This window comes from Amblyomma maculatum, chromosome 6, assembly GCF_055883805.1.
Source record: "Amblyomma maculatum isolate TAMU_Amacu chromosome 6, ASM5588380v1, whole genome shotgun sequence".
Lineage (NCBI taxonomy): Eukaryota > Metazoa > Arthropoda > Arachnida > Ixodida > Ixodidae > Amblyomma > Amblyomma maculatum.
In genome coordinates, this window is record NC_139349.1 from 32642446 (window position 1) to 32854335 (window position 211890).

The following is a 211890-nucleotide window of genomic DNA, read 5'->3' on the forward strand; positions in this document are numbered from 1 at the left end:
TATATATATATATATATATATATATATATATATATATATATATATATATATATATATAAAAGTGAAAAATTGCTTCATACTGTTTCCAAGTTTATTTGTAGTCGACGTTTCGGCAGGAGCCCTGGAGTCTTGAGAAAGGCAGGGCTCCTGCCGAAACGTCGACTACAAATAAACTTGGAAACAGTATGAAGCAATTTTTCACTTTTATGTAACCTCTAGCAACCAAGTACGTCTATTTACTTATCCTATATATATATATATATATATATATATATATATATATATATATATATATATATATATATATATATATATATATATATATATATATATTAAGGAAAGAAGCCAACAGTCGGCGAGGCCAAGGAAAGCGTTGGGGATCGTACTTTATGTCTTTTTTTATGTTTTCTTGGAATATCACAGAGATTAGTAATGTAATCTGTTTAGGGGAAAGATAATTAAACACAAAGTAGAAGAAAAAACAACGGGCCGATGGTGGGAACCAAACCCACGACCTCCGAATAACGCGTCCGGTGCTCTTCCAACTGAGCTACATCGGCCGCTGTTCCCCCTGCTACTTTCCTGGGTATTTATGTTGTCTGTATACGAACCTTGAGAGTGTTCACCAGCGCCACCCTCAGCCAAGGCGGTGGACGTGGAACGAAGAGCACCGGACGCGTTATTCGGAGGTCGTGGGTTCGGTTCCCACCATCGGCACGTTGTTTTTTCTTCTACTTTGTGTTTAATTATCTTTCCCCTAAGCAGATTACATTACTAACCTCTGTGATATTCCAAGAAAACATAAAAAAAAGACATAAAGTACGATCCCCAACGCTTTCCTTGGCCTCGCCGACTGTTGGCTTCTTTCGTTAATGTATTATAACGAGCACCCCCATTTCCCCTTAATTGATCTGCTTGTAGCTTACGGAGGTCTCGGTTCTGGCAGTCTTGAAGCCATAGGTAGTGTAAGAGGATTCTAGCACAGCTTTCGCCCTCGCTCTTGATCACGTTCTACGTGACGCTGGCGGTAACAAAGGACGTTCCACGTCCACCGCCTTGGCTGAGGGTGGCGCTGGTGAACACTCTCAAGGTTCGTATACAGACAACATAAATACCCAGGAAAGTAGCAGGGGGGACAGCGGCCGATGTAGCTCAGTTGGAAGAGCACCGGACGCGTTATTCGGAGGTCGTGGGTTCGGTTCCCACCATCGGCACGTTGTTTTTTCTTCTACTTTGTGTTTAATTATCTTTCCCCTAAACAGATTACATTACTAATCTCTGTGATATTCCAAGAAAACATAAAAAAAGACATAAAGTACGATCCCCAACGCTTTCCTTGGCCTCGCCGACTGTTGGCTCCTTTCCTTAATGTATTATAACGAGCACCCTCATTTCCCCTTAATTGATATATATATATATATATATATATATATATATATATATATATATATATATATATATATATATAGCTCAACGAGATCATAATGCAAAGTAAAGACTCTATAGGGCGCGGAAAGTAAGTTTTGTTCAACCGTACGTATAACAAAATGAGGCAGAAAGCTACTAAGCGTTTGGATAACTGACAGAATGACTTTCCCAACCTTTTATAGGAAAGGGTCGGAGTGAATGGTATTTAAGATATGGCCAAAATTTACAGGACACAGTTGCGAGAAAAAATATATATATATATTATCGCAGCATTGCCTCATTACATTTACTAATCGCAGCTGGTATTCGTTCAAACGAATAACGGATGTATATTCTCTCATGCTTCAGTCATGCTTACGGTCCCAGACTTCAGTCGTCTGGGACCGTAATCGATAAGAGTATATTCTCTCATGCTTCCGCACTTGTATATGGTGTAGGCTCGTAATCTATAAAAATCCATTGTTGTTGTTGTTGTAGTGGTTATTTATTGTATGTACAAAAGGAAAGAAAAGATGTTTGCCAGCCCCGGTATCTGCTATCTTATATCTGAAGCACCTGAACTGGGGCGGCGGAAATAAAGGGATAGCGAGGAGGAGGTAGAGGAAATCAAAGAGGTGAGTGATAGGGAGAAAGAAAAGGGTAGGTAAAAATAAAAGAAATATATACACTATGGTACAGTATACAGTAGTTTGCTTGAGGCCCACCCGCAATGTCTTAAGTCACTGAGCACTCGGCCCATCGGGCGGGCCTCCGCAATAGCTCTGCGTCCAGGCAACTGTTCACAATGCACACACTGGCCAACTGTACAAAACACTGACGGCTGTCGTGGAAGATCGGCCGTTATTGTGGGAAATAGCACATCTCACATATATTGAGTGACCTGGCAGTGGTTACAATTGCTCGGTGGCGTAGCTGCGGCTCTCAAGTGTCCGTAGAAAGCGATCGGGCGATTGGCTCATTGGCAACTAGACCTCATGATTTTCTACATACCACAGCCAATTGTTAGCAGGTGCGTACAGCGAACAGCGATGACTGTCGTCCTATGTGGCCGCTATCTCGCGATTTCTGCAACTGGCCGGTCGCTGCATTTATCTCATGCTACCTATAATATGTCGCCATACTCGCCACGCCAAATAAAATGGAAAATGGATAATGAGTCATTATCGAATACGATCGACCCTTGGGTTGCCTGACCGCGAATAAATAATTGCTTCCCAGCGATCTCGCATCACGTATGTTGTTCATGACTGCAATGCAGAAGTAACAGACGCGCATCTTGTATCTATATGGGCCAACCCTGTGTGCCAGCTTCAGTGCCCGTGCGTGTATGGCAAAATAACGGAAGTGAGAAAAGTTATGCCTATAAGCCAGCATTTCATGATCGGGCAATGGTGAAGATTGTTGTTCCATCACGCAACAGGTCTCACTTGCTTCGATCCGGACACTGTAATCTGCGTTAGGCATCCGCCGTTTTCTCGGCAAAGTGACATACAAGTTACTGTGATGCCTCGCTATTCAAAAACTGTCCTCGGCGAAATGAACTTCCGGTCGAAAAAGATTTACTGTTAAAATATGCAACTGTGACTAATGACTTGCGCGCAAGGGTAGCACAGATGAAACTTTCAAACTCCATATCAAAATGCTTGTCGTGCGCGTCGCAAGCAATGCTCTGACAACGCAACTGCAGCGAGCCTTCTTCGTAGAGGAAGCTGAACGATTATGTATCAATCACTCTTTGAGGTCAGGAAACTTATCCGGGACTGCTGGCTGCCAAATACTAACCTCGAGTTCCACATGCAGCTACGTACTCTGCACTGGGCCCGTACGTACTCCATAAGCATTCGTTTTCTATTTCATCTCACCGAACGTCAGTCAGTATGACGACATGTGTCAGTCAAAAGCAGCAAACGGCCAGTCGCAGAAATCACGAGGAAGCGGGTCCCGCCGTCGGTTATAGATATCTCCACTCGCCAAACGCACCTGCTAACCAACCACTGGCTACCCCATGTAGCCAATGCTGAGGCGCGGTTCCCAATAAGCTAATGGTTCTGCCGCTTCCCACGGACGCTTGAAAGCCGTGGCCTCGTCACACAACAGTAAAGCCAAACCAAAGGACCAAACGGGTCCAAAATATAAAAGCGAAGCTTATGGGTCACGGCCCCTGAGAAATAATTTCAGCGGAACCCCTGCCCAGCACTCCCTTCATCATCATCATCATCAGCCTGACTATACCCACTGCAGGGCGAAGGCCTCTCCCATATTTCTCCACTTAACCCGGTTCTGTGCTAGCTGCATCCACTTGACCCCTGCGAACTTCTTAATCTCATCCGCCCACCTAACTTTCTGCCGTCCCCTGCGACGCTTTCCTTCTCTTGGAATCCAGTTTGTTACCCTAAGCGACCATCGGTTATCCTCTCCTCGCACTACATGTCCTGCCCAGATAATGTCCTGCCCATGTAGGGCAGGACATTATCTAAGGCAAATTTATCGTGCAGGGCCGGCTTGGATTCGAAGCCGCAGCGAGGTAATGTCTTGTTTTTTCTTCCACACAGTTGCCATTTTCCTCACCATGAGAAAAGCAAACATATTTCACAGAATTCTGGAAATACGCCACGTCTCCTCGCAGTACAGCGACTCACCGGACTGCATGGTGAAAATCAGAAAGGAGCTGGTCAGGATCCAGACGACGTCGTTAGCATCCTCCTTATTGTCGAAGCTGGTCTCGTTCACAGCCATAGCTACGAGATGAGGCTGCTGCCAGTCGCGAGAACGGCGCTTTACCGATGTTCTCGCTGTTGTCGCACCACGGAGCCGGGCGAAGGGTCACGTGTTCTCCCAAGATTGATTTCGAATGAGCAGTATAGGAACGATCGGGGCCTCCCTCACCCCTACCACAAAGAATGTGGTCGGCACGGAGGGCGGAACCTATGCCCTGCGAAGGCGGAGAAACGTTTGAGCCATCAAGGCTCATATCGACCGACCTAATGGATCCTTTCAAGCATTTATACTTATTAATTCTGATGAAGAATAATGAAACGTGCACCGCAAATTAGATACCGGATATTCTTCGGCGAATAGTTTCGAAAATTCTTTAAAAATACCTGGTGAAGAAAAGGAAAATAATATTTGCAGAAACAACCTGTATCGGCGGTACAATCTACGGCAAAGATATTCTAATTATGCAACAAATTTAATTAGTGCTGTGAAGTTATTAGTACGATTGCGGAGTTTGAAGCCGTGGACAAGGTGCAATGTCAGTTTTTTTAAACAATAAAAAGCTAATTTTCTTACGCTCGAGCCGAAACGCATTTGACGGAACTCTGGTGTCGACACGACGTTTGCCGATTACGCGTTGCAGTGACTGCGACGACCGATTCGGACTACAAGTGGTATTGTGTCCAGGGATGTAAAATTTCCGGAAATTTTGAAGGTTGGAAAAAAGCAAGGAAAAAATGAACAGTTTTTTTTTCCTGAAATATAGGAAAATTTTGAAAAATATCAATTATTTGTATTAATCAAGAATTGTAGCTGCATTAAAACAGCAGACTTTTTTTCGAGCAGCGTGCTGCTCGAGCAAATTTCGCGCCGCTTTTAGACGGTTATAAAAAAACAAATGACACCTGTGTTGGTTCTACAATATTAAGGACATGTGTGTTGCGGCCTCCACTATTGCGTGTCAGAAGAAGTGGTGAAATTTAGTCTGTGTGCACATCTAGTGCGGGCGTAGGCCCACGGGACATAGATTACAGAAGCTGTGTTCATTCATTCATTCCGACATACAGCTTAAAATGTCTAGTTTAATGAGCGGCGCCGGAAATGAGAGGAGCAGCTATTCGTAGTAGTATACGGGTAGGCAAAGCGCCGTGTTTGTTTCCGTGCGTCCCTTTCCTTAGCACATTCTTTTCTTTTTTTCGTCTTGCGTATATTTCACTTGTGATTTGATTTTTCTGTCAAAGTCGTATGCGGAGTTCAACCTATATCTTAATTTTTCTCCGCGATCATTCATGTGGCAGTATGGTCCTGACCCCGTTTCCGTGTTTTCTCCTTCCTGGTACTAGTCTATAGTCTTTCAACATTTACCTTCGAATGTGATTTTTATATGCCTGTGAGTTATTTTGTACTGCCCGAGGTTTATCTCAGTTTTCCTTATATCAGACACGGAACAATATCTACATGCAACATTTCTGCATGTTCATCGTGTCTCTTTATATATGATTACTCTTGCTCGTGCTATTATTTTTCTCGTGCAAATGTTAACATGCAGTTCAAAGTTTGCCAAATTTATCTCCAAATAAGCCATGCGTAAATAAGCATCGGACATTTCTGCATCTTAAGTTATACTCTAGTCCTTTGTAACGAATGGGTCGGGTAGACCGATCACCGCGGTCAACCTGAAAACTAGATCTCCTGAGGCAGCTGAGGAAGGGGCTGTAGCTCTAGCCTGCACCCAGACAAAGGCGCGTTTCGTTATCTGCGACAGCAAAACTGCCATGCGAAATTACAGTCGTGGGTTGATTGCTCCCCAGGCAATTCGAATATTAAAGCAGTCACCAATCTCGCGAACTACTTATACAGCTGATTTGGACTCCAGCGCACACTGGCGTTCCCGGCAACGAATCCGCCCATGCCATGGCTCGAGGGCTCCACCACCGGGCCGGCGGCAGAGAGGGTGGGCTTGGAGCGGGGAGCATAGAGTGTGCCAAATTTTACACAGAAATTCTGCAGCATTATAGACTCAGTAGACGGGTGGCTGCTGCGCCAGCCCCTACCCTAAATTGCAAGCAGGCCGTCGCCTGGCGTCGCCTTCAGACTGGGACATTCCCACACCCGCTCCTGGTGAGCCATATGCTCACAGGAGAAAGATCTGAATTCTGTGCAAACTGTGACTCGAGAGGGACCCTCGAACACATACTGTGGGACTGCCCCTTTTCTCCCGGGAGGGGTCTAAATCTGACGCCGCAACTCTGGGAGACCATGCTGCGCTGCTCGAACCCTGGGCTCCAGCTAGCCTCCATCCAGCTGACCTGGGACGCCGCCGGCCAACAACGTCTGCCGGCCTGCGTCTGAGGCGGGGCACCCGCCATCCATCCCAAGCGACGGAGGACCGGAGCCTCTTCATCCGCTGGAATAAATAAAAAGTTCTGCTCTCTCTCTCTCTTGATATCAACGGCTCCTGGGGTGGCGCAGTGGTTACGGCGCTCGACTACTGTGCCCAAGGAAGCGGGATCGAATCCCGTATTCGACGGCTGCGTTTCGTTGGAGGCGAAACGGAGTGGCGTCCGTGTGCTGTGCGATGTCAGTGCACGTTAAAGAACCCCAGGTGGTCGAAATTTCCGGACGCCTCCACTGCGGCGTCTCTCATAGCCTGAGTCACTTTGGGACGTTAAACCCCACAAACCAACTGCAAACCAACCATCAAAGCTTGGTAATTTGACGTTTACCGCATAGCTCGTTAGTACAGTAAGCCACCTGACAAAAAAAAATGCTGTTTTGCGTGTGTTCCCAGTTTGTTCTAGTGAATACAATACACGAACGTGAATTGCCAGTTCTGTTCATTTTCTTATAATGTTTGGTAGAGAGATTAAAGTTCATCGCATTTTCAATTAGATCATTGACATACCAAGGCGCTCCAGCACTGGCGATGTTTGTGCTCACTTCATCATCATCATCAGCCTGACTATACCCACTGCAGGGCGAAGGCCTCTCCCATATTGCTGCATTTACCCCGGCCGGTACTGTGCTAGCTGCATCCACTTGACCCCTGCGAGCTTAACCTCATCCGCCCACCTAACTTTCTGCCGCCCCCTACTACGTTTTCCTTCCCTTGGAATCCAGTTTGTTACCCTAAGCGACCATCGGTTATCCTCTCTTCGCACTACATGTCCTGTCTATGCCCATTTCTTCTCCTTGATTTGAACTAGAATGCCAGTAACTTGAGTTATTTCTCTGACCCACTCTGCACGTTTCCTATCTCTTAATGTCACCTTTACCATTTTTAGTTCCATAGCCCTCTGCGTTTTCCTCAACTTAAGTAGAACCCTCTTTGTTAGCCTTCACGAGTACTATGGCGACACCCAGGGACCACTTATTGAAAAGGTGCATACATTCCTCTTGATACCGCTAAGCTGCTAGTCATAATCTGCGAGTGCTTGCCAAATGCGCTCTATCTCAATCTTAATCTTCTTGTTGTTCTTCATAGATTGTTCTAATCTATTCATGCTGAGTTTCAGACCTTCTTTATTCCAGTTCGATTTGTATGCATTCAAATTTTATCGATGTTTATAAAGAGATTGGGACACCAAGTTTCGAGGATTTATAAGCATATTATGGGTTTTCTCTTGTGGGATTCGGGCTTGCTGCGGCTGCCCTTTGCGCGGCCGCCGCCCGCTTCCCAGTTGTTCTCCTCGTTCCCTTTCTCCCGCCTGAGGCGGCGGAGAGGGGCTCGGACGACTTGTCACTGTCGTTAGGGCCACAGCTCCGCCCTGGCGTCCCAGTGGCTGTTCTCATTGGCGCCTTTTGGCGGGAACACGGCACCGCTTCGAGGGCCGCGGTCGCGCGACCCTCCGAGCGGGGCCCAGGGAGAGACCCCTCCGAGACATCGTAAGGTGCGTATGCTACTGTTCTTGTCTGCCGGCCTTTGTCCGCGCAGACCAGTGTGTACTCGAGATCGTCTGCAGCCAGCAGCTGCCAACTGGCCACCCAGAAGTCGACGAGCGGTGAGTCACCGGTTACCGCCGGCTCTCTGTGCTGCACCGACGAACTTTGTCGAACTTTGGAACTTTGCCGCTGACACTTTCGTATTTACTTCATATTCGGAACTTTACATATTATTCTTCAGGTCATCTTATCCTTTTTCTTTTTGTGTGTGTGTGTGTGCCTTGTTGGTGTTTGTCTTTCTTGAGTGTCTGTGTTTCGAGATCTTTTTGGCTGGAGCTGAAGCGTAGTTGACTTGTTGCGTGAGGGTAGCATTCTTTTCTTCATGCTGGGGACCTGCCGCTTGCTTTCGCTGATGGGTAGGAGGGCAATTAAGGAGAGGAGGATGTGGGATTCGGGCTTGCTGGGGCTGCCCTTTGCGCGGCCGCCGCCCGCTTCCCAGTTGTTCTCCCCGTTCCCTTTCTCCCGCCTGAGGCGGCGGAGAGGGGCTCGAACGACTTGTCACTGTCGTTCGGGCCACAGCTCCGCCCTGGCGTTCCAGTGGTGGTTCTCATTGGCGCCTTTTGGCGGGAACACGGCACCGCTTCGACAGCCGCGCTCGCGCTACTGTCCGAGCGGAGCTCAGAGAGAGACTCCTCCGAGACATCGCAAGGTGCGTACGCAACTGTTCTTGTCTGCCGGCCTTTGTCCGCGCAGACCAGTGTGTACTCGAGTTCGTCTGCTCCGGGTCGTACCTGAGAGCGCAACTCGAGCCTGTCGATCGTGATCCAACGATCCGAGACAGGCGTACCTTGCGGTGGTTGCCCACTCTCTCTCAAAGGAACCCTCTGGTCACTGCGAGAGAGAGAGATCACAGCACGCCCTTGCGTGCTTGCGGCGCGCACTCCGTGTCACTTGTGCGTTTTGTATATTTTGTATGTGTGTGCGTGTGTGTGTGTGCCGCTGGAGGATGGCGTTTCAATAAACGTCTCCTTCGCGAACTTGGAGGTTTGTGTCCTTGCAGCGAAGTGCTCTCCTCCCAGTGGAGGTTGAGTGCGCGCTGCGGTGTTTCAGTGTGCGCGTGGTAACGGCTGATCGGGGCTTCGGCTCGCGCGACGCTCGAACCCGCGGTGGTTGGTGGCTTATGTCCACGTAGGAAACCACACTGTGTACGTGAGGTCACCCAGAGCCAAAATCTGGACACAACAAACCTTTTACACATATCCTTATTCAGCTCCAAAAATTCGTTAAATTCTCTTTCGCCCGATCGAGACGCATCGTTAGCACCGTTTAATTTAATGACGTATAAAGCTGAAAGTGTACCAGTGAATACTAGTGACGTCACACAAAGTAATGTGATGCACTATCAACGGCGCAACGACGCGTGACAACTGCCAGCTGCTGCATTGGTGGTCGATGGGCTGATCGGCAGGCGCCTCCGCTGGTGGATCGGCATCAGCGCCCGAACGAAACCATCTTACCAATGAGACTTCAACCTGACTAGATTTTATTTGTATCTTATTGGAAATACAAATAAGCAAATCAAGCTCATTTTTAATATGCTCGCGCTACGACACTCAGTGGAAAAGGGAAAAACAAAAAATGCAGCATTTCGGGATCAGAAATTGTTTTAAGAGACTAAACATTTATCACGAACTTTCTGGAGTAAGCCCAATTTGTGGAACCATAACTAAATAACAGCGAATAAATTACATTCTTTCTGCAGCCTTTTAAGTGGTCTTGCCTACTTAGAAGCAGTCATCTATCAATTAGCCCAAAATTTCACGTTTCTTTAGGGGAATCACACTTTATGTTTTTGTTTTGTTTTTCCATGCCTCGGGAAAAGAAAAAAAAAACAATTTTTTTTTTCCGAGCCCTCTCATCTCTAATTGTGTCTCATCATGCGCAATATTACGCTTCGTAGCGTCCTGCAGCGGAGAGTACCGTCAACATCAACTGCGTGATCGTTATTTTTCAGATCGAAAGGACAAAACACAGTGCACGACACATCCGCGTACGATACGTCCAGTCAGCAGTTCGAATTAGGCGCCGTAAGCGCTACGACACGTCAGCAGCAAACTTCCTGTGCTTCCAATTGGCTGTTTCGGTTTCGTGCAGAAAACGCGCCGAGTTTCCTCGCGCTGAGGGGCTTTAGAAATTGAGTTTTTCGTAGTTTCGAAAACTGACATGACATAGTCATGTGCACTGCGTAAAACTCGATCCCCACAGAGGACTAACCGGAGTGCGTTAATTAAAATATGGTTTCAATTATTTGTACAATTAAAATGAGTCCAGAGGAAATTTTGTCCCCCTAGACTAAGAGTTTGTTCCTGAATATATATATATATATTTTTTATTTTGACGTTCTTATCGTTAGGCATTTTTGAATGTTTTTGCCTAAACACCCAGTATATGCTGGGTAGCTTGGTTCACATTATTCAATAGATTTGTTTTTCAGAGCCATGCTTCACTTAGTCTGTACTAGTTGTTCGCGCGGGCGATAGATGGGAGGGTGAGATGAGAATCAGGTTCATGTGATGTAAATCGTGTATGAGCCCTGTGTAGCATAGTACGCCAACGAGGATCCGAGGGTTTATCTGATACCGGTTTCCATTGAGCGAACAGGAGCAAGAGCAACGAGCAGCCAGAGCAGCGAGGGTTTATCTGATACCGGTTTCCATTGAGCGAACAGGAGCAAGAGCAACGAGCAGCCAGAGCAGCGCACAAGAGCACTGGGGACGCGCGTTCTCGTCTCCCCAATGGAACATTCACGCAGCGTAGCAAGGTAGAGCGCGTGACGTCAGGCATCATGTGATCAAACTTTTCCCGCCTCGCGTTCACGCTGCCCGGAGAGCAACGTAGCGAGGGTATAGTGCTCTAGAAGATTGGGCAGTGTGTCGACCGCGCCGCGAAATGCATGGGAGCGAGGGGCCGCTTTTGCGATGACGGAGGTGCCGCAGCGCAGAGGGCGCCACCAGCAACTGGTGTGTCAGCCGTCCGGGCGCCCACGTATGCGCGCTGTGCGGCGGGGCGGATACCGCGCGGACTGTACGTTCTTGTTTGCTTGTGCGTCGTCTCGAGCTGTTCGCGACAAGATTTTACTAATATGCCGGTTAACGGTGCTCAGTACTGTTAGCAATCACCTAATTTATTTTCCATTTTGGCCGTCGGCAACACCTCGGAGAAGTAACATGACAGGAGTTGGCTCCGAAGAAAACAGCTTGGAGAGGGCCGGCGTACGACTCGCACAGCGCGCTTCACTCGCCGTACAGCTTGCTTTAGCATTCCTAAAACACCTAATTCACGTCCAGAAATGTAGTCGTTTTGAAAAGAGGGCAGTGTGAAAACAGGATGTATGAAGAAGTGAAACATACAACACGTGCGTTCGAGCACTGACTAAAACTGGTCACAGTAGCCCCATTATCAAAACAGTCCAAAATGGTATATTCCGTTGTTTCCCACGCCAACTATATGCAGACTACAGTACGTCACTGAAGCCACAAGAGAAGTCGGCATTCAGTTGGAATGAATTAAATGTGGACTACCCCACATGGAGGTAGAGATGACCTAATTCTTCAAGAAAATGTTTCCATTCTAAGGTGCGCAAGCCACCGGTAATATGCAAGTCATTGCCTCCAGAAGATAGCTCTAGTCCTGTTTTATGTACATACAAAATAAAAAAAAATTAATAGCTTTGAAAAAGAAATAACGACGGAAAATAGTACGCTTATTCGCTTCCGCTAGATCATCCTTCTGCGAAAGAGAGGTTGTGAGGCCGCACGGTTTCTCACTACGAACAAAAATAGCGCTATAGGTTCGAAGCTAGGTCGCAATTTGCTCAAACATTTGGCTCGGATGCACGGTCCTTTTCGATTGCTTTGCACTTCAGATTGTGCAAACTTCCTGTAAAATGTGAAGGTTCAAAAAGTTTACCTACCTAATTGGAGCACCAAAAAAGCTCCCACTTGAAGCAATGAGATTTAATGTGTTTTTGCGGCTTCGCGCTTTGCGAAATAAGCGAATCACAACAAGAGTTCCCAAAGGGAAAATAATTAAAATCCCTTGGAAGTATTTTACGTGTAATATCAACCTTGTTAACAATTATAGTCTGGTTAGTATTGCAAAGAGCACCCGCGGCAAGTAGCCCGATTATATATAGTCCGGTAAGCAGTAGTTGCAAGTATATCCAGTCGATTACTCATATTTCATACCACACACTCAAAGAATAAACACGCATTATGTCCGCATTTGATTTCGGCATTATATTAATTGCTTGCATATTAGGTGCTCGTCATCTTTTTCGCATTTTTCCGCTTTCTCTCGGTGCGCACCAAGAACTGCATCATACCTGCCAATTCGACGTGCAATTATCAGTGCTTTTATTTTTTGTTTGTTTGCTCTTTACCATTTGATGCCAGTAAAGCGTCCGCACTCAAGTGCCCACTATGAACGTATTACGTATGTGGCAGGTTTAATTTTTCACATTTTATTTGAAGTAATGCCGTAACTGTACTTGACTATTTTTTTTTTTCGTCTAAACAGCTGGTTCACCCTTTGGTTAGCGGCACGCAAAAAAATGTCCGTGATATACGTGTATGTTAATCACGAACAAAGAATAAATGCTTGAGCCGCGTATACCTTGTTTATTTTTTTTTGCCGGTAAGTACCACAGTGCTTTAAATAGTACGGTAGTGAATAAATATGTTTTGCTCGCACACTGTATTTATAATTTATATAAGCGGTGATTAGGGCACATAAAGAACGCCGATTAAAGAGATAATTACAGATTACTGGCGATTTGAGATAAACGTTGTTATGTATTAATAAGCGCTAGCTGCAAAATGTAAGCAGGTGTTCGTAAATAAGGTTTGTAAAAAATAGGTGCTCCTAAAGAGGCCTTACGAAGCACAAGCTTTGATTCGCATATGTACACTGTTTTTCTCCGCGTGTTAATAGCGCTCCTGGGCAGTAGCCTTTATTCCCTTACAGGAAAAACGAATGCAAAACACCACGCTTCGTTGCAAACATTAAGTACAAATTCCTCATCTGGACGATTTGTAACTGTCCGCAGGAAGAAATGTTGAGAGTTTCAGATAGCGATTCAAACATCGCGCGCTGCTGCGAAGGACAACCCAAGCGTGCACGATGTCTCCAGATAGACGTAAAAGAATGGCAGGGATCAGTTTAAGCACCTGGAATAAGTCGCCTCTTTATTAATTATCACACTAATTGCGTAGCGTCTGAAAATCACTCCAAAGAGAACCGCACCCCTCCGCTATCCCGCGGCCGCTACGCGCCGAGCGGCGAACGTGGCACCCCTGTTGCACGTCGCGCCCTCTCGCGGGAGTCGGTTCTTGTCATCGCAAAAGCGGCCCGCTCTCCGGCGCCGGTCGTCACACTGCCCAATATTCTAGAGCACTATAGCGAGGGGGAGCGCATGACGTCAGGCGTCAGGTGATCAAACGTTTCCCGCGCTCACGTTGCCCGTATCCCGTCGTGACGTCAAAAAGGTCACGTGACTTCCTCCCGGTACTCCGCCGCTGGCGACGGAGCACCGAGGACTGCTCTCGGGACGCCCAAAGCGCGCCTCCTCTGCCAATAGAACACAACGCTACTGCTCCTGTTCGACCACTGGTAGGCGCCGAAACTCGCGGGAGCACTTTTAGTGCAGCTAAAAGTGCTCCTGTTCGCTCAATGGAAACTGGTATGAAATAACGGAGGCACAAATTGAGGGATAAAGTGATTAAGAGGGCAGTAAAGTGTAGCGACGCCAACGATGATTCGCAAGGGAAGCCGCAAACAGAGGCCATTAAGTCATACCCCAAAAGCAGAGCTCAACTATTCTCCAAAGCTTTTATGTAGAACATATATAAACAATTAAGTAGAAGACATCCAAGCAGCCCACCCTGCTCCGACAAACGGCAGCTTTTTGCTAGTGTGAAATAAAGCATCACGCTCCAGTTTACACACTGTTACAGTGTTTATTCGCAGCCAGCGTACATCTAGAGAAAACAACCCATGACGGCCACTTGCGACGGCAAAGGCAACAGAAAGCCGAGACGTATACACAGACAGAAACAAATTGACGCCTGAACTGGGCAAAATTCTGCCAAGTAAGAAAAACGGTGCATTTAAACACGCCCGATGGGTACAAGCTAAAAGAAGGCACTTAATCTGCGACCTGAGCTTCACGGGAAACTTTCAATAAAAATTATCACAAAACTTTTATTTTCAACATTTAATCTTTTTTTGTCGCATGAAAAGAAAGTGACACACAAAGTTTCGATATATGTTTCTGCTATTCATGCTCAATAGTAAACAATTAGAAGCTGCCGGATTCTTGTTAAAATGCGACAACTTTTATGAATGTCGCCTTTACGGGATCAAATCGGCGCTTTCGGGAGGACAAAACCAAGACGAGCAACACGGTTCGCCAACGCAGCCCGATGACCAATGACAGAATCAAAATATGACAGCCTGCTTCGTATTCAAGCAGTCCATATAACGTAGAGCGCGGGGGGTCTCAGGCAACTCTTAAATACTGGCGGGAGGTCTCAGATCCCTCGAGATCCCCCGACTTTAAGCCCTGCAAGTGACGTGACAAATAATCACATGATAAACGCAATCACCAAGCATGTGAAATAACATACATGCTCAAAAGATTAACTGGGACAATCCCGCAATTGTTGCCACGAAAAAGAACGTGTCCTCTCGGCGGTGGCTGGAATCACTGGCCATTATATCGACACCAACTGCGATGAACCGCATGCAAGGGAACCGCATGCCAGCCTTTTACGCAAGCCGTCACGTGTTGCGTATTTAAGTAGTGGCGATTTCTTGTCAAGATCAGTGCAGTGTGCAAGGAACACGTACGCGGTTCCGAAACGTCTCGAACTTTTTCAGACAATTGTCGGTGACCGTGATTCACTTCAAACAGAAGTGAGTATAACTGCGGCGTGGCGAATTTTTAACAGCACCACCGCAGTGGCTCCAGCGAAGTTCGAACCCGGCCGCGGCAGTCAAAGCTGGTTTAAGTAAAGTTGGCGGGAGTTGCACCTTGATGAAGGCGAAACGCAAGGTGCCCGGATGTCAATACACGTTAAAAAAAAAAAAAAAAAAAAAAAGAAAAACCCGGGCGGCTAAAATTTCCCGGAGCACTATAAGGCGTCCCTCGTATCCAGAGTTGTTCTGGGAAGTTAAACCCCTAAACCGACTCCTTCAGATGGCCCTGAAGTATGCGTCTCGTTGGCGAATGGTACAATATGCACAATGCACGCGCAGGTTTCGAATGCATGCATCCAACTTATCGAAGATTCTGATCAGTTCAGATAAGAAACTTGATCGAAAACTGACTGCGCTTACGCTATGACTTTTTCACGACTATTGCAACCGGCTTTTTGGATTGCTGTAAAAAAAAAGAAAGAAATCGGCAAATGGTCTTCAACCGTGTACGTGGCAGAATGCGAAATCATTACTTTTGGTGCGGCCGAGTTTAATTTATCCAAGTTCTTTCTGCGAACTTTGAACTGCCCAGGATGAGGGGAGACGTACTGGCAGATTGTCGAGCGGTAACTGCGGTAACTCTCGCCGCGGCATCTCATCCATGCAGCGCGTTGGCTTTGCGTCAGCCTTGCTCAGATTCAAGTGGATCCGTACTCCATGAAGATGGTCGGTTTCCGACAGGGCTTGTGCACGTAGGACGTGACTTTCCGCTTGCAACACATATAAATTCGAGATCTAAAGACGCGAAGGTAATCCTAAGTTTAGATCGAAAGAAAGCCTTCGGCAACGTTGAATTGTTATGCATATGGCGATTTTTGCGGGGTCTCGGGGTATAGAGGTGTCGGCGAGGACGTGTAGTTACATCAAGGGTTTCCTATCGAACAGCACGCTAAACAAAAAAAATGAGGACCTATAATTCCCATAGTCAACCTGGGAGACTCGTATCCTGTCCGCAGCCAAAATCGATCGCACGATCACTTTAATTTGGACCCCAGCACACATAACTATCTTTTTAATTTGGACCCCAGCACACATAACTATCCCCGTGGTAAAGGCAGGCCGTGGAAAGTCAGCGACACTTCCGTAAAGGGGCGGCACACGCGTTATTAGCCCGAGTTATCTCTCCTTCCAGGTAGCCGCATAGCCGCGCCCGACTTACAGTGGAAGGACGAACGTTTGCAAACATATGCGTAACTTGTGTGTGCCCCTCACCGGGACAAAACTTAAGCGATAAAGAGATCGCGATGACGACGATTACAAGCCGGAAATTTCATAATTCCCGTCTGGTTGTTTCACTCCCACCCAGATTAGACGAGGAAAGAGGATCACATAATTTTGGATTGTTTGGGATCTTCCAGAATCCCAGAGTGCTGGGAACGATATTGAAAGGAGGGAAGCGTGGAAGGCCCTAAGCGAAGCGTGGTCCCCGCCGACCATGCAGCAATGGAGCTGCCCGTCTGGCGGCTCAAGTCGTGAAGACGTATCTTCGCTAGTCTTTAGTCGCAGTGGTTCCGGTCCCTGTTCCCTATGCCTGCGTGCCAGGGGCGGGGAGAAAGGGTTCTCCTACATCGGGGGAAATAAAGCTTTAATCAATCAATTAATCCATCTATTCGCTTTTCCTCCTCACCTGCCAGCCGCCCCCAAGAGTCGGTAGTATCGCCTACGCGCCGTGTACCAACCAGCCTCCACCACGAGCCGGTGCAACCACGCGCGCTAACGAGTGCCGCTACGTCACCTACGGTGCCTCGAGTACAGTGAACTACTGTATCCTTAGGGGATCTAGGGAGGAGAGCGTGCGCATCGAGGTACCCTACTACGCGTCCCTCGACGCGGACGCCCTCTCCGGTGGAGGGGGGCGTGCGCATCGAGGCACCCATCAATCGGGAACATCGAAGCCTCAACGCCGATGGTCGCCGACAGTTTCGTCTAATGGAGTTAGCAAATATAAAATTGGAAATTTCAACTCGAATTGGACACTCTAGCCAGGCATTGCAATTAGATCAAAATGTACATTCCAATTACTTTGTTGCGTTTTAGAGCGCAGCCGCCGCCGTTGTCCCTTGTAACCAGCTCCGCAGCCAAGGCAGCGCGCGCTCCTCCCACCACCGTTCGCCGCTGCGTGAACCCTCCTCCCCCTCTCTTCCTCCGTGGCGGCGACAGCGGGTGTTCTACGATTGCTGCGCGCGCTCCTCCCGCCACTGTTCGCCCTGGAGGTGTGCACGGGCCGAAATTTTGAGCCCGAGCCTGGCCCGGGCCCGACGCTACAGACCCGAGTCCGGCCCTTCATGCTATAATTACAGTTGAAGCTAATGAAAAAGAAAAATACTAATTTCGGGATGATAAATTTTATCAAAGATCTTGGAATGTTGAGTTCTCCCGCTTGAATTGGCAAATTTGCTGAATATGCAGAGGCACAGCACGTAAGATTAACTCATTGTGCAAAAACAAGTTATGCATTGAATTGAGGCATTTGCAGCGCTCTTGGATAATAAACCCGAGGGTAGCGCTGAAGTTTCAGTGCTACAATTGTGGCTGGAATGACTAACAAAAACAGATGCTTTTAGCTGTGTCTTGCTTTAAACGAGGTCATGTCGAGGTAGAAGTGAGCCACAGAGACGTTTAATATGCGACAGCATGGCGCTAATCTTTAAACGGATACCTAAACATCAGCGCCGCGATGTTACCAAAGCGGAGATGCGAAACTCGAAACTAGGTAGCCCACAAACAGCCCCTCTGCTCGGTAACTGACAGCTACTAAATATCCGCTCACGGCGCAGATGTGGGGAGGAAATGCGGGTCGACGCCGGGAAAGAACTCTGAAGCTCTCGTGTGGGGAACACGCGGGAAAATGCAGTGCATTCTAGACGCTTATAGCACTATGCCCGTATTCGCAATTTCGCAAAACTTGCATGCGTTCATGACCGTCGTGTCTGGCTCGGCCCGGACCGCCCGAGACAAATACACCTTGCTCCGTGCCCGGCCAGATCCCGGCCGGCGGGCCGGGTACAGGCTTTTGGGCCGGCCAGAGCCCGTGCACAACTATAGTTCGCCGCTACGTGCACCCCCCCCCCCCCCCCCCCCCCTCTTCCTACATGGCGGCAACGGTTATCTCCAGTTGCCGAAGCGCCGGCGCAGCATCAGCGAATCACGGTGCGTGCGTCCCAAGCCGAAACGGAGCGACGGAGCCACGTTGACTTGGCTCGCTAGCGGTGTCAGCGGCATCAGTCAGTCGCTGCTATGTCTTCTCAACGCAACGTTCTTACGCGCCCACGCATTGCCTCCCGCGACTTCCCGATAACTTAATTGCTCTCTTCACTCCTCCTCCAATGCGACCCCTGTGCGGCGGCAATCAGAGCGCCGGATCGGGTGGCGACGGATCTCAATATGTGCACCGCCCGAGACGAAACGCATAGCCGCCACCGTTCGCCACTGCGAACCGCTTCTCTATGTCTGTAATTGTACATACATGCCTTGATTGAATTCTTTGCCTCAATCTATCGAAAAACTGACACAGCTGATGAGCTGCGCTAAAATTTCGCATTAGGAAGTAACATAATCGCCGGAATAGGACCTATTATGCCTTAAGCCGTTACGGCATCCAGCAATTTTCGGCAAAATATGTGTAACAACTAAATTGCCCAAAGTACTCTATGCAATGTTTCCTACGACCTAATATATATATATATACATTACTGATAAGCAAAAGAAAAACTGATCTGTAAGAACTGTAGGAATTAAGACATTGCCTTGTGTCAATTAACATTTTTTACATAAAAACAGAAACTATAGTAATTTAATGCTTTTATAGAAAACAAGGTTCTGCATTTTTTTTTTCAAATACACAAAATGTAACATGAATATACTGGGTGCAGTTCAGACCAATTGGATGCAGCTGGTAAGACCAATAGGGCTCACTAGTTGGCAAATTGATCGAACGGAGTGTTCAATTAGAACATGAGCTACCAACCCGGGTTACTGGTATGATTTATTACAGTCAACTTAGGCGGTCCCGGTGGAAGAAAAATTTCTAACTGAAATTCAGCTGGTTCATTCTGGGGCCTACTGGACTACCTAACTGAACTACCATTCCAATTGAAACCAAATCGGCAAACAATTAGTTCCATCAGAACTAGTAGAAAACAAAACTGATTGCAGTTCTTTTTTTGTCCAGGTGTGGGATGAGCATGAGGATGAGCATAGTCCAGTGACCAATTTGGTAGCAGCCTTTGACAAGATTATGAAAAGATGTAAAAGACAGGGAGCTCAGTGAGAGCTAGTCTTTTTTGCGTTTTTGCAACCTGTCCCTTCTTCATCCCACCCTTCATAGAACAGTCCAGAAGCCCATCCACTTCAAATATGCTACCTTTACTTGTATCTACAAGCAGCTCCTACAACAGGCAAAGACAATCCGAGAGGCACTGAAGCATCTAGAAGTATCACAAGTGGCTAATGACCTCGTATCTTCCCCCAGCCAAAACTACTTATAACCCTTACACAGACACTCCGAGACAATCCGACAGGTGTTGCAAAGCACCTGGCCAATGTCTTACAACCATGAGTTTCGCCCCAAATGCGGGCAAACTTTAGCGCAAGTTGAGGACGCTACACTTACAGCTCTTGCTTTTAAATTTCTCTGATACCCCCAACTCCTATCCCACATACATAATTTTTTAGTCCCTTGATTACCCACCTAAGAGCATCAATAACGGCAGAGCTCATTGGCATTAAACTGGGCCTTGCGCATAGCATACATGTGGCTGGGCAAAAGAAGAGAACGGTTCTCTGCACAAGACAGTTTATGCAAACTAAAAACTACCTAAAAGCATCTCTTGCTTGCCCACCGGAAAATCCTATGCAAGACACCACAAAAGCATTGCTACGACTTCCTGGCAGCACCCATGCCTTGCACCTTTCGCTGAGCAGTTGGGCATCATGCACCAAAAGCTGTAATGCATCTGAATACATGGTATCACTAGCACTCTACTGCTTTCCTCCAAGCTTCATTTCCCTAATGCCCAGGCATCAGTCTTGAGCTTGGCAGTTACGGTAAAGCCAGCTTCCAGCTTCTGCCAGTAGCTGGCAATCAACAATGCAATCTAAAGGTGTGTGCATGGGAAGTGCAGTTTGGGTTCACCTATTATTAATATAACATTTTACAAGCCTTGTAGACCTTATTTGATCATGAGAAATGTCTTGGGAGACTGTATGGCACCCTCCAGGATCTTCCCCAAATATGTCTTGGAAGGCGTAAAGCGTAGTAAAATATTTAGCTTTAGCCAATTTTCTGCAAGTTGGCAACCTGAACCTCACTCCGCTTACGAAGGCCATGGCTAGCTGCAGAACCTCACTCCTACTACAGTAGAACCCCTTTTTAGTAAAGTCACTGGGATAAGCAAAAATATTTTCTATATCAGTAGTTGGTGATGATATGGTCCTGAAAATGGTGTCTGGTAGTTAAACAGGCACTTACTGAACAAGCCTCGTTGCTTAATGAAAAAAAAAAACTAACTCTGAAATACCTTCAATTTCACTTTTAGCATCTCTTCGTGCAATTTTTTTTTATAAAAATGTTTTACATCTAGTGGAAGTGCCTCTTAAGCATGAGAACAATGTGGCTATGAATGCAACAAAGTTTGATTTCATGTGAAAACCAAAGTCTTGCATGAGCATGGTGTCACTTTTTGCTGTTTCTGTCTTTTAAAAGGCAATAAATGACAAATGCACGTGGCAGTCAAGTGCTGTAAGACTGCACTCACTCCACCTCTACTTTTTGCCTCCACTACCTTATGATTCGTGCTGCACAGTGCAGTGAATGTTAGCCCATTTCTTCCCCTTCTCTAGCTATTGCTGCACTTTTACTCTCCTTTACTTTCTCAATGAACTATGCCACCTCCTTTCCATGTTTGTAGACAGCTTTACATTTTTTCCCTATGCACAGCGTGCTTTCCCTCACGGCTCCAAGGCCTCCGTAAAGTAGGCTTCTCCTGGATGCTGCTCAGCCTAGTGGTAAAGCCACTTAAACGAACACTCAGTGTTATTCTTCCATTTTCAAAAACAAGAAATCTTTGCCTCGCAATTCTATAGGTAGTGCGCGGGCGGCGATGTCATATCGTGGAGTCGTCGCCGAGGCCAGGCGCACTTTACTATAACCGATTTTTACCAAAAACGTCTTTACTATAGAGGGGGAAAAATGTACAGTTGTCTATGTAGATGAACTGGAACTTCAGTTTCACTTTACTATATCAAAGTTTTTACAATATCTGAGTTTAATATAACGGGGTTCTACTGTATTACTTTGAGCAGCAATGAAGGTAAGAGCAAAGGTAAGGTAAGCTGCTTAACCCCCATGACATCTTAAGAGTACTTTTCATGTTACACATTACATGCCTATTTGCTGTCTCCCAGTGTTCAAAGAGTGATTTAGGGCACCTTAAAAACTGATCCAGGTTTCATAACTACATGCCCACAAGTTTAGAAACATATGACTTCTCATTGCAAAGCCATTTTTGTATGCATGTGCACAGCAAAGATCAAAGCCACATTCAAATGAAAATGACTTTCATACAACAACTGCAATGACAAACATCCCCTGCAAGCAACGAAGTAATCAAGAGAGAGATTACAATGCTTTCACAGCGTGTGTTCTAATGTAGAAGTCATGCTTATTGAAATTAGCTTCATTACTTTTATGTAAACAGCCCGTACATACACATGACATTATGAGCTGTGCTGCATGATAGAATTTTCAGCAATAAGAGGATCTAAGAAAAAATAACGTTGCCACCTCGACAAAAGCAACAATATCAAATATAACACCTCCCTCGTCCCATTCTGATTAGGCAACATAATAAAACAGGCAGAATATATATACATATATATACCTATATGCACTAGATTTCCAATGTCAGCACAGCACTCCTGCATTTGAAGAACTAGACGAAACAGCCTTTGGGAACAACAAATGCAGCGCTACCTTCTGGAAAAGGCTTAACAGAAAGAGTGCAGATCATATTTATAAGCAGAAATTTACGACACCAAGTATTACTACAACATCAAAAGAGTTTTCGGAACATTCCATACCTACTCAGCTTCCACTTTTGCTAGTTGGAAACTTGAAACAAATGATTGGAGCTTTTTTGATGAAGATGAAACGGGTTCTACAACACGAGAAATCAAGCTTCTCTACGAAAGTGTAGGGACAATCAGTGCAAAGAAATGTCATGAGCACAGTTGACCTGTGACAGATCTTGAACAGTAACAAAACGTGCTGAAAAATATGTTCTTCCCACTACTAGAAAAGCTACTGTTATGCAATGCACACAACTTTTTTGGAAACATGAAAATAGCCAGTCAGATCACCACAACTTAATGCAAGAATAATGTTAATAACAAGCGATGCAAAAAGAAAACACTAGGACTGGCTGTTTTTGTACACCACACAGCTTACAGTTCCTAGCCGAGCTCTTTCCCCCTTCTCTCATTTTACGACATTCCATAAAGTGCAGTGTGCGTTACATTTGATGTTCACACTTTTGTTTGTTTCCTTTTTATAAGATTTCACATTAAAGAGAGACAAGAATTTGCCAGTATTCAGCAGTTCATAAAACAATAAATCCTCCTTCTATTCAGCCAGTAGGTGTCTGCAAACAATGTTCAAATTTCAGGGCCCCTATGTGTTACAATAAAACTTGGCGAATACAATACAGGTGCCACAAAACTAAAATAGAGCCCACAGGCCAAATTATACAATGATAACGCTATTGTCACCTCATAAAAGCAGTCAAAAACTTTGTCAATAAGCTTCGCCCTTATTGGTCGATATATCCCCAGGTCAAAATCGATCAATAGGAGTGGGATTAACTGACCGGCTTGTGGCAAGTTCGTGATGTGATTGTTGCATTATATGGCTCTAGGTCTGCAAAAAAACTGTGCTGCGTCGTATGGGCTACTCATGAGGCGAGCACCAAAAGTGGAACTGGTCATCCAGATGTCCCACAAGCACTAAAGCTGTGTACATGTGCATCCATGGCAACGTGAGCCGTAAAAAGATGTTTAGCTATATTTTTGTGGTCCATTTTATTTTTTGGGGATAACTGTAAATAGCATTTTACAACCTAAAGTGCATGTGGAAACAACAAAACAGCACAAAAAGATGAGTAGGAACTGGTTTCTACCAGATCTCAATTCAAATTTCTATAGTCACAGGAGCCATCCCAAAACTAGAGCATAACACATATAGTAGAAAGATATAGACAAGGAATACTATGACTCCATGTATGCTCTCTCAACCGAGGTCAAACAACGTGGACGTTAAAGGTTGGCTTACCATGTGCCAACATGTGCACATCATTACGTATAATATGGCATGACATGATGACTGTTAGTCTGAGCAACTTTTTGTAGACTTCCACTCAGAATATGTTCAGTGGCAGTTTACATGCATATGTTTAATCATTCATGACCATTACTCACATCGAACTTATCATCAAAGAGCGACCGCTCATGTTATATATGAGAAAGACAGCCGTTTTTCGGTCAGAAGACAAAGATTTTATCTGATTATCTCAATGATAATAAAGCTGACGGAGAAGAGATGGTGTTTTACTGAAAGCCATGCCGTAAGCACCCGGCCTCCATCAAAAAGAGAGCTTTGACCCCTCCATAGCAGAGCGAAATTATCAATGAAGGATCAATCAATGCAGAGTCATGGCATCAATAAATGTTCCAAGAAGTGTTTGTACACACAGCTGCGGGCTTTTGTTATCTTAAACAAATAATATATTTGTTGACCACAATGGCCACAATATAGATGAAATATAATGACTGCAGAACGTTAGCTCATTGGACAAACGGACAAAGAATGCTTCCTAATCTGAACGAAAGAACTTCTAGAAAAAGTTCCATCATTTAAGGAACACAAATCTTTATAGTTGCGCCTTCTTTGGCAGGCACAACAAAACAAAAACTGATCTTATCACCAGTAATCTTGGCCTGCCGTTATCACAATAAGCTCATCAACCAGTTATATATTTTTGGTCTGAGTTGTTCCTTCAGCGTATATGCCCAAACTGTCAAAATACAACCACCATCTTATCCCAGATGAGTCACAAAACTTCCACCCCTCTCCTAAATTGTACAGAATGTGAGCTCCTGTACCTTTATGCCATCCTGTCCTTCATACTATCCTTAGTATTATGTAGTCCTGTGCTTCGTACTGTAGAACTGAAAAGTACTGGGCTCCAACTGCTGTACTATGTGTGCGACATTACTAGGCACTAATTAGTACTGCTCCCAAAATAAAATTAGAAGCGAAACCAGCCAAAGAGTGCTAACCTACATTAAAATAGCCCAGTAAACAATCTGAAGAACACAATACTGCATTTCTCCTTGCTTCCCATTCTACACTGACTGCTGCAGTACTAATGAGGATGGGAATAGTTGCTCAACCTACCTGAACTCATGGCTCACATCACTCAAAATTTATGCAGAGGGGAAGTCATATTGCAAGTTGTGCAATACCAATTTTCCCAATGATCATTGTGTGTTTTGTTTGCCATAAATACTATGAGCTGCCATCTGTTGCAGTGTCAGGCAAGAAATGCAATCTTTCCCAGCTCTTTACGAAAAGCAGTACATGATGCTATGAAAGCAACATGTCTGTCTCTGCTTTTAATTTTCTTTTTTATTTTAGCAGGCATTCTGCCCTCTTAATAACATACACTAACACAGCTCCTTTTTAAACCAAAATACACTTTTTCGTCTAGCTACTGCTTTCATTAGTGACTTCTTTTGGTTAGCGATGTCTCTCATCAGGATCCATATTGGTCAGATACCGGCAACAAACAGCATCTCAGCCAGAAATGTAAATGCGAACTGTCCAGCGTTTCTAGCATCAGAAGCATTTGCACCAGTACCTATTTGTGATGTGGCACCTGTTGCTTCAGTGCCATTAATTACAAACAGCTGTATCTGTTACAATTGGTGCGCAAGATAGCCTTAAATATACTAGTCGCCTATGTCTTTAGTGTTTCTAGGTATCCCTGAACAGCTTGCTTTGCATGGTAGATGCACTCGTTGGCCCCCGGGCCTCGATAAGACGCACCGAGAAGAGTCAGAGGCAGTTTACTGTTGGTGATAGTCTCGCACATATTCGACATGCGTTCGAGGTGGCCGACCAGGTACTGTGGGATGCATTCCTGCAGTGAAAGGGAGGATAAGAGAGCTTTCAAACACTTTTTCACTGAAAACAGCTTTGCTGCATCTAAAGAAGTGAAATGTGCATTGTACACAAGTATGTACCATGAGAGGAAAATTAGTTTGCAAACCTTAAATTAAAAGCATGACCAAAAGCAAATGTTTAAAATATTGCTAGTATGTATACTACAGTTAAACCTAATTGAGGTGTATCTCTTAGGGCCATGAAAATACTGCACTCAAAGCAGTAGTGTACCCCAACCTAGTGGTTCTCAGCCATGGATGTGTCGGGAATCCCCACTGGACCAGTGGAATTGGTTGAGGGCCTCTTGAGACTGATAGGAGAGGGTTACAAAATTCGACAATCTTGTGCTCTTGGCAACGGGTAGCACAATTGGGAATGAGTCAAGGCTAAACTAGCCTCCAAAAACACGCACTTGATAAGCCAGTGCACTACGGCCTGCAGAAGACGTGATGAAAAGGCGATGCTGCGGCGCCGGTATGCATGCCGCCAGATGGGATCCAACTCCTCCCAACACCACGCAGATTGTTAGCCAGACACCCAAGAACCTTTGCATTGCAGCTCCATCCAGCAATGCAACCAGAGCTGGAGTTTTGCCAATGCCGGCGTCAACAAAGGCCGTTGACGCTCTCTCTCTCCCTCTCTACTAACACACGCTCGCCATTTCCATGCTTCTCTCGCGCTTCTTTAGCTTTGAGAAACTAAGGTCGGCTTTAAAACATCCGTGCTTTTAAACCTGCAAAACTGTGTTAGCCAGGCAAGATATATCATGCAACCCTTTTTGTTTTCTTGTGCGTGAGGGTTTTGTGGAACTCGAAGAGCACTTCGCAGGTCTCAGGGGTCTGTGACCCCCAAATGAGAAACCTGCCCTAATTGAAAATAGCTTAATTGTAAGGTATTTCATAAAGGAAGGCATGCAAGGAAGTGTTTACTCAAAAAAGGACAACAAAAATAATTGTGTCATTTAAAAAGGACTACACAGTTTCCCAGTTGAAGTAGCTCTGTGGTCAGGGTGCTTGACTGCTGATATACTAAGGATGTGGGTTCAATTAAAGCAGCAGCAGTAGCCACTCTGCGAAGGAGCTAAAAGCAGCACTCGTGTACTCTGTGATGCCAGTATACATTAAAGAACCTGAGCAGTCGACATTTCCGGAGCCCTCCACTCCAGAAGCTACTAGTAGTGAGTGCCAAAGTCACTTAAACTATGCCCCAAATGCTCTAACAAGCCCCATGTTAGGGTTAATAAGATGAGCATGTATGTATAGCACGCATGCGGTTTCTCCAACAGTAGGGTCCACTAGGCTGTCCATGGCGGCAGTTTCCTCATCAGTATCACTTGCGCTAAATGACGTTTCAACCGTGACAGAAGCACTAGTGTCACTACCAACTATGCAGCAGAAGTCTCAACTGCACTGCCTGTCTCTAAACATGAAGGTGACAAATACGACAGGACCTTCCCATTGTAAAACTTCTGTGAGAAATCGTTGGTTGTGTCACTGGATACGGTCAACACTAAGGAGACATGCTAGAGAGCAATGCCAATTTGGGAGCAATAATTAGAGAAGCGCTCAATCCATGAAACTGCCAAAAATTCTACAAAGCAACGAGGTGGAGGCAAGTCAAGCGTGCAATGACACCAGTTGCTCAGTAAAACTCAGCAATGATGGCTAGGGCCAGCCTAAAGTGCAGAGCCAATGTGCTGTGAGAAGCCAAGCAGCACGACGATAATAAGTGATAGCTATAGCGACGGGCACATCCACAAGACTTGGACCTTGACCGTTCAGGCATGCTTTCAAACAGAGCGGTGGTAGGTCAGAAGTGGTATGCTTCTCTCCCACTGGCAAGAGCAAGTGCGCTCTCTCTTGGGGCACGCTACGTGCTGCACTACAGCATACTGACGTGTTACCGTGACCTATGCGTTGGGAGCACCGGAAAATTCTGCACCATTTTTGGTTATTTTGGTGGGCTATGATGCGGGTATGGCAAAGTGAGAACTCTCAAGCCAGACCTATCAGCACTGACAGATCGCACGCAACCTTGAGTGAAACGGCAGAGGCTAAAAAGCATCTTGACAACCACAGGCCTAATACAGTCGCAAAGTTTTACAAAACCTTAGATGGTACTGTGACGTGAATATACTCCATAGTTGAGTACAGTGGAATTTTGGCAGAGTTGGTACGGAATCATCTGGTCACCGTGCACGCGAACCGGACAAAAGACAAAATTTGCACACAAATAAACACTAACTATCAACAGAGGTTTACTGAAGAAACGAAACAAATAATATAGGTGTGGAAATTGTCAGTACATTGCCACGTGCGCTGTGACCAACAAATTGCTCTGTAGTTGTAGGGGGCACAAACATGCACGCCATATACAGTTTTGAGGTACAGCACACGGTGAATGTTGCACAGCATATGGCCACCAGTGTTCGCTTATATGCTGGTATGGTGGCACCCTTATCTTGTTTGGTCAGAGTGAATACTAGCAAGCCTGCATTTTTTTTGGAGATTTCAACTGAAAAACAGTTTCCTGAAAGTTTCACTAGCAGCTACTTCCCGTCAATGACAGGATGAAAGCAGATGGTGTGGAGCAAAAAGTGTTATAGATGCATGGGTGTTAGTTCGCAATGCAGTAAAATAATTAGACGAGTGTTCACATCTCTCATAATACATGTGTGCCCACTCACTGTGGTTTCTATGGGCACCAGTGAGCCACCCAAACAAAACAACAAGGTATGACACCAAATGTTTCCGTGTTTTCCCATTAGTCGGCAACCAATTTTTCGAACCCTTGATGGTCCGAAAGAGCATCCGGAAAACCAGGCAGCCCGAAAAAACAAATTCCCGATAAAAACATCACTTTATTTACCGAGCGGCTTAGAAAACTGGTCAATCTGTATGTGTCAATCTCCTCATTCTTACAGCTGGTCTCCTCCCCGGCGCGGCGGCTACGGTGAAAAAAACCGTACAATGGTCGAAACAGCGCAATGCTCAAACAGGAAGAGGTGTGGGACACCGACAAACCGGTTTAGGCAGAGCCTCACTGCTCTCACAAGACTTTACGTCAGCGCCTCTCTTTTTTTTCTCCAGATTGAAAACAAAATATTTATATAGTGGCGGTAGTAACTGCGTGTGTTGTTGGTAATAAAAAAAACAACACCTGACTGCATGTGTTTAGTTGGGACAACCGGTGTACTAGAAAATTAAATAAAACTAGTGTCTGTTATCAGTTGTCAGTGAGTGCTTTTAAGGGCAATAGACAGGGGCACAATCTTTTTTTCTTCCTCCGTGCTCACGCATCACTGTCTGCAAGCAAATTCGTGTCGCCGCGGCGATCCACGCCACTGCCTCTCTCGCTCGCAGCACGGCCGGACTTGAGCGGCAGCGCGTGCCGCTCAAGTTCAGCCATGCTCATGACTACACGCAAGCTGTGACGCATAGTCATGTGATAGAAACACACTCGTGCTAACTGATCCGTCCTCCATGGGGCAGAGCTCCGTCTCTGCCGCTCGACAAAACCGTGTAGCAGGAGTCCACAATGCAGGCCGCCTGACTGACTAGCCACAGTTAATAGTGCCCGCTATCGAAATATAGGGGCACGTGGGATGCATGCAATACAGGTTCAAGGTTGCATAAAAACAGAATGACAGCGATGTTCTGGCAATTTTTCGTAGCTCTTGCCCTGCGATAGAAGAGAACTCCAGAAAATGGAACGAGAAAAGTTTTAAACGTCCGAAATTCTAGTCAGTGTTATATACTGACTCAATGGAGCATATGGCGGTGTCAAGGCAGAGTCCAAATAATCAGGCGGGTCCAGAAAACCGGGTATCCGAAATATTGTTTGGTGACTGTACATGTGTACGTCATTTCCGGCACTTAATATGGTCATTCTATTTACAGTTTCAGTTGAAAAATAGCAATTTTTGTGAGCGATTACTGAGGCACTCAACCTTACTTCAAATGCCCCCTCGCATATTCAGGACTCCCTCTTGAAATAGCTAAAAGAAAGCGTTCTTTTTTTTTCTTTTTTGCTGATAATTTCAGCTGCAGTTTAGCCTATAAGCACCCTCTCAGGTATGTAAAAAAAGTAAAGCCTCAGAGCAGGTGGCCCGGCATAGTTAAGGTACATGTGCCATTTGCACAAAAGCTTAAGCATGCCCTTTTTTTTTAATGAGCTTCACACTCACTATACTGTAATCTTTTGCTATGACAGCACTCTGTTCATACCTTGAGTACATTGACATGGTGCCTGACAGGTGGTTCCTCGATCTGGAGGTACTTCCGAGCAGCCTCCTTAGCAGCTTCCAAAATGACCTCTGGATCAGCGCTATCAACCTCTCCAAAAGTTTGTTTGAACCAACGGCCTCCCATCGTGACCTGAAAGAACAAAATGCAAGCAAGTGTTGTATTCATAAACACTAGTTGCTCAAAACTCGCATTTTTTTTCTTCCTCAGTTTGCAAAACTGTCAAAACAAAACTTGGGGGAACATCAAGTGTTCAACTAAAATCAACAACTAAAATGAAAAAAAAAAAAAAAAAAAAAAACATAAGTACGCCTTGTGGAATTCTGCAAAAGAGACAGTTTTTAGACGAATTGCCACTGCACAGGTTACTGTCTTTATGCCTTCTACTCTAAAAAGTTTTCGTATAAATGCTGACTTTCCATCTGCTGGCCAAGAAGCCTATGCACAGCGTAAGAGAGCGGATGTTAGATTGTTGTTTTTGCCACTTCTAAACATCGACCATAAGGAATAGAAATGTTGATTAAGTTGCAACTGTTGTGAAGTACACATTGTCAGAAACTGAAGTGACCTACGTTGTCCCCACTATCAAACAGTATTTCTAGAGACGCTGCCACGTTTACTGGTGCAGCAGAGCCTAGTTAACAAAACCCACATTCACTTGAAAGAAAATAACAAGCTCAAGGCCGATGCCTATGCAAAATGGTATGGGATGCTTGCTGTTCAGCTTGCACTAATTATGTTGGACAATTTCCCAAAGTAGGCAGCGTTGAAGTGCAGCCTGTCAGAAGAGCAGCTGTCAAAGATAGCCTTACTCAAGCTTAAATTGCACGATTCATCGTTGCTGATGAGCCTCGGATGTGCTTGGTGTCACTAGGTGCCACTGGGTGTCATTAAATGTCACTAGGTGTCATTAGATGTCACTAGGTGTCAGCAGGCAAGAAAATAAACCAGTGGCATAGCTTCCATTCTAGAGCATAGCTGATAAGTTGACAGCAGTCATTGGCCACGGATCAGCCATCAAGTCAAGTCTTGATGTGTGTCATTTCTCTGGTATTTTCTTCAGTACATTAAGCAGTCTAACTTTCACGACTCCAGCATATACATAGTGGAATGGGCAGGGATCCTTCTTTTTTAATTCTGAGTCCCCACATGATTTATTTTGTTATGGCTCTGACAGCATGTGCTTCTCTCACTTTTGTATGTGCATGGTTCTTTCGTACCATCAGTGCCAAGAACTTCACTTTGTGGATTGTGAAGTGAAGTCCCCCTACATGTGATGAGCAGGCTTGTGAGGATGCAATGCAATGCTACCGCTTCACAGAGGAGGCCCTCATAGATTTGAAGTAACTCTGTTTCGGTATTCCCAATTGTGCGTATACAGTTAAATGATTTGACAGAGAATTGTCTTTGCCAAGCACTTTTCAAGCAAAAACCAAATAACCATCGCCCAGCTTTCCATTAAATAAATTTATGACTATGTGAATATGTTTTGACATTTTTTCTGGGACCAATTATTAATTTGATCTTTGAGTAGTTCAGTGTTTATTATTTTTTTTATTGTCCTTTGCAATCCATATTATGAGGTTTTACTGTATACTACTGAAGACGTGGAGTGTACTAGCCCACAGCAGTTCTCACGGAATTAATTGCAAGCAATGCTAAATATTCCTCCTGCCTGTTGGAAATATTATTAACCAAATGACAAAGGATTGAAGATAAATACTACAGATTATATCAAGAGAACCTTAATTCAAGTTAATTTGTTGAATAAGAAGTCATACTTTAAACTGTAATTAGCAACTATCACTGTATTCAGTAACCTGCAGTTTTTGCAAGTAGAATATGTATATCAGCACCGTGGTTGGCATTGAAGAAAAGGAAGTACAGTAATGTCACTCAGACCGGCAAAAATGTTTACTCTATGTTTACTTACCGTGATGCGCGTCTTTGTGTCGTACTGCCCATCATGTTCCGGAAAGCAGGAGGAGTCAAAGTTCACGTTCAGCAAGTGCGGCACCTCAGACGATGGCACCATGAAGCCTGACAACTGAAAGCGGAATGCGGTAATAACTTCACTGTGAGCACAGTACAACCACAACCACACCACTGCATTGTTTTATCTCCTCAGCTCCAATTCACAGCTAAACAGTGCTCCCACAACAACAGTCACAAACCACCACGTGCTTATGAGGCATACTATTGTGGGCAGCTTCCAGTGTGTTTATATTATATGTATACGCCGGATGTCCCAGCTAACTTGAACCAAGGGTTACAAAATAATATATTTGAGGTAAGTCAGTGAAACCAGTTGCATACAACTGCCAGCCTCTTTGCGCACTACAGGCCATTTTTTTTTTTTGCAATTACTTAATTGGCTAATTATGTTAATTTTTCTAATTTAATAAATATAGACTTCAGACAAAAAATATGAATGGGAAGTTGGAGAGCGCCTTCAGAAACCCCCATTCCAGTAATTGCGATAACAAAAGCATCATATATATCTTTTTTTCCGAGCTCAGAAGAAAGCCCGCGAAATACAAATAAAACCATGCTACTAGCCCATTCGCGCGCCACGATTGTGGTGCTCTCAGTCGTGGTTTGAGTGAACAAAATCAGCTGCAGCCGTCACCCGATGGTCCTGTTACAAAATATATATATATATATTTTCAGCTCATATATTTGCTTAGTATAAGTATGGAGAAAGAAATATGCACACGGCATTTCCTCGTAATGTCAGTTTGGTACCATACATTTGTACATTGTGGCACCAGCAAGCAAAGAAACAGCAACAAAACAGTAGCTGTCACCTGCAACATCTTTTCAGAGCACACAACAACCCGCCTAACTGCGGCCTACAAATGCTCCTCTTACTCGGCCTTCTTACGATGCGGGCACGAATACATAGCAATGCAAGACAACTGGACATTACAGCATGGCTAAAAACAAAAGCTTGTGATTCTGCCTTTGGCTCAGCACTGCAGTGCAGTGCATTATAAGCCACAAAACCCAACACGACGCACCAATGCAACTAGAAGAAGGCAGCAACAGAAGATGAAGTATGAAAACTACCTCCAAAGGGGCCTCTGGCTACTGCCAGTTGTTTGATATAAGACATGCTTTAATAGCATTAAATTTTAATGCAGTCCATAGTCCCTCTTAAATTTATTGTGGAATGGATATTCTTTGTATATAATTTTGGAAATAAAGATCTCTATTCGTGTTACGTTCCACCAGTGTAACGGCCCCACGGCCAACAATATTTGTAAAAAATAAATGCAAATAGCAGCAGAAAAAGGCTACATTGTGGCATACCTTACCCATAGTCACACAAAAACGAGGCAGTTGAGCTAACCTCTAAAACATTTCATTTCTTAACAGAATCTAAGCTTCTCCAATTGTTTGCTTTCCCAATAGTCTTACTCATTTAACTGTCATGAACATTAGGTTACTAAGCACACTGTAGAAAGGCTATGGGTTAATTTTGAGCAAATAGAGTTCTTTGATGACAACTAAAGTCTCAGTGTACATGGCATCTTAGCATTTCGTTCTTATATACCCATAAGCTCAGCTGCACACGAAAAGGCAAAATATATCCCAAACTGGTAACGCCAGGATATACGCAATTTAATCACCGAAAGCATTCTCACAAGATGAGTAGTGTTCACAATAACAGAGGTTCCAATATATGCAATAAAAGCCAAATAAAGGGGAAGGAGGTTCTCGGTTGCCATTTGGGGTGTAAAAATATTAAATACATAAGCTTCTCGCAATGCCTGCAGCAAGAAATGGACTTACCTTATGGGAGTGCGCCTGGCCCTTGAATTCCAGGTTGACGGTAGCCAGATGAACACAGGGTATGGAGAGTAATGACTGAGCAAGCTCTGGCCAGTCATGAATCAGCAGCTGGGACAGCTCTGCATATTAAAAACTTAGATTTATGCTCTAGCCTTGCTGTAATATAACACTAACCTTAACTGCCGTTATCAGTGACCCACAACAGCTATCACAACCTCAAGCATCAGAAGGAAGCTGAAGATGTATGTCATCCAATGTGCTTGCCTTTCCCATCAGCTTAGTTGGAAATGCACTCTACTGAAGACTCTCAATTATATGTCATATAAACCTTCGAGCAATAAACTACCTTTCGATGTAAGCCAGCTTTTCAATGTAATGTTTGCAGTACACAACAGCAAGCACTCCATAGATACAACAGGATATCAGATCTTCAAATTCTCAAATTATCCAATTATAGTAATTACAGGGAACAAATGTTGTTGTTTTTTTTTTTTTTTTCCAGTTTTTCCTGAAGATTATACAGATATACGAGGGGATGCTGAGAAGTTACTGGCTTTGCCCCTTTCCTGTCGAATTGAAAAATTAAATTGGTACCATAAAAAAGCATGATGCCTTTTTATGTAACTGTGCAACTATCAGATGTTTTTGATTTTATAGCAACTATTTTTAAGGTCAGGACAACCTGAAATGGCAGAGGCACAAGCAGATTTCCTGCCCGTGGAGTTGCAGGTCATCGTGAAGTTTTTGGTTATGCAGGAAAAGTCTGGAAAGGATATTCGCAAGGACATATCACAGACACGTGAGAGAATGCCCTTGCTACAGCACCGTCAAAACCTGGGTTGCTCGTTTCAAGGCTGGGTGTTTCACTCTTAGCAATGAGCTCCATAGTGGGCGCCCCACAACCTCAACAGACCCGGCAACAAGCGATGCTGTCCATAAGCAGTGTCTTGAGGATCAGCGAATATCAGCCATAAAGATAGCCCAGATATTGCACATCTTCTGAGAAAGTGTTAGTTTTATTATTACCAATATCACAGACATTCGCAAGCTTTCAGCGATATGGGTGCAGATATGTTTGGACAGTGGATAGAAAGAGGCACACATTGAGGCATCTAGATTTGTTTGGACTCATTTTGATGCTACATATAAGAAATTTTTTTGGACAGATTGAGGATGAAATATGGCACTCTATTTATGATCTCGAAACAAGAGAACAGTCAAAGGAATGCTGCGATAGTGAGACTCTGTGACTGAAGAAATTCCGCACACCGAAATCACCCAAAAAGTTTATGGCGTCCATTTTCTGGTACAAAGATGGTGTTTTGTTGATAGACTACCTTCCTCAAGGCTGTAATATAAGTGGAAAGTATTGCGCTGGCCTCCTCGACGAGCTGAGAAAGGCAATTAAGACAAAACTCCGCTGAAAGCTGTCCCGGCGAAGGAATCATTTGGTTGCAAGACAATGCATCTGTCCATACCGTCAAAGGCTGTGGTTATCAAATTGAAGACGCTGAGTTACCAATTGGTTGACCATCCCGACTACTCCTCTGACCTGACCCCTTCTGATTGCCATCGCTTTCCTAACTTGAAGAAACATCTCAAGTGCCATCGTTTCGACGACATTGCTGATGTCCAATATGCTTCTTATGTGATGATCTCCTTCTTTAGTGGACTAAAAAAGCTGAATGAATGGTGTAATAAGTGCATCAGTCTGAGGGGGGAATACGTTGAATGAAAATGCAGTTTCAAAACCCTGACTCTATTCTTTCTGTGCAAAGCCAGAAACTTCTCAGTACACCCTCGTATGCACCTGATGAGAACACAAACCTTGCTTTTTGCCAATCTACAAAAGCAATACTGAGGCATTTGGGCAAAGAAGGGGAAATAGGCAAATCTACAAAAGCAATACTGAGGCATTTGGGCAAATTAGGGGAAATACCTAACCCAGCCAGAAAACTGAAAAGTGGGTAGCTATGGGATCGGAGTTCCCGGGTTTGATCCCAACTGCCGCCGGCTGCGTTTCGATGCCGGCGAAACGAAGAGGTGTCCATTTGCTGTGCAATGCCAGCGCACGTTAAAGATCCCCAGGTGGCTGAAATTATTCCATAGCCCTCCACTATGGCTCCCATTTCTCTCTTTCCACTTTCACCCCCACCTTCCTCCCTTCCCTTAAAGTGTGGTTCAGGTGTCCACAGAAACAAGTGTGACAGATACTGCGCCTTTCCATTCCTGTGAACCAATTATTATTATTATTATTATTATTATTATTATTATTATTATTATTATTATTATTATTATTATTATTATTATTATTATTATTGCTTACTGCGTGCTGGAATGCAGCTGAAAATGTAGTCCACAGGCATGGCTGACTCTGCAAAGGACACCTGGACCAAAGAGAGAAAATATGCGTGCTGAGCCACATAAGGTACATGCATACATGCTGCTGACAACTGCCTTCAGCCTCTCCAAGGCAGCCAATTGGAGCTTTTGTAACACGACACTTATCACCTTTATAATCTTCACTGCAGGCATATTAATATTTAGCCTCTTTGTATATTGTAGGTATGCTTTTTATTCAAGGTGTCACATTTTTTAAACCACAAAAAAAGAGAAAACAAAGAATTCATTAAAAGTTAGTCAAGCAATGTGACTTTTAAAAACAACATGATTCTAATGTGTACAGGGAGAGACCTTTAATATTAAAACCTGATGACAGCATCCCTGCAGTTTTAGTGTACAATGCTTTCAACAACAGAGCACTGAGAAGCGCAAAAAAGGTACCCTTTTAAACAAATTTCACCGCACGTTGAAGAAGCAAATTGTTACCTTTTGCTGTGCACGCATTCTGATGAACGAGAGAATGTGCTTTATATAAAGCTCTAGCAAAACCCTTAATGGAAACTGTTACAATGCCATGAAAATGCCGGACGGTGTGAGCACAACCTTCCCTTCTCAACTCTCTGTATCAAACTCACCAAGATCCGGCCCTCTGAGCTCGGCTTCAGGGACAGATTGGCTTCGTTGACAAACACGTGGACATTTGGTGCTGCATCCAGTTTTTCTGCGAGGGTGTCGCAGAGCTGCTGTAAGCCTCTGCGCAGGCTCCACATGCTCCATTGAGTGGAGCGGGCAGGTAAACTTTCAGCTCCACCGGGCTCCGACTTGAGCACGCTGACCTCCCGCCTGGCCTTAGAGGACTGCGGGAGCAAGCGAATGTGCACTAGCTACAATTAGACAGTTAAAAAACATTAAGAATTTGGTCCGTGACTTTGACACTTGTACACTGCAGGGCTAGTTGGTTTCACGTTGTTATTTGTAATTCTTGTAGCAAGTGCAGACAAATCCTCCCCATCAGAGTGATGTGACTGGCAGAAACAACCAGGTTATGAGACAAATGATCGAAACTGCAGGCACCAGGTGAAATAGAAATGAGTGTGTGAGCACTGCATTTATTTTGCAATTTGAAAAACAATTAATTAATCCCATAGGCAGTGAAGTGATGAAGTTGTAATATGGCGTTTTGTTCGCTCGCATTTTGCCAAGATGTGAAGGTCTAAATGTTCGAGCTGCTCAAAGCAACTTCGTGGAACATAAGTGTTGTGTTCATCTGTCCACACCTTGGTTTACCAAGCCATTCAGCTCCGGTCTCACTGAGGTCACCCACTGAAACTGAGATAGCACTGTCTATAAGCGTTTCTTGTTCAAAATATATCTAGCAATTAATTTCGCTGATACCTATCTACTGCGTGCCAACAGCCAACTACTACCACTACTACTAGTACTAGCCTTACTACTTCTGCCTGGAACTACACTAATAGTATAAATACTGTGCGCTGAGCAAGGCAAATACAAAATGTGATTCTGGCTCTTACCTGCTCCATCTGGCCTTTTAGCAGTGAGCCATGGATCAGGGCTGCCTGAAATGCATTGGGCAGCAATGATCGAAAGCTGATTTCCTTGGAGCAACCCCCGCAAAGGCTGCGTGTCAATGGGTCCATGATGTAGTCGGCAACCTGTTAAAAGAAACCACGTCATGAATGCATATATGCCTGAAAAAAGAAGGAAAAAAAAAAAGAAGAAAATTATCTAGGAAGAGAAATTCAAATGAACTAAACAATGTATAAGGGGTAAATGGCAAACTGAACAACGTAAAGTATAGCTTCCTGTTTAGAAATTTCAATAAAAACAGATGGGGATCACTTGATGCAGATAATGCCATACAGAAAAAAGCTCCCATTATGAGCTTCTGGACAATACAAGAATAAACACACGTTTGCTACCGAGTTTCTCACTAAAAGGTGCATCACTATTAGGGTCACGATAATACCACTGACCACAGCAGTGATGCCATTTGTAACTAAACATATAAATAACAATCCAAAGGCGTGGGAGCTATTCATACTTCTTTGTTGAACCGCTTTCGTGTGAAGTCATGAACACTTTCATCACTGCCAATGTCAGGCCGGCCAGCCAACCACAATTCTTTGAACAATGGAAGAAGCAGGGGTGTGCGAAAGAGATGACCGGGCCAGAGCAGCTCCTTGAAAGTGCTGGGTAGTGGAATAAGACGGCCCTTGCTCAGGACCAATTGTTCCTGCCCTGCAAACATAAGAGTACACTAAAACTTGGCATTTTTAATTACTGGCTGCCAAACAACAAGGTTAGGGAGTTTTAAACTTTTAGCAACCATTAAACTTCTAAAGCTCCAACAAAGACAATTTCTTCATTAATGCACACATATGCACGCACCATGCATGCACGTGCGTTTTTTTCCTGGCTTTGTCAACACGTCTCCAGAACTAAGACTTTGAGAAGATATCCATGCTACATTTATTTTTACTAGCACTGCTAAGCACGTATAAAATAGGCAGAAGTGTAACTTCCACTGCAGGTAATGCTAAGCAAGAATGACTAACTTCATTGCGCAAACAGTGAAGCTGACTTTTGCAACAAAGAAGGAAATATACAGGATCTATCTAAAATGTATGCGGGCTTGTTAGGTTAAACATCTGCCATTTCATGCAGCGGCTCCCAGGTGGCACCACAAACCTGTGGCTTTCCGCGATCAAACATTCCACTCCACTGGAGCTGATCGCAGAGGCCCCAGTTAAATCTCCACCATTTGAGGTGGTGGCTGGCTCCCAGACAGCGCCATATGTAGAGCTGAAACTACAGGCTCCTGTGCTTTGTCATTATAATTGATTTAACAGTTAACTTAGTAGTGCAGATTGTAGGACTAGTTGGTGAATCGACATAATTAAGAAACTTTACGCAGAACAAGATGGGACACTAAGAAGGTACACGCACATACAAGTGCATCACGGATGGCCAAGAAATGTTCCTCATGCGGAACTGAATAGGTAGAACATTTCCTCAATGTCCACAGAAAACCCACAGTTGAATTTAACAGCATTCTTTCAAAGTGCTCTAACCAGGATAGCGAAGCTGTCAAGCTTGAAAGGGTCATCTACCACAAGCGTGTGTAGGTGGCCCTGAAGGAATTTGGTGACAAGTGCTGGCTGTGATTTGGTCCTAAAGCGTCTCTGCAGTTTATGCATTTTGCTAGAAAGAAACATGTTCAATTTGTCCGAGTGACATTTAATCACAGCTCCCTTAAGCTTGTCCATTTGCAGACCACACAAGAGCACCCCAGCATTGGCCTTTAACTTCTGCAGTCTCTATTTACACCTGAAGTCCTTCAGCACAGCTGACATGGCCTCTATTTACACCTGAAGTTCAGCACAGCTGATATGGCCTTTTAACCGAACATCTGGCATAGCATAATGGCGAAGCCCCCTTCTTTATCAGCTTGCCGCAGCTTAGCCAGACCCACTGAAAAACTCAGCCCGCATCAAGCAGGATAGCCCTGCCACTTTGCTTCTTGGAGTAGAGAGTCTGTGTGTTTCTTCTTAATGTCCTGTTTTGTTTTGCTCAGTTTCTTCAACAGAGTTAACACCTGTCCTTATTTTTTTTCTGAAGCCATCTCCTTCATTAGTGCCAAAGTTTTTCTAAACTGATGACTGCCAATATTGACTACTGCTTCTCCTTTACCCTCAACCTATTGAACCCCCCCACCCCCCCGCCCTTAAAAAAAAAAAAAATTTATAGACACTCTTTTAAATGTAATTCTCATGAAAACACCTGCACACTACCATGTATGAAGTATTTTAAATTTTACTTGAATATTAGAACAGTATCAGACATACTTATTTCTCAAGATAATCCACATAGCTTCGATAACAAAACTATCATGTCTTCAATATGCTGTGGAGGGTCACACTCACTTCCCCCACCAGCTCATGCAACCAGCAAACTTGCCGCTTTGTGAAAAAGTATAAAGATAGAATATAGTTGCTATATTAATAAGAATGACTCCCTGCTTTCTTCACATTATCATTCTTCCAACAGACATCACAGATTTAATTGCAAACTAGTTAGCAAAGAAGTGGAAAAGCAGCGTTTAACTATTTCATAAAACACGTTTTGGAAATGACATACCTGCACGCGATGACCTAGGAACTGGCAACACATGCTCAGACAAGCCGAGGTCCTGGACCTGCAGCAATTCAGATCACACATTGTGTCACACAATATTATTAGGGCAAATAAATTGTCTTACAAAATAATTACAAATTAATAAATTACAAATAGTTTGCAGGCAAAGAAAAGTGAGAAAAAGCATAAAATATGAGTATTCTACGAAGACTCTCTGTAATTTGAATTGAGTAAATTTTCAAGTGACAGCGCTAAGCTGTAGAATCAATATGTGAATAAAGGCTGATATTACTCACCTCTACAAACACTTAGTATAAAACAGCAACTGTAGTTCACTTGCATGATAGAAAAATAGCGCAACGGACGTGGACGGAGGTGAAGAACAGACAGGACGGGCGCTGAACTCACAACTGAAGTTTATTGAAAGAACACAGATATATAACCCAGCCAAGCAGCACCAAACCACACATTAAACAAGAAAATCATGATAACCCCTCACACACACCACATTCAAGAAACTCAACCTCATTATCTGTTAAAGCGATTGACGGTTCACTAACACATTTTGCACCCAATCGAATGATATGCCTGGCCTCAATGGTTTCCCGGTTAATCTGTGCCGGATGGGAATCCAAAATAAGAGTTCAGCGCCCGTCCTGTCTGTTCTTCACCTCCGTCCCCGTCCGTTGCACTGTTTTTCTATCATGTCACCATACCAACTCGCCCAGATGTCCCTTCTATTTCACTTGCATCTTTGATATACATGCCACAGCAAAGTGAATCAATATGAACTTAGCATAATGGTAATTTTCTAGCATTATACCCGGGTTGTTGGCAAAATATTGCTTACCACTGATCACTTCTAACCGATGATAAAACAATGCAAGGTTAATGTGCATGAAGCTGGCCCAATGTGTACCCAAAACATCATGCTAAGTTAAAATCCTATAAACCAGTCTTCTTTTTATGTAAGGGCTGAATACGAGAAGAAACAGAATATAATGAAACATATAACAGACACTCAAACTACAAATAGGAGTAAGAGCCCGCAGTCCAAACGTGGATAACTGTCAAAGCGAGCAAATGTATTTCCAATTGCAAGTAAACTAAAGTAAATAGCCTTGGTAATTCATTTCAATATATGCTCTAAATTATAATAATCTTATTACAGCTGCCAACATATAGGTCAATTAATTTATCCTATATCCATCTTTCAGCAAATAATAAGTAATCACGTTTAAAAAAATGGTGGCCAATTTCACTACCAAAAATACAAGCAAACAAATTGCTTTGAGCCATTTGGAATTCCTTGATAGGCAGCTTGACATCATGCGGCATCAACCACAAAAAAACCCAGGCATATTATATAAGATGTCATTAAAATCCTTTTAGAGAAACACTTAAACCATGCCACTCGGCGGCTTGACGATTGATGGCTCAATGATTTCTGCCAGAAATAACCCAACGAATCAGGAAGAGAAGGTACTGTGCATTGGGGGAAACTAAGAATAGTTTTACATGCTTTTGCATTCGTGACGTGCTTAAGAGTAGGTGCAAAGTGCCTTTAACATCACCTTTTCACTGCGCAAATTTGAGAAAATTTTTCGTGCTTAAATCATTTAATTTTTGAAATTACTTTTACTGCAACATCAGTACACATCCCAAACACACGTTGGTAAGTCATACGTGCTACAACGTGTTCACTAGGAGCCCTTTTAATGCACTGTGTACCAGCAATCATTGAAGACTTATGTTGCGTGCCCGTCTGGCATGCAGAGGACCTGAGTTTGAACCCGAATGGTGACAAATTTATTTAATTGAATTACTTCTAATTTCTGAAATACCTTAATTAGAGGAATAGCCCTGGCGATTTCAGCTTCATCTGGATCTTTCATCAATTCATTATACAGCTGAATGTGGAGTCTTTGGAAATCTGCACAAGGTCATGCAGTTGTGACGTCATCATCCTGATTGGTGACCCTGTTGACCAATCAGGATTTTTTCACATAAACGTTTCTGACAAGCAGCGCAGACTACTAGGCTGATAGCCCTATGACTGAATGAGCTGTATAGGCTTCGCGTAAAATATGGTATTTTCTCAGCATTATTTACGGTGACACTACCATTACCAGCGTACTCGATACTGTACAGCCAAAGTGCTGCGAGCATATTCGAAATTTTTTAAACAGTGAATTGAATAACTTTCTATTCAATATGCTCAATAAATCAAATACTCTACATATAAAGCTACCAAAAATGAACCGACTACAGTCTCAAATTATCTTTTTTTGATCGGGCAGCCAATAGCCTTATTCAATGGCTATTTAAAAAAATTTAGGGGTGATCAAATGGATCAATGCAGAGAAAACGTGATAGCAGCTTTTGTTCACTTGCTAATCTATTGCATTTACGATTGTATTTGTACTATACCATTTCTACCTGTAATCCCAATTTTTTATTCATTTTTGCAACGACATTCATAGCACAGCACCTCCCTCTCTCCCTCAATTTCTTCCCTCTCTCCATCTGCCAGTTGGCAGGTTTAGGCTTCACACAGATGCCGATGCCACCGATGACGCCACTGCCAGGTACCCTTTGCCTTCATGGCATACTACGGCATTAAAACAGGGAGCACCACAAAGCTGCACAGCATGCCGCTGCAATGCGCTTGCACATTCCGCTAATGCCGCCTAGAAGAACGGTGGCCTAAGTTCAGTGCTGTAACGTGATGCATTCGTAAGGTGGTGTTCATGATGGTCGTAAATATGGTCTCCAAGACTGGGTGATGCCGCTGGGTTCAGCCAGGCTTAGCAAACTGTGCTGTCATGCTAGTTTTGTCACCGTTGTTGTTGTCATATGGCAAAAGGAAATTTCGAGGTGCATATGACATTATGGTTATAGAGTTAATACACTGACTGTTCCGTGCCTCATGGTACTTGGTCAAAACCAGTGTTCTGTCTTCTGACAGCTACAGCTTCAAATCCACAAGATACATTGTCACACCTAGACTTTCTCTGAGCTGCATAAATATATTCAGTTTGTATGAGTAATTAGCATAAGTAATGAATAATCATATGAATGTCCAATTTGCACCTCATTTGTTTTTCTGACTATTCAATTCGGTTAATAAGTACACTAGTAGCATACAATGCACTACTGAAGCTAGACTGTTCATGTTTGATTCATTCTTGAGAAACACAATTCTACTAAAAGGATGCTATAAGGAACAAAAAAATAGCCTCCCAAGAATGCTGCTCTTAGAAGTTTAGGAATGTTCTCGTGATGAAGTGATCAAACCTGTTTCATGGCGGGACAAATTTCCGCAGGTTCCTCGGGTTACATGGCATCCCATAGTGTTTTATGTATGATTTCGTATTTTCAAACTTGCGTTTGCAACACTAGGAATGCTCGAGTGGTGATGTGATCAAAGTGTTCCCTTTCTGTGTAGTACAGTCTGCTCAAAAACAACCACCTGCACTCCTTTCCGTCCAGTGGAAATCATTCTTAGTATGACAACTTCACACCTAGGGTCAAACAGCTTTCTTGTGTCACATAGTAATTTGCTCCCATTTCTTTAAATTGCCATCTAAAAAAATGCACCCCCCCCCGTCCCCCTCCACTTACGCATTCTGCTAAGGAAAATGTGGAGTGATGGTATTTTTAATGACATGCCAGTGCACCTACCAACTGCAAGCTGTTCCGTCCTGCATCACCCCCAGCATTCAGTGAACTGGGCCCATGCTCGTAGACCGTGCCATCGGGCAACGCTGTGGATCGAATCCAACCACCAAGCCGCCCAGCCCTTTCAATGAGCAAAATCTGCAATGTATATTTTACATCAATGCACTTTACATTGTACAAGTACAAAGCAGCCTTGTCAGACCCTTGCTTCCACATTTATGTTTTTTATCACCTGTCTTATGAGTTTATGCTTAAAAAGCATGTACTCTTTTCCATTAAAAAAGGAGAAATGCAACTTTTACCGGCTTCTTTGTACAAAAGAAGAAAAACAAAATTGAGAGGACAATTAAGATCGGCGTAGTACGAAGTGACGCATTAATGGCTCCCGTTTGCCGCTCATCTTGTAGATCTTCGTTTGTGCACATCCATTTCGCTACCCGCTTAACCACTGACCCGATATTTGTGCCTTTATCATCTCACACATGCTCACTAGCATACAGTTGTACGCTACCCCATAATGTGAAAGAGCATCCAATGCAGACATAAAGCCTCACTTTGACTGTGATGTATGAAAACACCTAGAAGTTGTGTCTTACTCAGGACGCAAAGGTCCCGGTGGATTCAGCTCTCATCTCGTTCTCGCATTTCAAAGGAAAAGTATGTGTTGGCAACTCCTTCCATGTCATGTAGTGTCCCGACATAACAGAAACAGCCAACCAATTAGTGCCTGGTCCCCTGATAACTATCACTTGCCAGAGCCATGGCCGTGATTTTTTGCTCACAACGTCAACGCCCGATATTCTGCAGAATGGGGCTTTTAACGTTATCATGTTAAAATGTCTTTACAAGTGGAGATGTCAAAACGAAAAAGCACAGATATGTATTATAATCCAAGCAATGTAAATGCTGCACAGACCATCCCAAAGCTACACTGTACCAGCTCTTTAGATACCCCTCACTTGTCAACTCCTGTGCAGCGATACTGCTCAGAAGGTTCGCACCGCAGTGTTCCACCAATCAGAAGACATTGCCTGCTAACAGGGAAAAAGACTAGCTGCATTTAACACCCATATAGTCGAAATCATTTACCTATCTCTCATCCTGGAGAGGATGCACGAGAGCACAAGAAAGAACATAAGGAAGTGCACAACTTCTGCCTAAATTATGCATTACCTGTTTGAAAACTAAATGAATAAGACTGCCTAATTACCTATATCCAACTCAAGCATATGCTAAACAGCATGCAGTAAAACCCCAAAAACCAGAGAGCATAGTGGTTACAAGGACATAACAAGAACAGGAAGATACAAAAAAGGAAGGGGCTCAGTACACATTACACAAAATTGAAACAAAGGTAAAATACGTTAGGAAATCTCCAGCTACAAAATTTACCTGCTGCAATAATTTTGCCTTACCTGTTTGGGAAAATATGCTCCACTTTCATATTGTGGGCAGTGTTTCAATTATCTTTTTTTGGATGTCTCTCCTATATATGAAGAAACTACCCATTTCATAAATATGACTGCATGATAAGGGGTCTAGACTGTCTTTTTTCTTTGTCAGCACATACATCGAATGCAATATGCCCATTTCCTGAACAGAAACTAATGTCAGGAACTTCGAAGGTGGTGAACTGCCTCCATTATGTACTGTTCTTTCAATGTCTCCTTCTTCACTATTCCTTTAACAGCCAAATGTTCCGACAAAGTCTCCGATATTTTGTTAATTTCCAAATGACCCAGTCATCCTGGAATACTGCAGGAAAATAGAGGCATACGCTGAAGCATAACAACTCTGTTCACAAAATATAACTATGGACTCAAGTGAGACTATGTACTGCATTTCTTATTGCTAATCCTTGTGAGTACTTTTGTGTGGCTCAAATTGTGTAAGCTCAAGAGACTTGCAGCTAGTAGCCTCTGTGGACCAACAAAGGATAAATGATCAGTGAATTAATTAGATGCCAACCTGATGACTGCAAGACTGCAAAGATTCCGAAATAACACGAGAGTGGAAATATGAGAAATGAAAGAAACGCAGTACATGCACAATAGACGTCACGCGTCTAACGCACATTCAAAATTGGACATATACAGAATTCACACGCGGCCAACTAGCTCCGTACCGGCAGTCCAGCACATACCTTTACATGCATAGCATTTTCTGGATGAATCAGGTTAACGTATGTGAATGTGCCGGTGTATCTACATGACCTGCTAGTGTTTGCGACACCTAGTGAACTAAATCCCGCGGTGGCATTCTTATACGAGACATTTTATGTGCAAACAGCATTAAAAAAAATCTCACTTTTTTCACGGCTTCCTTTCCAAGAGTGGAAAGGTAGTATGCTGTGGCGAGGCCACTGATTCCACCACCCAGAACGACGACCGTTGCCATTTCGCGAGTTGTCCTGCAACAAATTAAACGCAAATGCGAATCGCATGTTTATTTGCAGTCTTTCGGCCTACAAGATGAAGAAATGATGAGCCGGGAAGGATGCAAACGTCTACAATTACTCTGGCCATGTAAAGGTCGCAGAACAAAACTCGTATCTTTCACAGGGAACTTCTTCAAAGGACATTTCAAAAGCTGGAGAAAAAACTGGTGTGCTCTTCGGTGCGACCGAGAAGCAGATAAATTAGAAACTAGCGCGTTGCATGAGCGCGCGCCCAATGATAAAAAAAAAACAATTAAGTGCCTTGTGACTTACGCATGGGCGACAAATACGCACGCGCTCAAAGTGCTTTCACCCTTGCTTTCGCAAACTTTCACACCCACGAAATCATGGGCACACGTGCGCCGTACGTGCGCCCATCCATGCCGCCTTACTGGTTTGTTTGTTTTTTGTTTCTAAATAAAAACTTTCATATTACAACACTATAAGAACCGAAAAAATATACACAATAATTATTATTTAGAAGTAACTATTGTAATGTCAAAGTTTAAGGTTTTAACACTTAAAAATCTAAACTGTGTGGGCGGACTTAACGCGCCGCTGCCACTGCTATTCCCATATATGGCCAAAAGCAACTCGATGAACAAGCCTACTTTGTAGCCAGACTACCGGCTTGCGCATGCGCACGCACGACCATTCTAGCGATTTCTCTCGTTTTGTTCCGGCGTGACTGTTTGACGCGCCCATCACCCGTTTCATTTTGCTCAAGGGCTCTTTGAACCCTTGCTTAAAAGCGTACCAAAATGATGCAGGCGCCGATTATTCTGCTTAAAGAAGGCACAGAAAACTCTCAAGGCAAGCCACAGGTAATAAGCAACATCAATGCTTGTCAAGCAATAGCCGACGCTGTTAGGACTACGCTTGGTCCTCGTGGAATGGACAAACTCATTGTAGATAGTTCTGGAAAAACGACTATTTCCAACGATGGGGCCACGATTATGAAGCAACTTGACATCGTTCACCCGGCCGCCAAGACCTTGACGGACATTGCCAAGTCCCAGGATGCTGAAGTGGGTGACGGTACGACGACGGTCGTGCTTCTCGCGAGTGAGTTCCTCAAGCAGTGCAAGCCCTACGTCGAAGAAGGCATTCATCCCCAGGTAATCATCCGTAGCTTGCGAAAGGCGGTAGAGCTTGTAGTAGCCAAGATTCGTGAGATCGCCGTTACCGTTCAAAAGGGCAAGGAGCAACGTGAGCTTCTCGAACGCTGCGCTATGACAACGCTGAGCTCCAAACTGATCGCCGGCCAGAAGGAGTTTTTCGCGCGTATGGTTGTGGATGCCGTGATGCAGCTGGACGAGTTGTTACCGTTGAACATGATCGGCATCAAAAAAGTGCAAGGAGGTGCTCTCGAGGAATCAATGCTGGTGTCGGGGGTCGCCTTCAAGAAGACCTTTTCTTACGCGGGTTTTGAGATGCAGCCCAAAAAGTATGAGAATCCAAAGATTGCGCTGCTCAACGTCGAGCTGGAGCTGAAGGCCGAGCGCGACAATGCCGAGGTGCGCGTGCAGAGCGTCCAGGAGTACCAGAATGTCGTAGACGCCGAGTGGGAGGTCTTGTACGAGAAGCTGCGCAAGATCCATGAGAGCGGGGCGCGGGTCGTCCTTTCCAAGCTGCCTATCGGCGACGTGGCTACGCAGTTTTTCGCCGACAGGGACATGTTCTGCGCGGGCCGGGTAGTGGACGAGGATCTGCGGCGGACGGCCAAGGCGTGTGGAGGAGCTATCCTGTCTACTGTGTTTGATCTGCAGGAGTCGAACCTGGGCAGCTGCGCGCTTTTCGAAGAGATCCAGATTGGCGGCGAACGCTACAACCTGTTCACAGGGTGCCCGCAGACGCGCACTGTCACCATCATCCTGCGCGGCGGTGCCGAGCAGTTCATTGACGAAACAGAAAGGTCGCTGCACGACGCTATCATGATCGTCCGCCGTGCGCTCAAGAACGATGCTGTCGTAGCTGGCGGCGGTGCGATCGAGATGGAGCTGTCCAAGCACTTGCGAGACTACTCGCGTTCTGTGGCCGGCAAGGAGCAACTTCTTGTCGCTGCCGTGGCCAAGGCGCTGGAGGTGATTCCTCGTCAGCTCTGCGACAATGCTGGGCTTGACGCCACTACGTTGTTGAACAAGCTGCGACAGAAACATGCTGCTGGAGAGATATGGGCAGGCGTCGACATTCTGGCGGGAGATGTCGTGGACAACCTGAAGGCTTGCGTTTGGGAGCCTGCCGTGGTCAAGGTCAACGCCTTGGTAGCAGCCACAGAAGCAGCCTGCCTTGTCCTCTCCGTGGATGAAACAATCAAAGCACCAAAGTCCGGAGGAGACGATGAAGGTCGTGGAAGGCCTTTCTGAACACGTCTTCTTTTTTGCATGCCATGTTTATCAATAAAGACATGTTAACTTAACACTCATTTGTTTTGCATCACTTTAGAGTGTTCTCATTAACCAGAAAAGGATCATGTTTGCTTGCTATTCTCTTCAGATCTTGAGAAGAGTTTTAAGAGGTTGAGCTGAAACATGTAAAACATCCTAACTTTGCTCATGGCAAACTCAATTGCATTTGGAGAAAACAGAGTGCAACAACTCAGTTTGAATGGTAAGACGCCCGACTACTGTGCCGGAGTTCCCGGGATCGAATCCCGGCCTCGGCGGCTGCGTTTCGATGGAGGCGAAACGAAGTGGCGTCCGTGTGCTGTGCGATGTCAGCGCACGTTAAAGATCCCCAGGTGGTCGAAATTACTCCGTAGCCCTCCACTACGGCTCCTCTTTCTCTCTATCCACTTTCACTCCCACCTTCATCCCTTCCCTTACGGCGCGGTTCGGGTGTCCACAGAGCAAGTGTGACAGTTACTGCGCCTTTCCCTTCCTGTGAACCATTAATGCAAAGAAGCTACTGTTGTATGACATTCAGGGCCGGATTATCGAAGTTCAAGTGAACCAGGCCGTTCATTCTCCTGTTCCTTCTGGTGGGAAAAAAATGGCGCATTTCGAGCTTTGGCCCGAAAAATGGTCAAATCATCTTCCTGATTTTTCACGATTAAAAATGGAGCTTATGTATCTAAATATCTAATGCCTCAAAAGCTGTTGTCGCATTATACGTTTAATCCCAAAGCCAGCCTCATATTAAACTGAGCAAAAATGTAACTTTGTACTCGCTTAAACAGACGAAAAAAATATCCAAATGGTTTTATGTGGTTCTAACTCGTTTCAGCTGTTCCCAGCTGGTACTCAATTAGAATTATCTGGTTCCAGATGCCTACCATTTGGAATTTTGCGAGTCCCAGTTGGCGGTCAAGCGGTAAGGGGCGGGGTTTCTAGCTGACTTTCAGTTGGAAGTCTGCTTGTAACAGCTAGTAAACTGCTATTGAGGTCATTTTTGTTTTATTAATCGAAGTGTAAGCAGCCAAAGCTGTGACATAAGCAATAAATTACTAGTTGGAGATTATGATAGCTCATAGCTGATAGCCGCTTCAGAAATTTGTCGTTGCTGAGAGTGGAGATGCAAGATTCTCAGGCGGGTCAACGTTGAAAGTCGCATCTGGAAACTCTCCCTGAAAAAGGCTCGACAACTCTTGTAGAAATGCAAATACCTTTATTCACTTGCTTAAAAGCCTAATGAAAAACGCAGGCATGTTATATGGATACATACCTCATTTAAATATTGAATACTGTGAAATATTTCAAATTCATATTTTCATTATGTAAACATTTTCTGAAAAAAAATAATAAATTGGACACTTAAGCTTAGCCTTGTAGACGCGATAGCGTGGCTTAAGTGTTCACCTCATTTTAAAAGAAAGTGCATGCACACGAAATGAGGATCTGCAAGGAGAGCCGGTAAATAGGAGCCATTAAAGGCGAGGCTTAAGTGTCCACCCAAATTTCAGCCCCCACTCTTATTTTTCCTACCGCCGTCTACAGCAGCAGCGGCTTCTCGGTGGGAAGAGCTCCATAGGCTATCTCAAAATGCATATTTATTAAAGTAAATTGAAAGCAGAAAAGGTGTGCGATAACTGCAAAACTGCATCTTTCTTTTTTAAAAGAGGCAGTGTTGTGCAAAATATTAATATACTGTCTTTGTAAATGAGGCTAACCTGTATAAATGCAAATATTTATCACCGATTATTTGAGTAATGATGTCATTTTCTACGGGTGCCGCCATGTCGAAAAGGTTTAGCTCCCAGCATTATGAAAACGTTTGGATTAAGAAATGGTATTTGCTATATTACAACATAATATCACAGTTTCTGAGGAAGCACCGACTTAGGCGAGCCTCCATTCGTTGTGCTGGGTGAATTCACAAAATTATCAGGCTATTGGTGTCATGTTTACAGTAAGAATTTGGGAAGAGCTTATGAACAAGACCCATCTCTACTTCATCTGTGCTTACACTCAGCCAATCATCATGTGCTATTGAATTACCCAAGAAAATAACGACTCGAGAAATTTATTCTTCACAAATGCACGTTATGATTTTTGAGGATGGATGTTGTGCTCCTGTCATTCCCAGGCCAGTGTGTCCCTGTGCTTTGCGGGAAAGTATATATATGCTAAGGAGATATTCATAAACAGTCTGCAGATTATTCGTGTTCTCTGTAGGAAATTCTGAAACGCGTGAAGTCTCAAACATCACAACAGGGGTGGGGTAGGCTGGTGAGGGGTTATACGAGCCCCCTCACCCAGGTTTTTTGAACCAGGCCCTCATCACTGTTAATTCGGCCCTGATGTCATTTGTTGCTTGTTGTGGGGCTGCAACTTGGAAACTTGCGCAGTTCTGCACAAAAGTGTGGGCACCACATACAGTTATTTTCGTTATGCATTAAAATTCGCACCCAACAGAATTTCTCTGTGAGCAAGCAAGCATTTTGGGGGGCACCATATGAGTATCTCCACAACAGCCGCTTCACCGTTGTATATGCTGGCATGCAGTTTTGATTTGCATGGCCTCTAAACTCTTGTGCATGTCAGTACATTTCCATGGTTGCTGCTTTCCCTTTGTCTCACCGAACCTCTTTCACATCAGTAAGCATGAGGCACTCCACATGGGTCACTTTGAACCGCAAATTCTTTGCCTTGGTTGACTAAAGAAGCTATTCTATATGTTTATTTCATAATGTTTATGCCTAGGCAACATTAGTTTTAAACACTGGTTTTGTTAGCAGTCAGATCATTGTAATTGGTCATTGCTCACACTAGTTTGTACTAGGAATAGTTGAACTTGTATGCTGCAAAACACATTTGCTTTTTCCACGTTGACCTATTTCGCAGCTCTAAATGTTGCGAAGTGTAGAAAGTAAGTAGCTGTCAAAAAGTACCTATATTGGAGGCGTATATTGACGTTGTAAAGTATGCCTGCTTTAGCGCTGCTATCATATCCAACAGCTTAAGTCAAAATCATTCTGCCAAGGCCTTGTCCCATCAAGATAGATAAGGTTACTGCGTGAAAAGGCAGATATCTGAAGTTCTTTTTCACTCATCGATTTGCACTAAGGAACACCCAAGTTAGAAGGTGGACCTCGAATGAACCCAGCGGTGGATTCTGGTTCTGACTATATGTTAGAAAACGAACTGAATGCAGTGATTCGTTTTCGTTTGTTTGGCACAGTGATATCTCGCTTGTCATTTTGGCCATCTTAACTTTTGCTGCAGACTGTTCTTTTAGGTGAACCAATATGACTACAATGAGCTTGGTAACCAACTCTGGTTCCATCAAAATGGGTGCAACCCACAACTTGTGTATTAGCATTTCTCCGCGTGGACAGTTCCACAATATAGTGCGTGGGAAGTGGCCTAGCATGTGCAATAAACAGCGAGCAAAAGGATTCTGAGCTTCCTTCATACAAACAGATGACGCATGACTATGCGTTCATCGACATTTTTTAAGGAGGAGGAGAAGGAAAGGCAGGGAGGTTAACCGGAAGAAATCAGTTTGCTACCCTGCACTGGGGGAAAGGGGTGATCAGATATAAAAGTGATGGGTAAAAGGGGGTTACAGGAATATGAAGTTAGTAAATCAGTGAAGTCAGTATATTCAGTAAATCACAGCCTATCGATCAGGCCCGTGGAGCAGTGGGAGGCCTTCATTCCCAACGATCGCAGCAGCCAGTGGTTTAGAATCTTTCTGCACTGTGTATGGGGCACTCACAAAGAATGTGGCCTATAGTCTCGTCACACCCGCAGGTTGCACATGCGGGGCTATTAACCACAGCTTTTTTAACTAATCAATGGCCTTGAAACCCAGCCAATAAGAGGTATGTTTTGAGCCATAGTGATTTAGTGCGTGCAGTGTAGCAATGAAGGTGGTATGAGAACACAACCTTATCTGACACAACTTTTTTCTTTTGACAAGCACTTTGCCCATGAAGAATTGAGCACCGGAAAGCCAGTGGTATCCAGAGGCACTGGGGATTGAACCTAGCACGTTCGGCATGCTAGACCGATCATCAGACCACAAGGCCATTGCTGAGGTTATTTTTCTTTAACAGCAACTGCTGCAGTCTAATCTCACTCTGTGATGAAAACTTCGGCAATTTTTGTTTTATTCCTGATCTTGAGTTTGAAAAGATGTGTGTATGGTATGCTGCTCTCTAAGCACAAGAATTGTTTTAACGCGAAAGCGTTATTTCGCTATGTTCACAGATTTCTGTCCGCAGACCGCATCCGCAAAGTTGTCCGCAGCAGTTGCAAGTAATTGAGAAGTGGTAGAGGTTAATGAATGGTGTCAATCGACAGAGGCTGACATAATGTTGTGTCCGAAATAATAATTAGGCCAATAACATAATTAATTAGAGGTAAAACACGCAAAATCATGTCCGCCGCAGTTGTGAGTAATTGAGAAGTTGTAGTGGTTAATGAGTGGCGTCAATTGATAGAGGGTGACAATATGTGCGAAAAAATAATGAGGCCAATAAGTTAAATTAATTAGAGGCAAAAAATGAAACAGTAGAGGCGAAACTGGTATTATTAGCGAATGACTTGGCGCCACATTTGAATGTATCAAATACTAAAATAGTTAATTAAATCAGTCAATTAGGGTGACGTCAAAGATGTGACGTCACGTAACCTGAAGTTGAGCCAAAAAAGGACATAGGAAGGGATTGGCAAGCAATTTGAAAGTACCAAAAACTAAAATGAATAAACAAGAAGTGAATTAATGTGACGTAGAGGATGTGATGTCACGCAGCCAGTAGTAGGGCCAAAAAAGGGCATAGGAAGGGACTGGTGCGCAATTCGAAAGTACCAAAGACTAAAATGGGTAAACAAGAAGTGAATTAAGCAACTAGGAGCAACCAGAAGCTACCAACAGCAGCATCCGTGCTTTCGCATTACTCCAATGCAGATTCTGCAGTGCGCTTTCATTTTCAGCTAGTCTACGTGTTCCTTTGGAGATAAGTGAGTTCTGATACAAGAGCTAGTGGAGCCATTAGCTCAAACCTCCTTTCAGTTACACCTTTGATGAAGTATGTTAATCATATCCATTTCTAGTTCACTGTAGTTGACCAAGTACCTCACAGATCCACAAAAATTTTCTCTTGGGACATTATACGTACACACAATGGACTCGGGCAAAAACAAAAAGGTAGGTTGCACAGGTCAGTTTGTAGCAGTCTGTCCTTTTGCTTCACAGTTTGATCCAGCGCAAGGTCACATAATATGCAGAATCTGTCAGCAATTGATCAAATGGTGCAGCGAATAGAATAGACAAATTCATGCTCCTCGATTTCACCAGCCCGCAATTGAATTTCGATCTGATCTACGAAACACGGAATAAAATTTGTTAAACACCAACCTGAGGAATCGCCTGAAGCATAGGCGCAGGTATTCAGAGGCGATAACTCAGTCATACATAATAACTTGAGCTGTCCTGTTGTTACTTATGAGCCGTGGATAAAGGTGAAGACATGGAAATGCAATAGCTGTTGCTAACTGCTTATGCATTTTTTCTCTGCATCATTAAAGGAAGTTAAGTAGCTCACATAGCCTTGCTGACGGAGGCGCCTCTGGTTTGATCTTAAAAGCGAGATGTTCACTTTTGGGTTATATAGCTACACTACAGCCCCATTCGCTGGTTGCCAAGTTGCAAATGAATGGCTGTGAGTCATAGGTGTTTTAAAAACTGAACACTGATTCTCTGAATGACAAGGCACACAGAACTTTGCACAAGTTGTACAGAAGAATTTCCACCACAGCCAGATATCTAAACACAAAAGCATATGGAGCTTGTATCTGAAGATGTACTTGAACAGAGTTTCATATTTGTTGTTTGACAATAGTCATGTAGCTCATGCTAAGGTGCAACACAAGTTATATCGCAATAACAAAAAATGGAAGCAGCTACCTCTGAATTTTTGCGGCTCACTTAATTACAGCAAATGGCTACATGAAGCCTGCCACTTTCTTGATCAAATGAGCTCGTGATAGATTAAGCCGACCAGCAAGGGGATTTGTTTACAAATGTCCATAACAGTGTGCCAAGGAGACAAACTTAAGACATGAGGTCACCTTAGGCTAGTGCCGATCCTGTTATGTTGTGTACAAACATGTCATTCCTGAAAAACGGTCACAGGCTGCTGAGGATACAGAGAAGCAATATTTAATTGTAACAGAGCTTGCAATAAGGCTTTCTGGATGGTGCCATATTGTTCACAGGGCTGTTGTGTCCACCTCGCGCTAACAGAGTGGAAGCAGTAGTGGAACTGGTCTCCAGTAGTTAAGAAAGGACGAAATTCAGCAACTGCATTGCCTGATGCAACAAAGTCAAAGTGAATGTTTTTTACAATATTTTTTTTTAATACAAAGCTGCTACAAATGAAGCAATGATGCCCTTTGGGATTGAGTCACCTTTGGAAAAGTATGATATAAATAAAGCAATTTGATTCTTCTGTGGACATATTAGGCTTCTATCTGTAATGCCTAGAAACAAAACCCTTTTCAATTAGTTTATTTCTAGATGTGTCATTCGTAGCTCTGGTAGCCCCAACCCTCATCAACCTAGTGAATTGTTGATAATGTAAATTGCTGATGTAATTGTTTGTTAGCCAACAAGTGGAGGCAGGACATGCAGCTTTTTTACATTACTTTGTGGGCTTTGGAAGCAGGGTTGCATCTAGAGATTGTGACAACTACTAGACACTGGAGTGGTCATCATGGCCTCTTTTACTCTGAAATGTGGTTTTCACTTTCATCTTTACTGTACGGCAAACAGTAGAACTTTAATGCTTGCTACTGACTGCAACACACAAAAAATTGCACCTTGAAAAGTTGCACTGCGGACAATATTGGCCTGCAGTCATTTGGCACTGTGCTGGAACTGAAGAATTTGAGTTGGCCATGCAGGTTATAGCAATATTAGGGAGATAGAGGTAAAGGCCCTGTTCTTTAGAAAATCTGACGTTGTCAGTATGGCGAGCGAAAAAACCGCGAGCATGCCTCTGGCAGGTGGTATTTGACAGGTGACATGGCTGCACTGATTGGCTGGCGAATTCTCTGATGTCAAGAGAACACATGACATAGTTTTGTTGGCAGTAACAGATGACTTAGGTTCCTCCTTTGAGATGGGGATCAAACCTTCAGAAAACACTTGAATTCCAAGTCAGACAGGCAATGTTTAGGTTACGCAGACACATCTGCTTTACGTCTACATTGGGTGGTGTGAGATAGTAGAAGTATGAATGAAAGGATTAGTGATTGGCCGAATACCAAAGTGTATGTGCATGAACGAAGATCAGAAAGGCAAGCCATTAATGCTGTCACATCATACCTCTAATGGTAAGTGCCTCCCTAGTTTTCGAACTATTCTATAAGCTGTTTATAGACCTCAATATGTTTCATTCTATTTCATTTCAAAAGGAGGGTGAAGATAAAATGAACACATATCTGCAATTTAAAAGGCCCATTTATTCCATCTAATAGACCACAATATTACACAGAGTAAGATGAAGCAGAAATAGGTAACATTCTCCTTACTACAAGGCTTCCTTACAAACATACTTTCTGTTAACATGCAATGCAAGTGTAACATTCAAGAAAAGCAATGTAACATCTTGCAATCACAACTGTTTTAAAGTAGCTAGGGGTTTGCAAATATTTGATAATTTCTAATGGTGAATCGAATATCCTCTTATTTGAACAAGTCAAATGGCATCTTCTGGAAATAATTTAAGCCAAATAGAACATGCTATGAACTTTTCACATTCTTTTAGAATAGCTGGCATGAGGTTTGAATATGGTCCACCATAGTATTTTTAATTTTTTTTCAATGAATGTTCGAAAAACAGAGTTCACGTTTACACTGTGCACCACACTACAGCAATTAGTATGTGTGGGATATAGGGCTCAAAGAAAGCCATGCAATCAATGTGTATGGAAGCGTTCATAACGCTTATACATGGCCTTTAAGACTGGACGACATGGCAAGACTAAGGCATGATGCTCGAATCCCGGAGGTCATGGCTCGTACGTGCTGTTGCCTGGGTTATGTACTGCGACCTGGTGCTAGTTTATTCTCTTTCATAATCAATAAGAAAATAATTTTTCTATACATATAAATTCAAACTAATAGAATTACCATACTGAAATTAGTGGAAATTGGCGTTGCATGTTTTAAGTGTTAAAGCTTTAATTCCAAAAGTTAGCACCACACCGCATGCAGACGTTGTTGGCTCAATGCTCCACGAAAGTAGCAAATATTTGTAGAAAATTTGACTGATACGAAATCGACACCATTTTTATTTGATTTGGTGGGAAGGCCAGATATTTTCTCTGATTTGGAAAAGTACAATTCGCAAGCCCCTAAACATGACTTATAAGATGCAAAAGTAGAATTGCCATAGACTGCAAATGCTCTCTGCGTAAGTGACTGCAAAATAGTGCAGTGTATTAGAGTACTAGGCACTTAAGTGGGCAGTGAACGCTGTCACTACTTTTAAGGCAGTGCTCAACACTAAAGGAGACTCACAGGTGTGACAATAAATAGCTAGTGAGGAGCAACAGGCGATAACAGCTTAACAACACCACTGATATGAATTCTGATGAGTGTCACACACATTTCCGCCATCACAGACCGGTACAGGAGGAGTGCAGCAATGCTTTACCTGTTTTACACTAGGTAAAGCTGTAATAAATAGCATGTGCAAACAAAGATACAAACACTGTAGATGTGGTATGAGACATGAAAAAGAGCTCATGAGCTTTCTAAAAATGCACATGAGGAACGTTCACGAACATGTTGTACTGCATATTTGTGAGCTGCCGTTGAGTTAAGATGCTTAAAAGTGCACAAATCAGGCGCAAAAAGCCTGCCCTTCCCCAAAAAATCTACAAGATGTAGAGCTTCCCTTTTGACAATAACATAATGGGTGCCACTGAGCACAGACATCTATTCTGAAATTGTGACCTTGTGCTGGCTGCATTTGAATGGAATGTGCATAGACGTAACACTAAAGACGTAGATAACCCACATTAATCAAGCTTGATATGCTTTCACCTTAAGGAGCCTACATAAATGACACATGAATGTATCAGAAAGCATAAGAACGCAAGCTTGATACGCTTGCACCTTAAGAGGCGTACATCACAAAGAATAAACATATAAAAAAATAGAGCAATTATTGTTTCAAGCTATCCACCCATACGCAGCATGAGTGTTACAATAACCTCTTATTTATAATAGCTGTTGTTTCAAAACTTTATCAGTTTTACAGCTATTATAGAGATTTAGCTTACCGTCTACTACTGCGCGTAGGCGAGGCGCACAAGCTGATTGGTGCCCACGCGGCAGGTCTATGTGCCGACATCCAGCATGTGGCGCCATCTTTTGTCATCAAGGGGGTCTGGGCGTGCGCAGTGGAACGCGCGGTGGCGGATCATGGCAGCGGATCACGGTAAACTAAAACTCTCTATTCTTCTACTGATGATAATCCTCGAAAGATGCAAGAACCTTTGCAGTGAGTGCCATTTGAAAGTCAGTGGAACGCCAGTGACCAAAATAAAATTGCTGTCTGTGAGGAATTGAGTAGTAAAAGTACTTCCATTGTGAGGTTTCTTTTTCACTAACACAGACACTACAATAGGTATAAACACGCTGGTGTAATGCAATTGGTAACAGTGTTGATTTGGCCAAAACAACACACGCTAGCCAAATAACAGTTCAGGGGAATTGTGCCACCAGTAACAAAGTCCCACTTCCAGTACGCTGAAGAATATGCACCAACAATTAACAGCATAGCCTCCAAAGTCTTGGGTTCTTTCCGTTATTCTTAAACACCTAGGAAAGTGATACTAAAGTAAGATGCAACAACCCTACACACCTTTTTGAACTACAATCATGTCTTTCACAAAGAAGTCTGGCACTAGACTGCAATGATACAGTTGCTAGCGTTAGAAAATGGTCACCGTTTCTATGTTAGCTTTACTGTTGCGTCAACTTTTAACGAGAAATGAATAGAGTTTGTTTCCAATCTCCAGGTTTAAGTCAAGAAAATGCCGACCGCACCTTACGTGCATTACTGTGGCAGCCTTTTAGTCGACACTACATATAACAGTGTGATTTTTCAGGTGGCACGATAATGGGAGCCAGGTCAGGCTTACTGCACTCACGTGCACCTAGATCTCTGAGCGAGCAGCCCACAACAATAAGGCATAGCAGGACAGCAACTAAAGCAACTCCAGAGACAGAGCTGTTGAATGCCAGGGCAGCACGTGCCCCTTTGTCCCCTCGTTGGGCCCACATTTGTAAGCTGCTTCCAAGGACTTCACGAGCCATTAGCAACAGCGCCAGCTGCTGCTTCACTTCTTCGAGGAACACCGGTGCAAGCTTGGCTTTCCGTGTACCGCCTGTAGCCATGTCCTCAGCTACATCGTCTAAGGCGGTGCTGGGCCTCCTTTCCTGAAGCTGTGCCCAGCGTGCACGGGCACGGGGCCCCAGGTGGAAGGCAGTTTCAAGCAATTCTTGGCTAACCGCACCTAGGCTGGCATATTCAGTCACATTGACATCCGCTGCAGAGCGGACATAAATTGTACCCAAAGCGAGCTGACCCATTCTCAAAGACATCCCACGAACAAAAAGGGCATGAGCTAGAGTGGCAGAAGGTTCATCCGGAGAGCTGGGAAACAGGTGGCGCTGTAGCAGGGAGTTACAAAGGGAGAGGTAGAAAGACGATGTGTCTAGAGGGGAGGTGTAGTTTCGCCTGACAGTCTGACGAAACACAGCCAGACGGGCTGCTGTGCCCGCATCTGGTGAAGCAGATGCAAGCACGTCATCTGTGACTCGCCAGGTCAAGGCTAGGGCCCGCTGGTCAGCACTGGACTCTCCTGGAGAACTATCGGAAAGCAGCCAGTCCACGGTCGACACTGAAGAAACAACGGTATTGAACAAAGTCCTTCAAACTGCTGGGATGAAATTTCTCAAATTTAGAGCTCCGGCAAACACCCATCGGTTTCAATTGTAGACTTCCTTACCAATGTTTTGTGTGCAATCACAGGCATGAAAACAGCACGATATTTTTTTCTATGACCCAGTAAACTTTTGCACATAATAAAGAGCTACTAGAGCAGTTTCTTACCCATTTCATGGCCCAAGGCAAAGGTAACTTTGGCAATATCCTCGTGAATTTTGAGCGCTCCAAGCGCTGCCTTCGAACATGCATCGTCCTGCACATAAATAAAAGTTAGAATTGCCACATATTAAAAGTGAACTCAACACCTCGACAATCGTAGCCTTATTGCTACAGAATTCATGATAACAAATATGTGCAAACCTTTAGCGTCTTAGATATCAGCACACCAGCCAGTACAGCTGTCCAGATGACAAGGAATCCCAAAGAAAGCGAGACGAAAGCCAAATGTCGCTGCGACTGACGGCTGAGCTCCATGGAAGTCATGGCCCTTTTTAGTCTGCAAAGCAAACGTACAGTTCTATCCGTCAGCAAATCAAGCTTGATATATCAGCCCGTCACAAGACAAATGAGAAGGAAGCAACCTGTGATCTTCGGAAAAGAGCTCACGCAAAAACAGGACGGTCGAGGACCATTTTTAGAGCGTGTTTGGTTGGGGGCTTGAATGAAAATACGGAAGCACGTACGATGGCAAAGAGTTATACAGTAGACATCAGCCCGTGACGGCGCGAAACATGTAGATCGCGAAGCATGCTCTAGTCGAGTAGTAGTAAGGGCGCTACTTATGCAGCTGCGTATCGGTTGTAGCGACTACGCTTATTAATAGTGAGGGGCCGAGGACAGCACAACAAAGCAGTACAAACAGGCGACACTTACCGTCAGGTCGCTTGGTAAAGAGGCAAAGAAACGTGAACACAAACGCCGCGCAGAAAGGACGCAAAACAGTACGCCACAACCGGATAGCACCAACAAACAAAAACAGAAACTACAGAACAGGCAGGAAGCGGTTCGCAAAGAGCGGAAATACAAGTTTTGTTGGGTTTTGTGGTTTTGGTATAGTTTTGGTTTCGCCACCTTGGTTTGTGTATGCAGCTGTCAAGGCAGCTGGCTGGACGAGTATATCCTAGCCGTTTAAATCAAACTTTGTACACATATCAGGCAAAAACAAAGTTTTTTTAGAAAATAAAGTGACTGGCAGCATATATAATCCAACGAGAAAATTTTTGTGCTGTGCCTTCACGGTCTAACCTTGGCCAGGCTAGCCAGACTGCTCGTGCTGCTGGCCACCACATTTCCCGCCTTCTCAACGCGCGGCGCATGACGGGATCCATCCGTGTTCAAGAAACATGGCGGACAAAGAAGATGAGCCGACGATCGCTCAAGACTTGGTTGTCACCAAGTATAAAATGGCTGGAGAAATGGTCAACAGTAAGTTCTGAAATTTGTGCTCTTTGCCATTCTACTCAAAGGCGCATCCAAAAGTTTGCCTGTGCGTTTGACTGTGTTTAGCAGCCTGTCGGTCCCAAGCACATGTGGAGACATGGCAACGTGTTTTGTTGCGGGGCTGTAGTCGCCCGCGCCCGTGTGGTTTTCTCACTTAGAAACGCACCTTTGCGTATATCTTAAGACCTCGTTTTTGTATTCGCGCAAGACAGTTTCGTTCCTACCAGTCTACTCGTTACCCGTTTTCAGTGGTTATTGGCCACTGGCCGGTGTGATTAGCTCCTGAAGGGAGCTGAAATTCTTTCCGTGCGTTACCGAAAATCGACCTCGGGATAGATGCGATTAAAACAGCTGAACTGTGTCGTTTCGTCAAATAAATATTTTTATTCGCCGGGTCCTTAGGCGCGTGTCATTGCCTGCATCCGTCAGAATGCGCGAAGTCGAGTTTCTGGGTCAGTAGCCGGCGTGGTCAATGCCGTATGACTATAAATGTCTCGACAGGTATCCCCAAAGCCTTATTGTAGCCCTTATGGCACCTAGATTTATGCTTTCACGTGTTAACAAAGTGACTCGTCTGTATAGTGTCCCTGTGTAAAAGTTTCTGTATGAGTGCGCTTTGGAACGCCGGCCATATGGCAGTTTTTACTTCCCGGAACCGGTATTGTTGACCAAGGTCGGCTTCGTTTTGCACGCTGATATTCGTTGCCTGCAGAACCATAATCGATTTATTTTCTTTTTCAGAAATCCTCAAGCAGCTAGTGACCATGTGTAAAGCAGGAACATCTGTACTGGCCATTTGCGAAGAGGGTGACAAGCAGCTCAATGAAGAGACTAGTAAGGTGTTCAAGAAAGAGAAAGAGCTGAAGAAAGGTAGGCCCATATCAGTCATATAAACAGCACTGATTTGTTTGATATGGCAAAGCCCTATTCAGAGTGGTAGCTTTCTAATGCCAGCTGCAAGTAGGAGCTGGAGTTCTTGGTTCATACCAAAGAAAGCTGGTAAATATGCGCCAAATTAATTTTCTGAAATCAGATATATATCTTTTAAGATGTATGTCATAGCTTGTGGCAAGTATAAGTCACAATTGTACATGAAAACTGACCAAGTGCAGAAGCCAGGAGCACAGTGAGGCTCTGGGGTTATGGGATTAGGCAGTGTAGTTGTGTTAAAGGGACAGAACACAGGAATTTAAGGCTCAATTTTTTTTCGGCGCATTGTAAAGATTGATGTCTAAAACGTTCGATTCCATAACGGTTTTGGTAGAAACGCTGTATAAAAGTTTTTTCCAGAATTTTTCTATCAGTGCATGCTCCCGTTTTTATGTATTCCGATGCTGGAAATCATGAGCAGCGGCTAGGATGACGACTAGTGGTCAACAAAAAAGACGTACCAACAACAAATATAAATTTCACTCAGCAGACAGTAATTAGACATTTTTTTTTGCATAGAGTAAAATCCCTTTCAGTTTCACACTCAATGCTGTTATGGCACAATAACGCACGCCTCGTCGACGAATGTTTTAGTGAGCACTATCATAGCTTAATTCATGGATGATGATGATGATGATTTGATGATGATTTATTGACTCTACTCTTCGTATCGGGCGGGCACCATGTTGGCGCCGCAGTCGTAAAAAAAAATTCATAAACAATACAAAGTACCGTAGACACAACACCACACTTAACTCATACACACACACACACACACAAAATTAAAAAAAGTTTAAAAATTACGGCTTGCGTATTGCTGTCCACCACTCCGTGAGTCTCCTTTTGGACGCCTGCACGGAGGGAGTTCTGTTCGCGCCACTCTCGCCACCACCCGGAGAACAGTCTGGCGGGTCAAAATCGAGCGCCTGCGCGAGTGTAGCGTCCGAACACTGGCACCATCTAGTGGCAAAACCTGAAAGCATGCCTCCCGAGGTGCGAAAGGAGGGTTAGTTATTATTTAAGGACGCACTGGAGGGGGCACAAAATATAATAAATTATGACAAGCATTCCTAGAAGAAACAAATAACAGTGCAGTTACGAAAATCAGTGATATTGTGCTTACACATACTCACGTGGGGTACTACACTGAAAGTAAAAGGGTTTGTCCGCTAGATAGCACCACAGTTGTTTTTATGCGATTTTCAATGGCAAATTAAAATTGTAAAGCCTCTTTTCTTTGATATTGTAGTGCTTAATCTGTATTGTATGAGGCAAGATCTTTTCATCTCCACCATAATCTCATGACATATTTTAGCCAGTGTTCTGTCCCTTTAAGGCTTTGCTCTGCTATTTCAGATAAACGTAGGAAGCAATCAAAGTGCTCTACCATCATCTATTAACATAGTTCATTTCTGCTCACTTTCATCACCAACATCAGGCTGAATGAGATCAGTCGAAGACTCACTACTCAATGACAGATGACTTATTGATGTCCTACGATGACCATTTTTTATTGATTTGAAAGCAACTTATAGGCAAGGAAACGGACCAACTCTTACTACATACTTCTCTCTGATTAGCTCTTATTACCATGCTAACTTGCAATTAGCACAATTGCACCAGTGCAATATGTATAGCATCACCCCCTAGATCTTTTTAGTAGAATTACAATGACACCTAACTTGTCAGTGTCACTTAATAACAACATAGAAAAAAGCCCCGTAAGGCTGACTGCAGTGCCCAAAAACACACCAAAATGAGAAAAAACGCATTTGAAGTTTCAGACAACTGTAACTTTCTCTAGAATGCAGCTACAGCAATGTGAATGGCATCAGTGTGTAGCTCTGCTCTTCAAGAGAAAGTCTATACTAAATATGTGACAGTATGATCCCCCCAAAATTGCAAAAGCTTGTCACAGAGCCATGTACTACCCCTAGAATCAGAGTGAGAAACTACATTTATCCCTTCATATGCCTGTTCCAGTGCCCTACAAGGTAAAGAAATGCTTAAAATTGTGCAATAACATGGTATCACCATATTAATAAACTTTCGCAAGGTTTAAGGCCAAAACACAGTGGCATATATTTTTCAAATTGACCTAATAAACTGGTCACTGTCCCATAGTGAAACTTTGCTGTGCAGCAGATGCAGAATAGCACGCAGAGTGCTTTGCTGGAGCAAAATCTTCTATTCGCACTCCATTGTGTACTGCGACGCAAAATTTCTTGCTGATTGAATTTAGCGTTGACATTTTTAGGACAGGTGCTTGAAGGTACAAACATTACGAAGATGCGTTTTTCTCAAAATAAATTTTTTGTCCATTTTTTATTGTTCTAAAACCCGTTCCCCCCCCCCCCTTTAAATGAAAATTGAAACTGAAACTCGCGATACGACAATCACCTTGTCAAATCACATCTGTTGACACTTTCTGTCAACAGTGTACACCCTTGTCACGGCAATCTCGATGCCCATTGAATCAGTAGCCATTGAAACTATCAAGGGCTATCCAGATGCACTGCTGCCACACGGCAAATTTTAATGCTTATTGAGTAGTGAGTGATTGATTTGACAGATGGTGTCAGGTTAACAACATTCAGTAAGAATATGAAGTGAAGCAGAATAAAATGAGGCTGATATAGGACTAAGTGCCACTCTAATTGAAAGTTTGTATTAACATAGGCAAAACGTTCAGCTACTGTATAAAAAGGCGTCAATTTGTTTATATTGTAACAGTTCCTACACTGAAGAATTACTGCAGCTGCTGAACAAGAGCACCGAGAGCTGAACCAGGGAATGAGGGCACCAGGAACGGGCCTACACTTCAATGTCCTCTACTTTCGATTATGGTCTCTCTTCTACCTCTAACACACGTGTCACTGCTTTCTCCTCTGCAGCATTATCTCGATGCGATGTTGCCATCAGTGAGAGTAACGGAGAGAAAAGGCATTCAAGAGTTACAGCACGGAATAGACTGCATGCAGCCTAAAGGTCAGCAGGGGTGTCGCTCGTAGTATTGTTTTATTCGCACCACGTGCACGTCGCTGAGCTTGCTGTTGTGCGATGAGTGAGCTGGTGAGGCAGGTTCAACTTCGTACGTTACGTCTCTGAGGTGGCAGACTACAAGGTAAGGGCTGAAGTAGCAGTGTAGTAATTTTTCCGACAGCCTGCGGCGACGAACAGGCGTCCAGACCCACACATAGTCACCTGGGTTGTAGGTAACATAATGGCGTCCAAGGTTGTAGCGGTCGGCGTCAATCTGCTGCTGATGGTGAATACATTGTCTGGCCAGCTGCCGCATTTCTTCCGCACGCTGAACATAAGTGCCGACTGCAAGTTCAGTCTCACTGTCATTGGGATCCACGAGTAGCATAGTGTCCGGGGGGTTGTAACCTGGCAACCGAAGAATGGAATAAGCCGTGTTATTTCTTGCTGCGGGGTATTATACGCGAATGTTGCGTATGGAAGAATTTGGTCCCATGTTTTTGCTCGATATCAACATACATGGAAAGCATGTCGGTCAATGTCCTTGTTGAGGCGTTCCACCAAGCCATTTGTCTGCGGATGGTAGGCCATTGTATGTCTATGGCTGGTGTGCGTGAGCTTCAGCACAGCCTGAGTGAAGTGGGCCTTAAATGCAGCTTTATGGTTGGTAAGGATGGCTACAGGAGCGCCATGACACAGGATGATGCTGTCGACAAAGAATTCGGCGGCTTCAGCCGGGGCACCACTTGCAAGTCACTTGGTCTCAGAAAACCGTGTCAAGTAATTCGTCGCAGCCACAATCCACCGTTCTCCAATAAACGACTTCGGAAAAGGGCCGAGTAGGTCTATGCCAATTTGCTGAAAAGGAGTCTTCGAGGATGCTATGGGCACCAGAAAGCCGGCTGGTTTCAGAGGAGGAGATTTGCGCTGTTAGGTTTGGGTCGCGTGCTCTAGAGTAGCGTACCGCTGCCACCAGTTATTACGTTTGTGGCTCACGTGCTCAGCCCACCGCTGACACCAGTTGTTACATGCGACGCGCGGTCCCTCGGTAGCGTTGGCCTGGCGGCTCCGTAGACGGTGGACAGCATCAACGGTCCCAGCAAAGACGAGGCATCTTCTAACGAAGCAACCTTTACTACAACATTGTGAAAGAACGGGCAGAGAAGCTGACCCGGAGAGAATACAGACACGTTCACACAGCTGGTGTCTAGCGTCGTCTCCACGGCGCTTCAAAGTAGTCTCTCCTTCAGCGGAGTCGGCCGCTGCTTTTTATAGGTTTTCCAGTTCACAGGGAGAGGGAAAACCCTCACAGGAAATGGAGAGCCCGACAAGTCTGGGCACGAAGGGATGACTCAATAGCAGGTGGTCCGACCGCATCTCCTCCACCTCCTGCAGACGGGCGAGGGCGGCGCACTCTCTCACGAGCTTTAGGCTTGGCCGGCGTTTGCACACACACACACCCACACACATTTGGTGCGTGGCAAGATCACGCCGAGACTTGCCCGCGGGAGGAAGCGTTTCGCGGCCGATGAACGGCGCCGAAATGGCCGATCCGCTCGCGGTTCTGCCTGTTGCTATGCGGTGGCCGCGTCAGCTGTCCCACTTGTCGGTGGAGAAACGTAACAGCACCATTGGCAATCGCGGCATGTTGTTGCATATTTACGCACTAATGGTAGTAAATTGGGCCAGTAATACTTCAGCCGAATCTGCCAGTATGCGACTGACCCCCAAGTGGCCGGCGGATGGCACATCATGACAAGCGCTCAAGATTTCGGATTGTAACTGGGATGGCACAACAAGCAGAAACTTCTCCTCCATTGAAGCTGTGCCATACGGGAGATGCTATTGTCGCAAAGAATAGGGCTACATCTGGCCAATCGGCCAGAAGGGTCTTTAATGCTGGCTAGCCAGCATAGCAAGTGATGATACTGCTGACAAGAAATGGTCATCCATAGATGTATGGTCGGAACTTGCTCAGAGCCCAGATGACAGCAAGACACTTTTACTGTTGTCGAATAGTTTCTTTCCGATCGAGAATGTGTGCGGCTCGCGTTGGCAATGACTCGTTCTGCACCGTCCTGCTACTGTGTAAAGATCGCTCCGAGGCCGACATTGCTGGCGTCAGTGTCGACATCAGTGTCTGCATTCTCGTCAAAATGAGCTAGTATTGGTGGACTTCGAAGGCGGCGGCGGAATTCCTTGAAAGCTTTGTCTTGGGCACTCGCCCACAAAAAGGGTGTGTCATCTCGAGTCAAGGCTGTCAATGGCTCAGTTAGACGAGAAAAACCTTGAACACAGCGGCAGTAATACGAGCAGAGGCCCAAAAAGCGTCGAAGGGCCTTCTTGTCAGTTGGGCATGGGAAACTGTAGACGGCGGAACTCTTGTCGGGGTCTGGGAGAACACCTTGTGCGCTGACAACGTGCCCTAAGAAACTGAGCTCCTCGAAGGCGAAATGACATTTTTTTGTTTTGATGGCTAGTTGCGCAGGCTGGAAAGCTTGAAGGACAATGCACAATCGCTGCAAGGTTGTTTGAAGCTAGACGAAAAAATTGCCACGTCAACCAAGTACACATTGCACGACTGCTACTTCAGACCAGGTAAAACAGTGTCCATCATGTATTGAAACGTGGCCAGAGTGGAGCAAAGCCCAAACGGGAGTACCTTAAATTCGTACAGACCGTTGAGTGTCACAAAGGCCGTTTTCTCATGGCCTTGCTCATACACCTCTATCTGCCAATATCCGCTTTTTAAATCTAAGGAAGAGAAGATCCTGGCGTCGCAGAGTTGGTCGAGTGCATTGTCGATCCTGGGGAGTGGATGTACGTCCTTTTTAGTAACACTGGTCGGTTTCCTGTAATCAGCACAGAACCGCAACATGTCTTTCTTTTTCACCAGGACCACTGGCGACACCCACGGACTTGTTGAAGGCTGTATAAGTCTGCAAGCATTTAGTCGACTTGTGTTTTAATAGCCTCCCGCTCTTTAGGCGAAACATGGTATGGATGCTGGCAAACTGGTAGTGTGGTCGAATCGATGACGATGCGATGCTTGCCTACCGGCGTACGTCCGACCTTGGAGCTCGTTGCGAAGCAATCTTTAAAATCAACTTGCAGGTATGACAGAAGGTTCCTCTGATAAGATGACAAGGTCGGATTGATTTTAACCATCTGAAAGGTGTTACGTGGTGCGGCAACGTCGGGAAGATTGATTTCTACGAGGCACAGATTCGGCAACCCATCCACATCGTGGAGGAAGGCGACAGCCGTTCCCTTGGCGAGGTGCTGAATTTCATTGGTGAAATTTGTCAGGAAAACAGTTGCACAGCTGTCATTCAGTTCGACAAGACCGCTTGCGATAGCCACTCCCTTCTCGAGCAACAGCGAAGGGTGACTGTCCGCATTATCTTCGTAGTCGTAAAATGAGTCGTTTCTTACTAACACCAGCAAACTGGACCATGGAGGCAGCATTACGTCGTCTTCGACAGTACGCAGAGCATTGACTCCTGGATCTTGTGTGTCAGTGTGCGCCACGGCTTGCTTCATCGAAAATGTGACTCGCGCCTCGTGTAGGTTGACGACAGCATCGTTTGCCTGCAGTAAATCGAGGCCAAGGATCAAATCCCTCAAACACTCGCACAAGAATTCACCGACATAGATGAAATCGCGGATACCGATTCAGGCTGTGCACCTTCCGGTCGGGCTAATGAGGTGACCCAGCCATGCAAATGCTAGGTCCCAACCACGGAGGCAAAACTTTGCTCAGGTTGCTCAGAGAAACGTTTTCCTTTCATGTGAGTGTCATGTGGAAATACATGATGTGCGGAAAGCCTGTTCACTTGGAAGGCCCGCTATTGCCAGCCTGGGATGGCAAGGTGTATCTGACGATGTTGGCTCACAAAAATGTGCTTTACATGCTAGTCCCTTCATTTATTTCCCTCTCTACTTCTTTATTCCTTCTGCGGTACAGTTTTCTTTCAAGATTATAGCATTTTGACTTGCAACATGCTTGGCACATACTTAGATGTGGGTTTTCACTTTGCAGGCATTGCCTTTCCCACGTGTGTTTCGGTAAACAACTGCATCTGCCACTACTCCCCACTCAAATCTGATGCGGAGTATATCCTGAAAGACGGGGATGTAGTCAAGCTGTGAGTACTCCTTCCTGCTGTCTTTGTAGAGCTGAATGAGCATTGCAAATTCTTTTTGGTATTGAATGGTAATGTTCAGTCTAGCCCTACCTTAGTGAGTGGACACATTTGTATGCGATCACTCTTGCTTTGTGGAAGCCTACACCAATTCATTTCTACCTTTTGATGGTTTATTTGTTAAAACTCAAGCAAAACACACACACACACACACACACACGCACACACACACATATATATATATATATATATATACACAGTTGAATCCCGCTATAACGAAATTCACGGTGCACGAAAAAAAAATTCGTTCTCGCGGAACTTCGTTATCGCAAAAATTTGACGTGAAACGCAGAAAGAATTGCCCAAGCAGCAGCAAAGGCGTTTAATGCCAAAAATCTGTAAGCTTGGTTTGCTTACGCTTCACGGCGAGCAACGCCGTCACGCGATTTTCGCACTCGGTCAGCAAACCCATTGCAACATCGTCGTCTCGGACAGCAACGAAATTCCTGATGACATCAAAAGCGTCCATCACCTGTACGGCGGTTGCCGCAGCCGGCGCTTCCTGTACGTCGTCGTCTTCTTCATCGGAAGAGTCCTTATCATTCCGGGCAGCTTTTATGATCTGCTCATCACTCACATCTTCGTGAACAACAACACAAGCGTCAGCGCCGATGTATTCGTCGAGCTCGAGATTAGGCGGCACGGTTCCTATTTCTCCCAGCGTTTTCCAGGCGGCCGCGATCCCCGGAGCCGGTGACGCCTCTTCGTCGTCGTCTGTAACGCCTGGTGTTAGGCCAGCAGAGTGTACGGGTCGACCTTCGGCAAATCCGGCGTGCCTGAAACAGTTCACAATTACTGAGCGCCCCAGTGTGCTCCAGGCAGCAGACATAATCTGCAGTGCCACGTACAAGTCCACCTTCGTGTCTCGGCCGGTTTCAGTGTTAAAAAGCAGCCGCTGAATTAACCTCCCGCGGTAAGCGCGCTTCAGGCTAAGAATCACGCCCTGATCGAGAGGCTGTAAGACAGACGTGCAATTGGGAGGGAAAAACCTCAGCTCCGTGTTAGTGAGCTTGACTTCGTCGGAGTGATGCGCTGAACAATTGTCCAAAAGCAAGCAAACTTTACGGCCCTGCCGCTTCATGTCGCGGTCGAATGCCATCATCCACTCGGTGAAAATAGCGCGGGTCATCCATGACTTGTTCGCCTTGTACTGCACAGGTAGGCTACGAGTTCCCTTAAAACAGCGCGGCTTGGCACTTTTGCCTATGACTAACGGCGGACGCTTGTCCGAGCCATCCATGTTTGTGCAAAGCAGCACTGTGATGCGTTTTTTGCTGTGTTTGCCGCCGTGACAGCGCTGCCCCTTGAAGTCGAGCGTCCTAGCCGGCAACATCTCGTAGAATAGCCCGGTCTCGTCGGCGTTGTAAATGTCTGCAGGCGCGAAGTTGCTTAAAATTCCGGCCATGTTACTCGCCTTCCAAGCAGCTGCTCCGTCCACGTCTGCTGACATTGACTCGCCGCACAACACTTTTCCAACGATGTTATGGCGGGCCTTGAAACGGTTTAGCCAGCCAATGCTGGCTTTAAAATCAATGCCAAGTAGGCATGCATAGTTCAAGGCTTTCTGCTGGACGATGCTTCCGGACAGGGGGACGTTGCTGGCTCGTGCTTCCACAAACCACGCATGCACTGCTTTGTCCAACTCTTCATGGAGGGGCCGCGTCACCTTTGTGTGCTTCGAGGATGTGCCTGAAGCAAGTGCCATTCTCACGCTGTCCTTATTGCCTAGAATCGTTGACAGCGAACTTGCAGGAATTCCGAAGTCTTCAGCAATTGCCGCTTTCTTCCTTCCGCTTTCTGCTTGGGCGATTATTTGAGCTTTTTGCTCAAGGGAAAGAGTTTTGCGTTTTTTCACTTGCGTTGCCATCGTGTCCTGCGGATGAAAACTCGTCGTTGTCGAAGAGAAAGGCAGCGAGTGAACAACGCGACCACGACACAAAGCCAAAATGGCGGAACTGCAATCACGTGATTTCATGCTTAATGTGGCTTTGGATTTGACTTGGACTTCTCGCCAATAAAACTAGTTTCGGTTTCGATTTTGAACGCGAAAATTTCGTTGAAGCGGAAACGCTCTGTAAAAATGGTTCGTTGTGCAGAGAAATTTAGGCCATTAATTCTTATAGGATACTCGCGGGGAATAAAAAATTATTTGTTGTCGCGGAAATTTCGTTGTGGCGGTATTCGTTGTGGCGGGATTCAACTGTATATATATATATATATATATATATATACTGTGGTTGTTTGAGCTCATTGCGATTATTATTTCGTATTTGAAGAAAAAGGATGAAAAATTTTTGCACGTGACCACAGTCACCTTGTGCAATTCTCATGATTTACTGTTTAGAAGGTGACTCCTTTGTAGCATAATCAGCCAACAAATACGGGGAAATTAAGGGCTTATTATTAGATGTGTGACATGTGACAAAAATGATCTTCGAAAAGTATACAGTGCTGCTCTGTGCAGTGGCGTTGCAGTTTCGTGTTTGTACTTTTTATTAGGTATGCTAGCCTGGTTGCGGTGATAAAACTGCTTGCAGAGCTACTAAAGAATTCCTGTCACGCAGGAGCAGCTTAACCTGAGGCCATAATTTGATTTACAAGTTGTATGTTGCAAGATCTGAAGTATTGCAACAAATCAAAATTTATTTTTGCTGCAAGAGGGAATTTTTCTTTCTGTATAATTTCACATTTCTGCTGCTAATTGTAATTTGTTCTGCTGCAAAAATATACAAGAAGCCTATTGTTAGCTCCAACACTATGCTTTTATACTTTTTAACTGATAGAAGAGGAAAGCATGATTGATGCCTGCAAATTGCCAAGTGTTCTTAAATTACATCAAACCGTACTGGCAGGCTAGTTGGGGAAACATCTTCGTAAGAGCAGCGCAATCACTAACACAGGGTTTCTAATTAGTGCTGTGTTTGTTACTTTTCTTGTTCAGTGTTTTTGTTGTGTTAGTGTTTGCACTTTTCTTCAGAAAATACTTAAATTATGCATTATTGTGCGGTTCTTTATAGTCCAAATTTCTTTACCACATGCAGTTTCATAATCGCTCATCGATGTGGTTTTTGCTTGAGTGTTTTTCAGTTTTTATATTGGCATGTGATTGTGCTAGGATTCAGGAGCTCAGTTTTTGTAACAGGTGCAGTTCCTAAAAGAAAAAACATTCTTTGCTGTTCTGGCTGGATGTTTTTTCAATTTCATGTTTGAAATTGATTTGCAGGGATTTAGGAGCTCACATTGATGGCTTCATTGCGGTTGTGGCACATACAGTCATCGTGGGAGCAAGCCCTGTAAGTGCGCCAAATATCCAGGGAATAGCTGTCGCCTCCCAGTAATGTTGTACAGATCCTTTGTGCTTTGCTATTCGAGTCGACAGCCTTTGCTTGTCGATTTACTTGATGTTGATCTACTTAACAGAAGGCACTTTGGAACATTCTTCTGCTAGATTTTAATACAGCGGAAGTTGATAAGTTCAGATTTCAAGTACTCGAGTTTCTGGATAATCAGAAATGCACTGCCTGGTCCGCCAAGCTCCATGCAAGCATACGTATCAAATGCCTGTTAATTCGAGTGCCATTTGGTTCTACCATTGATAATTCAAACTACACGCTACTATGCCTGATTGCCTGGTGCCTGAAGCTCGTTTGACATGCAAGCGAAAATCGTAGCGATTTCTGTGGCGGCGACACGAAAACCTGTTTTGAGTTGTCGCGACTGCTCCGTCGCGACACTATGTCGCGATTCCAACACATTAGAAATTTTTTGCTGTGTCGCTGTTGTTCAGCGCGGAATTCACTTAGTCGCTTGCATAGTGAAGCAGCCTTAAAACTTGGCTGGAGAAACACTCCAGCAATATTGTGGACTAGTCGTGAGGCTGCGTCACCTCCAAAGCAGAGAGGGAGACTTGACCCCTGCTAATTGTGTAATAGAGAGAAATCCAAGTGTAAGTGTGGTCCTTTGAAGTGTCAGTGTGGAGGCTTTGATGAAAAGGACACAGGCTGCACTCAGGTGCGACTAGCATAGTAAGCGATTGTTGGAATAGCCTGCTCAAACCTGAATTGCATGCTGCAGAGTTGACCACACACCCATGGCACATCTCTGACATGCGTACAACAGCAGACGTGACAAAAAATGAAAGATGTATTAGTTTCGGTTTTGCTCTTACAAGCCTCATGCCAGCCCGTGGCGACAATGGCTGTAAGCTGTGCATCAGCTAGAGAACTAATTTTGTCGTTTTGATAGCTCAGTGGTGGCATAGCGTTTTTCTATTTTCACCTAAAAAGCAGGCGAGCACTGCCATTGCATTTTGACAAAAATGCCTCGCGGCAAGCAGTTCTTGTCACTTTTTTCATGGCCATTCGATAATTTGAACTTTTTTTGGTCCTGTGAAGTTTGAATTCACAAGCTTTTACTGTAATGCCTGCATTCTGTGTGATTTAGTTGATAGCTTGCTCCTCTCAAATACCGTCACATGGTGTCAAAGATGCGCCATTTCTTAAGTAAATGTTTGGGTGCGAGCCCAAGGTTCCTATTTTAGTTTTCGTTTGTGCTGTGCAACATGAAACAAAAGAAAGGGTTTAACATATACTACATATTTACCAAGCTTTGACTTCACGAATTGTGTGTGCTTGCACCTTTGTGTTTTCAGTCTTTGTGTTGCCCCATTCTTGGGTCTCTTAGCAGACGTCATTGCAGGAGTCTGTCTTAATACTTTCAAGGCAAATAGCGGATATAATGAACAAATTCTTGCTCAAAATATGACCTCGTTATAACGAGTTTCAAGAGTATCTTAAGCAGCAATTTTGGAAATTGTCAGCGCTACATGTAGATCTTTCTAAATTTGTGGCTAGTACATAAAAATAATGGCAGCTCTTAACAATAATTGCTTGTTGCAGTGCAACAGCACAATGCCTCCGTGTGTATGTTACTAGGTGGGCACTTTCCAAACCGTGCACTGGTCTTGCTTCAGGCTTCATGCTATTGAAGAACTTCTCATATCTTTACTTGGACGAGTGTGACTTTCGCCGATCACATGGTGTGTGATGTCCCAACGCACACCGCATACTCAGCAACCGCAGCTCCCTTGCGCACAGCCAGCTGCATGTCCTCGCCTTGTCATGTGGGCTATGATGTCACATTGCAGTCGGGGATGTCTCCTAGGGTAGGACTGACAACACCGTGCAACAATCCCAGATGCTGCATTTCTGCTTTACTGAGGCTTCTATGCTGTCGTTTAAAAGCATTAGCCATTCGTTTGCCATAAAACGCCAACACAGTGTGTTTTTTTTGGTAACTGGATAATGTGCTTTCATTTTGGTGTGTCACTTGTGAAAGGCACGGTGTGGCCACTGTTCAAATCTTTGTTTGCTTAAGTTATACAGATGTGATGGACATTACGGAAGGTTTTTTTCGTCTGAGACTTCATGCTTATTGCAATCATGTTGCAATTTTTAAAGTGGCAATCTAATCTTAGAAATAAGAAACGCAACTTTGATCGTTGGTCATTTTATTAAAACCACACTGGTTATTTTTCCTTTATCACAGGATAACAAAGTGACTGGCAGGAAGGCTGATGTGGTCAAGGCTGCCTTCTATGCAGCCGAAGCGGCTCTGCGGCTGGTCAAGCCTGGTGGAGAGGTCAGTATCTGGATCTTTGGTGGCTTTCATTTCCTTGCGGATTGATCTTGTTTCCTTCTTCCTTTATTTATTTTTTATTATTATTATTTTTTTTTTTTTTTTTTGTCAAAAACGACTGCTTAAATTTTATGTCGTGACATTGCACTTGTGCTGTCCAGAGCATCAGCGAGGCAAACTACTTATTTTGGATCGCTGGTCACCAGTCGTGTCACCACTGCGATTGCGAAACGTTTCTACATGTTTGACTTCGAGTGATGGTGATTTACAGTGAAAATGTTCGATGTTACCTACGTTACATGCAAAACTTTCACATAACAAAGAACCGCATATTTTTTAATGTTTTATTTTAGCCAAGTTGAACTATTTGTTCAGTAGAGAGTTCTCGCTAATTGTGAGCTATATTGTGTTCATGTTGAGTGTTTGAAACACTTGTGTAATTTTTCAGGAACGGTTCAGACATATTCAAGGAATTTGGGCTTCTTTTTTACCTTGCGAGGCTTATCTGATGGGCACAAGCAAAGTTTTGTAAAAGGAAAAAAAATGCAATTTTAACATCCCAAACCTGTTTTAAAGGTTATCCTTAACTGTCTTATTGATTTAATTCATAGATTGTCTTAATTATCTATAGTTTTTCAAGCTGGGGGGGGAAGGGGGGACAACCTGTTTCTGAGTTCTCATACGATGTCATTCTCAATTTTTTTTCTCGCTCCTAGAACAATGCCGTGACGGATGTGATACAGAAAGTAGCAGAATCCTACAAATGCAAGCCTGTTGAAGGTAAGGGCCTACCAGGTTTGGCCGTCGTTGCTGCTCTAGCTCATAGAGGATTCATAAAGAGGTATTATGTTAACAAGGACCGTGCTTTGGTGCTTATATGCTCCCTCGAAAGTAGAGTCAAGCCAACATTTAACCAGCACTCGTTTAACATGAACAAAGGTGGACAGTTACAGTACACATCAGGTTATGGAATCAGATCTCGGGTAGAATTAATGTCTTTGGAGGAAATTTGGTTACGGTGAGCACAGAGGCACCAGGAACTTGCATGTTGGGGTTCACTGCACGGTCTGACCGCAGTCCTAAGTGAGCACCAGCGCTGCCTTTGCACAAAGGCCGTGAAACGGGCGTATGAGTTACGTGAAGAAAGAAAAAGATGAAAACCAGCTGCCAGTGCACAACAGTACATTGGCCTCAACATGCGGAAAAGGACCTCGCAGCAGAGGAGTGCGCACTAGTGGATTGCAAATAGTGGCTATCTTCTCCTTGAAATGAAACACCTTATTGAGTATTACAGCCAGTTAAAAGGATCTTATTGCAATAAAACTCCAAGAAGAGAAATGAGATCTTCCTGTGCAGGAGTGGCATTTCTCAGTTGCACCAGTTATATATTACTGGTGCTGCATGCACTGATCAATATTTTTTGGTACAGGCTCTGCATGGGGCTTTTATGTGCCCCATGATTAAAGACAGCCTTTCATTGCATAATATACAAGGCCTGCATGAATGATGCCAATTGCCGTGTTGTGATGGGATGTATGAAAACATGCTTACTGTATTGGCTGCTGCGGCCCCGATAAAGCATGCCAGCGCCGTTGCAGGGGAATGAACGATGCGCTTTATTGCGAGTCAGATTTATAGCCACTATCTATAGTCGAGGGCAGGGGAGTGACCTTGCCCCTCCAAGGCTGATGGAGACCTTAATGCGGTATCTGCAATACAGCTTGCAGATACTGAAGTTTACATTGCATTTTTCACCTCTTATGGTTAAATAACATGTTATGTTAAATGTCATAAGCTGTGAACAGCTCATGACATTTGGGTTCGTTGTAAGGATAACTCATCAGAGGACTCTTAGCTTTGAAGCGTGGTTCCCTCTCCGATTTTGCATGCTCATTTGTTGGGCAATCATTGAGAATGTTTGAATGGATTTAGTGACACAGAATTTCGGCTTCTAAGTTTTTCTGCAGCTAAAAATAAATTTGCATGAAAGCATTTTGTGGCCTTCAATGTATGGATTTGTTTTGTTTCGTTTTTAAAGCTAATTTTGGGTGACAGTTTACCCCTGATATATAACTTGGAAAAGGTCATAAAAACATTGTATTGAAATTAATGCATAGCCATTGTTCCTTCATCAGTGAAGTTATCTCAAAAGCCGTAACCTACCTTGCGCCAACAGTTGAGATTCGCCATGGCCAAGGGTGTAGCTTATGGGGCTTCAGCCCCCCATGAGATGTTTTTCTGATGTCATACAGCACAGACCAAAACAACCACTTGCACTGGAAATCAATCTGGAGTTTGTCTACAGTGTCTTTTGCAAGCTCAAAAAGATATTTCGCCGTGAGTGAAAGCATGAAAGGTCATTGAGGTTTCTAAAGTCGTACATCACACTATACAAACGAGGCAGACCACACTATGAGACAAGCTGACAAAGCACGCTGCGAGGTCCGATGCACGGAAGAATAAAAAAAAATAGAGGGATCATGACGTCGCATGCGCAACTTCCGTATTTCAACCTCCTCTGACGCAGCTGTCTTCTCTCTCTCGGGGCGTTTGTTCGCACTGTATCTCGATTTTTTTAGTGGCTGTGCATGCTTTGGCTGACAGCTTGTCGAAGTGGCCTGCTGATAGTCAGTGTCTGTTCGTAATACCTCAGTTACCATTTTATTTAGGGGTCCATCGGGAAGACCATGTATTCAAACTAACTTTAATTGCATGCTTAGAAAACTGACTGTGATGCATTTGCAGTTCTAAATTTGCTTAATTAAAGAAATGATTTTTGTCTGTGCAAAACACTTGAAACGGAAGCCTTGGGCTTGATTATTCTTCCGTACAGTCATTGCATCCCGGCACGCAGCATTTGTGGTGCAGTTGAGAGAAATGACAGGTCGGTGACAGGTAGCCAGCACGGAGCGCAGCTCATCAGCCCCCTCTGGAAAAAAATGTTTGGTTAAGCTACAGCCCATGGCTGACAGCAAAACCATTGCTGGCAATTGTGTGCAGGATCAAGTTTTTGCGTACGTGGCTTGCTCATTAAATTCATACCGCTAGAAGTGTCTGCTGCTGCTGCTGAGTGCTTTGACATATTTGGAAGCAAAAGGAGGGTTGGCTGCTTCGGTGAAAATTTGATCAGTGAGAGGAGTCATTGCATTGCCTTATATGGAAGTGGGCTCTTATGATCGAGGCTCATGTTAACTCTCATGTTAACTTCTTTCTTTCTTTTTTTTCTTTGCATTGCAGATTTTATTGCATTAGTTATTTGACTGAGATAAGGCTGCATTTGTAATGCTGCTGCTTGGTAATGCACAACTGCATGCAGGACTTCAACTGTGTGTGTATGTGTGTTGCAGGTATGTTGTCGCATCAGCTCAAGCAGTACAGGATAGATGGGGAGAAGTCAATCATCCAGAACCCAACTGAAGCGCAAAGGTAAAAGCACCTGCGGCTTACAGTTGTATATGTGTTGTGTCATGTATGGGCACGTGAAAACAATAGTCTTGTCTAATGACATTCAGGCGCAACCCAGTTCTGCAGTGCCTCACGGCAATTTTCAAAGGCAGCTGAAGCGTAAGGGAAGATGCTACTCAGAAAAACTTTTAAATAATTCTAGCTCCTCTTTTCATATCTGCTTTTAGATCCTTGATAGCTCATTTGGTTCATTTTTGCATACCATGCAATTGTAAAAACAATGCATGTTTGTGCACACTTGGGTGATAACAGGGAGCACAACAGAACACTAAGATATAGCTCATATTGCTGCAAATGAACATTGGAATTCAATAAAGCATAAAAATAATGTTCTGTTGTTGCTTTCGTCTAGAAAAAATTCCAATGCGAGGTTTCAGTTTTATCATTCCCAACAAAGAAACCTATCTTACTGAATATATTTGGTAAAAGCTCTGATAGTTTCTTGGAATTCAGGACATACCAAAGCATAACCATGCCAAATTTAGTTACGATTGGACTGCATAAAATGCTCAAATTTTAGTGCATGAACTACGTATGGGACAAAATGAACAGAAAAACGCATCTGAGTGTTAAAATATATGTTTACTACAATGCTAGTCAGTCAATAATAATGAAATTTGCATAGAATGCTAGCAATGGTGCCTCAAGAGAGTACACGAAGCTAGAAGGCAGCAGCCCAATACGTTGCCCCCTTGAAATCCCTGCGAGCAGACTCCGACTGTGACGTTCATCGATCCTGCCTTGCCTGCAGTCAGCTGTACGGCTTATTCAAGCTTTTCGGGCGCAGCTTCCATGGCAGCCGCATGCAATTTTTTGCTGATAGTAGCGGTAATAGCCTTGTAATGCACCGCTTGCGCAACACCCAGAATCACACAAACCCGCAAAAGCTGCTCAGTTGCTCATCACCGACTTCACGTTCATGGCTCGTGCACTACCGCAGGCGGACATCTCATCGTTGCCGTTGCGCGATCGCGATGTGCAGCTCGAAGAATACGTTGACAGAACTATGGATGTCGGACACGCATCATTTTGGCAGTATACTTCCAAAAACAGAGTCCTGTTCATTTTTTGTCCGATTCTCTGACAGAGATCGCATTGCCCGTAGGCGGGGCATGCCGCGCGGGGTCCTGCAATAGGCTGATCTCAGAGGTAACTGCTTTGGCGCTCGTCTTTGCATTTATCCTGGTCATCTAATATCTTTATCTTTCGCTCTGATGCACAAAGTTTTCTACACTCCGGATGAAGCTAGAAGGATTTAGATCAGGTGCATCGCCATTGCCGCAGTTGGGCCTAACAGCAGACAAACTTCTAGTCACCGGAGCTCTCCACTGGCAGTTGTGTCATCTTCCTTTATTCTGATGCCTGATCAGGAACTTCCTTGAACGAAAATCGAGTTTCTTGCTGACATCCATGGCAGAGAAAGGAGAATAACCCGGGCAGAAGCGTTGGTTGACGTTGCTGTGACATCAGAACGAAGAACGAGCCTCCGCATCTGTATGTGCGTTGGAATTCTTGTAGCCAGTGGCGGGGCTCCGACCTTACCACGGGATTTAAAGGGCCAGTCGCGGCACTCAGCATCAGCGGGGTACTATCTCCTTCTTTTCTTTTTGTACCTTTTTTTTTTTTTTTTTCCTCCCGAGAATGGGTCGCTGCCGATATGATTTCTGGGAGAACTGGGTTAGGCCTACTTCCCCGCAAAATTTCAAGAGCAGGCAACACCGTGCTGTGAAATGCCACGTTGCTGAAAGTCGGCCACATTCGCACTTTTGTGAGCCTTTAATTGCATTTTATACAAACTTCCCGTGCATTCTTTTTTTCTTTATATATATATATATAAAAAGAAGATGCTTGGAGGAATACAGAACGCAAGAAAATTCAAAATTGACTTGTTCGAAAAGACAATTGCGGTTCTTTTTCACCCGCATCTCCCCTGAAAGCGTGCATGATTTATATTTAGGGGTTACTGTTTCGTTGTGTGCTCATAGCTGCTCTTATGAGCCAAGTGCCTTCCCTTTGTGGTCATAATCAGTATGAACTGTGGTGAGAGCACTTCCTTTATTATTTGCGATAGTTTTGGGAGGTAAAGAATCTCCAGTAGTAAATTTTTTTTCCTGGAGTTTGCGCACATGGAGCAAAATGTTGCCAAATCCATGTTGGCTACCTACTTTATGTGCGTGTGCACGTGAATGCATAAAGGTTGGAATGGTATTTAGCCAACCCGCCACTGTCGAGGCAAAAACAAGCAGTGTGTATTGTGTTCGCAAAGCATGCACTGCCGTTCTGGCAAGTGCAAGAAACATGGCCTGTTAGGTCTGCATGGCACTTTGTCCTCTGGGTTGGCAGATTGGTTTGGAGATTTCTAGTGAAATCAAAAAGGGAGGGGGGGTCTGTTTTGCATTTTTAAGTTTTGGTGGTTTGCCGTTCACATTCTGCGCTTCTCTCTCTGCAGGAAAGAGCACGAAAAATGCGAGTTTGAGCTGCACGAGGTTTATGCCATTGACGTTCTTGTGAGCACGGGAGAAGGCAAGGTACTACAGTGCTGTCCTGCTTGGCTTGCTCGTTTCTTGTGTGGCGCCTTTTGTTGCTTGTGAGAATGAGCTTCTGCAATGGCCTTTCAGGGCCGTGAGATGGATACCCGGACAACGGTGTATAAGCGCACTGACGAGACCTACCTATTGCGAAGCAAGGCCTCTCGAGGTTGGTCTGCACCCTTCCATTCGTCCTAGGCACGTTTAGGAATGTGAACTTGCAATTTTTCTAACTTTTGAGACTGAAATTTTGTGCCATTCAGACTTTTGTTTGCTGAAAAAGAAAAAAAAAACTGCTAACCAGGAACCAGTGTAGGCTATCAAGAATGCTCGATTCTTTTCTGTGGTGGACATGCACTTTTCTTCCATTGCAAGCAGCCATATGCAGGGATTTAGCAAATAATGAGATGATGGGCAGCTTGACTTGATAATATTGGGAAAATTGCAGTGTGCACCATTTTTTATTTAATTTATTGGGCGTGTGTGAACCTTTCTGTAAACATTCTTCCACACTTTATGAGAGCGCTCTGTACAGTGATGAAATTGGTAGTCCTACCTACAAATCACAAATATAAATACAAACTTGGGATGAGAAAAGGTGTGCACAGGTGCTTCATACCTACTCCTCTTGTGTCATGGCCCTTTCCTGTGTGCTGTCCTGACATTGTCTTCCCTCCTATCTTAGCAGCTTAATGAATAATCTGTTGTCCTTTTTCTTTACAGCTTTTGTTAGCATTGTAGACAAGCAGTTCGCCTCTATGCCTTTCACGCTAAGGTGAGCACATCCTCTCGTTTCTTGACGCTTATTGTCGAAACTGCAAGATATTGAGGCCCAAAGTGGTAGAATTTTTGGTGTGTTGTACTGATTAAGATATTTCAGTGCAGTTTTGTGTCCAAGTGCAATAACAGCTTTTTGTACCAATTTGACAGTGTGCAAACCTGATTCATGATTGCTCAGAGCTGACCTCATGACGGGTAAATTTGCATAAAGCCCAGGGCTTTGTGCAAAGCATCTAACCAGAATAGTTGCACTAGTTGCCGAATGACATTATGATGCATACAGCATGATTGGAGGCATACAAAAGAATGAAGAAATACGAGCCTGCACTTCATCCTTCCATGTGCCTCTCTGATCGAACTGTATGCTTCACGATGCTTTTGCATAGTCAGCTTGTCAAAGTGTCACATCTGTGTTCATCTGCTTGCATGGAGAACTGGAATTTGCCCGGAATAGAGCCTTTTGTCAACCTTGGGTGCACGTTAATGCATGCCTGCCCTAAGAACTCTATACTGTGCAATATACTTTAGGAATGAGGACCCGAATCGGTAAAGACGTCCATTACTAAGCATTTCTTCTGCAACAGGGCGTTTGACGAGGAGGTTAAAGCAAAAATGGGAGTGCTGGAGTGTGTCAACCACAAGCTGCTTGACCCATTCCAGGTGCTGTACGAGAAAGAGGGTAAGTTAACTTTCATTATTTAACAACATGTTGGTGGTATTAAACTTAACTTCGGGCTACAGTAGATGAATGCAGTTGATTCCCGATATATCAAACAAAAGCTGATCATGAAATAAAGGGTGTTGCAGCACTTTATGGGAGCCTGCTTGTATCGAATTAACAGTTTGCTTATTCACTTTGAAATTTGACACACGGATAGCATTCAACAGTCTACCGCTTGGATGATGTACTTGCTCGATTCAATCAGAATTAAGGGGAGACGCGGGTCTTAAAACGGTCGAAAATGGTCAAAAAGTCGATTTTGGGAAAAACTCATTTTCGGAAGGTTTGTCCTTTCGAGCATCTACAGTAAAATTAATAACGCTGAATTCGGTCGGGAAATTCGATAAAATCGGCTTTCAAAACACCACGGCAGCGACGAAATGGCCCCGAAAAGAGAGACTTTGTTCGAACTTCCCGCGCGCGCCGCCGGTGTTGCAGCCGGCCGATCGCCGCCATCTTGGGCTTGTTTTGAAGCTGGTTTCTTTGTGCGCAATTTGAGCTATCTCAAAATGGCGTCGCTCAAGCCGAGCGGCGGTTCGGGCCGGTTTCCCGAAGGCCGTTTTCGGGTCGCTGATTGGCTCGCACGCGGCGCGCTTCCCGCGCGCGCCGTTCTGCGCCTCCCATTGGCTGGTGTGACCGTCTATGTCATTTTTTTTTTTCTTTCTGTTGCGTTCGCCGCTGTGGCTGTCGCTTCGTGCGCGTCTGTTTCTGCGCTCGTGTTTCTCTACACGCCGTGTTTCCGCCTTGTGCCGGGAGTTTCTCTTTGCGATCGAGATGCCGGGAGACAGTCGATTGAAACCGAGCACGCAACGAGCTTTTGGAAGCCGGAAGAAACGTCCGTGGAACAAAAAACAGCAGGCAGCGGCCACCAGTGCGTCGCCGGGGCCTGCAGTGCCGGACTCGTTGGATCCGCCGGGTACATCAAGCACGCTGCCCGATGACGACACCGCGGGACCAAGTTGCAGCACGAATCGTATCTCGGATCGTGGTACACTTCGTGTTGATGCTGTGTACTATTCGTCGACCGAGCAGGCGCAGCGTGTTGAGCGATCGGCGCAAGCAAAGTCCGTTCTGTCGGAAAAGTCTGCAAACCAGCGCAAGTTTGACCTTCTTGGCGTCAGTGCGGATTACCAGACAGCTGATGCCGGTACCCAGTTCGTGATTGTGGACTTGAAGGTTTTGAACAATTTTTTCGCGCAAGCGAAGTGCGGAACCTGCGGCGCAGGAAGTCTGCGTTTGAGCAGGGCAACAGATAAGGAGTACGGCCTTGCTGTAAAGCTTCTGCTTGTCTGCGAAAACTGCGATTTCGAACAGAAGCAGTTCTCTTCCCCAAGAATAAGCGAAGCAGTTCTCTTCCCCAACTGTTTGCCTGGTGGAGCTCTCGTCTCCTTGGCCCCGGTCCTCACTTTCACCTCAAAAAAAGTCAACCCCTAATTTCTCGAAAGTAACCTCTATAATTTCATCACACTTACACATTCGACATTTTTTTTTTAAATGTTTCCTTGGATGGAATAAGACACTTTTTGTTTTGTTTTATAGGGAAACTGATAGGGAACATCTGAGTAACATCCGTTGTCGAAGATTCTTCCCAATATTTTCTGCACTCAGTGTCAAAACTTCAAATGAGTTTTTCTCAGCTTCATGTTTTTTGGTGACATGACTAGCCTTACGGAACTTTTCATTGGGTTTTTGTGGTGCAATTTTAATAAATCTTATACCGTTGAATTCAGAAAGGTTTGAACTGTGGAGCTATGCTATTTTTATATTGCTAAGTTGAACATATCAAATTTATTGAACAATAATGTCAGCTAATTATATTTTCGAATTGTGGGGCATCTACATAATTGAATATTTTTATACTGTGATGTACATCAATGATAATATAAATAGCATAGCTCCACATGGCAGGTCTTTGGCTACAACTACATTTTAATTGGAACGAGAAATATTGAGGGAAACTGTCCTAACGACCCGTAAGAAATTACCAAATTAGGCTTTGGTTATTTCCCAATAACATTAGAACTAATTGAGATAGAGTAAAACTAATTACATTTCTGAAAACAGGAGGAAGAAATACATATACACACCCAATTTCGTTATTATATCTCTAAAAATAAAAATTTTCATTTTAAGACCAGTGTCTCCCCTTAAAAATCTGCATCAGTTGCAGCATTGCTGACCAAAAATATAGTGTTCTAGAATTGAGAAGTGGGCCGTCTTCAGCGCCCGGCAATGGGAGCAAGGTGGTCGCCGGAGCGATTAAAAGTGTAGGTGGCGCTGTCAGTCGCAGTAGCGCATCCGAAGCGTGCACGCCGCAGATGAAACGTTCGGGGCGTCTGCTTCTGCGGCTCGTGTCCTGCGTTGATTCCGTTGCATCGCGGTGCTTCTTTGTCATACTGTGATACGTTGTTGATTATTGGTCAAGCAAGAAAGTACATGTCTGCAGAGAGCGTAACCACAGTTCCAGTCTGTCTTGTTAGGCTTTCAACCCCCCCCCCCCCCCCCCCCAACTCCTTCTTCTTGAAAGCGCAGCCAGCTTTTTTTTTTTTTTCTTTTTTTTTTTTTCTTTTTGCTCATTGCGCACTTTTTCTGTTTTCTTCCCCATTTGAGTTCTTCCTTTCTCTATATACACTCTCTCGGCAAGCTGGAGGAATCGTGCTAGCCATACAAGCAAAGAACCAAGCTATCTTCTTTCAAGTCCAGTTGTGCTTGACTGCTTGGTTGATGAGGGAAGGCTCGAGGACGTCGAAGCTACTTTGAATGTTCTTCCTCCAGATGATCATGAGTATACGTCACTAGGCACAGTTCTAGCAGTCTCATAGCTTATATTGCAGTATATGTGGCTCGAAAGCTCATGCGCAAATCAAACTGCAATACTTGTTCTGTGTATCTTATTTCGAGCAAATCGTGCGTGGCACAAAAAGGAGAAAATAGATTTATCTCAAACTTCGACCACGGAGGTCTCCTTTATCCGTCTGTAGAGCTTATCTCGTAAACATGCTGAAAGGTCGAGTGTTTCATGGATTTTTTTTTTCTTTTTTTCTTCTTTTTCTTTTCAGTTCAGGGAAGATTAATGCAACTAGCAAGTGCTTGAATTTGCAATGCTTTTGCAAAGCGCAGAGGCTTCCAACCTTGGGTGTCGTGCGTGTATACTAGTGTACAGCACGCATGCTGGGCTGTACACTAGTATACAAACAACTCCTTTTCCCAAATCTGGCTTGAGTCTAGAGATGGTACTATCTGCTCTTTAGTGCCACTATAGCTTTTATGGCTCTGTGTCATGGAAAAGATAGAGAAGAAAATGGCCTCAAACTTGTTTTTTGTGACATTGCAGCGAGCATGGGTTGTGGTTACAAGATCACTGGATAAGAGTTTGTGAATTAAACTTGTGTGCAGGCGAGTTTGTGGCCCAGTTCAAGTACACAGTGCTGTTGATGCCATCCGGTTCGCACCGCATCACTGGTGGCCAGCTGGACCTTGACCTCTTTGAGTCTGAATACAAGGTGGAGGACGAGGCTCTCAGTGTAAGTGCTCTTTTTTTTTTTCTTTTTTATACCACAGTTATGCAAGCACGCTTTAAGCATTTTGAGTTATGAAACTGCTGGACTATCAACTTGGGGATTGTAATACATACACATGTTCGAACGCATGCACATTGGCCCCGCCGTGGTGGCGTAGTGGTTACGATGCCCGACTGCTGTACCGGAGTACTCGGGTTCAAACCCGCTCGCCACCGGCTGCGTTTCGATGGAGACGAAACGAAGGGACATTCGTGTGCTTAATGAAGCCCAGGTGGTCGAAATTTCCAGAATCATCCGCTACGATGTCTCTTAGTCTGAGGCACTTTGGGACGTTAAACCCTATAAACCAAATCAAGCATGTTCGTTGAGCAACCATCCTGAGTACAGCCCCTAAGTGTGTGGTGGAAAATTTTAAATCCTGTGAATTGAGAAAAAACTGCAGTATTCTGAGGAGACATCAAATCATACTTCAGAATGCATCTCACAGTAATTTGGAATCATGGTATGGATAAGTGAGTTTCCTCTATGAGCATGTAATAAAGGTGACCTTCACCATGTGGCTTGCAAGCCACCAGGAGAGAGGCCAGCTTTTCAATTTATCTTGGAACAGAGCATGCATGCACAAGTGCAGAGGAGAAGGAAACAGCACAATTTGTTGAGAGAGAGAAGGCACTGAAAGAGTTGGAGTGGTATGGAGAAAGGAATGGCCAGACCGGTGCAGGACTCAAAATGAGTGGCACAACAGGGATGGCAGCTGCTGTTGCATGCTGTGACGGGAGCTTGTTGAGTGATTGCCAAAGAACATGGCTCTCCTGTGCCAAAGCTGCTTTCTTGGGCCCTGGAAAGTTTTGTCCATGATAGTGCAGTGTGCAATCACTTTTTTAGACAGTGCGACCTGAAAAATTGTCCGATTAATTGAGCAATCACAAGCGTAAAAGAATTGCTTTTTGGTGGTCAAATTGTAGACCTCCTCAACTGCCTCTTACAAGTGGTAATATTAGATTATTCAGTTAAATTTGGATACACAGTCAAACCTCAATATAACGAACCTCGATGTAATGAAGTTTGCGATGTAACAAATTTCTTTATTTCCCAATCTCTGCCCAATTGAAAGCAGTGTATTTCTTTTCGTGATTTAACAAAGTAATTTTATGCCGCACTTTCGATATAACAAAGTCCTCGCGCATCGATGGCATGCATGTATCAGCAGCCACCTTGACAATCTGATGAGAACTAAAACTTTAGGCGAGGCATCGCATTTTGCATTTGCCCGACATCGACGTCAGTTTGAGGGGAGGGTTCAATATGCGAAGAAGTAGACTTTTTTTTTTTTTGCGGCAATTGTCCATCCTTCCACTCATCAGTCGTCAAAAAAAGCACGCGGTCAGCTGCGATCATGGGGAGGCTTTTAGCACAGTTTGCTTCAAAAGGCATTTGCTGCTACACACATTCAAATGATTGTGTAGCAGGGCACCTACCCCAATCGCTGTGTGATAAAGGGTAGGCCCTGAGCAACTGGACAGGCCCAGCTATCCATGGTCAGCACTATGCCAAGTCTTTCCACCACGAGCTAACACACAGCATGAAGTTCTTCCTGCACGGAATCTTGGCGCCCTGCCAAGAATACCCTGGATTGGCGCGCAACTGAGAGACACGCTAACGACTAGTGTTTTTTTTTTTTTTTTTTTTAATTTGTCTGCGGCAAAAGTAGGAGGCAAATTCATTACGCTTGTAAATATGGTACTGTTAATTTTAGCCGAATGTGTAATACTGATGTTCCTAGATTATAGAAGAGAAAGTAAAATACTTAGGTTATCCTTAAAGATATGATGTATTGAAATTCGTAATTTTGCAATAGTTTTACATTGAAAACATAGGAAATCTGCTGGGGATTTCTGAAAAATTCATTAATGTGGGGTTCGTAGTAACAATATTTCACTGTATTACATCTAGAATGGGACGTGGCCACAGGCTTTGCCCATATGTGCCACAGTGCATGCACTGCGCAAAGCAAGAGTATTCTGTTTTCTTGGGCAACAACAGTATTCACAGAGACTAGGTTGACGAAAGGCGCAAAAAAAAGTAGGAGCAAGCGCTTTTTCAACACTGTGCCTGGCACAGTTTCTCTGACACGGTAAATTCCAGTTGATGCTCATTTAATACAGCCACATCCAATGGAAAGGAGTAGCCAGCTTCTCTCTTTAAAGGTCAACTCCGGTGGTTTTTCCATCATTCTGTGTTTTTGGTTGAATTACATTCCTCGGCACGTCCTGACTCGAACACAGAAAACCGTTTTTCGAAATTCCAATTAGAAGTATTTTTAATAAGAAAAAACAGCAAATCGAAACCGAAACTGCTTTCACGGCCAGAAACGACGTCCCAGGTGACGAAATGGTGACGTCACACTCAGTATTAGAGAAACACTCGTACGTGCGTTGGATGGTGAAAATAAAGTATGGAAATCATGAAGCATTGCATAAAATGTCTGAGGTAGTTCAATATAAGCCTCACAATTTCATAATCATGCGGGAAGTGGACAGTAACGCCGGTATACTGTTTGTGACGTCAGAAGCTCAGTGTTGCCGGCAGAAATAGTCTCAACTTAAGCCATGAAAACAGCATATTTTAAAGTCGTGTTGCGCGCGAACGGATTATCGTACAGCGCCCAAATTTTGTAGAATGCGTCAGGACGGAGAGGAGAATCTACAGTAAAATTTTTATTAGAATATTCGAATGTCGGAAAACCCCCGGAGTTGCCCTTTAAGGGGGGACACGGGTCTTTCGGAGCAAAAAATCGCTAAAAACTCACATTTTAGAAAATGTGATTTGCAAAATCTCTTTATCTACCTATCTGCTAAGTTTTTCATCTCTAGGGTCGGTATTTTAGTCGCAATGCCAATTTATATAATCGATGTCGCCCAAATTTGGGCCGAAAACGACCCCCGAAACAACCATTTTCCACGAGGCGTAGCTCCCATTTTGTGCGCGGCACCGTAGCCATCTTTGTCTTGTCTCATTTGAAAGAGCCGCCTTTCGTCTTCAAATTGCCGCCTCTGCTGTTTACATTCGCCCATTGGTCGCATAAAAAATAGCAAAAAAGAAAACGTGGCATTTGCAATCCCATTCGCTTTCGGAGTGCACGTGACGATAAGGAATCACCGCATTAGTGGAGCTGGCTGACGGCGTCTGCTCGGTGCGCCCGAGCCGCAGGGAGACGCACCGCCGGCCGCTCTTGGTTCCGAACCGCGAGGTGCGTTCATGGCAAGAATTTGTGAAAAAAGTGAAAAAAACAGTTGAATAATCATCTCAAGTGATGCCCTGGCCCGGCTGTGCGCGCTCAGGCCGACGAAAATCGTGCGTCGAACGATCGTGTGTACGAGCCTGAAGTAGGCCTAGCGTGTTCCCCAGCATGGGGGACTGCTACTGCCAGCGGTCGCACCCGCCGCGACAGTGATAACGCAGGCCGCAGATGAGCAGAAAGATAAGCTCAAAACAGGAAAGGCTTGAACTCGCGCCAACTCCAGCAACGAAGCAGTAGACGGATTGTGTTCGTGACGAGACGGCAGCGCGGCGGACAGTTCGCTTGGTGATGTGGAGTTCACGATCGTCAGATCTAAACAGTTTGCCGAGATTGGCGAAGCGTAAAACATACGGCGGCGATATTGGCATTTAAATAGTGAACGGGGATAAGGAATCGCCGTCAAACTTATTCTCCAATGCGTAAACTGCGGGACACGTCTTGTAGAGCTCGCCGCGCGTTTGCGCCGATCGGACCTCGTTCATACTTGCTTCCAGTGCAATGCAGAGCACTGGGAAGCAGCAAACAGCTCCAAATTGCATTTCTTTTCTGCAATAAACGTTCTTCATCGCGGTCTTGATGCGAGGACGTAGCAAAACGACGTACGTTAAAAAAAAACGCTGCCTGCATATGACTCGCGCAGCCGAAAAAGTGACAACTGAATGTGCTGCAACTGCATATCAAAATGAAAGAGGTGACACTTTGACGTTGGAAAGCAAAGAGACTACATTCCTGGAGGTTTATAGCCATTTTAAATTGTAAATGTGTGCACTGCACCAGTGAATGTCTGTTAAATAATGCCCTGTTTCTTTTTTGCTCTTTTCTCAAAACATGCATTCTCGACCACTTGCAGTTTTGTGGCCTTAATATCTCGGCACCTATTGCTGATAGAGTAATAATTTCTTTTTCAGCATGAAGCCAAATATGTGGAGCACACAATGTTGCAAGTAGATTTTTTAATTTCTTGTTCAAAATTTTTAAAATGGCTTTTTTTTTTTTGTGACCTTTATATGCTATATTTTGACCTTTGAACATTGTTATGCAATAAAACAAGAAATAATAGCTTAATCAAAAAACTGCTTGCAACATTGTGTTCCTCATTCTTTCTAGTGTCCAGCAATGTGTTCACCTGAAGTTTTTCTTCAGTGATCATTTTGTAATTGTTCTTATAAGAATTAGACTAATTGGTGTAATTATCTCATGAAATAATTTGATCACAAAATAAATAATTGCAGTTTTGGAATCTGCACAAAAAACTACACAAACCCACCAAGTTGCATCAATTTTGATTGGTAAATAACGAAAATAGTTTTAAGACCAGTGTCCCCCCTTAAAGAAAAAAGAATGTCAAGAAATGTCGGAATAGTTGACCTTGATTCAGTACAGTTCAATGAAACTTCACATGTTAAAGTGAATTACACATTTTTTTTCTCTGGAAGCATAAAGAACTAAGGCATCCATTTGGCTATGCAATATGTCTTTGCAGTTCAGCATGAAGAGCGCTTATATGTGGCCTTTCAAGCTTTTGAGAATGAGTATTCTTTTCTTTAAAGCTACATGTGTTTGTTATGGGATCGTGAGCAAAGCTCAAAGGATGACTGGGGCCTATAGTGTGGAAACTCATGCAGCAAAAGGTTGCGTTTTCTGAAGGTGCATCTCTGGAAACGAAATTCTTTTCTACAAGGTGTTGCTTCCCTGTGCACCGTTAACTGTAGGCGCACTAGTTTGCTAATTGGCCCCACCATCGTGGCCCACTGATTAGAGCACTAAGCTGAGCAACCATGGCTCGAACCCAACATTTCAGTGGAGCAGAAATGCGGGGAGGCCCCCCGTACAGTGCCTTTCACTTCAGTGTCCTTCATTTGCTTTGAGACGTTCAACCTCAAGGCCAAGCTTTGCTACTGGCTTTTCTCGGCTTGTCTTGGAGGGTGGACTGGGTGTTTCAGATTGCAGAGTTTTGCGCTGCTTTTCTGCACATTTCATCTGCATGCAGCCTCCCTCATGGCTTCACTGCTTTCCTTTCCTCTCGTTACCCAGGCGCTGCTCAATCGCTCGGTGATAGCCAGGTCAGCCAAGAAAAAGAAGAAGAAAGCAGAGAAGGCACTGCTGACAGCTGGCGACGGAGCAGGCGAGGCGGACAACATTGCCGTTGCTGAGGACTAACGTAATGTGGTCTGCCCTTGGGGATACAGACACTGCTTCACTGTCATCCTGGCCCAGGTTAGTGGTGCCTGCACTTGTGGTTTTCTTTCTCCCTGTTATTATGTGTTAGCTGTTTTAAAGCATTTTTCTGTAGGAGCACACTTGTAGCGACTGAAGCAAACCTTGAAATGCAGCCCAACTTGATTTCTGTATGGTTAGTCTAGTTATAGGGCACTTTGTTCTAATGCAGGATGCTGCTTATGTACTCTATAGTGCAGTGTATAGGTAGGTTCTTTTTTTGTGTGTGTTTGTGTGTGTGGTAGTTTGGCTGGCACATTTCAGTGACTGCAGAGTACATGATTAAAAAAGCATTAGTCTTAAGGGTGAAGTGTTTTCTTCTGAAGTTTTCAACGCCTGTTATTTATTCTTTTTTTATGCTAATATTTTTTTATTCATATACCTTCAGGGCCCGAAGGCATTAAAGAGGGGAGTGGGAAAGATACATTGATACAGGGTACAGTGCAGCATAAGACAACATAGGAGAAACAATAACACGGCGAAAAGTGATCAAAACAAAACAAAAAAAAGATTGCCGCAAAAAAAAAGCGGAAAAGCAGGTGAGAAAAAAAAAATATTGGTGTGTATGTTTGGCATTCTATGTAGACTGCCATGCTTCAGTTTGCATCTGGTAGATGTATTTGTATTATTCTTTTTCTGCTACTATTGTATTCGGTGCATACGTTTGTGTATTCTGTATAACTGCCACGCTTCACTTGGCATTTGATGGCTGTATTTGCCTAAGCCTCGCTTTGGAAGCACATAGTTGTTGGCACATATATTGTTGGTTTGACTCCCCATTGCAAGCTAGCATCCAACTTTACTAGCACATGTATGCTGTATGTTATGAGAAACTGTCTGACATCACTTGGAATGCATGCGATAAACAGTTTCGTCGGAATTTTGATACGAATGTTGGGAAAACTGGTGCCACATGAAGGTTGGCCGATGCTGATTATGCATATAGTGAACAGTGTAACAAATTTTCTGAAGTGGTGGTGGCTGCCGGCCTTTGGCAAGTATGTGGTGGTACTTGAGGTAAAGTTAAAGGAAAACAAACAAATCGAGGAGTTCCATGCACAAAACAACAATGCCTGATTGTGACACTTATGACAACCTAATCTGGTCGGTGGGGCTGCTGGGGAGGGGGAGTTCCTTGGTACCGTCTTTGCCAAAAGTAACCAGACTGCAGGATCTGCTTCTTAGCCATATGGTAGCAGATTCATACCACGTCTGAAGCTGTAAATTTCTGCAGTGCACATTTGAGCACCTGTCTTCACTAGTTGGGGTAAAGTGGGAATCCTCATTGGCTTTATAATACAAGTGAGAATCAAAACACACAGCCTGGTTACTTTTGGCAAAGACGGTACATATTGATTGCTGTTCGCGTTCCTTGAATCAAGAAACGAAGCCTTGGTTTAGATCATCACCGTCTGGGCCGCCAGTCCGGCGTCATGCATGTTCTTGAGCTAGAAGGAATATAGGCTAACCTGAATCGGGTGTGAGTTTTGCTTACTTCATTGAGATGTCCAGACATAAAATTCAGAGGTTCTAATGGCCTGCTGTATTGCCGGCAGTGGAAAAGTTAGCAAACTGATTTGATAAAGTTGCAAACTATTGAATGAGAATTTGTATCCTTTTCTTTTGTGCAGGTACTAGGCAAAGTGATGGGGCATGCAGCTGGACTCTGTCATTTTCATTTTATTTTACTTATTTTCTCTCGTTTTAGCCAACAGACACGGGCTCACTAAGACCGAGCCTTTTTTGAGCATGCCAGCTAAAACATCACAACCCCATCCATGGTTCCTGGGCCCATGGTATGGCTCTGAGGTGGAATAAATGGATTTTTCAAACACTGCCCTAACCCGCGGAAGGGGTATGAAGCAGTATCTTGTTGCAATAAACTCCGGTGTAGCTGTTGCTGTGGCTGTAGAAAAATGCAAGCTCGAAAGAAGAATGCAAAAAAGGTCACACAATAGCAGAGAGAGTGTAATACAAATGTTTTAATGCCAGCTAGGGTGCCTGAGTATTGCGTTCTCTGGGTACAATGTCGCCGTGCAATGACAAGGCCTGTGTTGTGATCCGGACGGCCTCTACTCTATCAGCACTGAACCTGAGAAATGAGCTGAGGCACTGAGAAGACGTGTAGCAGTGAGCACAGCTTAGCCAGAAAGTGCTAGTGAGTGCAGACAGCTTGGGCTAAAGACTTGGCTGGCAATTGGCATTTCGCCTCCCGTATTTGCTGTTGATGGCATTAAAATCACAAAGTGATGGGAGTACGAAGAATTAGTGCATGCCAGGATTCACTAGCAGTTGTTCCAACCTGAAAGTAAGTTCATCTAATGTTCTAGGCACGTAAGCACATTGCACCTGTGAAGAAATACTGAGTGCTTCGGGAAGCGAGATTCAGTTGTGCTTTATTTTGGAGCATTCCTGAAAGCGGAATTTAACTTTAAGGCCTTGTTGACTCATGCCATGCTACTTTCCATTTGGATCAGCGATTGCTGAACCTGTAGGTGTGACCTGGTCGGCGTAGTCTTGTTGTGGGTAGAGGATTGGGACTACGGCCAGTAGAGAATGGCGGGTATGCTTATTTGGAATGGTTGGCTTGGTGTTCGCTTCATAAAAGGAAAGGGGTGAGCACTGGGCGATGCGGTAAAGTAAATGTAAAGACAGTGGCGGTGCCTTGCATGTCACTAACAGAAATGGGTGCAAATTCCACCAGCAGCGTGTAGTTGGCTTTTCTTCTTTTATAAATATGTCGAGTTATTTCACACTCTGGTCAACACCAAATCAAAATTTTAGCGTGGTTTCAATGTGACAGCTTGCTTTAATACTGTAAGGATGACAATTTAGAACCATTGTCTTCAGCGGCATTGCAATCGCTGCATGTTCTTGGCTTGGCTGCCCACAAGCTTTTTTCTCTGCTATTGCTTGGGTCATGCCTTTATAAGCCCAAATACTTTTTTTTTGCGGTCGCATGTTTCAGTGGTTGCGGTATTACAAAAAAATATATATATATAGAATTTTTGAGCTTTTGCATTAAGTTGTATTGACGGCAGTAACCTGTTTTTCTTTGACACGGCGCCTAATGACAGCAGCGCTTCGTTTGCGACATCGCTTGTCAAATAAGCCGAAGCGCCGAAGACCGCGCGACTGATGTTCTTTTCAACGTGACATAGTCAATACGGAGAAGTATTTCTTTTTAATGTAGCGTGGAGTGATAGTCTGTTAATATTTATTTTGCAAGAGGCAGATATATAAGCAAAGGTGCACAGGAACCGCGAAGTGGTACAGACAAAAAGCACTCTTGTACGCGCGCACTTAAATCACTGCGGGCTAGCACGCGACGCGAACACGCATCCGCACTGGGTAAGGTTCGCCACTATGACGCTAAGGGGTGACTGCTCGACCTCGAGGCCGATATCATTTCCTGGTTTCATCGAGACGGTGTGACTTCTCTTCCTGTCTATCGGGATGCATAGCGAGTGCCTCAGCTAAGCAAGCGCGAGCATTTATATAGACAGTTTTCGCCGCGAGGAGGAAAACAGCCTTGAAGCGGCGTGCTCGGAGCCACTCCACCTCTCCCCTTTCTCGCTGGTATGCGCGGGCGGTGTGCTCGGAACACTTTGTTGGTGGACAACGTACTCCCATGAACTCCATACCTATGCTTAAGCTGGGCTATGAACGGAAGGTTTATAACGTCACCACTTCTTGTGCAACACACCCATGCTTCGTGAAGAACTTTGACTGACTGTGAGGCCTGAACTTGGCATTTCAGCAATGTCAATAGAGGCTTTACAAAAGTTAGCGCCATCTAGTGAAAGAAACAAACTGTGCGCAGCGGCCATGTTTTGCTCAGTCCGCCCGCGCCTCCCATCGAGTACGCTGTCAACGTGCGCCTTCGTAGAACCCGTGCATGCACCGAAAAGTGCATTGGAATGCTCACAAGCGATTGTTTCATCTTTTAACATCACAGCAGTCGCTGTTAGCTCCAAGCTCTATTCGGAATCATGCCAGCATGTTGTTGCGTGCCCTTCTGCAGCCAGCGCGCGGAATCAAGGTATACGCGTATATGTGACCGTTTGTTTGCAGTCCTAATCGGGTTTACAAAGGCCACTTGCAACATGTAAAGAATTACTGCACGTCCCTCTGACTGGGAGCTAGCTCACAGAATGTGCTATCACCTAAAACAGCAAGGTTGTTTTGCGCGCTATGGAGCCTTGTGAACTTGAAGGATAAGCTTATGCTGCGATGAAGGACACGGGAGAAGAAGCAATGCATGTGTAACGAACGCTATTGTGCCAATACGTTCTTTGAAAATTTTGTACGTAAGTTGCATTTACCATTGTGTATTAGATTTAAGACACAGACATGATTACCGAAACTACTTTTCACAGTGGTACGAAATAGTAGTGCTTGGTGCAGAGAGCAATACGGTTGTCTAGTGCGCCCGAGGTGCGTGTTTCACGCTGCAAAAGCAAGCGGCTGCCAAACCCGCGTCGTCTAGAAAAGCAAGAAAAGATGACATCCCACTAGTGTGTTGTAACATGCTCACGTGCAGCCCGTGTCCAGAGCGCGCAGCTCAGGTTTTATACCTGCCAGCGCGGCCGATAAAATAACGAAGCGTGCGCTTCATTTTTGTGTTTTTTCGAGTCGCCCGATGGTTCGCTAATTCATAGCTACTTGAAATTCACTGGAATTTTTAAATATGTCAATTTCTTGTTTATTCCCTTTGTCAGAAAGTAACATTTGAAGCGTAATCTCATATGAAAGCGCTGACATTGGAAGCTTCGAGGAGCTCGGAGGAGGAGGAACTCGGCTGAAACGAAAAGAAATTTTAAAAGTCAACTCGCATCACTGCGAAGTGTTTGTGCTTTGTGCAACTGGCTGTGTTCATAAAATCAGATTTATATTATATATCGTTATAAAAAAATTAGGGGGTCACTTAAGCTCCGCCGTTAAAGGTATAACGCGATAGTGTCTCTCTCTGATACACACACGCACGATGATTACTTTCTTCACGTGTTATATTTTAGCTCTTATTTATTTTATTTAACCAATTACTGCAAGCCCTAACTGGGCCCTAGCAGGAGGGGCGAAAATAATGCAATACAGTGAAATATGAATTCATCAAAGGTAACATACTACACAAAAGTGTAGTATGTTATGTATGTTATATTTCTGTTACGTATGTTATGTTATATTTCTATCATTTCTTTATTTTTATTTTATTTCACGTTTTACATTTTTATACACCAATACGCATGCGTCAGCAACAATCGGCTTTTGAACACATTCATCAATTATTTCAATTAATAAATTACACATTCTAAATTTTGTTCCTTAGCATCACCAAGCACTGCTTTTTCATTCTGACACCTTTAAACCCTTACTTTCCAATTTTTTTCTTTTTTCGTTTCTTTATTTCATCAATTGATCAATTAATTACAAATATTTAGCTCGTCATCGCCTATCGCACACCAATCAATATTCAATCACTGGAAGCACAAATTACCATGGCACTTTTTTTTTTACGCAGCCCCCGATTATTTCCGAGACTGATGCCAACTACTGCGTCGACAGCATGGGAAGGAAAGTGCTAAGCGCCAGTCCAACTTGCGTCAAATTACGCGATCCTTTTATCATAAAATAAAATGCATCCTCGCTCATTTCACCAACCAAGTATCTTCCAGTAGGATGAACGACGGCGATTGCGCAAACCAAGCAAACAAACTCGCGATGATCTCATAGGCGTTTAAGTAAACAGCAAAGGCGCACAGACAAAAAAAAAATCCATATTACAGAACTCTGGATACTGTACCTGGATAGGAATGACGCTGCGGATTGCCGAGGGGCTCATGCACGACTCGTAGAGCAATTTGTAACTGCGCTCGGCAGCGCAGCTGGTGGACCCCGCCACGTCTCGGCTGTCAAAATACGCTTCTAGGCGTCGCTAACAGAAACCGCCAGGGACCGAAGAGAGGTCCAAGCACGGCACACTAGGTTAAACCGTGAAAAGCGCGAACAGAACGGCGAGCGTTGACGGACGGACACGAAGCGAACGGATGGAGCGAACAAAATATGGCGGCCAGCGCTGGATCAGCGTGCCGCTCACGGTTGCCAGACGTACTTTTGTAAACCCTCTATTGCTCAGCTACTGTGTGCATGAGCACCGTCCCAACCCAACCACTCTGCAAATACGAGTACGACTGCATGCTCCTGAATGATTTCACCTCCTTGATGTCACGCTTTCTTCTCAAGGAGGTAAAAAATAATGTGGCATCTGCACGCGTGGCCACTTCTCTATGTCGTCACTCCAGTCAGTGACAACAGTTGGATGGCTGTACAGCTTGTCACCTGCAGACAAATATCAAGGACACATAATCAGAAATGGAAGGAAGTAGCGAAGAGAAATAGAAAAAAACACTTCAAAATTCTCGTTGCATGCTATATCACCTAACTAGCCGAGGAAGCAATGTAACAGCAAGGTTATTACCGCAAACAATGGGTCTTGGCAAAACAAGAGTGCGCTAACTGCCCCAGTCAAGATACCAAAGCCTAGAAAACTTGTGAAAAAGCGTAACTTGGAGAGGACTGCAAGCGCTCTAAGTGCTCGCCAAAACACAATAGAAGAAAGGGAGGCGCGGCGAATTTCTACTGCCGCGTAGCTAGTAGCCGCGCAACCTGTGATCTAAGTTCACTTGTTCAGCGTGAGGTATTTACGGCCGAAACACTCCTCTTTCATCAAGTGAAAAGAGGACGCTACGTACGAGGGAAAAAAAAACGAGGCAGAGAGAACGGTCGTTGATCGCTCAGTGGCCAAATCCCCAAACTAGCGACGGTGACATACGCGACGCCAACAAGTGTAGACGTCGCTTTCGCTCGGTGACTACACGCTCTACATGATTAAATCTCGTACTGATCACTGGATCTGCTCGTTAGTGAGTATTTATCTCATCGATAACCCGCTGAAACAGAGCGCACAGAGGATCGAGCGCTTTATTTTGGCACGACACGTATCTCGCAGAGAAGTGCACTGTAGCACGTGTTCGAAATCGTGAATTGTATACCGGTCAGCTTTCCCGAAACGAGTTCAGGCGGGACTGATCAAACAATAAAAATCGCATATACACACCAAGTGTACTCAAGTAAAGAAGTCCCGCTAACATAAACATTCATGAAATAGCTGTGTTATCCTGGCTGGCAATCGTAGTCTATCGAACGCAATTAAATAGCATGAAAGAAGCTTGGCGCTGTCTGTGTCGCTTCCTCGACAGCCGTCGTAAATAGCAGTGCGACAGTTGTAGTGCATTAGTTCACAAACTCAACAAAATCCGCTTACCTATGTCAATCATCAGAACGCCGGTAAGAGTGCCACTGCCTCCGGCCCCGTCATCTGCCGAAGTTCCGGCCATCGCTCCACGAAATGGCGGCAGTACTGCTAGAAAATGCATTGCCGTAATCCAGGAGCTTTTCTAACGCAAACACACACAAAAAAATTGCGACCTCCTAAATAAAATGGTCTTGTTTTCCTCCTCTCAACTGCGAGAGAAGAGGTGACAGCAGCGCCTCTACTCGGTAGCAGCGCGGCTCCAGCTGCAGCGTGCCTACCGACCGCCGCCACCCGACGACTCGACTTGGTAGCCCATCTCTCGCAGCTGGTATGACGTTGCAGTGACGTCATTATCTCATCCACGGCGCGCGCCACGACCGCCGCCACCAGACGACTCGACTTGGTAGCCCATCTCTTGCAGCTGGTGTGTTGTCACAGCCTCTGGGGCCATTAAAGGACAAACGTGCCTACCGACCGTGGCTATGCGAAGGGCTGAAAATGGGAGTAGTATTGCTTTCGCAATAATTGCGGTTGGCAATGTTTGACCTTAGAAACATGCGTGCCTATCGACCGTGGCTGTGCGAAGGGCTGAAAATGGTAGTAGTATTGCTTTCGCAATAATTGCAATTGGCAATCAAAACTCGTTTTATTTTCCCGAAGCTGCTACAAAAGGGCATTATTGCTGCTGACCCTCAACTGCTCAAGTACTCAAGCCTGCTTCCACCACTGCCTGTGCAGCTTCCTGGCTCTTTGATCTTACTTGCTTATTAAGTTATGAAAAGCTTTGCTTCAGCTGCTGCTCCTTTCTTAACTTCTGCCCGGCTGTTCCGACGTTTTCGCTGTGGTCATCCAGATGCGACCCCTTGAATACATTGCGCCGCATGCTCACGGCACCGCCCGTCCTACGTCACTTCGACCCGACAGCTCCTACCGTAGCCCAGGAGGACGTCTGGGGTCAATTACGAAGGCGGAGTCCGATTACTCGGTTATTATGTTTGGTTATTTGGGCTCTTACCAAATTATGTCCTTACCTCTGTGGCCGCTCTTTTGAAGTTGACGGACCATCATAGTCTTTGCTGGCTTTCCCGCAAGTTGGGATCTTCGTCTACAAGCCAATGCTTGTTCCTGTAGCTACCTTCCAGCTGATGTCAGCCTTTCTGAATCTGGCATCTCCGTGAGACATAAGCGACATGACTTCAGTACACACAGCCCTACATCGCTTCTTTTGATTTTTTCTCCAACCCGACGGCGTTCCCGTCAAATGCCGGCGAATTTGGCACGCAGAAAGTAGTGGCGAGCGGTAGCGCTAAACTAAATGTATAATTTCCACGCTGACCCGCAATGCGTTCACGCGGGAGTGTTCGACACACGCCCGCGGATCCGCCTGCGTTACTACTTCAGGGCATGTACAACTTCATCCTCAAGTGTACGTGTGCTGATGCCTCGCCTGTCAGCGTCGCTAGTCACAAGTACTCTCGTTCTGCTGGAGAGTTGCAGCTGCTCCCTTTCTTACCCAACACTTCTATTTTTATAATGCTAACGGAATCACCCGCTTTGCAATGGGAGGCGCCGGTACACCTCACTTCAGTGGCAGCGATGTGATGCTACCCTTACGGTATTAAATCTTTCGTAAATTTTTATTCACGCAGGTATGAGTAAAGTGGTCTAGGTACAAGCGGCTGGTGAATACCACATTCTAGTTCACTTGAGGCTTGGGGCCGGCGCGTGGCGCTGACATCAGTGATCCCAGTCGCACTCACGCGTCTGCCAAATTACCATAGCAAGATTCTTGCTTCTTGCCCTCTAGTGTAGCTCCCGTTTCATCCGTGGCGCGGCAGAATATGCAGTGAGATATGTTACTACGAATGGCAAGTCTGGTCAATACAGCGCCAATATGTTCATTCACGTTCATCATCTATAGCTGATGCACTCCGATGCACCTCCACGCTATTGTCAGAGCACTGAGTAATACCTGGACAGACCGACAATGCTGATCGTGTGCTCAATGCTAAAGGTCACCTTCCGAGGCGGATAGGTCCGTGCAGTCATATTGCCAACGTGCAACTAAAGCGATGGTGCAGGATGAACAAACACCAGGCAACAGGATGGGTTTCGGGGATGCAAGTGACGGACTGCAATACAGCACGGAGGGTGTCCGTTTCGTAACGGAAAAGTTAAGCCCGCCCATGCAGGCTTTTTTATGCCAGCGTACTCGCCGAGAGCAGCTCAGGGGATCAAAGAGACGGCAGACGTATCAGCAGCCTTCAAATCAGTGCCAGCCGAGAAGTCAAAATCAATACAGGTATAGTCCCTAGTTCTGAACCACGCCACTGGGGCCCGTTGAGCCTGCAGGTCAGAGCAGCCGAGTAGGGTCGCATCCCAGTCCTCCCGGATTGGATTGGTGACAGGGGGATAGCTGGGATTGGAGGGGCAGGCTCGCATCGTGCTGTATAACATCTACTGGTGGGCGAGTTGGTCTGACATAACTAGTGAAACTGCGCAAGGCCAAGGGACCGACGCAGACAGCAGGGTGTCTGTCCCTTTCTTCCCTTGGCCTTGTGCTGTTGCGCTGGTTCACTAGTTAACCACACCATGCGGGTTGGTATTCGAAGACACCGCCCCACATTGCGGGCAGCTACCAGAGAATGCAGTGTCAAAATAGCTTTTTAAAGGCCTTTACATGGGCGGAGGTAAAGGCTGCAGATTTGTGGCAGTTTACGATATCTTTGAATGTATAAGCCGGATTAGGATCAGCGTTCTGGTCGGAGGAGGAGGAAACCCGGATAGAGGGCGCGCAGACGGCCGCACCAGCATCTCCGTTTCCAGCCAGCCACTGGTGAGCAGGAACCCCAATAATATATTGGTGAGCGGAGTCTGCAATGTAGGAGCTATTTTTCCGACAGGTCCCTCGCGAGTCGGAAATTATATATTTTAAGTCGTAGTGGGAAGCAGCCAATGTTATGGCGACCTCCTCCACATAGGTTATGTTGCGGGCCCTGAAGCTAAGACCAGCCGTTTACCATCCCCCACGTTGCGGCCGGAGACGTCCACATAATAAACGGCGGGTTTATGAGCCACAATAGCGTGCCAGAGCTTCCAGCCGCGCCAGGCGTTGGCCATCGTGGCCTCCGCGTGTCATTTTGGCAGGAATTGGGCGTACGCGGAGGGCGCATCTCCATGGTGTTGGAATGCTTACCCGTTTTTCCATAAGTGTGGTGTGCTGGATTTGGAGCCTGGCAAGAAGGCGGCGACCCGATTGTGTCTGCGAAAAATACATGTATGGATTTGTGAGGTGTGCCCTCAATTCCCTGAAGGTGTTCACCACTCCAGCGACATGAGGCGCTGGTTGGAGGTATTCACCGAATTATCGAGGGCTCGCCTAATGATTTTGCGGCGAATGACCTCGGGAGCATCCTCATCTTGCTTCCGTAGTGGAGGTATGGAGTCGAATAGAAGAGTCAACTGGTTAGGAAGGCGTTTGCAAGCTGCAGAGCATCCTTACTTCGTAGCCCCCGCGTTTATTGGAAATTTAGCAGACCATGCGGCTCACCTGGTCCCCCACCTTGCAATGTTTAGCCAGTGTTGTGTCTGGCTTGCGGGGCTGGTGAAGAAAAAATCCCGGCCAGTACTCGGACTTCTTGTAATTCTGGAATTGGACCTGACTGAAGGGAAAGTTGAATTTTGGTACTGCATTTAGGTGAGGGGCGGATGTGCACAAATTCAGACTTTTATGGTTAGCATTGAAAGCTGCAGCGGTGAGCATTGCGGTCCACTATAGTCGCCGCCTGCTGCAGATTGGCATCAGTGCCTCCAAGCGAGCTCTAGCTGCGTGGGCCACATGGTGATGTCGTCGGCGTACAAAGCAATGTGGACACCCGCGACAGCACCCAGCTGGGTCGGCAGGTGCATCATGGCCAAATGGAATAGGAGGGGAGAAAGCACTGTACCTTGCGGCGTTCCTTTGGTGCCTATAGGGGAAATTCAACCGTGTTTGCAATCCTTAAAGGGGATGTAAGACTGGCGATTCGTAAGGAATTTACGGATGTATTGGAAGGCACGATGGCCGCAGTGGGTTTGACTTAAATGACCGACGATCTCGCGCGTTACATTGCCGACTGCCCTTTAAGATCCAGGGCGAGTACGACCCTGTCGTTATGAGGGCACTCAAGGGGGGGAAGGGTTTCCCAGTGTAGTTGAAGCAGGACATCCTGTACGGATGTGTGGGCGAAATCCGTGTCATGTGTCCGCAGAAGACGTGTTGTGTTTCAAGGTACTCGGACAGCATATTCCGCATCATCATCTGCATACGTTTGCCGACAAAAGAGGTAAGGGAGATGGGGCGGAGGTTCGATAGCTCTGCTCGCCGTTTGCAGAGGTGGCTTCGGCGTTCGCTTATTGCTGTTCCTTCCGAGACGAATAAAGCGTTATAAGTGGTTACGTTCGTTCGTTTCATCCGCAAAATCGATTCGGTCGCGCAGTTCATTCTATGTTGTTGTTGTTGCGGTTGTGCCCTTTACAGGCTTGCTGGTTCGGCGTTTGTCTGCGTCTTTTGCATCTTCATCCGCGTCTCGCTCGCGCTGTTATTTCTTCGCATCTGTTATGAACCAACCAGCCCGACCTAACTAAAAATGAATCCTCTCAGATCCAAGGCCAGGGCCATCTTGTCATTGTGGGGAGATTAGGCAGGGTCTAAGATGCCATGGTGGAGCTGCTGAAGAATATTTCGTCAGTGTTCACGGCCGGCAGGCCTGCATCTGGCGCCGTGTAACTCCGTTAAGGCGATTTGGGTACGCAGCATAAACGTGGTCATTAGCGACTCTAAGGAATCGATACGCAATTTTAATTTAGGCAGAGTATCTCCAGCGGCAGCACGCATAACTGTCGAAAAATTTGGGAATCTAATCGTCTTGCTTTAAGGGGCGCCTGCGCATCGAACCCTTTCAAGGTATTGATGAAACTCACGAGCTCGCCCGAGCGCTGACTTTCCGACCGATCTCTCCATTCCTTCCAAGGATGGATACATTCCAGGAAACGAGCGGCTGTACTCTTTTCGCGATATCACGCAGTTCTACAGACTTAAGAGACGGAAATATCCATAACCACATAGGATGCTTAGCAAGATCGGAGGAAGCAGCGTGGAGGAAGAAGTGGGCACCTTTCCGAACTCAGCCACACTGAGTATGTTCCTGCCTGGCTTAAACGATGGCAAATGTAGGAGGGCCTGTGAAGAACAGACGAACCTAGCATAGTGTGGGCATGCGCCCGATCCTCCATTTTAGTCGACAGTAAGAGTCATTGGAGGTTCTGCTACATAGCCTGTATCTCGAATAGCAAAAAACCACTATCATGCAAGCCTTCGAAGTAGCTAGTTCCCAATGGATCTCGGCCGCCTGACAAGGACATGAGGGCAAGGCCGCCCTCCTGATAACTAATCTGATCTTAATAAAGTTTTTCTATTGCTAGGCTAACGAATTGCGTTATGCTGTAACTCTATTTTAACGCTGTAATGCCAAGGCTCCAAAGGCAGAGCTTCGTGATTTTTAATTTTACTTGATAATTTTTCTTTTGCATGATTATTAATGTCATGAATCATTGCTACCTTAGCCATATGTAGTTTTCTTCTACTACTCATCTCCTGTTACCTTTTCTATCGCCACTGTTCACTTAATACACACATACACATGCGTACTTACTGACGCTTCAGATAGACACCGACGGACAGTTCTCGCCTTACGGCCTTCCTAATCCTTTCGTATGAAAAAAAGGCGCTCAAAACGTGGGCGTTAATGCCGCAATAAGAACGCGCAGTACAAAAAAGACCTGTTAAAAAGGATGAAGATGGAGTGAGCGCATGCCCCAAGGAAAAGCAGAAGAAGACTGCTGTCCAGTTTCAACGCTTCGATCATATCTGTCTCTGAAGATTGCGACGAAACGTCTTTATGAAGCCCGCCGTTCTGTCCGATCACAGTAGGACGTCGGTAAGGGCTTAACGTGCTCATGCATGAGCAGCCAAAATGGTAGCTTTCGTAAGTAGTACGCGTAGCTCGGTGTCCAAAATCACAGTACCGGTGCCTTAACGTAAACTGCTTTATCCCTGAAAGGACTTCGCGATTTGCTCGTATTCTTACTAGGTGCTTTTCGTGGCCTTTAACGTATACTGTCACATGCTATCGTGCCATGGGTCTTCAATGTTGACACATTTAAAAGTGCGTATATTTACGACTCAAGCCAGCGTTTATGCAGTTGAAGCTAATATATGAGCTGTAATATTTTCCGTCCACACATGAAGTTCACTTCACGCTTGTGTAGACAAAAAATAAGATTTCTCCAGGCACAGACATCTGCGCTCACCTCCCTTTATGAGAATCATAAGATTGACCTAAAAAGTCCTGCACTGCCTAAACGTTGACAGCTCATTGTATTTATCTGCAACAAATTACACCGATAAGTGGTCACCGCAATTTATCTGTGGATAACAGGCACCGATTGCTGTCGAACTACATAATGTATTTTGAAATGAAAATAGAAAACTTGAGCTAATAGCATTTCTCTTCCACCATGTGTCGGCAGCAACAGAAACTTGGAGCTAGAATACGTGCACTTATCTTGACTCGTATAATACTGGGAAGGGAAAGATGTCCATTCAATGCCTAGGACTTGTGGCTAGTATCGATTTCTCTGCATTCGTGCGCAGATCGTGAACGTTTTGCTGAGTACGAGAGCCAGCTCTGGAGGCCGACAAGAACAGTTGTGCCTTTCAGCCTGTATTCTGCTGATCGCTGTAGCAGCCTTGGTGGTGCTGACAGCTTTCATAGCGTACACGACGGGAGACAGCCACGCCTATTGCACCACGCCTGGCTGCAACGATTTCGCGCACCTTCTGCGCGCCTCCATCAATGAATCTTTTTCCCCTTGCGACAACTTCGGCCACTTCGTATGCCACGGTTGGCGTAGGCGCCACCGATATTCAGTCGCCGAGGAGCACTATCGAGCTTCGCTTGCAGTCATGTCGCGGCTCATCCAGGACGTCAAGGTGCCGCCCACAGGACAGAATGCCGTGCAGCAAATGGCCGCCTTCTTTCGTAGCTGCTACGACCTGTATGCGTCTCGACGAGACGACAGAGCACTCGTGAAGGCCTGGCTCCTGGAAGCTGGCGTCGTGTGGCCCGCTCGCTCTGGCAACCCCAGCGTCATCGACACGCTCACATACCTGGCACTTAAGCTGAGCTGGCCCAGCATACTGGACATACAAGTCAGGATAGCGGGCGGGGATCGCGCCATTGTTATTTTGAATCCTGCGCTTTCCGGCAACATCATCCACACTGCAGGCCTGCCCAGACTTGAGCGCCTGGAGTACTTCTCCTTGTTGCGGAATGCCTTTGGACAACGCGATGCGGCAGCTCTCCAGGGAACCGTCACTTTCGAAGAGGTCGAGGATGTCGAAGGCGTCATGCTCGCTGACCTCGCCAAAACGATGTCCGAGAGGCAACCCGCTCGCCTCGTGGAGGCCGCCCTGTACGAAAGCCCAGAAGAGTGGAACAGGACCATATCCAAGTTCCAGAACACTGGAAGTGTGGTTACCTTTCAAACGATGCATCTGCGTTTCGTGGAGACGTTCTCTCGCCTCTGGCGGACGCATGGGGAAGAGAAGACGCATCTCTTTGTGTCTTGGTACGCTGTCCGGTATGCGGGTCACTTTGCTCACGAGAGCCTCGTAAGTCCTGAAGCAACCAAGAGAACAAGCGGGAGAGCATTCTATCATGCCATTTTCTGCTTGGTTCCACTTTATTTAGTCACGGGGGACCTGGCTTTCACTCTGTTTAGCAGGTTAGTATGGTACACCGAGGCACGTATAGACGTGAAGGCTATCTTGCTCTCGGTGCGTGAGGCTTTCACTCGCCTGCTCAGCACTAATGCGAGTTTTGCTCCAGATGTTCGGGCTCTTAATGCCTGGAGTTCATGCGGCGCTGCACTCTCCGTGCTTGACTACAGCACCGAGCTCAGCCAAGTCTCGGACGCTCCGATTCCGGGGTGGCCAAACCTCGGCGGCGTGTTCGCGCGCAACTGGGTGGCAGCGATGCGTGCATTAAAGCAGGCCGATCAGCCTCTGATGAGACGTCTCCATCCTCGCACGCTCGTGTACACGCGCCTCGCCCAAATCAGGTTCGAAGAGCGTGACTTTGTGCTAGTACCTTTTGCTCTCGCACACCCTTTGTACGACGCAGGCGCCACAGCGTCGGTGAAGTACGGCGGACTGGGAAGACACGTCGCTCTCGCTTCCTCCCGTATAGTGCTAGATCTGTACGAAGGAGACCGCGTCGAAATGAACACGACGGCCAGACTACACCTGCAGCGATTTCGTGAGTGCTTGGAGGCCGATACCTCAGCGACATTTGCTTTTTCGGACTCCAGCGTCATCGAAGAACACTTTGCGCTTCGCGCTCTTCTGGACGCTTTTCTTCACGCCGGTGAGACCGACAACCGCCGGCTTGCTGAGCTGCCCGACTTCAGTGCAACACAAATGTTCTTCATCGCCTGGTGTTTCATGCGTTGTGCGGCGCCGCCACAGTCGGCGGAAGATGAAGTGGACCCTTGCTCTCCTGCACTGAGACACACTAAGGTGTTCTCCGAAGCTTTCCGGTGCGGCGAGAACACACGCCTGAACCCTGTAACAAGGTGTCGGTTGCTGTGAACGCAGTGCTCTAGTGCGGCACTTTCATGGAGGCATGCTACACCCAACGCACGTGCCTCAGTGTTGCAACTTATTAATTATTGATGTTTGGTTGAAAACATCTTTGATAATTCCCTCATAATGTGACCATTAACCACATTTGCGATTCACCTCTTCGCCATTTCAGTTTGTGTGTTTCGAGACATTTGTGTTTCAGGAATGTGACCTGTGTTTTCTTTTCCTATCCCTATACTCTCTAATCGGTATACAGAAATTCAGTTTAAAAATTGGTTTAGTCACCGCATAAGTACATGCTTTCCGGCAATTTCAATGATTTAACCAGCCAGCATTTTCGCTGTGATAACAGGCTGTGGCTGAAGTTGTTAGTCATCCATAATAAAAACAAATTAGCAGGCAGCAGCATGCGCAAAGAATAGGCTGCCAGGATGCAAGAAAACGAACTAGGGGAAAAGCGAACACCTGATAAGGAAGAATGTAATCCAGATACTCTACTTATTTGCTGTTCTGTAGAGCAGCATGACATGTGCAATTTGGCCAAATGAAGAGAGAGTTGCCAACGTTTTCCGGCTGTCTTACTGTGCCACAGTGCTCATGTACAAGCATTAACCTACCAAGATAAGTTCGAAGGTGCACTAAAACACTTAGCAAGGCAACTTCGAAACCCCAGGCGTTGCTCGCATCTGCGTGTCAAAAGCAGAGACCGACAAATGAGGTAAGCGGAAGACAGAATAACGTAGTCTCTTGTGCTGGCTCTAGACATAGTTGAGTTCGCAGAGGTAGACGCGAGGCATGCAGATGCAGCACATAAAGAGTTCAGAGAGCGAGAATCACCGAACGTGCTGCCCAGCACTAAAAAAGAATTGACATCGTGCGGCAATAACTGACTACCCAAATGCAGCGAAGGAAACCAAGCGCTCTTGTTCGGTTTAAAAAGTGACGGCCTCCGCATTCCTAGCCATGTAACGCTTACACGCGGAAAGCAATGGCTACTATACCTCGCCGTCGCCCATGGGGATGCTAGCGGACGATCTCTAACAACTGCATCAAACTTAGCATTATCATCTCGCTGAAAGTATTTCGTCTGCGACTCCTCTCGCGGTTCCTCGTTCATGTACAGGTCGTTCCAGCTTACCAATCCCTTAATTTGTGCCTCTAATATCTCACGCAATCTTACTAACATAGTCTGAAACTAACACGTTATCCACTATACCAGTCGAAAGCGACCATAAGGCGTAGATATAAAGCCAATCCCTAGGAGCGTGCTTGGGTGGCCTAGCAAAGCCCTGGAAGATTGAATATTATCCCAACCTCGTGACTTCTAGTAAGCAACCCGAAATTGCAGCTTCTCCCAACGTCGTTCCGTCTCACAACTCAAAGGCGTATCTGCTCGCCATATCACTTATACCAGATACGTATAACATTGATGTTTGGCTGGCAACAGCGATAATGCCGGATTTTCTTCAGAACAGCTAGGGCTTTTATCGCTGTCGCGGTAATAATCCACACGAAATAATACTTAATCTAACTAACATGCCAAGTACCTGTCTAATCTGCTCATTAAAAAGCGTAGCCCTAAACGAAAAAGAATGTGGCAGGTGGCATTGACAGCGTTCACACAAAGTCCTTAGCGCTTGCTGAGTAAATACAATGCCTCCTTTATTTTGTAAAAATAAAAGAGGCACTGATAAGTAGGTTTTTAGTGAATTGAAGTGTGAAAATAATAAATCATGTTATTCTAATTGAGTCGAAAGAACAGAGACGTGACACAGAGATGCAGGCGTCTCTTCTGCAATGCGACACCACCTACATCAAAGTTTCACCTTGGTTGATAACATGTTTTCGTGTCCAAGGCAAATTATTCTGCATTTAAACACAACAGATCATACGGCTCATAGCATAGCAAAAGAAATGAAGCAGTGAACTTTACCTACCCCCGTAATAAAGCACGGCTCCAAGGGGAAGGTAGTTCATCTGCAGAGCAGCTGGAATACAAACACTGCATTTTTGATGAGCAGTTAGTAGCACCACCGAGAAACTGTTGTGCGTAAATTCATTGACTAATTTCGATATCCACTACTTTCCTAATGTTGCTATCAATTGAAACGTAACGCTTATTTTAACTTGTGCAGATTGGAAGCGTGTTCCAGACTCCATCGGCAAATGACTCCCATAGAAACAGCATACCTCTCGTTAACGGGCTCCTGGCCTCGCGAGCGTCATTCTGGCTGGCTTCGTTAGCGTCGTTCTGGGCTTGTACGAGCGCGAGGGCGGCGACAGAATAGCGGTATCCCGCCAAGCCATCATTGCCTTTCACCAGCGCTTGGAGTGTAAAATAGAGCGCGAGCATTCGCACTCCGGCCATCGTTTGGTTGATGAACGGCTGGCTCTTTTTCCCACTCAACGCCTACTCCCGGTCCGATGACAGCGTGAAGCAGAAGCTGGCGTCTTTGCCTGACTTCGCCGACGCAGTCGTTCGTCCTTACCTGGTGCTTCATGGGCTGCCTGGTGCTTTCATACGTTGTGCTGGTGGATCTAGTCGAAACATGCGGATACAGACCCGTGCTCGCCAGTGCCGCGTCACGTAAAGGCATTCTCGGAGGCACACTGAGGTCAGGCGCCTCAACCCTGCTCGCCGATAAAACCTCTTCCCAAATTTGTCCGCCGGGACAAGTTAGCGGCGTATTGAAATGTACCAAAGTTTGATGCATCCTTTCGTTTCCTTTGTTTCAATCAATTCTTAGTGATGCTTCACTTTTGGCAAACGTCTTAATTCTATGGTGTCTTTCCAGTTACCTTGTTCAGTCCTTTTGCTTTTAATCGTCACTATTTTAAGTTTTTTCGTTTCGAGGTAGAATTTTAATATTGCATTAGGTGTCATTTGCAAAAAAGAAAAAAAGAAGCGTCATATTGCGGAGAACTAGGTCTATTTATAATTTCTTTTGCAATTTGTTGTAGTGAGCAGGAAATGTTAAGACTCCGCCGTAACTCAAAACCGCTTTTTAAGTAGCACTACTTTCCAAGTTCTTCCGCTAGGAGATTAGACAAGTAAGGCTATAGCTACAAAGAACAAAATGATAAATTCGTTGCATTTGAGAGACTTAAGATACCAATATTACTACGATGGGAAGGGCGGAGGTTGTAAAAATGGTCATTTATGACGTGTATCACTCTTTTTATTTATGCTGATAAAAGTGCAGGTCGAAAGAGGAACGCAAAATCAAGAAAAACGTTAAGCGATTGAGTAGAGCGCTGCGAACGGAACTTCCCGCCAGTTTCGCTACTATAACGAATTTACTAGAAATATTCATTTGAGGAACCTTCAATTTCCGGTTCCAGATAGATGTTGTGCCCCGTTTGCGGTGTCGACACCCTAGTTTCAAGATCTGCCTTGAATTCTCCTGAGCTTTGACTGCCAGTAAAGCAGCTAGGAGTCCAGTTTAGTTCCTAAAACAGACGTTCTTTGTTGTTGCGTTTTACAAGTTTTTATGATGATCTGTTTCAGACTTGGCCGTCCAATTTTACCATTTGCTTGATCTTGGACGCAAAGTTATTTTTTAAAAGTACTAGCTAATTTTTAAACTAGTTCACAATGTTGATTTAACGGGAATATGATTACTACCCAGTAAGCTTTTCCGAAACTTTCCCATGAGATCTTTCTTTCTGGGTATGTTGGCAGAGACCGAATCTAATTAACTCCAATAAAATAACCGTCAGGTCCTGTTTTCGTATCTAAAATGCTCGCTGAAATATATGTATGCACCAGTATGAAACATAAAAGTTGTCAAAGTTCCACTGACATAGTGTCGCCACATGCGAGATGTGTCCCTTTTATAGCTCTAACAATTTAGATCACTCCCGCAGTTCATTATATCTTGCTTCTATCAAAGTATACTGTACTGTGGCCAACATTTGATAGTGTCTGCTAGTAGCCAGTAGTCGAACATCATAACTACTGGTTTACGGCAGAGAAATGAGAGATAGAAAGCTGTGATTGCTTGACGAACGTGTGAAATATTTATGCAGAGGCAAGGTAGCCCCATTCGTCGGGGCGCCGTGTACGCAGCGCCCGCATTGTTATGCGTGTCCGGTCCGGCCACCGCTGGCAGCAGCTGCTATGCTGCAGTCGCGGAAGGGGTTCGGCGACCTCAGCGGCGGAGGACACCTGAAGGCCCTGGCGAAGTCCTCATTCGCCGACGTCACTCGGTTGACCCAGCCAGCGCGGTCGGGGCGGACGCCATCGTCCCGCTGCTGTAAAATGTAAAGTCAACATAGATGCAGACGTAATGAAGGGCCCAGCCAATCAGCCGTCGATCAATTGCATCAGCTAGGGTATACCGTAAGGTACGTTCCAACGATGAAGCGTAATTTGAAAACGAAAGCAGCAGTCGGACCGGAAGCTGCTTCTCTTAGAAGGCGATGGGTTCACACACCCGCACGCGCACACATAAGCGAAGGGCACGGGAAAGCGTTTATTCACGGGGCAAACAATTTTGCATCGCGCGCACTCCTCACTGTGCCAAACCACTCCAGAATAAATTCTTGAAACTGTTCAGCGTTTTTGTTTGTGGTTCCCCCAGAGCTCTTTCTTACTGAATTATAGTTGAAATGCTTCTCGTGCTTCTAGTGGTTTACGAATTGTACGAATAAATGCGAGTAGCAATGACTAAGCTACCACAAATTACGTTAACAGGTTGAAATATTCGCGCCTCCAGTTGTTGTGCGAATAGATATAAATAGCGTGTATAAAAAGGTCCGCGAAGTGATGGAGTTTTGCCATAGCTGCAGTAGCGGTATATTAGCGAACTGCGTAAAATTTATTAATCGATAGCTTCAAAATAAGAGCAGAAACACGGACGGCACTTCTGAGAACAGTGAACAGATGGAATAGTTGGTCTTAAGGCAATCTAATTTAGTGCAATACACACACCATACAAAAGAAAGACACACGCAGGGCAGAACTTGTCTAGTATGTTTCTTTCGTCTGGTTATTGTTTTGCGCTGAATGATGTTAGTGTTAATAGGATCCACGTTCTTCGTGATAATTTTCCAAGTTTCTCTATGACACGTTTCCGCGCACACCCCAGTGAAGGAAAAAAAAAATCTCTCTTGGACCACCCGCCATACAGTGGAGCAGGTCTAAAGCGGAAGCAATGCTCCCCTTTCTCTCTTTCCACTGTCACTCCCACCTTCCTCCCTCCCCTTACGGCGCGGTTTAGGTGTCCACAGAGCAAGTGTGACAGACTCTGAACATTTCCCTTCCTATGAACCAAACAACCAAGCAATTCCCGCACGTTCGTCTCATGACCTAGCTGTAGTTGGCGTCGATGTCCCTCGTTCCTCCAGATACTTTGTTTGACCTGTGTCTTTTCCACTCCCTCTGCGTAGCAAATCGGAAAACTACATAAGCTTATCCACCACTATGCACCAGACCTTTTGCTTCAAAGCTGAGCACCTGGCCACGAGGCTTATGCTCATTAGGGAAGCGGTGGATTAGTGATATGGCCGGGCCTCCTGCTCTCTGCTAGTTGTCGTCGGCAGCCCTCATCGGCAGATGATTATAAATATCTGATACAACTTCGTGAAGTCTGTTTCGTAGAAAACTACACTAAGCTAGTAGAAGCGAGTTGCTCCGTGCCTGTCCTAGGCCACAACTGCTCATGTGCGGTAAACATGGCAACTAACTGCGCCGTTCCACAGGTGTTGCGTTGCTGCACCGCGCCAATCTCCACCGTTGCGCCAACTCATGACGTCACGCTCTTCGTTATGCAGCCTCACTGCGCATGCGCAAACCGTTCGTTGATCACCCAGCGACTCTTCAAGTACGTGCTCCTCGCAACAGAAAGGAGGGGGGTATCGGCATCCCAACATGTTGTTGTTGTGGCTGTAGAAAGAATGAAAAGAAAATGCATGGGCCTGCTACTGGCTTTGTAGCTGAGCCACCTCCGCTGCCTCGTGCGGACAGAAGAGAAAATAGAGAAGAAATAAAAAGGCGAGGAAGAGAAAGACGCGCACCGCAACAGCCGTCGTCCACCACCTTAACGGTGGCGGGTGCAATGACGGCCTACAACAGATAAAAATTCGGTGGCAGGCTTGCCCCCGCCGCAGTTGGCGGTGACCTACCTGTCCCAGCCCTGTAGGGCCAGGAACAGCCACCCTTCACCACCTACTCCCCCGCGCCCTCCCAACATGCGCACTGCCACGGAGAGCTGACCGAGTGCAACAGGAAAGCGTCTGCCGACATCGCATGCGCAAGGCATGAGAGTGGGTTCTGCATAGAAAGCCGGTGAACTTTGATGCGCTCAACGTAACGCTGGCTGTGTTCGATGCAACGCTAGGTCATCCACAGCCGAAGCTTTCGCTCCACATTCAGTTCAGCAGTTAATCCTCCTAATTTTTTTTATCATTCTCTGTCCAGCAAAAGGACGTGCCAGAGAAGCTTCTTCACTCACCCTGTGCCTCGCAGCTAGGGTCCGCTGCACGTCAGGTCCATTGGACTCGCATTGGTTGAGCACGTAGAAGATGAAGAAGAGCTGCTCGGGGTCAATGTGCTCGAGACCCGGCAGCGCCAGCTCAGGGGATCCTGGACACGAGAGGAAGGCGCGCAGTGCCAGCGACAGCGCCCGTGTCTCTAGCGCCGCGTCCAGGTGTTCAGGGGAAGCACGCCAGAAGGAGCAGCGGCTGTAGCCCGAAGGTTTCGCTGCATCGCCTTGCCACAGTTTCCGCAGTTGCCACCGGAACAGGTGGCCGAGCACGGGTTGGAATGCGCGGACGCCTGCAAGCAGGTGAGCCTTGTATTTCAAGGTGGTGCTCGATATGACCTTTGCATCGCCTTAGAGCGAACATCTCTAACACCCTATCTTTTCCGTAGTGAAGTCTGGCGAGCGTTTCACCTTGAGCCGACGGAGATTAGGCGCGACTATAGTGAATTATAATACTCATATTCTAGTTCACTATAGGCGTGACTATACCGTGACTAAATATGGAGAGGCAGAGCTGCGGACGCTCCTCCGTTGTGACGCCGCCTGACTATGAGAGGGCACTTCGCTTTCGGTGGCTCCGTCGCTGTCATACCACGTGACTAGGAGAGGGTATAACGACAGTTGCTTAGCCAGCAGTTTCTCCTCCAGTTTCGCCATGAGCGAGGCTCGCGCCTGAGAAAGGGCTTCAACTCTTTGGCGACGACATCAGGTCGCGTGCGATCATCCATCGGAGCTTCCCGTTCTTTATAACTTGGTTTAGAATAGTAAAGTGTCACCAATTTTTTTCGGTATATTCCGTACTTCAAATTAATGCCGGCCATTGCATCTGGAGCGCTCAAAGGAATGGACTACGCGCGCGGACTCAATTTCTATTAAGTTTTCGTATTGTAGTGTTCGTGAAGGCGGAAATGGCGAGCCGACAAACAAAACAGAAGCTGTCCAGGAAGGATAATAAACACGCGTACGCAATTAGTCCTCGATTCTGGCACACATTTTACTTATGAGGTAAAAAGTGGGATATTGTAAAAGACTTATACCTATATGTTAATGAAAGTGGTTTAAGCATCCGCTGCATTGTAAAAATTGATTTATAGTTCTTCCCTTGCTCGGTCGTACCGAGTAATTAGAATTGCCATAGAAAACCAGCAGGCTACATTCATGAAAATAACTTCGAGGCACCTGTGGAATATCGTAATATCCTTTTATGGACTTCATGATAGAAATGGTCTGTGCTTCCGAAGTGAGCCTAACTTTTGCTTCTGAAGTTTTCCCTGCGCTCGCTACAAGCAATTAAGACTGCCGCAGAAAACCAATTAGGCGCACATAACTTTATTAGCATATAATAGAAATGGTCTAAGATTGCGATGCGTAGCGAAATTTAGCTGCCGTAATTTTTCCCGCGCTCACAGAAAAGAAGAAAAAAGAAAAAGAAGCAGCCTGCTTGCTACTGAAAATTTATCAGTGGGGTGCATTTTTGAAAATGAAATCCATAAGCCTGTGGAGAGAAGGTTTGCGCATACGTTAGTTGTTATCGTGCAAGTAGCGCAAAAAAAAAATGCACTTCAAACTCTTTCCGAGATAATGTCTAAAATTTTGTGGGTTTGACTATAGAGGAATTCTGTGGCGCTTGCTCTGCACATGGCCCTATTCAATTTCATCATTTATTTGGCTTTTAAATGCATTTAATTTGTATCATTTCACGGTTCTTTGTCCATCCGTCCCCGGCTGTATCTCAGGTGCGAGCAGCACATGTATACGAGATATCTTCTCAGTGAAGTCAGATTTCTCGTTTCGTAGGTTCTTCCTACTCTACGACCTGCCAAGGTACCATCTGAAGCAACAGACGAGGTAACGCCTAAACATCACAATTCTCGATTACTATTTATTGTAACTGTTAGCTCCAGATATCCTCAATTTGAGCTACGCCAATTGCGGAAGCTTTTATATTATCATCCAAACGAAGTTACGAAGACCGCAAATGCATTGCTTGAGCTGCACAGTTTTGAAAAATGTGGCATGCAGAATTTGTAGTCTTTCGACCGCCTTGTCATTCAGTAAGGAAGTTTTCCCTAAGCACAATTGTAGAGGACACTTGGCGGTTCGTAGCACCTACATATCGAGGTAATTAATGTACGTGACTCGCTTACAGTTTAGGACACGCTCAGTAATGAAATGTCGCGTCTTGTCCCTTGAAGTATTCCCCCCCCCCCCCCCCCCCTCCCATAAACCTAATCCGGAGCCCGTCACTACGACTTCTCTTATCTCTCCCTGCGGCAAAGAGATTCTCTTGTGGCTCGAGCCCAGAAGCCTGTCTTACCGGTTTGCTTCAAGATGCAGCCGCCAGGACGGAACATAAAAATGCCATGTCTTTGCAACGCAACGCTTTTCGAAGATATGTATACGGCTACAGAAATCCCATCAAACTTGTACTTTCAACATTCTCGTGTAAGAAAAGAGCTGTAGGAAGAATGGTTTTCTTAGACTGGAGGAAAAGAGGTTAGAAGAGCTAAACTCACCAACACGTGCCACCTGCAGCATGGCTGTCGAGGGATTGACGCCCCAAAGTAGGTCCAAAGCCGCCGGTGGAACCTGGGCAATTCGTTACATTGAGATATGTAAGTTACGCAGCATGCATTGGGCTTGGCAGTGAACATTTGGCTCAGACGTAAAATGCTAGGAACCTGGAAGCGGTTGCGCTTCCATTACGCAAAGTACGTTTGCTGTTGGGCTAGTGAATTCGTAATAGATACCATAAAAATGCAGATATGATAGACAGGAACGACAGCAAACAGTGCTGAATAGCAATATGCTGACTAGCGACGCAATGACTAGTTGGCCTAGGTTTCTCTATACGGTCTTGCGTACGTGTGTTCAGTGCTCTGAAGCAGCAACCACATCAACACACAAAGTCTTTGTGATGTTTTCAATCTCTGAAAGCGTTGGCCATGTCAGCGCTGAACGCATTACGTGAGCTGTTGCCTAAGCCATCGTCCTCTGAAGCTGCCTGCTTTGTGAGACAACACGCTGAGGTGCGGTCCTGGCATTGAAAATGAAGACGCTTGATTTTTAATCGCATTTCTTAATTTTGTTTGCACTCTAAAGTTTCTTCCAGACGTAAATCATAACTGCGCAAGCCCTCATTACTATCCGACCATCACTGCTTCATTCACATGATTCGCTCTGTTCCTTTGTGAGCTGTCTCAGTACATGCCATCGCTTCTCAGTACAAACCTGCAGCGTGGCTTCGGGGAGCGCGTCATCATCGCCGCTGGCGGGGCCCTCTTCCTCACGCACTACGAGCCGGCAGCGTGTCGATAGCAGGCCCGGTGCCCAGCGCGTATCCACAGCACGTTCAGGCTCATTCAGGGCCAGGTGCTCGTTTACCGTCTTCTCCTGCATCCAGGGGAATACGGCGTGCGAAGTCCGCGAGGACACAGGCGCCGTGCTCCCCCTGTAGAACCTGCAGCAAGTGGTCGACGCAGCGCGCTTTCACCATTACATGGGAGCTGAAGAAAGAGAAAGCATTTTGTTCTGCGACGACGGAGATTGGCCGAAGGAATGTATCTATGGCTTTTTAGACCACAACTGCAGATCCTGATGGATATATGGATATATCCATATCCATATATCCTGATGGATATGGAGATCCTGATGGATATATGGTATCATGATGGATATATTGCCACCTGACGGTTCGAGGTAGCGCTTGAACGACAAAGAAGTTGGAGACTCTCGCGCGCTTCGGCTAGTTAACCCCTGTGGACTCTTGAGCTTGTGTCTTCGTGCTACCGTTTCTCGGGAACCTCTCTCTTGACTGTGTGTATCTGCCCCTGTTGCCGGTACCCATAAATCCCTGTCTTCGTGACAGTTTTGGTGGAGCTGCTGGGTAATTGTCCTCTCAATGTCGCACACCCCTCCGCGAACCAACGACACCGAGCTTTTGCCTGTGGACACGCCAGTTCATCGTGTCAGCCGGAGGAACCTGGGCCTTCCTCCCGAACACGGGCCGTTGGAGTCCACTTCAACAACGAGCCTCCGGCCAGCCACGCAAAGCACTACGACAGTCATGCAAGGTACTCCTGTTTACGTTCAAAACCCCCGAGTGCCGAAATCGTTCCATGGCACTGCGCATGAAGACGTTGAGGATTGGCTAACTCAGTTCGAACGAGTCGCATCCTTTAATCAGTGGGACGACAACTTAAAGCTACGGAACGCCACTTTCTGCCTGGAAGACCATGCTTTGACATGGTATGAGAACCGAGAAGGCACAATAACATCATGGCCTCAGTTCCGCCGTCTTATCGTAGAGGCGTATATCAGCCTGGATAAGCGCGAACGAGCAGAACGTGCTCTACAATCTCGAAAACAGATGCCAAACGAGTCCGTCATGATATATGTTGAGGACATGACGAAACTATTTCGACGTGCGGATCCCAACATGTCTGAAGAGAGAAAGTTGCGCCACCTCATGCATGGGGTTAAAGAACAGCTTTTTGCTGGTCTTGTACGTAGCCCACCAACTACAGTTACCTCATTTTTAACAGAGGCGGTCACCATGGAAAAGATCCTACACCAGCGCCGCTCGGCGGTCTACGACAGCCCAATCCTCGCTACGACTGCTGCCGAGCCTCTTACAGCTGCTGTAAGAAATACTGAACAGCTCCGAGATCTTATTCGTGCGATTGTACGCGAGGAACTGCAGAAGGTTTGTGGCACGTTCCAACCCAGTGGTGATTCTCTCGCACATATGATCCGCGAAGAGATTCAGCAAGTCACGCAGCCATCTCTGCATGTTGCTGAAGCTCAAAGTACCCCTGTTCCTGATTATTCTCGTCCGACTTACGCTGACATTCTCCGACGCCCAGTTCCCGTCCAAGCTCCGTTGTCTACGTTACCACCAACCCAGTGCATGCCCGTCCAGCAGCCAATGCAATACATTCCTGTACAGCAGCCTACGCGGTACGTGCGGCCACCGCGATCAAACTTTCGACGAACGGACGTCTGGCAGGCCCCTCGGAGCCGCCGCCTTTGCTACCACTGTGGGGAACCTGGTCACATTTTCCGGTGGTGCCCTTATCGGGAACTCGGACCGGAGGGTTTTTACACCAACGCACCTAGACGCACGTTCGGACAACTACCTCGTGACATTGGAGACAACCTCGCACAAGAGAGCATCCGGATGGCGCGCCGACAATCCAGGTCTCCATCCCCACGTCGGCAAACCGCTTCAACAACTGGTAACTTCCCGCGAGCACCGCCTGGTCGCTCGCCAAGCCCCCACCGGGAAAACTGAGTAGAGCGACCTCCGGGGGCGGGGCCGCTAAAGGTCAGCACAAAGAAGTCCCCCCAATGAGAACAGATATAGATTTTGGAGCAGAAACGACAGCATTTGGTTCACGAGACCGGCTATCGCTGGACATCCCTGTGTGCATCGATGGTCATAATGTCAGCGCTTTAGTGGATACCGGAGCAGACTTTTCGATTTTGAGTGGGAAACTGGCAGCGACCCTTAGGAAGGTTATGACACCATGGTGTAGCACGCAAATACGCACGGCTGGGGGGCATGTAATTACTACTATTGGACAGTGCACGGCTAGAATCCAGATTCGTACGTCAACGTTCGTTGTCAGCTGCGTCGTTCTCCGGGAATGTTCGCGTGATTTGATTCTCGGTGTGGATTTCCTGCGGGAATATGGCGCCATCATCGATCTCCGACAGCGAACGGTCTCGTTCTCAACGGAGAAAGCGGCTGCCAGCCCCACCGATGGCCAACGTACGTGCGCCCTACGGGTTTCAGCCGAGTGTGTTTCAGTGCCTCCCCGCTCCAGCGTGTTTGTGAGTGTTGTGTGCGACGGGCTTCGTGACGGGCCGATAATAGCTGAAAGCAACCGTTCTCTTTTATTTTCTCATGGCATCTGTGCAGCTCGAAGCTTAATTATTCTCAATAATGGTCACTCTGAGCTTCTCGTCACGAACTTCACGAATGAATCTCGCCACCTCTATCGCTCTACTGCCATCGCTTTCGGCGAACTGTTAAAGGAAGTTTCTGAATGTTTTGCGTTTGACGTTATTGATACTCCCAGTGTTCTAGACCGCATCGATGTTAGCAGTGACCTTTCTTTCTGTCAACAACGCGCCCTGCGTGCCTTACTGCTGGAGTACGCCCCGTGCTTTGCCTCATCATCGAAAGTCCGACAAACTTCTATCGCCAAGCATCGCATCATAACGTCTGACGATGCCCGACCTATTCGACAGCAGCCGTACCGTATTTCGGCCAAAGAACGTGAGGCAATTCGGACACAAGTCCAGGAAATGCTTAATGATGATGTTATTCAGCCGTCTAAAAGTCCGTGGTCGTCGCCCGTCGTGTTGGTTAAGAAAAAGGATGGCACGCTGCGTTTTTGCGTTGATTACAGGAAACTGAATCACATCACAAAAAAAGATGTATATCCGTTGCCCCGTATCGACGATTCACTCGATCGACTTCGCAACGCCAAGTTCTTTTCCTCCATTGATTTAAAAAGTGGTTATTGGCAGATAGAAGTGGATGAGCGCGATCGGGAAAAGACTGCCTTTGTGACACCCGATGGCTTATATGAATTTAAAGTATTGCCTTTCGGTCTGTGTTCAGCGCCAGCGACGTTCCAGAGAATGATGGACACCGTACTTGCTGGTCTTAAATGGCAAACCTGTTTGGTTTATTTGGACGACGTCATCGTGTTTTCAGAAACGTTTGACCAACATCTTAAGCGGCTGCGAACGGTATTGGACGCTCTTCGCTCGGCCAATTTGACACTCAAACCGGAAAAATGTCACTTTGGATATCAGCAGCTAAAATTTCTCGGTCATGTGGTTAGCGCGGACGGAGTCCGGCCTGACCCTGAGAAAACAGCCGCTGTAGCCAATTTTCCCATCCCTACCACGAAGAAAGCAGTCCGACGTTTCTTGGGCCTGTGCGCGTACTATCGCCGTTTCATTGCCGATTTTGCCAAGATTGCAGAACCTTTGACGCGCCTGACACGTGATGACGTCCCGTATGTCTGGTCTTCCGAGCAGCAGGAGGCATTCACCGAGCTGCGCCAACGGCTGCATAACCCTCCCGTTCTTGCACACTTCGATGAGGACGCTGCCACCGAAATTCACACCGACGCCAGCAATGTCGGTCTGGGTGCTGTTCTGGTCCAGCACCAGCAAGGCGAGGAAAAAGTGATCGCTTATGCCAGCCGCACCCTTTCTCGGGCAGAATCAAACTATTCAACTTCTGAAAAGGAGTGTCTCGCCGTCGTTTGGGCCACAATGAAATTCCGACCTTACCTCTACGGCCGTAAATTTAAAGTTGTGACAGACCATCATGCTTTGTGTTGGCTAGCTAGTCTTCGAGATCCATCAGGACGTCTTGCACGGTGGAGCCTTCGTATGCAGGAGTTTGATTACTCTATCGTTTATAAATCCGGACGCAAACATGAAGATGCTGACACGCTGTCTCGATCACCCGTGGACTTGGCCCATGACAGTACGGATGAAGACGCCAATTTTCTTGGCATTATCAGTTCCTCTGATTTAAAGGCCCGGCAACGGGCTGACCCAGACCTCAAAACTGTGATCGATCATCTGGAGGGTTTCGATTCTACAGTATCTCGACTGTTTGCTAAGAACTTGTCATCCTTCTGTACGCGCGACGGAATCCTCTACAAGAAAAGCGCCGGCAACAGTGACCGAGCCTATCTTCTAGTCATCCCTGCAGATCTCCGCGATGAAATCCTTCATGCTTGCCATAATGAACCCACCGCTGGACACTTGGGCTTTGCACGCACTCTTACGAGAGTGCGCCAGGCCTACTACTGGCCCAAACTTACCGCCACCGTTCATCGATATGTTAGAGGTTGCCGCGAGTGCCAGCGACGCAAGACACCGCCATTGAAGCCAGCGGGTTTCCTGCAGCCTATTCCCCCACCGCTAGTACCATTCGACCAAATTGGTATGGACTTTCTTGGCCCTTTTCCTCTATCGTCAGCTGGCAATAAGTGGATTATCGTGGCTACAGATTATCTGACACGATACGCGGAAACTATGGCGGTGCCACGTGCAACATCCTCCGAAGTGGCACAATTTTTCATGACGCAGATTGTCCTCCGCCATGGCGCCCCTTCATACGTCATTACTTTATCGTGGCAAGGCATTTACAGCGCGTCTTCTTGAAGAAGTTTTCCAACTAAGCCAGACACATCACCGAAAGACTACTGCTTACCATCCTCAGTCTAATGGCCTTACTGAGCGACTAAACAAAACAATAGCGGACATGCTCGCCATGTATGTCGATGTCCGGCATAAAACATGGGACGAGATATTGCCTTATGTCACATTTGCATATAACACGGCAGTCCAAGAAACAACTCGATTCACTCCGTTTCGCCTAGTATACGGACGCGATGTACAGACCATGCTCGACGCTATGCTGCCATGTGTGGCTGACGACCAGCTGCTTACCGCTGACGCAGAAGAATTCACCAACTACGCTGAGGAAGCTCGCCAACTCGCCCGTAATCACATTACAAAACAGCAAGCAACAGATGCACGCCGATATAACGACCGCCATCGCTATGTCGTGTTCCAGCCTGGTGACAAAGTCTGGGTGTGGACACCTGTCCGGCGCCCAGGCCTGTCAGAAAAACTTCTCAATCGTTACTTCGGACCCTACAGAGTGTTGCGTCGCCTCTCAGAAGTTACGTACGAGGTTATTCCAGACGGAACTGTACCGAGTTCTAGTCGTCAGTGCTCGTCTGACCTGGTGCATGTGCTTCGCATGAAGCCGTATTTTACCCGCTGAAAGTCATATTTGCCATCCGGAGCAGTTTTTTTTCTGTGAGCTTGCGGTTTTTTTTTTTTTCGAGGGGGGGGGGGGGGGGGGAATAATGCCACCTGACGGTTCGAGGTAGCGCTTGAACGACAAAGAAGTTGGAGACTCTCGCGCGCTTCGGCTATTTAACCCCCGTGGACTCTTGAGCTTGTGTCTTCGTGCTACCGTTTCTCGGGAACCTCTCTCTTGACTGTGTGTATCTGCCCCTGTTGCCGGTACCCATAAATCCCTGTCTTCGTGACAATATGATGGATATATGATGGATATATGGATGAATATATGGTAATTTGGCTAAATTATTCGAGCCCAATTGAAATAAATGTTTGTTAAGAGGATGAATTGTCGCACCTGGTGACGTAGGCCTCACGAAGCGTGGCGTTGTTCAGCCAGCGAGGCGCCGGCCCGGTCCAGGGCAGGGAGTCCACGAGCTCACCCATTAGGGCAGCGAACGAATCGTCGCTGGTGTCCAGTGCCCCACTGCGCACCTGGTTGGACAGTTGGCGCTTGAGGAAGTTCAGCAGGGCCTCGGCGTCCAGACCACTCACTAACGGAGACCTCGTTGCCAGCGCGTAGAGCGCCAATGCCGGCTCGTACTTCCCTGCGATGTGGATTTCACAGCGCCCTCTTCTTTATCAGTCTATCACATATAGACTCTTCATATAGGACCTCAGATGGGTCCACAAAAAGGTTTGTGCTAAGTATTTAGGGTTTTACTACAAGCGGAATCAATGCAAACGCTAGCATCAACAATCTGCCGCCTCGAGATTGCGCTAGAGTTGAAAAGCAAAACAGGCGGCATGAACACAGTTGCTATCGAACTGCAACTGATTCATTATCTTGCTTGACTTCTATTTTCTCATACAGCTCAATAACTGCTTCATTTTTGTATGAGGCCGCTGGGAATCAAATGGGTGTTAGCGACCTACCGAGAGCTAACCCCTGTTGCCAAATAAAATCTCTCCCGGCTAAGAGTGAGTTGAGGCACTAATTATATTGGTCTACTTCCTGCAAGTGTCCAAGCTTGTCGTTCCTAATAAATGCCATCACTGCGTATTCTTTTTTTTTTGTGCTGCCACATATTAAGGGCGAAAAGCCGGTGATACTAATAGATATGAAAACGCCTATTATCTCTCCTCAAAAAAGAAAAAAATCAACCTAGCTTATGCAACTCCAGAGATATCCGCAATATCTGCCAGGCGTGCACCCCGCCTTATTCACCACGTTCTTTGGCGAGGCAATGACAACCCCTTCGCAGCGACCTCACGCATGGCTTGCGGCGTTCGACGAAGAATTGTCGCGAATCACCAGCTCCATGGCAGCCACGAGGCGCAGGAATGGCAAAAAAAAAAAAAAATAATAATAATCGCTCGCAAATGATTGCCTCCTTTCGGAGACTTGTACGGAAAATTCACGCTCCATGGAATCTTCAAACATTTGATGGGCACAGTTTGAAACCCTTTTGTGTGCCCCTTTAACAACCGGTTTGAATAATAATGCTGTTTTCGAATTTTGCCGGCATTGAAATGAAAGCAGCAGCTAGCCGTGGCAAAGATATATACGTAAGCATCGCCACCTCGCAAAAGTGGTTCCCTAAGTTGCTCACGGTGTTGAGTTTGGCAAACGTGACAACATGGCGGCCGCCAGCAACTATCGGCAATTGGGACTGCTCAAAGCTATGTTTTGCACTTTGTCATTATCACCATCGTTCCCAATGCCTCCATTATCGGCATCGCCAACCAACAGAATCGGGTATGGTACAGTACGTGGGTTATAACAGTCCGAACCGAGTCAAGCTATGAGGGGCACCTAGTTCCATTGAACAACGAGGGCATATCTCAATGTTTCCACGCCATCTGAGGGATATCGATCGCACTTCCCTGCATGTTAGCACACTGCGAAAGTGTACAGCAGTCTGTACATGAGACTCTTCTACCCTGTTACCCTTCATTCAGTTCTCAAACAGTAGAATGCAAGAAACGGCCGACACTTATACGGTGGAGGGCACACTAGTCTAGACCCGCGCCGCGCTCACCTATCAAGCGGGTGCAGTGCTCGGCAGCGGTTATGGCAGGCGCTTCGTCGTCGACGTCCAGGAGCCGGCACAGAAGCTGCTTCTCCGGTCCAGCCGGCAGCAGCCTCGACGCCAGCAGTGCGGTGCGCAGGCCTAGGTAGTTGAACAGCTCGTGCTCCTTCACTTGCTGCACCGATCGAATGGCATTCCAGTTAAGCCCGGTATTCGCTACGCTGTGGCTTTGTTCTTGTGCGCTGCAATCTAATTTCCTTAATTGTTGGCATGTCGAGAGCGCAGTACAACACGTCGTACTTCCCTTTCTAGTGCTTGAGACCTTTTCTGGTGCTCTCGTGTTTAAGACTCCAAACTTCTCCCACCTCGTTAAAATTCAATGCTCCGATTGCTGGTTAAGACTAACTTCGAAAGCTGTAGATTAACAGGGACATCATAGTGGGCGATCCTGGATTCATTTCGACTATTTGTGTTTCCCTAACTTGCACTGACCTCGCACATCACACGAGTGTGTTTAAATTCTCCCCTGTTAAAGCTCCGTCTCTGTGGCTAAGTAAAGTTAAGTTAAATTGGTTCACAGGAAGGGAAAGGCGCATTAACTGTCACACTTGCTCTGTGGACACCCGAACCGCGCCGTAGGGGAAGGGAGGAAGGTGGGAATGAAAGTGGAAAGAGAGAAAGAGGAGCCGTAGTGGAGGGCTACGGAGTAATTTCGACCACTTGGGGATCTTTAACGTGCGCTGACATCGCACAGCACACGACGCCTCTTCGTTTCGCCTCCATCGAAACGCAGCCGCCGTGGTCGGGTTCGAACCCGGGAACTCAGGCACAGTAGTCGGGCGTCTTACCACTGCACCACCCCGGCGGGGCTCTCTGTGGCTGGAATTCCACCTTTCAACAATTGAGTCAGCGGAGTGGGCAGAAGTTAAATTCCGAAAGCTTTACTGATGATTTAAGATTATCAGTAAGGCTTTACTTAATAATTTAATTAGAAGATAATCTAAACTAAGTCGTATTACTGATAATGATATAAACCTTTTTGCATAACGATAAACTGACAATTTCTTACGAACCACCTGGCCTCAGGTGAACGTTGATGTATGTGTAGGTGGAAGAGGTTCGCAATTAAACCTCGATTAAAAGGATTAAAAGACGCATTATAATATAGAGTAACCTGCTTGCTTAGTTTGAGCTTTAAGAGATTAAGAAGAAACAGCTGCAACGAAGCTAAAACGTTTACTTGAAAGACTGGACGCTAAGGACCCAATACGATGGAGGGAAAAATACGCCTTACGCCGAGCTCGTACAGGGGACGAATGTCATCGTGCTAGTATTTTAAACCGAGACTTCCCTCTTTCGTAGCCACACCTTAAGCTTGGTGACTAAGTCGAACTCGCTTCGTAGCCTTAAGAGAATATTTGCCCTTGACTAGTGCATTTTGTATCGAGCTCTGGTTTTTATTGTAAGCCTCCTACCTTCAGCACGCCTGGCAGCGCATTGACGTAGTTGGGTGCCCGAAGCACGACCTCGTCAAGTTCTTGTCGGGATTCGAACGCTTCCTCGACAATCGTGCGAAGGTTCCAGGACATCCAAGCATTCTGTGGCGCTTCCGAGGCGTTCTGGGGCAGTGTGCCGTTGTCCGCTTCTGAAATGCGAAGGACATGAGATTTGCGGACTCGTGTGAAAAGATACGCTAGAATATCGTTTGGCTCTGTACTTCGTTGTGCACTATCGAGCACATTTTTATTTATTTAACAAATACTGCCGGTTTGTACTACAAGCCTTGGGCTGGAGTGAGTACGGACATAAAAAACAAATTGAGAAGTAAATAATACATATAGCATGACTTAAGAGAAGCGCTTAATAGTTGATAGAAGCTGCGTTAGCTTTTTCACCTTAACAATTCCAAATTAGTTCCTTATCACTGCATATGGAATTCCTAAGGTGCAAAAGTTAATGCAGCTTCTATGAAGTATTAGGCGCTTCTCTTAAAGTCGCGCTACATGTACTATGTACTTCTCAGTTTGTTTCTTTAATTATGTCCGTACCTACTCTAGCCTAATGCTTGTAGTACAAGCTGGCGGTGTTTAATTTCAAGAATGACATTAGTGTAAGAACAAAAACGGATGTTTAATCTAGTTTGCGATACCTTACTATGTGGTATAGCTGTAAATTACCTGTGCGAAACCGGCTACCACACTTGAGTTTCGATATAAATAGATAACTTATGGTCATGCAAGGCTATAGCACAAACTCCTTGGCAATCGGATACACCGAGAAGACGACATGCGGGACAGGAAGTAGTTTTTTCTTTAGAGCCAATAAAAGTGGTGCATAGAAAAAGGCGAATACAGCCCCTTTATTGTTACAGGAATGTGTTCTCGTGCACCGAGTAAATTCCCTCCATACCGAAGCAACGTAAAGGGACATTAGAAGAAATAACGCTAGCTATACTGTCTCAAGATTCCGCATTGTGTTTTGTTTTCTTTTCGAAAACAGAGCTTAATTCGTTAACTGAAAATTACGTGAAAATGAAAGAACGCGGGAAGGCTCCTCGAGAATCACTGAAATGAGCTGATGGTCACTCAATTCTTCGTCGGCCACGGTAGAGTCAACATAATCTTCTTTTAAGGCGGCCAGGAAGCAGCGGCATACATAGAAACACAGGAAGGGGGGGAATTCGCTTCTTCACACGTCATGCAGTCTTTGTGTGAAGTCGTCATGCGCAGCAACTTATGAAGCTTTAGTCAGCCGCGAAATCTCAGGGTTCTCCCGCTCCTTCCGAACAGGAAGACCAGCACTACCACGAAGTGGGGTCAACTGGTCTTCAAGTGGTCGCATCTTACCGGACAGGCGCAGCGTAGTGTTCCAAGGTGGTGGGTCGTCGCCTCTTCGCGCCTTGTCCAGAAGCCCTTCGAGCCGGTTGACATCGACGGGCGGAGGAGGTTTTCCTCCCGCCGACGCGAATACCGCAGCGGCCGCTTGCGCCACCTCGGAGGGACCGACCGTCAGCGCGTCGAGTAGAAGGCGGGGTTCGGCCAAGAATACGCGCCCGCTGGCATCTACGCCCATGCGCAAAAGTGCCGGATCGTTGGTGAAGTAGTACGCGTTGCCCAGAACCTGCGAACCATAAATCCAAACGGTGATGCCCTTTATTTAGACAGCCTGTGTTTTATTAGGTGAGGTGCCGCTCTAGTGGGTGTGAAGTAACCGGCTACTTACAAGCGTGAAGTCACAGCTAACTTCTACCTCACGTACTACCGCGCAGTCAGAGCGCCAGCCTGACAGATACTGCGCCTTTTCTTTCTTAAAAATAAATATGTAATTTACAAAAAAAAATGAAAACATGACCTTGACCTGGTTGGGGTGTAAGCATCACCATTTCATGGTGCCCACCCTTCCTTCCTTTCGCCATCCTTTCTTTCTCTCCAGAATTCAAAATTTAAGAAAAATTGTGAAAAAAAATTGTGAATTAAAAAGGCAGGGTTAAGGAAGCTATTGCTGCAACACTCACAGCTTTCGATCTATCACAAGGTTCAGGCCATGCTTTATCCACATGCATGTGTTGCTGTCAATCTTCTTGTCGCTCTCACTAGATAGCATTTCGATGCAGTTTTCCCTAGCATCGCCACCGTCTGACTGTTGTATAACAATGTTCATCACGACTGTACATCTTTAATGCGATAGCGGTAGAGTTATTAGATCAGAATCCAGCCGCCGGATGTGACGAAATTTGCGTTTTGTCGAGAAGGCCGGCCACGACGTTACAACTACATGACCTCGCCCGGGTCAGTTCAAACGCTTCTACGACGGGCACACACTAAATGGGAGATGCCGTCACTTTAACAATCCTTCCTTGCTCTTCAGGGTCGTAACGTCATATCGGCACCATTGCGAAAGAAAAACAAGTACGCTGAAAATGAACATAATCGAGCCTGGACTGGAGCTGTCGCCTCTTGGGTCGTGAGGCACTAAACCGAACGTTCGTCCAGGTCGATAGTTCAGAAGTCGTATGCGACGGCCGCCTACCAGAAAGTGGGCAATACATGACGACAACTTAGTTACCAATTACTCGCTTTCCCTAAAAAGAAATGCTGTCGCACTCTACAGACGAAGAGAAATGAAACGTTCGCTCGGCTTGCAAACTGAGGCTCCTCCTCAACCCTTGTTCAGTCTTTCTCTCGTTCTACGATCTGCTGTTAAGAGTAACCTAAACATTGTCGAAGTTCTGTATCATCGGAGCAATTTTTCAGCGATAGCGTTAAAGGTCCCGTTACCCAGAAAATCTGGTGTCAATGTTGTTACCGAAAAGGGTCCACCCGATACAAAAGGACTAGCAAACATTATTATTGCGAAAGCAATACTACGTCACGTCTAACCGCTCGTCGCTACGTGCCGTGTCGTGAAGCTACGTCGTGAAGAGGCGTAGCTACCAGAAAAAAAAAAAAAGAGGAGAAAAAGAAGAGCAAGAAGAAGAAGAAGGAGAAAAGGAAGAAGAAAAGGAAAAAGAAGAAGAAGAGAAAAGGGACTGCCCACAACTACCCAACTGATAGAAATATAGTTCATGACCTCGCGGAAACAATAAATTCACTTGGTCAAACAGACATTATATACCTTGACTTTGCGAAAGCATTTGATAAAGTTTCGCACCAAAAATCGTTATATAAGGTTAATGCGGTTTTTAAAAAAATCAAACACTCACACAATGGTTTTCCGCGTATATATCCTCTCGTGAACAGTATATGTAATTGTTAGAAGTTGTCAGTCCAGCATTCTTCCTGTTGCTTCTGGTGTGCCGCAGGTATAGCGTTTTAGGCCTACTCCTCTTTCTCATGAATGATTTTCAAAGTAGCATCGATGTTCCAGTAATGTTTTTTGCTGACGACTGCGTGATGCACAGTAGCGTAAATACGATTAATGGTCAGATTAAATTAAATTTAAACTTACAAAGAATAGTCAAAGGGTGTAAACAACTGGCAGATGGAGTTTCATGTCAGTAACCAGGAAAAAAAATGTTCTTAATTTTAATTATCAAATAAATGGTTACATGCTGGAAAGAGTTGATCAGTATAAATACCTAGGCGTATCTAAGGTGGAATACCCACATTGAAAACGCCATTTCTAAAGCTTTTAAAACACTATGGTACCTGCGAAGCACTATGCACAGTGCTACCCCGGATGTAAAGTGCCTGGCTTACAAAACCCTAGTCAGATCAGTTATCGAATATGGTAAAGTAGTATGAGCTCCTCAAGCAGTAACTAATTGTCACAAGCTAGATAAGATTCGGTCACTCGCTGCAAGGTTTATCGAAAATACATACCGCCGTAACCATTCTTCAACACACCTCTGCCAACAAGCCCAACTACCAAGGCTAGAAAGCAGAACCAGGTATGAAAGACTAAAACCTCTACCTCATTATCAATTATTATCTAAAAATAAATAGATTACTTTGAGATCAAAACTAATGAGACATCAAGGCATCGTCATAGTAAGTTGATCCCATTGCTGGCTATAAAAAATAATTGCTTCAAGTTTAGCCATTTTCCGCGAACTAAGGACTGGAACTCTCTTCCAGATTCTGCTATTCTAATCTTCATCTTTATGCGACTTTCTACGCCATTTAGAAAATTTCATCTATGGCACTAGCACAGGGTGATGAGGTCATATTGCTGTTGTGTAAGATGGCTGCTGTTCTGATGTGTGCGATGAATTTTTGTTTTGTATTTTCCACTCCTGTTACAGCCCCTTATGATGGCTGACATTATTAATAAATGAAATGAAATGAAGAAGAAGAAGGAGAAGAATTCTCGGTCACCCGCCGCTAATGCTTTCGCTCCACATTCGGTTCAGCAGCTTTGAACCCCTTCTCATTTTTATAATAATAATAATAATAATAATAATAATAATAATAATAATAATAATAATAATAATAATAATAATAATAATAATAATAATAATAATAATAATAATAATAATAATAATTAATAATAATAATAATTAATAATAATAATAATAATAATAATAATAATAATAATAATAATAATAATAATAATAATCAATCAATCAATCTTTATTTAATGTGCGCAGGAACAACCATGTGGTCTTTGTGCTGCAGCACAAATAAAAAAAAAAAGAAACAAAAATGAAAAAGCACTAACATGTTTACACACACAAAGAGAACACAAAAAAAGAAATAAATAATACATGAAATGAAACAGACGAAAAGTATCACGGAAAGTAAGCAAACAATGAGTAGCATCACTTATATACACAGTGAGAGAATTTTTTAGCACACCAGGAAATAAAGAAAAAAAAAAAAAAACGAACGGTAGATAGAAGACAAAAAAAAAACAACAACAAATAACTGACATTGATTATAGTAATATAGAAATATACATAAAATAAACAACCCTTCCAGGCGCAACAAGTGCATGGTACTTAAAACACAGGCTAGAAATACAGAATAATACAATAAAGAAGTAAAATTGAACAAGGGGCAGTAAGATTCGAATATAAAGTTTAAAGTTGAAATATAAGTAAGAAACGGATAAAAAGTAGTTCACGATACAGAGAGCATTGAACAGGAGAAAAAGCAAAAAGTGAAGTAAATACAATTTAAGGCTAGAAAGTGGGAGTTTTAAGTGATAAAGTACTATTTAGAATGCAACGCTACGAACATCCAATGTAAATGAACAGAGCGAGTTTTGGAAGATGTCAAGGTGAGGACAAAAAGAGTTAAATAACCACTGCATCCTGTCCAGAGGGGAGTGGGAATGAAGCGGAGAAACCTGAAATGGTCTGAATTCCCTCATGCTCTTTCGCGGAACGCGCAGTAGGATGTACTCTAAGAGCTGAGGGCACATAATGTGGCCATGAAGGAGTTTGTACAGAAATATGATATCAAGTCTGATGCGACGGCAGTGAAGGGTAGGAAGATTCAGTTGGGCGCTCCTGGTGGAGCGAGAGGGGGAAGTTGCGCAAGGAAAGCGATAATGAAATATCCGTAAAAATTTTTTTTGTACTCTGTCAACCTTGTCCAAGTTCGATTTGCAAGTGCCATTCCAAACAACCGACGCATACTCCAAGACCGGCAGGCATATGGACAGGTACAGTTTTAGGAACGGAAGTGGAGTATGGAACTCTCTCGAAAGTCTGCAAACGAATCCGAGTGTGCGCATAGCCCGCTGAGCAATGCGGTTAGTGTGAGAGGAGAAGCTGAGGGTGCGGTCAAAAAGTACACCAAGGTCATTAATTTCATCAACCCTATCCAACAGCACGGAATTCACAGAATAATGGTAGAGAAAGCTATGTGTTTTACGAGTAAAGGACACAACCCTAGTTTTGGAAGAATTGAGGGTAAGTCGATTCATCGCACACCAATCAGAAAAGGCAGATATGTCCGATTGCAACAACACGCAATCTTGAAAAGAATGTATTACCTTGAATATTTTTATATCATCAGCATAAAGAAGAAACGAGGAGTTCTTTATCGCCGCGGAAACATCATTAATAAAAACGGAGAAGAGAAGCGGGCCTAGTACTGAACCTTGAGGAACTCCACTCGTTGCAGGGTAAACGAAAGAAGTCTGTCCATTGACACTGACAAAGCAGAAGCGATCAAGGAGATAGTTGCGTAGGAGGGCTACGAGAGAGACTTCAACGCCAGAGAGTAGAAGTTTTTCAAGAAGTAGTGAGTGAGTAACAACGTCGAAAGCTTTGCTCATATCACAGTACACAGTGTCAACCTGACCCCTCTGAAGGACTGCTGCAGAGGCATACGTCATAAACGTGACAAGGTTGGTAGAAGTAGAGCGGCCCGACATGAAGCCACGTTGATTCGGTACTATGATATGTTTGAGATGGAAGGAAAGTACGCTGTGCAAAGCTAATTCGAACAGCTTAGAGGTTGCACATAGAAGAGAAATCGGACGATAATTGGAAACATCAGATTTGTTTCCAGACTTGAAGACAGGAAACACGCGTGCCATTTTCCACACGCGAGGAAAGGCAGCATTTTTTAAACAGTTATTAAATATGGCAGTCAGTACTGGTACGAAGATATAACTGAAGGCTTTTATTATGGCAGCTGGAATGCCATCAGGTCCAGGAGACAAAGATGGTCTCAGACGCTTAAGACTCTCAGTTATCAACTCCTCGTCAAAGAGAATGGAATTAGATAGTGCACCAGATGGGAGGCAAACGGAATCACAATGTGGATGTTTGTAAACGGAGGAAAAATGTTGTGCAAAACTGTCGGCAACATCCCGAATTTCCGAACCCTGAGAGTCAACTAAGCTGATACTTAAATCTGATTTAATGGAACGCTTGCGAACGTAACGCCAGAACTGACCAGGACGATTTGAGGCATTCCTCTCTAAAGACTCAAGATAGGAGTCGTAGTCCCGCTTGTATAAGCGTTTGCAAAGAGAACGCACACGGCGAAACTCATCTGCCCAATTGTGAAACCCAGGGCGTTTCGCTTTACGATGGGCCCGTTCCTTGAGCTTTAACGCCGTTATTAGTTCCCTTGAAAACCAGGAAGGGAACTTCCTGCGCGTAGGAGTATACAAAGGTATGTACCGACGCATACCATCAAGAACTATTTCTGTAAAGCGACTGACTTGTCTATCTGAATCATTAATGTCATTTAAAAGGGACCAGTCGACGGAAGAGAAGAAATTGAAAAGACCGACATAATCACCACGTGCATACGCGAAACGGGGCGAATTCCCCACCCGATCTGAATTAATAGAAGGTGAGGCAGAGAGAGCAGTAGTAACTAGAAGCGGAGGGTGAAATTTGTCACAGCGAGTCAGCGGTATGTCTGAACTCGAGACTCGAACACTTTCAAAATTCGATAGACAGATGTCAAGAATATTACCGCAACAGTTTGCAATGAAATTGTGTTGCTGCAAAGAGTTAAAGGCTATAAAATCAAGTAGAGCGTTACACTTACTTAATATGTAATGATTGTTGTGAGAAGAAATAAGTGAGTTCCAGTTGATACCAGGAGTATTAAAATCACCTAAAATAAGAAGTTTGTGTTTGCTATGACGGGTTATAACATGTTCGATTGAGAGCAGAACATCATCATAGGCTGAAGGAGGTAGATTTGGAGGAATGTAGAAAGCTGCAAGTAAAAGTTTTTCATGTCGATTTAAAGTGAGCTCGAGCCACACACATTCTTCAACAGTTTCCAGATCGGAACGTCGAACACACTTCACAAAACTGTCAATAGCAATGAGCACTCCACCTCCTCTTGATTTGGGACCTGTTTCAGGGCGGTCGCTACGAAAAACAGAGTAATTATTTGGAAAGAAATCATTGGAAGGAATATCACTTGACAGCCAGGTTTCGGTAACCACAACAGCGGTATAACAAGAGGACAAGACGCTAGAAAAAAATTCTGATCCCTTAGTCCGAAGACCTCGGGCGTTTTGATAATAGATATCCAAATTAGGGGCCACTGCAATTTTGCGTCAGTTCAGAGGGATGAAGCATATCGTCGTAAAGCTTCCCACGAAAGTCCTTGTATATGCAGCCCATCGGCCACATCGAAGGCTCAACAAGCTTACTGTAGGATTCTTCATCAATTTCAATATGGAAGGACGAGTAGGAGTCGTACCTTGTTTTCAGCTGCCGGCAGGAAATGGGAGTAATATTCACTGATTTTAGATGGTTGGTAAGGTCTACCGATGTAGTATCGGGACTGAGTTTAGAGACGAAAATAGTCTTCGGACGCTTCTTTTGGTAAATGGCAACGTTCAGGACAGATGAGCTGGATGCGCCAGTAATGGCTCGACTTCGGTGCTTCTTCATCGCACTGGGTAAGTCAACCGCACGGCGAGGAGCAGAGGCAGAAGATGAACAGGTAATATCTCCAGTAGTCATCCCTCGATGAAGAGCGGCGGAGTAGTCCACAGATGGCTGCTCCTCACGGGTAGGATTGCCCACGGAGACAACGAGAGGACGCTCGACGAGAGGACGCTCACACTGCGAAGCAGCGCACCGCACAAGCTCCAGGCGTAGGCCGTGAACATCGGCACGTAGAGAGGCGATAACCTCGGCTTGTTGTACGAAAGCCCGCGAGTTCTCTACACGAAGGCGCTCGTTCTCTTCCCGTAGCTGGGCAACCTCATCGCTCAGAAAAGAGATTCCCTCAAGCGCGTCGAGGAGGAGAGCCCGTAGCGAGGCAAACTCACCGCCATGTTCGCCGGTCGCGGCTGAAGGGGGAAAACCGGTCGGGTGGCTGGGCAGGAGCGGGGCACCAGGGACCCTAGCACCACCGTCGCTAAGCCTAACACCGTCAGACGACGACGACGCACACAAATTACACAAGAATGGCCGAGAGCCGGACTTCAGAAGTTGCAGCTCGTCATCCGCCCAGGTGACGCACTTCGTGTGAACACGTTTCGCATAGTCGGCACATCGTAAAAACTGCTGCTTGCCAAAAAACGGGCGGGAGCACAGCGCACATGCGTCCTTACTGGGCGCCATCTTGAAAAAAAAAAAGAAAAAAAAAAAAAATAATAATAATAATAATAATAATAATAATAATAATAATAATAATAATAATAATAATAATAATAATAATAATAATAACAATAATAATAATAATAATAATAATAATAATAATAATAATAATAATAATAATAATAATAATAATCCTGAGCACGCCTATGGCTGGTGGCATCGCCGAGCACTGATTGATCGACGGATTGTGTGACGTCAGGAAAATACACGACATGAAAGAGGTATCAGGAGCTCTAAATCTGGTAGCTCATTTGAGGTGAAAGGGTGAGAAGGGAATCTAGCCCAGGACTGTTAGATCCCGAGTCACACAGGCTGCCCGAAGGCCACACAGGCAAGTTTGCAGGGCTTGGTTAAATTGATGCTTGTTGCATGTCGCAAGGGTCTTGCTCATGACGTGCTAGCTTACGACTGAGCGATAATGGGATAACGAAAGTCGAAATTAAGGGATCAGTGATCGAGTCAAAAGGCGCTTATATACGCGAATGAGGATCCTTAAAGGAAGCTTCACGTGAAAGGCTGGAAGTCTACGAAATTTTATTTTGCCCCGCCGGGGTGGCGCATGTGGTAAGACGCCCGACCACTGTGCCGGAGTTCCCGGGTTCGAACCCGACATCGGCGGCTGCGTTTCGATGGAGGCGAAACGAAGTGGCGTCCATGTGCTGTGCGATGTCAGTGCACGTTAAAGATCCCCAGGTGGTCGAAATTACTCCGTAGCCCTTAAAATACTCAGCGGGGCAACCTCCGCCGAGGAGAAACCCAGGCATAACCTAATCTGGATCCCGAGCCACACGGGCATAGGGGGGAACGAAAGGGCAGACAGCCTAGCTCGAGGTAACGCATTCCGAGCAGGGCAGTCAAATGCTCCGGAGCTCCGCCTACAGGCTTGCGAGGGGGGATACGCAGAGATCTTACACTTGCATAGGGGAGCTAGAATTAGATATCCACCACCACACAAAGCCCTAACAAAGGAGGAAGCGACCGGCTGGCGCAGATTACAGACCAACTAATTTCCTAACCTACACATACTCAATAAAATGTTCCCGACACAATACAGAGCCACCTGCCCTTGGTGCGATGCCACACCTACACTTTATCATATCACGTGGGAATGCGAACGCAACAAAGCATTCCACCAACACGAAGACCCGAGTGCGGAGCAATGGGAGAGTCGGCTCACCAGCGGCGAGCTCGCGACCCAAAAGGGCCTTAGTGCAGCACGCAACTGATGCAGCACGACTCAGTGGAGCCTTGGGATAGGGGCCCACCCTTGCTGACGAGAAGCCTCAAGTCGCCAGCGCCAGAGAAGACGACGGACACTTCACAACCGCGAAACCCTTTAAATATCCAATAAAGTTTTCACTCACTCACTCCGTAGCCCTCCACTACGGCTCCTCTTTCTCTCTTTCCACTTTCACTCCCACCTTCCTTCCTTCCCTTACGGCGTGGTTCAGGTGTCCACAGAGCAAGTGTGACAGACTGCGCCTTTCCCTTCCTGTGAACCAACCAAAACTTGCAATCCAGGTAGTTTTAAGGCGCAATTGTGGCGGGCTGGAAACTCAATCGTGGCCACTGTTGTCACACTTGCTGGTTTACACATCAGTCATTATCGTATCCTGAGTGGGCAATAACCGGGGCATGACGGACAGGATAAGGGGTGAAATAAAAACTTCAGTGACTATCGAGTAGATTCAATCTGTTCTGCACACAGTATCATGCCCGATCAGACCTCCTGGCATCTTTCACAACTGAAGTGTACCACTATAGGTATAGAATATCGTCACAATTAAGTCCACTACTATGCGGTTAGTTTTGGCATTGTCACCATTAGAGAACACTGCATGCCCGCATGTTCTTTTTCAGGCTGGACGGTTTGGTTTCTGGTCCTGTTGCCTTCTGCCTTGTTCGTTTGTTTTCTGGAGACGTCGCTTTGCTTTTCCTAACTCTGCTCTCTTTGCTATTAAAGTTGGTTACACACGACTATTGTGCGTTAGCTAGTGACTTATTACTAGGCACTTAACACTCCGCTTCGACAGGAACGCTGCAGCTGCTTTCTGTGTCCTGACGAGGTCACCGCCGCTTGCGGCGGGGGCTAGCCTGCCACAGAATTTTTATCTGTTGTAGGCCGTCATTGCACCCGCCACCTTTTCGGTGGTGGACGACGGCCGTTGTTGCGGCGCGCGTCTTTCTCTTCCTCTTCCTCTTCTTTCTTCTCTATTTTCTCTTCTGTCTGCACGAGGCAACGGAGGTGGCTCAGCTACAGAGCCAGTAGCAGGCCCGTGCATTTTCTTTTCCTTCTTTTTACAGCCACAACAACTGTGTCCTGACCGCGCACAACGCGAAAACTGCACATGCATCTACAGGCGTGCCCCGCCGGGGTGGTGCAGTGGTGAGACGCCCGACTACTGTCCGGAGAGCCCGGGTTCGAACCCGACCTCGGTGACTGCGTTTCGACGGAGGCGAAACGAAGTGACGTCCGTGTGCTGTGCGATGTCAGCGCACGTTAAAGATCCCCAGGTGGTCGAAATTACTCCGTAGCCCTCCACTACGGCTCCTATTTCTCTCTTTCCACTTTCACTCTCACCTTCCCTTCCCCTACGGCGCGGTTCAGGTGTCCACAGGCCCCGCCGGGGTAGTGCAGTGGTAAGACGCCCGACTACTGTGCCGGAGTACCCGGGTTCGAACCCGACCTCGGCGGCTGCGTTTCGATGGAGGCGAAACGAAGAGGCGTCGCGTGCTGTGCGATGTCAGCGCACGTTAAAGATCCCCAGGTGGTCGAAATTACTCCGTAGCCCTCCACTACGGCTCCTCTTTCTCTCTTTCCACTTTCCCTCCCATCTTCCTCCCTTCCCTTACGGCGCGGTTGCGGTGTCCACGGAAAAACAAGTGAGACAGTTACCTCGCCTTTCCCTTCCTATAAATAAATCAGTTTTTTTTTTCAGGTGCCCGCAGAAACAAGTGTGACAGATACTGCGCCTTCCCTTCCTGTGCACCAACCAACATCTACAGGCGTTGTCGTTGTTGTTGTGGCTGTAGGAAGAAGGAAAAGAAAATGCACAGGCCTGCTACTGGCTCTGTAGCTGAGCCACCTCTGCTGCCTCGTGCGGACCGGAGGGAAAGTAGAGAAGAAAGAAAAATAAGAAAGAGAAAGACGCGCGCCGCAACAGCCGTCGTCCATCACCTAAGCGGTGGCGGGAGCAATGACGACCAAACATTCGGTGGCTGGCTAGCCCCCGCCAGAAGCGGCGTTGACCTACCATCCCAGCTCCGTAGGGCGAGGAACAGCCACCTTCACCACCTCCTCCCCCCCCCCCCCCCCCTCCCCCCTGCAGGCGCTGATATGTCCCTGTTCACCCCGCTTTAGGAAGTCGCCCCATATTTTCGGGTCAATACCTTTGACACGTCCGCTGCCTGAGTCGCGTTCCAAGGCTTGCGCGGCCAAGGCGAGATGCCGGCGCTGTTCAGGAGCTTAGATCGCAGCTCGGCGCCGTCGTTTGGGCCCGGCGCGAGGCATTTGCGGTAGAGGCGTCGTATCGCCGTAGGCAGCCAACGCTCGCCGGCCCGGCCTGCGAGGAGCTTGTGAAGGGCGCTAGACAACGCCGCTTGGTGCTTGTGGTCAATAGTGCGCCGGGTGCGCCGCACCTCCCAAGGTTCCATCCTGCGACAGTATGCAACAGCTTGCCAGTTGTGCAACAAATCAATTAGTGAATACGTCTAGGCTACGAGGCTTGACTTTTGTAGGCCTACGGCGGCAGTTGGAGGACACCCGACGTTATTATTCAGACCAAATTCTCAAATTCAGGTGCGTTGAGGCTTACAGAAACATTGGCCTTTCTGACAAGTTGTGAAAAACATTGAGAGTTCCTCTACGTGCTACAAGGCACAAATATACTTCCAACCTGCTGTACATCTTCAAATACGGACCTATTGAGTCTAATCGGCCTTTAAGAATGTTGTTAGTACGTTGTGGAGGGGTGCAGACAGATAATCACGATTTTCGTTGAATATTCTGGCCCTCACAAAAAGTTCGAGAATGCTCTTGTAGGGCTCAGTTGTATAGCAGCCATGTCTCATTCCATCCAAATCTTCCGGAAAAGGGAACGTTTAATGTGATTGACTGAAAAACCAGTGAGGTCATTAAAGGTTCATTAACGATAACATTCGAATTTTTAGCTGCATTCCCTGTGTGTGCTTGTTTTAGTTTCGCTGCTGCGTTAGCGAGCACATCACCCAACACCCATTTGTAGTTAATGTACCACGCCAAAATTTTCCGGAGGGCCAAGGGGACTATTAAATTTAATCCTGTGGATGTCAGCACTATGTTGTCCAATCAAAGAATTTCGTCTGTCATCCTATGTGCCAGCTTTGAATTTTACCCTGTGGATGGGGCTCTGTGGTTACTGCTTCGAGGTCAAATTACGTTTATGATAAGAGCATTGTTTTTACCAAAAGGAATTTAGTCTCTCACAGTGATGGCGTTTCGTTGTGACGATGCCTTGACTTTTATCTTAATAAACTTTATTTGGTGTTGCATGCCCATAGGATGCCGCCCTCAGTCTAGGGCATCTAGCTGCTTCCCATTGGGATGGGGAGAGGCTGGGCACCGGCAGGCTAGGTGGGGTGCTTGTCTCAAGTTTTGATTGACCTGCGAGGGATGGGCATCGCTATGGTACTGTGTAAAGAGATTGATTGATTGATTTATAGGAAAGGAAAGGCGTGGTAACTGTCTCACTTGTTTTCTGTGGACACCTCAACCGCGCCGTAAGGGAAGGGAGGAAGGTGGGAGTGAAAGTGGAAAGAGAGAAAGAGGAGTTGTAGTGGAGGGCTACGGAGTAAGTTCGATCACTTGGGGATCTTTAACGTGCGCTGACATCGCACAGCACACGGACGCCTCTTCGTTTCGCCTCCATCGAGACGCAGCCGCCGAGGTCGGGTTAATAATTGACGCTATAGCGTTAACTGAGAAAAGTGCTCGAAGGCGCAATTTAGCAAATTATCACGGTCTTGTTTCTCTAGTGGTGGAGGACATGTTCTCCGGGATAATTTAGATGTTTAATATGTCCGTTTGAGTCAAATAATCCTTCCCTCACCCTTTCTCCCCTCCCCCGGCCTGGCTCGATTGACCTTCTGCTGGCTCTAAGAAAGTCAGGCTTCAAGTTTTCTCTTGAACGCGCTCATTACGTGGGAGAGACGGAGAGACGCATGTCCAGGTACTCATCAGATTAGGCTGACTTAGGGAGAATGGCGGAACTCCCAAACTGGGGAAACAATCGTTACTTCGAACGTCTAGTAAAACTGTGCTGCAATTTCGAGAACTATCGGTAATTTCGTCATCCTGACGCGTACACCATTTGTGCAGGAACGTGCAGTGTGACCAAAACATTCTGCCCCTCAGTTAGGCCTCGCATTCGACTGACATTAACACTTTTTATTCTTAGGAGCTGTATGTACTTTCGTTACCCGATGCCGTTCGGCGTATGCTGCTACTGATAGTGGAAGCTGGCCTTAGCCCGCACGAAGGTCAACAGTGGATCGTTATAAGTCGTCTGTCTAGTGGTGGCGACCTAATGTCACGAAGGCGTGGTTACTCGTCTCGCACATTATAGCTACCTCCGATGCCATGATAAAATATGCGAAGTGGTTGACAACGTAATGACAAAACGGAGGCGTCATTGGTCGGAAGGGTGTCAGAGTGACTCCTTTGAGGGGCACTTGTCACATCGGTCTTGAGTTGTATCCGACCACAGAAGGCCATGCACGTACTTATCGATGTGATGGTCCCTGATCCAGTTGTTGCAGACATATCCGAACAGGTCGTCGCAAGGATTGACCGCTGTGTCGAGGCTGACGTTGGCGGCCGCAGCCATGCACGCCTCCGTGCGGCACGTGATGCGGCTCGCCTGACGGCGCAAGGAGGAGCCGCGCGGTGTGATCAGGCTGATGTATCTCCTAGGAGTGCCGGTCTCGTTGCGACGACCGCGCTCCCAGTCGCCTAACAGGGTGGGCAGGCACAGCGCGAACAGGGGAAGGAAGATGACGAGCATGCGGAACAGGCTGAGCCAGCTCGCGAGCCGGTCTATCTCTTCATCGTCGACGGCATCGTCCTCGGGGGCACCCTGCTGGACACCACCGCCGGCGTGGTTCCTGCCGGCGTCACGTCCGTCCTCGTCAGCTGCAGGGGCGCTGGGCTGGGATAGAAAGGTACGCGCATGAAAACGAAACCACGTGGCCCACGCTAGTCGGCATGTGCCTTCACGCCTTCACTTGGGTAATTGTCCCAACACAGCGAACGAGGACTCAACTCTCCCATTGTGCTGTTCATCTTCATTGCGCCTGGCCAATCTTGAGGGACAACGCAGTGGAGGGCTCTGGAATAACATCGACCATCTAGAGCGCTCTTTCACATGCACTCATGTTGTGCAGAACATGCGCATTGAATGCATTTCGCCTGCATATAAATACGGCCGCCGCTGCCGGGTTTCGGTCTCATGACATTGGGTTCAGTAAACGACCGCTAGTCATCGACTGAAAGCGTGCATGGTTTTAGTTTGTGCGTGTGTGTACGCGAAAAAAATATAGGCGTATGCAGTTACGACTGCTTACCTGCGAGAGTGCTAAAGTATTGCGAGACTTTACATTACCTGACTTCGTAAAGTGCTGAGTCATGCTACATTCCATAGTGACTAAGTGTTAGCCGACTATAATTGTGAGTTATGCCTATGTGTAATGCTTGTACAAACTGTAAACCTCGCATTATGTTTATTTATACATGTTACTGCTTGCCAATCAGTGGCAGCTATGTCGCCTGCAAACCTGCCAGAGGCATATGCTAGAGGAGCATCATGATGTATGTTCCTTAGTTTGCTGGAGAGACCTAGATATAAGCACCCGCTTTTACTAAGCAGACCGAACGCGCCCGCATATCATAGGAATGGCGGGTCTTGCTCGGGATCAAAGAGTCCTTGGGTGTTTCATTCCCATTTGTAATGTGGTCCCTGAGTGGGCACCTTCTGCAAATGCGATCATAATGTTTGGTCTCGTGACGTCAAAACCCGCCGGCCAGTCATGGCTCAGCCATATATCATCTGCCAACTACCATCTCCCATTGATGTGCTCGTGATTTTCGTGTCAAGAATTCCGCCGCCCCCGCCGAATTTGTGCTAATAGGGCACATGTTTTAGAATTAATAGGGGGATACAGTTATCAGAAATCATGCTATTTCCATGTGCTTCGAGGTTAATGTTCGAGGTGTCAATCAGACATTTAATTGAAGTACACCCGCCGTGGTGGTGCGGCTTAGACGCTCGACTACTGTGCCCAAGAATGTGAGACCGAATCCTGGCCGTGACCACTTTCCGATGGAGGCGAAAAGCTAGGCGCCCATGTGATGTGCAATGTCAGTGCACGTGCGTTAAAGAACTTCAGGTGGTCGAAATTTTCAGAGCCCTCCACTACGGCGTCCCTCAACCTGAGTGTCTTTGGGTCGTTAAGCCCATAAACTAAACCAAACCAATTGAAGGTGTAGACAAGATGAACCATTCTAGGCAAGGCGGGAGTATGTACGTTTGCAGTGTTCCGCATACGCATGACGTCTAGCATCGACTACGGTGCCGATCTGCGGGCACTCTTGCGTAGTCGGCATTCCTGCACTTTTCATTCCATAACGAGATGAGGAACGAGGATTATATCTCACATCGAGCACTGCAATTAATGAGAGTGGGAGCTTAGCACATTGTGCTAAGCTCGACACTGGTTGGCTACAAAAGCGCAGCCGCAGTCAGCCATTGCGGTACTCACCCCGTGTACTTCGCGGTTCTGCGAGTTGTACACTGGTAGCAGCGGACGCATTGCTGTGTCGTGTCGCAGACTCAGTCAGGATCAATGCCTTGGTCGCTATTTTCTCAGTGGTAGGCGAGGACCTGTAAGCGGAGCTGCCACGCGGAGGTACGCCGCGAGGTACGAGGTACGTGCGCGCGAGTATTCAAGGTTCTCTTCTTCTTCACGTATTTCTCCTCTTCATCCATCCTTTTCACCCATGACTTTGTGATAATACTTCAAAATTTTCGGTAATCAACAACATTCTTATTAGAAAGGCGAAGTATGGTAAGGGGGAGCGGTAGGTGTTGGAGGAGCAAAACGATAACTGGTAAATGCTCCAGGTAAACATTGCGTCCGTTTAAATAGCACTTGCAGAGTGCAACACGTAGATGGCACAAGTCTCGTTGTGAAACTGCATTTATTAGACGCGCTTTCTTGACTTGCATCGCACCGTACATCCACAACGGATTTTCTTACGTTAAATCTCGCTGTGGCTGTCGTCATTATCGATGTGGTCGCTACCCCTCAGTAGCCTAGTGGCGCCATCTCGACTCAGGCTAACCTGAGGGTTTTGCGCTAAAACACTTATAGTTTTGTTCTGGGGTGGTGTGTACCGGCTACGTACCGTAGCCTCGCGGCCTGGCGTATTAAGTACGCCAACCGAGTTTCGTTACCACATATTGTAGCAAATAAATTTTGTTACAGGGTGTGGCGCGTTCATCCTGCAACCATACTTTGTCTTGATTTTCTTTGCCGCGACGTTTTTAATCGGTCATGTTATGATACATTCTCCTCTTTGAAGTTACTGGCTTTAGAAAATATTTTCCCTTCCTTTCCATATTGCGCTGCTAAGGAAAAGCGGCGGCAGCTGAGGGGCTACAGGTTGTACTGCAAGAGGACTATGAAGAGTTAACTCTCTCTGCTCATAGCTTATCAATACGAAAATGCACAATATAAAATAATGATTACTTAAATATGTCGCTAAATTTTGTAAGTGAACTCTACTAAGATGCTTTCCGTACGCAAGTTCAGTACGTGCTTTAGGGGTTGGCTTTGCGTAAGCGTTGTGCGGGTGCAGTCCACACCATTCGTACCCTAGAGCATTCGACTGCAAATTGTTTCCACGCCCTGTATTGACGCTAACGTTGTCGGCCACGACAAGCGGAGGGGTTTTTCATCGGAGGGAGGTGCTTCGGTTGGGTGCCTAGCTTTCCCACCGCCTTCGAGTTGGATTTCGCCACAGCTTTTGCAGCGACATTAGTTAACCGCCCGTTTCCCGGGTTTCGCTACGTTTCAGTGGCAGTAGCAGTTGTAATAACCGGAGGGTGGTTGCCATGGCAGCCACTCGGAAGGTGATTACCGTGAAAGGCGGAGAGTATAGTGAGAGTAGAGGAATGAGGACCAGGAAGGTAGTTAATCCGGGGATTACCTGCAGAGAAGACGAGGATACGGCGAGAGCGCAACAATATGCAGCTGGAGTGTGGCTTCCATGAGAAGTGTCAGGAGGGTGGTTACCGAGCGAGGAAGAGGGTATGGTGAGCGTGACGCTCGCCATACCGCTCGGTGGCTTCATGGAAGGAGACCAATCCGAAGAGAGCTAGGTTACCGTGGTACCTGAGGAGAGGATCAGCGGCAGCAGTGCCGTTCTTGAAAAGGCATACTGAAAGGGAGCGCGAGCTGAGCGCTGCACTAGAAGTGTTCTATGTACAAGCACGTTGCCATCGTATTGTTGTATATTGTGAGGAAGAGGAGGAGGAGGAGGAGAGAGCTTTATTTATTGATAATTCAGTTAGATACTCCCAGCAAGGCCCCTTAGTCCAGAAGCCCTCTGGCCGTTCCTTCTAGCTTGGCCCACTCTACCAGTCGTAGCTGATAGGCGGGTTGCGTGACCAGAAAAGCGGCCTCCCAGGAGGATGGGGTGGGGTTTTTGATGGGAGGAACGCGGACGGGATGTGGGCATTCCCATAGGTAATGGTAGAGTGGGTGGGGGGGTGTTGCAAGTGGTGCAATTATGTGGGCGAATTGAGGAGGTTACAACGAACGTGTCTGGAGTTGTCGCCAGTACGTGCTCTCCATGTCATTGAGCGTGTGATGTGGTGGCGGGTACGTGACGCGGAAACGACGGTAGGGGTGGACAATCGTATCGTAGTCAAGAGGTTCGATGAGGGTGCATACTGAAGGTATGGGGAGCCTAGGCATTAAAGAGCGGTAAGCGACTTGAAAGTCTTGACACGACACCGGTAAAGGAAGCACTACTTTCGCAGTGAGCAGTATCAAAGGTAGCGCCGCTTTAGTACGAACAAGCGTTTTGCCTTCCGATAACGCTCAGTAAGTATTGGTCAGACGGGGTATCGTTAGCACTGTTATTCAGGCGTCAATCAAAACGTGTGCCTACCCATTTTGAATCGAGGCTTCACTAACCGAGGCTCGAGGAATCGAGGCTTCACCCGCCTGATTAGAGCGAGTCATAAAACAACTTCCATCGTTTGTGAAAGCATATGGCCCCCCAAAAAACATGAAAAACAAAGTACAAACAGAATGCCCAAAAGCATATGTCATTTCTTGTTTCCACTTAGTGTCGCTGAATGTTAACAGGGCGAATAGATATAGCATTAGCATTTTTTGTCGGCTGAGTGCAAGCTTGGAAAATGTTTTCCCATGCTTGGTGAACGAAATGGTAAGCCGTTTTCTCTCCTGAAGTGCAAGTGAGAACTAACCCGAGTCCCCTAGTGTTCACATTGGACAATCAATGCAGTGCTGTAATCATGAGCAAGTGAGCACAAACGTGAAAAAATAAAATATTCCCGTTGCTTCTTGACAGGCATTGAAAGCAGTGTGGTTGTAAACCGCTCTTGCATGCATTTCTCTATGGAATAATTTGTCGCTGAATTCAAAATTGCCGAGGTACTTATCTATGTTTAAGTCTAACGTGCAGATTTTTTTTTTTTTTTTTGCTGCAAAAACGTGTTAGTTCATAGGAATAATTTGCCGCTGACGTTAAAATTGTGGATTTCCTTATTTAGTGTAACCTGAATAATTTTCTTTTGCAGAAAAAATTTGTTAATATTTTTAAACTCCTTATTGCAAATATTGCCTTGTCTATGATTTAATTTTACTCATGTACCTTTATGTTCTTTCTTCTCCTGTAGTTAGCTGTGTAGACCTTTCTAATCAAGGCTGTGATCATGTTCGCTGCGCGGAATTTTGAGTGTATACATACAGCATGATATATTTAACAGTGTTTTTTTTTTTTTTTTTGCTCTCATCATTTGTTTATATTTTATGCCCAAATAACCTATTAATTCATTGCCATTTTAGGTTAATTTTTCTCTATTAATATAACCATTTCTTTTACTTAATTATATTTTCTATGTTGCTGCTTGTTTGTTTGTTATTTACTTTAGTATTAATCAAATGAGGGTCCACTTACAGTCGTTTGACTTTCGGACCCTCGTTTGTATACCTATTTTTGTGTATCTTTTAACAGTTCCGAATAAATTTTTCTTTTCTTCTTTGGGAATAGACTAAGTTCCTTGGATGCGCTCAAGACGCACGAGAGAGACAGGCCACTGAGGCCTGCTTTATTGTCACATCTGGTCAGAAGGCTGTAGTACGTTGCACACCCTTGGGTTCGTTCCTTGATTTTGAGACGAACTCTTGTAGGCTGTTCAAACTCCCCCGATCTCTTGTTTACTTTTTGACTTGGCTGACTTTGTGTGTACTTTGACACTGATTTGCAAGGCCTTACTTTTAAATGTCAGTGCAGAATCATTAATCTCGCTTTTCAGTCTTTTATCTTTTTTACGCTGACCAGCTATGATTCTTCGACACAGGTTTTTTGTTATTTGATTTGAACAGCTTATATCTTGCGTTCTTGTTTCCGCTCTGTCGGGATGCGGCGTACACTCTTAACGAGTCATAATGGATTGAATAATGCCTCTGGAAATTGTTTCTGATTGATAGTTATTTGCTTTCATTATTATTGTAGGAGATGAGCTGGTTTTGCTCACTGTTGATAGGCGTACTTATTAATTGCGTGTGTTTTCTTGGCCGAATAAAGGAAGGAGTAGTGGGCGTCTGTTTTGTCAGTAAGTGTATACCTTTTCGTTGTCCATGCTTTCGCGCTGTCCCTACAAGTTCAACGCAGCGATATACGCACAATATCAAAGCTTTTACGATTGTTAAGATAGTCGAAATATTTTGTGATGCGAAATGAAATACATGAGATCTCAAACTGCGAAGTGGTCGTCTCTTGCCTTTTGATGTGATAAACTAGAAGAAAAAATAGCAAACATATATCACCGTACGAAAAATGTAACCAAATAAATCACGAAGTAAATCTTAGTCAAACTAAAACAAACAATTATTTTAAAGTACATTGCAGCGCTGGTGCATGGAAAAAAAATGCAGTCAGGAAAACAATAAAATGTCGAACTTCTACATGATTGTTGATAACAAATAAATGAAATAAAACACAATGCATTGAAACAAAACAAAGCAGTCAAATACTCTTTTGATTCATAACACCTAAAGTTAATTTACTTGTTCAGTGCATAAATACATAGCATGCTTCATGATGTATTCGCAGAGAAATCGTGGAATTGCTCGCCGTAATAATCCCGATAAACGGAGGTAATTAAGCCGCAAAAATTACGTGCACTTTTCTTTGAAATATATGCCGGGAAAATAGGCCGCGTATGAGGTGCTCGAGGCAACAAAATGCTGTAGTGTACGTAGAAATGCAGGTCGCTGATGACGATGGCAAATGCTTAGCGCGAATAACGTCTTTGAGGCAGCTTAGTAGCTCGGAATCGCAGCTGTAGCTAATCTCACCATTTGCACCCTCTTCCGACAAAAAAAAGAAAAAAAAGAGGAACCATTATGTCTAGCCTATTTCTGTGCGCATTATTCGTGGTAAACATCTGGACATCAGTGAAATAGATACACCAGCGTCAAGAGAACGACCATTCGGAGCTATGGGGATGCAGCTGCACATTGTGCTATGCAGATACTGAAATATTGGCATGCTGATATTGCCTTCGAATACGGACCAGAGCGAGCATTTTTCACTACACTTACTGGCCTAGCAAGCGCCTCTGTAGCCTGCTTCCCAGATCTCAGCCGCATGTGACCTCAAGGAACGGCAATATCCCCTCGGGACGTTGAGAGAAATACCGCTTGAACAATTTCCTCCGCGGAAAAAAAGGACCCTATCATTCTTGCTCGCCGTCGACGTATACCGGAATTTTATTATACTGTTTATGGTAAGGCTTTCTGCGGGTAGCGTACGTATTTTATATTTTATCGTCTTCTTTAAACGCTCCGCCTGATGGCGTTTCGATTCTTCCACGGCGTCCGCGATTCGGCACTTCTAATCAAAGAGAGTAGTGCCGCGCGTTTCTCGAGTCGATAAATCACGACGAATGCGCCCGCGCCATAAATTTCCAGCGTATACACACAAGGGCACTGACGCAAATTCGCCGCTTTCCGCTCGGAGAACGTCGTTTTGCTGCGTCCCTCGAGCGGTCGTGTACAAAGCGGCCCGTAAAGACAAGACATCAAGACGTTGCCATAGGACAAGGCTATTTTTTTTACTGAGCATTTTCTGGCCTTTTTTTCCCTCACTCACGCAGACTGCTACGACATTCGTCGTCAAATCTTCCGCTTCCGTATCGGTTCACGAGCCAACATTTTTAAAACTGCATTGCGCTCGTTGTGCTTAGAGGCAACGAGGACGTAGTGGTTAGAGTCTTTGTACTGTCGACGCAGATTCACCGCAGGGAAGGAGGGGGCGGGGGGAGAAGGGGGGGCACTTTCTCAGGACAAGATTGACAGAGTGAGTAATGCTGAGTAAATGAGTCTGCTCTTGAGCGACGCTACCGAAACACGCAGGAATAATGGGCTGAAACTGTGACCATGGAAGTGATAACAGTAGAAAGCAAGACGGTGCTCATATTGCTGGCCAGAAATACGTAACGAGGGAGATACCGCTCGTATACGTGCTCGTTGTCAATGCACGTTAAAAAAAACCAGGTGGTCGAAATTTCCGGAGTCCTCCACTACGGCGTCTCTCATAGCCTGAGTCGCTTTGGGACGTTAAACTCCACAAACCAATCGTACACGTGCTCTTTAAGAGCTTCGCTTGCGAGTGCGTATGCGCTTACAGACTGGTAACCTCTTCTTACGTGCTTTATAAACGCAATCCAAGAGCTAAGGACCCGATGTAACAGGATTCTGACTTATTCAATGTCTCGGCCCTATTAGAGTTGCTTAGCCAACTTTGCATAGTAATCGAAACAATAACCGAAAATGACTTCAGTATAATTTGTCTAGCACCCCGTGGCGTTGAACAATATGCCCGTAGCTGCATTAACCTCACTGTTATAATTTCAATCCTTACTTGAAATATCGCGCATATATACGCATATTGACTTACTTCCTTACGACAAAAGCTCCTCATTACCGAAACTTCTAAGATAACATTAGATTACATATTTTGCCAGCCTGAGCGGCCAGCAAAGGTGGGATTAAGGCGCATATGGTGCCCCGCGTGTTGGCACCGAACGACTTCGTTTAGTAAGAGCGCTTTTGTAGAAAAACACGGATGCGGCTATGCGTTGTTTACAAAAATGGTTACCACCCATCAGCGCACACGAGTTCCACGACCTACATCCGCCTCTCGCTCTTTTCGTGTCGACCATCAGAACGAAATGGGACCCATTTTTTTTTCGCAATACGAATACTGTTTATATATATATATATATATAGTGGAGCCACCTCCTCGTTGCCGTGTCTTGCATAACAGTTCGTGCCACATATTGTCAGTCTCTGATGAGGCTGATATTACATGATACCAAGAGTTAGTTGTCTTTGTTCCGCCGAATTCTTTGTCTTTTTTAGTGCTCTTATTTGTTGGCCTGTATACACTGCCCTTGTTGCTTTCTTTTTGCTTCTCTCATGTGTATTACTTAATTCTTTCTCATTTGAAACATTGTACTCTTTCACGTGTATACTTTCTAACACTGTGCTTTCAACTCCGCATCTTTGCCAATTTTTTTTGTTTTAATTTCTTTGCCCATTTGCCACTTCTCTCTATAATGCCTCGATGCTTGAGAGCACAGTACAGAAAGAAAACATATAAATAAGAAGACATTCTGTTTATACTGACGTGTCTAAGTCTTTAAGGCGCGCTTTCTGATGTACCCATCATCCTTGTTTTATCGTTTAGAGCCCGAGTCACAAGCTGTTTAGGCATCTGGGGGAAAAAAAATGAATCTACAAACGGGAAACATGACAAACTTATTTCTTTCTTTTATTTATTTATTGTTTTCCTTTATTTTCACATCAGATATCCAAAATGTTTGCAAAAACTGCTGGGCCAATAGTCGAAGCTAGTATAGGCGCAATGCACACATTTTTTTATAACAGCAACAGAAGATACCCACATTAAACTTGGTTATAAATGATAAGTGAACAAAGTAATAGCTAGCAACACTCAACAGCGGACATAAAAGGATTAACAAACATAGTTAAAAAGTTAATATGTATAGTTAATATGGGATAGTTAAAAATTAATATGTACAGTGCTCCCAGAGATCCCTTGGCAGGCGATGCCTTGATGCAGGAAGTGTACCGATACACACAAGGGCACAAGCTTATTGTGATTGGAGACTTCAACATCCGCCCCACTGCCTAGGTATACATCATAACCAACAGAAAGGGTGTCCGGGTGCAATACACCAGCTAACCCTGTGGAATGGCATACACACGCCCACGAGAATTGGCAAACGCTTTTCCAGAGGCACAAATCCTCACTTGACGTTCACCAGGGGCATCTTGCAAGTGACGTGGCCCAGGCTCGAAGAGACTCTTGGCAGTGATCACCACGTAATACAAACTGAAATTACCCTAAGACACCGCTTCACATCGGCAAGGATCACCTTACGAACTGGGACGCCCTCCGAGGGTGTCATGCAAGCTGAAATTATAGCTTGTCAAGATGGTGTAACGAACATATCGATAATGGGCTCTGATGGGTTCTCAGGGGCTTGTATGCGACAAGCATCAAACCTGTTTACATGGCGCCCCTCTGCAGCCAGAAGGCAATGAATCATTTTCACAGCGTATTTCAGTGCAATTAAATGATATAGAGCACAGTGGTACATGTCAGAATATAAAACGCAGAAGAAGAGGTAGAGGCAGAAGTCACGTAATAGAAAACCAACGTTGTAGAAAACGCAGAAGCAGAGGTAGAAGTAGAAGAAGCAGCGCTTGCCGTCACGAGCAGATAGCTTAAGACTCGCTTTTCGAAAGCCCCAGCCCGTTAAAAAATCACGAAATCCGCCGCCCGAACAACGACGGAATTGGACCGCTTCCACTGAGCGCTACAGTCTGCTATTATGCAGCAGTGGCACTCCACGCACAGCAGCGTCTTAGCCCGGCAAACGGATGCTGCAACAGCCACGGCTGCAGGATACTACGATGACAACGTCAGCGAACTCTACCAGGTGAGCGACGAATAGGCGGGGGAACATTGCGTGGAAAGTCTCGGTGCGCCGTGCTCTTAGCTCCCTTTCCAGCTTGCACTCAGCAGTCCGGGAATTTCGTTTCGCTTCCGCTCTATCCATTTCCTAATGAATGCATATAGGGACTTTGAGGACTTTTCGTCGACTGTCTGTCGCCGACGATTTTGGTGTTTGTCGACTTTTAAGGTCATCGACCTGACTGAATGTTACCGATCAAAATCGCAAGTTTTGCCTACGAAGACACTGCTCGCTTCTGGTGCGAAAAATATATACCAATGCTTTGGCGGTACTGTGAGACGGTGTCTCTTCTGAATACTGCGTGGTGTGATGAATTAGTTTGTAGCGGCGGTGCACATAGATTCTCATAAGGAGAAAGTGTACACATAGATAGATCTTCCCGAATAGGCAATATCTAAAGAGCGGCGTGTTGCGGTAACCTGTCGCGACTCAATCCCTCGTTCAGCTAGGTCTGCTGCGCTGAATAAAATAAGCCCGCACCGATGCAACGCAGAACAGTTCCTACTTGCATGGTAGCTTCCGTACGCACGACGGTCATTAAGCCGTGCTATCGTTGGCTACCACACAGTGTATTGACTTTGCAATGATATTCGCTTCACAACGATGTGCAGTTCCGGCTTGGCACCCGGTTTGTTGCAAAGTTCAAGCATCTTTTCTTTTTTTTTTAATCAATACTCGATGGCTGTGTGACCATGCGATTGCGACATCTGTTACCCTCTCCCTGCAGGGTGCCGTTTTCTCCAGCATCAGCTGGTAGCGATGTCCGCAGGTGAATGCTGCGTCACGCGTAGACAGGTGATTAGCGACCTCTGTGAACCATAGTGGGGTGCGATCGACGCCTCTCGTTTTTGTTACGGTCGCCATAATCTCGACAATCGTCAATCTGTATACGTCCTTTAAGTTCAAGAGCCTTGTTGTATTGGCCCACGTGGCCGAATAAGACGCGATATTCCTTGTATCGGGATCAAAGCTGTTGTGTTCAGGGAGCGAGGTTTGTTTATAATAAGGGATCACAAGGCACACAGACCCAGATAACGAGCACGCGCGCGCGCGCGCGCGCACACACACACACACACACACACACACACACACACACACACACACACACACACACACACACACACACACACACACACACACACACACACACACACACACACACACACACACACACACACACACACACACACACACACACACACACACACACACACACACACACACACACACACACACACACACACACACACACACACACACACACACACACACACACACACACACACACACACACACACACACACACACACACACACACACACACACACACACACACACACACACACACACACACACACACACACACACACACACACACACACACACACACACACACACACACACACACACACACACACACACACACACACACACACACACACACACACACACACACACACACACACACACACACACACACACACACACACACACACACACACACACACACACACACACACACACACACACACACACACACACACACAGAGAAAGACAGACAGACACACAGTATGGAGCAATAATACAATCCAATGAACCGAAACCAAAATTCACGATGTAACATGCCTCTCACGTCAACCTTCAATTTACCGTGGGGAGTGCAAGCTGCGATCTATCCCCACAAACTTCCTAATCTCGTCAAAATATTCATCTCTCCTGTCGCCGCATGCTATATTTGCCTCTTCTTGCAATAAACTTCGTTATCATACCAGGGCCCATAGATTATCCTCCCAGTCAGGAAAAAATAATAATCAGGACCCATGTAATAAGTACAATATATTCTGTAGTTCTGCCGTAGCATAAGGCATTTTTGTAGTTCTGTAGCACCTTTTTGTAGTTATACTGTCATTTCAGTAGTCAGTAATTCTGTAGTACTTTTCTGTTGCAAATACACCCAATTCTGATGTTACTACCGAAACTTTCGTTGTCACAACAAGTTCACGATAAAAAAAAACAAAAACGAAACAGAAGTCCTATTGTAGCAAACAGAATTTTCTGTAGATTTTTTTCCAGTGGCCTTTATTTTCATTACGCGCTCTTGATTTCGACTATGATGTAATTAACATGCGCTTGCTCACTGACCAGCTCTCTACGCTACGTCTATCATTGTTCTTTTGGTCCATACCTCGCTGCGTAATCCACCATTGGTACACTATACTGAAATTGCTAATGGTCGCCATAATAACCGTAAACATTTAATAACACGAAGGCATCGCCATAAAATCACTCCTTTCATTTGTACCGACCGCAGAATGTCGCTAGCCCTGGCGTTGACACGGCCGGGATGGGCTCTGAAGAAGGCAAGAGCCGCACGGTGTGTTTCCTGGTGTCCGGCATGGTGGCCGTCTTCCTCCTGCTGTTGCTGCTCAATCTGCTCTTTCTTAGTAGCGTAGGCGGTGACTGGGAGCACGCAAACCGCTCGCCCGACACACCAGACACCACGACCATCTCGTACCCTTCGCGACAGCAGCCCCGCCGCGGGCAAGACGTCCATGAGCGGACGTGCCGCTCCCAGGCTTGCGCCACGGCGGCAGCCAACGTCAGCCTCGACGCGTCGACCAACCCGTGCAACGACCTATTCGGCCACGTCTGCAACAGCTGGATCAGTAGCGCCAGTGAGCCCCGGTATTACGCCCGTTTTATGCACTATTCGCTTGATTCAACCCAAGACGAAAGTTTGAGCTATAGCATTGTAGCATGACAGCATTCTGCCTCTGATTGATGAAAATGTGCAGAAGCATTTCAATTCATGACAAGTATACTTACAGCATATGTGATTTTACGATATGTTATGTAAGAAATCGAAGAAATGCATTCATTTCGAATGTGTGTGTCCGCAATACAGGCTGCGCTGAGGCATTGTTGTGGGCCACCTGGAATTCGCCGGGAATGTGGCCTAAGAGTATTAAAATTCCACGCAGGCACGTATACATGGGCTTCGACTTTTAGGTAACGTGATGCGATTGATTCGGCAGTTAATTGGTTGGTCGATTCTGCAGGTCAGAGTTGTGGGACGCCCGAAGTTACCGATACACGATGGACCACGCTCACCAGGCAGCGCTCTCTGGTGCCCTGCACAAGCTCCTGGTAGGGAGGGCCGGCAGCCGTTGGCTGCCTGCTGCGCTGCGGCGGCTTTACCGCAAGTGTCTCAAGCCGGGGCCCGAGGACGGTGCCCAGCTCCGCTCCAAGCTGTTGGACAGCGCCGGTGTTGCCCCATGGCCACAGCCACGGCGTGACGCGGCCAATGCCGAGGACGTGTCCAAGGTGTGGACTGCTCGAACAGTAGACTGAAGCGCGAGCAGCAACATGGACAAGGAAGGGCGCGTTATACGACGGGGACAAGCGCCTACTCAGACTCAAGGACATTTATTAGCCTTCTTGCTCTGCTCTTGGATAGTTCTAGGCTGCCAAATAAGGCTCAAGCTTTATTCTGGACAGCCTTCTTTTTGACACAGAATGACAGGATACAATGCTGGCATGTTGCGGTGACAACTATATCCAGACTGAAGAAGAAGATAGGGGCCATCAATGGAAAGAACTTTCAGACAGAGAATGCAAATCAGCGGCCACTTCATTGCTCGAGGCGCAGTTTATTTCTGGTATCCAGAATGAAATCATTATTTAACTATCTGTTTGGACAAATAAAAAAGTGCGGCTTGCCTAAGACCACTTATGCATAATATGCATGACAGCAGCCAGCCTACTTTGAGTTGGTGTGAGAGGTACTCATAGCGAGAGGTACGCCTAGCTCTGTATTTGCGCGGAAGGGACGGACAAAACCGGAATGGTACTAAATACGCCTAAATTTTATTCGTAAACTTCCTAATCACGTCTGCGCATCTAACTTCTTGGATGTCCCTGCTGCGCTTGCCTTATAATTCGGTCCGTTACCATCAGCGACAGAAGAGCATCACTTCATTACTTTGCCTTTGCATTACATGACTTGTCCATGCCCATTTCTTCTTTGAACTCTCAGCTGTAATTCATCAAATAGCGTTGTTATCTTGCGGACTCTGCTTTAGTTTTCTCGTTTTGTGTTTGAACGCATGCAATTAAAACTGTGCATTCCAGTTAACCTCCGCATTTGCGCCCCTTCAGTGTACACTGGTAAGATACAGGTTTGTGCCCCTTAAGTGTGTACCTGTAAGGCAGGTCTACCACATGTCATTTGCTCGCGCAACTAACTTTGTCCCTCCGTCGTTGCGCAGTGGTTAGGGCCCTCGACTACTATGCCCAAGGGTGCGGGATCGACTCCTGGCCGCGGCCGCCACTTTCCGACAGTGGCGAAAAGCAAGGTGCCTGTGCGCTGTGTGATGTCAATGAACTTAAAAGACCCCAACTAGCCGAAATTTTTCGAGCCTTCAACTTTGGCGTCTCTCATAGCTTGAGTTGCTTTTAAACCCCCTAAACCAAACCAAAATAACTTTATCAATTTAATCAGGAACAATTAATTCAGTTTATATACTTGAGTGTCTCATCAGTTTTGCTTTGCACAAAGAGCAAGTCTTGCTTGAAATACCTCTATCAAGTGTCTCTATCTCGTTCTTGGAAATTGCGCAGGTGCTGGGCAATGCGTATTACTTCACCAACGAGCCGGCAATCTTACGCATGGGCGTTGGCGCTGACGGACACGTATTCCTGGCGGAGCCTCGGCTGCTGCTCGATGGACCCGCCACGGGAGCCTCCCAGGTGGCGCAGGCGGCCGACACGGCCTTCGTGTCGGCGGGAGGACAGCTGCCACCGCCTCTGGACGTGAACCGAGTAGAAAAGCTGCTGGACGCGGCACGCAGAGGCGACGAGCCTCCTCCTTGGAACACCACGCTGTTCCTAACTGGTATGGACCTCTGCACTCATTCATTATTGGTCTTTAAACGCACGCTGGAGGATCGTTGCATATGCCCCATGCGCACGATACTGAAGACTGCTCGTTGATGTGTCTAGTTAGTGGGTGCAGTAGGTGAGTGTGTGCAGTTATGTCTGACCACGCACTGAGAGTTTGATGGTGTATTTGGTGGACATCTATGCACAGTTCACATAGGGAATAATGGAAAAGTACAGAGAGGTTAACTAAGCAATAATTTTTGCACCATTACGTTGGAAGGAAAATGGGGGATAGAAAGAATTGAAAAAAAAAAAAATGAAGAATGCATTTCATGAAACGTATGCGTGGGCGCCTATATTACAGTGTTTGAACACACACATAAGAGTCTATACGACGGTGTGAGACGTTCTAATAATATAGCGTCGCGCCCGACTAGCGCTTCTAAATTTCTCCGCTTGGGGAAGAGCGCGAACTGCATTCGCGCCGGCAAACTTGAGATTGGGTTCCCTTAAATGCCGCCAAGCGCTCGCTATCGGTGGTCTGTTGCAAGGTGAACACGCCGAATGGTCACGGAGTGTACGTTGATTTAGTCTACGTAAGCCCGGAACCAGTTAGCTGGCCTTAGAGAGACGCGTCGCTCATCCACAGACGAGGTAGGAATACAGCGATGGGTTCGAAGACTCATCGGCATGCACGACGCAGAGGAGGCTTCAGACGATGGCAGTGAATAAAAAATTTATATTTTCTACTATTTACGGTATGTAAATACACATCGTCATATACGGTTGGATATCTTATGTCGAGTATTGGTGTACTGTTGTTGTTGTATTATAGTAATATGTATTATTTATAATACAGTAGGTAAATACATACTGTATGTCTGTATGTATGTATCTACGTGCGTACGTACGTACGCATGTGTGTATGTATGTATGTATGTATGTATGCATGTATGTATGTATGTATGTATGTATGTATGTATGTATGTATGTATGTATGTATGTATGTATGTATGTATGTATGTATGTATGTATGTATGTATGTATGTATGTATGTATGTATGTATGTATGTATGTATGTATGTATGTATGTATGTATGTATGTATGTATGTATGTATGTATGTATGTATGTATGTATGTATGTATGTATGTATGTATGTATGTATGTATGTATGTATGTATGTATGTATGTATGTATGTATGTATGTATGTATGTATGTATGTATGTATGTACATCGTCGCTGCTCTCGATGACGCATGGTGTGGATGGGCGCTTTCTCGGTTAGATCTGGCTGTCAGAGCCTTTTGTCTACTTTGCCGTTTTGTTTTGCCAACAAAAATTCCGAGAGCACTGTGGAATCTACACTGCAGAAAGGCAAAAGCCTACGCTTTGCTGGTGCACACGGTGCAGCACGTTTGCTCTAATTATCATTATCAGCTAAATGCACCGCCATTATCATTGCTAATGCCATCATTGTTATTATCACTAATTGCAGTGTCAATGTCATCGCTACTATCATCCTCAAGGTAGACAAGGAGAATTGTGATGTGCGTTTAACGATCCCAGGCGTGGTGCACTTGATTGAAGTGCTCGGCTGAGGATACAAGGGATGAAGGTTCGATTCCCGATGTAAACAGGATTTATTTATTTTTAACTATCTTCCTATTCATATATGTATATATTATTGGTATATATTGATGCCTTAATGCGTGTTTGTATCAAATCTGCTTTGAAAACAATTTTTAGCCATGCGCATTGTCCTTGCCTTTGACGCCTGTTGGCTTTAGCGAAGACACACTGTTGCTTAGTTATGGAGTAGTTTCTTATTCATGGCGAACCACACGGAGAACTTGCGATGCAGAAGCGGATCCTGATAGCCGTCGACAGCGTTCCGGCAAGATACCGCTGAGCGCTTGGGCCTCGTGGAACCTGCGCACGGTGATCGAGGAGGCGTTCGAGCCTCGCGAGGCCGTCAACGAAGTCGTCGTCCGGGCGCCATATTACGTCGACGCACTTCCAGACCTGCTCAAGGTTCGTTGCTGCCAAAAGTAAATCTGTTGACGTTGTCACTGCTACTATTTACGCATGTATGCATGGGAGGGGTCCTCTTCCTAAAGCCCGTCATATGCTATGGCTGTGTATGCACTGTGCCATTTAAATATTGCGAACAGTGATGCGCATGGAATTCTGCACAATCAGCGCAGCATATAACATCGGCGAGCCAGTTTGAGGGTGCGTGTCCCACTTGTCCAACGTGATCCTATCCTTGGTTGTTCGCTAGACAAGTTGGCACTTTCTATTGGACCCGCTGTAGAACATCAATGATGTTCCTGCTGCCTTGCTATATAACCCCGCATGCGTGTTCGGAGCGTCGGAAGTGACAAGCTCATAAGCGCCCTGGCACTCGCAGCAGGTAAAACAAACATTCTTGAGCCAGTAGCCTATTTTTATTATCTTTATCTCGTGGGTGAATAGAACACACATGGTGAACGCTTTTTCCACTCATCTGTTCTAACACGATAACGTTAAAGGCCTCGGCACATTGAAAATTGGGCGTCGGCGTTGAGTGAAAAACACGGGCAGGCGGTAGCCGACAGCCTGAAATGGCCGAGCATTGATTCTTCGATGGTTTGTGCGACATAACTAGACCACATAATATATTGTTGAGAGAGAGAGAAAGAGAGAGAGAGAACTTGCCAGTAAAATAGTAAAACTCCTTTCTCAGCAGCTCCGGGTGGCCGATATTTGAAGTCTGTGGGCGACCTCTTGCGCTCTTGCCGTGACCTGGGCCTGGACGTCCATGTCCTTACTGGAGAGAACAGCTTTCCTTTTTCAAGCGAGGGAAATATGACCAGATCTGCCGCAGGTGGTTCCTCCGCGCAGTCTCAGAGTGTATGGCTTAGAAAATCTGCGCAGTTGATGCAATGAATGCACCGGCGATTGCTAGCGATGATTTGTTCCAGGTAGCCATGAAAAATAAATTGTTTTCGTCAAACTAGTCATTCGTATTGGTTTTTTACAGCCTATCCCTTACAAATTTTTGAAGGCATCGGCTTAGGGTGGGGCGCTAGGATGCTAGACGGTTCGGATTGATTAGTGGCGCGGGAAGGTACCGATACCAAAAATATCACGTGATTTAGCATTAGTTGCCTTTCATAAGCATGCAAGGTTCATCTGCCCCAACATCAGTATTGTTAAAGACAGTGTGGTCAATATGGGTGAGCTATTGTTAGCTGTTGCGGGCAAATCGGCGTTTATCATGCAATGCGTGTCGTGCCTTGGGCTTTTCCTTGCTCCCGGGTCACCTACGGGTCTTGCGACTGGGCTGGATTGTGCTGCCCATTCGCGACCACCTGGAACGATGGAGCGTTGTGCACTCCATTGAATGCCCGAACTGCCCGCTCATGGAGTCTAATCGCCACGCAACCGTCACCTACGTGATAGCGCGTATCTTCTGGCTCGTGGTTCATGCGGGATTTTGTGGATAGGGCATTGTATTGCTTAGTTGTTTCTCGTGGTCGTTTTCCCACTGGTCGCATCGCTCTCCTGTTATTAGCGGCAGGTTTTTCCAGTTTATGGCGAAGATGTTGCGCAGCCGTATCAGGTGGGTATCGGTGTGGCCAAACTCGGTAGTCTACGTCGTGAACTTATCAGTTACTTGTCAGAAGAGCTCTTTTTCTTGAAAGAAGAGGAGTTCCTGAGACAGTGTCTTCTGTGCTCAACAACCATCTCAACCTCTTGTTTAGGCCAAATTGGAGGTAATGCGTCTCCACGAGGACATCCTTTTTGTGGAATAACTGCGTTATAACCGTGTTATGTATTTTCCCTGTGCTCATGTACTTCTTTCCTGGTTTCGCTTCAAGTAACCAGTGTGAATCTCAGTGCGAATGTATAGTGTGAATATTCATGTTGTTTAACTGATCAGCTGCACATGTCTGCATATTTTTTTCTAAAAACACAAAGCTTCGATTAATTAGAGTGAACAGGTAGCGAACCAAAAATATCACGTCATTTGGCATTAGCCACGCCGGACACGCGAGAAACGTACCTCATTCTCACTGTCTAGTGATCCTGCATTTATATGGCAACATAGGGGTCACGATGACGGTTTCACCCCCGTCTAAACAAGGCAGCGTGAAAGTATCAGTGATAAAATCACGTGACAGTCAAGTTACATGAGAATGCCAAGTGGCTGTGAGGACAGAGAGAAAGCAATTTACAAGGATTGGACGATAGTAGAAGACCGCACGTCAGCAGTGTCACCACCGAACACGGGTGATCTCTAATGCCCAGTTAAAAATAGCTTCCTGAGTTTTTTTTTTTTCTCCTGCTGGAGCAGCAGTTGATTTCTGCTCTCTTCGGAATGAGTGGCACAAGCATGTGAGCCTGTGGAGGCTTGACATCATATCCCCATAAGTTGCAATATTGGCTCTCCAATTCCTGGCAATTTAGGCATGCGAGGTTGTAGGCTTCGTTCTTAATAAAGGACAACCTGTGGTGGCTTATAACGTGTCCAGTCTGAGTCCATCTTAGCATCGAGACCTGTGCTTTGCTATTGTCTGCTTACGAAGGCGGATAAATCCGTATTTTATTATTATGGGTGTGAGAACGCCACGCGACAAGAGCGACGCAGTAGCGCCAATCCTACACTTCCAGGAGAACTGCAACGAACGTGCGCCAAGTAAAGGAAATTTCCAGTGTGCGGCACGGCGCACATGACTTCCTACCGCTCCGCCGGCCGCCATGCTTGCGGTGCACGTAGCAGACGAAGGCGTCCGCTAGTATGCTTACCACGTGCGGCGCATTCAGATTGCCACTTGGAATTCGCGAGTATGACAGATTCGACAGGCCGTTGCCGCGCGCGCGATAGCAGCAATAAACTACGTCGCAAATATATGTCACTTCAGATGGGCAACTGCGCTGCTTGAGCCAATGTCGAAAAACTGGTCCAAAGACGACGTGGGATGACTCTAAGCGCTTGTAATTGTCAGTCGCAACAGCACTACCATGAAATGAGAGAGTCGTAATTTGGGAGCCTTATTGTTTCCACAGCAGATATATATTTTTTAACACAAAAAGACAGTCCACTGCCGCAATGGTCGCTTATTAAGACACCTAAATGGGCTAAGTGCACGGTGATTGTTCATTTTTGCACTGTGCGTGTTGACAAAATCGGCAAGCGAGTGTGTAGCCGATACTCGGTAGTCCACGCTTCATCCCGGTAATGTCTTTGTTTCGTAAAACTTGTCGGGCTAGTTGGTTTGAAATTATCGGCACAGGCACTGTGCGCGTACTACGGTACCGTGACCGAGTTAAACTGGCAGGTTACCGAGCTATAGGCGGCAAGCTTGCATTTTATTCCCCTTACTTAAGCAGAAATTTCCAGCAGGGTGCAAGGAAAAAACGTCATCGCCAGGGTGGTCATGCCACCCCGGGGAAACAAAGCGCATGCCCCAAGGACTTATTTCAAGGTACAATACAGAACGAGGTCACATATCATTTCATACATACAGCTTTTGGGAAAGTTTAATTGGTGCCTCTCCTGCGCTTATTCAAGATGCGCGGTGTCTGGATGCACCTCGTTTAAAACGTTCGCAGGTATCCTCGAGGTATAAACACTGAAGCACTATGTCTAAGTCACAGAATCGATGGAAATCAAGGGTTCTACGCAACTGGTTTGTGGGGTTTAACGTCCCAAAGTTACTCAGGTTATGAGACGCCGTAGTGGAAGACTCCAGAAATTTCGATCACATGGGGTTCTTTAACGTGCACTGACATCGCACAGCACACGGGCACCTCGCTCTTCTCCGTCATCGAAAAGCGGCCGCCGAGGCCGGAATTCGATCCCGCGTCCTTGGGCACAGTAGTCGAGCGCCGTAACCACTGCACCACCCCGACGGGACAAGGGTTCTACGCATATATGTCGCAAGAGCGCCGTATGCCCGCCGCAGCCATCTGGTCGCGGCCTCTTAATTCCTCTTCAGTGTGTTTGAACCACATGCGGCCTTCCGGGTTCACGGAAGGGCTGTTGTCACAGTTTTCCGAGCTTTCATTCCGGAAAAGAGAGAAATCGAATCTACGGAAACGTTTGTCATTGCGCCCTTTTTGCTCGAGGAGCGCTAACCAGCGCATGTTCCCCTTCTAAGTGCCGTTTGTTTAAGACACATTTTCATGCAACTATATCTGATGCATGCGGATTCTAAGCGACAACATGAATGTGGCACGCGCGCCATCGCAACACGACGAAAGTACGCTTTCGGCGCAGTACTGGCAGGAGTCCATGCATCTCCGGAAGGTGGAATTGAAAGCGGAAAGAGAGAAAGAGGAGCCGTAGTAGACGGCTGAGGATCAATTTCGACCACCTGGGGATCTTTATCATGCATTGACATCGCACAGCACACGGACGCCTCTACATTTCACCTCCATCGAAACGCAGCAGCCGGTGGTCGGGTTCGGTCCCGGGTACTCCGTTACAGTAGTCGGGCATCTTAATCACTGCGCCACCGCAGCGGGGCCATAGTTAATCGCATCTGAAAGATACTTTGCACAGCCATTAGGAAAACCAGTTTTGTTCATACGTACTGCGTACTTTTAACAAAGGCTGCACATTCTGTGTGCAACTTCTTCCTGTGCATGGTAGTGTTCGCGCATTGCGTTTTGGGGCGTAGTTGTAAACTAAACAGTCAAGAAGAAAGAGGCGTTCGCTATCGCTGCATATTGCTCCTTAAAGCGGAAACGTGCGCTGCAAAATGCTTTATAAGCTTAATCATTTCAACACCAATATGTCGGAACAGTAATTTTTCAACCCAGTGTATGGCATATGTGCCATGAAACCTCAAATAGGCTTTCATGCGCGCACACACAGATTAAATGCCTGATGTCGCAATGCCAACGCATGATAAAAACCCCAGCTGTTTGAAATTATCCACAGCTTTTCACCTACGGCGTCCCTCACGGCGTTTTGGGACTTTAAGCCTCGTTTACCAAACCAAACCAAACCTTCGCAATGTGAACGTGTTAATTGATGAAACAGAGGGCGTACCGGGTTGCTTTATTCGAACACTTAAGATATTGTTCATTGGGTAGTACAAAACAAAAACGTTTCAAAAACAAAATTGCAGCCTAGGAGGGCATCAGTAATTTGAAAGTCTAGCAGAAAACAAAACAAAATCAATATCGTTTCAAAGAGCATAGTCTGCTGATTTAGGGCCCAGGACGAGTTTGTAGCTGCGGACGGCACCATATCAGTTATGGAACGAAGAAAAAGTCTTATTAGGTTCTCACAAATAGATCACGTTTGATAATTTGCTTACACAACACCGAAACGTAGCGTACCAGGCGGACAACAAATAGAGTGCTAACGCAACGCCAGCCGATGATGTGTTGCAATGCTGATATGGCTACAGATTTGAACCACGTACATCAGCATTGGAACGGCCATTATCGCTGAAAGTGACCAGCGTTGACGGCAGTGCGTCAAGCGGCGGTAGAAAGGGGACAAAGGTTTCTGAAGGACAACCCTGCTCTCCGGTTTCAGGGGGAAAAGGTTCGGAATGGGAAAAGATAGTTTAACAAAACTTGAAGTTGGGCTAGATGGTGCATTGTAAATTGACTGAAGATAAAGCGCACGGGAAGACACACACAAGAGAAGAAGACACAGGACACGCGCTATGGGAAGAATGGGAAAAGAGGAGAGGAAATCGACAGAAGGCAGGAGGGGGGAAGTGAAACCGTGATTGCTGGAGTATATGGTGAGGAGAGTGAAGGGATGAATTGGACCGGGGAAAACAAAATTGGGGCATGAAGTCTCAACCGCTGATTGGTCGACTGGATGACGTCACTCGCTCGAACGTCTGCACCAATTAGCGGCAGTGGTCTTTCCTTCCGGAGAAGCGCTAACGCTTAAGCATACCTTGCCGCACCAATCGCATTGATCGTCTGCATTTAGCCTTCGAATGTCTCAAACGAAGGTAGTTACAGTAATCTCAACGAAACGTTCCAGCTGGTTGCAAAAGGGTAAGAAGCACAAGCACAGGACAAAAGCTAAAGCACACTTTACAAGGTCAGCAACTTCTAGCGCTTGTGGCGTGTCGCTAACATGCCGATTAAGTCTTCTGTTTTGCACCAAGCGACGAGGCAGAAGAAAGTGCATCACGTGATACGATAGCGCGGATAATTCGACTTGCGCGATGGGGGCATTGCTACACGTGACAAAAGAAACTTACGTGTGCACTGAATTTCCCAAGCACCACATGTGCACAAGCCGAAGGACTTAGGGTACGACTTTTTCTATGTTTCAAAAACTTATAATGTCGCACCTTGTGGCGGCTACGAACTCTCCATTTTGTACCACCATTAAATTTTTGTAATCACAAGTTAACAATAATCACTTACTTGCTAGCTAATATTAATGGGCTTCAACGTCCTTCTCGGCTGACATTCGTGTAATGAAATATTTTCATTTATATTTTGACCACTTTATTGCGAGAAATTTGTAAATGTCTGCTGAAATATGCAGTGGGATCGCGCGATGAACAACACCTGCAGCAAGATTGGTACCCTAATTCCTGAGCCGCTGCGGCGCGGCGGACCACAAATACCTGCTTAACAGCCAACAGCGAAGCTTGACGAAACGCAATGTTGGTTACATTATTTGCAACGCCGTGTGTTCTGAAATATCTCCTTGAATTGCGTATTCTGAAATATAGCTTTCAATTTCTTATCCTTTTTTACGCTTCGAGAAATACGTTTAAAAAAAAAAAAGTCTGCACGCATAGCACACCAGCTTTCCTCAATTTCTGCTTAGCCTGGCAGCAGTTCAGTGTCAACTCGCAAACCAAGCTTGTAAAAAAGCGTAACGTTCTGACGCAAAATATTTACATATCTGTGCGCAGGCTTTCAAGAACTGCTGCTCAAGGCATGAATAATAGGCGTATTTATTAAAGTAGAGGGCGAAATGGTGAGGCGTGTTTCTTTAACAGCCGCGACAATTACTTTGTAATCTACCAAGTCTCGTTTGAAATACGCATTTCGTTGCGCAGTATATCTATTACTGCGCTAGCGAACGAGGCAAAATGTCAAATTCTTCTCTTTCTCGGCATATCATTTTCGGCTTATAAAGGGAGATTTGTACGACACAGGAAGTGAAGGAGCACGAGTTGCTCAACTACCTGGGCCTGCGTACCGCACTGCTGGCGTCGAGGCTGCTGCCGGCTGGACCGGAGAAGCAGCTCCTGTGTCGACTCCTGGACGTCGAAGACACGGCGCCAGCGCGCACAGCCGCCGAGCACTGCGTCCGCATGATAGGTAGGGCGTCAACGTCTGGAACCTCGCAGGATTCCTTACATTTGTGTATGACCATTGTTCGGACGTCGATTCTTGAGGACGTCAAAATAAATTATCGGGACTGTTTTCGAACATGCTGTGAAACATCAATAAATAGTGTGTTTTCGCAATTCGCCATATTAGTGCAGCCTTCCAGATGAGGCAGCGAACCAGCGATATTGGGCTTAACAGAGCAAAACGGTCATGTATTCTCACTTTAGCTACAAATACATTCTTAGGAAATGGTCATTTCCGGTCTTTCCCAGTCGAAAAAAAACTACAGAACTGTGTCAAAAATACGACAAAATATCCTGTAGTTCTGTCGTAACCATCAGAATTTTCTGTAGTTTTGTAGTACTTTTCTGCAGTATATTTCCGTTGTCTGTAGTTCTATAGTACTTTTCTGTTGTAACTATAGAAATTTTTGACGTTACTACAGCATGTTCTGTTGTCACAACAGGTTTCCCGTCAAAAACCGCACAGAAATTCTGTCGTAACATCAGAAAATATTCTGTAGTTTTTTTTCCGACTGGGTTCTGCATAGAAATATTCGGCACCTTTGCGCAGTCTCCTAGGTACGGAGTAAGCGAGCAGCCTTGTTCGCAGCAGAATAATATATTCTAGTCTAATGACATCTCCAAATGCGTCGGCTGGAGAAGACATTTTGGTGCAAACTATAATGTTGTATTTCTACTTAAATTTCGCCTCACGAAGTTGAACTCATATTTTTGTTCGAGTAAGTCTGTTGCAGTTGTGGCATTTGTTTCTGTTTGGTACGCCTAACTGTCCTGCTGGTCATGAACATTGATCTACGACAACAGGCAGCCTCAAGCATTGCACAGTCTCTGCTGTCCTCGCAGCCAAATACGAGCCGGCTCTCGCGCTGCACGTATTAGCGACTCGATCTCCGCTGGTGCGCCGCCTGGACTCAAGAGGCTTGTTGGAGTTCCTCAAGCGACAGCTGTCTGGCCAGCTCCGCGCGGGGGCGCTTAGCACCGGCAACGATTCGCTCTCAGCAATGCTGGCCGACCGCGCGGATGCCCTGCCTTGGGTGGCGCTCGCGCCCGACTGGTTGAACAACGCCACGGCGCGACAGGCATACACCGACAAGTAAGCCCCTTCTGTCGCAAAACTGATTCTCTGCACGTACGCGTGATTCAGGCATGGCCATTGTGAATCAGGTCTGCTGGAGAATGAACGGTTCTTCCAGTAATCTTGCGTTCACTTATTTCATGCTATCAAGGTTTACAGAGGTGCAACTGGAGGAAGAGGCTACGCTACGTAACAGACACTTTGAAGAAAAAAATGAAAAAGAAAAAGAATGTGGAGGTTCTGCAAGAAATGTTTTTGCGTTGTTGCGAATAATACCTGCATGTGCATTAAAAAGTCACTTGTTCGTTTGTATCTGTGCTCTTGTTTGTCTGTTTGGTTTGTTTCTTTCTCCGTTTTCTTTTGTCTCTTTTTGGTTAATTAGCTTCTGCACTCTTCATTCGCACACTACCTAAAAGGAGATTCTCCTGACTGTGGTTATCTTAGAACCTGGTTCTACAATATTGACCTCGTTTTCATTTTATGAGCCGGATTGAAACGAAATAACAAGCACTGACAAATGAGAATGCGACAATGTGTGACCTATTCTATATTGACGTTGTAGAACAATACAAGTATGGCTAAATAGGCTTAGATGAACAAAGTGCGACATGGCTTACACGAATACTTGAATTATAAGTGGTGCGTGAATTAAATTAACATGAAATGCTTTTGTTTTCAAACGCTCCGCAACATTTCCGCTTGCGTGGTTACAACGAACGAGAACCACGGAAGCGACTTCCCAGACGTATAAGGCAATTGGCACACGATGTCTGCTGACTGGCCATGGCGCAGATTCTACGGCGAGAGAGTCGCCCCAGCGACCTGGCCGACGTCACAGACCGTGTTCACCTGGATGCAGAAGAAAATGGTTAACGAGCACCTGGCACTCAACGAGCCGGAGCAGTTTGCGGACACACGCTGGCAAGCCGGCCTGCTGTCTACGCGCTGCAGACTCGTCCTGCGCGACGAGGAGACCGTCGCCACCGGCAAGGCGGAGAGCAACGAGGATGGTGACGAGACGGGGCCCGAAGCCACGCTCCAGGTCTGCCACCTAAAGCGAAAAATATGGAGATTCACAAACGAATCACTGGGCAATCTGCTGTGCGAAATACATTCCTTCTGATCGCCTACACAGGAGCTGTCTCGTTTTACATGGGCCATATCTTGTTGACGTAATGGCGTTAAAGGACACGTTCTGCGGAAAATTTGGCGTGGGCGTTTGTCGAGGTTGTGAGCGAAACATCATGGGCATGCCTTTGGCAGATTATAGCTGGCATGGCCTTGCACTGATTCGCCTGTAGGTTGTACGACGTAATGATATCACGTGGTATCACACTTTGATTTCCTCTGCACGCGCTGTTTCATTTGCCCTGGGATCTTCACCGCGCGCTGATTCTGCAGTTTGCCTGATAGATTCTGAAAATTTCTTTGCCGTTTCTCGCGGCAACAGTTGCTCTGAATGCGTTGTCCACTTGAATAAGAGGACCATTCGATAGTATGAAGCGTAAAAAGAAGTCATTGCATTAATGCCTGCAGGATCAGCGGTCCGGAGACTTTATGATCAGTTGTGAAACGGCATTGTAAAATTATAAATCCGCAGTGCAAGATCTAAGCCTCAACATCGTTATCATTTGAAACTTTATCTGGAATTTCATCGCAGTGAAGTATTTTAGTTTCTCAGTCAAATATATTCGTGGTAGGTTGAATTACGAACGACATATTCTATGATTCCGTTCGTAATTTTATCTTTTTCTCTAAAAGCAAGATCACCGGATATCAAACACTTGCTCCTTTTACCAAAGTCAGAAATCCTACAGTCTATCCAAAGGAGAAGCGTCCAAGGAAGGGCTGTTTCATGCGTTTTCTCCATCTCCAGCTCGTGCCATTTCATGAAGAGTTTAGCGCGTCAGCAGCTGCCTTTCCAGACTAAGTCCATTATGTATCCTTTGGTTGGGGGAGACGGGAAGGTGTCTTTTTCAAGCGCTCGGCCCAAAAGAAGGGAATTTCGCCCGGGCGATACTTGCTGCCGTTACGAAAATCAATCGGTTCCTGGTGATGCTTCGAGTCAAGCCCGATGCCTTTCGCTTACGAGCAGATTCCTTACGAGTAGACCACCGATAGCGGATATAAGCCCATAATAGAAATGTTCTGTATTATTCGAAATGGCGTAGCTCACAAGGCGAATCGCAGAGGGAAATGTTTCAAAGGGACATTCATTTCAAGGTTAAATCAGGACTGTCCACTAGTGTCGTAATCTGTTCAGTCACTCATTGCTAACTTATAGGAGTAAACCTTTCAAATTCAAGTCATCAGATTCTTCTAGAGAGCACAGCCAGATTGCAGGCGCATAATTTCAACCCTCCATTACGCAAAATTTGTTGTACCCTGACTAGTTCACTTCATAACTTCATTCATAGTCTCAGTATATAGTTGTTCTTACTGGTCATTTCAACCCTCCATTACGCAAAATCTGTTGTACCCTGACTAGTGCACTTCATAACTTCATTCATAGTCTCAGTTATACTTGTCCTTACTGGTCGCTAGAAGTCATTACGTAAGAGGAAACATATATTGAGGTAATAAAAGAATCACAGTTGCAAAATCAAAAACGCGCATACACACCAGAGTTAGCTCATTACGTTCATTGCGAAAACGCCCCTCAGTTTATTTCGTGCCTGACTTCCTGCAAACGCCCCGCCGCTCCAAAAGGTTCCAGACAAACAGAGTACAGCCATTTGCGGCGCGTTTCCTCCTAAACGCGAGCGAAAGTGGCGCCACTCAGTGTTGCGTGTTCATGCGGAAACTTCGTGACCGAGTACATTAGATATCAATGCTCGGCTTGTCTTTCGAGTTCGCTATATGGGCTGTCTGGAACAAAAGCTGCTCATGCCACACGCTTTTCGCTTCAACTTCACCACCACTCCATTTTCCGTCGGAGTTTGGTATGTGTAGGTAGGCAAGTGTGGTCATTGTTGATCTAGAGTAGTATTAGTGCGCTAATTTTCTATCCGTGGCGCTCATGAACGGTAAAAGGGCCTAGGCGTCGAAATAACAGGGGCCAGGAAAGAGCGCCTGTTGGATAGTCCACTTCTATTCCCAACGCTGTAGCACACAGCGTTAAATTTTCCACATCGTAAAGAAAACAAAATTCGCAGTTGCGTGAGGCAGTGCCATTTCCATAAAATTACTGACTAGCACCTTTGCCAAATGCACTTATTCCAGGTGCCACCGGCAGCACTCGACTTGGTCTGGGCTACCGATCCTTCTATAGGAATGCTGCAGGTGGCACGCATCGGTGAGATTCCCTCATGCTTATTAAGTGCTGGCACGCCTACTAGGCGAAGCTGTAAATTTAGTGAATTCTATAACGCAGTCAAAGCTTACACACGAAATGAAATTCTAAAGCGACGTTCCTTCAGTGGCGTCTCACAGCATAATGCCCATACTGTCAAAGGCCGTGATTCTTAAGCTTCCAGTCCAACAAATGATTGTAACATCGAAGCCTTCGCGCCCACAAGAAACCGCCTGTTTTCAGGGTAAACGTCGTGCTGAAAAACAGAATGAGCGTGTAAATAGGCGCGTTCAGAAATGTCGGTCGTGTTTATTTCTCTAGCTACCGTTGCTGCAAACCTGCTTGCCTTAGCTGAGCCTACAGAGAAGAGGCAATCACTACTTCGCTGTAGCACTCATCTCGAAAGTGAATTGAGACAGAGTCATGTACACTTACGTTTTCCGCAATGCAGCGCATTATGGCTCGTCTCCAAAGGCGTTATGAGCTGCGCTCAGGGGCTACAGGCCTCCTCTGATTATTCTCAATTAGTCTTACTAAATAGGCCGTGGCCTTCCAGTTTTGAAAATTTCACGATGTCCTCTCCCAACCCATCTACCATGCTCGACCGCGTTTCCTGTCCCTTGGTATCCTCACTTATTATCCGTTTTGCATGTAAGCTTTAGCTACTTTTCATCGACACGAGGGAGGTTGAAACCAGGATGCTTTAAGAGACGTTCGAACTCAAACTTGTTACAAGACAGCAGGCAATAGAAATGCAAACGATAGCTGCATATATAGTGACAAGTGACAGGAAGACGTGACAGTTTCTTTGGTAAGAATTGCTGTTACTGACATCCATGGACCGTAAGAGGAATATACGTGAGCTAACGTGATTGTCGCAGCATGGCTCACGCAGTGGGTGCAGAAGGGATAGGGCGGTTCGCAACCGGTAAAGAAGAATGTCCATTGAAGGGATATCGCAGTCATTTTTCATCTATCTATGCAGTTTTATTATTGCGTGTAGAACATATGCAAACACTCATCTCTCAGGCGTCCGCTCCTTCGAGCCCGTGCTGCGGTACCTGTTCCGCTGGCTGCAACAGCAGCCTCGCGCGTCGTCGTTGCGGCATCCCGAGCGGAGTGGCTGTTCCTCGTGGGACGCGGAGCGGCTGGATGCGGCGCTGGAATCGCGGGCGCTATCCCTGGCGCTGCGCGCATACCTTGCGTGGCCACACGCCTCCGAGCTCGTACTGCCGGGCCTCGAGCACTACGGGCCCGAGCAGCTCTTCTTCGTCTTCTACGCGCTCAACCAGTGCGAAGCCAACGGACCCGACGTAGAGCAGCTACTCGCTTCAAGATATAGGGTGCGTGTCCTAGTTTAAGCAAATGTTTCCTCAGCATACTTTGTAGCAGGTGTAGAAGAAGGACGTTCAGGACGGCGTCGAGGTCGACGGGGAAGCGGGGCGATCAAGACCAACACGATCTGCGCGATGGCAATTCCACACACCTTCTTCTTTCTCATCAGCGTCCAGCGAAGGGGTCCATCTTCTTCTTCACAGAGGTTACGTTGCACACATGGCCAACAAAGTCTTTAGTGCATTGCACTTCTGGCCAGGGATTTCGCTCGTGTCGGTCCGACGTCTGCTCTCTCGCTATCTCTCCGTGAGCTTGAGGCGCGAAGAAGACTGTGGCGACAGCGCGAGCCAAGGTGGTGTTGTGATACGTCGCGCGTCTTAGCCAATAAGAAGGCGGAACGGCCTCACAGCTGCAGCCAATGAGAGAGCGGTGCCTATCACAACTGCGGCCGTCCCTGGGGAATGCTGTGGTAGCTCCGGACTGAGTAGCCGCGTGTCGCTCGCACGATCTCAAATTCGGACTCTCTCCCCTGGCATCACTTTCTCCTCTACTTTCAAACAGCTGACGTGTACGCGCGGTCCTTCGTCCACCTCGGCTCCGAGCCGCTCACCTGGCGCCTCGGTGATGCCAAAGCAAACCGAAGCATAACAAAGTGCAAAAATTATTACAAAAATATAGTGGGGTAAGCAGCACTGCGCATATGCTTCGCATTTTATTAACCACTCAAATCAGGCGTAATTTCTTTAAAGCGTAGGCTCTACTGCTACCATTCTTTATTTTCATTTATGTTCGAAACTAGGTACTGTGCATGCGTCAGTTTCATCCCAGCCTCGCCACAGCAGGGCCACGCGCTCGTTCCTACGGCTCGCCGCCAGCAGAACCGCTTGTGACGTCACCCTCTCACTCACGTGACCACCAGCTGCGCCGTGCGCTCCTACTCTGTCTTAAAGTCCCTTGATGAGACAGGGCTTTACCTTTAATCGGTGTTCTCGCCACGGGACAGCTGTTTTGAGAGGGTATATGTGCTGATTACTGCGCCTGGCTTCCTCAGTCTAGCATGGATGAGGCGGTGGTCGTCGATGTCTACACCCTATCGCAAGCGTCAGGCTGAATCGTACAATCCTGCTGATGTAACCCAGTACGAGGCCTACAGAGCCTACGCTCGTTAACTAGGGTCAGTCGGGTTGGACACGGCCATTTTTTTTTAGGGATCTGATTACTGGACAGAACTAATTTTCACAAATCTGCATTGACATTTAGAGTGCTGCCTATTCGTTGCACCGCAGTGTTACGTTTATAGAACGTTTATATGAACTGACTTAATTTGTTATTTAAGGGTCACGTCATGGCTTTATCAATAGCTCATATTCCGAGCCCCTTATTTCGCAAATCTAGCTTCGTTCTCTGAGTGAGAGAACTGCATCGGCTGCGACCCTTTTATCCGCCGTACCGTTAATGCGTACATACAAAATTTGGGACTCCGAAACAAACGCGCGAACAGAGATAACTGGACCACGGCACAGTGAAAGAATCATCGCAATGCTTTGCTGCTAAGATGAAAACATATGAAATACATTATCATTATATTCAGCTAAGCTCTAAGTTTCGAGCGTGTGCTCTTCAACGGAGTCCTTTACCGCTTAGTTCCGCATGACAATAGAGCCAAGATACAGCGCAGTAACTAGGTGCCGCTCCGACCTGTATTACACGAAATCCTTTCACCGGTTACAAATCAAGTACTCTTGACTTGTGTCTAAATTTCACCTATCACACAGGTGGAGGCGAAGCACTGCTGTACCATTAAAACGGCCTGCGGTGTAGAAAAATGAAGAAAAAAAAAATGCTTGAGCGATGCATCACACAACTCTAGGACTGAGAATGAAACAAAAATATTTCGCAAGCGTATGTCTATGCCAGGAAGCTACACTTCATTTTTATTCTGCTTTTGTCGAATACAGTTAGTGTTCCTCCACTCCTAAAATTTTATCTCGCTCGGACAGCTGCTGCGAAGCTTGCAGTGAAGGAATTAGGAATAAATTAGTATAGATTAAAAAAGTATTATTGTTAGGAAAAGAATAAGAAAAGAAGAGGATCAGGAAGGGGAACGTAAAGTTCCTTCACTTTGGCGGTTCCCGTTAAAAATGGCTGTTATCATAGCAGTTTATTCAAGAACAGTCGTTCAGATTGCTGTGTTCTTATCTTTTTTTCTTCAGCGGCGCGATGGAACAGCGCGACCCGATCGCGCCGCCTGGGTCAACCGGGTGACGTCAACGAACGAAGACTTCGCCCGGGCCTTCAAGTGCCCGCCGCCGCCGAAGCAGCCCAACCCTTTTCGAGACTGCAGTGCGGCGGCTGCTGCCACCCATACCGGTCGCTCCTGACGCCATAGGCGAAACGAGTTCAGAGACCTGAAGTCTTCACAGCTCTTCTCATTCACGAAAATATACATCATACGCTCTCGGAACACCCAACCCGAACTGTGTAGCCTCTTTAGCTCAAAGAGAAGTGAATAATTTCTGTATGCCTTGTGTTTTCTTATATGTTTTGCAAGGAAGAGAGAGGACGTGTTCGATTTTTGCATTTCTGTGAATCATTTCGTTGAGCTCCCGTGCAACTGTATATGATCACACGTGCAGGGTCAAAGAAAATTGATTATACGATTTTGTGCATGGTATAACGGTGTACTGGAAGGTAACGCGCCGATCGGGACCGCGAGCTACATGAACGAGAGAGCACAGAGGTAGAGGTGATTTTGCATTTGCTGAGCGAGATGATGGGTATGAATTGGATCGTGTCCGCTCCGTATGAAAGCGCGCCGAGGTAGAGCATGACCACGTGCTTACTGAGCGAGGGCGCTCAGAGCTGGAAAGTGACAACGGCTGAATAACTTCTCAGAGACGCGCGTGGTGGAGTTCAGGCTGGCAAATTCCATGCAAAGGTTTACTTTTCTATGTGCAGTGCCATGAGGAAATTATCCTCACATAATAGTTCAATGAATGTGTGCAGCCTGTATGTAAATAAGCGAATGATGAATGAAATGTCCTAATGATTAAAATCTCGAAGATGAGAGCAGCTCTCACTTTTCCAAAACTTTTGGCCTCCACTGATCCTAAAATAGCCCCATTTTATGGTTTAGAAGTAAACATCTTGAGACCTTAGGTTTCAGGCACGCTCATTGGTTAGACATTCAACGGCTGGGTCTGGATTTCGTTTGCAGAGAGCCATCTGGCCGTCCGGATGCATAACTAAATTGAATGCCGCCAAGGTTAGACGGTTAGCAAGTAAATGGGCGTGAAGCTCGTGAAAGTGCAGCTGCTCGTTTCTCTTTTTACCCATGCTCTTGTAACTTGATGATTTAAGCCAGCCACATTGTCTCTCTGGGAGCGTGGCGATCGAAGCGCCGGCATTCCGTCGAGCGCTGTTGTGCCAGTGGGGTTATCACACAGTAGCCCACCGTCAACAGGGTTGTGCCAAGGAGTTGGTTGCGTAGCGCTCGTCACCCGTTTCGTGAACGAGGGCTGTCAGCTCCCTGGGCGGTAGCGATGAATCCGAGTCGGCGCTGGTGAGATTAAGAAAAAGCTTTATACACTATTTACAGGAATTTACACAACGAGTTCGGCTCTGGGGCCAAAAGCTAACATAGCCATACGCGACTGTTCTCGCGCAGCGACGGCCGGGGAGATTCCGCCGCGTCCGCTGTCTCAGGGGGCTAACTGCTTCCGATGGACGCTAGTGACGAACTCACTCTCGGAGTCTCGAGCGGAAGCACTTGAGTCTCCGTAAACCGAGAATCTGTTGACGCTCAGATGGTTCAATCCGACGGCAGCACTTTCGCAGGGCTAATGGGAGAGCTTGCTGCGCTCTTGCTTCAAATATGCCGCGGGGCGAGAAGGGGTCCACCGCCAGGGCCACGGCGCCGAACTGTCTGGATGCTCAGCTCATGTTTAAACACGTCGCTTCTCTCCCCTTGGCACGGCTCGCCTCCAGTGCATCGGTGCTTTGCAGAGAAGTATCCAGAGTTTGTGAAGGAGGCGTTCGCAGGAAAAGTTTGGCGTCCGGCTGAATTTCTGGGCGGCTTTCGCCGGGCACAACAGCGCCCCGTAAGGTTGCGGTGTCGGCCGCATGGTTACATTTGGCGAATTTGGTAGCAGTATATGACAGTCGCAGCTCCGAGGTGTAAGTGAAGTGAGAGGAACTTACCTTTTAATAGCGCACTGTTGTGTACCTTTTATCCAACCAAATGTAGATGATAATGTCCAGTTTGGTTTGTGGGGTTTAACGTCCCAAAGCAACTCAGGCTATGAGAGACGCCGTAGTGGAGGACTCCGGAAATTTCGACCACCTGGGGTTCTTTAACGTGCACTGACATGTGGTGACCTGGCATATTAACGGCGCATGCCACGCAAAAATGTGTCTATAAACGTGCACTTAAGCAGGAATATCAAAATGATGCTTTCGACGCTCTTTCTCTTGCCACAAAATAGATTCCATCCCTTCCTTTCGCCTCACGGAATGCTTATGCCGCAGGGCTAAGCGCAAAGGCATTGTACACAACCCGTGTCACACTGCGGGTGCAGCTGTTTAGGGTGCCTGACTGAACGTATTAGACGAGATGTTTTGCCTGTCGACGTAATCCATGAAAACAAAATTGTTCAGCACCGGTAATGTCAGCCATGTGTGCTGAAAGGAATAAAACTGCATGCCTGTCACTATTAAAAGCAAACTTAACGAGCGCGAAAAGAGAACTGCAATTTCCGCTATCTTCTTTTGATTACTGGCACAGAAGGCAGTCCTAGTTGGTCTGCCTCCATTGGTGCATAATGCCGCCGTAGCAGTCTGCCGGGGTAAAGGCCAGCTGAGATCAATACTCATCGCTATGCAGTCGGCCCATTACCACTTAGGACAGCCACTGATTGTTTTCGCCCTGAGCAAAGTGTGTGCGCTGCGGTGGTATCTCAACCGCATATGAACGGAGTGAGCCCTACCCTCTGCTTCTCATTGGTTCCGCCACGGTGGCTTCTGTATGCCACTGAAACACGTCGGATAGGAAGAAACAAGCGTCAACTCCGCCAGGGCTTACAGAGCCATTGGACTGGCCGCGCTGTCCGAGCGCCAGGCGCGACATATGCTAATTTTAGAGGAGCGAACCATGTCGGCCACGCATAGCAACCGGAAAATAGCTTCATCGTGGGCTGTGGACACGCCGGAGAACACTGACGAAAGCAATAGTATCCCCTATAGGCCGTTCGCACTCTAATGGGGAGATGACTCAATCATGCATAAATATGCACCATTCAGCTCACGTTTCATATGCAGCGTGTACGTGGGGCAGTTGACTCTGTTTAAACGGTCACTTAACCTTAGGGGTCAGATGGGGACGTTTAGTGCTCAGAAGTGATGTCCCCCTAACCATCGAAGGGTTTTAGTTGCGGTGCGAGAAGCAGTTACACAGGTTACCAGTGTTGAACGAGATGACCGGCGTAAGTTCTGCTAACTGCAAACAACAACAAAGTGTTATTACTAAGAGTTGCTTATTTCTAGCACGCAGTAAGTCTAACGCGTTGAGGCCACAGTAACGACTTCCTTTTTCTTTTTTTTTTTTTTTTTTTTGCTTGCGGCCCGAACGCACAGCAAAACGATATATCCCTGTATAGCTCTTTTGTAAGATATGGGTAAGAGTGCCGAGGCCTTCTGTCCACAGTAAGCCTACTATATGTTTAGTGCAGACATTAATTAAACTATTGGTGGATCACTGATCATGAATATTTGAAAAAGTATAAAATTAATCTGCATAACTCCAGCATAGAATATGATGAAGTATGAGGATTTTGTGCAGTATAAAGAAAACCTACGGCGAGATACGACGTAAAGGAGATTTTCGGAACTGCATTTTAAGCGACAAAAACTACGCTGCGGCTACCTATGTCCGCCATGCGTAAACTTGCACCCTGTTTTATTCTGTTAATGATTTGTTAGCGATTCTGTTAACGTCTCAAATGAAGTATGTTTAAGACTATAGAACTAGCTATTCGTTTAACTATCAGCATGCGGTTAACAGCCTGTAATGCATAGTCGCGTGTCAGCGCGATGGCTCGCGCTTGGCCGCTGATAACTGGCGGCGAACGGAACGTGCTGTTTATTTGCTTGCTTTTCGCTTTGAAGGTAGCTGCCGCGTTTTCTGCCAAGAGTCGCAAAAACGCCTGGGTAGAGTTTGAAGGCAACATGATATAAAAATTGACCTAACGGGAAATATTTAGCCGGAAATAGGACTACCGAGAGTTTCACGAATAAAATCTCATACCCGTAAAAGCCACTGAGCATAAAAAAGGACAGCAGCTTTAGAAACTTCAAAAGTGATAAAAACTTGTTTTATATCTTTTTTGTTATCAGCCGCTCTTGTGATATAATGACATAGCTTTTACTATAATGCGGTGCAACGTGCCATATGCATACAGTTCTGCTCGATGAACCTAATCAGTTGTCCGCAACTTGGTGCAGGCTGTCATTATGCGGTCATGAAACGACTCGCCCGCAAAAGCGATAGGTCGAGAAATTTGCCGCCGACAAAATGTCTTGGGCCGTTAAAACGAGTTCGAGCCGAGACTTTTCCATTTTCCTAGTGAAACTAGCCCACTTTCGTCTCTGGCGTTTTTGCAGATCTAAAGTCGTCAGCGTCGCTGGAAACGGTATCCGTATGTCTCTCCCTATTAACTTATTTTCGCCTTTCATCGCTCTGCGACGGCTCTCTTTGTTATTCTTTGTACATTCAATTTGCGTCTGTCGTGCGACTGCTTTGGTGTTTCGCTATTCTTTCGCTAACTGCAGTCGACGCGAGATCTCGGCACGATGTGCTTTAAACGCGCACATTTGTCGGCTGTTTCGATTTTTGTAGGCATACGAGAAAGCATCGTTACGGAAATGGTGCTGGGTGAGCTGCATTCTGCGCACGACGGAAGAAAGTTTGGATCGCGCAAAGTGCTTTTGGCATCAGACGGCGGCTTTTCGTCATCGATCTTGCGGCCACGACGTTGAGCAGGCGCCATTAGCGTTTCTGGCGCAGCGCGCTTGTGCAGGTTGCCCCACCTTATTGCGTCTCTAACCACTCTTTAATTATCCGACATGATCGAGTAAGGCTGTTTATTTTGTAACACGCCCTAAAAGGGAGAAAACTCGGGCCGGACTGGCCAATATTAATTACTTGAAATATTATGGTGGCTCCGTCGTTACCCCCCCCTCTCTCTCTCTCTCTCTCTCTCTCTACATTTTTGTACTGCTCTTCTGTGGGCACGGCGGACGCAGGCTGGCTATGTCACTAACCAGAAATTTGCTCTGCATTCTGCAGGTTAGTTCTTACGGCAGTTCATTGCGCAGCGATTGTCGCAGCATTATTGTCCTGCCGTGCCCACGGAAGTGTCTCGACCTAGCACACGAGTGTTTTCATGTTTGCAAGTTGCTTCCTTGTGGGGACATTGAGGCCAACCCTGGTCCAACGCAGAAAGAGCTGTTTGAGCAGTTGCTTGAAGGTCAAACTGCTATTTGTAATGACATTTCCGAAATGAAAGCTCAGTTAACTAATGCCGAAAAAAATGATAAGTAACCTTCAACAGATGTTCACTAAAATTGAAGAAAAGCTATCAGAAGCTTCTCCTTCTCACGACGATCAGGTTGAAACTACCCTTAAATCATTGGAACACGTCATTGGCTTCCAGACAAAAAAGTTAACAGATCTGGAGGACCGAAACAGGCGGTCAAATATAGTTATTCATTGCATAACTGACATCCCCGATGAAACAGAAGAGCTGCTCAAGGAAAAGGTTATAACGGAGGTAATGAAGGATAAGTTGAATGTGGAGTGCAATTCTATCGGCCGCATTCACAGGCTTGGCCGAGAAGGCACTAACCGTCCAGTGATCCTCTATCTGCAGGATTTCAATGAAAAGAAACTGATATTTGAAAACTGCAAAAAACTTAAAGGCTCGAACATAAGTATTAGGAATGACTACTCTCAAGCTACACTAAAAAAAGAAAGCTTCTGTGGGACAGCGCACAAGCTGATAAACTTGAGGGTAAAAAAATATACCTAGTTCATGACAAACTCAAGATTGATAAAGAACTTTTTTTCTGGGATGAGGCCAAGAACATGCGTGTAAAGATTAACAGCAAACCCTCCCCGCAGCCAGAAACTTGACGCTTTTTACAAAAGTGCGACAAGCAACTGCGTATTAACCTAAACGCATGCAGCGTGGTAAACAAAACAGAAAATCTTGAAGTTACTTTATTAGAGCACGATCCACATATAGCAGTGATAACGGAGACGTGGCTGCGGTCTGAAATAAGTGACGAGGATGTGTTCCCTCAGTGCTATCAAGTTTTCCGCAAGGATCGGAATTCTAGGGGAAGCAGCGTTGCAGTCCTTATTAAGAACCATATAGAAGCTGTTGTCCTGGAAGACGACCCAAGTCTCGAAAGCTTAGGCATAAAAATCACGTGTTGGGGGCACAAATTTATTTTGTTCGCCATTTACAGACCTCCCGATGCGCCGCCTGAGTATTTAGTCAAGCTACAAGGAAACATGTCTCAATTCCAATCAAATAAATTGTTACTAGTAGGTGACCTAAATTTACCTGACATCAATTGGGAACGTTTGCAAGCACTTTAGCGGACCAGTAAACATTTAAACATCATGTTTGACATAATGCTAACGCACGATTTAATTCAAATACTTCAGGAGCCAACACGTGTGCAAGGACCCTGCGAATCTGTGCTTGATCTGGTATTTCTGCCTAGAATGTTAACTGAGAATAATGTTGCAGTTGTAGAAGGTATATCTGATCACCGTCTTGTCAGTATCGGTGTACCCATAGTCTCTTCCGCCTCATATGAAAAACCTGTAAATCGATCCTTCAAGGACTACTCACGCGCAAATGATGCAGCCATAATAGAACATATGGAAACCTGCCTCACAGACTTGTACAGACAGGGTACAGTGACGTGACAACACTTTGGCGCCGTTTTAAAGACATTTGTCAGTTCTGTATTGATAACTTTGTGCCTGATAAATGCAAAGTAATTCGCAAACAAAATCCGTGGATGACACGTGACATTATTCACATGACCCGCAAAATAAAAAGGTTAAAGAAAAAACCCCTACAACTCGATCACGTTAAAGAAAAAGAAAAACTTTCGCGTGCAGTACGGACCTCGAAGGAACGCTACTTCAATACAGTATTACCAAACTTTATTGTTGAACAGCCCGAAAAGTTCTGGAACCATATGAGCGAAAAAAAGAAACCAGTATCCCAGATTTGCATTGATGGTTCAATCATTACCGATCACCGGGATATTGCGAGCCATTTCAATTGTTATTTTCATAGCGTATTTTCTAATTCTCGTATTTTTTCATCCAATGAAAAAATGTTTCACCCATCTGAGAAAAAATTTATTTCTCACCCTGGCATAGTTTCGATGCTATTAAACTTAAAAACTAAATCTTCATGTGGTCCTGACAACTTTGGAAACATTTTTTTGAAACGATATGCTGAATCCATTGCAAAGTTGACTTGTTATTATATTTCGTGCTTCATTAATCGCTGGAAAATTACCGGATGACTGGAAGATAGCCAGAGTTGTGCCGGTGTTCAAGAAGGGCGACCGTTCATTGTTAGAAAATTACCGTCCGATATCACTGACATCCTCATGTTGTAAGCTAATTAAACATATTGCTGCCAATCTTCTGTTCCACATGACAAACTGATACTAAAACTGCGACATCTTGAGCTTCCTGAAATTTTGATCGCATGGATAACGAACTATTTAACAAATCGCCACCAGTTCGTATCTGTTAATGAGCAACAATCTGGCTGTCTTCCGGTCACATCAGGAGTCCCTCAAGGAAGTGTCCTATAGGCCCTGTTGTGCCTGGCCAAAGCCGCCTAGAAATTCAGCCGGACGCCAAACTTCTTCGGCGAACGCCTCCTTCACAAACTTTGGATACTTCTCTGCAAAGCACCAATGCACTGGAGGCGAGCCGTACCAAAGGGACAGAAGCGACGTGTTTTAACATGCGCTGAACGTCCAGACAGCACGGCGCGCCGTGGCCCTGACGGTGAACCCCTTCTCGCCCCGCGGCATATTTGAAGCGAGAGCGCAGCAAGCTCTCCCATTGGCCCTGCGAAAGTGCTGCCGTCGGATTGGACCATTTTGAGCGTCAACGGTTCTCGGCAACGGAGTCTCAAGTGCTTCCGTTCGAGACTCCGAGTGTGAGTTCGTCACGAGCGTCCATCGGGAGCAGTTCGTCCCCTGACAGTGCGGACGCGGCGGAATCTCCCCGGCCGTCGCTGCGCGAGAACAGTCGCGTATGGCTATGTTAGCTTTCGGCCCCAGAGCCGATCTTGTTGTGTAAATGCATGTAAATAGTGTATAAAGCCTTTTCTTCATCTCACCAACGCCGACTCGGATTCATCGCTACCGCCCAGGGAGCTGACAGCCCTCGTTCACGAAACGGGTGACGAGCGCTGCATTACCAGCTCCTTGGCACAACCCTGTTGACGGTGGGCTACTGTGTGATAACCCCACCGGCACAACATTGGTGGCAGTTGCAGGATCCACTGGCACAGCCCTGTTGACGGTGGGCTACTGTGTGATAACCCCACCGGCACAACATTGGTGGCAGCGGTGGGATCCACTGGCACAACATTGGTGGCAGCTGCGGGATTGACCGGCGTCAGGCACCTCGGCGCGGTGAGTACCTGAAGTTTCCCTCAAACGCCAGACTTCTCTAACACACAGGGTAGCTTAGAGAAAGGCTGAGCGTAGCATTGTGTTAACCTTGCGTGTTTCAAGCCTACAGGAAGTGTTTTGAAAACCAGGGGATGCTAAGAGGGGAATCAGTGTGAGAAAGGTTTGCGCATCTCTTGCTAGGAGCGAGATAGCGAACGTATAGTACACTATTCTAAAAAGGCAATCAACAAGAGGCCGGTGTAAAAGATGGAGAGTTACAAGGTCAAAGAACTTCTCCAAATTTGTGAGGAGTTGGGCATCGATTTGGGCTCAACAAAAAGAAAAAAGGAAATTCTTAAGATCATGCAGGCAGAAGAAGTGACGGTTGAGGAAGCCGCAGAGGCCTGGGATGATATTCAAGAGAGAAAAGAGAAGGAACGTCGCGAGAAAGAGGAGGAGAAGGAACGTCGCGAGAAGGCGGAGGAGAAGGAACGTCGCGAGAAAGAGGATCGTGAACGTAGGGAACGTCACGAGAAAGAGGACGCCCGCGTAAGGCAACTGATGCAGCTGGAGATTTCAGCCCATAGAATGAGCGTGGAAAAGATTAAAGCTTTTAATGTCATTCATTGTAACGGTTCAATACCGCGAGACTGTCCACCACCGTTCCTCATCGCCGAGGATATGGCAAAATATTTGGAAGATTTCGAGCGTGTCTGCAAAAGTAAGCGCTTCGAGCGAGATACTTGGGCACAAAAATTGGTAGCTATTCTCTCCGCTGAGGCGTCGGAAGAAATCAAGCGCGTGATAGATGTTGACTTGAAAAGCTACGATTACCTGAAAGAATCTTTACTGAAAAGACATCGGCTGTCACCAATGGAACTTAGGGACAGGTATCAACGAGAGAAAAACTGTACCAAAACGCACTTTGATTTGGCGTATCAGTTGAAAGCCGATATAACCGAATGGCTAGACAGTCAGGAAGTCTCGGAGCAAATTGTACTTGCACCAGAGAATGAGACACAGCTGGGGGAAGCGGCCAAGCAACGCGATAGCAGCAGCGAGCTGATCGAGTCTCAAACAGAAGTGTCTAGGGTTACCTTGGTCGAACCATTGGCAGCTGAGACGGTTGGAGCCGACTCCATCGGCGAGAAATCCGCAGTGACACCGTCCTGCACGCATTCCCACGTAGCTGTAAGCATTCCACCAATCGAGAGTGTGGAACTGGCAGTAAATCAACCGCCTGACAACTCAGAAGCAGAAGTTGTAAACTGTGGCGGAAATGTAGTCAGGCTAGGAGACGACAAATTGGCAATTTCCGAAGTCAGAGTCGACGTAGATCATGACCCACAGAAAAACGAAGTTGCGCTCATGGAAATTGCGCAGCCCACGAGTGTTGAACAGCTAAGGCAAACCCATGACGCAGACGCTGTCGAGAATCACACCTGTGAAGTCGACAGCGAGCGACTAGATAGGAGCCATGAATCTTCCTGTCCTGACGCGCTCAATTGTGTTGGCGAAAACAACCCTAGTGCGAACATGGACCTCACGCGATCCGAAACGCCCCTGCTGTCGGACGACCTTGATCGTGCGCCGGTTAGCGCTGAGCGATGCGGCACACCGGCGGATCAGAGTAACTTGAGTGGCGAGCCTGCAGAGGATATGCCTAGCTCGGAGGTTGGCGTGAGCGAGCCTTGTTCGGACGCGACTGGCAGTGAGTCATGCGCTGCTGGCCGCGATGCAGGCGCGGCGCCGCACTCCGACGATGTCGGCGCCATACTAGCTCCGGTTACCGGCAGCTTGAAAGAATGCTGTCATCGGAAGGTCAGAAAACGCAAACGATCGCGAAAGGAAAAGAAGCGGCGATCCCAGTGTCACAAATGCACCCGTGCTCTGAAAATGCGCGATTGGTGCGCAAAGCGTAAGGAACGAGACAGATCCTTCAACAAAGCTAGTAACTTGCGCTCGTCTGTTCTTTCACGCACAAAGTGGAAAGAAAGGTCTCGCAGAGAAATGGACAGCCGAAGCTGTAGCGGAGGGAGGAGAGCCAAACCGTCCGAATACTGCTTCGCGTTCTGCCGCTTGCGGAAGAGAGCAGCACAATGCGAAATCGGATGCTTTGAGTCATGCATTCAAAACATAGCTACCTTCGACGAACGTTTCGTCGCTAACTGTTATGTTCGCGGGCAGACTGGTAAAAATTGAATGACCTCCTTACTTCCTCAGTTGTGCTTTACGGCCCAAGTGATTTCAAGGAGACTCTTTTCCATTACTTATTATTAATCTTCTTTGCTATTTAATGTACCATTAATGTGCAAAATTGTTGTTTGAACCTTGTGTACTGCATCCTATACACTTGTCTCTTGTTGTAGTGGGAAGCAAAAAGGGGACAACAATTTAGCTAATTGAATTTGAAATTTTGCCTCTGTCTGGTGTTTGACGGGTGACCAAGGGTACTTGCTTGTGTTGGGCGTTGCCTGTTGTCGGTCGGTTTCGCAAGCCGCAGAACAGTCTACCGTTACCAGTGGCGAGTGGCAAGGGCATCGGAGCGACCCGAGCGAAGTTGGTCGACGTGCCCCAGCAACAAGGCTGTCGGCAGAGATCCTGACCTGGCGAGTGGAACCCGAGGCACGTGAGGCTACCTGGCGCCCGGACACTGTACGTGAGCTTGGAGGAACCTGGCGAACGAGCGCGCCCGGCATCCGAGCCACATGCGAGCAGCTCGTCTTCCCGGCGCATTGTCTGATGGCGGGGGTGCTGTTGTGCCTGGCCAAAGCCGCCTAGAAATTCAGCCGGACGCCAAACTTCTTCGGCGAACGCCTCCTTCACAAACTTTGGATACTTCTCTGCAAAGCACCAATGCACTGGAGGCGAGCCGTACCAAAGGGACAGAAGCGACGTGTTTTAACATGCGCTGAACGTCCAGACAGCACGGCGCGCCGTGGCCCTGACGGTGAACCCCTTCTCGCCCCGCGGCATATTTGAAGCGAGAGCGCAGCAAGCTCTCCCATTGGCCCTGCGAAAGTGCTGCCGTCGGATTGGACCATTTTGAGCGTCAACGGTTCTCGGCAACGGAGTCTCAAGTGCTTCCGTTCGAGACTCCGAGTGTGAGTTCGTCACGAGCGTCCATCGGGAGCAGTTCGTCCCCTGACAGTGCGGACGCGGCGGAATCTCCCCGGCCGTCGCTGCGCGAGAACAGTCGCGTATGGCTATGTTAGCTTTCGGCCCCAGAGCCGATCTTGTTGTGTAAATGCATGTAAATAGTGTATAAAGCCTTTTCTTCATCTCACCAACGCCGACTCGGATTCATCGCTACCGCCCAGGGAGCTGACAGCCCTCGTTCACGAAACGGGTGACGAGCGCTGCATTACCAGCTCCTTGGCACAACCCTGTTGACGGTGGGCTACTGTGTGATAACCCCACCGGCACAACATTGGTGGCAGTTGCAGGATCCACTGGCACAACCCTGTTGACGGTGGGCTACTGTGTGATAACCCCACCGGCACAACAGCCCATTGCTTTTTTTAATTTACATAAATGACATCACCACTGCAATCAATTCCACTGTGAAAATCGGTTTGTTTGCGGACGATTGTGTGCTCTTTCGCGAAATCATGTCACCAAACGATCAAATTGATTTAAATGCTTCTCTTGTGGCATTTCTGATTGGTGCAAAATCTGGGGAATGAGGCTTAACATTGAAAAAAACTGTCTTTCTTCGCTTCTCTCGTCAAAAAGCTCCATTATCCTTTACCTACACGTTAGATTCGTTGCCTTTGCAGGAACAAACCAATTATAAGTAAGTGTCACAATTGCTAACAATTTATCATGGAATTTACACATTGATAATATCTGTTCTTCGGCCCTGCGTAAATTATATTTTTTGCGGCACAAGCTTAAAAGTGCTCCACCTAACGTAAAATTGCTTGCCTATTGTTCCTTAATTAGACCTAAACTTGAATATGCGTGTGTAGTTTGGGACCCGTTTACAAAACAAAATATTAAATGTTTCGAAAGGGTACAGAGAAAAGCAGTACGATTTATCTATTCCAAATTCTCTCGATACGACTCTCCCTCAGAAATAATGCGTGATAATGGTATTGAACTTCTTGAACATAGAAGGAAAGACTTACGATTGCGGTTACTTTCCATGCTTTGTAAAGGAAATTTAGCATTTGGCTCTTCATCTTATCTGTCTCTTTCAACATCTAGGCTTACTCGACACCATCATCCGAATTCACTAACACCTTATTTTGCAAGGACGGATGTCTTCAAATTTTCGTTTTTCCCCCGAACAATTGCAGATTGGAATGACTCGCTGTTACCTGTTTCCATTGATTGATGTATTGTTCACTTGTAATATTGTTGTATTTTACCACCCTGCTTGGACCTGAGCAAGGTCTGCAGTATCTAAATAAATAAATAAATAAATAAAAAATAAAAATGACGCACTCAAAAAAATTCTCCTGGAAGTACGTCTTGATCGTCTAGTTCATCTCATTGCTAAGACCTTCAACACTTAAGGAAGAATCTTTGCAATGTATAAAATCCCCTGTTAACAAATAGCCGTGTTATCACAGGCTATTGGTCGTCGGTGCGCTAAACTAAGAGCATTTAAGGCGGCATCTTAAGCAGCCAGAAGTTCACGCTATTTAGAATGCGACCATATGTTAGGCTTGGCATATGAAGGCACGCGTCAGAAGAAAAACTAAAGTATAGCTTCTTTGTGACCTTCGCCTAAAATTTGTGTCATATGCTGTGTGAGATAACGGGGCTCATTAGAAACTCTTGTCCCTCAAATGTGGCGTGGGGGCGAAAACGCAAATTACAGAACATCGAGAAAGAAAAAAAGATATGATTCCGCCGCACCGCTGGTGGCCGTGCGGCCTCCCACGGAACGACGGAAGTATAACACTCTTTTCTTTTTCGGCTTTCAGTAAATAAAGTTTTTTCCCCCACCATCACAACTGTGGAAGGTACACCGTGGTGTAGGGACAAGTATTCTTACCCAGCCCTCCACTGAAATGGCTCCTTCATTCGCGCTGAGTTCATCGCTTTCTTTATGGCGGGTTTCTGGCGTAACTTTGAGTTACACAGCTAGTGCGTCTTTGTTTTCTTCAAAACCAATGTTATTGCCATCTAAAGGGGTAGCATAGGTATTACCGACAGAGTGTATATGGTGCACATATACAGCTACAGGAGGTCAAAAAATAATTAGAAATGTGATTAAACATCTATGCTGCTGCTTCGAAAGCATCAGGATTAATTTGTGCAGAGGTGAATTCAGTATATGGCTCACCTGATCTTTAAACTGGCACTAGAGTCAATGCAGAAGAGCAGAACTGTTTATGAGTATTTGTGCTTACTCTGAGGTGGCATTGCTATTAAGATGAGCAAAACGTGTCGGCTTGACTTGCATCCTTGTTTCTCAAAACAGCAGTCGTAGTTTTTTTTTTTTTTTAAATGACGATATTATGAGTTTACGATTCTGTTGATGGTGCTTCACTAAATGCTTTAGGGTAGCTGGTTACAGATTTTGAGACAAATGATTTGACATAAGGGTAAACATACACCTCAACGTCTCACTCTATTTAACGTAGAAATGAAGACGCATTATAAATTACGTTTTTCACTGAGGATCCAGCATACATAAAGCCGGGTCATCCGCATATAATTTCAAAATGCTATCTCAAGTGCGGCTGCTGTCTGAAGAGGTTCCCCTGCATCTTCCGCATCATGTTTATTGAGCAGCGCCCTCGGTGCATCTATAGTTGCTCATATTCTTCGATTGTTTTGGACCCCAGAGCTGGGTCCTATCCTTTCGCGACCAAATTTGCCTGCGCGCATCATAAATCACCAGTCGGGAAACAACTGCGCGTTCATCGGCAAAAATGAGCTGACGCGAGATTTCCATCTTCGTTCCCGCTCCTATGCGCGCCGGGCTCAGTGAAGCGGAGAAGCGAGCTTTCGTTTCCAAAGCGCTGGAAGAGAATCTTCTCCCGAGTATAACGAGACGCCAGCATTATTTACTGGCGCATTCATTTCGGATGCTTGCATCGGCCCGCAGCTGCCTCTTCGCCTTCCGCCCGAAGAGTCGACGAGGCGGCAAAAACTGTGCCGGCTTGAGGGTACTTCGTTTCGTTGAACGTCGAAGCATTCCGGCTATGAACGATATCGGCCTTCTAGCTGGAATCGCATTACCCTGCTTTGAAGCAATTCAGAAAAATGGCTGAGCATCGATGCAAATATTAAAACGATTCATGAAAGGCTAAGTTCCCGACTTTCTGATTCAGATAAAATCTCTCTGCTAGAGTTACAATGGCGGAAAAATTGCTTCGTCAGTACGTAAAGTAAACGCAATGGCTGCCGATTTAGAGATGTTATGCCAAATGCAAATTAGGCGTATTAGCTTTTCTTTTTTCACTTCGGTTCTGGCTCGCATGTATTCATTAGCATATACAGTCGTAATCTAGCACGTCATGTGAAAGACCACACAATGTTGGTGTAAAGCCCCACTTTAACCAAGCCGTACAAGGTGTCTGCGCCCCTTAGCATTAGCGTGTTTAACTCGGGCCTCTAGGCTTTCGGTTCTCTTGATTTTCGTCTCAAAGGGCTCCTCAATCCTGTTAAATCGGCAAATACATGCGGTACATTGACGTCACACATACATACCGCTGACCGGTTAGTGCCCGGCTCTGTCACCTGACAACTACCGCCTGACACTGGCTTGCTCGTGAGAACTACCGCACAGACATCAGCGAAGTCACGAAATGTTGGGGCAAGGCGTGATCTTAGCGCTAACGCACTAATAAACCAAGGATAATTTTCAAATCAGACCAGAACCAATGCTTTTATAGCATTTAGTTGGCGCTTAGTTCTCCTACTGATAGGAGATGGATTGTGGCGAAACTCATTACTTAGTTATTTGAAGTCATCGTTCATTATTTTTTTTTATAATTAAATGGTCTGAAGCGAAATTAGGATATATATGTATATATATTTAAGAGAGCCCTCAGGCTCATACCGCGCAAACATTTAATAAATTCTTCTCCAAAGTAGGCTATAGCGAATTTAATGCCGGAATCGTGAATTTTTTAGGCGACAAGTTAGAAGCATCTCTCTTCTTAAGACCGACGGACGAAACTGAAGTTTTTGCAATATGCTGAAAATTAAAAGACTCTTGATGCACACAATATACAGAACCGACCAGTTAAGTATATTCTTGACATAATTACGCCATGCCTAACCTATATATATATATATATATATATATATATATATATATATATATATATAACCTAGCTAGCTGCATGTCAGTAGAGAAGTGAGCTGTCACAAGTGCGGTGTTATATCAGCTCACTTCTCTACTGACATGCAGCTAGCTAGGTTAGCCGTTATATATAAAAAGAGTGATGCAAACAAGTTGTGAAACTATAGGCCAGTGTCTGTACTTCCGTATTTTTGTACGAGTTTAAAACAACTATTTCGCATCTGCTTTCAACTTTTTCTGCAGAAACATTGCGTAACAATTGACTGTTAGTATGACTTTACACAAAAAAGGTCTCCGGAGCACGCGCTACTTGTCCAAAAGGAATACATATTAAAAAATTTGAGTCACAGCTTTTAACTCTCGGTGTTTTTGTTGGCTTCAGCAAAGCCTTCGATTGTCTAAATCATCATCATCATCATCATCATCATCATCATCATCATCATCATCATCATCATCATCATCATCATCATCATCATCATCATCATCCTGACTATACCCACTGCAGGGCGAAGGCCTCTCCCATATTTCTCCACTTAACCCGGTTCTGTGCTAGCTGCATCCTCTTGACCCCTGCGAACTTCTTAACCTCATCCGCCCACCTAACTTTCTGCCGCCCCTCTGCTACGCTTTCCTTCCCTTGGAATCCAGTTTGTTACCCTAAGCGACCATCGGTTATCCTCTCTTCGCACTACATGTCCTGCCCATGCCCATTTCTTCTTAATTTCCACTAGAATGTCGGTAACTTGAGTTATTTCTCTGACCCACTCTGCACGCTTCCTATCTCTTAATGTTACCCTATACCATTTTGCGTTCCATAGCCCTCTGGGTTGTCCTCAACTTAAGTAGAACTTTCATGCCTAAATCACAATATTCTTTTTGCAAAACTAGAGCATTACGGCATACGCGACCATGCTATCAGCCTACTGAAATCTTATCTGAGTTACTCAATATGTGGTGATTAATCGTTCATCTTCACAGATTCTAACCATTTCGAATGACGTCCCACTCCTGTGTGTATATATATATATATATATATATATATATATATATATATATATATATATATATATATATATATATATATATATATATATATATATATATATATATATATATATGACATCCCTGATATCAGTAACCATGCAAAATACATTATAAATGCAGATGACACCAGCCTATTTTTTTCTTCCAATGACGTACAAAGCTTAGCAGACACCGCAAACCGCACACTCTGATCGCTTGCCACATGGTCATCAGCGAAATCATTAAAGATAAACAGTGAGAAACCATAAGCAGTGCTCTTCCTTTCTAAAGAAAAACAAGTACTTTACCACCCCTCGGTATGCATCAAAGTGTGACCGAGTACGTGGACACTTTCATGTCATTGGGTGTAACGTTCAGCAGTACAAACTTTTACTACGTAAGCAGAAGGTATCCAAATTTTCAACTGTTCGCAATCGTAACAACGGCATTTTCCATCTCATCTCTAGTAATAGGCCTAGTTTTTCCGAGAACACTATGCCGTATTTAGCAAAATTAAAGCTAATTCCTTTGTGTGTGTCGAGACATTTGCTCATCAGAAAAAGAAAAAAAGACCATGGGACCTCGATTAAGTGGCCATGATACAGCTAGATCTTGCAAAGGCTTTTAATCGCGTATCGCAAGACGTTACTTTTTCCACTCTACACCGTTCCAATGTGGGCTGCGTAATAGCGGAGGGCGTTAGAATGACATATTCTAATTGCACAGCGAGAATCATTGTAAATGAAGACCTCACTGGAAGAACTTACGCAAGATCGTCAGTAAGAAGGGAATCCCCTCTTTCACCCCTGCTGTTCGCGGCCGACCTAAAACCACTTTGCTTAGCCATTCTCAAAAGCGAACGCATATGAGGTTTCATGTTGTAGGCTGCATGTGTCAAAGTCTCAGCTTATGCAGGTGGCATTGTTGTATTTTGCTCAAAGAAAATGTAAGTGCAATGACAACTGTTGTTCACAACTATTGGAGATCCACTGGTGCACAAATAAACAACATAACCACCCACCCCTATATGCGCCCTTACAGGTGCATAAATGATGTTAAGCGAACCGCCGCGATGGTGCGGTGGTTAGGGCGCTCGACTGCTGTTGCTAAGAACGCGGGATCAAAACCCGGCTGCGGAGACCGCTTTTCTATGGAGGCGAAAAACAAGGCACCCGTGTGCTGCGCGATGTCAGTGCATGTTAAAAGACCGCAGCTAGTCGAAATTTCTGGAGCCCTCCACTGCAGCGTCTCTCGTAGCGTGAGTCGCTTTTGGAGGTTAAACCCTATAAATCTAACCTAACCAAATGATGTATAGTTAAACATAGCGTAGGCGGCAAGAGATGAGGTGTACATTTTGGGGTGCGGTGACAGAACAGTATTTTATCGAAAGTTGTCGCAGTGTATTTTCATTTCCTTCAGATATTGAAGGGCCCCCAGTCACAAGGGCAGAGTCATCTGTTAAGAAACATTCTTTTGAACTGTTCAAATCCCTATATGGCTGCTAATATGTTCCCGTTCTCGTGTGCACGCTGCGAAAATCCGCGAAAGCAAGGGATCTTTCTGGCTTTGCTAGAAATAAAAAAAGCAACAAAGAATTCTTCACTATTGGAATTATAAGATTTCAAGTCGCTGGCTGCAAAGACGGAACTTGCTTATTACGTTGATAGTTGAGATCAGCGAGACAGCAAGAAGGGGGAATATACTTGCAAATGAGGTTAAGGAACATTTGCGTGAAACCTTTTTGGATACTTCCACATTGCGAATTAAGATTTCACAGTTGTTGTTCCTTATTACTGCTTATTACTCTAACTACTGCACTGCGAATTTACTTAGGAAATACCAGTTTTTGCGCCCTATATTTGTAAAAGGGCAGCGTGCATCAAAATTCGGCGTAAAAAAAGTAAACTGACAGCGTGCTAGAATTAGAAATTGTGGGGCGTTGTTCCTTGCGCCTTTGAGAACGCCTGTTCTCGACTAATCGGATCTAATTTAGCTGATACCACCTAACAGGCGGCAATGTCGTCTAATCGTCACTATCCTTGCGTGGCGGGAGCAATTTGAAAATATGAATGCAGACTGGCAGGCTGCATCGTGTTACTAAAACGACCGCGGGACTCTGCTTCCCACAGAAACGGCTAAGCCGTCGGGGGCGTTGAGAGGCTCAACAGAAACAAACTGCCGCCGAGTTCGCCGCCCGACCCGGGTGATGTGCGCAAGGGGCGATCGCTGAGCGTAGCTTGCCTCTGAGTAGAGACGCGCAAGGCCAGGCCGGATGGAAACAGGGGTGTGGACTGCACTCTCTTAGGCGCTCTTTTTGCTTGTGGTTATCGGCTTCATGCTTAGAGCTAACTGCCAATTATGAGAGCGAGAATCAACACTAAACTGGCGAACTTTCGAAATTTGCCGAATGTGTTCAATTTCCTCATAACAAATTAAGCAGCAAAAGCAAAGCACACATTGCTAAATAGAGGTGCAGGATAGCCCGCTACATGCGCGGTTCTCGGTTATAAAAGAAATAAGCATGAACAGCGTCACGCTGCTCCGTTTTTCCGCTGTGCCACAGCACGCGTAAACTTCTTTACTTGATCTCTTCTGTGGTGTTGACAAGATTTCGCGCGTTACATGCTAAACAAGAAGAGAATATACGAACTTGTGTCATCTATCTACTGCTTACCCATTTTCAGGAAATACTCGGCCCGCCTATTAGCTTCTTTATTTAATATTTATTATTGGAGCCAACAAGTAGAATACGGGGTATGCAGAATATTCAATGAATTTAGCTGATTCAAATGGCATGGGGCCATCTTGCCCAAGTGTCTGCGCAAAACATGAAAACAGTCTTCCTATCGCTATGCGGTGTTTATTTTCAGTGCGGCTTCCATCAGTGAAAGGGGCATTGGGGATAGCTGAATAAACTTTTATTGTTAGCAAAATCCAGCAGTTTGGTATTTCCCCTTTTTTTATCTTTTCCAGCAGCAAAACACGCATTTATTGCTTTACGATTTCGATTCGAAGTTGAAATGTTTATTTTCTTTTCCACCAATTGGGGGGGGAGGGTGATGCAAACTCAGAGCTCTCTGGTGATGTAAAGTGAAGTGAAGGTGAACTCGGGAGAATGCTGGCGCCAGCGGTGTGGGGTAGCAAAAGCCTCATTAAAAGCTACCATTGGCCGGGCGTAGCAAGCATATTTTATCAGCCGTCACTTCGACTGCACCAACCTTGCTGTGTATCACGCTCTCGATTCTGAGACCGATAGTGTCGCGAAAGGCTCCAAGCCTGCACTATTGTGACCTTAGCCGCACAGTGTGTGCAACGACTTTGAGGGCTTGAACAGCGGTACTAGTTAAATAGCAAGGATTTCCAAGAGCTGTAAAGTCTGCTGAGTAGCCAGCAAATAAAGATAGATCGATGCAGCCGCTGTAACAGCCGAGAGGCCATCACGACTGATGAGAGGCGTTGGCTGCTACCTATGCGTACATTTCAGTGCGAATCACTGATACAGACGCATGAGCCGAGCAATAAAATTGTTTTGTGCCCGTCTCCTGATCAGTCCGCCGAATTGCTACGTCCTGACGCGGGAAATTCAAACAGTGCAACATAGCCTCCGTAACTTTTGGCTTTTGATTAAAACGTCGGATACCAGAAATTTCTCGTGGCAAGCGAATACGTAACTGCGTAGCTATCGCCGCTTTTTCAGCCCCGTACCGCCTGCAGCTAGCACAAGACCGGGTTAATTGGAGGAAAATGTTAAAGGCCTTCGCCCTCCAGTGGGTATAGTCCGGCGGATGATGATGACTGCCCGCGTGTTTAACTACATACGACACACTCTTGTGCTATGCGTTGCACGTCGTCGTATCCATCAACTTGCATCTGTGTGCATAATGTTTCGCAAGTTCTGCTCGGTTTAAATACGTGAAATACTACCGGTGTTTAAATTTTGTGATGATTGTCCTTGTTGCACTGGTGGTGCAGTATAAAAGCGGGGTGCGTTCCCATAACGAACGAGTCGGGCCGTGTGGTGTAACGCTGTAACGCGGATGTCCATTCAACATTAGCTAACCCTTAGTGTTTTCCTCAGCCTTCTGTCCGCGTTCAAATAACAAAACGATGTGTTAGGTTGCGCAACATCCAGTACTAGAACTCTCCTGATACTATTTTTTTAATGCATGTTTATTTAGTTTTTTCTTTCACCAGACCAGAATTTGTATGCACGCGCGGATAAGACAACGTTATCCTCTCAAAACCATATATTGTTGGTACTTTCCAAGTTCGTAATTTAGATAAATGGAATTAATTTGCAAAATACGCAACGCTATTCGCCGCATTGAAGAAAGGTCACCTTCTTGATTTAGCTGCGATGTGGTGACCAATGAAGGGATATTACAATTCACAGGAACGTCTAAGTAAATTTGCATCCTTTGAAAGCGAATGTTCTGCTGTTTACATACTTTATTCATTTATTATTTTTTAACATACTGCTAGCCTCTTTCGAGGCTGTTACAGCATTGGGGTATATCATGATAGTTAATTAGTAACACGTCACGACTTATATAACCACTATGGAATAACGTCGAAAATTGGGTAGGCATCATGCGTGGTAATGTCAAAGTCTATAGTGTAATATCTAATTCAACATGAGTACAAGTGAAGTAATATTTCTTAACAAGTAGTACTCAAATTCTAGATTATCATGTTAGAGAAAAAAATGATTACGGCAGGTTAGAAAGGAAAATTTGCAGAGATTCAGAGCCAATAATATCTTGGGGTAACATGTTCCATTCCTTAACTGCTTGCGGAAAAAATGAATAACGAAAATTGTCAGTGTAAAATTTATACTCTAATAAATGCTGTGAATGTTCAGTTCTAGTATTTCGTTTAGATGAAGGGACTAGGTAACGTTCGGAACCTATTTTTAAAGCACCATTTATTAGAAGGAAGAGGAACTTAAGGCGTGAATTTCGGGCGCGGTTACTAATAGTGTCAAGGTTCGCGCTGTTCAGAAGTTCAGTTGGGAATTAGTTACGTCGATATTTGTTGAAAATAAACCTTACTGTTTTCCGCTGGACACTCTCTAATTTATTTATGTATTGATGTGTGTGCGGAAACCATCAAAGATTGTTGCGACTAAACATTTCGGCATTTTCTTCGCCATTCACAAGTGCTAGGGCCAGTAGACAACAATCTAGAGCAGAAATGGCGAGCTCGTATAGCAAAGAGTTTGTGTTTGCGCGAGCACGCATTAGTGAAAGCACATGTGACACGTCCATTCAATATCAACACATGATTGATCGACATCAACGCCTTTCACATGCACTAAAATGGCAGCAAATAGCATTAAATACAGTGAATTTTCTGAGCTGAGAGGGTTTCAGTCATTCAAGACAGCGTAAACTACTTAATCATTTTATTGCATTGTATATGAACCTGCAGCAGTTTTTGATCCCCCGTGCGCCAAGACGGAAAGCTGCACACTCTCGACGGGTACTATATCGATAACAACAAATCCGAGCTGCGCGATGCCTACTTGCCCTGTTATTCGAATTTGCTCCCGCCTAGCTTGCAGCTGTTGCAGGTAGAAGCGCAATGACAAGAAATTCAAACAAGACAGCACGAAGGCGCCGTTTTATTCGAATTTCCTTTCATCATCTCTGTACGTCACCTTCTCCTGCAGTCTTTAACACATAGGATAACAACCACAGTGTTAATAACCGTTCCAGCCAAGCCAGAGTTACATTCGCAGCTATAGCAGCACTGACTGATACATCTGCTATCGTGGACCTTTTAAAAAGGCAGCATTGTGATATAAAAAAAAGCACTACTAGCATCTCGAAGAGTACACTGATAAAAAAAAAAAAGAAAGAAACGCTTTCGTTACGAACGCTGTGGTACAACCGCAACTAACGATAAGGTTCACCCAAGTTGGCAGCGTGTTGGCATTTTTTTCTGCAGAATTTTCCGGCGATCACCCGAGCCGTCACACGTTCGTGTTTGCAGCATGGTATGAACGGCGTCAACGTTTTAGATTTCCAGGAAGCCCAGCGGAACTGCAGCCTGCCCTCCGATTCCCCATTCCGCTGCCTAGCGTGTTACGCGTCATCTGCTGCTATACACCTGTGAACGCAAAAGCGGCCGCGTGGTGGCGCTTTTCGACAGCCGAAAAGCGCCACCGCGCGGTGCCGAAAAGAAACAGAGTGTGGAATTATACCGAAAGTGGAAAATGCAGATCAGGAAGAAAGATTTCTTTGATAACTCAAGAGGCAGTGCCCTACTTTTTGAAGCTAGATCAGGGTGCCTTAGAACACGCAGCTACAAAAAGAAATTTAACAATGGAGATGACGCATGTGCTGTATGTGGAAACTCCAGTGAAACAACTGCCCATATTATACCCGAATGTAATGGTATCCATCCGGAAGTTGGGGCAGGCGCAATCACTGTTCCTGAAGCTCTGGGGTTTAGAGATAACAGTGGCCGGGTGAATAAACCGGCGGTGGAAATTAGCAAAAAACGACTGGAAGATTGGTGGCTTAAAAGCAGAGAAGTGACATAATGTTAGTAATGTAGGAACAAAATTTAATAAATAGAATGATGGTTTAGTTAACCATTCTAAATCAATAATTAAGATATAGGGAGAAAAATGAGCATGATAGCTACTGCTACCACCTCGTTTCAAAGGGGACGCTCCTTTATTCCATCCATCCATCCGTCCGTCCGTCCGTCCGTCCGTCCGTCCGTCCGTCCGTCCGTCCGTCCGTCCGTCCGTCCCTCCGTCCATCCATCCATCCATCCATCCATCCATCCATCCATCCATCCATCCATCCATCCATCCATCCATCCATCCATCCATCCATCCATCCATCCATCCATCCATCCATCCATCCATCCATCCATCCATCCATCCATCCATCCATCCATCCATCCACCCGTCCGTCCATCCGTCCATCCGTCCATCCATCCGTCCATCCATCCATCCATCCATCCATCCATCCATCCATCCATCCATCCATCCATCCATCCATCCATCCATCCATCCATCCATCCATCCATCCATCCATCCATCCATCCATCCATCCACCCGTCCGTCCATCCGTCCATCCGTCCATCCGTCCATCCATCCGTCCATCCATCCATCCATCCATCCATCCATCCATCCATCCATCCATCCATCCATCCATCCATCCATCCATCCATCCATCCATCCATCCATCCATCCATCCATCCATCCATCCATCCATCCATCCATCCATCCATCCATCCATTCATGGCTGGAGGAAGTTTAAAAATGAAGATGACGCATGTGCTCTATGTGGTAACTACAGTAAAACAATCGATCATATTATACTCGAATGTAATGGTATCCATCCGGAAGTCGATGCAAGCGCAGTCACTCTTCTTGAAACTCTGGGGTTTAGAGATACCAGTGGCCGGATGAATAAACCGGGGTGGAAGCTAGCAAAAGACGACAGGAAGATTGGTGGCTTAAAAGCAGAAGAGTCACATAATGCTAGTAATGTGGAAACAAAAATTCAATAAATAGAATGATGGTATAGTTAACCAATCTAAAACAATAATTAAGATATAGGGAGAAAAATGAGCATGATAGGTACCGCTACCACCCGTTCCAAGGGGACGCTCCTATATTCCATCCATTCATCCATGGCGGTGGCGCCTGGCGGACGCAGGGTGCTTACGGCAGGGCGTCCTGTAATCCAGTGAATAAAGACCACCTTGCTGAGTTATCCCGGCTGCGGCCATCATGTCGATGGTGCAGTTCAAAATAATTTAAAGCTTTCACTTGTTTTAAAAGGAGGTTATAAACCTTAAGCAAACAGAATACGTGGAACTGCCTTTTCCTTTATTTTATATTTAAATATGTGGAACACTGTGGTTTATTGTGGCTCAGTTTGGTTAACGTTTTCCAGACTTGAGTAAAACCAGCGATGAAGAGCTGTTTACAAGTGCGGCAAGCAACGAGGATATCCCGTGGTAATGACGCAAATTTTGGGTATCATAGTTCTGCACTTTCTTTATGTGCCTCTTTTTACTGATACCGGTTCCAGCGAAGTAAATTAAATTATCGGTTTTCACTCCTGCAGTACGCGTTCATTGATCTCTAGGTGTTTAGTGATTTTTAAAGTATGGGTTTCAAGCATACCATTGTAACGCCCAGCGCGTTATGCACAAAACAGACTACCATATAATGACATTAGTGTTCGCATCGTTCTTTTTAAACTGCGTAACGTTTGTTGTGAAAGCGGTCTAAATTTATCATGAGTATAGGAACAGATAAACGACACACGCCAGGTCTAGGATTCTGGGACACCATTTAAGTGTTAGGCAACTATAGAATATAAAATATTATAATGCGCACGTTGACGGGAGTAGCCCACACTCTGATGCATGGCAAAAATTTGCTTCAGAGGTTTTTCTGAACTCGCAGTGAGTTGTTAAAACTAGCTTAGAAAACCAATAGGCTGAGCTTGTGAAAATAATTTTGACACAGCTGTACATTATTGTAAAGTACTTTCTAGGAAAATATTTTTACAGATTGGCCAGGAACAAATTTTGCTCCTGATGTCAGTCCTACGTACACAACAAAGAAGTAAGACTGCCATAAAAAGCCAGCAAGGCGTATTTCTAAAACTCAAATCACAAACTAGAACCACGCAGAGGGAAGATCTGCAAATATATTGATTGTTATCGGTATGTTAAACAACACGTGGAAGACATCAGCGTCCACTAAATCTACCAGAATTCCAAAAGCTTTGGGTATGCAGTAAATCTACATTACTATTTTCACAGCCTAACTTTAAATGTTATGGGGGACACATAAGGTTCACTTTTAAGGATATGATACGATAGCATAGGCTACCACCCTACATATAACCAAGCCGTATAAACGTGCCTGCGCGTCCTATAGGGGTAGTCTCACTCAGAATGCAAGGGTCCTTTCAGGCTGATTCTGATGTCACCTTCCGATTTGAAAGGAGAGATCTGAGTTGGTGGCTCCTGACAAACTAACGTCAAGCAACCCTATACGCCCAATAAGTGTGCAGCCATGACAGCTTCCAGCTACCACCGACAACGCCGACGCCGCATTTTCTGGTGAACGGGGTCTTTAACCCTGTCTTTTTCATATTATCATTCATCGCTCGAGTTTTGAGTGTACTATAGTGCCCACTCTGAAGGCCACATCTGGTACGCTTCTTTTCTATCAATGCTTACAGTGAATGATAGGAACGCACAATGACTGTCGAATTCATTTAAAGCTGGCTTCAAAGGAGCATCGGATAATAATAATAATAAAAAAAACAACGTTGAACCAAAATGGCGAAGCCTTTTCGGGGGCTATTGTTCTCGTGTGATTGCCAGCGGCCGGTGGTCAATGGCCCATTCGAGGCAAATTGCCCTCTTTGATGTCCGGAAAGGGTCATCGCCTGTGGATGATACTTTCTCAGAACAAAGTTTTCCGATCGGCTTGGAACAGAATTGCTCAATATTTTTTTCAGGTGGCGTTAGACGCGCACCTTTGATCTTCCCTGCCTCCTTAAAAAACGGCAGGCTTTTTTTTCCTCTTCTGTCTTCCGTATCTTTTCTCTTTTTTTTTTTTTTTTTTTTTTTTCTACTGCATGCAATGTGATCTGAACCGCTTCCGTTCGATTTACGTTTGTCGAAAAGACGCCGGAAAGAAAGAGCTTGAAGTGTCATGAGTGTCAGGTGACAGAAAAGTATCAACGGCAATCAGCATAAATGTTATACCCGCCAGTTTCCGCGTCGAATAAAGTGTGGCATAAATCGTCGCCATCTTTTCACGCAGAACATCTCTAAGGGCCCCGTGCGGTTCGTCCTTTCACCTACCTAAAAAGAGCATGCACTATATGTCGTCGCATATATTGAAACGAATCACCCTGATCTAGAGTCTACCTCGAATACCAAGTGTCGAGGACTTGAATCTATGTGGGCGAGATTTAAAGAACGTCGATAAACCTATATCCTGTTTCACCATGTGCTTGGACGCGTCATATGTATCGCAAGTGCGCATTGAGGGTAGCGCTCTCTTTTATTTTAATACTGTTGCGATGGGCGTGCACACTCTTGTCCACTTCGTATATGACATTTTTGTTTCTTTCATTTTTTTTTCTTGCTTCGCAAATATACTTCAGAGTCATAAATTTTTACCTTGCTGAGCTTTTCGTTACAGCGCGAGCGGTGTTTCTAAGAGCTTTCTCGCTTTTTTTTTTAGTTTTTTTTTTATCCTCCAGCCGATAAATGAAAATAAGCGTACTGCGTGCGGAAACAGTTTTGCTATGAAACGTGAAGTCGTGGAGCGGCAAATAAAAACGAACTACAGCAGTAATTTTTCACAGAATAACACACAATTTGCAACAATGACGCAACTGCTGCAGTCGATGAACTGAGTGAATGGTGGGTCCTTCAGGCCATCTCCTGCACAAGTGATGGCACGCTTCAATAAGGTGCTGCAAAATTTTGGTTCCTGTAAATAAAGTTTTTAAGAATGAATACAATTAAGGGAAGTTCTGCAAATGAGATCATTTGTTATAAAAAAACGTTTGTGAAGGTGTTGGAACTGACTTTCAAGTAGTAGCGTCAGAAATTACATTGTTCCCGTATGCAAGGCTAAAGCAAGGTTCCATGACAAAATTTCTTATTGCAGGAGGTGATCCATCTGCTTGAAGTCACCGTAGAATTAGTGACGTTTATCAGCAGGCGAGTTTTTACTCTCAAATGAGCGCGCGCGGATCGAGAGCTTATAGTCTAAAGCACCGCACAGCACCGCACTCTGCTTATACAGTCGAAAGCTGTTGGCACGTTCTGCAAAACTGACTCATGATGATGGTCGTGTACTGTACCAATACTATGGTACAGTTTGTAGGCATATAGCTTGACACACCGAGCCACATAGTCAGTGGTTAACTTCCGGTTCGGGTGAGTTTGTTCCAAGTGTGTCTGAGGCAAGGATATGACCTTATGCACGGGTATCTAAATTTTGCTTGGGCCTTGCTCCAGTCATCTGTGCGGCTGGTACGCCACAGATCGCCTAACAAAGCATGTGGAACAATATTGGCTGCACGTGTTTAAATAAATTTTGGCGTAGCAAGACGGAAAGAGATTGCTGTTTACTTCGGACTGTCACGATATATATTAGTCGCCGAGCTTCTAAACGACAGTTCGCGTTAATGCAGGCTTTGATCGTCCTAAGATTTTCATGCATAGCCGGCTCCGTTTTGTTCTGGGATGACGTTACTGAAGTTGAATTTCTGGAACTTGACTATAACTCTCAATGGTCCAGATTCTGTACAAATTGCAGTCACATCCGCGTAGAGTGCATCTGCGGAAAGGTGCATCGATTCTTAACGACGACGCTAAGCTCCACATAATTCAGAGGCCGACATCGCCCGGCAGCAGCTGCTCTTCCGCGATGTTCCGCCACCCTGCACCTCCTGCCATATGACTTATGGCTGCATCCCTAAACTAATGGAAATCTGAAGGCTACGCGTTTTTCTATCAGCAAAAAAGTTCCGCCGCAATGAGCCCTTAGTGTCAAAAACAACCGCTGTCTTTCTCTCACGACAACATCCAGAGGCTATGCACCGGAGCCGGATGTTCATTAACGCTGAAGGAAGTCCCTATAAGAAAAAAACAGAGCTTCTTGAAAACACGATATTGAAAATTTTCTTTTGACAGCAACATCTTTAGGTTTCCTCCACGAATAAAGTATCATCGCCCAGGAAGAACCTTTAATTGGCACATCTCCACATCGCCGGTAGATATTAGGTCAATGCAGAGAAACGCTAGAAATCACCCATTGGCAGCAATTTGTGTCGTTGATACTTTACAAATGCTGCTTTGTCAATATGGTTTGCAGAAATAAGTGGTTTAGATCGATATACCAGATGGTTAAAATCTCAATATACCTTTCTTTCGAAGTTTGTGATGAATACTCCGTTAAGGCTTGTTCACGTGTGCTGTTTGGAAATGTATGTTTACGCGGTAGAGTGCTTACATTACTTGCAGACACTAACTGAGCTACATAATTTTGCGCCTTAAGCCACAATATTATATTTAGGGATTCAATTTTTGTATTTGTTCCTTTAGAGTACTCGATGGACTTCTTTCGGTATTTATTTCATAACAGATTTTTCCCGAATATAACTTTGTACGCAGGAATCTCGCTTATTTTTCGGTGAAATATATTTTTCTGAGCACTCAAAGGTGATGTCAAGTATGTCTCGGCCATTGTGTATTACAACCAATGGATATAGCTATAATTGACTCACAGGTTGCCTGAATAAGATGTGTTGTTGCGTAAGGGAGCCTTAAAGTCGTAAGAAGAAGTAAAAATGTCTAAATCAAATAATCAAATCACGAGTCAAAGGTATAACAGGGGGATTTATTTTTAAATACTTGGTTGCCTTGTTCTGGCTGCATTCAGCGCCTAACTGGAGGACCACGTGATAGTATGGTCTGCGTGATGACGTCTGGTCTGTGACAGAGCTGCCACTTTACCATTGGAAATGCCAGAACATTGAACTTTCGATCCCATTATGCAAGGCTCGTCGTTGACAATGGCCTGTTGTAGTTTCAAAAGTTGTTAATGCCCCTACGTGCAATAGAAAACCCAACTTAACGGAGGGCTGCCACTAGAGCGGTGATAACTCATGAGAATTAGTGTCATACGTTAGCCTACAGCAGTGGAGCCAGTGCAGTACCCCATTCTACAGCGGTTCGTGAGTGCAAGGACACTTTATTTAGCACTCCTGGTTTTGGCACTTCTTTCTAGTTCTTTTGTGACCGCCTCTAACTTTAACTGAACAGCCATCTAAACGTGGCATGCATTTACTGACCCTTTTACGGTTAAAACTGGATTTCAAATACTGGATTCCACGTACTTTTGTCAGTATTTCCCGGTTGGAACCGCATCTATTTACATTGTGAAACTAGAAGCGTTTGTTGATGATGGCTTTAGCAGTTTAATATTTTGCTCTAGAACCAAAATGGTTATATGTTTCTTTAATTAATCAGTTGTCTCTAAAATGCACTGTCACCGAAACAATGCCCGCTTTACCGTACAACTTATATGCAGAGAACGAACTAACTAGCCTTCATTCTCTTTAAAAGAAAACTTTTATAGAATAATTTGAGCCATGCGTTAAATGCTGTAAGTACCAAAGCGGGAGCACGAAAATAAACACGTTCTTTGTGCCGATAAATAGCCCGAAAGAATGTGGTGAACAAGTGTGGCTGATAACAAAACGTAAAGCACACAAATTCTTTAATGTGTGGTTTAAAAAAAAAAAGAATCTATCCTCAGATATTCATCAGAAATGCATCTTTATAGTTTTTCGTGCTTCTTCGTCGAAACAGGTGGTTGCCTTCTAAAGCATCCCTTAAATATTTTTTTTTTCATCAGCCTGATTATACCCACTGCAGGGCGAAGGCCTCTCCCATATTTCTCCACTTAACCCGGTTCTGTGCTAGCTGAATCCACTTGACCCCAGCGAACTTCTTAATCTCATCCGCCCACCTAACTTTCTGCCGCCCCCTGCTACGCTTTCCTTCCCTTGGAATCCAGTTTGTTACCCTCAGCGACCATCGGTTATCCTCTCTTCGCACTACATGTCCTGCCCATGTCCATTTCTTCTTCTTAATTTCCACTAGAATGTCGGTAACTTGAGTTATTTCTCTGACCCACTCTGCACGCTTCCTATCTCTTAATGTTACCCCTACCATTTTTCGTTCCATAGCCCTCTGGGTTGTCCTCAACTTAAGTAGGACTCTCTTGGTTAGCCTCCACGTTTCAGCCCCATAGGTGAGTACAGGCAAGATGCAACTGTTGTATACTTTCCTCTTGAGCGATACCGGTAAGCTGCTAGTCAATCTGCGAGTGCTTGCCAAATGCGCTCCATCCCAATCTTATTCTTCTTGTTATTTCCTTTTCGTGGTCCGGATCTGCGGTTACTACCTGTCCTAAGTAGACATATTCGCCTACTACTTCCAGTATTTCGCTACCTAATGTAAACTGCTGTTCCTTCCCGAGGCTGTTGAACATTACCTTAGTATTCTGCATATTGATTTTCAAGCCTACCTTTCTACTTTTTCTGTCTAGGTCACCAATCATTATTTGCAGTTCATCCCCCGAGTTGCTAAGCAACTCGGGGGATGAACTGCTTAATGCGAGAACATTAAACCATAGCTATTATAAAAATCATCATTACAGAAAAAGGCTGGTGTCTGCCGTCTGCCACACACAGTCGGTCATCGGTGGACGGTAAGCGTGATATTGTAAGCACACGTGACATAGCAAAGTTTGATCTAAACACTACACACATATTTTGCACAGATACTACGACCACTCAAAATAAGGACAAACTGTGCACCACAACAAAATAAATATCAAGAGCTTAGATAATTAAACCGCGTACATGGATACCCTGACCTACGTTTTAATGTCCACGAAAAAAAAAAATATTGCCTGGGGTTGTATTGATGGAACATAGCTTCTCATGATCATATTAATAATTTCTGCATGTATTTTTGTATGTGAAATGCAATTCTTGTTTCTCAGTGTTCAATACTAAATGCTATTTGTAATGTACTATAGCCACCATGTTGTCAAAACATACATTTGCAGTATGTGTACAGTTGATTTTATACACTGTCGTGTTAGCATAAATGTTTTTTTTTTTTTCGTTTTTATTACATGCGCTGTATTTTCTGATGTAACAGAGCCTATAAGTTTTGCTTTCTGTGCTATGTAGTATTTATCTATTTAAAATATTTTTTTTTCTCTCAAAAAGTAGCTAACTTGAGGACTCTTTCTGTCTATCTATATGAATTATGCCAAGCAGTGTAAGGATCAAGACCCATTGTTACGCATTCACTCACTCCTTAAGCCTTGTTCCTTTCTTCGAAAACAACAATAACAACAACCAATAATTAAAATCGAACAGAGATCGAAGTGGGTTGAGATAGCGAAATTAATTACATGCCCATAAATTTTGGATATTTTCTGGAAAAACGTATCTGAACGTGATTTTTCACATATTGCATAACATCGCGTAACAATCATCATATTTGAATAATATTGCCTCTCGACAGGCCTTCTAGGTATTAGGTGTTTATTTTCAAGAACGCGCCCCCTCCGTCTTTTTTTTTTCTTTTTTTTTATGACAGTCTGGCCAATATTCTGTGAGCGTAGGACCAATATAAAAAGTATATGAAGGAAAATCTAAAAGTGGAAGCCCGGCTATTTTAATCTATATATTCATAAAAAATATTCCATAGCTGCCATACAGTTACTTTGAAAGTCACAGTCCATTAGCTTTCCATGGCAGCTTGAACTAATCAAGGCGAGTGCAGGAAAAAGGTTTCCAAATAATGCGATAGCTCCTGTTTTAGAAAGTGTAGCTCGACTGCTCAGCTATGAATGTTGGGCTAGAGCAACAAGAAGTCTATGAAGTCTCCTAACAAGTCGCTTAGATGACAGCTCACTGGAGTTTTCTTTTTTTTTTTTTTTTTTTCGCCGGTTACTTATTACACTCAGGACCATCAATGAGAAAAATGCTCCTGGAAATAGCTCAACCCCGCATAAACGATACGGCGCCGAGGTGATATCATTTGAAGCACGTCGTTTCTAAGGTAATGTCGTGTAGCAAATGGTGCAACCCCTAATAGAACAGCAACGTTCTTTTGCTCCAAGCTAGTAGCCTAGCTGCATGGCGATCGCCTCAGTGCAAACAAAAATAACTACACGGATGAGCGTTTCACCCCCTGAATCGCAGATGTTTTTCGGGGCAATTATTTTCTAATTTGTCGTGGGAAAACATTTCATGGCTGCTAGGATAATCTTAGACAACTATCATGTCAGGTATCGCTGGTGCATTCTGAGTTGTGCTTGTGATCAATACATCTTATATGCTGGCTGCGGGAACAGGGATCAGTTTTGCACCCAAGCTTGTTATTTCTTTTTCCTTGATCACATTTTCTGAGGGGGGGGGGGGGGGGATAAAACAGAACATCTAGAGTGGTGCCTTATCCGACAGCACGGCAAATATAGTGCAACTATCCTCTTTCTATTTGAATGCATTGTTGTCACTCATCGTGTCTACTGCAATATATCGGCGACAAAAACGTCGCTCACTGGCGAGCTTTTCCTTTCGACCCATAAACGTGCTTCCCTTCCTATATCACAGGACTTTGTCGAAATGTGCGCATACACACTGGTCATACAAAGATCGGCTCTGGCAAGGATAATTTGCGTAGGAAAGCATCATAGGTGCGCACAGTGTGTATTCTGATAGGATTATAACATTATCTCGACTCAGCATGCGGAATGAAGGTATTGCGCATGAGAGCAGCGCAGATGAGTGAGGAAGACACGCGCAAGTCGACCAGAACAGAAAGTTGAAAGAGGGAATAACGTTGTATTTTTCTCATGGTTCATCGCTTTATTAGTTTCATCCCCCGTCTCAATCCGCGTACCATACAGTGAATGTGACGCTGCTCTTTCTTTCGCCTCTTATCAGAGAACCAGCTCCTGCCGAATCAGGCGAATCAACCGCCCAGCGAAATTCCAACGGCCACCGCGAGGGCGCGCTGCTGGGACAGGGCCGAAAAAGCCGAAACCGCGGTCGACGGCGCCGACGGCAATAGCCCACAGCGCGTCAGCGTGAACAGCGGCTGCTTGGGACGCGCTCCAACCGCTCTCTCCACACGCTCGGTGATTTTCTCTTTGAACGCCGGTGGATAACTGAACGCTGCGCCTCGCGCGCTCCCAAGAGTTTACAATGTGGTCTGGGATGTGCTGTCCTCATGCCCGCCACTGTCGCATCGCGGTTCGCCTGCACTGGACAGCGGTCGTGCTATGTCGTGTCATCGGTTTCGCCGGTGAGTGCTCGACAAAGCCAGTCGCATGCGGTGCACGCTCCCATTGACACGTGGTGCTTGCCCTTCTAACAGAAGGCACCAGCGCAAATCTGACAGTAAGCATGATAGAAGACCTCGGTCCATTGAACAGCCTTACAACCAGAAGATTTATATTGAATATTGACTTATTTTCCTTACCTTGCTCAAACTAAAGCTAATGTCATTGTCGGAAGGTTGTTAGTGAAGCGAGACTTGTCGCCCGTCCGTTGTTCAAAATCGTTTTGATAGAATTCAACTCTTTACTTTCGCCTATCAACAGCAGGCGTATACGACAGGTGGAGGACTTCAAGCTCGTCGATGTGGAGTGGGCTATGTGCTTGTTATTAGGATCTCGGCTAGTTGGTGTATACGTGATTAGGGTAAATACATTCAGCTGAGAAGAGCGCACATTTATCGAGAGGATATAGGGGCACCAAGACTGAGAGCAAGGCGTAACAATTCTGTTAAGGGGAAGCCTTATGGTTGAATATTGTGAGGTACGTTGAGTGGCATTCTTTCCGTTATATTGCACTGGAGCCAAGCAGAGAAATTATACGACATGCAACCACTGTTCAACTATTGTCGATTTCTGTGCAAAGTTTGTTAACTCACTGGGCAGATACCGCTCCCGACTGATATTTGAAACACAAGGCAAGCCCAAGAACGGCAGAGAAATACAGCGTATTTTATTTACGCGCTTTGTTCATCTGCGGTTCTTGTGCATTTCTAGTATGGTAAGTATCAGTGAGGTACGGTATCGCCACTCATCATCGTCATCAGCAGGACTATACTCACTGCAAGACGAAGGCCTCTCCCATACTCCTTTATTAACCCGGCCCTGTGCTAGCTGCATCCACGTGACCCCTGCAAACTTCTTAACTTCCAACCTCACACACGTTTCTGTCGCCTCCTGCTACGCTTTCCTTCCCATGGAATCTAATTTGTTACCGTTAGCGACAATATGTTACCCTCTTTTCGCATTACGTGCCCATGCCCATTTTTTCTTCTTGATTTTCCCTAGAATTGTATTAACTCGAGTTATTTCCCTGGCCCACTCTGCAAGCTTCCCATCTCTTAACATTACCCCTACCATTTTTCGTTCCATAGCCCTCTGGGTTGCCTTCAACTTAAGTAGAACTATTATCTTTAGCCTCCATTTTTAAGCCCCACAGGCGAGTACCGACAAGATGCAACTGTTCTATACTTACCTCTTCAACGATACCGGTAAACTGCTAATCATGATCTGCGAATACTTGCCAAATGCGCTCATCCCGAACTTATTCTCCTAGTCATTTCCCTTTCGTGTTTCGGACCGGCGGTTACTACCTGTCCTAAATAGATATATTCGTCTACAACTTCCAGTGCTTCGCTATCTATCTTAATCTCTGTTTCATGAGGTAACATTGATCTCTCGTTATTGCTTCGTTAGCTGCCAACTCATTAATTGCTTCCTGCACTAGCTCTCTGTGAACGAAATTCAATCATAACTAATATCCTGTCGGGGTATAAGTGGCTGCAGCTTCAAAAGTAACCTCCGGTCTTTTGGCCAAGGAATTTGCTGCAGGTAGTAATAATTGATGTTCCTAGGACCTAAATGAGTAGATACCAGAAGTTCAAGCCATCGACTTCTGTGTCTGGGCGCATACAAACCAAAAATACTGTATTTGGAGTTTGGAAACAGTGACGTGTATCACGACCTGTGGTTTATAATGCACATGCGTTTTTATACGAAAAGACGGGAATGCGAGAAAGCAGTAACGTGTTCTAACGCAGGTTATTTTTAGTTCTTTACTTGTGTTTATTTAGAGAAAATGAAGAGCGAACAGGATTGCCATAGCACACAGAGAAGTGTGCTGCATCACGAATAGAACAAAAACAAAATACAAAAAAGCATCGAGAAATAAAGGAGAAAAAGATCCCAAGGGTGGAAACGATTCCATCTAAAATTTTACCAAGCCTCACGACTGGGCGAGTTTGTAATCGTTCACCTTAAGCCAGCCAAAGGACACGACACATGAGAAGAGAAGCAAACAGGACGAGGTGTCTTTTTGGCTTGTTTAAGATTAACTAAAATTTCAAAACTATACCTCTCAGAGCCTGTTATTTGCGGTAGTTTTAATTTGCCACATTGAAATGCTATGAACCTGCTGCGTAAAGTTAGGTTGGCTTTCGTTATATCCAGTCGCATAAAATTTACTTTTCAAAAATGCGTTATTCTACGCATGATCTATGAAAGGAAACTGCAAGCGGTACAGTTATTCCTTTGGGATATGCAATGCTTCGTCATATAACGATCTCATTAAGACAGATGTTTTAGTTTACCTAAATAGTTAAACTAAGAAGCACAGGCTAGGTGAGTGAGGAAGGGATCCAGGTGGTCATTTACGTCAGAGATTGTATGAGACACTCTATACTCTGGCTGAAAGCTTGAAATGAAGGGAATCGATCAGGTTTAACAGACGAGAACAGAACACACTTTGCCATGTTTGGAGATGTAGTAAACACCCTCATGAGGGCGAAATGGTGTACCGAATCGTGCAACGAAATCGACATCCGTACGTGTGAACATGCTTGTGTGCTCAGTTTACACGCCTGCATATTCCTCGATCATGGTGCTTTTCTCAACGCGATAGCTTTAAGGGCCTCTTTATCCAGAAAATCTGGCGTCGGCCTTGTCGGCGTCGGCTTTTGCCTTTTTTTTTTTCCTCCTGAAGCTTTATCCTAAATCTTTCAACTCCAGGATGCAGGCGTAAAGCGGCATGTACTTCAAACCATTTTCTCAATGCGTGACTAGCATTTCCTGCCTCTGGTCACGGATACTGTGTGTAAAAGAATGCTGCTATTCTGCGCGTAGTTAAAAATTCCTCTCTTTGCAATGCCTCTACTGCCCCGTGCGCACATCGCTACAACACGACGTATAATAAAAAGTGACATTCACAAAAAGAAAAAAAGTTCGTCTATAAGGTGGCCGCAATTTTTTCTTTAATTTTGTTTATTCCATTTGGCGATACTGTTGGCTCCACGAAACCGAAAAGTGTGTTTCAGTGGTGGTTTGGGTTCATGTCATGCGTTCCGACAGTACTTCGAAGGTATAGTTCCCGCACCTCTAAACATCGTGATTCTGAGATTCAGAGGATTCGGACATCTCCTCCGGATCGCCGCATTTGAATGTGCTAATGAAATCGACGGACGAGTGCCGTACGGCCCAAGACCGGCTCGGATAGCAAACGTGGCTTTACCGTGCCCAGGAAAGCACAATGCAGCTCATGCCTGCATTGAAGAGTATACCCCATTATAGTGATCGTAAGAGCGCAGCGATTGCAATAACACGCCTGTCGCTCATAGTGACAAAATGACAAGAACGTCCACCTCGAGACGCGACTAAAGCAAACCGCCAGGGGGTTACAAAAAAGGAAAACGAGTGCAAAAGAAAATCTTTCATTCCGAGAATTTTCGGAAAGCGAAGATCCCTGCGCACCCTGCGCCGAAACCTTTAGTTCTTACGCGCGGCGCGCAGCTCACTTTTGATTGTGCCCTTAATTAGCTGCACTCCTGTCCGAAATAAGTGACACAAGAGAATTTGCGCTGTTTCAGTGCGCTAAGGACGGATGTGCTGTGGGAGGCGTTACAGCATGCTTCCGCGAACTACTCTCACCACCGGAACAATAACTTCTCCACGCTGATGCTATGAAGCACAAGAAAATGGCGGTCAGTAAAAACTGCCCCCCCCCCCCCTTACCCTTATTGTGTTTGAAAGCCTCGTCAAGCACTGTCTGAACGTGTTTGCCTTCACTTCTAAGAAAAAAAGCGAAAAATGGCCGTGTTAAGACGAATTACCGCTGAGATAAAGGGCGAGCTGAGAACGGAAGACAAACATATAAGCCCATATTTACGGGGAGGAGGCGAGATCCTGCGTTTCGCTGAAAAACTTATTTTTTCTAACGTTTTTTAGTTGTTTTCTGCGCACTCTGGAACTATGACCCTGTTGTGCAAGCTGTAGTGGAGAAGGAAGGCGCCAGCATCATAGACTAAGTTAAAAAAAAAATGCTCTTACGTAGGGGATCGTTATCAATTGTTTACTCATTTGTCTGGCAAAAGAGGGGAGGGGTGAGGAGGGGGACGCACAACGGTGGCGTTCATGGTGGCGTTCATTCGCTGCTAGAAATTTGATTAGAACGAGCGCGCTGGTGTGGTTTTTGAAGACGCTAAGGAAAAAAAAGAATGATGGATCTTTTGTCCTTGCTTATCACGGCTAAAAATGCCTTGGCTGATGTAGGACATTTTGCTGAAATCTAGTGGAGTGTCCTCGAAGGGCCAGCTATAGCGCTTATATACGAAAAGTGCTTGTGTAGCGTCGTCATGGGAGAAGTAGTGCGACGTCTTTCCAGTTGAAGCGCTACGTTTTGTGCATGTGCTTATCGCAGTCTCGAATAGAATAATTTGATATTGGTTACGGAGGTTGCACGCCAACGTTGCTTTTGTTTACTCCGTCAGTCCTAATACTTTGAAGTTGTGTTGCAATAACATTTTAATTCCTAATAGAAAGAAACGAAAGCAAATTTTTGTTTATTCTCAGTGCTGGCCGCTTTTGTACAACCGCGATTATTCATCACCGTTTTTCATTCGCTAGCGTGAAAAGTGAATGGCAGCATTCTTGATAATCTTTGGTATAAGGATGCACTTGCTGTGCAGTGTACAG

General features: G+C 45.6%; 6 protein-coding genes across 8 annotated transcripts; 3 read left to right on the plus strand and 3 right to left on the minus strand.

Annotated features, from left to right (window-relative positions):
• Positions 1-19407: 19407 nt before the first annotated feature.
• On the minus strand, positions 19408-46405 carry Ppox (protoporphyrinogen oxidase). Of its 3 annotated transcripts, none has more exons than XM_084606352.1 (12): positions 46232-46405; positions 45808-45910; positions 43504-43638; positions 39823-39880; positions 37727-37923; positions 37197-37337; positions 36300-36521; positions 35648-35708; positions 33322-33440; positions 31460-31573; positions 29509-29658; positions 19408-25259 (listed from the first exon to the last, which is right to left on the minus strand). In XM_084606352.1, exons 2-12 carry the CDS (start codon positions 45895-45897, stop codon positions 25077-25079), a joined length of 1470 nt encoding a protein of 489 aa, XP_084462478.1. In that variant the 5' UTR covers positions 45898-45910; positions 46232-46405; the 3' UTR covers positions 19408-25076. The 3 variants fall into 3 exon arrangements, with proteins under 3 accessions (XP_084462478.1, XP_084462477.1, XP_084462476.1); XM_084606351.1 differs by having other exon boundaries at positions 46211-46399; XM_084606350.1 differs by lacking the exon at positions 46232-46405 and adding an exon at positions 46017-46157.
• A 138-nt stretch (positions 46406-46543) lies between these two features.
• On the plus strand, positions 46544-48358 carry CCT7 (chaperonin containing TCP1 subunit 7). Its single transcript, XM_084606349.1, has one exon. It carries the CDS (start codon positions 46699-46701, stop codon positions 48301-48303), a length of 1605 nt encoding a protein of 534 aa, XP_084462475.1. The 5' UTR covers positions 46544-46698; the 3' UTR covers positions 48304-48358.
• Positions 48359-55834: 7476 nt separating this feature from the next.
• On the minus strand, positions 55835-60406 carry LOC146185422 (uncharacterized). The gene is made up of 4 exons (XM_084606353.1): positions 60222-60406; positions 59709-59844; positions 59514-59601; positions 55835-59301 (listed from the first exon to the last, which is right to left on the minus strand). Exons 2-4 carry the CDS (start codon positions 59829-59831, stop codon positions 58481-58483), a joined length of 1032 nt encoding a protein of 343 aa, XP_084462479.1. The 5' UTR covers positions 59832-59844; positions 60222-60406; the 3' UTR covers positions 55835-58480.
• Positions 60407-60662: 256 nt separating this feature from the next.
• Positions 60663-92974, plus strand: LOC146185423 (proliferation-associated protein 2G4). The gene is made up of 14 exons (XM_084606354.1): positions 60663-60773; positions 61530-61658; positions 68743-68848; positions 72129-72198; positions 74453-74545; positions 75259-75322; positions 77890-77968; positions 80457-80535; positions 80626-80704; positions 81259-81310; positions 81900-81994; positions 85433-85560; positions 90893-91075; positions 92707-92974. The coding sequence occupies exons 1-13, from the start codon at positions 60692-60694 to the stop codon at positions 91016-91018; spliced, it is 1182 nt and encodes a 393-aa protein (XP_084462480.1). The 5' UTR covers positions 60663-60691; the 3' UTR covers positions 91019-91075; positions 92707-92974.
• An 18018-nt stretch (positions 92975-110992) lies between these two features.
• On the minus strand, positions 110993-142820 carry LOC146185424 (uncharacterized). The gene is made up of 11 exons (XM_084607817.1): positions 142770-142820; positions 140736-141160; positions 138366-138630; positions 127288-127561; positions 125917-126086; positions 124451-124616; positions 122767-123016; positions 116793-117021; positions 116078-116150; positions 113532-113854; positions 110993-111330 (listed from the first exon to the last, which is right to left on the minus strand). Exons 1-11 carry the CDS (start codon positions 142818-142820, stop codon positions 111157-111159), a joined length of 2400 nt encoding a protein of 799 aa, XP_084463943.1. The 3' UTR covers positions 110993-111156.
• A 10857-nt stretch (positions 142821-153677) lies between these two features.
• LOC146185425 (uncharacterized) lies at positions 153678-173640 on the plus strand. The gene is made up of 10 exons (XM_084607818.1): positions 153678-154018; positions 154393-154657; positions 155954-156227; positions 158078-158247; positions 165357-165522; positions 166401-166650; positions 167425-167674; positions 169855-169927; positions 170954-171267; positions 173473-173640. The coding sequence occupies exons 1-10, from the start codon at positions 153678-153680 to the stop codon at positions 173638-173640; spliced, it is 2271 nt and encodes a 756-aa protein (XP_084463944.1).
• The last annotated feature ends 38250 nt before the right edge of the window (positions 173641-211890 follow it).

Coding starts and splice junctions, on each gene's coding strand:
- Ppox (XM_084606350.1), bottom strand. CDS start 46,081: ATGTCCTTTGAAGAAGTTCCCTGTGAAAGATACGAGTTTTGTTCTGCG. Junction 37,924..39,822: donor TCCTAGGTCATCGCGTGCAG/GTATGTCATTTC, acceptor TTATGTTTGCAG/GGCAGGAACAATTGGTCCTG. Junction 35,709..36,299: donor GCTCAGAGGGCCGGATCTTG/GTGAGTTTGATA, acceptor TCTTTGGTCCAG/GTGTCCTTTGCAGAGTCAGC.
- CCT7 (XM_084606349.1), top strand. CDS start 46,699: ATGATGCAGGCGCCGATTATTCTGCTTAAAGAAGGCACAGAAAACTCT.
- LOC146185422 (XM_084606353.1), bottom strand. CDS start 59,831: ATGACTTCCATGGAGCTCAGCCGTCAGTCGCAGCGACATTTGGCTTTC. Junction 59,602..59,708: donor TGATATCTAAGACGCTAAAG/GTTTGCACATAT, acceptor ATTTATGTGCAG/GACGATGCATGTTCGAAGGC. Junction 59,302..59,513: donor TGCCTTGGGCCATGAAATGG/GTAAGAAACTGC, acceptor TTGTTTCTTCAG/TGTCGACCGTGGACTGGCTG.
- LOC146185423 (XM_084606354.1), top strand. CDS start 60,692: ATGGCGGACAAAGAAGATGAGCCGACGATCGCTCAAGACTTGGTTGTC. Junction 61,659..68,742: donor AGAGAAAGAGCTGAAGAAAG/GTAGGCCCATAT, acceptor TTCACTTTGCAG/GCATTGCCTTTCCCACGTGT. Junction 85,561..90,892: donor TGGAGGACGAGGCTCTCAGT/GTAAGTGCTCTT, acceptor CTCGTTACCCAG/GCGCTGCTCAATCGCTCGGT.
- LOC146185424 (XM_084607817.1), bottom strand. CDS start 142,820: ATGCGTCCGCTGCTACCAGTGTACAACTCGCAGAACCGCGAAGTACAC. Junction 124,617..125,916: donor CGCTGCCAGGCGTGCTGAAG/GTAGGAGGCTTA, acceptor CGATCGGTGCAG/CAAGTGAAGGAGCACGAGCT. Junction 123,017..124,450: donor GCACTGCACCCGCTTGATAG/GTGAGCGCGGCG, acceptor TCCACATCGCAG/GGAAGTACGAGCCGGCATTG.
- LOC146185425 (XM_084607818.1), top strand. CDS start 153,678: ATGGGCTCTGAAGAAGGCAAGAGCCGCACGGTGTGTTTCCTGGTGTCC. Junction 154,019..154,392: donor AGTAGCGCCAGTGAGCCCCG/GTATTACGCCCG, acceptor TCGATTCTGCAG/GTCAGAGTTGTGGGACGCCC. Junction 171,268..173,472: donor TACTCGCTTCAAGATATAGG/GTGCGTGTCCTA, acceptor TTTTTTCTTCAG/CGGCGCGATGGAACAGCGCG.